General features: G+C 39.4%; 3 protein-coding genes across 5 annotated transcripts; 1 reads left to right on the forward strand and 2 right to left on the reverse strand.

Moving 5' to 3' along the window:
• The first annotated feature begins 737 nt into the window (after positions 1–737).
• lama2 (laminin, alpha 2) lies at positions 738–131,708 on the forward strand. Its single transcript, XM_088403944.1, has 75 exons — positions 738–798; positions 26,579–26,749; positions 26,847–26,959; positions 31,922–31,973; positions 32,263–32,453; positions 36,215–36,394; positions 36,747–36,836; positions 39,253–39,370; positions 41,770–41,948; positions 42,023–42,122; positions 43,363–43,420; positions 44,057–44,159; positions 44,902–45,042; positions 46,671–46,835; positions 56,377–56,478; positions 59,295–59,506; positions 59,639–59,750; positions 59,915–60,028; positions 62,756–62,883; positions 66,436–66,522; positions 70,332–70,543; positions 75,386–75,492; positions 76,386–76,658; positions 78,804–78,984; positions 80,158–80,294; positions 81,056–81,187; positions 81,418–81,522; positions 81,603–81,746; positions 82,608–82,784; positions 82,880–83,065; positions 83,145–83,263; positions 83,331–83,448; positions 85,163–85,315; positions 86,833–86,957; positions 87,989–88,075; positions 88,238–88,431; positions 93,538–93,680; positions 93,755–93,853; positions 94,894–95,005; positions 98,229–98,391; positions 100,706–100,784; positions 100,867–100,998; positions 102,355–102,471; positions 102,570–102,733; positions 102,810–102,948; positions 104,717–104,819; positions 105,155–105,271; positions 106,291–106,473; positions 107,341–107,346; positions 107,905–108,059; positions 108,119–108,262; positions 110,128–110,261; positions 111,118–111,277; positions 111,451–111,575; positions 111,754–111,916; positions 112,022–112,166; positions 112,242–112,380; positions 112,733–112,744; positions 113,334–113,454; positions 114,638–114,793; positions 115,776–115,826; positions 119,443–119,594; positions 120,316–120,492; positions 122,869–123,052; positions 124,252–124,323; positions 127,527–127,639; positions 128,249–128,342; positions 128,432–128,527; positions 128,731–128,811; positions 128,898–128,975; positions 129,046–129,124; positions 129,234–129,365; positions 129,701–129,831; positions 130,291–130,510; positions 131,074–131,708. Exons 1-75 carry the CDS (start codon positions 738–740, stop codon positions 131,232–131,234), a joined length of 9,759 nt encoding a protein of 3,252 aa, XP_088260070.1. The 3' UTR covers positions 131,235–131,708.
• Positions 131,709–132,817: 1,109 nt separating this feature from the next.
• rgs6 (regulator of G protein signaling 6) lies at positions 132,818–183,777 on the reverse strand. Of its 2 annotated transcripts, XM_088403114.1 has the most exons (18): positions 183,558–183,777; positions 180,069–180,422; positions 146,584–146,680; positions 145,292–145,342; positions 144,337–144,443; positions 141,345–141,396; positions 139,832–139,896; positions 138,856–138,932; positions 138,469–138,550; positions 138,292–138,366; positions 136,485–136,586; positions 136,286–136,347; positions 135,613–135,723; positions 134,971–135,096; positions 134,307–134,493; positions 134,149–134,238; positions 133,784–133,837; positions 132,818–133,672 (listed from the first exon to the last, which is right to left on the reverse strand). In XM_088403114.1, exons 2-18 carry the CDS (start codon positions 180,315–180,317, stop codon positions 133,622–133,624), a joined length of 1,638 nt encoding a protein of 545 aa, XP_088259240.1. In that variant the 5' UTR covers positions 180,318–180,422; positions 183,558–183,777; the 3' UTR covers positions 132,818–133,621. The 2 variants fall into 2 exon arrangements, with proteins under 2 accessions (XP_088259240.1, XP_088259241.1); XM_088403115.1 differs by lacking the exons at positions 180,069–180,422; positions 183,558–183,777 and adding an exon at positions 153,347–153,365.
• Positions 183,778–187,447: 3,670 nt separating this feature from the next.
• sipa1l1 (signal-induced proliferation-associated 1 like 1) lies at positions 187,448–239,155 on the reverse strand. 2 transcript variants are annotated; one of them, XM_088403512.1, is made up of 23 exons: positions 238,969–239,155; positions 214,081–215,568; positions 213,777–213,999; positions 213,299–213,429; positions 210,504–210,692; positions 209,975–210,149; positions 208,785–208,888; positions 208,477–208,634; positions 204,813–205,392; positions 201,689–201,787; positions 201,102–201,277; positions 200,700–200,987; positions 199,922–200,071; positions 199,667–199,794; positions 196,354–196,451; positions 195,196–195,677; positions 194,932–195,105; positions 193,942–194,110; positions 193,589–193,823; positions 193,326–193,496; positions 192,844–192,955; positions 192,668–192,746; positions 187,448–191,304 (listed from the first exon to the last, which is right to left on the reverse strand). In XM_088403512.1, the coding sequence occupies exons 2-23, from the start codon at positions 215,455–215,457 to the stop codon at positions 191,161–191,163; spliced, it is 5,442 nt and encodes a 1,813-aa protein (XP_088259638.1). In that variant the 5' UTR covers positions 215,458–215,568; positions 238,969–239,155; the 3' UTR covers positions 187,448–191,160. The 2 variants fall into 2 exon arrangements, with proteins under 2 accessions (XP_088259638.1, XP_088259635.1); XM_088403509.1 differs by having other exon boundaries at positions 194,932–195,677.
• Positions 239,156–246,966: the final 7,811 nt, after the last annotated feature.

Raw genomic sequence — 246,966 nt, forward strand, 5'->3', positions numbered from 1 at the left:
AATCAGCATTTCGCGGGCCACAAAAAATGAGGAGGAGGGCCGCATCTGGCCCCCGTGCCTTAAGTTTGACACCTGTGTCTTAGACCAAATATTCCCATTATTATTTTTTTCCTAATTATATTAACATATTATATAGATAGATAGATAGATAGATAGATAGATAGATAGATAGATAGATAGATAGATAGATAGATAGATAGATAGATAGATAGATAGATAGATAGATAGATAGATAGATAGATAGATAGATAGATAGATGGATAGATAGATAGATAGATAATTATTATTATTATTATATTTATTTTAAATTCAAAAAGCACCGTAACATTGAATACAAATGCCAAATTGGATGGAAGAGTTGAATATACATAAGCAAAGCAGAAGTATCCTCTGAAAAACCAAAAGATTTCACTTTCAAACTAGTCACTTTGACCCACATCATAACAGGAGTTATAAAGTGTGTAATTTGCATGATAGTCTTTTCAGCGAGAATCGGTTTTGTTACCACTTGAGTCAGCGTGTGGTGAGTGGTGCGGGGCAGCAGGAGGAGCCCTAAAACAGCTGTCAAGTTGGACCAAAACCGCTTTCTTCACGGGACATTTCCACATGTTCCTCTCCCTTTCCCTGCAGACCAGAAGGGGTAGGAGGAGAGACAGAAAGAGGAGGAGTGCAAAGTTTGCCTCAACTTCTTGCTCACAGTGGCTTGCTCCAAAAGTCTCACATGCACCGGGACAAACATGACGCGGTTGGTGCTTCTCGCCGCGTTGCTATGGCATTGTAGCCACGCGCAGCAAAGAGGTGAGAGTCCGTCTATCGGTCGCTATTTAAGCGTCCATTAATGATTACGTCACGAAGCGCCAAACGGCTAGTTTTTCTAATTAGTTAAATATTAGAAATCTTCACGGAAAACACAATCATCTCTGTGCTTGTTTGTTTGTTTTTTTGTTTACAAACTCTATCTCATTGAGATAATTCAACTTTTTTTTTTTAAGATAAAACAATGTGCCTCCAATAACAAACATTTCTTCAGGCTAGCATGAAGTCACATAGTTAGCCACGTAGCATGTTTTACTAAAATGTGTTTAGTTTCTCTGTCAGAACTTTTTAATCAACGCGTGAAGATTAATTTTTTAGCATTTTTTTAAAAATAACACAATATGACAAAAAATGTGAAACACTTTATATCGATTATTCTGACGATTAATCCAATACAAGTTTATTTTGCGTGAAATTGTTTTGCAAAACCTTTTTCTCCCCCTTTTGAGTTAATTGCATTGTGTGCGATGTGCCAATTATTGTTATTTTGTATTGTTTAGCGATGAAAAATCAAACAATTAAGCAGTGTTACACAATAGATCCTGATGATACTGACATTTAGTCACTAGTCATCCGTTGTCTTCACAAATTAAAATCAACTGTCTTATTTTGATTAAATCCAACAGACAAACAAATTTTGCAAAAAACAAACAAAAAAAACTACGCAAATCACAATACCAACTGTCAAGAAGCTGAAATTTGAGGATTTGGATTATTCTAATTTAAACAATAGTTCTAAATGATTACTCAATTATTATAATAGTTTATCATTATTTAGTCGTTGGTTCATTGATTTTAAATGTCACTTTTAATGCTTTAATAACTTTATATGGTTTTTCCTCCTGATCAGTTGTTAGTTTGCTCTTATGTTGTTGTTGTTGTTGTTTTTTTTTCTTCTGTTGAATTTTCACATTTTACTTCCTCCCTCTTGTAGTAATCAGTAAGAATTTCTGTGTAGGATGAGCAGGAATTTTCTCACAAGCGTTCCAGTGTTTCTTGTTGTCTGTCTATTTAATTGATTTAATGATATCTAATCTCTCATTTCAATCTAATCTCTTTTGCCTTAATTTGACCGATAGGGTTGAGATTTTGTCTGCATAGACTTAATTCTATGGCTGATAGTCTACTTTATGCCCTGTCGATGTTCTAAGAATGACCAGAAATAATGCAGAAAAGTCTTGAATCCTCATTCGGATGACTCACTGATCAGTGACTCACCAGCCGTGAAAATAACTTTTGCAGATAGAAATATACGCGCGATAAAGCAACCATATTGCTTTCTTAGATGTTTTTTTTTTTTTTTGCCACTGTTTCAACCTTGGTTTAAAATAAATATGAATGACATATTAACAGTGGTGGAATTTCAAAATTGTGATTCTCTCTTAAAATAATGAGTTGAAGCAGCCTGTTGATCATGCTTGTGGTTTTATGATTGTTGTTCAAATTTAGTGCTATGTATTATGGTGCGGTGGTCTAAATTGTCATTGGGGCTGCGACTGAGGTCCGTAGAGAGTTGATGACGCAACCTATCGTGTTCAGGAATGACGTTTTTGAAATTACTCAAAGAAAATGGACAGACCTCTCCTGATGATCTCGAACTAAATCAAATCAATTTCCTTTGTATTATCCCGGTACAGATAAGCGAAAATGTGCTTTTGCTGTAATTTGGCGGGTAAAGATCAAATCGCCTCACAAAACCCTTGAGGCTGTGATTTTTAGGCAGAGGCGGAAAATGATGTGCTGTGAGAGAAGTAACACGGACAGCTTGAGCTGGGGCAACAGTCAGGGTCAAATAAAAATAAAAATATTAATTTCGTTGAATCAGACTTGAGGATCACAGCTCCAGGATTATTACAATGAAGATGGATTCTGACACCTCATACTTTCACCCGCCATTTTCATCTTAGCTACGCTAATACTAATTTTTAGAAGTTATCTTCAAAGCAATTACAGGTGTGTTTATCAGTTTATGGTAATGCAAAGTCAAGCAAGATGCGCTGAATGACTTGTAAGCTCCCTGGAGACATCACTGTGAAGGTGATGCGAATCCAGTCTTTTTTTTTTTTCCTTATCTCCATGCCATTAGAGAAATCAATATTTTCATGAGATGGATCCATCTCAATGTTATGTCTCTGAAACATGTTGATCCCAGCCTGCTTTGTTAATGTGAAAGTTGCCACGCTTAGTTGGATGGGTTTGATAGAAAGCTCTGTTGGGAAATCTGTCAAACTTTCACAACTTGGATAGACACATTTTCTGCGAGTAATTGATGTTTTCTTGAAAAATAAGAAAATGCGGAATCAGTGGTAGGACCCGTACGCTTTGAGATGGAAGATGTATTAAAAGTAATGTATGCATGAACAAAGTACTACGGCAGTTGAAAAATATCTGAGGAAATTGGTGCAAACTAAAAAAAACATCGTGAAAGCTCTGTAATTTGCAATGGATAGTGGTCACCATATTTATTTGTAATTATAGGAATCAGTAATTCTATCTGCTGAACATGTTCAAAGGATATTTTTCTTTTCCTCTTTTGGTACATTATTAGCCTGCTGGAAGTTTTTTGCAACTCACTGGACCTCCAAGATTAGTGAGCAAGATTCTACGTAGATGTTTGAAAAAATTACTAGCAGCTATTACAACTTCATTAGGTCATTTGTTTGAGACAGTTTGGGTTGGAGCCAAACTTAAACCAAACTTCATGCTTTCACGTATCACTTTTGACTGGGAAAAAACAAAACAAAAAAATCGTGACACTTTCATATGATGGAATAATTTTGCTGACAGGGATCATAATTAAGGGTTTGCAAGCGATACCAGGTATTGATATCAATCCACATCAATACCAGACATCAGTAGCGTGTCGACAGGGGTCATTATTAGGGATTGGCAATCAATACCAGGTATTGATATCGATCCACAACAATAGACATCAGTAGCGTGTCGATACTGGGCATCGGTATCAGTATCAGGCCAATATTGGGTATCGGTACCTGGATGATATCAGTCATCGTCATTGGAATGATACCAGGAATAAATATGAAGTTAAAGCCAGGTATCGGCCCAACGCCAATCAAAGGCAGTAGTGGTATCAGTAATTGATAACTGTATCTACTCAAGAATTGGTTACTCATATTGCCCTTATGATTTTGGGGATCGGACAATTCTATGAATGCTATACTGTACTATTTTAACTGTCAAAACATGTGCTGTGAAAAACAGTGGTTGGACTAAAACTGTTTCCCAAATATTATGAACGTAGCTGTCATAAAGTTGGAGAGATCTCAAAAGTTATCCCATCTGATTGGTAAATACAGAACTAAGTTTCACCCCCCAATAACCTCAGCAAAGAACGACGAAACGTGATCAACGACATTGTGCCAACGACACAGGTCATTTGATTGTTAACAGGTGTGGATTACGGTACTCTATCGAGTTCTAAATTTAAACGAGTGTTAAGTTGGAAAGACGCGGTGTCCTCCCTGTCAATACTGGGGATTAGCGAGCCGAGGTAAGACAAAAGTATCATATTTCCAAGACTATAACGCTCAATGTGACTTAAGCACGACCTTAAAAAGGGTTGAAGTTTAAAATCACAGCTCTCTGGATTAGATAAATTTCATAACATTGTTTTTTTCCCCTTTTTTGTATCATGATTATCACAATGAATGCCGGTTCTATTATATATGAATATATTTTCTAACGTATCATTGTTTGTGTGTATACTAGGGTCACGTGTTAATATTTGATTCGGCCGTTTCCCTTTGGGCCCATCAAAAACAGAACATCCTTCGCAGAACAAAATCTTGGCCCTTTTCATGTGCGTGCACAAACCCCTACGTAGCTGGTTTGTTGTCAGAGCTGCACTGATAATACTAAGGAGAAAATCAATAGTTAATTCTTCCAGGGACACAATAGCTGCTCTGCCCACCTCTACTTTGCTTTAGTCAGAGAGAGAAAGCGGGCATGAGTTGATGAATTAGTAAGTGTGTATGTGTGTGTATTGACAGAGGCGCCTGCATCCTTAGTGTTTACAAAAAGAACATATATACCTGTACAATCAGAGGGATGATTTTTTTGAGAATAATAACAGTTTCCGCTGAAGTCGGCACCGATTCTTTCATTCGGGCCGCATCTGAAACAAAGTCTCGTGGGGGTTCACGCTGCGCCACGGTGTGAATAGCAGAATCTCATCGGAGAGATTCAAAATCCAAAACAGAAAGCATACCAATTAAGAAAAAGAGGAATGTGGTACGTTTAGAACAAGAGCTACTGTAAGACAATTTAGCACTAAGTTGCTACATTTTGCTATTTATTTGCTCTTTCTTTAAAATAAAAAAAAAACGCAGGGCATTTATACACGGTGTGCGTGTGTGTGAGTGTACAAACAACAAAATTCTATTAAATTTACTGCAGAAACCCTGGAAAAAGTTCAAATTTTGCATGCCTTCACATACCCCTGTGGTACTCTCCATTTCAGAACCATTGTGACAGGTGATGCGACTTGATTAGTCATTTGTTTTTTAAATATATAAATAAAATATACTAGCTGTAATTACATGTCAATAATAATTATCCATACGCAATTTTTCATAAAGACATGAAAAACTTGTTCACCAGGGATTCTGTCGCTAACCAAAACAGAAGCACAGAAACTCCGGTGTGAAGCAACCAAGTTTCATAGACTCCGGCATGCAAATTCTTAAAAAAAACAAACAAAAAAAAAAAAGTAATGGCTGCAAGCTCTAGCCAATAATTATTATCTATAGACAATTTTTCACAAAGGCATGAATAACTTGTTCACCAGGGATTCTGTAGCTAACCAAAACAGAAGCACAGAAACTCCGGTGTGAAGCAACCAAGTTTCATAGACTCCGGCATGCAAATTCTTAAAAAAAAATAACCCCCCCAAAAAAAGTAATGACTGTAAGTACTAGCCAATAATTTTTATCTATATCCACACTTTTTCACATAGGCATAAATGACTTGCACGCCAGGGATTCTGTCGCTAACCAAAACAGAAGCACAAAATCTCCAGTGTGCAAAATATTTAAAAACAATGACTTCAGTTTAACTTGACAGAAGCTGAAATGTAGTTACCATGACTTTATATTGTTCCAAAAAAAAAAAAAAAAAGCGTCCAAATAAAGGCCTTGAGGTACTCGTTAGGGTTTGCGCACGGCTTCTGTTGCACTCACAGGAACGAAGCATCTTGTTGTCTTGTTCCTCTTCACCTGTTTGAATGTGGAGTGTGTGGGTTGCTCAGCCTATCGCCCTCTTCTCCCAAACACTTGAGGGCGATTTCAATACGAGCACCTTCGATGACTCTCGTTGGAGAGTCAGCTGAGTTTTTACTTGACTTGACTCATTGTTCACTCTAAATCCACATTGGCTGTGTATTTATCATATTGAGAGCTCATAGTAATATGCAAAATAAAATGGGAACATCTCTTTACATAACATACAACCTCTGAAGTCAAATGTCCTGGATTTTAACTGCTGCATTGGGGTTGGTGGAGAAGAGTGGAGAATACAAGATGGCAGGAGTGCAGGATGTGCTCATATTTTTTTTTTAATGCAAAAAAGGCACACGGACACACACACACAAAAAGGAATGTCGGCGAAATTGACCAGATATGGGCTGATACAAGATTCGAAAGGGACTAACATTGATATTTTGGAAAAGTACTTGAATCTGTGATTTTTTAGATTTTTCTTTATATATATATATATATATATATATATATATATATATATATATATATATATATATATATATATATATATATATATATATATATATATATATACAATTAATCTGAATGCAAACTAATATTATATAAAATAGGGGCCACAACTAACTAGTTGCAATCTGTTGATTAACCATTCAAGTGGATAATAAAGTTTTCTTTTTTACTTGTGCATATCAAAAAAATAAAAACATCATGTCAAACAGATGCAAACAATAATAGTTATAATTCTGTTACTGGTTTGGTCTGTAACATGTCAGAAAAAGAAGTCAGAAATGATGAATGATTTTCAAAATGAAAAGTCAACGTCTCCAAATGTTTTATTTTGATTCAACACAAAAGTAATAAATCTGCTTGTATGATCATAGAAATCAGAGAGCAAAAATGATTTGATCCTATATTAGTCATTAATATAAAATAATCTATGTGGTGTCCGATTGTTAGAACAGAACAGTCATCAATCCCTTGTGCCAAGAAGAGAGTGGAGGGAAATACATCTTCAAAGAGGCAGCCTGTTGACTCAACTTTGAAGCTTCAAATCATACCGTGGCCTGTTTAGAAAAGAGTCCTGAACAAAACCCTCCAATTTCACAAAGAATCTGACAAGTTTGATACGAACCGCTGGAATTGGAAAAAGTAAGAAGTAAGTTACTAGTTTAATAACTAGTAAGGAAAAAACGTGAAGTGAAACGCGAGAAAACGTTCGTAGGTAGGCTTGATTGTTTGACCTTGTGGCTTGCGGCACAGAAGGCCTGACACAAATTTGTGTCTGCTGACCCCCGGCCATACCAAGCCCGCAGCTGCAAAGAGTTTAAGCCCCCTCCTTTTTTCTATGTTGTTTCCCCTTCTCTGATATGTCTACATGCTTATATTTGGCCAAGGAGCTTCCTGGGGTAACACATGGTGTCAATAATGACCCCCCCCCCCCCCCACACACACACACACACACACACACACCGCCATCCCGACACGCTTTCCTCTCTTCGTCCTCTGACAATTTCACATCTTTGCTGTGCCTCTCTCTCCATTCGTTCCTGATCCCGGATCCTGATCCAGCATTTGCACACGCATTAACAAACCCGGATTGAGTATACGTTTATATTAAAATAAAAAAAAAAAGAAACATCAAACATGTTTCACTGATGGATTAGAGTACCATTTTCACTTCCACCCATCAGAAGCTTTCTGCACTTTTGTGTTGTACCATTTCATCATTTCAACCCATCTTCACTGCCCCCCCCCCCCCCCCCCCCCCATTCTACGACTCATCTCTTTCTCCTCCGCCTCAGCAGCCTCGCTTTCATCTTAGAGTTAGAATATGGCTCACAACCTCTGCAGCCATTGCCTGGATCTATGTTTGGCCTCACTTTGTTTGTCTCCCTGCCTGTTCGCTCTTACTTTGCGGAGGTGCTGCTGGTTGCTTTCACTTTAAAACCTTCGGATCCGCAGCGAGGACATGCAGGGCAAGCTGTCTTTTACAAAGAGGAAAAAAAAAACTGGCACAGGTAGTTCAAAGGAGGGTATAAAGTGAGACCCCAAGTTACCTTTTGTCGCCCCCCCACCTTTAGCTCATTAAAAATACGCAACGATCGAACGTAATGAATTTAATGTTTCATCGGTGTTTGAAATCGATCGCCGATGTAATCGGAATTCCTTTTAGCGGGTGCATTCTTTTTTCCAATTTTTTAAATTCTTTTGACTAATTGGCTTGTACTAAGTGAATCAATTACTGAATTTCAGTGTCCTTAGATAATTAACCACTAAATTAACAGATTACTAGATTATTTTAGAACCTAAATTGATGACTTTCATGCTATAATACTTAAATTAAGTACACAATCAGAGCTCCACGCATTATTTCTGTACAAAACAGCCTCCACGTGGACAAACAAAGACCTCAAGCCCATCAGGCTTCCCTGGGATGCTCACAGACTGTGATTCTCACAGTTACGCTTGAAAATTTTGTTGAAATTCTTCCCAGAAGAGTGGAAACCGTTAGTTTGAGTTCCACTTCCTGCAGGTGTAGGATGTCGTAATTTTTTTTCTCTGTTTTCTGATGGCTTGATTTTTTTGGGGGGGGAGCCGATTATAGACGACTAAAGCAAATTATTAATTGTAGAGGTATTTCCTGTCATGCAGTTTTCTAATCGTCAAAATATTATCAGTGAGTTTTCGAAAATACCCACTTTGGATTACGTTAACCCAAATGAGCATGTGTCAATATGAAATGTGGCTGGTTTGTGTCTGAAGTTTTGCATGGTTTCATTGCAGCTGGTTTTTGTGGCGGCTAGGATATGCTGGTTACTCTCCCACGCATATTTGTTCAACACATGGTCACAGCATGGTTTTCGTTGTACTGGTATCACAGGAAGAATTTCCCCGAAAAAGTCTTGGAAGGTTTGTTGTTGCATCTGTTGGTTGGTGCGTGCCCTGCTGTGATGATTTTATTTATTTATTTATTTTTTGGCCGCGACCTTAGATATCAAGTTGAACTCTAACCTCTCACACTCGTGATCTCTGACCTTATGAAAGTGCCCTCTTTTCGCTCGTGTTATTATAACCTTACCCTGCTGTGTGGTCCTAGTTTAAAAGCCTGAACTCTTCGAGAGAAAAATACAAACAAAAAAAACAAAGTCTGGCTAGATCGATGCGCTATATCAGTGGTTCAACCATTAAAAAATAATTAATATATAAAAATAAATAAATAAATCATTTTTTAATCCATAATTGGGTTATTTCTGCACTGATTTTAAAGTGTAAAAAATAATGACCCATATATTACTTTTGTCCATTTTTAATCAATAATTGGCTTGCTTTTGACACAAATGTTTATTCAATGTAAAAGTTGGGTTCAAAATAACCCAATTATGAGTTAAAAAGGGACTGACCCAATATTTGGGTCCATTTGACCCTAAAACTTTGTCTTATACAAAATCACCCAAAACGATACTTGATTGAGCCATAATTATCCTTTTTTTTACCCTAAAGTGGGTCAAAAATAACACACTGAAGATTCAAAATAGGACTGAGGCAAATTTTGGTCAGCTTGAACCAACTTCCTGGGTTTTATTGAAACAAAAAATGTCTTTAGTGGTTAGTTTGTCTTGTACAAATTGATCCATTTTGGGAATGGTTTGTTGAATTTGTCAATCAGTGACTCAAAGAATTTCTTAAATATGCCTTTACTGGCACATACAGTATGTATGTAGCACACACACACTTTACCTTAGCTTTGAGGTAGAAATGAACGCATGCACACATGAACACACACACACACACACACAACGAGACAGCAAAAAGAAAAGCCATTATTTTCTTGCTGAATGTTTGTGTGATTCCGCTGATAAAGCATCAGAGAGAATAAGAGTCTATCAGAATGGCCAGGTTGGTTATAGGGCATTTATACACTGTGTGCATGTGTGTGTGAGAGTATACACAAACTACTACGACCCAAAAAAAAAAAAAAAAGTGGAACTAAGGTGGCAGAAAAAAACCGTTCTGCATACATTTTGATTTTTCATTATTCCAGTGGCTTTTCTCACCGTTATTGTGTGTATGGATGAGATAGAGAAAAAGGGAGAGGTCTGTATTCAGAATTTCACATTTCCATTAGGTTTTTCTATTTCCATTATTGTGGTCCAAGGCGAACCCACAGAGAGGCTAATGCAGAGCAAATGTTCACGTTTGACAAAAGATGAAAAATGGGGGAAATGGGTGTGTGTGTGTGTGTTTGTGTGTGTACGCCTGCACGCAGGGATTTTGCAGTGGTGGAACAGTAATAGACTGTCTGCACCTGGGAATAAGGGTGGTGCTGGTTTGTGATTGTGCAAGGTTGTGAGTTAGTCCACAATGTCATTTTCCTGTTGAGGACACAATGAGTTTTCGGCCGAGTAGTAATGTGTCGTTTTGATAATTATTATCTGGATGGTTGACCTCAAGGAGAAAAACTCCTCGTCCAGCAGTGAACAAGAACTTCAAAGACTTCTATGGCGAGAAGACTAGCGAGAGCGCTCTAAGACAGGGTTTAATATCAGTGAGTTATTTGGATGTTTCACTTCTTGCTGACCTTGTTTGGATGTTCAGAGGACAGCCGACCTAAGCGTTCATGATGGTGGGTGGTCCGTCAGCACATTTCTTCTTCGAGAAACCCACTGCTCTGCAAGAGAAAATCAACACGCTCATTGTTTGTGGGGACGCGATGAATAAAGGTCTGTTGTTGGTTTATTTGAGCTTCTGTAGGTCGGGAGATGCTTCTTTTGTATTGGATGAGCTTGTTCTGTGTCAAACGTCAAAAGTCATGAAAAATTACTGGACTTTTGATGAAGGGAAAAACCAAATGAAACATCATTATCATTTTCACACAGACAAGACTATATTCTGTTGACTGATTAATAAGGATGTTCAATACCGTTTTTCGTGAAAAACTACCATCCATAGTGAGGCTTTTTGTGACCAAAAAAAAAAGTATGAAAATGTATAAGGATGAGAGCGTTATTGGACTTTGGAGCTCCTCGCGGACAAAGGCTTTTTTTTCCCAAAAAATAACCCTGAAAAAATAACAACAAAGAAATAGTCTTACATGTTTTTGCATAAAAGCGATCTTCTATGTAGGAAAGCTTTTATCGGGCAGGGCAAAGAAAATGACTGTAAAATAAGGCTTTTATTATTACCGTTACACAGTACAATAAATACATAATATAAAATAAATGTAAAATAAAATGAACATGTATAGTAAAGCTTTTTTTTTTCCAAAACAAGAACCCCATTTATAGTAAAGTTTTTAGTACCATATGTTCTTTTTTTTTTTAATGACCATTTATAGTAAGGCTTTTTTTTGCCAAAAAAAAGACAATTTATAGTAAGGTTTTTCTTTTTTGCAAAAAAAATCCAAACAAACAAAAAATTACAATTTATACTAGGCCTTTTCTTTTTGCACAAAAAACCACCATGTACATTCAATAAGCATTTTTTTCTTCCATTCATTCATTTGCTACACCTCATGCATGGCACCTGAACTACAAGAAAAATGCAGAATAAATAATAGTAAAACAATAATAACAATAACAAAAATAAACCAAGTAAAAGTGACACAAAAAAAATCACGTTTTTGGGGAAAATAATAAACAAATTTACAATAACCAACAATCAGGCTTTCTCAGCTCCATATTTTCTACATATGATCAACCAGCTACACAAACTATTCAACAAAGATGCTGTACACAAACCAACAAAACAGCAGACATTAATAATCAAACAACAGATCTTAAAATCTGGGACTTATCTTGGTTTGCGGATGCCTTAGCGAGATAGCTGAGCAAATCACATTTGACCCTCTGGGAAATATCTTGGGGGTCTACGCTGAGCTTCAAATTAAGTTCTGCACACACGAGTATTAAAACAGTACTGCTGTGACCTTAATGTCAGCATCATACGTGTAAGATAACTTTTTGTCGTTGCGGTTGAGCGCGTTGTTAACTTCTGGCAAACTGACCCAAGCTGAGCAGGGAAACCGTCATTAACCTCACTGAACATCTTCCCACAGTGGTTTCCATTAGAAATACACGATCTCGGCCAAAGATGAATGCGGCTTTGATTGGAAATATATATCGGGGCCTTGCCTAAGCTAATGAAAAGAATGTCATGGGGAATGTGCGTGGTAATCATAGCTGAAGGCACTTCAAGAAAATATTATTGTGTTCGCTGGTCAGTGTTTTTTGTCTCAAATTGTGTGTACAATGCAAACATTTCATCACTATTTCACAACAGACATGTCTCTGCTGTGTGTCATCATCACCTCTCCACACCAAATGCAAAAAAAAACAAACAAAAAAAACCCTTATATTTTCTGCTTATCTTTACTACTACACTACTTTTTGTGCTGCTGGGCACGTCTCCATGTGTAAAGCACTTCTCAGACACCTTTTAGGATTGAGGCTGTTTTTGAAGGACTTGAACGTACAAACTGTGTTGTAATCGGGGATTGGGATTTCATTACTTGGCCAATAGTGTGTGTGTGTGCTCTCTGTTTTTATTACATGGTAGGGACCGAATACTAGGTTTCACTGTCTTTGTGGAGACCTTTTGGAGCATTTCGGTGGACTCCAAAAGTTCAGACCTTTTTCAAGGTTTAAAGTGCAGGCTGAAATAGGATTTTGGTTGAGGTTAGAATAGGGCTGAGGCAATCTGTTGTGATGGTTAAGATTTGGGATAGGGGCTAGGAAACGCATTGTCAAGTAAATGTCCCCACTACGATAGGAAAAAGAAACATGTGTGTCTGTTTGTGTGCGTGATCTGTGCTGAGGCAGCAGGTATTTACTCCATGTCCGGTTCCCTGTCTAAGCTTGTGATGCATGCAGGAATCAGTGTTTTACTAATGAGCAGAATCGGAGTCCGTATTCTGTTCTATCTCTTTCATTTTGTTCAGAATAGATTCACAACAGGGATTTAGGAAGTCCTCTCATCTTCTTTGTTCTCATTTATTTCTGACATATAGTAGAAGTACACTGCTTCTTAACCTTTACTCAGTGACATACCTCTTGTGAAATGTTTTGATTTCAAACACACACTCCCACCCTAACCAGCTCAAATCATTTTTTTGGATGGAAGGAAAATAAGTAAAATGAAATAATTCAAACTTTGGAACTACTTTTGTACTTGTCTGGCTCAGGCAACCTAGAGCATTTAATGAACGAAAAACAGGAAAGAGGACAAGCACATTTTACTCACGAGGAGCGCAGACAGAGTTGTGAATCCTTACAGCTCTCCTATCGATCTAGTTACACCTGCCTGTGATTTGGTCATTACGTCATCTCGTCTGTGATTCTTTACAACTGCAGGAGATTAGCTAATACTACAACCAGCACTCACCAGATTGGCTGGTGAATTAATCTGTTATAAATAGTTCCTGGTGGTGAATTTATTGCATATTTTACTGTGAAAGAAAATGTAGTTTCATTTGGAAAATTTAGTCAATCATTTTCTCAATTCTATCAACTAAACTGCATCTCAAATTAGGCATCCCATTTCTCAGCTATTGCACTTTTTTTTTTTTTTGCTTCATTCACCTGTAGTTTTTCTCCTGACCCTCCATCTCTGCATTTTCTTTTCCCTCTCTGTTGCCCATAGGGGCTCATTCATAACCTGTCCCCATTACCCACCATGCTATTAGGTTTTGCTAACAGTGATATCCATTGGGCGAAAATCAATGTCTATCCAGGGAGCAGTTTGTCCGTAGTGCCACTGTAATGAATGTTATGTGTTACATGTGCACAGAAACACACTTTCTTTCACACATGAGTTCACCCTGCACCAAATGGACACACGTGAACAAAGATGTGTAACAGATATTTTCTTGTAACTTCAGTTGGTATTGTCTTGTTTTCGTCTTAAATTGCAGGAAATTGTCAGTACATTCAAAAAAACTGCACCCTCTACAGCAAAAATACAAAGACGACTCTACCACATTAACAGTGTAATAAATTGCAAAGTGTCAAACACACATCTCTGCTGCGGTCAATAGCTTGAACATTTTCCCTGCCCGGGCAGTGAGCGCATGCTTTAGACCAGCTATTAGCAGAGGTGGAGTCATCAGCAATGCCCAAAATCAGTGAGTCAGCATCCTGCAGTTCAGCTCTATCTTGATCAATAGCTATCCTCTAATACGTGAGAGCCCAGCATTAAAAGCATTGAAAATCAACATCACTTCAAGAGATTGTTGGAATGGTCTTAACTTAAATAATGGTAATCTCATTCGGGATAAGGAGAGTGCCGTCCCTGTTACAGCTACGTTTTGTAGTTAGTAGCTATTTTGTGGTTTAAAATTTTGGTGGGTGTACCAGTCAGGACAACTCACTGGGTTTGTTAGCGTTAGCATTGGCTGAACAATCTTTTGATCAAACATGGGTAAATTAATACTAAGCCACGACACTCACAAACACACCTAAGGGCGATTTGGAGTTGCCAATAAACCCACCATGCATGTTTACAGTAATGTGGGAGTACCCGGAGAAAACCCACGCAGGCACGGAGAGAACATGCAAACTCCACACAGTAAGGCCGTAGCGAGCTGGAATTTAATTTGGGACCTCAAAACTGAGAGGCAGACGTGTTGACCACTCTTCCGCCGTACCAATCATGGATTAACTTAATTATCATATTTGGGGACTAGTTAGTAGCTACTTATAGGAAACATTTTTTTTAAAAGGCATCCACATTTAACATGGGATACTTGTAGTTACACAGAAATGCTTTTATTTTTTCCTTTTTTTTACTGAAATTATGTTGGGTAGTATGTTTTTTTATTTTGTACTTTTGTAAGAAGAAATTAGTGTTCCTGCCTATATACACAAGCTAGCTAGCTAGCTGGCTGGCTAACTTAGTAGATAGCTATCTACACGGTGATTTAAAAGTAACTACATATTTTAAAATATTTATTCTTATATTGCAACAAATGAATAAGCAAGCATATTCGAATAAGGAGTTACTTTTCAATCACTGTGTAGCTAGCTACCTATCTCGTTAGCTAGCCATCTAGCTTGCTGCCTGTTGTATTGCAACGTATTTGATAGAAAGAAGTACACGTTTCATTCTTAGTTTGCAAAAGTGATTTTCAAATAGTGCTTTGATTTAATTACTTCACGCAGAAACGCTCTGGCAAATTCCAGCGTGTGAACATGTTTCACTGTGACCGGACGTACAGAGAAACTTTTGAACATCTGTCTTTTTATTCATTCTGGCCTGCAACGATTGTATCTCGTGTCGAAATTGTTGGCTGACATCTGTTAACAGGCTGTGAAGTGCTTAAGTTACTTCGTTGCTCATCCGCTCGCAGACGGCAACGCGCTAACAGAGATTGATTGCAAGCTTCCATAAGTCTTTCTAAAAATGTTGCACACTATATTACCACTTTTTTCTTTTAGTTTGAAAGATTGAGTTTGTGTGGACGGCCTGTCGATCTTACGCATGATTACTGCATCGTCCCAGTGTACACATCTGGCTGATTGTACCCGACGGACTCTGCCACTCAATTTTTTTAGTCAATGGCATACTTTTTTTTTTTTTTCCGGTCATCAGTCAAGTGAGGAGAGAACAGAGGGATACGATACAAAAATGAGACCAGGGCTGAGTCGAAAATAGAAGCGAGGAGAATAAGAAAAATAAAACTGTGATGCAAGCCAAAAAGACAAATATGAACGTTATTAACATTGTTGCCAGCAGTTCAATCTCCTCGGTAACTCCTTCCTCTGCAAAACTCATGCATGTCCATCTGGATTTCCAATTACCCAGAATCCCTTGTGTCCCTACTGGCCTCATCTAGAAAATGATGTTATTTCCTGGCCTGTCAAAAGCAAAACGCACTCAGTTTGTATGACCTGATCTACAAAAACAAAAGTGAAACATTGATATTGCAAAGCCACAAACCATCCCATAATTTATATATACATCATTTATGGGTAGCGGCTTACCACTTCTAAATCCTCACGGCCAGTCATTCACCTGCAAAAATCATCTAAATTCACAGTTTATTTATGTGATGTGCACTTTGTAAAAAGACTACGGAAGATATAACATTTTAAAAGTCACATGCTAAGCGGTAAATTTGCCAACTTCAAAATAAACAACAAATAATACATGGACGGCTAGGCAACAATCATAGATGCTTTTATTTTGAAGTTGGCCTCAATATCTGTGATTGCAGAGGTGCAGAGGTAGAAATATGCAACTATCTTTCTTAGTATGAAAATATAATTGCGTACGCTCATTTGCATGACATTAACATTTCGGATGTTGAGGAACCACTTCTTGTTTGGGGTCGTGGTCATCGAGCGTGTTAAACTCTCCGATTGTGCAAAACAAACCTAGCGCAAACGCCACAAATTTGCTTCGACTTTTGAAGTCAGGCTGCGTCGACCTTGAGCTGAGCTCTGCCTTCAACAATTTTAACGACATGTCATTAACATACACAAAGACTGCTTCCGTCACTCGTTGCAATTTCGCGATGGCAAAAGTGTTACGAGCTACCTTTGCGAAGCTTCATCTACTCCAAGGTCAAGCTACGCCCGTTGTAGCGGAACATGTGTTCCCCATACATGAACCTCCACAGCCCATAACACCAAGCAAACCTTTTCACTCAAAGCTGTAGCAATCAGTACCGCGAGGCCCCACGATTGCTTCCAAATAAATGCCAAAATTGTCATTCTTGCCTATGCCTTGAATGTGTTAGCTTCTAGTAGTCGTAGATAAGAGAAGATTAAATTCTTCGCCGGTAATAAATCTCTGCTGCGGCCGGAGATCAAGTTGCTCTCCTGTAAATCTGCCCAATGGCATGTTTTCATTACCAAGCCCAACATATTCCCCATATCCCCCAGACAGTGTAAATGTGTGTATTTGTTTGTGTATGTGTGTGTTGTAGCCTTGGCTGATGACTGGGCGAGTGCAACGCAAGGCCAGCCCGGATGAGTTCCGACTTAAATCATACATGTGAATTTCAGAAGTGCTTGGGGATGATTTAACAATGTCCTCATCACTGCCTCATCAGGTATGACGTGCGCGAGTGTGCGCGCGTGCGCGTGTGTGCAACAGAGGGACCGCTCGTAACACAGCTTGATAGATTTACTCGGAGCTGTCCCGAAATGGCTTAAATCACTCCGACCACTTATCCAGGAGTAATTGCGCATAAAGATTCTTGCTCGGCCATTTTTTTAAACATCCAAGTGGATTTTTTTTTTTTTTTTTTTTTTTTTTTTTACTAGGCGCCCACGCGGTACTTTTTCAATGCTGAAAGAATTTCAGTGTTTGATTGACTGGCTGTCCAAATTGTAATTTTCCAGGTTTTGATGTCTGCGCCTGACAAGGGTGGCTTTATGCTAGGTCTTCTTGTCTGCAACATGAATTTAATTGCCCCCCCCCCCCCCCCCCCCCTGCATGTCTTTCTCTGAAAGGGGGGATTAACAGTCTATAGCTCGGTGGTTTTCCTGTTTAGTCTGACTTTATGACTGTCTGGAAGAGGACATCGTTTGCAAACATCAGTCCCACCGCAAACACACAAAATAAAACAGCATATGTTGTAGACTAAGAGGCAAACATATTTTGGATGTCACCGCCACTTCTCTGTCCACTTTTTGGCAGTTTAGAAAACTAAATATAAACAATAATTTTGGACAGAATTCTATCATTGCGTTCAAGTTTGAAATTCAGTTAAACACTCTCGATGTGATGATGTCCCATTGGTGCAAATTACAAAAGGAAATGTTTGTAAACAAAAGGTGGAAAGGAAAACAAGCAGAAATTCAAATAAAACAAACAAAAACAATTGGAAAAAATGAAACACCGCAGCATATTTCAAAAAACACACACAAAAAAGAAAATTAAGCACAAACAAAAAAGAAAAACATTGAAAAAGGCGAAACAAAAGCCAAAATATACAAAAACAAACAAAACAAAATTATGCCAAAAAAAACATTATAATAGCAATATGTTAAAATAAGATTAAACAAAAAACATGTAGTCAATTTTGTCTTTCTGCCTTTTTGTTGCCATTCATTATTTTTGTTGTGATATTTGATTTGTTTACAATTATTTTCCTTTGGCATTTGCGATGTTCCTTTTCTTGTTTGTGAGTTGCTGTTATTTCAACGTTTTATTTTTGTAATTTACTTTTGTAATTTGCAATTTGCAAACAATACGATACTCTAAGCGATCAAAACATGATGTTGTTGCGTTACCATTTTGAGTCAATGGGCCAAAATTGTAATTGGAAAAAAAAGTGGAAGTGGGTTGGGAAAATACCCTGACCTTTCTGGTCTGCCCACACTCATTCCTCCCGCCTTTCACTTGTGCTCTCTGCCTTTTACTTTGTTTGTTTAATAAATAATTCATGACAGTATTTCTGCGAAGGGCGACTGTTTGCTCTGAGTTTCCATTTTGGAGCTTCATTTCATTCCTGGACGACATATCAAGGCAGGAAGTCCGACTCAGGAGGATGTTGACTTAGTTTTCATTTCTTCTAAAGCCCTTGGAGGTGGAACCAAAAGTGACCATCTCATGTAAGCCGAGAGACAGTGAAGGCAAAGCTCTAGCGTACATCCTATTCTTATTGCACCAAACTAAAGAGAAAATACTCATGGAAAAGCTAAAGCACAAAAAAGTAGGGATACGGTAATACTGGATGAGAAGTACCGTATTTTCTGAACTATAAGGCGCACAAAGCCTTCAATTTTGGCCTTATAATCCAGTGCGCCTTATACAGCGCATAAACGGCAAGTTTTCATTTTTAGGGGATGAAAAAATAATTTAATCGCCATGTAATTGTTTAATTTTTATCTCTGCATTTCAGTCATAATATTATATACAGTATTTATATACATGCTCCAATTTTTAAGCAATTTATAGGTGCGAAAACGTGAGTTTTTGCAAAAGAAAGCACCATTTTATAAGATAAATCCAGAAACTGTTTTAAATTCAACAAAACAATACATCGTTTGTTGCAATGATTAAAAAAAAAAAAACTAAGTTCCATATTTAATTGAATCATAATTCATATTGGCATTGTTTTTTAATGTAATCAAGTGGTATTATTTTACCCATTCTACAGTTAGTACTTCCCACAAATCATCTTTTTTTTTTCTTTTATGATTTTCTAACAAAGTTTGACTGACTTATCTGTTTTGTTGACGTTCCCTTTAGCAAAGCTCTATGTAGTGGATGCACAACGCAACCCTAGCCACTACCGTAGCTTCTATTCTATGCGCATAATAATGCAGTGTGCCTGATATATGAAAACAGTTTTAAAATGTGCCGCCCAAATAAGGTGCGTCTTATATTCCGGTGCGCCTTATAGTGTGGAAAATGTATTCGATAAAACCTGAAGATGAAAACATTAACATGATTATCATTGTAGTCTACCTAGCCAATAATTCCGGGGAGCACATACTGGCCCTCGAGGACTGGAGTTCGATTTATGGTGTAGACAACAGGAAGACGAGGAAACCGATACTAAATTGTAATCAGAACCAAAAAAAAAAAAAAAAAAAGACAGATCTTGACAGTTCATGTATATTTCACTTCATAGCGTTCTCCTCCTGCATTTTTTTTCACCCCACTGAATCTCAGATTTGTATCCAAATCTATATTTTCTTTCTGCTATGTGATGAATTCAAGAAACTCACACCGCTGGTGTGGTTCCTGTGAGATAGTCGCTGCCTGCCCCTGTGAAAAATGACAACAATCATTCAGTAAATTAAGACATAATGGTCACATTATTGTCCAGTGGCACAGTCAGCCGCCTTTGGCGTATATTGTGTTTTTATATTCGCTTTCAGTAATAGATTTCCACCAGGGTAATTGAAAAATAGTGGGCGAAATGTCTCTCTTAATTGAGGCTTTTATCTTTGTTTTTCTTTTTTCAGAGCCTTAGATCATGACTCTAATCTGATTGTACCAGATGTTCTACCACTGTATTTGTCCCTTATTACGCCGCATGAATAAAACATGAAAAGCTAGTTATAAAAAAATAAAAGCAGCAATGATGCACAGTATTAATGAGTCCTGCTGTGTTCAGTTAGCTGCAAGGGATTTAATGAAGCCACGGGATGTTTTGTATTGGCCAAAGCAGCTTGTGAGCTTCAGACACAATCTGATTTCATGCTTTTTGTCGCTATTTTCCCCTCATGCTAATTTATAGCATCTACTGAACGGGGCCCAGATCTATTCAAATCATTCATGTATTTATGCTTTACATACCGCTTGTCCTACATTTCAAACTGCCTGATTTTAGGTTTTCGGGATGAACATTTATTCGTTTCTGACATTTTTGCACAGAGAGTTTATGTTTGTATGCTGAGTGGTTTGCAATGTTTTTTCAGCAATATGCCCCTGGCATTTTTTTTTTTTTTTTTTTTAGCCAAGTATCCCCTAACCATGTAAAACATTTTAGTGGGACAAGCCAACCGTGTCTGATCTAATAAACCTTTGATCTATGTTTGTAGCGGTATCTCTGGACATATTTTATTCGGAAAACTCCAGAAGCTAGATTGTGAAACATCATCTGTTCTATCTCTAGTATCTGCCTGATAATTGCCAACAACGAAATAACAGCATAGAACATTTAACAAAGGAGACACTATAAACTCAAATGGAGCAATAAGTTGGTTAATGTTCAAATTATTTTGCTCTTAATTTGAAAATAAATTTGTTCTTTCCTGTCTCAGCATTAAAAAGAAAATGTAATGGAAAGGGGGAATCATATGAAATCATACATCTGTGAATCAATTTTTTGGTACACCTCTATTAAGCTATTCACTTCACCCTTTAAGCCAGTAACATTAATGTTCAGCCGGTCTTTTATACAGTGCAGCTCTGCAAGTGGAAGTGCCTTGAAATTCTTGCCAATGTAATTATCAGGTCATACAGTACTGTTGTAAGGCAGAAAAATCAGAAATGTCATCAAATATAATGTGGCCAATTTCGATAAGCGCTTTGCGGTACTTTACTGGGAGTAGAAGACTCAAAGGTCGCTTTCTATTTCAGGCAACCCAAGCTCGGCAATCGTCACTTATAAAAGGTGAACATTAGAAACGAACAGGATGTTTTTTTGGTCGGGATCTACAAGTGACCACCGGCTTCTGAACAAGCCAAATATCTATTTGTTTTCTTCATGTAAACACTTTTTTACAATTAGCGGTGGGAACTATGTTTTATTTTAGCAGCCACTATTAAATCCGTCATGAGTCATTGTCAAGCAATTATCCCATTGAAGGAGGGTTTAGTAATGCACTTTATACCCAACATTTTAGTAAGTTATGTTACCATAGAAACAAGACGTGTCAATGTCCATTTTCAATATAAGTATCGTTATAATACTTAAGTTTTAATGACCTGAAGTTAAAATATTTGAATGAATCAATATATGAGGAAAGTGGGAGAGAATATGTAAAGATTTTTTTTTAATTACGGGCTTTAGAAAACTGTGAATTTTGAGTAATATATGAAATGGCTTGAATGATCTGAACGTGATGAAGCTATCAAATAAAAATAATATTGAATATATCCTAATGTAGGATTTTGGGGCGAGTGAAATTTTGGTATGGGCAAACTTTCGGCGTGTTGAAAATCGTTCCTAAAATGAATTTAATGAGGTGGATTATTTTGAAGCACAAATATTGACTGTGATATTGAAAACTATGATAAATAAGAGAGGGGAGATTGGACCGCACTGGGAATAAATGGTGGAATTTTGGCTAAAAAAATTGAATTTGAAAAGAGAAAAACACCTGGTGTAAACTTTTGGAATATAATTAAAATCGGAATAGTAATGTTTCAAAGAATGTGAGAGGAGTAGCATGTTAAAAGAAAATAAAAATGATAAAGGCCTTCAGCCTTCACATCTTTCATGATTCTCATCTCTATTTCATTGTCATGAGAATAACCGAAAAATCAGGGTTATGGAAATTGTTGTTTTTCAAATTCTCTCCATTTAAGCCCTTACTAACAAGTTCCTGGATGTGATGTAAATGACCCTCACCCCCACCTCCTCAACCTTCAGATGTTTGCGTTGATCTGGATCCTCTCCCGTCTGGTTAAGATCCCATCCAAATGATTTGGACATTTGCATGCAGGCGTTACTCCTCTGAGCAAAGTCGAGGATTGAAGTGCGCACGAGAAATCAGCTTATGATATGCGGAGATCAGAGAGGTCACGCTGTATGTTTGCGCATATCTCGGCGCGGGTTGTCGACCTCAGCTGTTTGCTTTGTGCATTCATAATCAGTCATATTAGTTTGGTCATCTTAATTTTCTGAAAACACTGAAAAACAAATTCTGTACTGTGTTCGTGTATTAATAACAGTGGCTTGTTGAAAACGCCTGTTTTTTTAATGTAAGTTTGTGACTGCACTTAGTTTACTTATAAAAGAGTGGGGATGTTTGATATTTTTTTTCTCCAGACTGATACAGGTATGGGTACCAATATCAAATCCTGATACCACAAGTACATTTGATGTAGAAAATTTCCCTTCAAAATAATGAGATAATTTGAAAGAAATACATATTTAAGTACAACATGTTCCTTAAATGAGCAAACTGGCAAATCCATTGTTCAAATTAGCCATTTTAGTTTATGGTCATAAAATTAGACAGCAAAGAACAATGCATACTAGTTTTGGCTGCCATTGTCATTGTCAAATGTCAATACATACAGTACCTTTTCCAAGACAGCACTTTTCCGATATTTCATGAAATAATTTCTTATTTAGCAATTTCTTGTTCATGATCATAAACCTGCTCCGGAGAATGGCTGATACTAGTATTAGCTCCAATCGCGAGGGCCGATACCTTAACTTAAGACCAGGAAGTGGTCCGGTATTGATACTTCTGGTATCGGTACTCACCCAGCCCTGATTAGTACTGTAACAAAATACTACAATACTAATATTTTAATTTCAATATATGGAAAATGACAGCAAAAAAAAAAAGATATATATATATATATATATATATATATATATATAAATAAATGTCTGTGTGTGTGTTGTATTTTGAAAGTACTATGTTATCCGTCCGACTATCTCGAGGTGATTGTGATGTCCTTTAGAAGCAGGATATTACTTTTGCTTTCTTGCCGTTTTGCAGATAGTGTCTCAGCTGCTGAGTTCCAAAAAAAATGTTTTCTGCTTGTTTCAAGTAAAGTTCAATATCTTCTCAATGGGAAAAGATTATTCCCAGTGCGTAAATAACATTGCGAGAAAAAATACGTCTTCCCGCACGGTGCTTTGCCTGGACTGTTTATCCACTCATCTTTTACTCACACTCCAAGTCGAACCTGTCCGAACATTTATCACGACCGTTTACAGTGTTTATGTCGATAAAATGTATATCCGGAACTCCAGAATTCTCCAAAAACACCACAAAAAGATCGATTTGATCGGTGTCACTTAGGGATTATTTGAATAATTTTCCATGGGTAAAAGGGCTTTTTATATACAGCAGACAAATTACACAGCCAATATCCTAAGAATGATCCTTTGTTTACTCCTTGGCGTTTTTCATCTCGGTATTTATACTCGCACACAACTTTATATGTAGATGCATTCGCATCCTCCATATCTGTGCGAGTATAGAGAATTGTCTCATCCCTCATTCGTCTCCCAGCCTTGACCCCCTTTAAACAACACTCTATCGTTCTCTTCCGATCCTTCCATCCATCTCGGCATCTTCATCAATCTTTCCATATTTTCCCCGGCCCGTAACGCCGAAGCGCTCAAGGTGGAGGGGCAGATGGAGAGGGAGGGAGGTGCGCAGAGAGATGATCCCGTCTCTCTCAACCTCCTTTTTATTCCATCATGCTTACATCTAGCCCCAAAACTCAACAATAACACATCCATCACGCGCGCAGAGGGGGAGCGTACGCACAATATGAAGACTCATCTCCTCTCATGACAGAAAAAGCAAACAGCGTTTCCTTGCACAATATCGTAAAGAAACCTCGGGGACATTTTCTGCTTTAATGTCAATTGAGACCCATTACTAATGTCTTGTTATAGAGACTATATTGATCAAGTGCCGCGCTATTTTCTACTGTAGTCCCATGTTTCGCAACCTTTTTTGACCCAATGCGTATATTTTACAACACACAAATATATCCTCCTGAAAGCAAGCCCATTCATTGGTGAGCCACTTAAAAAGCTTCTCGTGTCAGCGGATAATGTTTTGCATTAATGACAAATATAGATCCTTTGGACAAAACTATCAATTTTGAGTTTTTTCCCAAATATCCCTCCGTAGTTTTATTTTTAATTTTCCCAGGTACTAATCCCAGATTTCTCTCTCTCTCTCTTTTGCTCTCTCTGTTAGTAACGGCTGTTACTAATTGAAATAAATACTCAAGTAATCAATTACTACTTCTACTAATACTAAAGAGACTTTAGTACTTAATGACTTAAAAAAACAAATAGTGTGATTTAACTATCAAAATAATTGGCTATTTTATTTCATAACTACCTAGAGTAATTACTAGTTTTTAACTCATTCAATGCCATGGATGCATTTTCACGTTTTTTTTATTTTTTTTTATTTTAGGATTCTGGACATTAAATCCCAGATACTTGAGTGTTGAATTGATACTTAAGTACATTAAGGGCATTAATTTCCAGGTACTTAAGTATTAAATAGATAAAGTATCTGGGACTGAATGTCTGGGCTCTTAAAAAAACTGGCAATGAATGAGTTAATTATTTAGTTGATTAACTGAAGAGAAATAAAAAAAAAATGTAAAGCAGTACATAGGCTTGAATGTTTGGTCTCTGATATAAACATAAAAAATATGTCTTTGGGATGGAATGAGTTCATAATAGGAAAAATTAAAATTGCGGTTGAAAACTATAACGATAAAGGATTAGTAGATGCAGTGGACAGTTGTGTTTGGTCAAAAATCTTTTGACTCAATCCAACTACCACACTAGATCCTAGTGTCCTCAGTAGAGGACGGCCTGACCTGTCTAGTGATGTCTCGTGTTTGGTTGGAATGAAATCAATCTTTCTGTCTTGCTGAGACAAAACGGACGTGCATTTCACAAAATTCTTTTATAGAGTTCTTGCATAACCGCTACCGTTGCAGGGAATCTTTAAAGATGCGCACGTATGGGGAATAAAATGAAACACGGGAAGATTTCTTTGGCGTTTTGGACAGTGAGACAAGAATGACGTGTTAAGAACCTGGAGGCAAATTGTCATTGTGTGCATGGCATTGGGTTTGAAATCCGATAGCTCCCTCTGATGTTTTCCCACCTTTTTGTTCAGTATGAAAAGAAAGAAAAAAAGTTTTACCCGTGACAACAAAACGGAATATTTACAGTTGGTTGCTATGGCAATCCAGGCAGACAGAAAACCAGAAAAATCTTCATAACGAGTTGTCCCGTTCAAAGATCACTATCATAGTATTTTTTTTTCATGTAACACATAAGCAAAAGTTCTTTTAGTTCCGTAATATTTTCCACAAACAGTAGCAAAGAATTTTCTTAGGACATTTGATTTGGCTGTGAGAAGATGTACTTTTTGGATGTCTCCGATGTTCTTCACAGTTCAACAGCGTTGACATCTGCTCCGACAGCTGTGCTCATCTGGAAACACACATGCACACAAACTACTTTCCTGGTTCACACGTTCCTTCTGTTTGGGACTGGACTTCATGTCTATGTATCTGCCTTTATGTTTTTATGTCATTATTTTGCACCTGTTAAAAGATGATTTGGTTTGGTCGGAGCGTACTCGGATATTTGCTGTTTCATGGTTCTCGCGTAGATTTTGTGTGTGTGTTGTTTGCCAGATTCTCACATGTTGAACATTGAAATTCATTGTAATATTTCTTATTGAATACTTGAGTTAGTTGGAGTTAACGAAAAACAAAAATCAAAAACACATTGTTGAATAAATTTGAACTGTTGGTTGAATATTTTATTGATTACTTTGAGAATCTCATTTTAAAAGGTGAACCCTCATCCTTTAATCAAAAATGTTTTGTTTTTTTCTGAATTGAGAGTGCAGAAAATGCTTTTTTTTAATGCTTTGGTTGCTGGTTGTGTCCATAATGTGTCAGAAAATGTAAACAAAATGTTTGCTCACTGTTTTAAAAGGTAAATTGCATGAAGCATTAAGCAATAATTGAAACAGTGCTGTGCTCTATGCATCTAATTTTTTAAACTCTGGAAATGCATTTGCCTTTGTGTATCAAGGCATATTAATTTCAGCAACTCTAAAAGATGAATGAATGAATGAAAATGTTTATCTAAATAAAACCTACAAAAATAAAGGCAAACGATATTTTGCAAGGCGAGTAACTATAACATAATCCATCAATAGATGTTCCAATTGATTTTTTCTTCATTTGAAAACAAATGTAATGATCTAAAATCTCACTTAGCCAAATTCATATTTGGCCAAAGAGATTATACATTATGATTTGTATTCAGTCCTCCTCATGATTCACCAAGCGCTGTAATCTTCTGATTTTTCTTGACCCAGGATTATTCCCGGCCGTTTTGAACTTGGCATCCATGGCAGATATTACAACCAACGCTACGTGTGGTCAATCTGGGCCAGAGATGTTCTGTAAACTAGTAGAACATGTACCAGGTCAGCCTGTAAGAAACCCACAATGTCGAATCTGCAATCAGAACAGTGCGAAACCAAATGGTAGGCGAGACTCTCACTACACACAAAAATTGGTCACTAATTCATCACGGTAGATATGTCTTGAATTTCCCACGTTAAATTACTGCTATGTCTGCAGAGCGTCACCCCATCGAATACGCCATTGATGGAACGAACCGCTGGTGGCAAAGTCCATCGATAAAGAATGGAATGGAGTACCACTATGTGACAATAACTTTGGACCTGAAACAGGTAAAAAACAAGCACACTGACATTTATATTTATACTCGATTTTTAAGAATCAAGAGTTTTATAGTAATACTATACAATAAAATTCTTATTCTGTTCACTTCTCAGAGCAAACTGCATTCCACAATCGAGCAAATAATAAAGCAGGCAATAAAACAGAAATAGAGCAATAAGGATAGTAATAATGAAGCACTAATAAATGAATAGACTCACATTCTGAACATATTATAGAGTAGATGGAGTAGAAAAACTATATACATGAGGATGATAGTTATACTACTTATCATACATTTTTAACATTCGCTTCAAACTTTAGAATTGTCAATTAGTAGGTATTTTCAACACGTTCTGACGTTCTAAAATTAGGTCATGGTGCTCTGATTTGGTGACCATCCAGTGCAGTGACCCTTTATCCCCCCCCTTTGTCCCAGCCAAGCTTCCATAGAGCACCAGATAGAACTGGTTGAAGATCGATTATAACACTTGACTGCAGGCTTGGCGGTTGACGACAATCATCATTTTGCTCCATTTGCCGCGCGGATTCTTTAAAAGCTTTTTAATGCTTGAGACATTTTTTCTTGCCTACCACCTGCTGAGCCAACCCTGGCGACGTCCAATTTGGATTCCCACTCCTTTTTAAGTAATAAGCAACATTTTGGATCTTGGTCCTGGAAGGCTGCGGTCAACTATGTGCTCAATATTGGTAATATCTATAGATGGATTGATCTATAACAGAGGCTCTCAAATGGGGGTACAGAAAGACACTTGAGGGAATATGTGAGATTTGAACAGGCAAATCTAATTGAATGCCGCGACAGGAACATTTTCTTTTCAAATCAAGAGCAAATTAATTGGAACATGAGGCAACCTATCGCTAAATTGAGTTATGATTACTCCTCTAACGAACACTTTTCATCTGTTATGGTGCGCATTGTCATTGTCTGACAAACAAGACAGAACTAAAACTTCATCACATGATACCGCAACAAATGTAGTTTCAATGTTCCTGCCCAGCCATGTCTGTGCCTTAGTTGTGCTTTCATAAGACTTTTAAGCATTATGTAGCAATGCAATCATTTTTATTCTGGGGCAATTAACATCAGTATTAAAAAAAGAATATGCAAGCTGTGAAATTGCTATTAAATGTCCCCGGAGTGACCACTTCACAATTCGGGTAAATTGCAGTTATTAGGGAAAAATATTAGGCAAGTTTCTTCATGAAGTTTTATGAGTGTGGTCCAATGATATATGGGCCACGCCGGGAGCAGAAGCTTTCAGAGCAATCAGCTTGTTAAAAGCGGCTGTCAGTCAAAGCACTTTTAACGATTACACTTCCTGAATATAACACACACCCTCGCCCACAAAATGGTATTTCTTACTTTCTTCTGTATATACTATATTTCACGCTGAAAATTCTGATTGTCAATGAAATATGCATTCATCAACTATTCTAATTCACCTCATTTCCTGTTTACAAAGGAAACATTAGATTTAATGCATTGTGATTGGTTTAACCCCTGGGTGAAATTTTGACCCATCTTTGGCTTACAGGGTTTGACGTGTGATTTCAAAGGAAAAGCATACAGGAAAAAAAAACGGAGGATAACATATTAGCCCATGTCGGCTCATTTACTGCCATTCAAAATCGTAAATATTGTAAATTTTGGACAGAGGTTTTATCATGTTTTTTTCTAACGATTTTTGCATTAACCTTTTCAACGGCAACTCACAAACTGGGTGCAATAGAGAAATTTGTATTGAGACCCCAAAACCACCTGGGGGGCGCTGGCGGACAACTTATGAAATTTGCAAGACTTTCAATGGCTTCATTGAGAGGCTTAGCCTGACTCCCATAATGCAAAGTTCTTACTATACATCATAGGACTTGTAGTTGACAAAATTCTTCAATCCAAGAACTAAATGTTGCAGGAAGGCTTTTAATTTACTATTACTGTAAACCATTTCAGCATTACATTAATGTCTTATAATTGTGTTGTGAGTTCCATAAAAGTTGTATATCCTTACAAGGACTTTGACAGAAGTTTATAATTGAATGAAAATGTAAAACTTTTTGTAGAGCACGGGGGTGCCTTTGACAGCAACTCAGGCCAAAAACAAAAACGCGTGAGAGATTGCAGCATCTGTTGTTGTATGCAATAGACTATTTCAAAGCTTCAGGCCAAATTCCCACCAAGCTCGCTGCGTTGGCACGTACTTTTTTTTTTTTAACATCTTTGAGTATGCACGCCGACAAAGATTGTTGTCTTTACCTCCTCATATTAAAGCAGATGTGGAAAACAATTGAGATGTATTTTTTATGAAGAGAGCCCTATTTTATTTAATTATTTTAAACATACTGTTATAAACAGTATTCAGACTACTCCCATGCATAAACAAGACAATAAGAAGTGAATGTTCATGCCTGTAAGTTTGACAAGCAAGGAAACTGGATGTGTCACGCGATTAAGAAGTAGGCCAAAAACATTTTTATTAGTCCGGCGAGATACTAACACATTTCCAGTGACAGTAAATTTTTAGGCTCTGTCTTACGGCATATGCACCTGTCAGCTTCTCTCTTGTTTTTATGTTAGCATCCCGAGAACTGGCTGGGTGTAAATGACTTTTCCCGTTCTCAATTAACTCTCTCACCTGCTCTTTTGCTTTTTTTTACGATTAATTTCCTCGAGCCAACAAAGATTGGAGCATGTGCCGATAAGTGATATTTAAACAGCAGCTGTCGCCGCTAAATTGTTTGTCCAAAGATCACGGAGACAACATGAATTCCTCGCAGTCCATTTAATGGCAACCTGACCGAGTATACTGGACACAGGCCTTAAATGGTCAAACAAAACAAAGCCTTCACGGATCTTATTTGGATTGAAAGCTTAAATGTTCAAGCGGGCGTCGGTTTTTTTGCCCTAGGATAAGGACTGGAATCAAATGTTTTGAGTGCTGTGTGACTCCTTTGCTGGACTGTCATGTAAATATGAGCAAATTTGTTGTTGTCAGTGATGACTATTCCTTTGATAGTAGTTTGCTTTTGTAGCATCGTGGGGAAGAAAAAACAAGAACAGATGATTTCATCTGGGAGCTTCTTTTGTCGTTTTAATAAGAGCATCCAGATGTGGGATGTTTTTTGAAAAGTTAACAAAATAAGGAATAAAAAAGTTTTTTTTTTTTCCCCCAAAGAGTCCATGTTGTTTACCTTTTTGTGAATTCAAACCTGCAGCTTTTGTTATCTACAACAGTGGTTCTCAACCTTTTTTTTTTTTTTTGCAAAATATCTTTTCAGCCAAGTACCCCTTAACCAGTGCAAATGCATTTATGGGTTGGAAAAAAAATCATTAACCTAAAATGTCGTCTTTTGGATCATAGAAGAAATAAATACTTAATGAATGTTTTTCCACAAAAATAATCGATGAGATATGTTCACAAAAATAAATAATTAACTTCATTATTAATAAATATTTGTTCACAAAAAATAATCAACAAGAAGTGTCAGACCTGTTCTCAAAAATAAATAATTAGAAATAAATATTTGTCCACAGAAAAATATTCAACGTTAAGTTTCCTCTTCAGGGATCATAGGAGAAATGAAGAAAAAAAAAAACTTGACAGGTAACAAGAGGTGGCACATGACAAGTTGGGTCGAACCATTCTAGTATGGGGGAGAACCAGGCTTTTAAAATTAATTAAATTGAATAACCTACTGTACTCAAAATCAGTTTTTTTTTTTGTCAAGGTTTTAATATTCAGTAATGTGTCAATTTATCAGAACATTTCAATCATTATTGATCGATACTTGAGATTTTAGTATAGATCAAATATTGGTGCCGATAACAAGTACTTTTAATTTGTTTTTCTCTAAGAATTTTACCTATCAAAGAAATACCATTTATCTAAATGAAAAAAAAAAACAAGTTTTTCCTCAGAACATTAAAAAGAGATTAATTAGATCAATTAATGACGGATTGTAATTAATCTCTTGAAAGCACAAAAAAAAAAAAAAAAAAGAAAACCTCAATTACATTTCTTCTAGCCACAAGACATTTAGTTCCATTTTTCCTTACAGTATCGTGATGGTAGCCAAAAAGTGCAAAAATAAAAATCATTAGAGTCATTTTATTAGCAAACTTTCTGGGAGATTTCTTTTCATCAAAAGTATGTAGTAGTTGAATCAAATCAAATGCTCCTGCCCAAACTAGGAGTCTAAATATTCAAACAGGACATCACAGACAGATTGTCTGTTTTGAAAGAATGTAAATCTGAAATGCAAAACGTAAAAATGCAAACTAGTCCGACTAGTTAATCAGTTTTGACTTTTTGCGCTAGACTGTTTCAGTTGTTGCTTTATTGATGCTATGCTAATTCAAAGACCTCAAAATCAATCATTTTCCTGAATCTTGATGTATCACGCACTGCAACTTTTTTGCTATGAATACATGCAAAAGTCACTCTTTTGTTAGCGCTACGAGTAACTGCTATCATCTTACTTGGACATGTTGTGTTCTAGCTTACCCACAATGCAATGTGACACTGCCGTTTGCATCGAAAAGATGAGACTGGCACTGAATTGACTTGAGACTTGTGTATTAGCCTACTTAGGCTGTTTACAACATTGAGTGACCGTATTTATGGGCGCACTTCAATAAGTGCTTTTCGACCTTTAACACACTTAAAGGATGCTTTCATTTAATAGGATTATGGGGATCTACACTGGAGGGAGAAATCCAACTATATCTCATCCAAGAGAGCCCCTCCAACACCAGTAGACCTTTGAGAAATGATCATACTCTTAAGTGCTGGGTTTTATAAAGTGTAGAAATGCCGGGATCTTATTTTCTCGAGTGATTTATTCACCTAGAGGCATCATCAGCATCCATATGTACTGTAAACAAGTGTACTTAAAATACACTCCAGTTTGAATGTGTCAGTTCCACTCATTAATCTTTCTTATATTGTCAGGTTTTCCAGATAGCCTATGTGATCATTAAGGCTGCCAACTCGCCTCGCCCGGGTAAGCGCTCCGCTACATCATTACTATTTAAACAGCCAGCCACATTACTTTGATTATGACATGCAATCTGCACCGCATACGGTACACAAGAAGCTGCGCAAGAAGCAAAAAGGGAAAAAAAATACAAGAATGCTATTAAAAGGGCATTTTTGCTGTTTTCTGCAGATTCCCTCATTGGTTTGAGAATACAATGAAACATCAGAATATGCATTGATAAAAATGCGTAGGTCATATTTCAGTTAACATGCATAACAGGGCGATTTTTTTACTCAAATAATTCTCTTTGCAGGTAACTGGATCTTGGAGCGTTCAATAGATGGCGAGACCTTTGAACCCTGGCAGTTCTTCGCTCTCACCGATACGGAATGCCTGACCAGGTTCAACATGAATCCAAGGACAGGACCTCCATCGTATACGAGAGATGATGAAGTTATCTGCACGTCTTTTTATTCTAAAATCCACCCTTTGGAGAATGGAGAGGTAACATTATGTTTTTCTGATTGGCAGATACTATTCTTACTGATTGTGTACCAAAAGGTTGGTACAGCAACAAAAGGGCCACAAATGATTTGTAATCCTGCCAAAATGGACTCAATAAGACTACTGGCATATAACGAGCGTCTCCTTCAAAATTTTTATCTTATTATCTGCTTTTGTCTTTTATCCGAATGAGAGATGTGACCATTCACGTTTAACCCTATTAGATATCAATCCGATATCAGCTGACAAAACAGCATTTGACGACGATCTGCTTCCAAAATCTCGCTTATATACAAACAGTCCATTCCAGGCTCCGCTCCTGATCTTCAATCTAACAACGTCTGGATTTAGCACGCAGATTTTAAATTTGAATTGCACTTTTTACTCATACCTACGTATGATGCTTATTGGTGAGTATTATCAAGTGCGTTTTGTTCCTGCTGATACCAGCTCGATATTAGTCAGAGATAGCACTGTAGGCTGCAATATTGGTATCGTATCAAAGTCAAAACATATTGAGTTGGGATGTGAATACACACAGGCAGAGCGACACAAGCCAGGAATCTTCTTCAAATAATGTATTTAAGAAAGAGCAAAAAGGTAAACCAAAAATACATTCAAGTCCAAACATTTGTAATATTAACACCAAAATTGGGTATGAAGCTGAGGGAGATGATTGAAAAAGACAAGATTGACGAGCACAGGTGGAAACAAAGGACCTATCAAGCAACGAAAACAACAAAAAAAAATTACGATCGCATGAAAGAATTCGGTATAGAAATCCGAAGCGAGGAATAGCTGACAGCTATTGACATCCCGCCTATGCATCTGACCCTTGCAGATCCGGGTCTCCCGTTTCAAACCATATTGTGGGGAGCTGAATTGAATTGTATCTCTTGGTGTAAAAATGGCTTCACGCAATATTGTTACTGGCAGATCTGCTCACTGCGAAAACACTACGCACATTGCTGTCCATATGTTTTATATTTACTTTTTCCTGCCCTCAAAGCTGCTTCGACCCCGAAGACCATATTTTTTCCGTCAATGTTTTTCTTATCTTGTGCTACAAGTTATTACATTCGCGCACACAGGATTACGGCACACAATATAGTAATCATTTTAAGGGAATGAAGTTTCGCCATCCAAGGCAACTCACCAAGGTTACTCATGAAAGGTTTGCGGTGATAAATGGGCAGCGAAGTACATTATTATTACGACAAAGCCGCGCTACTGCTTCAAAACATATTTCAGATTCTATAAGCCTTTTGTAGTTCTGTTTTGTTTAACTGTCTTGTTTGGATTATTGATGTGTAATTTATGGGTTTGCTGAAGAATAACAGGTGATGTTTCATGAATGGAGTACCGTATTTCTCCAAGAACAAGACGGGATTTGTATTTTCATTTCTAACCCACATATTAGGGGGGGTCGACTTATAACGGACAGATTTTTTTCACATAAATGTTTTTGAATAAAATTAATCGTCTCTCTGTTGTCGACAACGTGCTTCCTTTTTGTCAATGGACATTGATGCATTATGAAAAGGAAAATACGGCTTGAGTTGTTTCCTTTCATTGACGAGTGCTTGAAGTTGGCATAGTTTTCGGCGGGTGGGGGAAGAAACAGCGAAGGGCATTCTTCCCTCGCAGTGATCTCACTACACAAGAAAGATTGGAATGATATCAAGAGGCTGAAATTCCGATTATTTGCATAATTTTAAGTTTCTAAACCAGTGGTTTTCAAAGGTGTTGGGTTGGCTTTTGTAAGATTTTAAAATAAATTTAAAAGGTAGCTTGATAAACACAATACTTTTAAAAGGTCCCATGCTAACACCCATTAAAAATCAATTATTAAACCTTGAGACTATTTCAGAAAAGTATCATGTAAATTCAATGTCGTTACCCTAAAAATCGTAATGGTTCGAAGCATAATTGTCATTTGCAACTTAGCATCGCGTCATTCACTTAATTACACCAGTCATTATTTAAGGCAATGTTAGATTTGAACATGCTTACGTGGACTATTTGGGGCTGCAATGATTTTCATAATCGATCATCAGTTGATTATTATTAGAATATCCCAAGTAAGATGATCAGCAAATCAATAAAAGTTTAAAAGTAAAAAAGTGTTTACTGTCATCTTGCTACAATTAAATGTGTGCATGCTAAAAGTGGAATAGCAGTCTTTACTGACATTAATGAACTGAAGGCTTCAGCATACACACAAACACACACCTCTAATTGTAGTCGCCTGTCTGGATATGTGTGCACATTTCCCCATGGGCGCCCGAGTGTTTGTGTGTTTTGCTAGTGTGTTTATCCTGTATATGTTTGTGTGTGTGTGAGTGTGTCCTGTGGGAGAGCACTGGAGGGTGTGTGAGCGAGGAGATGTCAAGAGCTTCAAGTAACGGAGGAGTCTGAATGCGCCGAGTGTGTGCATGCGCGCTTGTGGTTGACAGCTCCCAAGCCGTCTGATCACAGTGCAACTATAATGAGTCAGAGGCGATGTGTCTCACACACGCACACAAACACACACACACGCACAGTGTCACTCATAACACATTCACACCTACACTGCCATCTCCTTCGTTACTCCCAAGTGTGCAGCTTGCACCCATCAAGTACAAACCCCCCCCCCACACACACACACACACACACACACACGCACAAAAACACAGATTTTTGGCACAATTGACGACTTTTTGGCAGATGCCAAGTTGCTTTTGGCCACATTAATGAGACGGGCTGACAGAAGTTTTTCTCTCTTACTGTGTGGCTGCTTGTTGACATTACGCTTACCGGACATCAATATCGTCTTATTCCATGTACATACTGAATTATGTAAAGGTTGATACCACTTATATACTGCTCTCAAATTTATTAATTAGTAATTACTTTCACTTGAAGTGCAACCACAAAGTATTTTTTTTTTCAAACATTTAAATAAAAACAAAAAATTCAATTGACAATTACATTTTGAATACAGTGGACCCCCGCCATATGAAATTAATCCGTTCTGGGTTTGGGATCGGAAGGCAAAATTGTCGTATGGTGGGCAATAGAAACCTATAGTAATTAGCTAATGTGTATAAATCCCCCGGTAAAAACATCAAAACTGTACGTACGTATTAAAAACTGGCAACTGGTAGTATAGTAAGTACTACTTATATATAATATACATGTATGCAATTAAATAACATCATAACATAATTTTATTTACTTTTGAATGGCTGAGTAGAGCTATTTACGGCCATAATCCCTAGCCAAGCTTCTTTGTATTTCATGATTATCCCCAGCTTCGTTTCCATAGTAATCATCTTCTTCCTTCTCCCTTTAACTTTACTATCAACCTTGGGACCCATGGCTAACCAACTATTACGTAATACCGATATGGTATGTGTGGAAAGACTGCCATCCAATAGTTGCCACTACAGTGCTCAGTTAGCTTTTATTAGTTAAGCAATAGTCAAGGGTGTCAGCTACCCTACATAAAAATCGTATTTGATTAGAATGACTATTTATTATTGTTATTACTATTTTGAAAAAAGGAGAATTCCATGGCGCTGAAAGAGTTGATGTGGTTCAAAAGCATCTGTGTTTGTGTGTGTTTTGATGTGACCGTCCTTTTTCCTCCTGCCAATTTGTTACCCAAGAGGCTTCTCACCTCTGCCACTATCAGTCAGAGTAAAAGACTGGATGCACCTTTAATGTTTATTTCATTCAGTTGTTCAATGTCACTATTTATCCGTCTTCCCTTCCTATAGATCCACACTTCTTTAATCAATGGTCGCCCCAGTGCGGATGACCCTTCCCCGACCCTGCTCAACTTTACCTCTGCCCGCTACATCAGGCTGGTGTTTCAGAGAATAAGAACGCTCAACGCGGACCTCATGACGCTGACTCTGCGTGACCCCAAAGATATCGATCCCATCGTGACGAGACGGGTGAGGGCGATGACACCTTGTGCAGTTTTTTTTATTTGTTTGTTTCATCCCGCTTGCATGGAAACACATTTCCCTAAGCGATTTTAATTCCTAACAATCAGAATCAATGAATTACTAGCCAATAAGGATTTTTTTCCGCCATAAAACTAATGTTCAAATTAGGGCAGCAACAAACAATTGTTTTAATAATCGATCTGTTGATATCAAACCATTATTTTTTTCTTTTGTCTGCATAACATGCATTAAAAGAAATTGCTGGTTTGGCCAAATGAACAGAATCCAAATTTCATATGACAATAAAACACTTGAATCTTTTATGCTCATAAATGCTCCTTCTGTTGTTTCTCCTCAGTACTACTATTCCATAAAAGACATTTCCGTTGGAGGGATGTGCATCTGTTATGGTCATGCAAAGGCCTGTCCACTCAACATTGCTACCAAGGTAAACTAAGAAACCCGTCACATTTCAGATGACAAAGACTCTTAGAATAAGATCTAGGAAAAAGCAAAAAAAAGTCGCCTCTGGCTTTGGTTTTCAAGTGCCGCCGAGATATCAAACTTTTTCCTACAGGGGACGCAGGTGTTGTCTGGCATGTGAATTGAGAGTTTTTGATAGCAGACACCTGATCTTCTGCGCTTACCCTCACGCATTTGTGGCCTCTTGTCCCGCACGTGTCCTCAGGCTGAAAGCAGCTTTACTCCGATGTAACAATTATGTTACTTGCTTTCAAGCTGATGTCATTGAATTACAATGATATCATTTGCTTACAGAGTGCCAGATCTTTTTCTCCGCTGTATTCTGATATCTCCCTTAAATTACAGCAATGTATAAATTTCCCCAAGTTTAATAGGGAAAAAAAAATCTATGCATATATTCAAATTATTAGCATAGCTTCATAATTAATTATGATTAATTTATACATAAAATGGAGAGAATTATTCCTTTCCAAGCACAGTTATTAGAGGATATTTCAAGACTTTAAATGATTTAATTATCACTGCAGTGTGTTATATTATTTTAATAGCCTGTATTTTCTGTTTTATCACCCCATCATATATTTTTTTTATTCATCCCCTGTCTTCTCTTGGAACGCTCCAAAAACAGTTCGGTTGAAAATAATGTAAAAGTATGGCTCAAGAAAGGACCCAATGCGTCATTTGTACAAGAGAATCTCAAAATTGGACTGTTTTATACATAATAACATTTGGTTGAACTGAGCTTAACCCTTGTGCGGTATTTTATCCAATGCATCAAAAGGAAAGCATTGAAAGAGGACACCAGGGAGCTGAAATTTCACCCGGATGGTGACATGTCACAACCACTGTTATTACACTAACTGGAGTGTGCCAGCCCTTAGCTTAAATACTGCGAGAATGATGTGGAAGAAAATATCGCGCAGGGGTTAAGCTCAAACTGAGTAGTATTCGTTGTGAAAATCTCAACATATAGTATCTGAATCCAGACCTAAACAGAATGAAAAGGAGTTTGATGTGGCGGAACAACAATCAACTAAATGCTCAAAAATATGGCTGCAAAAGGTAATTACCACAATTTGTAAGTGGCCTATCAAACAATAATGTATACACAAGGGACAGCAATAAAAAATCTTGTTTCCCTTTTCGCATTATCAGCCGCACTTCCCTGAGAGGAAAGAAATCATAACAGTTTGAGCGCAATACTCCAATGAAAGACATCTGCCAATTTGGAGGCTTAGTAATTCAATTTAGTACTTTGTGTAAATTGGTTGATGAAGAGAGGCTGCCAGATTGAACAGAGTACAATAGCTCATCGCGGGCCAAGTTTGGTTATTTTGGCACGAGTCGGTTGAGCATGACGCCCCCCGTGCTTTTATCTGAGACAAAACGCTTCGGTTCTTGGCTTGGGGCGGCTTTTGTGCTGAGCGCGCATCCGAACAGATGTTCGGTGGACAATCAGCAACAAATCAGCTCACAGGTCTCCATCGTATCTGCCCTCTGAACATCTGTCCAGGACATAACCGCAAGGATGGTTGACCGTGGTGAAGAGCTCAATGTACTGCAAAAATATCAGTCAGCCTGTAACGGCTGGATTCTTTTTTGATTAAATCATGTTTTTGGATCATTTTAAAGGAAAAAATATAGTATTGTCTTTATTTGTATGTGTTGATGAAACATGTTTACTCCAGTACAGGGAAAATGGCCGCCATCTGATCTTCTTATGTACTGCAATATGATGCTGTGTAAAGTGCTTAATTGGGCTAGGAACCACATTTGGTCTCACTGATGAACTAAATTCTACCTCCTTTGCCAATAAGAAAATATATTTTTGGCACGAGGCACACAATATTATGAGAAACAGTAACGGAGCAGGTGGTGGAGAAATGTCCATATATGGTGCACACTGGTGCACCGTATTATAGGCGCATTACCGCACATTTGGTGTAAGAAACAAAAAAAAAAAATCAACTTCAATTCTAGATTCAAAACTATTGAGATTTTGCTAATACTTTGTATTTAAACATTGGTAGACATATAAGGTATTTTTCGAACTATGCGGTGAAAGTACAGCTAACTGGAATGAATTGGAATTAAAGATGACAAACTGACATAAGTCGACATCCATACATAAGTCACACTTGATTAGTGTTAATTTCAGAGAAAATTGAAGGATTTTAAGTGTGCTTTATAGTCCACCTGAAAAATAGTCATTGTAAAAAAAAATATATTTTTTCAGACATTCTTAGGCCTTTAACAGATTCCGGTAGCTAAGATTTCATTAAACAGAGAACCAGCAGAAATATGTGCCCTTAAAGTATTTTAAGTGGAGTGTAATCAACACGTATTTTGATCACATACTTTGATCTTGTGTTGTTATGCAGAAGTTTAGCTGTGAATGTGAACACAACACATGCGGCGAGAGCTGCGATCGATGTTGCCCTGGTTACCACCAACAAGCTTGGATGGCAGGAACCTTCGTCACCCGACATGTTTGTGAGCGTAAGTTCTACAACCCCCCCCCAGAAAAAAGAATACAATCACTCCTTTGAACTAATTAAGCTCTTTGAGCATTTTAAATTGATAAAGGAAAGTTACGTAAACATAAAAAATGTTGTGCAATCTACAATCGGACTTAAGTTAAAAACAAAACCATCCGCCTAGCCCACATACAAAAAGAAAGAAAAAATGGCCGGATCTACAATAAGCATTCATTGTCATACTTTTACAATTTCTTGCATAATGTTTTTCACTTTGCTTCAGCCATCTTTCATCTTTGTTTTATCCTGTCTAACTGTTGGTTTAAGCTTGACGTATCCACGAGCTCCTCGTGGCTCCATGCGTCAAAATGACGTTATTTCGGCAACCATGCCCTTCTGCGAGCCAGATTTTCCGCAATCCATCCCTTTCGTAATTTCTTTACGAGCGGAAAACATGGCGGACGAACTATTGCTTATCGCCGGTACAAACACCTTTGTGATTGGGCTGAAAAGGACTACCGTGACCTAAATACAGTAAACAACTCCTCGCGAGCACCATGTTGGGGAGAAATAAAGAGTCTGGTAAGAAAATGCCTGTTTTCCAGAAATTGTGACAGAAATAACACAGATCTTACGTCTGAGAAAAGATTTGAGAACCGCTGGTAGCTATATGAAAACAGAGTTCAACGAAAGAAAGGCTCCTGTTTCTTCCCCCACGCAAGGTTTCAGCCATACGCCTAAATCTGACACCACTGATGCATGAAACGCTCATCAGACAAGCGCAAGAGAAACACTGACTGATGGCAATATTAAAGGAAACAACACGGCATGAGTCAAGTGCATTAAGTCACAACCTTTACAACCCTTGTTAGAAGTGATCAAAAGCTGGGGGAGGACAAGCCGTTTGAATGGCAGCCCACGGGAATGCCACGTCCAGGAGATGCGGTTGCGCGATGTAATTCCCGCCAGCATCTTAGCACAACAGCGGTGCCAACCGCAAGATCAAACCCGGAACGTGGCCCTGGATCGATCTTGAGATCAAACCGTTCTCCTCCTCCCTGCTATTATTCCATCAGGCCGATGCGCGAGCTAACGCTGATGAGTGCTGTAGGCCTCATTGAGCATGCAGAAACAGTGGGAGGAGGGTCCGAGCCTGCTAATCATAGGCCTGTGATGTTTGCATTAATGTATAAGCCGACTACACGTAGATGTGCGCGGGTGAGGCGAGTGGGTGTAGGGTCACATCCTTGGGTAATAAATTACTTTTCTAATGTACACGATTATATACTGCATATCTGCATACTCTGAGACATTTGACACGCTTTGTACTTGTCATGTATTTGATGCATCAACTTTTTGCTTGCTTTGCTTTTTTCCTATTTTACGCTCCCAGTGGGACCGCTAGTAGTAAAACGAATATCAAATGCTGTAAGTTACGTAGCTCAAGAAAACGGTTCGACGGTCATAAAATCTCATTTGTACTTCAAAAAGAAAGTTTTCTCCGGAAAGTGAACGTTTATGTCTTTAGAAATTAAACAAAGACTACTTATGAAATCAAGGCCTAAATAGACCCAGTTACATTTTCATACGATCAACTCACGACTGAATCTTTTTAAAATCGATAGGAATAATAGTATAATAATAGCATATAATGTTAAAACCTTGAAAACTACCATGGTTCTTTATGTGCTCTAACTTTATGCCCACATAGAAGTTTTTGGAATATTTGTTCATTTTAACAGCTTTGAAAATAAACCCTTATCAGACCATGCCTATTGAATTTAATTAATGAACTTTGGAAATACATTGGTAGTGCTTTTGCGTAATTTATCCAGCATTTTATTACTGGCCGGAAAATTTCATTAATGCAACTTATTAAAATAGATTAAAAAAAAAAAAGCTTCAAATTGTGATTAATTTACTCTTAATTTGAAAAGATAAACACTCTCTTAAGATTGCATTGAAAAGCATCAAATAAGATACCTACAGAAATCATGTTAAAATTTCATTTGACCCCCGAAGTGGCCTCATAGACCATCATCTGAGAACTACTGCGGTGGTAGATTAAAAGAAAGCACTTACACACTAAGCGGGTGAAGTAATTAGAAAAAAGAGACTATGATCATTTGTAGCTCATTCACACTCCCTTTTATGGTGCTTGACTGTTTGTAAGCATTCCAGAAGCCTGCTAGGACCAATAAAACAATATTGCATATGTATTACAAGCAAAAAGAAAATGCTAACGTATTACGTTCAGACGTACTTTATGTTCTATTTAAAATGGGTCAAAAATGCACATGCTTCCTGGAACAATGAACCAGGGGGATGCTGACTATGAACCAAATGAATTGTTTACAAGCAAACATATGATGTGTAACAAATTGTCATATGTCCAACCCTTGCGTCTGTCCTTGCTTTTAGAGTGTAACTGCCATGGGAAGGCTGAAGAATGCTACTTTAATCAGACTGTTGCAGACCTATCACTCAGCCAGGACATCCACGGCCAGTACCGAGGGGGTGGAGTGTGTATTTCATGCCGTGACAACACAGATGGTATCAACTGTCAAAGCTGCGTTAGCGGCTATTACAGACCTGCGGGAGTAGGTTGCTTCAAGTGGAATTCAACATTAGGGTTTAGAAGTAAATGTTAATTGTTTTTTTTTGTCCTGTTGAGGTGAACGCTGACGATGACAACCCGTGCATCCCTTGCTCATGTGACTCGCATGGTTCCGATGGACAAACATGTATTGAGGACTCAAGTCAAGCGACGCCTTGTAAGCAAGATTATTTTTTGTCTACATGAGACAGAAAGACTTTTGTAGTCGTGTTAGTTCAAGATTCAAGAGCTTCAAGAGTTTTATTGTCATATGCATAGTAATATTACACAATGAAATTCTGTTCACTTAGCCACCCAGGCTACGTTCCATAATCGAGCAAATAATAAAATAGGCAATAAAACGAACCAAAAGTAGATGAATAGACTTCTTCCCCATCTTGTTTATGTATTTTCAATGATTACAAAATCTATTTACACAGGCAATGTTCAATTAATTTTCCTAATGCCAGCCATTAAAAAAAAACAAAAAAACTGTCAACCAAATTCAAGGATTCTGACATACCAGTTAATGTTTTTAAAATTTTCCCCAGCTTAACCTCCGTGCAGTATTTTGTCCAGTCATTTCATCTTTACATAAATGCCTTTTTTTTTTACATCTAAGGGAAAACATCAAAAGAAGAAGACTATAGGGAGCTGAAATTTCACACAGATGGTGACATGTCAAAGTTCATAATGGCTCAACCGTTTAATTATCACAATTTCAGGAGTATAGCATCGTTTGGCTAAAATACTGCAAGACTGATGTAGAAGAAAATGAACCAAAAATGGTCGAAACATTGTACAAGGGTTGTACAGTTTTGGTTAAACTTCATAACTTTACATTTAAGGACATTTTTTCCCCACTAAAGAAACGGAATTAGGCTAGATTCACACTGCAGTCTGAAATTCCGCTGTTTTTGCCCCAATCCAACCGGTATCCGATCTTTTGATGACACCGTGAATGCCACTTATCAAATGCGAACCAGGCCACTTGTGGATGTGGTTCTAAAGTCGATGCGTATGCGATCTTTTGACATGTGACTTCAATCTGAACAAAGTCGCCGCCTTGCACAACTCTACGCACAAAAGTCGGGAGCAGATTGGAAAAAAAAAAAAAAAAAAAAATCAAAGCAACAATAGCTGACGAGAGAAAGAAAACCCAATGAAGGGAGAGCGAGGTGTGAGAGAGACGTTGCTGGCACTGCACAAAACATCATATTGAATTTCACAAAAAAAGCAAAAAAAAATCTGAACCCTAAAACAAGATTTTTCAACTGCAGCATATTTCATTTTTTATTTCATGTGACTAACATGCAAACACTTGAAAGAAAGCACAGCTCTTCGCCCTTGCACGCTTGTTTTTAACAATGTGTGTGTGTGTTCTTTTCTGCCTGCATCTGTGTGTGTTTGACTGACAGCCCAGCCACCGGGGTCATGCCGTTGTAAGGAAGGGTTTGGCGGCCTGCGATGTGACAGGTAACACACACACATCCATACACACACAGAGACGCACACCCATTGTGACAGGTGATCTGAACCTTTCAGCTGTTGTCGGTTTCAATTAGTGTTTGAAAATTGCCTTAAAAGTTTTCATTAAAACTTGCACCGATTCACCAATATACTGTACTTGGGACGACCTTTGACGCCCACTCATTAAAAGCTGCATTTGATTTATTTTTCTTTGTATTGTCTTTTTATAGGCTTTTGTTGCCCTATTTTGCTACTAAACTGGCGCCGCCCCCAAGGAGGAAATATTTTAATTTACTCTGTCACCTTAAATCAGTTAATCTTCCTGTAAACCATTCAGCTAACAATTAAGGCCAAGACAATAAGCAGCATCGTCAACTAATTTTTAACGGCCGACTCTCAATCGGCAGTTAATTATGTGTAATGTTCCCTCTGAGATGCGTGTCACACATGCACGCTTTTTTTTTTTTCCCCCGCTTCGCAAGGTCAGCTGTTTGTTCTCCACCGGAAGTCGTGCAACAATTCTACTTTGAGTGGAGGCCACTATCAGGAGAATTGACCCCATGATCTACCGTTTATGGATTTCTTTTTTTAATACTCGTCATCACCTTCAATGGTTGTGTTATTAAATCCATTTGTCTTTAGGTGTGCAATTGGTTACACGGGCTACCCAAACTGTCAGCCGTGTAACTGCAGCGTCGAGGGAAGCAGCAACAGTGACCCGTGTACTTCACCCTGCGTGTGCAAGGTCATATAAACACGTACACGGACAATTAATAGCTAGCAAGATTATCCATTATGTCATTTTTCTGTTAGGCACAGAATGAAAAGAAAAAGTCAGGGAAAATGGAGGACGTTATTTTTTTTCTGTTTATAGCTTAAGAGTGCAGTGGCTCCACTCGTGGGTGGCCTCGATAAATTCGCTCTCCAACCGATTATTTGCTAAAGGCTGTAGTACTTTTCCTCAGGCCAAATTCCCTTTATGAGCACGGACTTTTTTATTGTCTAATTCAGTGGTTCTCGAATGGGAGTACTCGACATTTTAAATAAAAAAAGAGGCATGCAAAAATCCTTTAAAAATAATGATTACATTAATTGTTTTAAGAAAATCAAAGTTCAACAGATTTTAAGTTCAGTAGGTTATTCAGTTACATTATAGTAAAAACCCAGATGCCACCTCTCGTTACCTGTCGAGTTAATTGTTTTTATGAACACATCTCTACTATGATCCCAAAGGAGGACAGATTTTTCTGTCGACAAATATTTAATACCTATTTCTTTTTGAAAACAGGTCTGACACTTTATATTGGTTATTTTTGGGGGACAAATATTTATTAATAATCACAAAACAATATTACTGTTTGGCTAGTAACGAGCTACTCTTTCCATCTGTATATTTGAGATACACTCATAGGCTATTTCATAATCTCATTTATTATACTCACAAGGCACTTTTTATTATTGTCTTTTTATTTATTTTTTTTCAACAGGAGAATGTTGAAGGAGAGAATTGCGGCCGTTGCAAGCAAGGTTTCTACAATCTCCAGCTCGACAATCCGCGCGGCTGCGAGAAATGCTCTTGCATGGGCGTAGCGAGCCACTGCTCCGCCTCCTCGTGGGTTTATCAGAATGTAAGAAATGGCACACAAACTATGATTAGGATTATCTGCCTTTCTGGCTTTCACAAGCAAACATTGTTCAAAGCTGAGGAGGAGGCGGAAGAATCCGCAGAGGGTATTTAACTGCAGTTCAGTCTTTGTAGAATCCAAGTGCGGACACAGACAGCTGCTAAGTAAGATAAGTGAGGTTATTATTATAGTGGAAAAAGCAGAAGGCAACATGAAGAAAGAGAGGAACCGCAGAAACGAATGAATTGATATCAGTTTAACAGCTTTGCAGGCTATTTCTCCTGGATGTATGATTTGGGTAAAACCAAGTTAAATGTCATTGTTCCACCCGATTAGTATATAAACAATCACAAAGGAAAACACCTGATCGAGACGAATCCAGGTAGAGATATAATGTTTTTAATTTCAATCCTCAAAGCAAAATATTGCTCTTTGTAAATTGTGCAAGAGTGCCTAAGAAGAGACATCGTCAATAAAAGAGAAGATGAGAGTCAAAAAGAGGAAAACACTTTTTTTGATTGACAGGCGGGGGGATGGGGTGAGGGGACGTTGACAGAATGACAGTTTTGATTTAGACACTGATAGTGTGTGTGTCTGTGTGCATGCCTGTTCAAAAGGGTAAGCCAAGGTCAGGTTAATTGCATGACAGATGTGTGTCTGAGGTGTTCCTTACACACACAAACACACACATGACATGTGACAGACGCGCACAATTTTTAAACACCGTTTCAATTCGATACAGAACTCAGTGCTAGAAAAAAAAACATCGCCTCTTATAGGCACTTCATGGTATTAGTACCTTTATCAAGGACTAATTTGCATTTGATTAATTATAATTCATATGGTTGATTCATAAGTAGAAATCAATGAAAATATTAAATGCGGTGTGTCGCTGAATTTCAAATGAGGTTCGCTTTAAACCAGGGGTCTGCAACCTGCACCTCCAGGAAGGTAAAATCAGCTTTCGGGAAGGAAAAAAACAGGAAATTGAAAGATAGTGCGGCCTTCCAGATTAACAGCACACATTTTCAAAGTAAGATCTAACAGATCATTAAAAACTAAAGCGCTTGAGGAATTCTAACTTGAAATTAATGTCATTTTAATGACCCTGTGTGTGAACAAGGATGGACTCAAACTTTTGCTCTGTCTGGTAGTTCTCTTCTTGAAACCGTGGGTAACCACGAACTCCGCTAAAAGCTTTATGGCGAACGGCAAACGTAAACAGGAAATACAGCATGGTCTTCCAGATTAAAAGCAGATCTCAAAATAAGATAAGAATGGTAAATAAACAATACAAACGCTCTGTATAACTCTCAACTCTCATCTTAATGCCTCTGTGAACACAGATGGATTCAGACGTTGGTTCGGTCTGCTTGCTTCTTTTACTGAAAAAATTATGGTACAACCTAGGCTAACATAAGCTGCTGTAAGCAATTTATTCAGCTGCTAACACCCTACAGATTCTATCTACAGATTCCATTCTCCTGGTGTGGTCTTAGCCGTGGGAACCGGGTCAAAATGGCTCTTTGAATGTTATAGGTCGCCGACCCCTGGGGACGGTGTCCCAATCTATTTTTACCGTTTTATTAGAGAACTTAAAAATCAAGGTTTTTTTTTTTTCTGTTGCACAGGAGAGCACGCTGACTGGCTGGTACCTGAGTGGAGATTCAGGTCGGAGGGTGTGGCCTATTCACAGGGAGACACCTCAGTATCTGAGTGTCCACCATGCAGATGTTGTGGACAACCTTGGCTCTGCTTACTACTGGAGTGCTCCAGATTTCTTCCTGGGAAACAAGGTGGGAAGAGAAACAAGCTGTGTTGATGAATTACAGTATATAACTTTTATGTGATTGCAAACCCATATACAATAGGAGCCTTTTAGAGAAATACATTTTATTGATTACTGTAAAATGTTACACACTAATGTAAAATATGGTCCAGCAAAAGCATTTTCTTCTCTGTACTTGTGTACTGTAATTTACAGTACTTTGATTTTTTTGGTATCTTTTATTAACTGTTGTCTTCTTCAGAGAAAATGGGGACAACAGTGGACACAAATGAACCGGTTGGGTCTCACAGAAATATCTAACAATGTAGCTATACATTTCATGTTTAATTGAAGTTAAATTACTGGATTTTGCAGCCAAAATTTGGCTTTGCATTTTAGTGATTTGTAACATCATAAAGTGCAAGATCATTATTTGATTTATTCATCATGATTACTACTTCACATCCAGCAACAAGCCACACTGCAGCAGGTTATTTTGCGCAGTTCCATAATCCAGCACTGACAGGCAAATTCATAGTTTGTGACCCAAGGCTGCATCATTAGGATTGTACTGCACAAACAAATGTGTGTGATCTCAGAACGGACTGTCTGAAAGCTAGAACATACCCAGCCGGGAGACCCCCCCCCCCCCCCCCCCTCCCCCGAGCGACGCTTCTCTGGATCTGCTTCTGCTAATGTCGACGACTTGAACACGTGCCTCGTTTTCTTTTGTCACTGTAGCCATGATTAGACTTTTAACACTTGAGCTGGCAAATAGCTGGAGTCCATGCTTGTGAAGTGGAGTTGTTCTTCCACAGCAGACTGCCTGTGATGTTTGTCTGGGTGTCATGGCTTCAAGGAAGAGACTGCTGCTGCATTTCATTACTTCAGCGCCCGAAGGCCCCCCGGCTTGTCATTTCGTTTATTTGTCTGTACTTCTTCCCCTTCATCCCTCCAACCATCCACGTTGCTTTTTGCGGGCCTCTTCCTCTAACTCACTCGGTCCCTTCAAGAGTCCCATTTTCTCTTCTCCCGTTCCTTAATCATGCCTCAGCTCCTTTCCTTCGGTATCCCGCTCAATTGCTCTGTCTCTTTTAAAGTGAATAGTTGTTTGCCTGTTGCTCTCCTGAAGAAACTGTATTCTTTTTGTTACGCGCAGATTTGTCTATTGAATGTAAGCCCTGAAGTGGCTTCTCTTTACACCAGTGAACAATCAAGTTGCTGTATTTTTCAGACCATAAGGCGTGTTTTTTTGGGGATATTTCCACACTATATGTCAGATTCCGCAATATGCCTGAATGTGGCATTCAAATGGGTAATCAACTCTTTTAGCCATTTTTAGCAATAAAAGGTTCACCCATCGTTTTAGCCACTTATTTTCACAAGGGTTGCATTGCAGTCGAGTCAAAAACGTTCATTCTCACAAACATAAAGACATTTATACCTAGGGACAATTTAGATTTTCCAATATACCTGCCATGCATGTTTTTCAGTACCCAGAGAAACCCTTGCAGGCACAGGGAGAACATGCAAATTCCACAGAGTTGGGCAGAGTTGGCAACCGTCATATGAGACGTGCTAACCAATCATCCACCGTCACTATTTTGTCTCTAATACTTTTATTAGGAGCCTCAGCCTAACACTGAAATATATTTCGGAAAAACATATAAATAAATACCTGGGTTTGAATGTCTGGACTCTCTTTGTGAATGATAATTAAACTATTTTTGTGTCCAAGTAGTACTTTTAAAAATACATTTTTTCAGTTGCTGTCATCTGAAAATGACATCACATATGCTCAAGGCTCAGATAATGACCAGATAATGAATCACGGCTTAGCTTATGAATGTCACGTGACCAACAGGTGAACCATAAGTGATTGCTCATAATTTCAGATCAAAATAAGTAATTGACCCCAAAAAAGGTGTTATAAAACCAGACGGAATTTGGTTATGAAATGTTGACACTCCATCCTAACTTTTGTCTGAACCTTAACCCTAACCCTTTCATAAATGCCGAAACCATCATGGTCTTCAACAAGCAAAAGAAACGCAACTCTGTAAACAAAGATAACCTGCAAAAAAATCTGGAAAAAAAAACACAAACACCCTAAAAACTTTCTTCAAATCAATCACTTGAGAAATTGTGAGAGTTGAGAGCGAGGTTTAATCCATCCCATTGGGTGAAACCCGGGAGCTACTGTGGATTCAAAATCATTTGTCTGCTGTCCCCTTAGAGAATGTGTGTGTATATCGCGGGTCACAGTTTTATTTGGATGATGTTCAAATTGTGTATAAATCACTGAAAAGACAGTGTCCTCTGTACCGCAAGTAACACTACTGCGCTTTTAAGGGCTAAGCTAGGCGTGAGTTTGCAGTAACTATTCTCTGAAGTTTAATCAAACTTCATGATGCTGAAAAATACAATAACAATCAAATACTCTTCACACAAGTAATCATTAATCTTGGGATGCAGAAATACGTGAAGTATTATTTTGAGATGAATTGTTTGATAGAATGTCCTGGCGTCGGTTTGTAGTTTGTGCCATGAATGTCATATTCCATTACAAACATATACAAGCGCAAGATATTCTCAGACCCTTATCAGCGAGATAATGATGTGTTTTAGTAGCACTGGGAACAAGAAAGCAGAACCGATGCATCTGAACATGAGAAACAAATGGCGCCGTCTACTCTCTATCCGCGTATGAAAAAATGATTATTTGCTTGAGTCAAAGATCGTGTTGCAGACGTGACACACACGCGCACACACACACACACACACACACACACTATTACATTCTGTTACTCCAGAGCGTGTCATTGAAAGTGGCATGTGTAATGACAAGCTCGCCATGGCTATACGTGCGTTTAAGTATGTGCGTGACAATCCCCTCAATTCATGCATGACCTGCTGCGTGGTTCAAGCCAAGGATGCTCATTGGCCCATCAGCACGGTTAGTGGATGCTTATTGGTCCAGAAAGCACATTGGGTATTTTATTGCTTGTCTGGGTCCCACAACTGCTCATTCACAAGGATGCTCTCAAAGCTTATCTGTCAAAAACAATGGATGCAGATGACATCACATCGTGTATTGTTTCGCACTTCAGTGCAAACTTTGAAGTTTTTCTTTTTTTCCAGTTTTGATTGAAAAATGTTTGAATCTTTTGGTGCTCAAATAATTTGCATTATCTGCACACAACCATGAAAGGTCTCATCCGCACAACGCTAACATGATAGTAATGATTAGCAGTCCAATTGATATTATCGCATACGTAACTATTAGGCGTATAATCACCGCTTTGAACAAAAGTAAACAATGTATTTTTTAGTTACCACATTTTTCAAATAAGCCACAGTTAAAATCATTGAATTTTCTCAAAAATTCGCCTTGCATGGTTGTCAGCTTTTCAGTTTATATTTACTTCACATTCCTTCCTAATTACTCCCAAAAATGTGATACTTTACATCAGTCTACAAATGATTATGCGTCAACGATATACAATCTTATATAGGATGGATCTAGAATTACAGTTGGTTTTACAATCCTGTGTGCCTTAAAACTTGGTTCGACCCTTATATGGAAATTTCCCAAAATATGGGTCAACAGGAATGAACCATTCAATAAAAATGCACATTTTTGAGGGGTGTGCGAAAAGAAGGAAAAAAAACAAAAACTAAAGTCAAACACTAAAAGTTGGTTCATTTTTCCCGCTCTTTTCTGGTGTAAACTACACTATAAAATCGAATATTATGATGTAAAAGTTATTCTTACATTCTCTCAAAATTAGGGTTCGATATTAATTTTTCACTGCTTTTTGAGTTTCTTGTACATATGTGAACCTGAGCTGAAAACCTGAGACCGAACTCTTTTGTTGGTTTTCTAAATAAATAAATAAATTGCAGGCAACTCCATTTTGAAAAACACACTTTCGCAGCATAATAGTTTTGTAGAAAGTAGCGTAAAAAATAAACCGTCTTAGAAATCACTTCTTGGTTTTTCGTCCTTTTCTCGCACTGCTGTAAAATGTGTTTTCATCTCATATATCGAGCGGTGTGGTACTTGCATTGAATCCCAATTTGTCTTTAACCCTCGTGCAGTATTTTGTCTGATCATTGCATCTTTACATTTCACATAAAAGGAAAAGCATTTAAAGAAGGCACGGGAGCTGAAATTTCACCCATATGTTCAACATGGCATGAGCACTTATCACACTACCAGGTGTGTGTCATCCTTTGGATGAAATACTGTGGAGGAAAATGACCCCCAAACTATCAAAGCTATATCTTAAAAAAATACATATCCAAAAATATCAAAGCTAGCAGTCAAAACAAAGTCAAATTGACTAAATACTATCATTCACCTTGTGTCAAACTGCACAGATTCACCGTCACTGCAGATTACAAACTAAAAAAAATGCTCCTCCCTTGTTGGGAAGGAGTGACAGGGTTATAGACAGATGGAAAATAGTAGGAGACAAAAAAGAATGAATATATATGCCAGTGTCCTCACTGAACATAAACTCTGCTAAAACCTGACACACGCTAGCATTGCCTTTCACATCAAAGTATTCAAAGTTAGTGTGAAAATCTGTTTTCGTCTGATTTATATTCCCTGCATGGTGCTTTGTCCAACAACACCCAAACACAAGACAGAACCATGATCCTGTTTGTGTCCCTGTGACATATCACACTTTGATAAATGAAATCGCTTGTTTATTTCGTGAGGTTTTTTTTTTTTTTTTTATCTGTCAGGATCTCCAGCCGTCACCCAGCCTTAAGAAAATGGACGTGTGAGACATTGGTGTGTGGCGTTACTTCTAATCTGGTCACGATGGCATGAGATGGATTTGCCCATTCTGTTTTCTTTCCTTCTCTCTTCCCTCTTCATTTTTTCCCACTTACATGGCTGAAAAGCTGCCCTTGCATCAATCACTGCAGATTTGCGCCGCTTTTTGTCAGCCAAATAATTTGCTGCCTCACACACGCGTTTGTGTGTCTGCGAAGTGCGCTGCGCGTCAATCCTGCGCTCCCCTCGGAAAAATAAGTCATTACTCAGTGATCCTATTCACAAATATATTCATCACTTAAACATAATAAAACAGGGTATACAGTCGAGTAGAATTATGGGATTAGACAAAGACTAAACCCTCATCGCTAATTGCCAAAAAATAATAATAATAATTAACTCTATTAGTGCCAATCATTATTGTAAAAGGAACCCTCTAGAGGGCCAGTGTACTTAGCATTTTCGCTCATCTTTCAAGGTCGACAGAATATTGCGTCGCCGCAAATTATGTAAACATGGGTGTTATCATATGAAAGATTGACTTCCATTCCTTACTTTGAATTGCATGTTGGTAATATCTGTGTTCTAAGTGTGGAAACACAGCCATCCAATGATCACAGTTGCCACTACAGTGCTCAATTGGCTTATATTAGGTAAGCGTTAGTCAAGGGTGTCAGCTACCCTCCATAAAAACATATTTGATGAGAATTGTATTATTATTGTTATTGCTATTAAAAAACAAGAATTCTTGTCCTTGGCACTGAAAGAAACGAATCCTGACCAACCCCTGAAATGAATGTGCATTTGCTCCCTTAGTCAACATCTTTTTAATACTGATGTTTTTTTCTTCTCCAGAGTATATGAGCACATTTTCGCAATTAAACATTTCCTACAGAGGCCAATTGTGCTTCCTTGTGTCACTCCTGTTGTTGTTTGCTGTAAAACAAAGAAAACATCAAGCATACCTTAGTGAACATATGGTAATGCATAGATAGACTAGACCCCGCTACGCTAATGAAAATTAGCGCTAATTTACAGTAACGATAAACACAACACAAACAGAGCAGCCCAGATACTTGTAAACGCATATCAGATTCACGCCTGTATGTAATGTTTTATTGTGTTATGTGTTATTCTTACCCATCAACATCTTCAACTCACATGGGCTTTATGTATGAATGTCAAACTGAATTGAAAATTAATGTACCAAATTTTGGAAATTAATAAATGTTGAGACCTATTTGTGTGCCTTATAAGGCTTCATCAGCCCTTCACTACCTTGAATTCAACTGCGCTTTATGTATGGTTGCCATTCTGAAATGAAAATTCAAATACATAATTGCAAATTTTTTGAAATTACTGTACATTGTGGACTATAAGACACACCATAGCAGCAAATATCGACCAAAAATAAACAAAAACATTTTTGGGGGGCATGTATAAGTCGCATTGGACTATAAGCCACAGATCTTCACCAGATATTTCTCCTAGACGAGATATAATTTTTCTTTTATGTTTAAAACTTTTTTTCAGCGAAAGATTTTTGTTTTTTCAACATTTTTGGTTGCCGACCCCAGCTTTAGGGTACGATTCCTGCGCATAATATTACTCCCTCGGGATCAAGTAGTCAAAGATGTTTTCATAATTTAAAAAAATACTCCCTGGTAGTATGATGTTAAAAATAGGTCAGAATAACACGTTCACTTGCTTATTCAAGGCTCGCTTGTCATGGGGGGGCTTCGGTGGCAAGGCCACGGGAAAACAAGTGATTGTACATGTCATTTTATACCTAATGCAATTTTATACCTCTCACACGCACTTCACAGAATACAATTTCAATGTTAGGTGTTTTAACTCTCCCCTGTGTTTTTTATTGTAATCATTCCTTAACCCCCTCCATCAAGTATAAACCTAAAGTGATAACCATATGATAATCTTCACACAGCTATTTTGGGTGAGTCCATTTATAAAAAAATGCTTTTTCAAGCTGACAGGCTTTGCTGGTACAGACAGCGACGTGAACTTTCTGATTGGGGTTCTGACCGCGAGGATGATACCTTCTTCCTCTTCATTTCGGTCACCAGAGTTAATAACAGGCTTAGCGAGCTCTCAAGGGGGATCGTACTAATGCCTTTTGTAGCTGCCAGTGTGTCAGCGCCACTATTGTTCTTTTGTTTCTGTCCCCTCTAATTCCGCTCTCCCTTACCATGCTTTCAGACTTTCTTGCTCTTTTCTACTCCCCACGGTGACTTCCTTTTATTTCCTCTCCCCAGTGCGGCGATTCGGTCATTAGGTTGCCATGGCAAAAAGCTTTGATTACTTTCCACATTGAATGCCTGAAAATGAAGAAGTTGCGGGTATGGAACATCTGACACGTTTTCTTCTCCGTGCTTGTAATCTTTGGGAAAAAAAAAGAGCACTTAAAACGAACTTAAATGCGCTTTGTATGCAAAATGTCTGAAATAATTAAACATTTAATGAATTCTGCGATGGTGAAGTATTGTTTGAGATGCTTATTAAAATTACAAGCATTCATCATTGTAATTTCCCCTACATGTGTGTGAAGGTTGAAATGTAGTAAAAAAAAAACAAACTAAATATTGAAACCTGGTTTTAGATGATTCAGAGGTCATTTAAAATAGGTAAACCAAAGGTGTCAAACTCAACTTCCGGGTTTCTCTCCTCAGCACACCTGATTCAAATGATAAGCTCATTAGCAAGCTCTACAGGCTTGAAAATGATCCGAATTATTTGAATCAGGTGTGTTTGAGAGAGAAGCTTTTAGACATGCAGGACACCAACGGAGGTAAACAGAATTTGGAGCGGCAACAATGTGGGTCAGTTTTATTTATGTTTTATTTAATGTGTGACTGAAAATTATATTTTAAAAATATATTTTTGTGGGAACTCTGGGGAAAAGGTTGAATTTTTGCTCAGTTTAAATTTGTGGGCAAGCGAATTGAATGAGCTGAATGTTTTTAATTCGAATGAGGACATGCAAATCTTTTATGTTTAAAAAAAAAACATAGCTAGAAATTCTGGGAAATGTTCACTTTTTGGTCTAAGGGTTCCCGGAATGTTCAAAATTTCAAATGGAAACAACGTAAATGTGTAAGGTTGAGCATACCATTGGAATGAATGCTAAACATTTGGTGGGAAAAATTACCTCATCGTAAATGAATTGGTCATTTTTGGGTAAAAAATGTAACATTTGGGGAAAACCATGAATATTTGAAATGGAAACAAAGCACTACCCCATTTCATCCGATTTTGGAAAACGCTAAAACAAGATTGATGTGAATTGGATGCATTATATAGAAGCATGTCGCAAATATAAATTCGAAAAAAGGAAAACGCCTTCACAAATATTTGAGCCGCGGCATTAAAGAATCACTGCTTGCGTCAGTATTTGCGCTATTACTCTAATAGCCAATTTATCGTCTTTTGTTGTGTCTTTTACTTGTAAAGTGCCGCTATTAAGTGCTTGCTCCATTTGATTAGATGGGCCATTCGTACTGGAGGGCATGTTGGTTAATCTGGAGGAGATGATGCAGCCCGAGCTCTGCTCTGCCTTTCAACTATGATTTTACTATCGTCCAGAGTCCAAATCCGCAAATGGGGTTAGATAGAGAATAAGTGTTAGTCAATAAAACGCCCAGTACAGTGTGTGTATATGTGTATGTGTGTGTGTGTGTTTTCATTCAACTGTGAAATGGGTGATTCCTCCTCCAGGTCTAAGAATGAGTGCAAAAGATGAAAGAGGTTTATAGAGGCATTAAATCCACTTCTATACTTCTCCCTGCAACTTTCCCTTTCCGCGCAAAGATTAGTGTCGTGCTCCCCTCTTCCTCAACATTGCCCCTTTCTGTCTGTTTTTATGGCCATCTTATGCCTACACTCCGACCCCCTCCCTCGTATGCCTGTTCAGGTTGCAGAGAAAGGAATAAATTCTGCCATCATGCTGACACAGCATTGTGCTATCTACTGTAAAGCCGATTCTGTATAGTTGACAGAAATATCCGCGCTCTTATTGGGTTTATACAGTATATAAAGTTTTGTAAATGAGAAACCATCCATCACAAGTTGAATTAGACACATAAATAAACATAGATATATATAGGGGATTTTCCATGATTTTCCATACTTCTTTCCCGCAGACCGATACCAATACAAGTACTCAGTCATGATAGGATACCAAGTAACAATACCACACATACATTTAGAGATAAATTGCTATGTCCCAGTATAGCATTTCACGACAGTCAATTTTATATTCCACTTTATTATTTCCATTCTGTAAACGTAAAACTGCCCCATTAATTATATTGTCTTTACTTGCAAGTAGCAACACCTTGGAAAAAAAGCCAAGTTTCCACCGAGAAATCTACTCTACTGTACTGTACAGTAGAGTAGATTTTCTGTTTGCCCATCCCTATATCAGTACTATGTACATATTGATGCTACAGCAGTGTATGTATGGTATTCACCCACAGTGCCCGTCTTCTAATATCAGGCTTTAAACCGTGTAATTAAATATTAGTTTTCTTAATGGCGAGGATTTAGAAGACATTTTTCCTATTCTTATGAGAACCATCAGTATAAGCCCACATTTGCGGCGTCAGCAAATCCTGCTAAATAGTTTATCTAATAAACAGGCATACCCACACAATGCACAGTAATTTGGAATCCAATGCCAAGTCTTTTAGAGTGATGTTTCAGCACATTGCTTGTGCTGCATTGAAATTTGTGTCTTATTTGGTTTTGTATTTTTTTTTTTCAGCTGCCAGCCTATGGAGGGATTATGGTCTATACTGTGTCTTACACTGTGGATAAGGACGAACAGACTATTCGGGTCACTTCAGAACCAGACTTTATTATTGAGGTAAATGCTCAATTTCTTTACTCACCCCCAAAAGCAAACTTTATTTATTTATTTACGGTAATTTCCTAAATAAAGGGTGCACTTGTGTATAGGACACACCCCAAATTTTGGGGTCAAACTCTGGTATTTTCTATGTTATCGTGTATAGGGCACCCAAACAGTTTGGTGACAATGTAAAACTAGAGCAATTGCAGCGCAAGTTCATTTTATGAAGAATACTCAAAGTTGTGCATTATCCGTCTTCCACCAATATTATGATTGTATGTATATTCCACACCGCAATTAAAAAAAACAATTCAAATGGAATACCTTTCTTATAGAAAGAATATATATAGAGAATACCGTTCTCTGAGTGCACACAGCCTTGCCACTCTTACTTGAGTCAGCTAAAGTTATTTTAACCTTTACATAATCCTTTCCGTTTTAATACTGCATTCCTGTGCGTGAACAAGGATGAACTCGGATGTTGGTTCAGCCGGCTCGCTTCTTTCATTTAAAATAACCTCGGCTAACATGAACTGCTGTCAGCTGCAACAGGCTGCTAACAGCCAATTGACATCTGCCCTCTTGCTCGTCCCGTTACAGTAATTATTATAAGTGAGAATATGATCGTTATAAAAATCACATTTGTGCCTCAAAACTAAAATAACTAACTAAACTTCCTAAAGCTATGTGTCTGACGGATTAATCTTTGTTGGTGTAGAAAAAAAATCTAATCTTGAAGTTATGGTTTATATAACGCATGCATGCTTTTGCCCTCCATTTTGTGTTTATATTTCGGGAATTATGGTTGTTTGTTTCTTTTTAATTTTTCTTACAATACTGTCTGGATATACTTTGCTATTTGCCCCATTAAAAGCACACAACTAAACACATAATGGATGCGCAATCAACAGCAAAAAGCAAACCGCCAACACTAATTCATGAGGGTTAACAGAACTCATATGACTAAACTGTGTGTGCATGTGTTACACAAAAAAATAACTCCACAACTACCATTCCTTTAAATATTTGAAGGAATACAGTCAGTAAAATGGTTGAAAGGAGAGCATAAAAGCAAGCCAAGTGAAATAAAGATAAAGAAAAGCTCCGTAAAAAGAAATGTTAATTAGAATGTATGAGACTAATTGGATGATAAAGTATAGAAGGAGAAAAGATTGCCGTATAGAAAAAGAGCCCGAGATGTACAATCAGTTATTTAAAGCCATGTCGGTGAGAGTGACAGACTGGGAGGAGGAGAAAAGGAAGAAGACAAGCGTCGGCCTTGTTGTCAACAAAAAGCTGCTCGGAACGATGACAATAACGAACCACCTACATGCTGTCAAGCTGCTCGCCGTCTCTCTCTTTGCTGTCTGTCTCTCAGCAATCAACCCTCCCAACAAGCGGTATTTGTATGACAGCCCCCAACAAACATGCATACCGCATTGTATGCTTTCTGAACGGATTAATACACAATCATTCTTTTGTGTATTCACTTCCATGTACCTGCAGAAAACTACTCAGACGGTGTGACATACATCCCCTAATCAAATAAGTCAAATACGATCCATAAATTCTTGCCTTGTGGCTTTTTCAGGATTGTGCCGCGTCCTTTAATAATTCAGTACATCTGTCACCAGTGACACAAACAAAAGTATCACATTTCTTCAAGTGGTGGCCTACCTCAAATCAATGTTTATTTATTTAGAAATTCAAGCAAGTCCACTGAATGGGATGAAAAAGTAGTGGAGAACTACCTGAGGTTAAAAAAAATAAACCGGTAACCCGAAACTCAAAAATAACACACTCTACGGTGCAGTCTCCAGTTTCAAACCCGTTGCCGTAGTTTAGGAATTTTCAAATAGAAGCATGCAAGCAAAGCAAATACCACACAGTTATGTGTTCTTCAGTCACACTTGAGAAGAACTTTCTAAAGAAAATTTGGTTTCATTTGAAGAGTGAATGCTACAAGTGTATTCAGCTGTTACATCTGCCACTCATGGTGAAGGGCATAGGTGTCAAATTCAAGTCCTCGAGGGCCGGTATCCTGCATGTTTTCCAGTTTCCTCTCCCCAAATCACCTGATTCAAATGATTAGTTCATCAACAGGAGCTTGAAAATGATCCTGATCAATTGAATCAGGTGTGTTTGAGAGAGGGTTCAAAAACATGCAGGATACCGGCCCTCGAGGACTGGAGTTAGACACCTATGGTGCAGAGGCAAACTGAAGACTAAAGGCTCACTGGATTATATAGTGCACCGGTATATACGGAACACAGGGTTACACGGTGCATACAAAATGGTGCAGGGTCAATTTTTGATTCAATTTAAATATTTTATTATGCCTTGCATGCTGAAAAATAGGGTAAACCTTGTCGTGTAAACCGCTGGGTTTGAAGGGCGCGTCTCATTCGTATCTACCTATAGATTTTTACTTGTGAATCCTGGCCCATAAATTGTACGCAGTATACACATCTGCCTCAGCACTACTTCTACTACTCGTCTCCCTGTGTGCCCGCCATCTCCTCTCTCAATTAGTTGTTATTTAATGGCTTATTGGCATGGTGGGCCGACGTTCTCCCTCCCTACCCTCTCCATCAGCGCTTGTCACTCTGCGTTAACCGCTACACGCCATCGATCTGTTCTCAACAAGAGATCTTCAAATACCCAGGCTAGGCTCGGTTCACTTTTCATCGAGCGTTGGAAAATATTGACAGGACTCGCAGCTCTTCATCTAACGATTCTTAAATAATTTCGTCCAAGATAAGTCGGATCTTTAAAGAATGTAACTTATAAATTAGAACATGAGAAGGGAATGATATTCTCCTCTCTGACAGGGCAGTGGGATGAAGATTGTGAAAAACCGCTACGGACTACCCCTGTATCCGTCATCGCCAAGCACTACTATCATACATCTGCTTCCTGAGAACTTCCAAATTTCAGACACAGCTCAGCCAGTCAGTCGCAGAGACTTTATGAACATCTTGGCAAACATGACCAGACTGATGGTCAGAGCTTCTTATAGTACAGATCCCAGTGCTGTGTACAGGTATGCCTCATCTTTGACTCAATCCATCCTACACAAAGGTCTCAACAAGAACCTTTTTTCACCCGACAGATTAGCGAGTAATTATTTTTAACAAATGATGGTTTCAAAAGTTCAATATTTACGTTTGTGCAGACTCCACTTATTCTCAATGCAAGTAGCTAATCCCTTCGCCAAAGGACAGTGGAAAGCATCAGCTGTCGAAATGTGCTCTTGTCCTCCTGGCTACGCTGGAACATCATGTGAGGTAAATATAGGAAGTCTTCAGTTTGCATCCAGCTATTTACAAATGCACCATGACTTGGCCAAGTCATGTTTTGGGCGCTATACTGGAATAATACCTAGATTTACAAACACACTAATTTCTCTTGTCTTCAAATGTCTTTTTTTGAATGGCTGCGCCCGTTTCAGGCTTGTATTGCTGGATTCCGAAGAGTGGATGGAAATCTCTACGACGGCGTGTGTGAAGCGTGCCATTGCCATGGGCATGCCACACAATGCCACCACATCACAGGCCACTGCCTGGTAAGTTCATAGCCATTCCTTTTAAAGTGAATGGTTTCGCTTTCTGAACACCCACACTGACACACAAACGGCCTCAAACGTATATTAAATCATACTTCCATGGACTTTCATTGGACATGCGATTTTCACGTATAGAATCTTGAATATTGATTCTGAAGGTGTCAGTTTATGTTGTAATGTAAGAAGAGAGGGAAAAAGAAAGTTGTGCACCAGTTAGCGTGACCATTATTTTATTGACTAAATCATTAAAACATCACATTCCAATAGATGGAAGTACTATAACGGATGGAACTCCTACTCTATATACTGTATTTATTATTTTAAAAAGGACCTGATTTTCCCCCCATTGAGATTAATTATAGGGAAAAATGCATGAGCATATGAAAATGAGGCTTGCTAAGGCAAAATGCCAATGGAATAATGTAATTCGGGACCAATGAATTGAGGGCATGTGGCATGCTTCACAGTATAGCGTTGCAGTCCCAAGATCACGTGGAAATATGTCCTCTAAGTCACTAAGCAACTCGTGGACAACATCAGAGCAAGCGTTGTGAAAGAATTCCCATATTTTCAGAAAATAAAGTACACGAAAAAATTCATTTATCCAAAAAAACTTGATGGTGCGCAGCTTTTCAGTTTTATTTCAAACGTCTTTCATTTCCCTATCACCTAATGGTCTGAAAAACTACGCTTACTAGCGGACTTCACATCTGTCTTCTAGTAATGAAAAATATGAATAAAGTTGGAGTCATTTGCTGAATTAATGAACAGTAATGGGGAGTCTTTTGACCCAGTGAACCTTCTTATAACTCGGTGCATGGTAAAACCTGGTGCGCATTAAACTTGGTGAAACCCATAAATGGAGCTTTCCAAAAATAGACCCATGAATTGAGATCGCACCTTAAAATCCGGTGTACCTTCTGGTCTGAAAAATACGGTTCTTTAAATAGAATACTGTCTTCTACATAAGATTCAAATGAATAAACATCTTAATGTTGCTTTAGTTGAATAAAGTTTACATTTGCATTTTTTTTTTTAAATGTGCAGTAATGGTGGCTTATAACCCGATTCACCGTATTACCCGGTGCACGTTATAACCCGGTGCGGCCTATAAATTGAACTTTCCAAAAACTAGACTTGTTCATTGAGACCGTGCCTTATAATTGATTGTGCCACATGGTCTGAAAAATCCAACGCACCATCGAAAGGCCGTTTGAGAGATCGCGCAATAATCATTCATATTTTACACACACACACACACACTCAAATCATGTTGGACTATGCGCACACACACAGAGGCAAACGCACACGCTGCGAAGTGCCTTGTGAACAGGAACATGAACACTGTGGCAGATTGGTAGGTGGTTTCTTTTTTTTCGCCCCCCATTCGCTCAAACACACATAGCCTGTGTGAGACAGCTTGACAGTTAATCACTCACAGACGCACACACACATATAACACATGTTTACATATTCATCTACAATGATTGGCAGACCGATAGATGGCCAAAGCAGAGTGACTGAAAATTCCTGCGGCTCTGTAGGTTAACGCGGCGTGTGCTTGTGTCAGCAGTGAGGAGATATTTGATTTCAAAAGTAACTGTACTGGAACATGAAACACACACACACACACACACACACACACACACACATTTCAGCAGTGTAGTGGCTTTAACAGAATAAATTCCATTTTTTTAATCACCAGGACAAGCCAATTGTGTTTATTTTATATATGTAAATTATAATGCAATGTGTGACAATGAGTTCAAATGATTTCAAGTGATTTTCTAAATTGAATTCCCGCCGTGTTTGACTTTCACTAATACTCCGATTTGCTCCTCGATTATGAAGCACATCGGTTACAAAGTTCTGGCTCATCTCATTGAGCCCTAAGTGCTTGGTTACTATGGAAACAAAATACGATCTGATGCTCGGTCTGTACCGCATCATTAACCTTCAGGTCCCCGGGTTTGTTTATCTTTTTACCGGCAGCCTCATAATAATCTGCGAAAACGTCAACGGAAACCTTAATGTTGTTTGTCTAGTCATTTGTTAAAGTGCTTATCCTATTTTCGTGCGATTCTGTAAACTTTGACCTTCGTCCCCCCGCGGTACACAACATACAATAGCTTTTCTGTTTCTTCATATTTCTTTGTGCTTTAAAAGGAATATATGACAAATATTTTCTGAAAAAGTGTATCATATTTTTCCGACTATAGGTCTCAATGAACTATTTGGAAAAGTTGCCTTTAGTAAGTGCCACAGGTTTGAAGGCTACCCTAGTTTTATGAGTATGGAGCAACAGAAGGAAAGCACTTGGTGAAAATGGAAATTCTACAGGGGGATGAGTATTTTTCTGTTAAATTCATGAGTTCAAAGTAAGAAATACGGAATAAAAGTGAAAGTTAATTTTGCGTTTTTTCTCAAAATGTCTATGCGTAGAAAAACATTGACTGCACATTCTAGGAAACAAAGTATATGGCTCAAATTTATTCTTTTTTTCTCGATTTAGCCCTTCTAAGATTGCATTCATTCATCTGCGATCTACCATATTTTCCAAATCATGAGGCGAAAGTAAATTGAAATTATGAAATACTGAAAAATATGATCAGTGAAATAATCAATTTCACGTGATTAGAAGCGCTAATAATTTGACGGCACCGCAGTGTGCTATGGCATCCTGATTGGGAGAAAGTGATTTAACCTTATAATGTCTGTTCACTCCAGGACTGTTCCCATCACACCACAGGCCCCCACTGCGACATCTGCCAACCTGGTTACTACGGTGACGCCACACACGGTTCGGCTACAGATTGTCAGCCCTGCGCCTGCCCTCTCAATGTGCCAAGTAACAAGTAAGTTACAATACCTCGACACTGAGGCTAATCCTAGAAATTGTCATCAAACGGTTCAATCTTTCCCTGCTGACCTTTGGGTCCCGCGCCACTCAATTCCTTCTTCGACCTCTCCATACTCATCATCTTCTTCCTTTGTTTTTTTTTTTTTTTTTTTTTTTTTTCAAGGCGTCACAGAAAAAAACAGCCCGATAGTAAAGCTCAAATATCACCGGAGCAGTTGGTGTAAATGTCATCGATGTTGGGTAGAATCGCTAAGATCCACCAAAAATCTGTCACAGCTGCTGACTCCGTCTTATGAAAGGAAGTTAAAACCGTTTGGAGCATTGCCTTTACTCTGATGGGCTAAGATCACAGGTGTCTAACTGACAAAATCATATTACTTCTGGATCGCTCCATAAAAATTGAGATCACATTGAGTCACTGCAATATATATGTTTAACTCGTTTGGAAGTATAATTGATTTCAAATGTCAAGCATAATAAGCATTTTAGCTTACAGGTATTTCCGGATGTAAAATGCTCTCAGGATCATAATATCATATTATATATATATATATATATATATATATATATATATATATATTTATGTGTGTGTGTGTGTGTCCGTATTGATGAGTCAGATTTGGTAGTTTTGTTCAAAAATGGTATTTTACAGGATGAGAATGTTGTTACAAAAGTCGAAATATATTTTATATTAGACAATTTTTGGTTAATTCTAAGATTTTACTCATTTACAATCTTCTTAGAAAATATTGACATTTTCAGTCAATCGAATAATAATAATAATAAGTTTAATAATAATAATAATAATAATAAGAATTATTATTCTTATTATCCCCCCCCCCACACACACACACACACACACACACACACATCATTTAATTGAAAAAAAAATACTATTTTATTTTATTTGAATGGGGGAAAAAAAAAAAAAAAAACATGTCCTAAATCCAGTTCCTGGACATATTGTCCTCTCACACATCCATTATTATTCCGACCATGACATCAAAACATAACAAAATTGTCTGTATTATCAGGCCAAACAAAAGGTCCGACAAGGATAAAGTCCTACTGGGAAACATAATGTTCTGAGAAACCTCCTGCTGCGGTGGAATCCACGCTTATCTCGTCAGGAGCCACACTGTTTACCAATTTGTAACTTCTTGCTGTTTGCCTATCAAAGGCTGGATTTACACTGCAGGTTTAAGTGCGTGATTCCAATTCAATTCCTATGGAGTGGATATAAAAAGTATACACACCCCTGTTCCAAATTAAGTTTTTATGCTATAAAAAGTATTATTATTAGCAAAACTGTTAAGTGCATGCTATAATATGGATGTTCTTCTTTTTCCTGCATAGACATAATTAAGGTTTTCTTCTATACGTGAACTAAAGTCAAAATTGGACATGTTTGTGTGTCTGGTCAGACATTGCAAACACACACAAAAAAAAGTTGTCTGTGTGTAGAACAGTAAACGGTGGAAAATAGACTTTCAATAGTTGTCTTTTGGCCACTGTAATTTATTTATTTTTAATAGAAAATTCCATGTACCGTATTTTCCGCACTATGAAGGCGCACTGGATTATAAGGCGCACCCTTAATTAATGACATTTTAAAACTTTTTCAATCACAAAATAGTAATACTCAAAGTAATAATAACTCAAATAATAACTCTAAACTCTCAATAGCATAACTGTCAATATGAGCAACCTTGTTCAACTGTAAACACACAAAAGAAACAGGTAAAGCTTACTTTATCAGTTCGTTCCCCATCTACCAATCCCAATCTCAATCTTGATCCATATATAAGGCGCACCTGATTATAAGGCGCACCATCAGCTTTTTTTTTTTTTTTTTTTTTTTTTTTTAAATAAGGCTTTTAGGTGCGCCTTATAGTGCGGAAAATACGGTATTTGTTGAATAGGAATAGTGAATTGAAATATGCCACCTCCGAGCGTACACACAGCAGCTGAAAATTCTCATGATGCAGTTGCAATGAGTCTTGTCCGAACTACCGAAAGCGAGACACATCTCTCTTTCAGTCTGCACAGCTTTCCCGTCTTCCCCATAACTTCCCCCTGTAGTAATAATAGCCTGGAGGTGGCGGGCCTGCACCCCTCCCCTTAAAAATAGCCCCCTATTCCCTAGCTTTCTTTCCAGCAAAACCTGTCACTCAAACAGCCGGTCAAGCAGACAGACTGTTCCACTTAGCGGGAATGTCAACGTTGTTAATGTGTAAAAAACAAAAATGTGTGGTGATTTAAACAGAATCAATCCAAAGTCAGTTTAATATTCAGTGAGGTTGTTTTTTTATTTACACCTGGGCTCAATTACCTTCATCCTAAGCACGCTTGGAGTCATTTCTGTCAGTTATCAACATCTAGCCATGCTATCTACTCTCATTTACTTGAGCTCTTGAGAAAATTAATCAATACTTTTGTGTTCATAAAGTGAGGCCGTTTCTAAACTTTTCCCTTCTTTCTAATCAGTCTGATCTGCAATGCTTTTTGCTTGATGAGTTTTTCTTATGTTTATTTTTAATTACTTTTTCCATCCATCACTACCGAGATCAGCTTGATATGGTTTTTAATTTGGTTCCTTTGAAAAAAATATTATATGTGTCATATAATCGGAAACCTTTATTAGTGACTGTTAAACCAGAATAAACAGGCATGGACGATATTCTGTCTTTAGGATAAAAAGATGGAAAGAGTTAAAAAAAAAAAACACTGGAGCTTACGTTTTCCTCTAAGGGCCACACAATGCCCCACCAAATAAAATTCAAGCTATAGATAGGTTTATGTTAAATCTGATTCAAAATCTAATACACATATTTACTTAAATCGGAACGTATTAAACCTTACACAGTAACTGTACTGTTATCCCTTCCCATCCCTTTGGCTGTAGTCATTTGCTGCAGTGCTGCCCTTTCCTCCTTCTTCCTTCCTTCCTTCTCGACTAATGAGGGTAGGAGTAGATTACAACTCCTGCCGTCATTGGTCGATAGTTAGGGTTGAAGGTGTGACGCTGCTTTGCGGTTTTTCCAATTATCGCTGAGGGGTTCAGCGAAAACTTTATTCTTGCTAGTACGTCGCAGTAAAAAAAGTTTTGCTACACTTTCTGAAGGTATTGAATTAGAATGTGCTTTCAAACTTTAGAGAGCTGTACATTTCTTCTGCTTCATATATTTGTTTTTTATGTGGGCCACTTGAGCTCACGCTGTCAGCTTGAACCGGTCTAGGCTCGGAACCCGAGCCTGCAGAACTATCTATAGTTTTTCAAAGAGGAGGGTGACTCTCTCTCACACTCACTCACTCTTCATTTGGGTTTCATGTTGAGCAGAGGTGTGCCGCAAGTTACGTGTGTTAATGTGTGAAAGTACAAGTGAAACTTAGGACAGGTGTGGGTGTGTACAGGGACAGGAACAATGGCCCTAACTCATCTCTGTCCTTTCTCCCTCTTCTTCATCCTCGTCGCCCCCTTCATCGCTGTGGGACAACGTCACGGAATCGACAATCAACAACTTTTACGTGCCGGCTACCATGACAGTTTCAGCCCAACCTGCCACCTTGGTGAAGGAGGAGAGCTACTATGTGACCAGTGTCAGCCTGGATACACCGGACCGAGATGCGACAGGTGACAACAAACTCATTTAAGCTCAGGGGCCACATGGAGGAAAATCTATTTGAGTGGGCCAAACTGGTAACATTGTGGTAAATAACGTGAAAACAACTAGTGTCACTTGGCGTCCGCCTCAAATTTCTGAGGTACCTGGTTTGCTTCCAGCTAGGGTCTTCCTGTGTGGAGTTTGCATGTTGTCCCCGTGCCTGTGTGGATTTTCTCAAGGTTTTGAGAAAGACCTTGCATGGTAGGCGTATTTGACACCACAAATTGCCTTGAAGTGAGCAATTAGAATCACAACGGTGGATGCTAATGCTAACGTGTACCCTGGTTTCATTTTCTGTCATTTAAAAGCTATTTTACAGAACTGTGGTCATTTTTTCTTGTACGTTGCCGGTGCTCATCCGGGCATTGCTTGCATAAGTAGCATAAGTACGAATTTTTGTCTTTTGATTGGGAACAGCGGACTACTAGTTTGGTCCGATTTTTTTTTTTAGTGGGTAGGATTATACCTCGGTGTGGGGCTAACACACAAAATTTTTTAAATCTAACCAAAAACAGATTTGTTGAAACTAATTGTGACTAGAGTTTTCAATGTGAGGTCAGCAAATGAGGACGTTTATTGCATTGACTATTATTAGTATAGCATAGTTTTTGTGTACATTTATTGTGAATATCTTACAAAAACAAAAAATCTGCGCTCTGTGAAGCCATTTTGAGGCAGATACCATGATTTCATCAAAACTGGCTGGTAGTAGGGATGGGCCAGAACAAATGCCAACGAGTGGTATCGGGCCTTATTACAAGGTATCAGTAATTGCGATTACAACCGATGCTAATATCAGTTGCTCTTGTAGCTCAAATGATGAATAAAATGTGGACCGCGACACCCTCTCTTATGGACAATCTACTCCTTACTGCGTTTTTGGATTTTGGAAGGATCCCAGAGTACTTAGCACCTTGAGATTCAAAATGCTTCGGAAATATGCATACTTTTTAACACCGATCTTCTATAACGTTGCATGAGCTTGCAGCCTATGAGCATGTGATTCTATAAGGTCTGGTTCAAGATCTGCTCTTGATATTTTATAGTCACTATTTTACTCGTAGTCAATCAATGACAAAAATCCTCACTTATCCTATAATAGCCCGTCAGGTCTTCCTTTGTCTCTCTTCTTAAGCTGCCCACGCTTTGAAGCTATTGTAACGTTTCCCTGAATGGACAGCTTCTGTAAGCCTTCCTGACAGTACTTTGTCAGCTTTATTGCGGAAAACCCTCATTTGCAAGACATCCCAAAACACAGAGTAAAGGCTGAGCCAATAGCCAATGATTTGTCTCATGCTGTGCAAGGAGCTGGTCATTCCAATTACATCTCACAAAGAAAAAAAAAAGGTTGTCCATATCCATTGATAGTCATTTGTGATATATTTGAGGACTATGTTTTTCTGTGCCTGGCCTGACATTGTGATTCATGAACTTTTGGTTCTATTAAAAGTCTGACTAGCTGTATATGCTAGTCTGCTTGCTGTGATGTGGCTCAATGACATATCAAGTAAATATAGACTACCCTCACTCAGGCTCCATGGATTACATTTGCCCGAGGGCAAACACTTAGTTATAATATGAAAGTTGCATTCAGAATGTGCACTTGAAATGTGTATCTGCGTAAGGTGAGAATTAATAAATGAAAAGTTGTAAAGGTGTGAGAAAGAAGTTGAAATGTAGGGGAAAATATTGTAATGTGAAAAAAAAGATTGAAACGTTAGGAAAAAAACTCCAGTTAGCATAAGTTGCTGGTCTGCATAGTCTACATGCCACAGGACAATCTGTCTGCCTTTTAGTCTTTTTATAAACGCCATCGCCCACAGGGGCGAGGCAAAATGACCGGCTGTCATTCCAGACTTTTAATGGCAGATAGGCATCATCGTTGCTGCAGAACCCACCATTAACAAAAAACAGACGGGTACGGAAAATGTGGGCGCTCTGTTTAGTGTAAGTCAATTGTGAATGACGTTAGAAGGACAAAATAGGAGTTGTTTGTGAATAACTACACATTAAAGACTTAAATGCAAACAATGGTTAGAATTGAAAAAAGATTGTTACTTGCAAATAAAAATATTGAGATGCTATAAAACTGTTGCATACCAATAATAGAAGACCTTGAACACATAGAAAGAACTTTCACGACAGCCTTACATTGACGTTACAAAAAAGACAAAACAGAGGATGACAAGCAACATAAACAGTGTCAAAAAGAGACAAACTAAATACAGAAACAAACAAAAAGCAGGACATTTTTTCTTTCAATCTTGGGACCCATGGCTAACCAATTCAAGTTTGAATTAAGCACTAAAATGCACAATAATACGATTTTAAAAGCACTCACACAACATCAAGTCTTTAGCATGTGTTTAGCAGTGACACCGTGACGGCGACCAATAGCAGACCAGCATCTTAGTGACGCGTTGCAGCGCAGGTTGATGCGAACAGATAATAAAAGCAATTACCTAAAAACGCCTGAGGAGGGAGGCAAAACATAAACACAGACAACCCCACAGGTCATGACAGTTCTTTATGCCATAAAGTGGAAAGATGCCGTGAAGGGGGACAAAAAAAAAAAAAAAAAAACTTGAAAAAAATGTAAACCAAGGACGCCGTCACCCGGGGGTCCACTTTATCTGGGATTGAATGTTTGGACAAAATACGTCCCCGGCATTGAATGAATTAAAAAGGCTTTTTACATGAAATGTTATCCGTTGCTGACACCCTTGTTAACTTACTCCAGACCATTCCGATTTAAATGACAACAAAAGATCCAAATCCAAATTTTGGGGTTGGCCCACCTGATTGCACAAGTTGAGAGTGGAAAATAAAGGGATTGCCTCTTTAAAAGGTCATCAAATGAATCTGATGTTGATATTACAAAGGTTAGCGGCATTGTTAGTATAATTCTCAGCGAATACAAATTAGTGGCTCTGAAAACACATTAAAAAGTGACCTCTAAAATAGACAGCGTCTCAATTAATCTGTATTTAACTCTGCATTGAAGAATAAAAAGGGCGACATAATAAAGAGCTGTAACATTTGACATACAGTAGTAAATCAGGAAACAATTTCGAACTTTCGATCTCGTTGTCAACTTCCTGCGATGGTTCTGATTAGTTGTCCGTCGCCCCCACCACCATTTTCTGAACCCGCAACTATAAATAGTGTCAATTCTCGAGGGCTTCTTATGAAATGAAACATCGCCGCCAAGGAGAGAACGGAATGAAAAGGAGCGCGGATACATATGTGTTTTAATATTGTCCAAGTTAGATTTTATCTGAAGGTAAAAATGCAGTTTTCTCAGAGCACACACATATGCACACACACGTATACACACAAAAGCTAATAAACCAGCCGTATTGAGTACCATAGAGGGTCAACGGTAATAACGGCTGGCTGCTCTTGACTCCTTTCCACTCTGTCCTTTTCCACTCCCTCCTCTCTAAACTCAATTCTCTCTGCAATCTGAAGACCCTTCTATTCCCCTCTTGTCCCCCTCTAGTCCTCTCATGCCCCCCTCCCCCCAATAACACCAAATCTTTTCTTATTTCGTCTCAATTTTTTTCACTCTGCTCACGACATGGAGCGGCGCCGACAATCAGCTTTTGGACTTCGTTTCATTAAGAATCAAATGAAAGCATATAAAAGCAGAAACAGTTGGAATGTTGGAACATTTGCGTGTCCTTGTACCCGTTTACTAATTCAATAATTCATGTTGGCTATTGAATTTGGTTAAATTCCAAATTAAACAAACGTCATCTGTCACACGCTCTCCTAGATGCTCCAACGGGTTCTACGGACAACCAATCGTCCCGGGAGGCTTCTGCCAGCCCTGTGATTGCCACGGTAACCTGGATCTATCAACGCCCGACAGCTGTGATCCAATCACGGGCCGGTGTCTGCACTGTCGACATGGTTACGGAGGCGTGGCTTGCGACAGCTGTGACGACGGTTTCTTTGGCGATGCCATCACTGCAAAGAACTGTCAGCGTAAGTTGCAGAAAAATAGAATCATAACGCATATATGTATATATGTGTATATATATATATATATATATATATATATATATATATATTTAATTTAGATCAGATTTATTCGCATGTGTGGACAGCTACATTTTTAAAACACTATATAAGGAAAAGTACGTATAATGATTGATGTCATAAATAGCCAAAACTAGGACAAAATGCCTAGTTTAAAATGCTTTGGGGACTATAATTAGCAAAAAAGATTTTAAAATAATAAAATTCATCACAATTCCAAGTGTGTTTGGAAAGGCCACTAAATAAACTAATTTGACTCATCGCCGTTACCAGAAAGCCTTGACATATTTAGTCATTTATTTTTAATGACTACAATGTAGACCATTTTAATTAACTTTTAATTATCTTTCTATTTTTTTTTATATCTGGCCCTCAGTTGAAAGTTTGGTCTAAGGTCTGACGTTTTTCATATTGATCAGTCGCTCGTTAAGACTGGGATTAATTTAGCTGCATTGAATTCCGTTACTTCAATCAGACGTGGCACATTTGTCACGTCTTTTCATCTTCCGTCAACTAATGTGGCATATTGTCATAAAAAAAACTTGAGGGGTGACAACAATGCAATTTGACAACTTACTTCTGCCTTTGAACTTGCGCGCCCACTCACAACTGGACTCTATCAAGGTTATGACCTTTTGTTTTGTAATCAGTAAATCGTCTTACAGAAAGCATCAAGTTTGAGGTTCAAAATTAGATTAACACAAGTAAAAGACATTAAAGACTACAACTGTAATGAATTGATTGAAATGATTCTTTTTTTTATACTCGTGATTATAATAAAAGATTAGCTTTCGCTAGCTTCTGTGTATCAACAGAGGTGTCACACTTATAAGTGATGTTTTCCATGTGAAAACCTCAATTGTTACAAAGCGTTGTTTTTAGTCCGACTGCGGAAAGCGTCAGTATTCCATCTGGAGTGTGTTCTGCGCGCGTTTTGCCACCCGCGCGCTTCGTTGTGTCGCTTGGCCGGCTAGCCGTAGCGGTATGATGCCGGGTCGGCTCGCTGGCAGCCAGTTGCGTTGAAAAGCGAGAACACAGAAGTCTATCCGTGTAAAACCGAGATATACGTGCGCATATGGTGATTGTCTGAAAAGCGAGACCTGTTTTGTTGTCGCCCGCCGCCGCCGGGAAAAGAATGACACCCCGTAGCGAGCGGTAGACAGGCCAGCCAATCAGCAGACAGATAAAACACAAAAGCAGCGAGATGGGCTGACTTTTGACTATTAATGTATGTTTGATAGTTCATTGTTCTGTAGCTGTTTTCCCTCCACCCAGCTAAATGGTTATTGATTAATCGGCCTGATCTATGGCACTATTCCAGTGCTGATTGGCTGCTCATGTCTGGGAGATGGAGGGTTGTTATCGATCCTGTGCAAATGACAAAAGACTAGCAGGAATTATTAAAAGACAATAACTCTCGTTCTGTCTCTCCGTCTCTCTTTATCGCTCCGAGTCTTAATGAATTTTATTGAGTGGCGCCGCAGAGTTTGGGTCAAGTCCATTTGTGTTCCATTAGACTGTAAAAATGCCACATTTTTTGGTTTGTTTTGAGGTCACTTTTCACATCCGTGGCCATTTATGCTGTAGACATCCCTCCTGGAAACATTACCGCATGGTTTAATTCATTTTTTTAAAAGTGAACCTGGCGATAGAGCGATGTGTCTGAGGATTCAATTCAATAACAATATAACACTAGCTATTTTTCACTCGACGAAAGGTCTTCCGGACATTGTCGGGTTGATATGCGAGTTGTGCCATTACTCTTGTTCAATCACAGGAAATGAGTGGATACATAGTAATTCAATAACGTAATAAAGGTTCCTCCCTTTGACTTAATGAAGGTTCCGTCTGTGCTTTGCAGATCAATACAACCTTCAGGATCATTTTGAAACCACATAATTTCAACTCTGCTCTTACCCTGGCAGGCAAAAAGTCTGGTTTGTGGTAAAATGCAAAAATCAATAAGATTTTGAAGATACAGGCTCAGCCTGACAATTTGATGACAGAAGGTAGACTACTGTAGACCTTAGACCAGTTAAAAACTTTTCAAAGCTGCGGAGCTGGTAGTATACTTTGATTTTAGTGGCCTTAATCAAAGCACAGGAAATACGTACAGATTTGGTCCGCCACTGATGTATGCAGTGATGCTATTTACTACGTTATTTATAAATGTGAGCACAGTGTGCATCAGACCCTTCTGAATTATTGTAAAATTAAATTGAACCTATTTTCACACTTTGATCTTGAGTCAATATAATACCACAATGTCAAATACCTTGACAACTGAATTTAAAGCTGGGAGACAAATCAGCTCTGTTCACACCCACAACGGCGCAGATTTCTTACGTTTATGTGTTTTTTCTTTGCTTTATTGTATTACATTTGTTCATTGTACCACTTTTTATGTAGTTGCAATTCACTTTCATTTGGTCTGAGTTTGAAAACCCTACATGGGTTATACCTGATTTTTGAGAAAATTAAAAACTACTAGCCAGAAAAAAACATGGAACCATTAATATTGTTCAATTTTAGTTTTAAACAAATAATTTGTATAATTATAGGTCTCCCGCCTTAAAGACGTGTCCTTGTCGCCCTGTGGTAAATAATCCATTTTTAAACTTAGCCGACGTAATAGCGTTTCGTGAAAACACCAATCATTCGTCGTTATATGAAATGACTGATTGCTGAGTAACACCGGATTGTTTCCATGCTATTCAAACATTATCATCCCCATCATCAAAGGACAGGCCGGACAAAAAACAGCCCAAAAAGCCCACATTTCAGGCCATAACAAGCCTCGCATTGTGGCGACTGACAGAATGGAGTCCAGATGGTCCCCCAAAGGGTGAAACCAGAGGGGCGAGAGACTGAGCGAATGTGTGTGAAACTGTTTTTTTTATACGTGCATGTACACTTGCATGCTTCAACATTCATTTGCATGTTTGGATGTGTAGGTGTGTGCTCGTACGTGCTTGTCTGCCTGGTTGCGTTTGTATGGAAAGCCCAAATGTCGTGTTCCGTCGCATGTGTGTTGATACGTCTTCCTCTGTGTGAGTGTGGACATCTGCTGTCGTCTTTTTTTTTTTTTCTCACTTTCTCAACCCACACTCAGGTCCGTCCTTCTGTCTGCTTTGCATCTAGCGTGAGATGAGCGAGTACATGTGTGGCAATGTGAGGCGAGCTACTCTTTAGACGGACTTTTCCTTTTTTATTTTTTTTTGTCGGTGTGTAGTCGTGTGTGACAACCTCATTTGCCAGATGGGAGTTGTGATGTTCTGGCTTTTAATTGCTCTTCTAAGAGGCTGATTGGCATGTGGGTTTGTGAGTCTCGTGAGTTTTTTCAGAACAACTCAAACACACAAAAGTTTAAATAACATAAAGAAGACTGGAAGTCAGAAGAGGGCATATACGTCCAAGGTTTAACAGTCCTTGTGAGGGTGATAAAAAACAGTCTGAACAAGAAAGTCATTTATGATTTTAAGATGCAAGTACATCAAATATATATATATATATATATATATATATATATACACACACACACACGCACATGCAGTATACACAGTGGACGAAACTGTCATCAGTCCGTCGGTGTGTTTTTACACAACCTTTTGCCACCACTAGAGCGACACTTTATTTTAGTATGTATACTGAAAATCAACACCACGTCTGTGGTTCTACAGTTATACTGCAATTGAAAGACAGCACAGTTGTACTCATGTAACACAAAAATAAGGCCAGCTAAGGGATTTAACCCTAGCCTATATATTTGAGAAATGCAGGGGACAAGAGTGCAACTAACAATCATGTCCACTGGATGGCATTATAATGCTTTACATGAGACTCAACTGGTAGATGTCTGTTCTCATTTATAGCTGCCTGCCCTACAACTATAGAAGACGGTTTCATTCCCATTTGTCTAAATTTCATCCGTCACATACACTACAAGTAAAACAAAGTATTGCTGGGGTTGAATTAAAAAAACATTTTTAATTAGGGGATTATATAACTTCGATCTTAAAAGTAAAAATGATCTTGCATTTCCTGGCCAAGAACCAATCAGCGAAAAAATCAGCAAGAAACTTGAAACCAGGACTCAAAAAGGGAGCGACTACAAATAAATCTCCGGTAAAGCCAGCTGTGTTATAGCTGTAGTAGTGTACAGCTACTTTTGTACATAAACAATATCAGATGAATTAAAAGTTTGGGGACTCACTGCAGGTTTTAAACTATTTCCCAAGAATTTAACCTTCATTTTCAAAGAGGAAATAAGGCTGGGAAGATTTATTTGAAAAGAAAAATCATATAAAGGAAAAGAATATTGTACATTCCTTTGATGCTCTATCCACAATATACAGAACGGAGTCAAAACAAGCAATTTTGAAGGGAATGCAGAACCTTCACTAAGCAATATTTGGTCTGAATGGAAAATATGTGCCCCAAGAAGAACTAAATTAGAACTAATAATGTCCTCTCAATAAAACGTGTGTGTGTTTGTAAAATATGAAATTTAAAGTACAGTCCTACTTCTTTTTTTGCCCAAGAAATACTTGAAGAAATAAAACAGCCATTCCACACCTCTTTAATCGAGCCTTGATTTGTGCTTTTTCTAAAATAAAGAGACGTGGCCTGAAGACTTTATTTGGGAAGAGAAGCACTTTGCTTAACAGGATAATAAAGTGGATGTCAACAGCTAATCCTGGAGACGACCTTAAGCACTTTAAAGTAGCGTCAAGTGAACTCTTCAAATCCACATAATTGATGCAAAATATGACACTTCTCCTGTTGCAGGCTGTCAGTGCCATATTAATGGCTCCATCTCGGAAGTCTGCGACAAGGAGAGCGGGCGGTGCCAGTGCAGGGAAAATGTGATTGGACGCCAGTGTGATGACTGCATGGTAAGTGTTTTGACACGCTAATGCACCGTGCTCACAATTTCTTCCGGCACCATTCCCATTCCTGTCGCTTTGAAATGACCTTATGATTATGACGACGATTATCGCTTTCCCCCCACTCTCATTTTTTATTGTTTTATCAAAACTAGTACAATGGTGTCTTGATTTAGTTATCGTATTTTCCGCATTAGAAGGCGCACCCTCAATTAATGATATATTTTAAAACGTTTTCCATTTATAAGGCGCACCGCATTATAATGCGCAACAGAAGAAGCAGTCAAACTTTATTAATAGATTACAAACCAGCTTTCTGACAACTTCATTCACTCCCAAAATGAATAAACAACTGTCTTATGTTTTATTTTATTAGTATTTCCGTGACAGTTTATCTTTGAACAGTAAAGTATAACATGCAGTGCAACATTTATATCAGGGAACTTTTCCTCCAGTGCAATCACAATATAGTAATACTCAAAGTAAAAACAATAATAACTCTAAACTCTCAATAGCATAATAAGGCAATGTCAATATGAGCAACCTTGTTCAACTGTAAACACATAAAAGTAACAGGTAAAGCTTACTTTATCAGTTCGTTCCCCATCTACGAATCCCAATCTCAATATTGATCCATAAATAAGGCGCACCGGATTATAAGGCGCACCATAGCGCCTTATAGTGCGGAAAATACGGTAAATGTCACAAATGTATTTCCAGATGTATCTCTAATGTTTATTTTTAACCTTAATTTTACAATCCATGTACAGATGCAATGATGAGGACATTAAAACCATGGGAAAGCAGATATCGTCCCATGCCTAAATGCAATACAAACACAAATGTTCCTATTTTTCCCATCTTTTCGTATTTCCACGTGATCTGTGTTGTGATTGGTCCAGCCTAACTACCGGTGGGATGCCGAGCGTCACCAGTGCGTGGCCTGCCGCTGCACCCACCTCGGTTCCGTCTCTCAACGCTGCGACGTTGAGGGCCGCTGTATATGTCGCCCGGGATTTACGGGCGCGCGCTGCGACCGCCGTCGCCAAGGTTACGAGAGGCGGGAAACAAGGCGCCCGGTGGAGCGCGTCCCCGTGGAGGCCGTGCAGCGGAGATTCGGCGGCCCGTCTCGCACGGGGGGTTGTCCGAGGGGGGCGTACTGGCCCAGTGCTGCGGTAAAACTGCACGGGAACCATGCTTGGCATGCGGCACGGTTGTGGCGATTTCAAGTGTGAATATCGGTGTGTGACGTTATGATTAACGGGCTTTCGAATTTATTTTTTTATATACATGTTTAACAAGGTCAGCGCATGCCCTCGGAGTTAACACATTTGCCTCACAGTTGAGAGGTCCAGGGTTGGAATCTCATTCATTTTCCCTTGCACTTGAATTTCCTCCCGAATTCCAAAAATATCCACGTTAGGTTAACGAAAATCTATAAATTATCAACAGGTGTGAGTGAGTGTGACTTGTTTATAGATTACATGCCAACTGGGATTGTCTGGTGACTTAATATAATAAAGAGAAACAAAGAATGGAGGCAGGGATCGGCAATATTCATTTTGGAATAAGACACTGACGCCACATATTCCTGATTCCATGCTATTCAAATCCTTTATCATGAAAAAATAGAGTGTGCATTATGTCGACTTTTCCATTTACTTTCACCTTATACCCGCCCACCAAAAAAAAAAAAAAAAACAATACAACAGTCCTACATAGTTTCTGTTGAAATAACAGTAATTTTGAATTATTTAATTTGTCTGGCATCAGACATAATATACTTTGTTTAAATTTAATAATGATTTATTTATAATGAACCATTTGTTAAAAAAAAAAAAATGTTTTTACACAGTCATCAGAAGCCTTTCAAGTTTCACTCCAGGATACTAAAGTCGTATAATCAGAAAAAAATATTTGTTTTAGAATTTTCAGGGCTCAACACGCCATCATAGCCAGATATGTCAAAAATTAGTTTGCAGTATATGTTGTACTAAAGTTCTTACCTGATTCTTCTTGTGTTTTGCCACGCTTTGTGAGTCCAGGAACGTAGAGCATGTCAATTCCTTCGGGTTGCTGCAATCTTTCGCCGATGTTGGTCCAAAATTTAAGCAGTACCTCGTAAAACTTGCATTTTATGAGCTGGTCTTCACGCTCACGATTGTTTTGCAAAGCAAAAATATGCAGAGTAGGATTGCATTCAATGATATTCTCAATATCCTGGTTCGTGCTCTGTTTGCTACCCTTGTCATTTCTGTCCAATGGGAGCACTCACGTGTGTCGATGTATTTAATGAACGGAGATTCTTGTAAAAATAAATAAATAAATAAATAAATAAAGTGAATATAACAAAACAATAGGGGGAAAAGTCTGCTTTCAACAGGCCCAAATAAATAGGAGCAAGGCACCTTTCTGGTTTGAATACACGCTAACAACTTAAGACAACAAGAAACACCTGGATAAGGGCCTGGATGAAGCTGATTGGTCAACAACAAGGGCCCAGGTTATTGGCCATTTATTGGCCCAGGTTGGCAACTGGGCCCTTGTTGTTGACCAATCAGCTTCATCCAGGCCCTTATCCAGGTGTTTCTTGTTGTCTTAAGTTGTTTGCGTGGATTCAAACCAGAAAGGTGCCTTGCTCCTATTTAAGAAAGAAGATTGAAAAAGAAAACATAAGCCATGAAAACAAAACAAAACAAAAAAACATCAATCCAAAATATATATCTAATAGTACCAGCCATACGTGGAACCTCCTTTAGGATTTGAAAAAATGAATAAGTACTTGTGATTGAACATTTGAGCCGTAAAAAATGCAAAAATGTCTTTTTTTTTGGGGATTGAAGAAGTTATTTTAGAAATTTGTAAGGGGTATTTTATTAATAACCGGAATCATTGTTTTGTAGGTGTTTATATTAAGCCCTGAAGAAAATCCATTAAAAAAAAAAAAAAAAACCCATCTGGCATTGTTTCACACTTTGAAAATATTTGAAGTAAACCCTGCTGTGTGCTTTTGACATTTTGCCCGAATTGCATGATTTGCTGTCATTTTTAATACAATGGATTTCATTTTTTTTTCAACCCAGTCTGCTAACTCAAAATTGTGTTTTTTCTTTTTTAGTGCTGTGTTCAATGACATCAAAGGTTTCAGAATAAAAATATTTATTGGCCAAGCATCTACTAACACACTGTATATATTCACTATGCACAGCATTTACAGTATGTGAAGCTAAAATAAAGTGTGCAGTGAAGCTTTCCGCTCTTTAAGCCGTTTGGAAGTCTTGGCAGCCCTTTTCACCTTGCCCGCTCCTGTTTGTCTCCAGGCTCAGACGTACGGTCTTGCCATAGGTGGACAGTGCGTACCGTGTCACTGTAACTCCTTCGGCTCCAAGTCGTTTGACTGCGATGAAAACGGTCAGTGTCGGTGCCAGCCGGGTGTCGCCGGCCCAAAGTGTGACCGCTGCTCGCGAGGATTCTTCAACTTCCAGGAAGGAGGGTGCACACGTAAGAAAAGCCGCAGAGTAATCCAGCGGTTCTCAGATGGGGATACAGGTGCCCCTGGGGGTACTTGAAGGAACTCCAGGGGGTACTCGAGTTTTAAAATACAAAAAATACGTTTTGGGAAAATGTAAGCCAGATGTTCAGTAGGTTATTCAATTTCACTCTTTAAAAAAATCCAGATTCTCCCTCAGAATGGTTTGAACCAACTTGTCACATTCCACCTCTCGTTACCTGTCAAGTTAATGATTTATTTTCGTGAACACATCTCAACTATCATCCCAAAAGTTGAATATTTTTCTTTGGACAAATATTATAATTATTTCTGAGAAAAAGTCTGTCGCTTTATGTTACTATTTATTTTTGTGGACAAATGTTAATCATTATGTTAATGCTTTATATGAACAGATCTATACTGTAATCCCAAAAGAGGATGTTTTATGGTTAATAATTTTCTGTGAACAGCTATAATTATTTCTTTTTAGTGCAGGCCTGATTCTTTCTGTTGATTATTTTTTGTGGACAAATATTTATTAGTGACTCATAGGCTAACCTCCACTTTAATAGAAGCAATGGCTTTCCTTGTGAATCCAAATGCTTCAAAGTTTCTATTTCAAGCCTGTAGTCTCATAATTGGTAATGTTTATATTTGAACTTCTCTGATGTTTGACTCATCCGTTGCGAATACTCGGCACGGCGGGGAGCAGGTGTCGCAAACTTTATTTGCGCTGCCGAAAATGAGGATTAAGTGCGGTGACTATGAATAGCGCTTCCCCCCCATCATATCTTCCTAGGCAAGATGTCAAGGATGCCAAGCAAAATTGACAGCCAAGAACAAGCAGGAACAAACAGCTAGCTCAGTCACACCGGCGTCACAAATGATAAGCTTAGGATTTATTTGCTATGGCTCATTTTGAAGTTTCGCCCGTAAATATGATGCTTGTGTTTTTGAGGTCGCACCTATTTTACAGTGAAACAAATCAGAAGTTAAATATCCTGCTGCTTACTCTGAAGCCATATCTTTAAAAATATTTTAAATGAAACAGTGATGGTGGTTACGCATGCAACGCATTCCTGCGTTAGTGATTTGAGTTATGAAATATTTATTCCCGCAATAAAAACGATCAAGAGGAATTATTGGGTATAAGGTGCTAATATTTCTCCTCCGCTCTGTCACAGCATGCCACTGCAGCCACGTGGGCAATAACTGTGACGCCGACACAGGACAGTGTATCTGTCCTCCAAACACACTTGGCGAGAGGTGCGACCGCTGCGCCCCAAATCACTGGGGCCATGATATCATGACTGGATGCAAGGTACCATGACCACTGCAGTCCATGTAATTTATCATGCACGGCTCAGTAACAAAGGAACCACTTTCAACTACTTGAAAGTCAGGCTGTAACACTCTGAAATTGGACCCTTCAAAGCACGACTTTGACTCATACACATACTCACCTGTATACATATAGGGGTTTAAAAAATGAATTCAAAAGGTTAATGTCATTTGTAATACAACAAAAATACAGATTTTCGACAGCCCGCCACACACACACACATATATATATATATATATATATATATATATATATATATATATATATATATATATATCCATGGCACAGCACGTCCGCCTCACAGTTCCTTCCTGTGTGGAGTTTGCATGTTCTCCCCAGGCCCTTTTTGTCTGCAGTACTCCGGTTGCCTTCCATATTCCAAAAACATGCACGGCAGGCATATTGGACATACAAAATTGTCCTTAGGTGTTATTGGGCACGTGAATGGTTGTTCGTCTCTGTGGCAATTCTGCCTACTGCCTGCCTGACGCCAGCTGGGATAGGCACCAGCAAGCCTGTGACCCTTGTCAGGATAAAAATCAGAAACAAATGAAGAAATAAATAAAAGCATGTCTTAAGAACAGCTTGATAGTACTATTAAAAAAAAAGAGGTGTTTTGAGGTGGCGGCACGTTCAAGGGCACCTTGAGAAAAGCCAAAAAGCATCTCTCCATCTTGTGGTTTGGCTTTTATTTTTGTTGGTTCCATTTGAGTAAAAATGTTATTGGTTTGCGTGCGCAGGAGTGTGGCTGTAGTGTTGTGGGTTCCGTGACACAGCAGTGTAACGTCAACACCGGTTGCTGCCTTTGCCACGACTCCTTCAGAGGAGAGAAATGCAACGAATGTCAGCTGGGCTACAGAGACTTTCCCCAGGTAATTACAATTAACTTAAGTACATAATTGCTTTAGGTAATCAATTTCATTAACTAATTTTAAGAACCATTTTTAGCCAAACACTTAAAAATTGAAAGTAAGTATCCAGGATGAAATCTCTGGACTTGAAAAACAAAGAAGAAAAAAAGTAAAAATGTAATTTGGCTTGAATGATTTAATGATTTTTTAACAATTGTCGTGAAAATGAAGTAATTATCTCTTCCCGACAGTGCACAGCGTGTGAGTGTAACATCTCAGGATCGGAAAGTGAAACTTGCGACCTGGAGCGAGGAATTTGTGCCTGCGCAGATCGAACTGGGAAGTGCAGCTGCAAGGTATATACATATATATGTGATGGCAATTTGAAGTGTATGACTTTGACAAAAACACACTAAACCTCTACATATTCTTAAAGGAAAATGTGATGGGAGACTACTGTGACCGTTGCAAGCCCAACACGTTTGGATTGACCCTACAAAATCCACTTGGCTGCAGCAAATGCTACTGTTACGGCTTGACAAACTCCTGCACCGAGTCACAGGGACTCATCAGGATGTGGGTGGGTACACACAATCTTTGTTGACTTATAAATTGCAACAAAGTGACTTGAGATACCCATTGGAAGTATTTTGAGGATTTTTAAGAGTTTTTTTTCACACATCATTCTTGCGGTATTTTAGCCAATGAATGGAACACTCCTGGTAGTGTGATAACAAAGTGGTTGTGCAATGTGGAACTTTGACATGTTGTCACCATTTGGGTAAAATTTCAGCTCCCTAGTGCCTAATGCTTTCCCTTTGATGTAAAAACCTAGGGATTGAACAAAATACTGCACTAGGGTTAAGGAAAAATGTAAATGCGTGTTGGGGTAGAAATAATATTGAATTAATATGTGACCGTCTCTACTAATATGCAAACATTATACAATATAAGCTTAATAAAGTTCAGATACTGCCTTTCTAACCTAGCCTTTCCAAAAACTAAAAAAAAAGATCCCTGATCCTTTTTTAAAAACACTCCAGTCAATGATATCCCAGAGTCTATAATGAACTCCTGATATCATTTGCCTAACTGAAATGAAAACAAATAAAATGAGAGACAGCATGGATGAAAAACACTTTGATTTACTTCGGGCTGTTGGTAATAACTCAAAATATTATTCAAATTACTCAAATATTATTCATATCAAACAGCAATAGTTAAAAAGTTAAAAACACCTGCAAACACTTTCACAGTAGAAAGCGGACCCTGCTTTTTTTTCGGGGCTAGAAAACAAGCCTGGTCACGAATAGCAAATTCCTGCATAACATGATTATAACTGTCAAAAATTTCAACATTTCAATTGAACGGCTATTGTCAACCGATGCCAAATATGACACGTACAAACTATTTTTTTTCCACAACTGTCTATGCATTTCAGCTCACAATGAGGCGAGAGCAGACGGTGCTCCCCCTGGTGGATAAAAACAGCATTGTTGAGACGAAAACAGGCGTAAGCTTCCAACACCCCGAGATCCTCGCACATGCTGAGCTGGTCACCACAGTTCTTTCTGAGCCTTATTACTGGAAACTACCACAGCAATTCCGAGGCTCCATGGTAGGTAAACTCTCATATATATATATATATATATATATATATATATATATATATATATATATATATATAGTCATTGATCCATCCTCCCCAACTAGATCACAGCATACGGTGGGAAGTTGAAGTACGCTGTGTACTACGAGGCCAGAGATGAAACCGGGCCCTCGTCGTACGAACCTCAGGTCATCATCAAGGGTGGCGCTAACCACAACATCGTGATGACACGGCACGTAGCCGGACTCCAGATTGGTCAGCTCACGCGGCAGGAGATTGACATGACAGAGGTATGTTGAAGATTGGGCAATTGAAATTGTCTTTTGCTTGTGTTATGTTTAATTTACAATGTGGTATCTCTGATTATAGCACGAATGGAGGCATGCAGATGGACAGCCAATGACACGTCAAGACTTTATGGATGTTTTGTTCCATGTGGACTACATCCTCATCAAGGCGTCACATGGCAACCAGATGAGACACAGCCGGTAAAACGCAAACTCTTTTCTTAAATACAGGCATCCGAACTAAAATACATTTTTGTGTCCCTGGCAGTATTTCAGAAATCAGTCTCACTGTGGCAGAGGCAGGTACACCCACCAGGGAGAGTGAGAAAGCCTACCAAATAGAACAATGTGAATGTCCGATTGGATACTCCGGACTGTCCTGTGAGGTGCGTCCATGACCAAATAAGCACAAATGAATACTTAAATACAGCATACAAGCATTACTTTTTGGAGGATGTCTCTGGATTTTGTTTGTTATTTTGAGGAAAGGATCACCATTGGATGGATGGATGGATGGATGGATGGATGGATAGATGGATAGATAGACTTTAGGCTGTATGTATCAGAGTTACATTAGAGTGTAATGATTAGACTGCATATATTAGAGTATGCGTTGATAGACAGCACACATGCACCTTACCAAGCCTGCACGGTGCAGAAAAGCTACTAACTATATAATATTTTACACAATCATCTTCATATGTTTATAGTTTCTTCCACTCCATCTCCTCCATATGTTCAGAATATGAGTCTATTCCTGTATTAGTTCTTCATTATTATTTTTTTTTATTGCCTACTTTATTATTTGCTCTATTGTGTGGACTGTAAGTCTGCTTGGGGAAGTGAACAGAATAAGGATTTCTTTGTGTAGTGTTAGTGTGACAATCAAAGTCTTGAATCTTTAAACTATACATACAAAGTTTACGCCCATCATATCGGTTTGTTAATAATCAGTCAATATTTGCACTACGAATAGTGTGGTTGGTTGCATCGTCAGGGGATGGGTTCCACAATTATTTTAATAATGATTTGAGTGACTATTGTATAATTATAGTAATGTTCTTTGTTCAAGTTCTTGAATGCCTTCTGGAGGTCTTTGATGTTTTGATCGATGCATCTGTGAGTTCTGGGCATTATATTAATATTTTTGCTAATACTCAGCCTATGCGCGTACACAGAAAATAATCTTGTGAATGGACGTTCGATTATTTTCATATTCACATCTTGAATGTCTCCAAAAATCCTGCCAAGTTAAATCTTTATTTAATCATGTAAACATCAAATACATGCTGGTCTCTTTTAAACTTGTTGAGCGAAAAGAAACTTTGAGGCATGTTGAGCTTGAAATTGCCGCCTGTGTTTTGCTTTGCCTCTCTTAGGATTAGGCCCCTCCATTCAATTGTGATGTTTGTCAAAGCAATTCAACTGAGTCTGGCTTCTCTTCTTAAGCCACAGAAAGCAAAGAGGGCTAAGCCCATTTTTAGTCGAGTGCGGATTTTCTAGAGAGCGTGTTATGATACACGCACGCCACTTCGGCTTGGCGATGGTCATTTTGTGGATCTTTTTTTTTTTTTTTTTTAACTAACCATCCTTCTTTATTATCTGAAGGGCGCCAACCGGAAGGCAAATAATAAAGTGTACCTCAAGTTAAAACTTTTGTCGCCTGCTCCGCCAACAGATGGGCATCGTGTTTGTTACCGCCGCCGTTATTAAAGTATCTCAAAAACGGGCGTTTAGCGCGAGCAGATGGCTCTTTAAAAGGACTTCATTAATTATTGCTGAGCACACAGGGATGGAGAGTTACCTTGCATATGTGTGTGCGCGCATGTGTGTGCGCTGTTGTGTGTTCAAAAGTCACTGAGGGGAATAACCCTTAATTGGCTGGATGTGTGAAAGCGGAGGTCAACAGTTGCCTTGAGAAAACGCAATTTAGGATAATTATGAGCCCATGAGTAGCGTTGTCTCGGCTCGTTCGCGTTTTATGATGACTGCGGGAATACACGGGTACGTATAAAAGATGGGATGCTCGACAAGGTTTTCGCCTGCTTTGTTTACGCCTGTCTTTTGCTTTCTCCTCGTTTGATGCGTGTTCCTCCGCAGGAGTGCGCGGCAGGTTTCTACCGCCTTCGCGGCGGCTCGTACGCATCTGCTCCGGCCTCCAGAGTCCCCGCCGCTTTGGGGATGGGCAGCTGTGTTGAGTGCCAGTGCAGCGGCCACTCCAGCACCTGTGACCCTGACACATCCATATGCCAGGTAGCTTGCGTGAGACACATTTGAGGTAGAAGCGCCACACACAGCCATATGCCCGATAGCTTCTGGGAGGGAGATTAAGGCGAGACTGAGAAAAGAAGTTTAATTAGCCTCGCCGTAATTAACAAGACCGGGCTTATTCATATTTCATGTCATTCTGGTGCTCTTGATCGTGGCCAAAGGTACTTCAAGAGGAGAGGATTGGAATTTCACACTCCTTAGCAAGAGTGTTGCCCTCTTGAATGGAGGAAAGCTTTTGTTTTCATAGCTACACAATTTCAACCCAGTTCTTATTTAAAACTGCAGCGTGAGGGATTTTGCCCCAAAATATCTCTACGGCAGCCTTATCATCTGAACATCTTTGGCTCAAATATCTGCTAATTAGCATATTAACTACCATTGGATTGAGATTTGAATTTTCCGCCCTATAGATGGATGTTACGAGTTGGCGTTAGCTCATTCACACAGTAGTTACACACAGCAAATATGAATTGTTAAATTATGCTTCTTTTACACATACTGTATGATTAGATAGGTGACTCGGCAATGCAACCCGGCCCAAATCATCTCCTGTAGTTGGAACCATTTAGGCTGTAAGGCCCAGGTGTCAAATTCTAGTCCTCAAAGGACGAGGACCAGTTTTCTCTCAAACACACCTGATTCAAGTGATTAGGATTATTTTCAAGCTCCGGCAGAGCTTGCTAATAAGATCGTCGTTTGAATCTGGTTTGTTGGGGAGAAAATACCGACCCTCAAGGACTGGAGTTTGACGCCTTTCTGTATAATCTGCTTTAAATCTTTCCGGAATAGATGGCTCTCTTCTTTTCACTCAATCTAGTATTTTTCAAACGTTTGATCCAACCTGGTTCGCTTCTGTTCATTTTGTTTTTACAAAAGCCCGTTTCACCCGCTTCTTTTACGTTTCCTTTTAACTTGTTTTATTTCTACCTCTCTTCTGCCTCAAAGCCATTTCTGCTTTCCTTGCTCATTTTCACTGCGCCTTCCATAACGGCATCATTAGAATTTTCTAACCGAGCGAGCCAAATTGAAAACGTTAAACGAGTTTGTTTCTGGGGTAATTAGCAGTAACGAGGAACACAGGAAGTTAATGGAAATGCAACTTCCTGTTGCAGCTGATTGAAGGTCTCCTTTTAATGAACACAAACTGCACAACAAGTTATGACCCTGCCTGCCAGGGAGAATTACAAACGCTCTTATGTAGATAAATCCCATAACATTAAGAATACACCTATGCAACGATAGTTTGGCTTATCTATCTATCTATCTATCTATCTATCCATCTATCCATCTATCCATCCATCCATCCATCCATCTATCTCTGTCTACCTGTCTATCTGTCATTCTGTCTATCAAGATCGAGCATTAACATGCCATTGGATCTATCTATCTATAATAAAATGAATATTAGATCAAGCTGTTTTCTTCTATGTACAATAGTTTTTATGGCCTCTTAGCATACAGATATTAGCAGCACTTGTGTCTGTATTTGTGCACAAAAGAACTGTCAAGACAACACAGAGGGAGATCACTGCGAGCGCTGCGCTCCGGGATTCTACGGCGTGGTGCGTGGATTCCATGACGACTGCAAACCATGTGCCTGCCCCCTGCCAAATCCTGAGAACAAGTATGTGGTTTCCACTTCTTCTTTATCTTTATTTGTGTTATTACTTTTAAACTTATTTGATTGTTAACTTTTACGACTGCTATTTTTTGCTTTTCTGTTAGTTCGACATTTTGTGACTGAATCAAACCATTGTAACTTCAACATGTTCTGAAAATTCACATTTCCTGGGCTTTTACATTTTTCATTCCAAACAAGTCAGTTTTCACCCCAAAAATACCCATTCATTGCCATAAAAGAATTTAAAAATTTAAATGTTCATCTCAGTCACTTCACGTGATCAATTTTGAACATTCACACAATTCTTTACATATAACTAAGATTCCATAGTTTTCTACTAACGATTTCCACGTCGTTGACCAATATAATTGTTCTTATTTCTATGATATTCATCCTTGATTTACATCTACATTTGTCCAAAGAGTTTCACCTTCACAATGTCAACATATTCCAATGAGTCACATCCCCAGATTTATTTATTTTTTGTTCATTCTAAAAAGTCCCATCTTTCCAAATATTCTACGTTTTCATTTTTGTTTCCTCCTCCAATTCCCACATTATTTTCCGAGCCAATTAGCTAATGAGTGTAAAACCCCATGTAAAAACATCAAAATTGTACATACATTTTAAACAACAAGAGACAAGAGACATATTGCAGCGCAGACACTTTGACTCGAATAGAAAATAAGAGCAATTATCTAAAAACGCCTGAAGAGGGAGGCAAAACAATATAAACACAGCCAACCCCACAGGTCATGATAGTTCTTAATACCGTAGCGTGAGAAAAAGAGGGGACAAAAAACCTTATTATTCCACTTTGTAACATGAAAAAAACATAAGCCACAGATGACATAACCCCTGGCTTCACTGTAATAATTGTTTCAAATTGTGTCCTTTGCCTGAATGTGACTAAATTAGTGGCAATGCTGATTGTTTGTTTCACCGCCAAGGCAAATACAATGGATGTTTAATATGCTTTGCCATTGCGTCATGTTGCTCGGCTTTCATGAACTGAACTCTTTCTGCGTGTACAGTTTTAGTCCATTCTGCGTCACCGAAGGCTACGATGACTACCGCTGTACAGCGTGTCCTGAGGGATATGAGGGAAAATATTGCGAAAGGTCAGAAGCAAAATTTCATTTTGTTCATTTTTATTTGTAAAAGATTCAATTGTGTATTTTGTCCATCTCTCCGTAGTTACGGTTTAATTTCGAAGCTTTTACGACGACTACAAATCGACGTTGTTAAAACTTATAACGTCGCACTTTTATCCCCACATTCAGGTGTTCCACCGGTTACTACGGTAACCCTCGGATGCCTGGCGGTCGATGCGAGGAGTGTAAGTGTTCCCCGTGGGGATCCTTGCCCGGACCGTGTGACCCTGTCACCGGCCAATGCCAGTGCACTTTTGGGGCGTCCGGGAGGTCTTGCGACCAGTGCATGGAAAGGCATGTGTGTGGACCATCTGGGATCATCTGTAAGGACTAACACACAGCATTACATACGATTTCACTTTTGCGATTTGAATTAATATTATTTATCTGTCTTGTTGGTGTGTTAAGTTATATTTTAATGAAAAAGAATCACAATAATAGTTTTCTAAATGTTTTCTACATCTATATATTAGGTGATATATAATTTACACAATTTACCCCAAGATCCGCCCTCTTAAAAAAAACAAACATATGGCATTTGAACATACATGTGCCAGGGGTAACTATCATCAGTGGACATCTTGTACGTAAAAAAAAAAAATCTAATTAGGAATGGCACAAGACTCGTATAACAAGGTCCTGCGAGATCGCAATGTCATGAGATTTCTCGTTCTTGCACAGCACGAGATTTTAGATTTTATTTTTTTTAATTTTTTGCTTGTTGTGCAATGAGTGCAATGGAAAACAAAAGCGCTGTGAGCTGTGCAAAACACACCGCCAAACGTCGTGAGAAATCCAGCCAACACTTAAAAAAAAAAAAGTACCATAACCAAATAATGTATGGACACGAATGCCTTGTTATGCTTTTATTTTGAAGTTCTTCCTGGAAGGAAGCTATTAGACTTTTTTTAATCGCAGAAACTGTCTTGAGTCAGGAATCGCGACTTATGATGTAAGTAACTTGTTCTCAAAGTGGGGTCCGCGAAATAATTAGTTCCTCAACAAAAATATGTATTTGTGAAATTTTTGTTTTATTTTATATTGTGCTGTGAAAGTAACAAAAGCAATCAATTCAACCAGTTTAATAGATTTTTAAAAACTTAATAATTTATAAATTAGTCAAAATGTGTTTCGTATCTACAATTGCTTGCTAACAAGGCCACCAAAAGCTAAAGCGGCATTTTATTTTATAGTGCTGTTTTTGACTAAATATTCGACGGAAACTTGTTTGTAAACTTCAATATGGCAGAAAAGTAACAAATATACTTGCTGTCAAATTGAATTAGTTGGTGAATAAAAATGATTTGTTTTGTTTCCGCAAACAATTGCAATTTGGGTCCTTGGAAAATGTGGGTCTAAAAGTTTGAGAACCCCTGATGTAAACAATACAACACTGTTCTGATTTAAGAAAAAAAGGAAAAGTAAAATCATTATGCAGTTCTGCTTCCCAACAGCAGCACCAACACAAAATTGCCAAACGCTAAACTGTGTGCCCACAGGCGTCCTCCCTCACTCACTATTTTTTTCTCTCCTCCAATCGTCTCTCCGCAGGCGCCGACAGCGTGCGCATTCACCTGATGTAGCCGTTTTGACTTAATTTTACCGAGCAAGTGCAAATGAGCCGCTTTCACCCCGTTGCCCCGGGAGACGGAGGGGTCTGCATCAGAATTGAAATTCCAGTCATTTAGGCAATAATTTCAATGTCATTTGGAGCTAATTTAAACGTAATATGATCATAATGGCGGGGGCAATTTAGTTCCATTAGCATGTCTTGCGGTAGGCGTGTGTGAATGAGGGAGAGTATAGAAAGAATTTTGGAAGACAGATGCTGATAAGAAATTACTGTTAGCTGGTGGCAGAGGTGATTGCTGGACATGTCCAGGTACCAAGCATGCGTCCGCGCATTAGCTTTGCGATTGCGCCGGTGCAGCCAGACCATAATAGCGAGTCCTGATGGCTCACATGGGCCGAGGCAATCAGCTAGCTTAGCGCTCCGCTTCGTAGCTCGCAGTAATGGAGACTTGCTAACAGTTTAGGCTTTGCAATGAGGTTTGATTGACGATAATGAAAGGTTCTTATTTGTTTGCTTTTTTTTTTTTTTTTACTTTCCTGGTTGACTACAATACAACCTTAAAGGTTGAACTTAAGAGTTTTCCAGGATGCCGCTCGACAATTTTTCTTTAAACCTGCGGAAAATTTTAAGCCAGCTCGGGCTTTTTGATGTTTTTGATGTGTGTTGTTAAGTAAAAGTATACAAAAAAAAAAAACACCGTGAGGTTAAAATGTTGCATAGATTGTCAAAACATGCCGACTTTAAATTTGCCGCGCTGCCATCCCTTCCAAATGCTTGCAAACGGGAGGTTAAGAGGTACACGCTACAGGTGTCAGATTTAGCCCATGTCGGGCTCATTTACTGCCATTCAAAATTGGAAATATTGTGAATTTTGGATATTTTGAAAACTCAATGTTTTATCATGAATTTCCTCTGACTTTTGCATCAATTCTTTCAAATGCAGCTCGCAAATGGGATGCAATCGAAATGTTTGTGTTGGCACCCCAAAACCACCCGGTGGGAGTAGCGGCCAATTTATGACATATGTAAACTTCCCTTTGATTCTGAAATGCAAAAGTCTTCAAAAGTCATACTACTCTAATTATGACAATAAATATTTCTATTTCAATTTTATAAATATACAGCGTAGTTACTTTTGCTATCATCACATTTTTACCATTATTGTACACAAAGGGAATAGCCCTTCTACCACCGCCAAAAAAAGAAAGAAAAACATCGGGGTTAATGTTCTAAATTTCAGTTCGGGTGTTCCACTTGGAGGTGTATAAGAAAGAAAACCTTGGATTAAAGAGACAAAACTATTAAGAAGACGTAAAGAAAAAGCACCTCCGGTAATACTTTTACCGTCCCACTTTAATTTGCATTTAATGTGATGTTTTTAAATGAGGTCTATTGGGACCGCAATTTGAAAAACCTCCAGGCAGATTCACTTTTTACTATTATACTGCAAATATTTAATTTTTCCAATTAAAGAATGACTATAGACTAATCATGGTAGATTTGAACGCAGATGGACGTGAGAGACAGATAAATGACAACATTTGTATCTGCCGTCCAAAACAAACAGCTCACATCTGCATGTCATGTGTGTTTTGCATTGAGCAACATGTTTGGTTTCTCAAATTAATAATTCATTTACACTCAATCAAAAGTTTGGAAACACCCTTTCGTTCATTTGTATTTCCATACTTCCTGAATTGTAGATTACAATTTACGACTTACATGAAAAAAAATGATGGAATTATTTGGTAAACACGAAAAACATTGATCGGGGTTGAAAAGAAATGAAATTTGACTTAATTACAATAAAAGGTCCCTCTTTTTGTTTATGTTTATGTTTCCAATACCTAATCAAAAAAATGTGACCTCTCTTCCGTTCAAGTATTAAAATCATTCAATTTAAGGAATGAAACTGCATTTGCTATATAAAACATTTACCAGGAAAAAAAATTAGCTCATTAAAATGTGTCCCCTTTAAACAAGCATTAAAACACTGAAGTATAATATTCAGAGCCATAGGACACATTTGTATTTCATTTTCATAAATCATTAACAGACTAAATAGCTACAGCCTTTGCACATTTCCAGAAATGATCTTTGATCATGTAAAATATACATTTAGAAAGAAATCGATTATTTTACTCAGGGTGTCTAAAGATATGTATTGCTAAAAGTGCCTATAGTTTTTACAAAGACATTCACATATGGTACATGCTGTATTGATGCAAATTTTTCAATATTACATGTCGTGATTTAAGTGATGCGATAATCGAAAGATGACTTTTTGTGCTGATTATGCCAAAGTCACGTGTTTTAAAAATTTAAACACAGCGCATTTACATAATACATTCAAAGGGACTTTCCAGTCTTTACACTCACCTTAATAAATAACAGATTAGTTGTTATGTTAATCAGTTTCAGAATTTTTTTTTTTTAAGAAGTGTTTGTGTGTGTGCATGCGTGTGTGTGTGTGTGTGTGTGTGTGTGTGTGTGTGTGTGTGTGTGATCCCGCACGCTCTGGTTCTGTCATAGATTGATGGAGTAGAAAGTGTTTCTGTTTAATTTATTTTAGATTCCCCCTGTCAGAAATTTTAATTTCAGTAATATATCAGCCCCTGGCTTGCAGAAGGGAAAGAAAAACTCCCGACTACACGCACACACACGTAGCGCTCTGTGTGTGTCTGAATGTGTCCCCTGATGCGCAATTTATGTGTATTCTCATCCTGCAGTGTGTGCTCATAACAGGTGCGCTTAGCTCCCTGCGCTGTGTGCTCTCACACACCGAGGTGTTCGATTGATACACTCACGGAAAGTCCCAAAAGGTTATGACAGTGGCAGCCATAAAAAACAATCAAAATTTCACACTTTGCAAAAATAGGGATGGAGCTGAGTGCGCAGAGGCACATTGAAACGCTGCAGAATAAATATATTTTTCATTTATTTTATTTCAAATAATTTTCTTTAACCCTTGTGGCATTATGTTGCAAATTATGGAAATTTTTTGGATTTTTTCATGGTATCATAAAAGAATCAATGGGAAAAAAAATCACTAGGGAGCTGGAATTTCCGGCAGATGATTAAAACATGTAAAAATTCAAATTGCAACGATTCTGACATTTATTTGTGATTGTAGCTGGATGTGTAAGATTTTGTGTAAAAAAATAATTATTGTCCAAATTTTGGACCATATAAAACCATTAATCTCACCATTTTTGAGATGCATTTTAATAGGAATTATGATTGAATTTCCTGTGATTTTTGCAACATTCCATTTAGCGGCATTCGCACCATGGAAGCAAACAGAAAATTCTTTGCTGACTTGTGTTTGACCTCAAGACAGTAGGTGGCGGTAGAAACCAGTTAAGTGTCATCCACATGTCATAGACTACAAAGACTGACCATACCATTTTTCTATTTTTTTTGTGGGTGTTAATAAATTTCTGATACATATGTATGGATAGAACTGATGCCACTGAACAAGGAACAAGGCAAAAAAAAAAACATCATAAATAATTTGAATTACGACACACAAATGTATTTAAAATCACATTAATTTAGCAAATGCCGGTATTAACTCATTCAATCTCAAAGACATTTTTACTTATCTTTTAAGAATCTAGACTTTCTAATCCAGGTATTTATTTATTTATTGTCTTTATTATTTATTGTCAGTATTCTCAATAACAGAACAAATGTGATTATAGCTTGTCATTGTATTCCAAGAGAAAAAAAAATGGAATATTTCGTCTTCACTCGCTGCAGTATTTTTCGCATAAACACAACATTTTTTGTCGTCGATTTCTGCATCTGGCTATTCATGATATTTAGATTGCATTTGAACTTCCCACGTTCATAGCTTGCGACGACGACTGCTCGGGTTTGCTGATCAGTGACATGGACCGCCTGTATCGCATCATCACCGACATCACTCTAACCACGCCCCTGCCGCCACCCTACAAGATGCTTTACCGCTTTGAAAACATGACCGAAGAACTCAAGGTAATGAAAACGAGACAGAGGCAAAAAGTCAAGACATCACTCGCCTCCTTCATGTTCCTCTCGTTCTCCGGCAGCACATGCTGTCACCTCAGAAAGCCCCGGAGAGATTACTGCAGCTGGCCGACTCCAACTTGGGATCGCTGGTTGTGGAGATGGACCAGCTTCACAGCAGGGTACGAGTCTGCCCGACTTGAGTCCTACGCTGTTGTGTGACGGAGCAAAGATTGGCACGGAGTGACAATGTGATTTAAGGCAAAAGGCGGTACGCGAAGGTGCCTCGGGGGACACGTGAGATTTTAACAGGGTTTCTGCAGGTATTAGCAAAGCCAGATGGATTTTTAATGCGAACGTCCCGATCGCCTTTTTTTGCACCCAACTCAACTGGTTTTGAGATTAGCCTATACCAAGCAACGGTATATGTACTAAAGACAGAAAAAGTATCCAAATCGCCTTCTTATTGTTATGATTATCATATTTTTTGGACTATAAGACGCACCAGTATATAAGCTACAGCAGCAATAATTGAGCAAAAAAAATATATATATATATTTTTGTCACAGATAAGCCGCACTGGACTATAAGCCGCAGGTCATGAGGTATGAGATATTGAGATATTTATGCAAAAAGATGGTATATGGAGGGTTTTTTTTTAATTATTTTAGTTATTCCATGTTTTTATAATAGTCTGCCATCAGAAACATCCTCGAACAGACCAAACAAGCCGACATGCTTAGTCGCAACATATTCATACAAAATAGATGGATGGATGGATGTCCAACACCAACTGAATTAAATAGTAGTTAAATAGCAGTTCAAAATTGAAATCAATGCTTCAATATCATCTTCATTGTCTCCCTTTGTTTGATAGATTATTTTAGTGAACATAAAAATGCACTGCACATAATTCATATTTACAATCATAAATATATAAAAAAACATCACATATATTTTAAACTATATATAAAATTTACACTTTACAAATTTACCCAAACTTTTATGCAAGCTTATTCAATTTAGTAGAATATATTTTAAATCGTCTATTTTTAAAACTTTTTGTTGTGAGAGTGGATGGATGTAGAGAGTAGACAAAAGTAAAAAATATATATATATATATATATACAGAACCTAAATTATTGATAATCCTGTCATTGTTCATTTGACATGGGAAGTCAATATCCTTTTCATTTATTTAACATGCTTGTGTGCTTTGTAGGCAACTAAGGTGTCTGCTGATGGAGAGCAAGTGGAAGACGATGCCGATAGAATTGAAAAACGAGCCCAGGTCCTGGAGATGTTCATCAGGGACACGCTCCTGGGAGCCCAAGGTAGCGCAGATGAACACCACCTGGCTTCCGTTAATTCTCTCCGACTCTTCTGTTGACTACTTTTCTCGCTCCGCTGTCTCCGTATTGGCTTAGATTATGCATTCATTAGATACAACAGTACCGTCAAATAAGAATCAGTCGAACAGCTGTATACATGAATCCCACGGGGATAAGTCGGTATTTTTGAGAAAAATTCCCTTTCCTCTATAAATGATTAACTGGTCCTTGGTATTCATCTTTTTTTCTTTTCATCTTGGCGAGTACATCCTGGACTGGTTGTGAACCAAATTGGGTTTTTTTTTCTACCTCACCAAATACTTCTATTAGAATTGCAATCATTGTTCCAGTATGTATGTATGTATGTATATATATATATATATATACATCTTTCAAATGTCTTAAAATAACGCTGGCAATTAACAATACATTGGACCCCCGCCAAATGAATTAATCCATTCCGGAGTTGGAATCGTTCGACAATAGAAACCTACGGTAATTAGCCAAACCACCAGGTAAAAACATCAAAATTGTATATACTTCTTAAAAATTAGTCACAAAATAGTATAGTAAGTGCAACTTATATATAATATACATGTATATAATTAAATAACACCATAGATAAAGAAATATATTAACTAAAAATGAAATGAAAGCATCTTAGAGACGCCGACCAATAGCAGACCAGCATCTTAGTGAGGCCGACCAATAGCAGACCAGCATTTTGACGAATGCAGCGACACGTAATGTATGAGCGTGGTGCCACTTCCATCATACGTACGCAAAATGACCACCAATTTTGAATTTTGTAATTGTTATTGATGCCGTAAAGCGTGATAAATGCTGTAAATGGGGGACTTAGACTTAGAAGGAAAAAACTTAGTATTCCACTTCGTAACGTGAAAAAATCATAAGCTAGGGACGCTGTAACCTGGGGGTCCGTTTTATTTACTTATGCAAATGCCTCGGAGAGAAATTAAGAAACTTCGAGCAAACTGACTTGATACTAACTATATATCAAGCTTCAGTAGGTTCAGAATAAAAACATTGTTTTTTAATTGAACTATGCCTGATAATTTTCTAGAAGTCGCATGCATGTATTTACGCAACATATCAACAATGAAAATCATTTTAATAGACCCTGTGAATGAAGTCTTTAAGTCGTAAAAATAAGTAGTGGTAAATATTTCACAAAAACGGTATCTACCTTGCTCATTTTATATATGCATGCTGTAGCAATACTATTTTTCGACCTCAAAGAAAGTTTTTATTTTTTTTCCACACTTCAGCCTTGTTCCCATCAAAAGTTACAGGAGGGATCATTTCAGAATGCTACACAATTTTTACTGTTCCCATCGTAAAATCTTCCGAGATATCGGCCGTCTACCGTAGCGCATCTCGGGATCTTTTTATATTGGAGGGCTGTTTTGCAGAAGTGCGATGGATTCGTTTGGTCACAACAAATTTTTGGATTCCGTAAAACACCAAGCAAACTGTGATTTCCAAATCCCGTCCATACAAGCTTTATTCTATTTTACAAATGTTCCGAAAAGTAGTCAGACATCATTATCAATTCTACACGGTCGCAAGGTAGCATTTTCTCAAGATGAATTCCCCGTCCGCACAACACCCTCTCCGCTTGTACTTTTACAGATAAACACGCTGTAAAATCTGATTGCTTCTCAAATAACTGCGATTATAAAAAGAAAAAAAAAAAAAAACGGGCAAAAAAAAGTGATGAAACTTTCTTCTCCTGCGAGCTCCCTGGCCCTCTGCCTGATCACTGCTGGCGATTGCGCTCGTGTGCGAAGAATCCCTTGATTCTCAGCGGATGATTGAGAGTAGCAATTAGGGACATAATTAGTGGCTATCAAACACACACGCATAAACACCGATGCAGAAATGCACAAATAATACGAGCAGACTCACACGCACTTATAGATAACGAGGCAAGGAAATACTTTGCACGCGCACTGTGTGCATACGTGTGTTTACCGAATATCGTAATATGATTCCATTCACGTTTAAGTGTTTAATTGGCTTTTAAATCTCAGCATGTAATTATACGGCCGTGACATGCGGACTCAGAGGCGCACGCTGGCGCGCACATACGCCACAGCTGTTCATTAGCGTGATGGCTTTGCTTGTGTCTCGGCTGTAATCACGTCATGTTTACATATCGGATTGAGAAGAAAGGCCGTATCGCCGCGACCATCAACACCCACTCCAACAAAAAAAAATGTTCACACATTCACCGGTGTGAAGCTTCAACTTGCTTTAATCATATCTACTTTGGAGACATACTGTAGCAGAGTAATGGAGCGCAAGCATCACACACACATGCGCACACACACATCTGTTATTTAAGGGATAAGAGGCACGTTTTCAAGTGCGTAAAAAGAAAAAAAAATGATGCATGCCTCATCATTATGATTTCAGTCAATCCTCATTTCGTGGATTTGCCGCAGTTTATCACCGATTAGTTTGGGATTTCAGAGACTCATTCCGCAAGGAAAGTGCAAATATGGTATCGGCGAAACCTTGGCTGATGGTGAAATGCTTCAGATGTTTCTAAAATGCTTTTAGGTTAGTAACAGTAATTATGTTCATCATCAGGCAAAGACATAATTAGAGCATACTTGCGCTTCATCTCCCGCATTTTTCCAGAAATCTTTCGGATTAGTTTCAAGGCGGCCTTTTCACTTTCTGTATCCAATGTACGTTTAATGTTTCGATATAGATTGCGGGTTGGGGCCTAAAAAAAGGCTTTTGTGGCTATAATTTGGGGCATGGGGCAAAATTTGCCCAGCTGCCCAAAAACATACTTTTAGTGAAGTGTATTTGATGTAAAAAAAAAAAAAAAAAGGGTTGGAATCCTTTTTTTTTTCACTTTCAGGCACTTGGTAATTTTTTTTCAGTTTTAGACTAACCTGTAACCTGTGTAAACACTGTGAAATGTAGTCAACAGTTGTTGAGAGTTGAGTTCTTGCTTCTTTTTTTAAGCTCCTATTAAAACTGAGACAATTTTAGGTATACAAGTACAATTTTTATAAGTTTTCTAATTATTAAACTTATTGGAGTTTTGTTTTTTTGGGGGGGGCGTCATTGCGTCATCAAAAAACATAAACTCTCTGTGCTCACGGACTGCTGCAATAGTATAGTTTCCATTGTGAATAAGGTTTACGGTCTAAACACTGTTCGCAATATTTCTCATCTCTGTGTCCAGACCTCCAGTCCAAAGCTGACGAGTTGAACCGAATGCTGGCGCGCAAAGACGGGACGCCGGAAAAAAGTTTGAAAGAGATGAAGGAAGAGATTCAAGTCATGCTGGCGGAGATGAGAAAACGACACCTGGGAGGAAAGCGGCTCATTGCGGAGGAGGAGTTGGAGTATGGAAACACAAACATTTACTCTACACATTCAGAAGTTGCATTTATTTCTGCCACCAAATTACACTACCGCTCATCTTTTTTTTCCCTCTTAAATCACACGAGAATTTATTTAATAATTCTGCTCTAAATTTGTCTCATTTTTAATGAACACAGAAAACCCATTTGTACTTATATAGTATATTATCTATAAAATGTTCTCCCTTCAATTATTTGTCGAAAATGATAATTTGCAGAACCGATCAACGATCTCATTGATTGCTGAGCAAATTGACGTTACAGCCAATCGGCAATCTCATAAAAATTCCTAATATACGTCCATCGCGATCAAGCCGATCAGTTTGATGTCTACAACTTGATCGTGCTGCCAACATTTAAACTTTATGAGCTCTGACCACTCCCACAGCGGCGCAGCCCTCTCACTTATGGATCTGCTGATCTGCGAAGGATTTATTTGTCACAAAAATAGATCCAGATGCCTTAAATAAAAACAATACCCAAAAGCACAGCACACAATTTGGAAAGGTAATGCTAGCAATGCTAATGCTAAGCCAGAAGAGGTATTCCGGAGCCATTATACTATGACACTTGTTAAAGCTGGTAATTCAAGACACATCATCTCTCTCACTGCATGTTATCACTTTAATAAGTATAAAACCAATTAAATAAATAAATAAAAAATGCAGGTTTGACCGTCTACGCATTATTGAACACATCCTGCACCGCCACAACTTTGTGCTGATGAGGTCTTTCTGGCATTTTCCATCAGTAAGCCACTCTCTTCCTCCGCCTGTCCTCCTCTCTCACTTTATCTCTTTAGCGCATTAAATGTTGACGAGGTCGATAAGTTAATTAAAACTATGGCTGCAGGGGGAGACACGGACATAACGATGCTGAGATACGAGAACGAGCTTGAATAGAGAAAAGGCTAAAAGATGGACACGGTATCGGGAGATAGTGCGTATGGAAAATAAGGCTAGAGATAAATCGCCCTCGCCGCGCTCTTGTCTTTGAGATTGAACCCTGCACAGAGGTCGGCCAAAAAAGCCTTCAAAATACTCGTTTACAAACCGAAAACTAGAAACGTCTTTGGTGAACATCAAATAGTCACTGTCGAATGTTGTAGTAAATAGTCACTGTGATCATTTAGAGTACATATTTATTTTTATTTTTGTTTTCATCTCACTGTCTCCCCCCACAGACTTCATTAATGTTATCCCAAGTCCAATAATTACCGTGCGTGGATTCGCCAAAACTGGGCAAAATCCTTTGAGTGGCATCAACTGGGGAGAGCTCGAATATTCTAGTCTCGGTTCATGCTAATCATGCATTCTGTGGTAAACATACATTTTTTTTTTTTTAAATAAACTCCTTTTCAAAGGTGAGGTTTGTTTTTCAACACTTGTTATCGTGAGTATTTGGAAGGATTTCGTACAAGATGGAACATGTAGCTGACCTTGACTTTGATGCAACAGATGAGATCTTTACTAATGTGGCAGCTTGCATCGTTGTCCCCTCCTTATTAGTGTTGTCAAATATTCAAAAACTGAGATGAAATAAGATATGTAATTAATGTATCTAATAAATCTCTATTTAATCAGAACTAAACATTTTCAAGAAAACACTTTTTTTTTCTAATTAGATACATTGTGTTGTTACCTGCTACATGACCATCAGGAGGCTATTTTTTTCTGTTAATTGACAAGTAATTAAAATATTAGACAATAGCATTAAAATAAAACAAAATAAAACCGCCGCAGGGTGTTTTTGAATTAAGCATGGCAAACAGCGTTGCTGTAGCTCTCTACATTAGTGTATTTTTTTGCGATTGTTAGGTGTCGCTGCTGTCACAGCTGATGCTTTGCATTTATGTGGTAAGCTAAACTGGATTTGTTTCTGTGGTAAGCCAAATAATGCATTTTACTCAAGCGTTTTTTTTTTTTTATTCAATGTATTGTTCATTGGACCAACTACTGTCAAATGCTCTTCCATTTTCATGTCTTCCTTTTGTTTCTACTGTATATATTCCCTCCCTCCCACTCACAACAGGAGCCTATCTGGTCATGCCAAACAAAATGACAGCCAATCAGTGGGATCGACTTTTATTTTCCAAGCCCTAAAAATTCAAGCACAAGAAGCATCATACAAAAAATAACAATAAAAAATACCACTATGACTGTAATTCATTGCAATTAATCTGACACACCTAATTTTAACATCTAAAATTGCAATTTAATTTATTATAAACACCTTTCTGCAAACACCCATAAAGCATTAAAAAAAATAATAACTTTGATGCACTCCCGCTTTCCAGTTTAGCAAAAGAGTTGTTCCAAAAAGTGAAGAGGCTGTTCGGTAATCCTCATCAGGCCACAGAAGACCTTAAAGCAGAGGTACTTTCAACTCACAATTTATAAACTTTCTCATTCAATTATACCGACCACAATATTTATAATCATGTATTTACTTTCTTAGATAAAAGGCAAGCTCTCAGACCATGAAGGCAAACTCCGGGAGGCCCAAGATCTTCTTTTCTCTGCCCGTGAGAAGACCAGGCAGTCTAGCTTGCTGGCAGGACAAAACCAAGCCAACCTCACATTCTTGGAGGTACATTATTGAACTGAAAACAACAATGTACATTAACTTAGTTAAAATTGAAGTTTTCCAGGCTTTGAAGCCCCAAATTTGCCGGATTACTGACTACACGGTCTTTTGCACACCCTCAACAGTGTTACGGATGCAAAGTGTGTTTTACCCAGCTTGCAGCTTTTTAATTGAAAGCGTTATTACTTAAATTGCACTCACTGAAAAGCTGACTAATGAATAATTGCCACAAAGCTTCATGTCTTGAAATAAACACTGCTCATTGAGCAAAGTTTGTGCTAAGACTCTACCCAACTTTGAAAGGTAACGCTCATCATGAAGATAGTGCTGACACGGCATGACAATGCGTCCTGGTTGGTCCACAAATGAAGACAAGGTCCCTCGGCAAATTGATTGCGATTGAATGGGTGCTTCTAGTCCATTTTTGAGGGTGCTCAAGCACCCTTAAAATGAATTCCAGCATTCTTCATATTTCTAACAGATTGCGTGGCTATTACTCAACAATGTTATGCTTCACCTTACTAATAATGGGAATAATATTGTACTTTTTACAGTGTCTAACACATTGGTAAAAGAGAAAACGTTCCAGCAAGTATGCTCCAAATTGATTACAATTAATTAATTTTCTACCTCCGAGTGGGATTACCAAGGGAGCTGCCAACATTATTAGCACCAAGGGAACTTAATGAAGAGCGCTCTGTGTATTGTTTTTTTCAATACGGCTATGCATTTATGCTATTATTTTATTACTGTTTTATTCCAATACTGTTTTAGCATAATTACTGTTATTCCCTGTCTTGTGTTTATCATCACTCAAGGATTGAATATTGGATCTGCAAAACTGTTGGGAATGTTTTTTTGTAGGTGTAGCCGCCTGCTTTCCTTTCCTACAAAATAATGATAGTGTTGTGTTCATCGCTACAGGTTTCAATTTTACACTAAGTTGGTAAATTTGCAAGTCCATTTAAACAAGATCATCTGTAAATATTCGTCCAATTCAGTGGTTCTCAAATGGGGTATGTGAAGGCACCTCAGGGGGCGCATGAGATTTAGACATGGATTCCGCAGGTATCTCCAAATCCAATTTAATGTTTTATTGGCCATTCACTGATGGTGCATCCTATAATCCAATGCGCCTTATATCACGGAAAATACAATACACAGTTTTCATGTATGTGAAATGAAAGGCTCTTTGTTTAAACAAAACAGGTGCTAGCTTAACAAAACGTTATGCCGAATAATTATTTCCCATTCTATAGGTGTCAACAGTCGTGAATGAGTTAAATACAGCAGTACTGTACGTGTCAGATGAGCTGCAAAGTTTTGCTCTATTCCAACATCTTGTCAATTCTTTTACAGGGGAGGCATGCCGCAGTCCTCGGGGTGAAACAAGAAGCACAAAAGGTCATCGGGGAAGCAGAAAACCTCCTTGATGACGCCAACCAGCTCTCGGACAACATCAATAAAGAACTCGAGGTACGACAAAGGGCCTTGTTGGAAGATTGTGTTACTCTCTGCGGAGTGTGAAATGTGTGCCGGCCGGCCGGCTCTTGAGTATTGTATTTTATTTGTAGGATGCAGAGGAGATGAGAAAAGACCTCGGACCGCTTCACGACCAGCTGGATGACAAAGTCCGACACCTCACCGACGGTCTGAGCGGCGGCGGCCTGGCTCATCGCGTGCGCGCTGCCGAGGATCACGCCCAACAGCTTAATGAATCCGCCGCCATTTTGGATGGGTAACGAGCGCCCCCCTCCCCCAAATTTACATTTCAAAACAGACGTGAAATTTTCGACTTTCATCCCTTCTCGCAGAATCTTGGCCGAAGCAAAGAATCTCTCGTTCAACGCAACAGCTGCCTTCAAAGCGTATACGAACATTAAAGCGAATGTTGATGAAGCGGAGAAAGAGGCGAAGACGGCCAAACAGACGGCGTCAGAAGCACTGACAATGGTAAGAAGTACACAAGCACACATTTAATGACTTGGAAATCCATCCAGTATTAATCAATGAATGAAACAGTCGATTTTTTTTTGGATTCATCATGAGTACGAGTGTACAGTTGTTTACTGCTTTTAATCTTCATTCACAGTTCATTGACTGATTTCAGTCATTTTTCCCTTTTCATGTTTGTTTATGAATTGACTAACACTAATTTTGTTATTAGTTGTTTACTTGTTGTTACATCTTTCCTCTATTGTTCACTTTAATCACGATTACCGGTACGTTTATCATTTTGCTCTTTTGACATGCTTGCATGTTTGTTGTAAATTTGCTCTCAACAGTGATGCAATACGATAATTGAACTACAGTACTGTCATTTGGGGATATTGATGAACTTTTTTAGTGGCCAGTATATTTAGCATTCCATGCATATTTCAAGGCCTACAGAATATACTGTGTTATGTCTATGTAAATATGCGGATTATCATATAAAAGATTGATTTCCATTCCTTACTTTAAAATGCATGTAGATAATAGCTGTATTTTAAGTGAGGAAACACTGCCATCCAGTGGTCACAGTTAGCACCACAGTGGTTAATTGGTGTATATTAGGTCAGCATTAGTCAAGGGTGTCAGCTACTCTCTATAAAAAAAAACATATTTGACCAAAATGTTATTTATTATTTTTATTACTATTGTGAAAGATGAGAATTCTTGTCCATGGCACTGAAAGAGTTAATATACCTGTCATCTTTATAATACGGTGGCCGCAAATGCACTGCAACTGGCAGAATGCTATGAACACAGGAATGGCGCCAACAAACAAACACATCTACTGCAAACAAAACAATGCAAACACAAAAACAAAACGTGAGCAAATTCACAACAAAACACTTTGAATTTACTAGTGGAATATTATATGGTAATTGAAATGAAGAGATTCTGAAAGATTTGAAGGGACGGACGAAAACACATCCCCTCTCTCTCGCTTTTCAATATCTACTGTTTGTCACTACTATATTGTCTGGCGTCCTAATGCCACGAATGTTGTATACTTTTACTGTGTTTGCATTTTGTGTTTGAAGCCGTTTTAGTCTTTTTTTGGGCACTTTTCTGTTGCCTCTTAGCTTTCATATTGTTTTTGCGATTGCATCGTTTTTTTTGCTGCATTTTTTTATTCATTGCATTTCCTTCTGTGGAGTTTGCATGTCCTCTCCGTGCCTGCGTGTGTTTTCTCCAGGGACTCCCACATTTCCGAAAATGTAAATCGCAGGTACACTTTAAATTACCAGCCAATAATAGTATTCTGAAGCATTTGACCCAAAATGAACATATTCGAACTGACCAAAAAGGGTCCGAGGACTGACACCTGAGGGACCCCACGTCAAAGCAAATCCATCAGTCAAAACTTCTAATGATAAAAGTATTATTTTTGGGCGCCATCCCATTGGGTCCAATTTTATTCAATGTGTCCCGTTTTTCTTTTGTGTTCATTGTCCATGGCCATTAAGCAGCACGGGACAAAGAATGAGTAAAACAGAAAAAATATTTGAGGGCAAAGGTGTAGAAACAGTGCATAGAGGTCCATCCGCCATGTGAAACCTTTATGGGAATGTCATTTAGCAATACAAAGTGGTCAATCTGACAGCAGAAAGGTGATATGCAAATGAGTTCACCTTTGTATGGCAGGTGAAAGCTATTTAATTCATGAGTGGCTCCCAGATCCTGAAGCGTTCTTTGTGACTGACTTTTCTATTTCACTCGTGTGTGCGTGTAGGCCTTAGGCCCTGAAATCCCAGTGAAGGAAGAAGCTCAAGGTGCCCTTCAAAAGAGTCACAAGCTGCTCAACCAGGCTCAGCAACTCCATAATGATGTCAAAGGTATTGCGTGCGTATTCTTGGCAGTATAAAGCACCGATTTTATCAATGTCCCCATTTAGACCCGTTGGGCTCAAAAGTGTTACTGTGCTGTATCTTTCCTCCCATTTGAACTCTGTTGCTAACCAATACAGAAGTACCTATGGAGGCACCACATACAAGTACTCACCATTGTATTGATGAGCTATATGCGCCGATGCGCAATTTTCGGAGACAAAATCCCGATTTTGTGAAAATGTATTATCCCGACTTTATGACTCATTCAAACCAAATTATGAAAATATATACATGGGTTAAGTAAGTTTGATGTCAGCTATACTTTCTGTGTACTTTTGCAGACAATGCCGCGAGTGTGTCCGGACTAAAGGGCAGAGTCAAATCAGCAAGAGACAGAACCAAAGACCTGCTCAAAGCCGTCAACGGAACCTTGACAACACTCAACACTATCCCCAATGGTATGGCTGCACTACTATACTACAATGAGGGCGATCGAGAGAGAGAAAGAGAGTGCGAGTTGACAGCAAAATCAATGAGCGAATGATAGGAGCTCGGTTGCTCTTCTAAACAAGACTTGACACAAGTTCAGAGGTTGCCCATTCAATATGATACCGTAGATCAACATTCAGATGAAGCTACTGGAACGCGTCCAAACTGCAAATGCATGCTATCATTTTCAACTTCAACTTCTCTCTGTGCGACTACTCGGGTGATAATGTTTTCCTTCTTTTCAAACTTCTTCTGTAACGTATTATTGGTATTGTTCCTCCTTGCCGAGCAAGAACCTAATTGCCTCATTTGATGTTTGCCCAATTTTACTTAATGCTATCCAAATCGTAATCGTAACCTATAGTGATTATTTTTCCATTCCGTGGCAAGAGCATTTCAAATTATATGCTTATTTAGTCATGAGCTTGCTTACCTCAGAAGCAGCTCAAGTTTAGCCTACCACATAAATGCAAAGCACCCAGCTGTGACTGCAGCCACAGCTAATTGATAGCAAACTTCTGCGTTTTAGCAATTTTGTGACAGACACAATGAATGTTTTACTTTCATGTTATTTTCTAATTATCTGGCAATATGAAAAAAAAGAAAAAAAAGCATCATACCTCTAAATGTTGTTTTTTTTAAGGTGGGATTTAAGACACATTAAACCAGTGCTTCTCATTTGTTTTTTCAAAGCCCCGCCCAGGAAAAAGAAAACCCTATATTTATAAAACTTGTAAAATTACATCTACGACTGTATCCTTTGTAACATTATCAAAAGAAAAAGCAATAGAAATCTATTTTCAACAAATATTAACTAATTTTTACAGCAATTATACAGGTTACAGGTTAGTCGAAAACTGAAAAAAGAATATCAAAGTGCCCGAAATGGAAAAAAAAATGATGCCAATCCTTATTATATTGCAGTTATTCTTCATATGGCTCGACGCCTTTTTGCCAATTTGTATATGTAAACCTTGTCGTCTGGCAGACACGGCAGCCAAGCTGGCGGCGACAAAGGCCGTGGCCGCCGAGGCCAACGCTACGGCCATCGACGTCCTGGAACGCCTGGCGGCCTTGAACCTTCAGGTCGACCGCATACAGCAGAACTTCAGCCAGTTGGCCGACACGGTCAGCGCCGCCAACCAGATGATCCAGGACCCGGAGAAAAACAGTAAGCATCTCCTAATTATTTTCTTACTTGCTGGCACAACGTGTTTATGGACACATTGTTAATGTGGAAGTTTAATCGGCCAATTGCATTGGAGCTCTCTGAAATTCAACACTTTAAACTACATTGGATTTCAGCTAAGGTTTTGAGGAAAATCTTTTCCAAAAAAAATCATCAGTATTTGGAAGTCAATTGAAAATGTGTTTGTTGTATTAGGCCCTTATGAATTTATTTATAGTTTTTGATATACAAGTGGTGAAAAAATGAATAAATGAAGCTAAATGAGCACCAAAATTGAATTTTGGTAGAGCTGTTGTGGGGATGTTTTTATGCAATGAATGAACAATGAATTTTGCATTAACACTGCTATAAGATTGTATACATTTTAAAAAGACTACATCAGCGATAAGCCCAAAATAAATAAATCAATAATAAACCAAATAAATATAACTAAAACTTTAGTTTAATTTTAGTGTACCCCCCATACACACATGGTTTTATATAAACAATCCATATTTGTTTGTATATATTTTATATACGGTGTATATGGATCTAGTGTATCATTGATAATGCAAAAATAAATAAACAAAACCTTATCAACTAAAAGAACAGCAGAAAAAGAAGACTTTGGTCGTGTTGTCTTTCATGGTTTTTCACTTTTTTGTCCTATTTTGGTATTATGCTTTAAAATGATGTAAGAATAGTTTTTAAACAAGGGTGAAAAGTATACTGACAAAAGCTGTATTTTACATGCATTTTAGAGCTTTTTTCAGATGCATATTTTTCATGACGACAATGAGCAGTTGTAGTAAATTACGACTAGAATATTACTAAAATATTCCTCTCTTTGTCTGTTTCTTGCCCCCACAGCTATAAGTATGTATATCTATTTTACCTCAATATAAACACTTACAAATGGTGCCCCAATACCACATTACATTCAAAAAACGTGATCTCTGCAAGCCCGCACAACTCTGTTCAATAGCAATCCCAATTTGCATTTTTTTTTTTTGAACGAGTATTGGAGTACCATTTATTCTCTGTATCAGTGTCTTTCCAAGCTTTGCTCCTAATAATAGTAATGCCTCAGCTCTGCTCCAGCATGAGCTCTACGCACACCGCAAAGCATGGATCTCGACTCAGTCTGCCTTTCTCCCATGTCCGTTCAAATAAACAGTATGGACAAGCTTCCCTTTGAATGCTGAGCTGAGCTCCACTAATTGATTGGCTCGTTCTTTTTCTCCCTCCAACTCTCTTGCTCTTTATTTATCTCTTCTTCCTTCTCTGTGTTAAATCAATGACTGATTCAGCCGCTTTCAATATTCTCCCTCTCCGCGCCGCACCCCGCAACCCTCAGCGGTAAAGTTCTGGATGAGGTCGCAGATTCCGTATCCAAAAAAATAATAAATAAAAATACCCCGTCTATTTAATCAGTCCACGCGGCCGGAGCCAAAGTGAAGGATTTAGAGGACGAAGCCAATAGGCTGTTGGAGAAACTGAAGCCTATCAGAAAGCTGGAGGACAACTTGAGACGAAACATCTCACAAATCAAGGAACTGATTAACCAAGCCAGGAAGCAAGCCAACTCGGTAAGGAACACCGAAGAGCTTATTTCGAAACCCTGTGGGACTTACTTCTTTCTTCTTAGATCAAAGTGTCCGTGTCGTCGGGTGGCGACTGTCTGCGAAGTTACCGCCCTGACATCAGGAAGGGCAGGTACAACACCATCATCCTCCACGTCAAAACCACCACGCCTGATAATCTGCTCTTCTACCTCGGTTCTGCCAAATACGTGAGTGTGAACCACATAGGTGTGCTGAAGGTCTAAGGGAGAAGAAAAAGAAGAAAAAAAACACACACTGATCAATATGAATTTTGTTTAGGCCAATGTCAAATTTTGCCAGAAAAATAGCCATTACAACGCCAAGTATATGTATATAAAAAAAGTACTTGTTACCTTCATATGTTTTACAATCGATAACAAGTTCATGCAGATTTTCACTATTCACGGGCTGGCCAAGATATATTAGGGGAAAACAGTAAATGTATTTAAAAATTGTTCTTTCATTTTTTCGGTGGTACAATTAAATCATTCAATGCCAAATAGATACTTTTAAAAGTAAAATGAATATCAAGAAGTTTCTAGACTTTTGATTTGGCATGTTTGTGACTATATCGAAGTGATGGTGCCAAAATGTATTTATTAGCATTTGCATGCTTGTGTTCAAACAAGTCTTTACAATCAACAGCTTTTGGTTGCTATCTGCTTTTAGCGTGATTTCCCCTGAGAAATCAGTTCGCGTTCGAGTAGTGTGTGTGACTAAAATCCTCCATAAGTGAAATATTCCGCATGAATGGGCGCGCCGTACATGTGTGCGTGTTTACGTACACTTCTAGCATTTCACTATTAGTGTGTAATGCTGGCTGAAAAGCAACGACGCGGATTTGTGATCTGTGCTAATGAATAATGGCCGCTACTCCAAGGGGGGGCGATGAAGATAAGAGGATGTGTGGCCGCATCTTCTAATTTGACTCCCTAATAATCTCTTAAGTGCGCATAATGCTATATGAATAATAAAGCTGAGTGTGTGCGCTACTTCCCAGCAACATCTAGATGAGAGCATATACTCCAAAGCCTCGTTTTTTTTTTTTTTTTTTGCACGGCTCATTCATACTAACCAAATTAATCAAAAATACAAAACGGGCAAAATAGGCTTAACTTTTTGCTCCTTCACTGACTCAGTCTACGCATTTAGCTAATCTACTCTTGAAAGTTTACATTCGTGTGGAATTGTATTTTACTTCAAACCGAGAGCTGAATTTAAAAAAAAAAAAAAAAAAAAAAAAACGCGGCCACAGATTAGGAAAGGTCCGATTATCGGGGTCGATATTGGCCACAGTGGTGCATATCTGTATTTTCTATTCATCTTACGGCCGATAAACTGTCATCATGCTTCTGATCATGCGCTTTTCCGACTGTAATGGAGCCTTGCTCCTTCACTGTCCAATCCATAACATAAACGCAAATTTTGGGTCCTGACAGGAGATGAAACGGACCGCCAGAAAAACACCGATCGTCACCTCAAATGTCCACATAGATTTTTCATTTTTGAGGTTTTTTTTTCCCTATTGAGTGACATTGGAGAGGAGACGACGTTATATTCATTCATTCATTCATTGTGAATTTTCGTAACAGACGGTGCGCTTTTTGAAGCATTTTCAAATGTTCCCTCACGTAATCTGAGGTTTCATTGATGAGCGGGATTTATACGCCAGCTTTGAGCTGATGTTATTTGCTCCCCAAAAACTGCCTTTCACTATTTGTGTCAGTATCAATGAAGATGCTGTTTATCTGTGAGGATCATTTGATTAGGAAGAGAAAAACAATACATCCACCAAATAATATGCGTATGAGCTCATATTATCATGTTAGTCATCTAATATTATCATATTATATCACATTAGTGACACATTTCACCATCTGTGGTATTTTTCTACTTTAGCGCCATGGAAAAGACAAGCAATCTTTTTGTAATTCAGGTCCTGAGTCTATTTTTTTTTTGTGTTTGCTTTTTGGTTGTGAAATGACACAAAAAATGTGTTGTTTTTTTTTTTCTTTTAATTGTCTTATACTTTCTTGTCTACTGTATATTCCAGGTTGATTTTTTGGCTCTGGAGATGCGCAAGGGCAAGGTGTATTTCCTTTGGGACGTGGGTTCAGGTGTGGGACGGGTAGAATATCCCCATCTCACCATCAATGACGGCAACTGGCACAGAATAGAAGCTTATCGGTAAGAGTTGTGCATGTTGTGCGTTCGTTTGATGTGTTTGATGCCTGCAGTGTGTTTTAGAACAGTACAAATAACCTCATGATTCTTTTCATAAGCGGCATGCAGAACTATTCATGTACATACGCAAATTGGATTCAACAGAAGACATCACAGCAAACATCAAGAGCCAATTAAACCTCATGTTCCCCTTTTTGTCACGTATACGTAAGGAGAAACACAAATGTATTTGAAGATCTTCATGCTTCAGAGATACAATAGGGAGGCACAACAAACTCCATTCAAAGTTAAAAAAAAAAAAACTCAAGGACTCGTTTCAGCCCTAGTCCAATACTGCGTTTCCAGTAATGTTCAGCACAATATCCATCGTAGTTCTTCTGGGAACATGTTGAGTGACGTCATTGACCCAATGACACACTCAGTCGCCTGACAACATCCAGAAATAGAAAGGTAAATAAAAACTAAACGACCGGGGGACATCATTTCCGTAATGGAATTACGTTGTTTCGCATGGGAAATCAAGTGTTGGCATCCTTGTCAGCCCGTGGCTCTTGCATAACATACAACGCCTTCTTGGATTCAAGACGGAGATAGTTGCGCACGGGGGCTTTGACTTTCCATTTCCCAAACTGTTGGGCACGATGAAACAACAAATTCAAGGTGGCAGATCAATTTCACTGTACATCTCAGAGGTCCCGCCTGCTGCAAACCCGTCTCCCCGATCACTTTCTCTCATTCATCTTTTTGCACTACCAGTTCATACGCGTTGATATCATGTGACAGAACACGCGCGGTCGCAAATGTCCTCAGGAAATCACACCGAATTGCAAATTACCTCCTAACTTCTGTCTGTCTGCAGTAACGGATTGAACGGTACCATATTGGTGTACCCGCTAGAAGGTCCGAGAGCCGGTGTGGTGCCGACCCCAAACAGCGCAAACTCCCCCGTCACTTATACCATCTTGGATGTGGACCAGAACGCTTATCTGTTTGTGGGCGGAATACTGGGCACAATCAAGGTACCATTCAATTTAACTTCATTACCCATACATAAAGTGTACCCAATACGGTGGGTGCACTGTTGATTTGAGAAAAATAACGGATTTTACGTAGGCTTTACTTTCAGAAAAGTCCGGTATGATTAAGGTGATTTTAAAGTCTTATCATCAATGTTATTCTTTTATCTTTTCAGAAGGCAGATGCTGTAAGGACAACAACGTTCACGGGCTGTATGGGGGAAACCTTCCTCGATGGTAAACCAATCGGACTTTGGAACTACAGAGACAGACAGGGAGACTGTAAAGGATGTGTTGTCAGGTATACCAACACAAAAATCATTTACTTCTTGTTTTGGTTACGTCATTCCAAACAAGCATTCAAAATTAACTTCTGGAATTGAGAAATTGGACTTGGTCTATTTGATAGAGAGATTGATATCCAATCTTGCCATTCCCTTTTTTCGGCCATGATATGAAACCCATTTTTTGTTTGTTAGCCCCCAGGCGCCAAATGGCGAAGGGACTGTCCAGCTGGACGGGGAAGGCTACGCCGCAGTGCAACGACCCACAAGATGGAACCCGAATGTTTCTAGCGTTACGTTCAAATTCCGAACGTTTGCCTCTGATGCGCTGCTCATGTATCTGGCAACTGAAGATATGGTATGGAAAATGGATACACTTTTAATTCCTGTTTACCATACCGTTGGCAAAGTACCTTTCGAATGTACACTGAATGGATCTTATCTCCAATTTTGGTCCCTATAGAAGGACTTTATGTCCTTGGAGCTAGCAGGCGGAAAGGTGAAGATGAACTTTGACCTGGGGTCAGGAGTTGGCAGCGCCATATCAACTCACCGTCAAAATGACGGACACTGGAAATCTCTCACTATGTCTCGCAACAAGAAGCAAGGTAAGCGATAATTACGCTATATGGAACAGTGCTTAATTTTAAGTTTTTGTTCATGTCTGCGAAATATTTGTACAGCCACAGTTACCATCGTCGACATAGAGACCAGTGCTGAGGAGAAGATAGGGGCAACATCTTTGGGTACGGCCACTGGGCTGAACCTCAAGGAGAAGCAGAAAATATATTTCGGAGGCTTGCCTACCATTGGAAACTACAGGTAATGGCTTTCTTTTAGGACACATTGAAATATGAAAATTCTTAACCATCACCTCAACAATAAAAGAGCTAACCATTGCAAAAAATCAACAATGAAATGACTTAAGTGTAGCAAAGAATATAATGTGCAGCCAGATCCAGCCATGAAGAGAATCGAGGAGGTTTCATCTCGATTCTGATTCTTTCCCTGCCATTGACGGCGATAGACGTCATAAATCCATTTAATCAGGCCCACAGTGATTGAGGTCCCTCCAAAAATCTGCCCGTGATTTTGTTGAGGAACAAATTTAAATGTGTTAGTCAATGGTGAGAGTTATTTGCTAATGTGCTATTTTCGTGTGTTTTCTTAACAGCATGAAATCCAGGTAAAAGAATACAAGTTCGCATTATACAGCAAATGTAACTGCAAATTACACCCTGCATGAGGCTGGCCACACAGCTAGAGTGCCATTTAGCCTACAGTGCGTGTGTGTTTGTCTGTGTGTGTATGTTTCGTCCCTAATGGCTGTTGCTCTTCCACACAGTGGCTGGAAATCACTTTTTCTGCCCTTTATACACCTGGATGTGTCATTTGTCCTTTCAGCGTCAACAATGGCTAATTTGTGACATCCGTCGTATTTTGTACTGTTTGAATAATGTATTTTTTTTTTTTTTCCATTTTGGGTAGGATTATAACACTAATTCCCAGCGGGACAGCAAACATCTAAATGTGTAACAGCGGTTACAAAATATGCCCTATATTGTTTAAATGCAATACAATGAATTTAAGGCCCTAAAGGATCCTATTTTGTAATAACAAGGACAAATGGCATATTTAGATGATACTCACTCTGATATCAGGTCAACGCCAATCATACACCACAAAGCCTTCAAGGCTGCTATAATAACGACATGATCCTATTATAGTCAACTTTTAAAAGATAGGGCACTCTGATGATTCGAATATCTTTCTAGGCCAGAGGTCACGTTGAAGCGCTATGTAGGCTGCCTTCGGGAGATTGAAGTATCCCGAACTCCATATAATCTCCTCAGCAGCTCTGATTACACGGGGGTTACGAAAGGATGTAATGTCGAGGTAAGACTGTTCACTTCTTTATACATCACTTTAATTTCCAGGTATCACGCCGCAATAATCGTGATTTTCAGACGTGGGGGTCGTCAATTTAATGATGCATGTTTATTAAATCATTCAATGCCAAAGATGTAATTTTACGTTTTTTTGTTTTGTTTGTTGTTAAGTCCAAACACTCGATCCCACACACTTTTTAAGGGTTACGTCTTGAGAAGGCCCTAAAAATGGCAAGTATTGAATAAGTTAAGTCGTAAAGTACTCAACTACTTAAGGTAACAATGTACTAGAGTAATCAATTACTAAGGTAAGCAATTACTTTAATACTTTAATAGCTCCAACTATTAAAATCTTTAGTAATTAAATAATCATTTAGTTTAGTAATTAACTACCTAAAATAATTTAGTCTGTTGGTAATTAAATAAAGTAATTGATTAATCAAGTACTTTATTACCTAAAATTCTCAATTATTTTAGTACTAAATTCATTTAGCAGTACTGCTTTTTAGACCCTTCCCTTAGCCAAAAACTTTTGAAAAAGGAAATTAATGCAAATAAGTACTGTACCAGGAATTAAGTACCTGGACTCTGAAAAGCATGAATGAATGGCCTATTTTAAAAGTGTTCATATATCGGACATTCCGCATTATAAGGAACACAGAATAGAAGCTAGAGTAGTGAGTGGGACTGCGTTACGCATCCACTCGATGGAGCTGTGCTCAAGGGAATGCTAACAAAACAAGCAGATCAAGCAAACCTTTTAAGCAGAAATTAAGAAAAAAACAATTTGTGGAAAGTACTACTACTATAAATATCAGATTTTATTAACTTGAGTGCAGATACTAGCACCACTTTTCATATATTAATACAGGAATATTCTTTATGCTTATTTTCCTCCAAGTTAGGCAAATGCACTTGACTGACTCCACAATGGAGTTTTTCAAAGCCATTCATCAGGGTTTGTATTCACTAATGGAATGTATTTATACTCTGGAGCAGCCTTTGTAAGTGCACAAAGAAGTTGAAAAGCCAGATGCTTGCGTACTGTTATGTTTACATCCAGCGACTGATTCCATTCTCCTCAGGTGTCCTTTTTTTTTTTTCTCTCAAGGTTGTCTAGTTGGCTTTGCGACTGTAAGCGTACTTAAAGTAAAACACTCGTCTAATTAGTTTTTTTCGTTGTCTCTTAGAATCTATACATGGTCAGCTTCTCCAAGCCAGGATACGTGGAGCTGGGTGGGCTGTCCCTAGCGGTCGGCTCCGAGATCAGCCTGTCGTTCAGCACAATGGCCGACACCGGGACGTTGCTGCTAGCGGTGGGCGGGGCTACGCCTATCAACCAACAGGTTAGCGCTCATCTTTTTTTTTTTCCCCATTCAATATTGCAAGAAATGTAATGAATGTGCAAATTTGTCACCTGAAGAGATTAGCGCTATAAACATAGACGACAAGAAGACAAACGCTGATTAGCCCGCTCCTTCAGTTGTGTGGCTCTACGCAGGTGGCACTCATTCGCTAAATTAGCAGCAGCAACTCTGCTGGAGCACAAACAAATTATAATAGAAAAAAAATATGTCTCCATAAACGTGTCTCCAAAAAACAACCCCCCCCACCCCAGTTAACAATAAAAACAACACAATACCGGCAATTCAAACAGCAGAACTAAGTGAACTCCCATTTGACGAAAACTACATCAAAACAAAATACTCAACACAAATAACTTTTTTCTTCATATCCTTAATATGTTTTCTTTTGTATTCTAACCTCAACTATCTGACATTTTTTTACAAAGTAACTGGATGATCAACCCATCGAATAGTTTGACATTATCTACTGAATTTTTTTCATTTTTTTGTCATCCATTGTACTTTTAATCTTTAATTTGTTTTATTGATTTATTGATTACAGTGCTTAAATGGTTATTTTTTTCACTTATTGTACTATATGTCCTTTTATTTTTTTCTTTACAATATTTGAAGGGATTTATATATAATATTACAATATAAAGTGCCTTAATACACAATATATAAACAATCAGCAGGGCTATGAAATATTAACCATGTTAAAGCAAGGGAACGCTGAATATTGAAATATCGTCAGTGGAATTGTAACACATAACTCTATTACAGCCTTTCTTAATAATTGCTCATTTCAAACAAATGTTCACCGTGGAAAATCACAATTGGGGGTTTGCGATTGACGATTCTTGAGTCATTTTCATCACGTAATCTGCCCTATTATTTTGCCCATGGAAGACTCTACATTCCGGGGGTAAAACGTGTCAAAATGCATTGTTATTTGAAAACTAAACAATCCTGTCCATCTCAGGTCCGGAACAAAAATGTCATCTCTAAAAGGAAACGCAGACAATCAGGAGAGGTGAGTTTATTGCGTGCGCATGCACACACTTTCCCCTAAGAGAATACCTAAGTGCATTTTAATGAGATTTGCATTTGCTGGCAAATGGCGCAGTTTTCTGAAACATGAGTTAGATAGAGATGCCAATAAACATGCACACGCATAAACACACACACATCACCTATTACACTAAGTGTATGACTTCACCATTATTGCAATCTCAATGCCAAATGAGGTTTCTCTCAGGTGTTGACAGTGCTCATTACACCGTATGCACACACACACAAATGTGCGACAAACAATAATTTTACTTCTACTGTGAATTGTTTGTTTTGCATTAGCACATACTGTAATCATAATTGTTGCTTATGTGTTCAAATAATGTGTTTTGGGAGACAGTAATAAGATCTTAATTTGGCCATATTTTGTTTTTTGTCAAGCATCAGTAACAAGATACAGGAAATGTTTGCGTTTGATTTTATTCTTAGAGAACAGGAATGTCACTGTGGACATTGTGGGTCCATGTGTGCGTTCGAATGCAAAGTGTGTGTGTGTGTGTGTGTGTGTGTGTGTGTGTGTGTGTGTATGTGTGTACGTGAGGACAAAGGGTTACCTCTGGTTTATCCATCATTACTGGTTGTTGGGCGCATAAATCTATTTTTACTAACAACGCTGGAAGGGACGGTGTGTGCGCATGTGTGTGTGTGGAAAGGTTAAACGAGGTTAAGAACACCATCAACTCAACTTGGCCCTGACTAATGGATGTGGAAGAGTGGGACAGAGTGGCGGCGGTGGAGGAAAGAGAACAAGAAACAAAAGATGGAGGGGATATAGAGGTGAAAGTCAGACTTTTGAAGGGCACAGTGACTTAAAAACAAAAATACGGTTTAGAGGTGGCCAAAGAGGAAAGTTACAAATGACTACGGATAAAACTGAAAACAAGGCAGAACTCTAGATCAAGTGTCGCCAGCCCAAATGGGTAGCCGCCAGGCCCAGAAGGTCATCCTACAGAGATTCGGGTTCCGTACGCAGCATGTTTTCTGTAATCTATATTGTGTACATGTATTTGTCTGTTGTGTATCTATTTGTCTGTATTTGGTACATGCAGCATCCACTTCAAGCTGTGGGCCTGGAAGGGGGCTCCTCCCACCTGTGGTCCCTTGTGAAGGTTTCTGATTTTCCCAAAATTGGGGTTTTTGAGTTGTACCTTTCCCTTCTGGGAGCTTTGACAGGGGATGCTGTTGTGTACCTTACACCGAAAAGATGTCTCTGTATGATTTTTTTTTTCGAAAGTAGTCCCGACATGACCTCTTTTCATCTGTGTTATCCCTTTGAGACTTCGGTGATTCAGGGCTATACAAATTGTAGTGACGTAAGCACTGACGCATGTAGTGACGTATTAGCGTGGTGCCCTTCGCAGAAATGCTCGCACACTGACTGCCATGTTTGAGAAGTTTTTTTTTTATGTCGTAAGGTGAAAAAAATGGCATAAAGAGGGGACAAAAAAGGTCCCGATCCACGTCATAAGGTGAAAAACAACGTAAGGCAGGGATGTCATAAATAGGGGGTCCACTGTATTTTCCGTATGATGAGGCGCATATAACATTTTCTCAAAATTCAAAAGTTAGCCCCACAATCTAGTGTGCCTTGTCTGTGAACTGAGTACCAAAATCTAAAAAAAGAAAAATATTTTGTGAGACTTTAGTAAGCCTTTGGTCGGATCATGTCTCACTGACACCAATAAATCAGAGAACATTACGCAATACGTACAATATGTAGGCTGGCAGCGATACACTAATCAGAGAACATTACGTAATATGTGTAATACATACGGCGGTAGCGATAAACCAAAGAACATGACACACTTTCCCTTTTATTCCCATGCATATGTTCGATAATGCATTTTTTAGTACAGTGCGCCCTATGCACAGGTAAAATATGGAAACAGACCATAAATAAGACTGGGCCTAATAATACAGTGTGCCATGCGGTGGGCAAAATATAATAATTTGCAGAAGTATTACGTTTCTTGGAGCGTAATGTAAACCTGAGGGACATCGAAGAAATCCAAGCATGACGACATCTTGTATCTGAACCGAACAGCATTCGGTTACGGCGCTCACTCGATAAATAAAGTTGAGACGAGCCGAATCGAGTTCAAAAGCTGACTAGAAGGTGTCAAAAACGAGACGGCAGACTGCGCGTTCTTTCCAGCAAATGTGGTTAGTGTGCAGGTTTTGTCAAGCATGTCAGTGTTTGATTTCATGCTTGCGCGTGCACACGTCCTCCGCTGGCTGTGCAAATGTACGTATCGGTTGAGGTGAGGTAAAGGTGTGAGTCTTTTGTCTGACGTGCGCCAAGCGACGCTCTGCGCCGGCGTGTGCGCGCAGGCAGCACAGCGAGAGGCATGTTGTAGCTACATCTCGCTTCAATTTGTCCCCCGACCTCAAATTGAAATTCCATTTTCAAGTGGTAAATTGTCTCCCACTTCGCCCTGTGGCACACAGTGAATTAAAATTCAAATGAGCCTGACCTTGCACCGCTGCTCTCTACCACCTTTCTGTCTGCCTCTCTTTCTCTCGCTCCGTCATCTCCGTCTCTCTCTTTGCTGTTCTGCTCTCTGGCCTCTCATCCCGTCGCCTTATTATCCTCTCCTCGGCGTTGCGCTCATCTTTTGTTATCCTTTCCTCTCCGCTTTTTTTCTACTCCTCTGTCGCCTCCCTTATTCCTCTTCATGGACCCGCACTCATCTCCACTTGCCCCTTTTGCTTCTCCTCTCCGCTCTTCAACCCTTTCAGTGCTCTACCTGCTGACTTTGTCCACACACATTTGCTGCCATTTTTCATCTCTGAGCTTCTCCACAAAGGTTTAACACATGTGATCATGCAGCTAGACACGAGGTTTGTCAAATAAATAACACGGTTTTCACATAACACTTGCAATGAGCTCACGGATGAGTCGTCGGTGCGTTGAATGAGTTTTTCTATTGGCATTTAAGATGTCCTACTCTGCGAGCGGTTACTTAACGCATCTCAACTCGCTTTCTTCTTCTTCACCACGTAGCTATCAGTCACTTGTCTTTCCTAAAATCTTGTCCCTAAAACGCAAAATCAATAACAACATGGCTGTCCCACATTTGGAACGCACTGCCAGAAAGCTGAACTCACTATAGTTTGACTTCATTTCCCATGAATCTTTGACACAGAAGCAGGAAGTAGTTCTAGTTATGCTATGACATGAACGTGAAAGTAGTGCATTTCCTTTTGAACAACAAATGTGCAATTGACATGTTTCCTCTCCCAAAACGTGAGAATGAGATTCCGCTTAAATGTACAAAAGACACAAGTTTATCTTGCCCTGCTGGGGAACTCATCACTTCTAAACCTCCAAATCTAGAACCGGCCCTACCCTCAAGAAAGTAACTAACAAATCGCAATGAACCCGAGCAAACCCAAAAGTTATTATTCATTGAAAATTTTTGTTAAGTGTGAGCAATCATCAACAAATTGGCTCTTTAGTGTTCTGCTATTGCCGAAATTGATCCATTTGGTCTTACTCACAAGCTGGTGGTCTCCGGTGTATCGTATGCATGCGATATCATGGCCTAATGAAGTTCATTCCATCTTCTCTCCCTCAGCCCTTCCTCTCGGTGATGCTGAACAAAGGCTCCCTGGAGGTGTTGGTGTTCACGGGCAGCCACAGTGTGCGTCGAGTCATCAGACGGCCCGAGCAAGGCATCCTGAATGACGGCAGGGAGCACTCGCTGCGCATTGAACGATTACCTGGCAGGTTAGCGAGCTGGGGTGGAGCGTGTTTTTCTTATCGTTTACATTGTTTGTTGTTTTTCTTACTAACATTTAAAAACAGCATAAGCCCAAAGGGATTAGTACATCTAAGATCATTCTTGAGTGATGTGTTACCTATTATCAGACCGCAAAAACTGTTGAGAGCTAGATTTAACTGACAGTATAACATAATTATATAAAGTCAATTTTTTATACTTACTCTTTTATGCCCAAAATGATTTGTACATCAAAGATATACAAATATAACATAACAGTATACAGTGGATCCCCGTGTTACAGCGTCCCTGGCTTACATTATTTTCATGTTGTACTGAGTATTTTCGTCTCCTCTATATGGTGTTTTCCCGGTTTTGCGACAAACAACTGCCATGACCCTAGGGAGTTGGCTGTGTTTGTTTTGTCGCCATCTGCTGGTGTTTTTAGATAATTGCACTTATTTTCAGTTGCAGAGATGCTGGTCTGCTATTGGTCAGTCTCACTCATTTTCAAAATGGTGGAATGGTAAAGCTTTTGTTCTATCATGAGTGGTACATTTTTTATATATATATATATATATATATATATATATATATATATATATATATAAAATATTGTTTTCATGAGAAAATTGATTTGTATATAAGGGTTATATATAAAATAATATATAAATACAATTGTCTTTACTTTCTATTTAATTTATCTCGGTGACCATTTGTTTTCAACAGATCCTTTGCAGTTCAAGTAGATGAGGAGGCAAAGAGGGAGTCTCCACTCCCCAATGACCAGCCTATCGTTTTGCAGCGCCTATTCCTCGGCGGTATTCCAGCTGATGTGGAGCAGACATCCAATCGAGCCAACGTCCCGTTCCAAGGATGTATATGGAATCTCATGGTCAACTCCGTGTAAGTCACGCCAAAAGTCATTCCAGTACACGATCGCTCATGCAAAAAAAAAAATGCATTCGAATCAGCCACGGTTCCTTGTTACTGGATTCATTTAAATACTTTTGACATTCCTTGATGTTCACCGAGGCCCAATTGATCACATCGCTTCTCTTCATTAGACCTGAGATGTTGACCTTGACCCTGCGGCATGAAATTCCAGCAGGACCCCCCTTAGCATGACAATGACAATACAGTCTTTGTCTCTTTGTGCCTGGTCCGCAGTAATAGATCTGTCCAACTGCATAAACATATTCATGACTTTCATTGTGCCTGATTGTCCATCTCTCACCTCACTTCACCCCTATTAACCTTCCCCCGACCACCGCCACCAACCATCACGCGATGCCTCCTTGTCCCTCACGAGTCCTCAGGACCGGCCAGCTGTCAATTTGATGTTATTTATCACTATTGAACACGCGTATAGATTTGACTTGGGTTATCATGTGCAGGTTATTGATTTTTCATGTATAATGGAACTGGGTGTCAAATTGACGTTTTAATGATCGTAAAAGTGCAAGTATACAAATTAAAATGTCTAAATGACACCAAACTGAGGAAGAATAAAGCGCATGAACATAATAAAGACAACAAGCATTGGGTTGTTTTGACCACACAGCCACTGATAAAAACTTTTTTTAATCTATATCATGAAATTCTATTCAAGTAGGAATAAATAATACTTAATGGATTATCGTGATTTGGATCGTTTATCCAATTATAATTTAACATTTTATTTATCACTCTTTATTTTTCCTAAATCAACATTGGAGAATAATTAAAATGATTAATTTAAGAATTCAAAAACATTATAAAGGAACTCCATTTACTCAATTCTATTCACTTCCTATAGCAGCTGAACTCCGGTCATTTTGGAAACAAATTGAGAGCAGAGTCATCGGCACAAAGACAGCCAAAGATGAATGTTCATGTACACTTGCACTTTAAAGTCGAAAATTTCAATATATGATTGGAAAAAAGTATTCACTTGACAACACTAATATACATGTAAAATATAGTAACTTGACAGCACTAATATACAGTAAATATATACAGAGACCATACAGTAAGTATACTGTATATATATATATATATATATATATATATATATACAGTCGGCCCCCGGCTTACGAGCACCCTGATTTACGAACAATTCGCCTTAAGAGCGTGGATCAGGGAGATTTTTGTCCTCCACTTACGAACAAACCTCTCGCCTTACGAGCAATTCGACATGCCGGCCATTGAGTATGTAGAAATGTTCTCGTTTAATTGCGTCAATAAAATCAACAGTAGCGACATCATCAATCATCAGTAGAGACTTGTAGCAGTAACGTGAACGCTATTGGTCTTACAACGTCACACTGACTGTCTCACTCACGGTGTCTAAATATATTACCATTTAAGTGTAGTGTTTGTACAGCTAAAGGGAAAAACAGCTGACATGAAATTAAATGTGCCGATTGCAGGACAAAGAATTGTCATTGGTTTAAATGTGTGTTTTTTTAAAAAATAATTGTCAATACATTCCAACCGTTTAAAAAAAAAGTGCGAATAATTATCAGTCAGTCACGGAGATGCGAATATGCTATTGGTCGATTAAGGTCACCCGGTCTCACTCACGGAGATGCTATTGGCCGGCGTCACACGTCAATCACAGAAATGCCGATATGCTATTGGCCGAACGCCTTTATCTAGCTTGATGGGACAGGATGGAAGGAAGGAGAGAAAATTAGTGAAAAACGGAATGTTGTGAAGACTTTGCAAACTTTATCTGTTAGACATAGCTTCTAAAATTACTAGCAGCGGTAAAGAAAGAAATAAGAGGATGATGTTTTAGTATCTGCGTGATTTGCACCCTGACTGAAAGAGTTACTGTAACACTGTAAGACCAATAGCATATCTATCGCCGTGTTAACCCTGAGCGTTGGACTCTGCCCCCCTCTGCTTACACCCAGCTCAAGTCTCGTCGTTTCAAAGGTAAAAGCTAATTATCCATTGTATTTATCATATAATGCAAGTGTACAGCAGATTATGTCACTCAATTTTAATATATGTATACAGTGTGTCGTTTTTACCTAAGGCTTCGGCGCGCGTTGCACGCATTCACGAATTAACATGGGTTTGGATTGCCCGCTATACGAGCAATTCGAGATACGAGCGTAGCCGCTGAACGGATTAAGTTCGTAACCCGGGGGCCCACTGTATATATATATATATATATATATATATATATATATATGTATGACTGAAAAAGTCTGAAAGGCGATTTGTCTATGAATGCCCAAACTTTCAATTGAATAATTTTCTTTCAACACATTTCTTGTCCCACTCTCACAGTCTGTCAGACTTCTCCCAGGCGGTGTCCTTTGAAAATGCTGAAATCGGCCAATGTCCCAGCCTTGCCCCACTCTTGCCTCTTCCCTATCCGACAGAAGAAGATGAGAAGGAAGTAGATGCGCTCAAACCGCAGCGCCCCGCGCCGACATCTGTTGCCATTACACCCACTCCTGAACTTCCTGCCGTGAGTGTTCCAAACTAAAGACGCGTGCACTTAACATACTAAGGCCTGTTCCTCAACATTAATACTTGAGTAAATGGTGAATTAATAAGAAACAATGTGGACTCCACCAACATAAATTACTGTAGATACCTTACCTTACATGCAGAACATGAAGAAGGGTATTTTTAAACAAATTAAAGGAGATTATAAGAGTAGATAGATGGAGGTAATTGGTTCCACTGAAAAGCTGGCATATATCAAATGAAATGTTATCAATTTCCATTTTGAATTGTGGAACTAAAAAGCATATTTGAGATACATGACTGGATGTCAGCGCAGTTGGATTTTCATTAGAATCATCCACATGAAGTTGAATATTCCAGTCTGTGCAAGTTAGAGGAAGATCATAGAGGAAGATTGAAAATAAAAGTGGACCAAATGAAGAGCCTTGTGGTACTCCTCTAGCTATCGTTTGAAAGTCTGCTTTTAAATGACACAATCAAACCGAAGGACGGCAAAACTGTTAAAACCAGTAGAAAAAAGTTGATCGCACGGGACGTAATGATCCACCACGTCAAATACCTTTGTGAGCTCAATAAACAACGCACCTGTAAGCATATTGTTCACAAAGCCAGTGAGAATATCAATCGTAAGTAGTAATATTAAACATACAATATCATGCTCCTATTTCGATCATAACAAAAATGAACACATGACCTCTCAGTCGCACGCCACTTTCCGAGGGAACTAATGCAGCCCTGGCCTTTCTGTTAGCTTAGCGCTCCATCTCGCCGCACTTGTTCAGCGAATTAAGTGTTCTTTATTGTCCCTTTAGCCTTGAGCCACTAAACACCCTCTCTAGCAGCCGCTGGTTCGCTGGGAAGTCACACTGATGTGCAAGCTAACTGTGCATGCCAGCTATGCTTTATGGGCCTGCGGGAGCCAAAACACTTTGGGATGCTAAGAGCTAGGAGACATTCAGCCATTCGTTTTGTAGCTTGACCCTTGGCATGGAGATACATGACTGGTTAAACCTTTGCTATAGCACAATGCAATCCTTGAATAGAATTATTTACTGTCTTTAACCCAATTAAAAAAAAAAAAAGCCTTCTTACCATCATTGCATGGCTAATGCTGCTGCTGATTGGAGTGGCTTCGTGTGCTTCTGGCCGTATCACGTAATCCCCTCCTTCTCCTTCCCGCCCCCCGATGACTGACAGGAGCCTACAGCAATTGTCGCACCTGCTGCCGCACCTACTGCTTCTGCTGAAGCCTCGCCCGCTGCTGACACGGTATACACACTTACAAGTGACCATATGATTTTTTTTTTTTCATTCATTCTATAGCTCAGGGAGTACACTTGTGCAGTCTAATAATGTCCAGTGGATGCTGTATCCATATATATATATATATATATATATATATATATATATATATATATATATATATATATGTCCAGCATTAGTGGTAGCTGATCACACTATGTGGTGCATTCAAACCCAGTCAGAAATATCATGTAAAGTAGTCAGTCGATGCATCAAACCTTTACTCATTCAGTGCCAAGGACGTGTTTTCACGTTTAAGAGTCCAGACATTCAATATCGATATTTGAGTATCGATTTGATACCTAATTATCTGGAAATTAATATACTTAAGTATGAATTTAATACTTAAGTATCTGGGATTGAATGTCCGGAGCCTTTAAAAAAAAAACGTGAAAATACATCCCTGGCATTGAATGAGTTAATGTGGCCTTTCACGCTCTGAAAGTTGACATAAAGAAGAATAATGGAGTTTCATCCGACATCCGGTTGACATCCCTGCACGATTCCGCAACTGATGAAAAGGTGCACTGTTAATATTTAAGAAAACGAAATGATTAAGTGTGCCTTATAGTCTGGAACAAACACTCATCCACTAAATTTTCAATATCAAGTTTCCTCACATAAACTCTGGGTTTATAAACCAACACGCTGTCGCCTCTGGTGCGCATCCGTCAGCCTGGCCTGTGGCCCCCTCCTTCATTTAAGTTCCCCATCGCTGACCTGGCCTGCGGCAGCCGCGTAATTAATCATATCAAGAATTTGACAGTCTTCAAACTACATTAAAGCTAAACTCCCGCAGTTCTAATTCCTTCTACAGAGCAGAAAGAGCAAATGCGAACGGTGATCAGAATGCTTCGATTTGATTTCAAAATATTAGATAACACTTCAGCAGGTTGCCCAGGTCAAATTTTAGCCAGTTACGAATAGTTGGGAGTATGAAGCTCCCTCGTTCATCACTCCTCGTCGACATTCGGAAATAACGTTATAGTCCAAACCGCGCTATGAAGACGATTATACTTTTATCCATTCATTTGCAGACGATGCAAGCGTACCTCATGTTTTGCATAGTTCAAGTGAAACTTGGTCTCCACAAATGGAAAAAGGCATTAGCGGCGAATCACATCACCGCTCTTTGCGAGCAGTGCGAATCGCGTTCATCTCAGCTCGAAAACACTTTCAAAGAGACTGCACTGCAGAGTGCAAAGCTATAGATAAATGGATATTAATCCTGCGAGGGCAATTAGGGATAATAGAATCATCTCGCGCGTTCTAAACTTTACACAGTTTCAGCTCCAAGACCGTAAAGAGGTTAAAGGAGTATTAAGGCATGTAATGAGCGCTCATTTACAGTACAAGGAACATGGAAAGTCTTTGAGTGGTCCTCTCCGGAATAATAAAACATTTGGGCTAAAGATAATGACTCGGAGTGGCTGTAAAAGTGGCTCATTTCCACCTTGGTAATAAGTCTCTTCTCTGAGGGAAACCTGCTGACAACACACACACAGGACATTTGCATACATACACATACCAAATCCTGACTTAATGACTTCGCATTCAATCGGATGTGACCTCCGCGGAAAGACTAGCCGCTCTGAATGGAGGACCATCTCCCCATTGTTACCCTGATGGAAAGTCACAGAGGAGATGAAAGAAAGGGAGGGGAATAAAAGAGGATGGAAGGAGGAGAAGATGACAACGAGGGCCGATGAAGAAGAGCGGGAAAGGACTCTTTCTGAAGACGGCGGCTCGTGCTTTTTTTGTTGGCTTAATGGAAAGCCGCAGGAGAGGGAGCGCAGGCAAGAATGAGGGGAGAGGGAGAGAGCTTCTTTTGTTAGACGGAGACACGGGTGAGGTGGAGAAAGAGAAGAAAGGCAGAGGTTGAGCAGGAGCGGATATGAAGACAGAGCATGATAAGAGGTGAGTGTCGGCGGTAACAAAGCAAGGTCGCCGTGCGGGGAATGTCTTCACTTGAAAGGGAACAAGAGACCAGAGGAGATTAAGATACACGCACACAAACACACACACACACACACTCAACCAGTGTCTCTAACTTTTGTAACGGAAGAGCAAGTCAAACATATTGGAGCAGAGGAAGGGGAAGGAAACTCATACGCAAAAATTCAACTTGGGAACTAGACTCGGAAACTAGACTTGGAAAACTTGAATCGAAAAATAGATTGAAAGAAATTGGGAAAACTGCGACATTTGGAAAATGGATCACTGAGAATCACGAAATACTGGCGCGCATCGATCCTATATGACAGCGGTTCTCAAATTGGGGTATTGTGTACCACTGGGGTTATGTAAAGGCACAGATGGTACATGAGATTTGAACAGGGTTTTGCAGGTATCATAATTTAATGTTTTTTTGAAGCAGTGACAAGTAGGTTTATTTTCAAACTAAGAGCAAATTGACTGAAATGTTAAGCAACATTTCTAAAAATGAAGTTTTAAATGACTCCTTTGCGAAAAGTTGTATGTCTTTAACATTTATATAGGTGCACACCGTGAGTAGTGACACAACTCTTCAGCAGATGGTAGAAATAAAACTGACAAATTGAGCTATTTTTGCAGTTCCAAAGATCATTAAATACAAATGGCACAGCAGTCTGCTTCCAAAAATTGCGTAGATTTCACAGGGTATACATCACTGAAAAAAGTTTGACAACCACTGTCCCCCTGAAAGCCAGTCTATACATTTGTGTCCAATATTGTGTGTGTCCATTTTGGAGCTCAAATGAGATGCAGACCAAAAATAAATGTCCATTATAGTAGTCTCAGGAGAATATGATAAAGTTAAAAAAAGACCTTAGCAACAGCATTGCAGACTCGCTGATATAATGAAAGAATAACAAGTTAAAAAAAAAGGACAAAATGAGAAGGGATTAAAAAAAACGAAATAAGGGATTGAGGAAAACTCGTGTGACACGTGAAATTGATGGAGATGAAGAGAGCAACAGACGACTTCAACATATTGCAACACTGACACCCTGTGGCCACATGCTAAACTACAACTCGTCCGTTCAATTGAAACGAATCTAGGAAAACGCTTCATTGTCTACACTTGAATAAGTGTTCGATTGACATAGATATACATTTCACAATATTTTAACGCTTGCTGTAATGTGTAATCACAATTTTGCCTATATTTGTTTTTATCTGATCTCCAGGACTCGTGCCCCTCAGCGGTTGCCCCTGTGGCATTGGAGAAGTCCTATCAGTTCGGACTGGGAAGGAACAGTCACATGAGCTTTGACTTTGATGACGCCAAAGTGAGAGAAAGGTATTTACAAACACGACAATCGATTTGTGCAGCTCACACCTACCAGAAATTGAACCGAAAAAACATTAACCAGCTCGGCATATGCAGATTCGAGGATAAATGTTACAATAAATTAGAGGAACTGCAATGAGACAGTATAAAGGTGGGCGTAAAAATTGTTTTTGAGTCACATCCTGACACCTAGCTTTAGAAACTAGACTCTTTTGGAAACTAGACTCAGAAACTAGACTCAAGAAGAAACCTCGGAAGACATTTTGGCATGGCAGTTTAAGCGCTTGATGTTTTGACAACGTCTCACTGAAAACCTAAATACTGCCCCAAATCAATAGACCTTTGTGTCCACCCTTGTGTCCATTTTGTCTCAGAAAGATGCCAACATTGATCGCATCCTACCCAAACACATGAGAAATCATTAGAAAGGCCAGAATGTCCACTAATGAGCACCGTGGGACTTAGTTGGGTAGCTGGAATGATCGAAAGACAGCACAAAATAAATGTCCACTACAGTGGATCCAAATGAGAGGGTGTGGTCACAGAAAGATATAATAAGCTCCTTGACAAACCTATCGGTTATTGTCTTTTTTTTTCCAATGATGTGCATCTTCTCAGGTTGATTTTGGAGTTTGATCTGAGGACACAGGAGGAAACAGGACTCATTCTCTACATGGCCAGGATCAACCACGCCGATTTTGTCTCCATTCAGGTGTGGTGTTGGAACAATTTCCATGCCGCCATGTTTTCACATACTATACTAAGCGGTTATGTGTCATCTGCTCCTCCATAATGGTGCAGATCAAGGATGGACAGGTGTGCCTGGGTTATGACCTTGGACACGGCAACACGTCTGGATGTGTCCCCTTCTCCATCAATGATGGCAACTGGCATAAGGTGGGGCAGATACTAGCTCTCTATTGTATTTAACATGCTAAAAAAAAAAAAAAAAAAAAATCACAGCTATCTTCCTGAGGCTCAGCTTGTTTACTTGTGTCCACTGGACACCCCTGTTCTATCCCCATTAACCTCCTTGCTATCATGAGTCTGTTTTTTTTTTGTTTTTTTTTTTGAATTGTGCTTTTATTATTTTTTCTTAGATCCGTGTGGCTCGCATCAAGCAAAGGGCTGCCCTGGTGGTGGATGGTCGATACAGTAAACAGATGATTAGCCCTAAAAAGGTACAATTATTTTGTAGTTTAGAATATGCATTTTGTCAAAAAAAAAAGAGGATAAATGTGTTTATCTGTATGAAATTAATTTTCAGGCGGATCTGTTAGACGTGGTGGGAATGCTTTATGTTGGTGGTCTACCGCAAAACTACACCACCAAGAGGATCGGACCGGTAATGCAACGCAAAAAATAAGAAGCAGACTTGAATATTGTACCCTAAGACTGCAAATTTCTGCTTTTAGATCCTTTACAGCATCAATGGGTGCATGCGGCGATTAAAAATGGTTGGAGGTCCAGTCACCACAAAAGCTGCTACTCCGGGTAAGACTGTTTCAACTAAATACATAAAAAAAAAAAGTCATAAACTGTTTATAAACTATTTTCGAAGGTCTGTGTTTTTAAGTCATTGTATCCCGTTTTTTTGTCCCAGGCCGCACCGAAGCACTTACTGAAGACTTTAAGCTTGACATGGCCACGCCAACGTCCAGTCACATGGTCGGAAGATGCTTTGCTGCCATCGAGCCAGGCACTTATTTTGACGGAACCGGATTCTTGAAAGCAGGTGAGATGGACACCCTGTAACAGACACTTTTTCTTTTTATGGAAGAAAATATAAGCCAAATGCAAAGTAACTTTGCAGTTAAGTTTTTTGTAATGTTGTCATTTAACACTATTTTTTGCTCTTATGTGGGGAAAAATCGTAAGACACTAATAGTTGCAAATCCTGCAAACAATTTTTCAGGATCCGCATAATGCATTTTTTACAAATACAGTATACTTATATTTGTATTCTTCCACATATATTTTTGTATTACTTATATTGGAATCATTGAATGAAACTATGTTTGTAATGCAACCTTTTTTTCAGTGTAATGATCTCGTTCTTTGCATTTCTAGTGCCCAGCTACAAAGTGGGTCTGGATGTGTCCATTGCATTGGAGTTCAGAACCAGCAGAATTAACGGCGTCCTTTTGACCATCAGTAACCAAGGCAACGAAGGACTCGGGTTGGAGATTGTCCAGGGCCAGGTAGGAATCGTTTGAGGTTATAAGCTCCCGAGAGACCCAGTCTAGGACCCAAGTTTTGGAAAACTAGACTCGAAAACTAGACTGAAGTCGAGACAAGGAAAACGACTCAATATAACTTTAGAATTTGACGCTCAGAGAACTTAAATTCTGCCACACATCAATCCTCCGCTCGAGACACTCCTAATTCATATGTGTCCACTGTTGTGTCTATTTGTCTCAGAAGACAGCCAAATTCACTGTATCCCACCCAAACACGTGACATCATCGGAAAGGCCAGGATGTACTTTACTGAGCGCACTAAGGCTTGGTTGGGTCACTCGAATGAGGAAAAAAAAAAAAAAAAAAAAAGACCAAAAACAAATGTCCACTATAGTGGACACAAGCGGGGTCTCATGGAAGATTGTTTTACAATGGCCAGATTTTTTTTATGGGAACCTACAACATAATTCTCTATACCAGCTGCTCTTCCACGTGGACAACGGCGTCGGACGCATCACAGCACTGCACGTGCCCGACGGCGACGGCTTCTGCGACGGCCAGTGGCACACGGTGGTGGCCAACAAGATCCGCCATAGGGTGGAGCTGCTGGTGGACGGCAAGCAGAGCCAAGCTCAGAGTCCCAACGCGCGTTCCAACTCCTGTGACACCAACGACCCCATCTACGTGGGAGGCTACCCGGGTACGAGGCTAAATCACAAAAATCGCACTTGTACCAAGCAAATACGGGTTAGGGTTTAGTTGTTCAAAATCCACCCAACCTTTTAGGTCGTTTCATGAATAACCCATTGAACTGTCCAAATTTTGGGCTTTGTTTTTTTGTTCAAAATAGCTCAACTTTTGGGGTTATTTTGTACTAAGATTGAATTTGTTTTTTAATAGGTTATCGTTTTCACACCGTTTTGGGGTAAATGCCTCACCTCAAATGTTTGGCCCGATGAATAATCCATAAAACAAGGCAATATTTTTTCACTTTTTTAGGTTGTTTCTGGGTTAGGTTTGCGTCAGACTCAAATTTGTCCAATGATCTGATCATGAGTCCCCTCGAAAGACACCTGGGTCAAAACTTACCTAATTTGGGGCCACGATTTGAGACTGTTTGACTTGAAAATAAAAAGTAAGCACTTGTTGTGCTAACCTTTGTGCAAAACAAGCCAATTCATCAAGTCAAATAGTTGCGGTTTTATTCCCCAACTCTGTTTCGAGTGCAGAATGACTTACGCGTGCGTTCCACGTCTTGTCCAGACGGCGTTCATCAGGCAGCTCTGTCCAGCCGCGCGTCCTTCCGAGGTTGCATGAGGAACCTGAAGATCACCAAAGCCTCAAAGACCCTGGAGGTGCACTTCAACAAGGCTCTGGAAGTCAAAGGGGTCCAACCGCTCTCGTGCCCCGCCATTGCTGCTTAGCAACCCGCCCATTCAAGAAGCTCCTTTGCATTTGCTCCACCTTTTAATCCGGTCAATAAACAATGCGTTGGCTTCTTACCAATCTGAACAATGGACTATTTTGTGCGATTAGGCCCTTTCACCCCAACATGCACTCTAACCAAGTAACATCAATATATATATTTTTTTTCTTAAGTTTGCTGCCATGTCTCCTAACTCCCAAGGTCAATTCATGTAATGCAAGCGACTACATTATTACATCTTGTCTAATTGGCGTTACGGTCTATTAATTATTGTGCCCCCCCAAAAAAAAAATGTTCAGACATCCTTAATATTCTTTAAAATAAAACCTGTCTCAATCTGCAATGAAAAAAAAATGCACAATGCGGACAACCTTTTTTTCAGACTGATGCAGCACAAATACTCGATTCTTGAGAAGTAACTGATACAGGTAACAAATACCACAAGAGCCAGTACATTTGATATACCCCCCCCCCCCCCCCCCCCCCGAAAAAAACGTTTCCTTAAAACATAATGAAATTAACATCAATCTTCTATTCTTCCAATATGTAAGTTCTATTTTAAAGCAGCCAATACTCGTATCATGAGTATCTATAACTTGAAATAAGTCCTGGTATCAGCCCGATACCCATACATGGTATCAGTACTCGCCCATCCTTAACAGTCATAAACTAGCTACAACAGTGACATTTTGTGATACCCTTAAAAAAAACAAAAAGTTTTAAAAAATCATTTCATACCACGACTGTATCAACTTGCTTTCCTGATTCTGGTGTTTTATCTCTCTTTTTCTTTTCGTTTCATACAATAACATACTGGGCTTTCCTTGATGAGTTAACTTACCTTTTTTTTTCTTCTCCATATCCATTTCAAGGCTGTAAAAGCATCCAAACAACAATTCTGCTAGTTTCCTGGTGTGCAATTGACCCCACATTTTGAAAAAGGTGCTATAAAAAATCAATAACGCTTTACTTGAACGTTGACAGCATTCTTTGGCATGTGATATCTGCACTGTGGCTGCTGGCCTTTACACAAAAATGGTGTGCGAGTTGATTGAAATTGCGATATCATTAGATTTTTTCATTTCTGTTAAATAAAGATAAAAATATTTGAATTTAAACGTGTGGATTAGAACATCCTCACTTAGTTCTTCTTTACAACAATGTGATTTCTCCAAGAAATAAAGATCTACTGAAATACACAGTGGTGCCTAATAATCAACGTAGTAAGTTCTATTCAAGTATAGCATTTTAAAAAATGGGATCCATTTGTTTTGATGCGTATTTTCGTTTTGAATTTAATGTGTACATCAAATAAATTCCACTAGATGGCAGTGCTGCCAAAGCAACGAATTTCTGTCCAACTGAATGTGATTTGTGAGAAATGATAGCAAAAAGCTGTTTTTTGTTTACATTAACAATGTCGTATTTATGATAATCGCGCGTGACGCTAAAAACGAAATTCGTTTTTACGCTAAAGTTTCAGTCTCAATGTAGCACAAACAATACTTGCCTTGGTTGACTAAACTGCACTATTATCCTCTTAGCAATGAATAAAAGCCTAAAGGAAAAAAAATAACAATTGTATTTGAATATGTCATAAAGCGTTTTATGTATTCATCTGTGCATTTACATGTACTACAGAACACAACAACAAATAATCCCTTTGGGTCCTGTGGATTCTCTGTGTTGGCATGTTTCCTATCAATAATAATAGGCCAAATCATTGTCTTGTGCATTCCTTTTATTATCATAGTCATTTTTTTACATGCGGCCGCATGAAGAGTCGCCCGCTGTTTTCGAATGAAGTGGAATGTTTGGAAGATTTCAATACGTGTCGTTTTAAGGGTCCCGGCAAGCATTTTGAAAAGTGATGGAGCATACACAGCTGAATTTGTATTTTGTCTCACCTTACCTCGTGTGGGCAGTCATCCCGGATATTTTTCCCCGTCAAACGCCGACATCGCCATGGTGATGGACGCTTACATCCATAAAAGCTCCCGACTCCAGCATTACTCATTAAGTTGTCAGCCGAGCTTCATTTTCTTTACATCAATTAATGTAAATGGATAGCTTGGGCAGCTGGTTACCATAGAAACGTGAGTTGAGAGACAGTGAACCCATTTAAGGTGCTTTGAAACGAGTACCACTTACTTTTGTACTTTTATTATTATTGTTTTTGGGGGGGTGGGGGGTGGGGGGTCCTCTGCACTGTCAGTCTGCAGTCCCAGTCAGCTCGGATGATTTATTGCATGCTGTCGGCCTTCTTGAACTCATCCGGCGAGAGTTGTGAAGCGCGCTGGCGGTCCGGTCCGGCGGTGGGGCACAACCCCACGCGCACGCGCCAGGGTCCTTCCATCCGGCATCCCGCTTCGAGTCCAGACCTCATCAAGACGACTGCATGAGGCCCGTCAGACGTTTGCCGGTCAACGACTTGCCCTGGCAAGACACAAGTGGTTCAAGCGGTGTTTTAAGAAGAAGGCAGTAGAAAGTTCTAAATCAAATGACAACACATAACAAGTTGGGTTCAAGTGTTGAGTTCGAACTCACGACGCTGCGCGTGAACTTCTCCAGCGAGGTCCGTCGGCCCTGCTCCGTTTCCAGCTGGACAAAGGGAGCCATCAATATAAGAGCTAGATATATATCATGATAAATTACAAATATTACACAATGTAGGAAGAGAGAGAGAGATCAAAATGGGTAGGTGGGCAGCTACATATATTATTATTATCGTTAACTATATTACACATCGTATAATGCACACCTGGTCAAACCCCTATTCCAAGGACCCCAATTGCAAATGTACAGATTTATTCACCAGATAGATTTGGTCTATTAAATTTGAAAAAAAAGCATGTCTAGCGATGGATCTTGCGTAACTGTTTTTTTTCCTGTTTGTTGCGAACTTGACAAACCTTCTTTCGCGAGTTGAGCAGGTCCTGGTAGACGTTGGAGCGCAGGAAGCGGGTGTAGCTGTCGCTCTTCATCAGCTTATAGATGTGATCCTGAACACAAGGAGGAAAAACACGGATTGCGGTAGATGAAGTTTAGTCATTGCGATTTTGTGTCTCACTTGCGCGTCCTCATAGCTGTAGCGTCCAGGATCTTTGAGGTTTTGACTCGTGCGCTCGTAGCTGTGGGAGTCCAGATTGATGGAACTGGGAGCCCCCTCGGCCAGGAACTCGGCCCAGATCTCTTGCGCTCTCTGTGCTACTTCCTGCTGCGGGATTCTCTTCAGGTCCTGCACGGCCAACCAGAAGCTGCGCAACGTAAAGTTTGTGACACATTGCTCAGGGTCGATGCTGACAAATTTTAGCTTAAATAACTAGGCATGCGGAACTCCTGGAGAGGTTCTGTGAGAATTCTGAAAAAAGATTTAACAAATGCAGTTATGTGTAATTATTTGGAATCGAATTAGAAAGCATTAGCTATGTGAAAAGGTAGCTCATTATAACCATAACTCATTCAATGCCAGGAACGTATTTTCACGTTTAAGAGTTCGAACATTAAATCCCAGATACTTAAGTACATTAAGAAAATCGATACCTCAGTATCTGGGTTTGAATGCCGTGGAAAAAAACGTCCCTGGCAATGAATGAGTTAAGTGGGCGGGACCAGAATTGTAAATTGTGTTTTTTTTAATAACCGTCCGAAACTGAATGCATCTCAAAGTTCTTTTCTCAATTAATTCATTTGTTTAACTCATCCGTCAAAAGTGGAAGCAGCAGTTTGCTCACCGCAGGTTTTCTGAGCTGAATTCGGACTCCAGGAACTTGAGGAAGAGGTCGCGTCCCGCCGGGTCTTTGAGAGCTTCCTCCAGGGAGAAACCCCACTTCTTCACCCTCTGCTGACTGGGCTCCTTGCTTTTGGGTTGACAATGGCAGAGTCAGACATGTTGCTTGAAAATGTAAAACATGACATAGTGCCATGCAAGCTTTTCATCTGCACAATGCTCTTTGATTTGATTTAGATGGATTCATCAGTCGCCTCAGAATTTCCTTTAGCGCTCAGAAAAGACACCATTACTCAAAGTAATTACCTGTAAATATCCCGCACGGAGTTTTACGGCGCTATGAAATCGACTGCATTGAGATCCTTTTATTGTGTCTCGCTGACACTAAAAAAAAAAAGTCTGCTCGATTATTTATTTAAAGGGTGGGTCTGCTTTAAGTCAGCTTGGTGACAAGAAAATGAAGACACATTTGGATTGTGCGAGTGAGGCCATCTAGACACACTTGCCGTATTTCTCCGGGTGAATTTTACAAAACCAAATTAAAAATCTACCCCTGACTTACATAGATCATTGCTGTCCAGTTAAAAGACGTGGTGTGTGTTAAGGAACCTCGGAAGTGAGGTTAGAACTTCTTTTTTGAGAGTACCTGGCCTCCAGGTCCCAGTAGGATTGGTCATCGCTAGTCCAGGGGTTGGACGGCTCCTGCGGGGTCACCAAGGGGTCGTACTCCAAGTACTGCTCAGTGTAGCTTATCAAACTGACACGGACATCACACGAGACAAAAGATGTTTCAAGATGAGGCCTTGAAATCAATATCCTGTTTGATATTTGTGCTTAATGCTCATGGTTGATATTATATGGCGATTTGTGTCATGGGTTAACAATCCAAATGTGTGCTCTGTGAAGCAGCAATTAATTTGCTTCAATGATCCGTGTCAGCGGGTTAAATGGTCAAGGTGGCGGTAATGACAGTTTTGCTGCTCTGCTAGACGCTAATGATTGCGTCCACTGACTTGATGGAGGGCTTGCGGGGAAACGTACACAGCCAGTTTGGTAGGGAGCTACCAGCAAAAATTGGTCGAAAATGCATCGAAAAGATGTCCTCTGTGTCAGTCCCCAAAAAATTCATAACTTTAATTATGATGCTTTTAAAAGCATTTACAAAGTGAGGAAAAAATATGCAATGTGTATAGTTTACAAAGTGTGTGCACTGCGGTTAAGGAGCACATTTCTCACCAATTTGTTTTGTTTTTTATCCACATTGTCATAATGCGGCATTGTGTGCAAAATTGCAACGTGAGAACACCAATATGTTTTACCTATCGGCAACTTTGGACATTTTCATACAGTGTCGATCAAGCTGGGCATTCAGGAATACTATCTGCAAATGGAAAGAAAAAAATAGAAAAAAATGCATAAATGTCTTCAAATATTTTGAACATGTTTTCTAATGTATGATGATCTCATTTGTTTGTTCACCATCTTACAGTGTGGGGGATGACAATCTTGTATTGTTACCTCTTTCTCCACATCCTCCTTTGTTCCTTTTCGGGAGTGGTGTGAGGGTGTATGGATTGGACTTCGGGACTGCGTGCCCTCCTCTGCTATACCGTACACTGACTGGCACCATTGGAGCAAGATGAAGAACATGGAAAAGATGGAAGAGTCACATTTCACTTAGACTCTTAACTGGCAACAATGACGCATTATATAAATTCTTTTGTAGTGTTAACAAAAATTTTTACATCATGACAGGGGATCTGGAAAACATTATTAACACAGAAATATGCTAACTAATATGTTCAACTTTTTTTTTTTACTGTGATGTTACTGCAACAGAGCAAGCTATATATATATATATATATATATATATATATATATATATATATATATATATATATATATGATTACCCAATGTTCATATTTGTGATGCTAGAATATCTGTGAAAGAGAAAAATAGTCCATGTTTTAACCTTGTTTATATATTGGCCTGTAATGCCAGAAATGTCTACAAACAGCATGTTCTTTCTAAAATGTGTTTTTTTCCACCCAAAATACTTTCATGAAAAACGTTATTTGCAAAGTCAGACTGTGGCCATCATAAAAACTTTATTACCACTCTCAGAAATTATTTGCAGAAGGGGACATTAGGGGAAAATTTCCTTTTAAGTGCTTTTACATGAAAGAAAAGTACCGTACTTGCTCACTCATCAAGAGTGAAAGCAAAGTAGTAGTAAAAACAGTACATCTGCTCTTCTGCGCCACTGTTCCAACATCTGATGTGTGTATGCCAACTTTGACAGAAGAACGATAAAATATATTTATCGTTTAACAGTAGGCTCCAAAAACGCAAATATATTGCCTTTTTAAACACCATATCAAATGAGTTTGGCAAAAAGCAACACTCAACATTTCAACATAGATTGTTGACACTAAGATGGCACCACATTTTTCAGCAAATAAAAAAGTAGACATATGGGAAAAGAATATTGATTAGTGTTAGGAAGTGTACATTACTACAACAATTGCGAATCAAACAGACAGGACACAGAAAAATGCAACATAACAGCAGACTCCGAAAATTACTCAAAAACTAGACTCAAAAAACAGAGTTTGAAACTAGACTCTGAAAATGAGACTGGAAAACTGGCCTCAAAGAGTAGATATGGAAATGAGACTCATAAAACAATATTTACAAAGTAGACTCAAAAACTAGATTCCGAAAGAGGGCTTTGACCGCTTGAGAGATTGACAGTCTGCAAAAGCATCACTAAGAACCTGGAACTTAACTCTTTCAGCGCCAAGCAGTAACCTCTAGAGGGCCAGTAAATTTAGCATCTTCACTCACCTTCCCAGGCCAACAGAATGTGTGCTAAGTCTATGTAAATATGATGCATATGATGCTGCCATATGAATGATTGACTTCCATTCTTTAGTCGAATTGATGTAGGTAACAGCTGTGTTTTAAGTGTGGAAACACTGCCATCAAATGGTCACAATTAGAACTATAGTGTTGAATTGGCTCATATCAGGTAAGCATTAGTCAAAGGTGCCAGGTGCCCGCCATAAAAAAAATATTTGATCAGAATGTTATTATTATTATTACTATTTTAAGAGACGAGAATTTTCATCGATGGCACTGAATGAGTTAAATACAATCAGACATCAACCCTATATGACGGAATGAACCAAATTTAAGCAGAATCGCAACTGATATCACAAATCGAAAATATATCAAGACTATTTATTTTTCGCAATTTGCAATCCATCCCAAAAGGGCCAAAATCCATGTATGGGTTGAGAATGACTTTTTTTGATGGATTACCTTCTTAACCCGATGAGGATTCTTCATGCGTCTGCATTTCCTGATGTCCATCTCTGTGGTGTTCACACATCCAGGCTGGAGAAAATACAGAAGCTCGCTGGTCAACACTGATCATGTAAGACCTTTCGGAGGTGCGTCCCGGGACCGGTGAGATAAGGTGCGCGGGCGGAGGCTTACGGCGGGCCGGTGGACATCCCAGAAGGCTCTTTCCTGGCTGTCAAGGATCTTCCTCTCGGTTTTATCTTTTTTCCTGTCAATCCTGCGGAGGAGATCAGTCAGGGTGAAAAATACAACCTGAAGCCGTGCGGCTATCAGCACTAGATGAGAAGCATGAATCACCGCTTGAAGGTTGCGGAGGTTATGAAGTTGCAGCGCTGTGTGTACTGATACCGACGAGTCACAGGGAAGCTGTGCTAATTTACTGTCGGCTAGTTGGTACCACAATTTGCTAATTTTCAGTTTGGGTTTCTGTCTACTTTCTGGCAAGCCATTCCTGTAATGTAACTCAACTTGCAATGATTTGTTTTAGTTGGCCTTGTTGCCATAGTTACAGATCCCACTTACTTGACCTGGGCCTCAGCCTGCATGTAGATGAACTCCCACTTCCTGGCAAAGGCTCTCTGGAGCCTAGCGAGGTTCTCCTGTTGGATCAAAATGACACTGTCGTCTCAAAGAAAAAAATGTTTGTTTTGCGACGAGTGGGTTTGGCAAAATTACCAAGATTCATAAAGACACACGAGACTTTACTAAACCCGACGACCGTTAACTGATTCTCTTCCCACACAGGTGAAATGAAAAGTGCTTCTCAATTAGCCCCCCTACGAAATAGGAAACTTTTCACGCCCCCGCCCACACTTGATATGCTGACTATAAATAAGATTATTATCAATAAAAATTGTATAAGTATACCTAAAACTGTAACATTTAAAACATTAACAAAAGAAAAAAAGAAATTCCAATCAACTTTCAACAACTGTTTTTTTTCTGACAGCGTGTATACAAGTTACAGCTTAATCTAAAACTGAAAAAAAAAAAATAACCAAGTGCATCAAAGGGCCTGAAAATTAAAAAAAAGATGAAAATTCTTGATGAAATTTTCCATACCTCCCCTTGCATCACCTCGCGCCCCCCCAGGGGGGCTTGCCCCTTTGAGTAACTAAGTACTAAAGCTGCAATGATTGATGAAATCCATGATTACTTTACTTAAATAAGTAATGAATTATTGTAGGTAATCAATTACTTTATGGTACTAAATACTGCATGATTAAAATAGTGTTTGAGTTGTTTACATAACTACGTATTAAAGTAATGAACTACTTTAGGTATTTTTTAAGTAAGACATGAGTATTTAGTACTTAGCTAGAGTAGGAGCTGCTCTTTTTCTCCAAACTGTTAGAAATCCAGCGCAAGGAGTTTGAAGTATGATATCCGTTTAATAATAAATCATCCACTGGGCTGTGACCTACGAGAGGTTATTTGTTGCCCAAGATGGACAAAGAGATCAATAAATAATAGGTTGGGGGAGACTTATGTCACCTACCGCCTCGTAATCTGCCAGCTCCAGCCTGGTCTTGTTCTGCATGGTCCTCTTGCACAGATAGATGGCTGTGAGGCACACAGGCAGCAGTGCGGCAATCAAACAGCTTTCATTTTGCGGCGCACGCGTCCGTCCGCGCTCTTCCTCCTAGAATCGCTTTCTCCTCTCTGTTGCTTTGAGATTAACAGGTCGAGTGTCTAGCACTTCATCCGTCAGGCTGAAGGACATCAAGTCAAATGGCGACAGACTAATCCGGTCCACGTGTTGCTTCAGCGTGGCGCCGTGCAGTTATTTGTCTGTGTGCCTTTTCCTCTAAATCCTGATCTATTGCTATTTTCAATGTGCCGGGGAGAGTTTGGTGCCCCCGTTCCTCTTGTGTGGACATTTTAACACGATGGCTTCTGAGACAAATCACACACTTTCATTTGTTGGGCTGCGACGCGCTCTGCTTCTGCTTGCCTCCGCTTATCCCGGATTTTAAAGCGTATGTTCCGAAATTATGACTTAAAATGATTCAGTACAGTGTTGAGGTGGCACGGTGGAAGAGTGGTTAGCACGTCCGCCTCACAGTTCTGAGGTTCCTGCTGTACCCTTGCCCCAGCCTTCCTGTGTGGAGTTTGCATGTTCTCCCTATGCCCGTGTGGGTTTTATTCCGGTACTCCAGTTTCTTCCTACCGTACGTTCCCATGCAAGGTAGTTACAGTGAACCCCCAGGTTGTGGCGTCCCTGGCTTACGTTTTTTTCACATTACCGAGTGGAATACTACATTTATTATTTTGTCCCTTCTTTACGGCATTTCTCCCGCTTTACGGCGTCAACAACAATTACATGATTCAAACATGGCCGTCAGTGTACGTGCATATGACTGTGCGAGTCGCACCACGCTCATACGTCAGTGCGTACGTCACTAAGATGCTGGTCTGCTATTGGTCAGCGTCCCAAAGATGCTTGTCTGCTATTGGTCGGCGTCCCTAAGATGCCGGCCTGTTATTGGTCGGCGTCACGGTACTTGCTCTCGTGTGAGTGCTTACAATATCGTATTTATTGTGCATTTTAGTGCCTAATTCAAACTTTAATTGGTTAGCCATGAGTCCCGTTGCACTTACTATACTATTTTGTTTGTAATTTTTAATATTTAAGAAACATTTGGATGTTTTTACTTGGGGTTTTATAAGCATTAGCTAATTACCATATCAGGATCAGTTCACCAAGGTTTGTTTGAAATAATATACTCATGTACCCATCCATACATTTTCGATACAATGCTCATCCTGTTCTGGGCCTTTCCATTTCCTGTTGGTGACAATGTGGCCCAATACTTTTGTCTATAGAGTACAAAATTGTTGAGTTTCAACATATACTTTGCCAGTGAATGCAAATATCATCTGCCCTCTCGTTGACACGTAGACATTAGAATAAGTGCACTCAGACTTTTACATGTTGTGAGAGCAATCAAAACATGAACACAGTCACAAATAAAGTACACATATTATAAAACGGGAGCCTTATTTCTTACCATAGTCTGTGTTTTCAGGCTCCCAGCAATTAGATGGCCAGAAATATGGAGCCTGCGGAAAAATACATAGCAAAACAGGGATGTCACTGATGGGATGGCATTTTTCTCATTGTTATTTTAAAACGTCGATACGTTAATAGCCAGGCTTTTGTTTTCTTTTCTAACTTATTAAAAACCAGCCAATTAAAAAAAAGAGACCCTGCAAACCAATTTTAACTATTCTGGCACACCATAGATGATGTTTTTCCTTTAAAAAAAAAAAAAAAAAAACAGTTGACAACAATAGACTTCAATGGCGCTTCTATTAATATCCTTTCACGTCAACGGCAATCAAAGTGTTAGTGTAGTTATTGTAAAAAAAGAGCATTTAAAATTGAGAAATCACCTTTAGGTGACATTCTGAGAAGCAAGAATAATAACTTGACAAAATTGTATTTTCAATTTACTATGTTGCAGTGGTAGAGGCTTCAAATTGCCTCTGAAACCCATTTTGCATAGTCACGGGTTTTGGGCTTTATTCAGCAGATGACATACGTTTGCATTTTCATTTATTTATTTGTCTATTGTATGTCATAAGACCCCGCATTCAGCGGGAGCATGTTTGAATTTTTACTTCGCTTAATAAATTGGAAACGCCAACAAAACAGATTCATGTCTTTTTATGCATCACTGCTGAATGCCACCCCAAACACTCCCCAAACTTTTTCCGCAAACTTCAAGCGACGGCTCTTTCGGCAAAGTGAGAGCTCGCCGACATTTGCTTTGCGCCACTTTCCGTGCTGAATCTATGTGATCAAAATATTTCCCCCTATCTAAAATGAAGCCATTCAAAATAGCTGACTCCAAATGTGGCTGCGCGAGAGGCGTCCCGGGGATTTGCAGAGGCGAGGGAACATTGCGGCAGCACAATAAAACGAGAGGCAGTGAAAGGCAGCGGATACACAATGGGCAAGCTGAGAAAAAAAAGCTCGCTTCCTACTGTTTTGTTTTGACGCAGCGCAAGTCTACGTCAATTATATCTGGCCCGTATTTTCTCCACGCTTTCGGAAAATTAAATAAATCCTTCTGGGCAAGCAAACCCTTTTGCGGCCTTGCAAAACCAAAGAAGCAGGGTCAAGGAACGGCGAATGAAATTGCCTCTCCAGCTCGATTTATTCAGCCTTTAAGTCAAAAGCAAACAATGCTACACGCGCGCACACAATCTTGGCAATCTTTCCAGGCCGGAGAACGTCGTTTCGTTTTTAATTAGGACTTTCAGGATGAAACGCCGCGGCATAATTAACGCTCGACATCAGTAACGCTGTCGTATTTGCCCACGGTGAAAAACGAGAGAAATACGGCCGCTCATTTATCTCTCTTTTGTCCCCGACGTGACTGGTCTACTACTCTACTCCCACGACGCATCTCTGGCAGGCTTTTGGCAGCCACCGACTAAGTCGACGCTAACCCAAACCAGCGCTCCTTTTGCGCTTGATGAATATTTGATCGAATCGCCATTCATTTTTAATAAGGTCACTGGATCCTAACATAGAACTGAGGATGCTGGAAATGGTGGACAGAGCGTTTCATCACCCAGCGTGAGATGGGGGTGTAATTCTGTGTCAATGATTCATGGTTTGGGGCATGCCGCGAACTGAGATTGGTGGTTCTCAACCTTTTATCCAGTGACGCACATCCTATATATTTTTTTTCCTTTTCTTTTCAGCCATGCGCCCTCTAACCGGCGGCAAGCATTTTTGGAAACTTAACACATATGCTGTGTCAATAGTGTTCCGTTTCAAAATCTTTGGAACGGCATTTTTAGGAATTTTGTTTCAATAGACTTTGGGCTGCGGGCGGAAAAGTTGACCAAGTCAGGTAAGTAGACTTCAACAATAGATTGACTAAAAATAGCTGCCTCAAAGCTCCGCCGGAACCATGTTCCTGACACTGTTTTTTACATGGCCCAATCTTGCAGATGTAAAGCGAGGGAGAAAGACTCTCTCTCTCAAAAAAAAAACGAGGATCTCAGATGTTTCAAATCATTTCCAAAGAAAGAGTGACAAAAATATTTTGTTTCAAAATAGGACCTGTACTTTGAAAATGTTACAGCGCGTATATGTAAGCAAAGCCCTTCTTGGCTCCATTCCTTGTGTTGGTGCACCACATAGTACTATGCTAATGCTATATGTGACGGCTAACTTGTTAACATGGGCTCATGCTGCCCGAAGTCAGCTGGGATAGGCAGTAGCAAGCCTGCACCCTTTGTGAGGATAAGCGGCTCTAGAAGATGGATGGATGAATGTTAAAAGAAAATAACGAGTAGATATATTCACTTAATTACTCAATGGAAATCAATATGACATTCAATTAGAAAAAAAAAAAAAATCATCAGAAACAGCCCTCATGACAATTCACATTTCACTTAATTTACTCTTAATTTGTAAAGAAAAATGTGCTGTTCCTATCCTGTAATATAAACTGTACTAAACTCAAGAAAAGGCAAATTTTTGCATATTTCTTGTGACGAGGACAAGATGGCGCACACATCAAAGACACAAAAGACTAACGTGGCAGCGACTTTTCCAGCATTGTGATCATAAAGTATTGTTCACAGTTACTAGGAGCTAAATGCACATTAACCTTGGATAATGAGCAACACGCTGCTTCCCCACATCTAAAGACAAACATGTGAACACATAAATAAGCCCGTTCTATAAATTTCCTGTAAAAACGGATATTATAGAGTGCGGATTCTGTCAAAGAGTGAAACGATTCCCTCAACAAAAGTAAAAGAAACGTGGATTCGTTTTTTTGGGTCATCCGTTTTTTTTTTAGCTAGCAGGGAAAATTAAAATAAATGAAGATGATGAACGATGTCTCAGCATAAAAAAAAAAAACGGCAAGTTTGGCACAACCTTGTCCCTAATCCTGACCCTAAATCCTCCCGGCCACTTTTGCTTTTCTGACCCGACCTTCACGTATTCAGCACACGGTGATGCTCGTTGCTTACCTGAAAACGATAGAAGGTGCCATCGTCCTTGAGGGAGAGCACATGGTCAGAGATGGGGAAGAAGTATCCTTGTGCCGCAATGAGGCTTCCGATGTGAATGGCCTCAGCTTAAAAACACACACACACACACACACACACACACACACACACACAGTGAGCCTTGAGGTATTTGCAGTAAAATACTCAACTGGGACGCTTGTGAAATAAAAACGGGCTGATAACTTAAGTTGGGCAAGAGTCTGAACAAACAAGTTTATCCTTGAATAAACTGTTGTAGCCTGAAGACGAGAACTTCTAGTGAGACGGTAGCTTTTAATTCTGACATTTACATGCAGTGACTCAGGACTGTGGACTTCTACAATGAATACAGCTCTCCTACCACTATGCCCGAGGGTCTGATAGTGTCTGTATTAAGCTACACGCTGCCAAACCATATTTTCATTTAGATAACTAGAGAAAGAACCTAGCGTCTTGCACCAGTTTTTGCAAAGGAGCCACTACAATGCAATTTTGTTTCATGTTCCAAATAATTTGCTCTTAATATGAAAAGAAAAATGCACTGTTACCAATTTACAAGTTATACAATTAAAAAAACATTAAATTAGATTTGCCGATACCTCAACTCATATGTCACCGAAGGCGCACACCTATATGATGCATACACCAATGAGGAGTTGAATTTAAGTTCTGAACGGGAGCGGGTTACAACTCCTCCCCTCATTGGTCGATTGTTGCATAGGAGTGCCCCTTGAACTTAATGACAGATTGCTTGGCCAGTCAGGTGAGAACAAAGTGCATTTATAGATAGATAACTCACCAATCACCTATAGGGACCCCCAGGGGTCCACAGACTCCACTTTGAGAACCACTGCCCTAGTCTATGGGTACTTACAGTATATCGACACATGAAAACATGTGGTTTATCCAATAATGTTTTTCCCTTTGAAAAACATACCTGGGTCTTCAATAGCAAGGTTCTTCATCATCCACTGAACAATGTCTGTACCTGCATCAAATCAGACAAAAAAGTATCGCGTTAGTCCAAACTGAAAATTGTGTATTGACGCTAAAGGTATGGATTAAAAACAAAAAAAAAGTCCCATTGCATGGGTGTAACTCTCAACATTGGCTATTATTTCATATTACGGATATACTGTACGTGCACTTTTTACCTTTCTTCTTTTAGCACTCTCCCTGTGTTCCCAAAGGAACTGCTGTTATATTCTCCATCATTTATTACTTTCATGGCTCAAGGCAGCCATCGGGAAAAGATTGCGCACCTCAATCTGCCGCTGCTGTAAATGCTGCTTATTGATATGATCTGCTTCCAAGGCGAATGCATTTTCCATATGCGCAAGGAATGGGACGGAAGGAGGCATTTGAAATGCATTTTGTCCTGATTGCCGGGTGTCGCAGACTCGCAGTCGGCAGGCGAGATGTGCCCCTTGGCATATCATGCGTTCTTGTGCACGGTAGCATCAACAATGTTCAACAATGTTTCTGCTTTCAATTATTCATTTGGTGGAAATGAATCCAACAATGGAGGACATCCATGCACAAATAAAAAGCAGTGACTGTCAAATGAATGTCAAATTTAGGAGAGAGAATCTTCAACTTCAAAATAAAAGCATAGTGCAACCAGTGCATTGACTAATGTATTTTTCGGTGTGTTTATTTTGAAGATGGCCTTCGGCGCACGATGTGTCGTCGTTGCCCCTTCTGTGGCAGTGCACGCGTTGGATAATTAAATAGAAGTGAACAGGAAGTGGATTTTTACTAATATCCTGCAATTATTGTCTAATGAAAGTGCAGATTCCAAAATCAAATACAGGGCTACGAAATTTGGATGCACGCAACAATGTGGAGCGACAACACACAAATCCATAATGGCGGTTCCACTGAAGCGGTGGAGTTCTGATTGTCTTGCTTGAGGGCACCTTGACAGCAGGAGGACGGCATTACTCATTTTATTTCCACGCTCACGTTTTCCAGTGCGGACATTTAATCATATGTTTTCCTCCAACTTCACCTTCAGCTAATAACGCCTCTCTCCATTGATTCGTTACAAAGGAAGCACTGCGGTCACCTCGCTGAAAGGTGCATGGAAAATGCTGCTTGCGCTTCTTAGTTAAGTGATACAAAACCGAACTAATGTCCACTACAGTGGACACATATAATCTGGGTCTCGGGAGGATAAGTGAAAATATCAAATTTGAACTGGGCTGGAGGTGAATGAATTCAACTTACCTGTGACAACACTGGGGATTTTGGTCATGAAGCTTTTGACTGTCCTAATGGGGACACCTTCCGTCTCATCCTGGATGAGAGTAATAATGTCTTCGATCTGAAAATGACAGAAAAGAAGCGAATGTGTTTAATTTCTCCATTTACTCCCAATAGGGATTTGGCTTCTTTTATTATGTTGTGATATAAAGTTCATAGTTGAAAATTTTGAGTCTGCAATCAGAATCTGACCTACTTCTATGTAAACATCTTGTACAGCACCACTTGCCCCACACAAAGTTCAACAATTTGAGAAAGAATATTTCACATGCAATCAAACCAGAAATTGCAACATGTACACCACAACAATTGGTAATGGAATAACTTATGGTAATGTTACCCATAGAGGCTCCAAAATATAAAGTACTGTATAGTCAAATTTATATTCCTTGTTATCCACGAGACATGAAAAAAAAAACTACTGAGAGAAGTATTAAATATTTAAGAAGGCTGAACAACTTATTGACTTTTTGTAAAATTATGCAGAAGATTTTTTTTTTGCACACTGCTGCTCTTTTTTTTGTCTTAACTCATGTCAAAGAGGGACGCTGAACAGAAGTTGCTTTGGGTACACGAAAATAAGAAGAGTTGAACATTATTTTTACAGAACAGAAAAATCCCATTAGATGTATATTTTTTGCACAATTGCCAGAGAAAAATCTTGTACATACAGTACAAGTCACTCGCACTAAGCAAACAGTTGGCCATGTCCTTTTATTTTATTGTCCAAAAGCCGAGGTTTGACGAAAAATGTCATAAGTAAAGATGATTTGTGTGAAACTCCAAAAGTGGCGACAGAAGGCAAATTGACAGCCATTTCCATCCGGCACAGATGTTTACAACCCATGTGGAAAATGGGCTATCAAATGTGTCATCCTTGTTGAAAGAACACATTCAGGCTGTCTCTTATTGATCATCATCGCCATAACATTCCAAAAAGACATTTCAGGTCGCTGGCAGAAGCTGCCATTATCAATCAATCATTTATTTCGTTTCCTAACAAAATAACAACAGTCCATATTTTTAGTCTCCAAAATAGATGTAAAATATATGTTGGATGGGTAAATATTACGTAATATTTTTTAAATGTATTGAGCTAACCTTACTTGCATTGAAAAAGGGAAAAAACAACTGATATTCTTAAACCGAGTATCTAAAAGAAATTTCCCTAACAAATTGCCCACAGACTGAGATAAACAAAAGATGGATTTTGCTAAACTTCGTCCTTGCAAAACTGAATGAACAGAAGTTGACTTTGTTCTTTTTCTACCTCACATTTTTAATGGCCAAATCCCTAACTAGTCATTGCAAGCTCATTTTTGGATTGCCTCATGAAGCAGCAAATGTTAAGCTGCAGGAAACCTTCATCAGCCACTTCTGCCTTTGTATTACCCTTTACAACAAAGGTGTTCTTAAAAGTTAGACGTAAAAGTCAACATCAGTCCCACTAATCCGCAGGAATCACAGTTGACCTCGAGACAACGCCAATTACCCTTTGCTGCTTTTGATCGAAGTGATTGACAAGACCACTGCGGCTTTAGTGAAGACAGGTAGACGTCCTGCTGAGAGAAAATGTCAGCGCGGGCCCTCAGGGGCCGGGAAGCCTTGCTCAGACAAGCGTACCGAGCTGATCTTGACAGAAAAGAATCACAGAATAGAATCACTAACATTGCGAGGCAACCTGAAGGCCACCTGTTTGTGTGACTTTTTCAAAGAGGAATGGATTAATGCGGGAACTCAAAAAACAAACGTGAAAAGAAACAATGAATTTCCATTCATTGCACAGACCTAACGTAAAAAGCAATGTTTAGAATAGAGAATTAAGAGATGAATTTAGTTTCTTTCTAAAAATATAATTTGAATGAATAAATCGCTTGTACATAGTTGAGCAAAACATTATTTGATGAAATTTCCATTCACCAATGGGCACGTCGCAAAGTAACACTTACTCTGATTGGCTCTTGGCCAGGATATACAAGATAGAAGTTTGTAAATTCCCACTAAAGAGGCATTATCTAGTAAATTCAGCTTAGCAAAACCTTGCTTTTTACTTGTGGTGTGTGTGACAGACGACACAGTCAAATGTGAACTGTCTTTAATGCAACAATTACCTATTATGTTTTTTTAAGTGGTTAAAATGGATGGTTGGATTGCACAGTACTGCTCCCTAGTGGAAGGGAACACACGTTACGCAGTATGATGTGTGATTTATCGGGCATTTATTTTGAGCACATCTACGAATGATAAAAGTGAAGTTTAAAGTTTAGTTTTTACTAAGCTGTAGAGAGTACTGTTTTCAGAGGTTGAATTATTTTTATTGTTTATTAGTCCGATAGAGGTTTATTTCATACGGTTTTTGGCTTGGCAAAATGGCGGAGCGACGATGACGGAAGGGAACGCGGGACACCTACGGCCGACGAAACTGCCCGCCTCTGTAAATCAGAATTGCCGATGCCTGCAGAAACCACGTCGGACTCTCGTGTACCTCCTGAAGTGTTTTCAAGTACCCCCAGAGCTACCAAAATCCCCCTTTGAGAACAGCTGGTGGAACATAGTCCACCTCGCTTCAAATTCTTCAAAAGACAATCTTACTTACATGCACCTTGACCCGCACTTTTACAAAATCAGCTAACTCAGCATATTGCGGTTTTTTTTTTTCATTCATTGTTACGTTTCCTTTTTTTTTAACCTCTGTCCTCAAGCTTGTCACTAGGAGGTCAAGTGGGAGATTGGAAAAGTCTGAGATGGTCGCAAGGTTTAAAAACAAGGACTTTTAATGTAGCTTGAAATCCTTGCAATGCTGGATTCATTTTCCGAGAATGCAAAGTAAGCAATACCTTACTAGTTTAACTGATTGGAACATCCTCCTCTACTGCTGATTTTGCGTCACCTACTTTGGCTCCCACACAGTCAAGTACTGAGAAACTGATTGCGAGCTCCTCCGTGTCTAAAGTGGCAATTGCACCTTGATTAGAAAGTCCGAATGACAGCCTGAATCCAAGAACTCTCCATTTTTCAAAAGTTTCGCTTTGATATTCTACCTGCGCGCAAGTGGCTTTTTTCTGCGCTCCGGCTCGGCTCAGCGAAGATTCTAAGTTGAAGACTATAAATTGCCCATAGGTGTCAATGTGAGAACGAGTGCTTGTTTGTCTATATGTGCCCAAATATTCGACAAGCTCCAGCATCCCCGCAACCGTAATGAGGAAAAGTGCCCGACAGTGGATGTGAAATTGAGCTAGTGACATATTTCACCCATGACATACGAGTACATTTTTTTTCGTCAGGCAACCCATCAAGCTTGTCGAAACAATATCATATTTTAAACCCATACTGTATTCTTGCGGAAAATTCATTGCAGTAACCCTCATAAAAATCTATAGAAATGCAATATAATTCCAATGATTTATCAGCAAAAAATTGAAAGCCTGATTAATCGATTACCATTTTAGATAATCGATGTATCATTTGAAGACCAAAAATTATCCATATGCTCGGAATTTCACCTGACAGGAAAGCTTCTCATATCCATTTAAATCAATGCCATGTGACAAGAAACGGGCCGTACTTGGCTTGCGCGTGGCTTGTTGCTTGACTCTAGTTGTATGATCCTCGTTTACACAGCGAGAGATTCCGGGCTCAACCCCATTTTTAAAACATCAACCTCGGGATGAATATCGCGCCTGACTTGTGGTACGTTCCCCGGTTAGGGTGCGCGACGTCCCCGGCTCAACTCCTCGGCTAGCCCGTGTTTAAAACCGCAAACTTAGAATGAAAACGATTGCTGAACAATGCCATGCGGTGGCCCATGCGACAAGAAAGATTCATACTACATTTAGTAGAAATTAGCAGCTAGCTAGCAGTGCTCCATATAGGCTGGCATGATAGATAATAAATGACTTGGCACGCTGATAAAGTTTTTGTTCCTATTGATCACATTAAAAAAATAAAACAAGCTGATTCAAATGTTGTTTTGCAGATGGCAAATACTTCACAGACCAAAATTTGTGATGAGTGTTCTGGAGGCGGAAGAAAGTGGCTGTAGCCTCGATTCTTACCATAAATGAAAACAGGAAATAAGCAAGCATAAAAGACTATAATAAAAATGTGTGATTTCAGATACTTTCCGTAAATCGTGTGTATCCAAGAGAGAGCGTGTGTGACACACACACACACACACACACACACACACACACACACACAGGCCAAATAAAATGCCATTCATCCAGAGTGGGTGTAATGACTCACAGCAGAGCTGGTAACCGGCCTTCCTGCAGCAAGTCCAGGTTTGATGTGTGAAGGTCAGAAAACAGGCCCGGCTGCCAGTCGCCATGCCGATGAGTCTTACTGGTTTCGGGCCAGTGCGTCTGGCAGCGGGGGGACGTGACGCTTAATGGAAGTGTAATGACAACAGGATGGCTTGTGCACACTTGACTGCCAGTGCGGCTCTGCCTGACAAGCGAGGCGAGGTGGTCCGGCAAAAATTGATGAGACTGGTCACAACTTCCTGACCGCCAAATAAGTTTATGTCTGGAAAACAAATTGCTCCGTTTTTTTCTACCCAGCGAATGAAAAGATGAACTGCCATCATAAAATGTGTGGGGGCAAACAACACTTAGAAAAGAATAAGCAGCGTTTACACTGACTGAGATGTATGCCCTTTCTGGTTTATTTTCTAAAATTCACTCCCATCAGTCACAAGAAACAATCTGCATGATTCATTACAGAATCTGCTTTATGAAAATGTATATTTCAGTCAGGCGTAGCAACGAGGAATAATAATCTTAGGATTCCCGTCACTAGCCATGTCAAATGACGGCACACTTATCTGTTGCTATGCGGAATTAAACCATTTATTAGTGTTTTTTCTTCAAATGGTTCGTTTCACCCTTTGGAATTCAACAGTGGGTACTTTCAGCAACTTCAAATGGACCCTTAATTAATGCACCCATGTATACAATGCAAAGTGAAATCCAACAAGATCAAACTTGATTTGGGCATAGTTTCTTTGGCTAAAAAGGAATCTAAAATGAATTATTTTCCACTTTCGAGGATGCATGATACAGCTGGGTTATAAAAAAAAAAAAAAAAAAAAAAAAAAAAAAAAAATCAACCAAGACGGGTAATCATCTTTAGAAACAGTTTGATTAAAATATCTGCCTCAAACTTACACCGGAAACATTTTTTGGCGACCTATTTTACACGGACCTTTCTGGCAGCACGGGAGAAAGACTCAGCCACAAAACAAGTGTTCATCATTTTCATCATAGCTCACCCCCCACCCCACCCCACCGTTTCATAACCACTGCATGAGCTGATCTATTTTAAATGTTATTCCAAGATTTATTGTACCTGTATTAAATGTTGTCACTGGATTTAGTAAATTTCCCAAATTTCTTCAGTTGAAAAGCTATATAACACAAATTGTGCTCCACACCCGAGGACAAGTCATACTGGTTGTGTATATTTAAAGCAGGCTATTTTCCACAATGGCCTTGCCCATCCATCATTCCATCATTTCCCATCGCGCAGCTATATAATACCTTACCTTCTGACACTAGATGAATTCTAACTCCACGGCAGGCCGCCGGCAGCCGACTTTGCCAGACGTCCTATTACCGGCATGTCAAGAAATGTTGGTGTCCAATCACAGGCCTGTCTTTTTCGTTAGGCGGTACAGGTGCCGTATTGTATGCTAATTTCTATCAAAATTCTGTGCGCTGTACATTTTGGCAATCAAATAAGTTATCCCAGAAACGAGAATTCAGAGCACATATGCTGCCATTTTCGGTCAGCAGCAAGTGGCAAAAATGTACGTTTAAAGGTTTTTGGACATGAAAAAAGGGAATTTTCTAAAAAGTAATTATACACAAAGCTTTTTCTTGCTGAAAAAGTAAAATATGAATTTGAAGGGTTTGCACTTGACACCATTTTATTATTTGTGTAATGAGTAAATTTGCCAACCACATTATTCAATATTAAAATTAGCCATTTTACTAGTTTTGAAAACTTTTATATCCAAGTAATAAGAGATAATGCATCTTGCCGGAGAGAAAAAAAACCGAGGAGCAACTGTGCAAATAATCTTATGAACTATGAAAGCAGACTATTGTGACTATTGTTGTGTTGAATCAATATGAAACATTTGCAAAATTGAATATTACTTTGGATAACAATGACCAACAATTTTCGCAGATTTTCTAGCGTGTTACGGAACAAACCGATAACTAATTCATGAATCGTTGGTTTTGCAATTTCAATTTGAAAGAAAAAAGACGACTTATAAAGGGATAAATATTCAACAGATTGATCAATTATTAAATTAATTCAGTCAGTCGCAACCCTAAAAAACATTGCAAGTTCAGACATATACCAGTGTCCCTAAAGTATAAGTTTGTCAGAGGGTCCGCTGCAATTCCGTATTTGGCTAGCTCAAGTGGTTCAGTTGCATCGGACCCTGCCGAATATAACAATTATATAAACATTTTGATTTCCATAACGTTTCCTCAAGCAAGTACATAGATTACGAAACCTCAAATATGCAGAAATGGGCCATAAAGCTCACATAAAGTTGCGGATGGCTGTCTGGCAGAGCAGCCGACGAGAGCGAGGATATGAATCCAGGGCAAACATTCCCTGGGCGATAATCGATTGAGACAAGTTTTCATGGCCGCCGCCGGCGAGGGGCACAGCCAACATGGCTGACCTTGTGCGGCAAAGACATCCATACCTGGCAGAAAGTGAGTAATCATCGCGGCGGGAGGCTGATTATTTGCTCCCCGCCACTCGCTGAAGTGGAGCCATCCGTCCCGCCCGCGGCAACGCGTGTCATTACCGAGAAATCGAATAACGTTTTGAAAGCGTGTTCCCTTAATGAAACGAACACCCCGGATGAATCTTTCCAGCTTCATTTGTTATAATTATCCCGGCTAATGTGACATCCTCGCTTCTCGCACAGCTTCCTCAAGTCTCACTTTCAGACGGGCAAATAGAGTGGAAACCCGGCGGTCCGACGCAATCGTTCCGAGGCGTCCGTCGACCCCCCGTTTAATTGGATTTTCAAATAAATAGGGAAATAATCCATTCGGGGGCCGATTGTCGTGGAATCTCGATTTCGTTTCAAGGCAATTTTCTAAGTAACATTTCAACAGCGAAATCAAGACGCGGTTAGCCCGTCTGCCTCTCGTTCTTTTTTGTTTTGTCTTCCCTCTGTTTTCAGCATATTTATTCTAGTTTCTACTTTGCCTCTTCTTGTTTTTGCGTGACGATTTGCTTGACTCATCTTTGCAAGTCCTTCCTCTCGAATAATTGCCATCACATTATACAGCAACCAACACCACCATTATTAACCCTTGTGCACACTATACACATTGCATTTCTTTCCTGATTTTGTAAATGCTTTTAAAGGCATAATAATTAGTTATTTATGAATATTTTTTCCTTCAACCACTCAAATTGTTCCGTAGCATCAGTTCTATCCATGCATATGTAGGTTAAATTTGATAACACCCACAAATATTGAAAAATGGTACGGTCTATCTTAGTACTTAAGACATAGCCATTAACTGGTCTCTACTGCCACCTACTGTCTTGAGGTGAAATACAAGTCAAAAGAATTTTCTCTTTGCTGACAGTTTGACTGCCGCTCAACGGAATGTTGGAAAAATCGCAGGAAAATCAATGCCATAATTCTATTAAAATGCATCTCCAAAATTGTAATTCTAATGGTTTCATATGGTCCAACATTTGGACTATGATTATTTTTTTGTACACAAAATCTTGCACGTACAGCTGTACTCACACAGAAATATCTGAATCGTTGCAGTTTGAAATTTTACATGTTTTAATCATCTGTTGGAAATTTCATCTTACTCGTGTTTTTTTTCGTGATTCTTTTATGCTATAAAAAAAAAGAATTTCCATCATTTGTAACATAATGCCACAAGGGTTAAACAGTCATATTCCATCGCTAAGAAACGGCTCGTCAGTTACACAGTTATGAAATGGCATGAATCTCCGTTAGATGCTAACGTGAGGAAAAAACACATGGTGCGTTCTAATGCAGTTGGATATTTTAACAGAAAAAAAGGATAATGATGCATTAAACAAGAAATGTAATCACAATGATCCAGAAAATTGGCTTCTGAATTAGCCGCTAATGGCTGGAGTTAGCATTATTTTAGTCCGCTAAATAATCATTTATTTTATAAATTGGACTATTATTAATCCTGCTAACAATTTTTTCTTTTGTTACACAAAGTAGCATCACTACTGAAATAATTGTGCGTGGAGGACACGCCGTATTAAATTCTACAAATGAAAAATTCGTTGTCAATCATTTGTCAGCAAAGGCGGATGAGTGGGTAACTTTATACAGTACACTTCCGTTTATTTATATCGCTTCTGCTTTTGAAAACAACCGATTTAAAGGTCAGCGTGTCCACGAGTGTGCTCTGCCTAGCAGATTACGCAACAAAAGCAAAGTGTTAACATCCTCTATGGTCCAATTAGAGAAGAGATCGCAAGCTTCATTTACAACGCTATCAAGTGCAACACTTGACACAAAGAATTGATTCCACTTCATGCCCAACAGATTTAAGTGGAACAAAGCAAACTAAAAAGAATTGATGTGTTTGTTCATTTACTGTTTGACCTTTGTTGACCAGGCGTCATGTGTTAAAGGCCACAAGCAAACAAGCGATTTGTTACTGAACTGGAAGACTGCATCCTGCTGATATTTTGCCGTGATTGTTGATGCTAGTATTAGAATTAGTAAGAAATGTCATATTTGCGAGAAAAATAAAATGACTTTCTTTGGCGTGCATGTTCTGATGATGTTTAACTGCATCATTCAAAGGCAAAAATGATACAAATTCAATGAATACCGTGTTTACGGCACTTATAAGAAACTTTGAAATTCGCTTTTGCATCCTGGTATCGACAAAAAAGGGATACACCAATTATCGGCCGATATGCCAAAATTCGACATTTTGGCAAATATCAGCATCAGGCTTTAAAAACAAACAAAATGATGGCTGGAAAATATATTTGAAAACTGTATAAACCTCACAAAACTATTGATTTAGATTTTGAGTTCATTGCTGATCCTGGTAACTCTTTTTACCTTTGTAGTTTGAAAGAAAAATAAGCTTATCAAACAATCGAGAGTTATGGGATTTACTTGTTTTCATTTTACTTTCTGAGCTATGCTTGTGACATCTGGAACCCACTGAACATTTTTGCAAGCATGTCTATCGTTTGGCTCCGCCCCTTTCATGATGTCCTAGTGCACCGTTGTCTGCATGTGATTACCCTGCATGGGTGATACAGGGGCAAAAAAATGGAGGACCTAGTTGTTCTCTTTGATTGGGTGGGGCTGGTGTTGAGAGCGCAGCAATGAGCAGGAATGTTCTGATATGGGGAAATAGAAGAAAATGTACTTCAGGGGTGTTTTTTGGTGAGGTACGAGCATTTTAAAAACGCTCCAAAATGTTGAAATTGCACAAATGGTGCCTCTTGAAGGAGCGACCAAGAGGTTACAATTTTCTTGCTAAACGACATCTTCAGGCCTTACGCGTAACTAGAACCTTGATGGAATGTTCGTTCCTTGATAGTTACAGTATTCAGCACATCTCGAGCTGATGTAAATTATTAGGCAGATATATTTCTGCTTCTCTCACCTCTTGAGTAAGAGCGAAGCTGGCGGTTGGGGGTTTTCAAGCAAAGAGCTCTTCTGAGCCTTTTCATTTGTCACGTCTCTGATTTTTACTCATATGCTGCTTTTGAGGAAGGTGGTTAGTCAGAATTTTCTGATGTCTGACTAGGAAAAGTTGCGACGCTGATGGGGGGAAAAGAATCTCAACTTTACACTAAAAAAAGATCAGTCGTCGTTTTGTTGTTTTTGTTTACTTTGAACGTTTTAAGGTTGCATCTGAGTGGGATGAATCAGAGTTCCCACCTTCCTCGAAGGCAGCATTTGAATCTTACTGTAAGTTGTTGTGACGGTCAGAGCTTTTTATGCACACAAAGGCAAAGCTTGAGTATTTACGGGCTGAAAAAAAACACATTTGTAACCACGCCCCTCTAAGAATTAAAATTTGTAGTTTCTTTCCCGCAATTTTGACGGCAATAAGTTTTACTTCTCTTTTTGAATTAGAGTCCAAATATTATCGGCCTCATCGAGGACTAATAGAATCGACCCTGAAAATTATATTGGTTTATTTCTCCAACAAATACATCATGCTATCAAGCTTCCGCGACAGCCAGGATTTGTCAATTGATTTATAAGACCATCGTGATAAACTGTCCAACAGAGACTTCAAGCTCTTAAATCACATCAGATTTAAACGTCAATACATTAAAAGACATGCAGGTATTTATCGATCGATAGGTTTCCCATGAGGGGTCGCGCCATCAATACTCGCCATCCTTTTACTTAAACATTGCACGTTAGCTTGTACCGTAGGGTTGGGGCCATGAATCTAAAATAGTATGCCAATTGAATTCACAAGAAATACGTCACAAGAATGGCTGCCTCAGCAGGTTTGGCAGCTTCATTGATATTGCCCACACAAATCGTAGGCTAATGGCGCCTATTTGTGCGACAGACCATTAGCTTGGATAAACAAGTATGAAATACTGGAACGCTTCAAAATAGTCCCGCGGTGAAATCTGTATTTGCATTTTGTATACAAGCATGGTCTTGGCAGATGGAAGCGGGGCGCCGAGTAATAGACAGCTCCATCGTTCTGGGGGGCGAAACAAATGAACTGAGAGGCAATTCAATTATTGCAGTTGGTATTCAAGGTAGAACAACGGCAACGACCTCGTATATCTGCCCGCCATCCTGGAGCGCCATCGATTGCGTCGACGGCCCCCCGGGACCTTCTGCCTGATAGATGGAGAAGCCGCACATTAGTCCTGCAGCACTCTTTATCTACCGGGCTCTAGGACAGCCCTATTTATTGGTGCCCCATCTCAAAGCCGTAACCATTTCCCCGCCCCGCCCCGTCAGACCCTGAAGAACAACCATTGGTATTGCCATTGTGCAGGTGGTAGAGCTGCCAGGACTTTCAAGCAATTTATGACGGCCCTCTGGCAGCGGCTCATACAAGAGCGCACTTTGGAAAAGAGAGAGGGTGAAAACACGCCGCAAATGGGCGAGGGAGGAGGCTCTTGGCCAAAAGTAGACATTTGAAACAGCTGCCGTTGAGAGACACTTTAGACGAGCCCACCGCCGCTCATTAACATGTTATACGGTGATTTAATAACCGTCATGCAGCAACAACATGGCCGTTGGGTCACATTTGGATTGGGCTGCTTGTCAGTTTCGAAAGTTCTTATGTTTCAGTTCAACACGGCAATCCGTGTGACCAAAACGTTTCGGTCGAATTACCTGCTGAGATCAACTGTTAAATGTCACTGGAGGCGCTCACGTTTTGCGATGACAAAGGCCCCTGCCAATGACTTCCACATGCTCCTTCCGTGTGTTGGCCATCAAATAAAACGGAGGTGTCGCAGCTGATGAGACGAGCGATGCTGAGGAATTCCTAATGTAGAAGACGAGGCCCGATTCGTGAATCGGGCTTGAGCAGTCAAGGAAAACGTTCGCTTCGGAACGTCATTTCTTTTCACTGCGGCGCGGAGACAGATAGTAGGACACCATTTTATTTCCGCCAGTCTGCCTGATGGGAGATTAACACACCTCTAGTTACTTCAACACTGGATGTGCACAAAATTTACATTTGTTGCTGTATCATGTTATTTTTGACAGCATAACTTGTATCAAAATAACTGAAGGGTTGGATTGATGATGTAGAACTCGGATTAAAAAAAAAAGGAAACTGCGAGACTTGGTCACTAGCAGGTAAGAGTAAAATGACCAAGAAGAGAACATGTCTTGAATGTCAAATGTAAAATGTATGTCAGGCAGGAAAAGGATGCAATATTGAACAGAGCTGAGTGAGAGATTTTTACACGTCCATTCTCGCCATCAATTATTTATCCTTCTGAGCATTGTACATAAGGGAAATGCATGGACATATGGACACATGATGTATGTTTAAGTCACATAAAGGATATATGTACTATCATATACAGTAAACTGGGTTATATTGTGATTCTTCCCCCTCTACTGTATATTGCAGATTGCATTTGGGGTTATTTTACAATATAAACAATGTAGTTGTGCGCCTTCTGAAGAATAACCAAAACACAATGCTTCACTCTAAGGTCTACTTAGAGGGAAGCAGTGTGATTAACATAAAGAGGGAGAAAAGCTGCCCAGAAATACATTGAGTGAAAAATGTGAGGATAAGCGGCTATAGATGATGAATGGATGAATAGGTGGTAAACTGAAAAATGACCAAAAATGCCTAAAGAACATGAAGAAATAATAATTTTTAACCAGTCCTCACATAGTAGGGTGAGCCTCCCTGCGGGGGCATCAAGCAAAAGGCTTTGTAATAACCATGTGAAGTGTAATTGCAATAAAATAAGGATTTTTAATTTCTGGCACTTTGATGATTTTTTTCAGTTTTAGACTAACATGTATGCAACTTGCGTCACTCTAAATTGTCCTTATGTGTGATCGAGTGCGTGAATGGCGTTCGCCCTTGTGTGCCCTGCAATTGGCTGACAACCAGTTCAGGATGTCCCTGATTGTAGACAACTGGGATAGGCACCAGCAAGCCTGTGACCCCAGTGAGGATAAGCGGCTATAGAAAATTAAAGCATGGACTTTCCCCTTGTGCATTTGGGTCATACATTCGATCTGGGCCAATCAGTGCTTCGGGAAAATCAACAACAAACAGAACCACTAGCTTAAGAACCTCTCAAGTGGAAGAAAAAGAAATTCTAACAAACCGCATATCATTTAGACACCATCAATAGTTACGTTCTGCTGCGTTGCTGTTAATGATACACTATACATTACCGCTTGAATAACCGGCATTTCAAAAATATCTTTACTTTGATTTAAGAATCAATTTCACAGCATGAATATTCGGTATGGGAGATGTCGTATCGACCGGCATGGTTTTTTTTGTCAGCTGGGCTCCAGTTCAACCATAGCTCTAATGAGAGCGCGTCCATACAAAAATGGATAGATAGTTGTCACAAACAAGTCAATGAAAGCAAAATAGAGGGTGTCTATGCACAGTGTATGATCCAGCACTCGTATTAGACGCTAAATGTGCTAATGATCGGTGCTGCCAAGACTTGCTGGTCCTTTGGCCTTTAGTTGTAGCTGCACAGTGATCTTTAAAGATGTCAGGTTGATCAAGTGGAGCAGCGAGAGCCCTGCATTCATTTCTCAAGGCTCCTAAAAGGCCACCGTGATGCAAATAATGTCACAACAGAGACCGTTGGGCTCAATAAACGGCACACCAAAAAAAAAAAAAAAACAAGAGTAGGCCTACAGAGTAGTTACATCGAGCTTGAGCTTTCAAACCACTCGGAAACAAACAGTCATTGTATAGTAATTTAAAAAAAAAATCTAAATCAAATGGGAAGTTTTACCATGCAGTATATTATTAGCTTTGCATACTTTTATGCTCAACATGCCATTTTGATGACATTAGATCACGGTCGACAACTTTGCAAAATGGAAAACAAGACTATTATCCGAAAGCAAAACAGGAGGAAAATATTCCATCTCAGTGGTTAGCTAGCGGCCTTAATTAGGAAGCAAATGTCAAATTCAATGTGAAATACAGTGAAGCGTGATATATCACCGAGCCATACAAGTTACGGTTGGGTCCTGCAGGTTAATTGGAGCGCTTTGACCCTAAAATACAAAGATGCTATATGGGAAGTTGGAAATGATGAGCAACATAACGTCAGCATACACACAAGGCAATTAAACTGCTGGAGTCACTTACACAGTACTTCAAGGTGGAAAACATCTGCTGTTACCATGGCAACCCCCAACTGCCTTCTTCAATCGCGATTGCTGCTAGTTTCGCTTGTACAGGATTTCTGACACGCTTAAAACAACGATACAATGATGTATTTATAAAAAGTATTTTTTTTTTACTCTGTCAAAATGCATTTTGTCTACAATTGCTTGCTAATGTGGTGATGAAGCAGCATTTTTTTTATATCAGAATGATTTGCCGCAACCTTTTGGGAGGAAATTGACCCGGTGTGTTACGAGCAGTGCGATTTGCAATTTTCTAGACTTCAGTGTTGCTGAAAAGTCACAAATATACTTGTTGTCAAATCCAATATGCTGCTGAATAAAAAGAGCACTTATGTTTAGCGAGAATGATTTTTATTTTTTTGTTTGCTTTGTTTCGTTTCCGCAAACATTTGCAATGGGGGGGGACCTTGCAAAATTTGCTTTCTAAAAGGGGTCCCTGACAAACAAAAAGTTTGAGACCCCCGAGGTTAGAGGACCCAGCATAGCCTATCAGAGTTTTTGATGCGGATGACAATAATCTAAAACAAAAAACGTCCAAGGAACTGTTATAAAAGCCCCCAAACCATATAGCCCACAAATTTTCATAAGAATGAGAGATTATCGTCTTTTTTTTTTCATGAATTTAGTGTGGCCCTTGGAAGGCCGTAATAAAACCTGAGGTATAAAGCAACCAATTACAGCATTGATTTTGTGTGTGAGTTAGTGTGTGAAATTTTAAAGCTTTTAAGAGCCACTTTTGAATCCCGCCAGCTTTGTGACCGACTAAATGTGACGGCAGAAGAAAGAGGTTTTCTGTTGCTTCCCCAAAAATAAAAGTCCCAACCTGCCAATTACTTGAACTGAAGCATGTGAAAGGTTAAGAAAGAGAATACATGCCATTACTTTTCGATAAATGAAGGCCACAATTACGTTAAAAGCCTAACTTAAAAAAAAAAAGCATTGACATTTCATGTCAAACGTGTTGAAATGGGCTGAATTTGTTTTTTAAACATATTGGCCTTATTGAGACGTCCAAAAATGCCGTTTAAAAATAAAAAGCAATAAACGCATTTGACGGCACCTTTGTTTCTCAAGACTAGTCCACTTCCATTTGATAAATTTACTGCTGTGTTTTCCTATTAAGAACTACAACATAATAAATCCATAACAGGTTATCTTGAAATGATAGTACTGTACAGTTTATTACAATGCAAGTGCAATGAGAAATGATCCTATCAACTGTTCCGCACGCACATATCATTTTCAGTGGGTTACACGTTAATTAAATGTTGTATGATACGTATTCACATTTGCGAGTCATTTCATCGTCGGCCGAGCGCCAACTGACTGATAACTGACCTCAGTCACAAGTCTTCGCGGACTGCTTGTTTACTGTAACGACCCTGGATTGATTATATATATAATCAGTCCGCCGCGCGTGTAGCACACCCGCAGTCGACCATAATTACTTTGCACTGATAGACTTAAATTGTGTTCTGACGCTAACTTGATTGTACAAAATAGATACACACTAGCAGGTAGCGGGACGATAAACGGTGAAAATATTGAGCGGAAAAGTCATCGGATTACAAGATGGGGGTCGTTTAGTTACAAGTAGGGGGTGTCGAATACGAATTAAAAGGCAACATTTTGCTGTAGCAACTCACTGCGGTTTTGCACAAAGCCATTTATTGGATTGTCTGGTAAAATAGCATTAGTATGAATGTTAAAACAAGCATATCGCTCAGGTCTAAACCCTTATATTATATTATATTATATATATTATATTATTATATTATTATATTATATATATTATATTATTATTATTATATTATATTATATTATATTATATTATATATATTATTATTATATTATTATATTATATTATATTATATTATATTATATTATATTATAGTATAATTTCATGCGTTTTAATGCAGTTTAATATGTGAAATCTTTGTTTTATATTCCTCAAATGATTGCTATTTTACCGTCTGATAGTAGGTGTGCAAGGTTGCTTTTGAACACCCACGCCAGTTACCAAATATGGTTCCAAGCCAGATAAAGGGCTACTGAAGTGGGATTTGTCTTTCAAATCAACCTCCTCTAATGCATTTCTCCGAGATGCATCACTTGGGATGAAGTGATTCATTTTAACAGCGCTTGCTTATGTAGAATAGAAAGCGTGAACGTGTGCTGCAAAGCAACCAAGCAGAGTTAAGAATAACTGACATTTGCTTTAAATGAGCTGAAAACGTCTTGGGAGATGTTCCAGTGTCAAACATGCAACTAGGGGCCACAGACAAAAAAGGCCAAGGACAGGAAAAAAAAGGCAGGAAAGAGAGATCAATATCTTTTTCCTAAGGTACAGGTTGGTTTGGAACTTTGAAAGATGAATATGCCAAAACTTGAAATGTGTTTTCCCTCAAAAGTGGAGAGTGTGCTGTCACTTCTTCAACTTTAGAGCTACGTCCTTGTATTATACATCATTTTAAGGGAAATTAGGTAGAGAACTAAAATATACGAATAACCCAAGCGCTTTTTTGTCAGAGCTGGTCGCAAACGGCTATTAGCAATTAACTGGATTACCTGCACAGTTGCAGCATTTGTGGTCACAATGAGGACACCCCCGTAGTTTTCTCAATATGCTTGCACTTGGGTGCCCTTTTTCATTTTTCGCACATTAATTCAGAGTGTGACACCAAGTCATTTGTGAACATGCAGCCTCAGACCTCCCTGCAGGAGTGAGAGCTCAATTTCTGTCAACAGCTCACTGCAGCCATTTTTCCCTGAGCTGCAGGGCTTAATGTGTACATCTGCTGCCACTAGTCAGGCTATAAAATAAATGATCAAATAACAGCAAAGATCATGAATATTACTACCGCTTATTACCATATCAAAGAAGCATGTTTGCCGTACTGGAAATAACTGCTCATTGAGTGAATAGGAAATTCAGCATTTTAAACGTAGATGTATGTCATATTGTTATTGTGAATATTGTATGTATTTTAACGACAGATTTATTATTTCTCTCCCATATTAAATCTTGCGATGTACCGTATCCACCGTTGCTCTTCTCATGAGATATTTCTCGATCGTTGATCTATTCAGCACGCGCTAGCGAAAATCTGGCGAGACAAGATTGTGAGTTGATCTTATCGCGGAGAAGAATATTTCTTATTTTTTTCTCTTTTATTTGATTACAAATCCACCTATAAGACTCAAAGCGAATCAGGCCGACCACTTTCATTAAAGCTATTATTTCGAATGGGCTTGAGATGACGATGGAGGAAGACGACCACGTTAGAAGCAGTTAGAAGGGAAGAGGTCAAGAGGGTTAGGTCAAAGAACAGATAGAAAGATCAGTTACGTCATGATTTGCCACTTCAAAGTTCCTGGAGAATCAAAGCGATGGCGGCCTCCGGTTTCGAGAGGAAAAGCATGAGAAAACCTCTAAAAACGTCAGCCGTGGGGAGCTGGATGGTTGCACCAATAATCCATTATTTCCTTGCAGGTTTTCCGAAAGTGGCATTCTGGGATGTCTTGAATGTTTTTGCCTCAATTAAAAAATGGATACGAGATGAAAGAGTCTCGAGAGGCACAATTATGCATAGAGACATAATGAGGACGGCCGTCCTTGTGAATATTAATGCGTTGTTAGTTATTTATACAAACGTGGAAGTTTGGGGCATAAAGAGTACTTTAAGACTCACTATTTCAATATTTATTGTACTAGAGGGGTGCCTTGAAGTTCGACCACAATCCCTGGGCTTGTTTTGTTGACTTTCAAAACAAACTTATTCCGTGGAGCTGGCAACCATCATGATATTTTTATAACATTTTATTTAAATCGTATTTGTCATCCTGGCATAAAGAGCCAAAAACACTTTCAAACTAATCCTTGATAAAGAATGCCCAAAAGTATCTTAGTGCATTAGGCAAACAAGCAAGCAGTTAGCATGAGATGCTAACACAGTTAGCTATTACACTTGCTTCATCTGCTTCATCGTATTAAATGCAGGTTAAATGTATGAACGAAAAATTGAAAATGGTATGGTCTGTCTTTTTAGCCTGTGAAATGATGATGCCACTAAGACATAGCTATTAACTGGTCTCTACTGCCACCTACTGTCTTGAGGTAAAACACAAGTCAAAGAATTTTCTGTTCGCTGATATAGTTTGACCACCGCTCAATGGAATGTTGCAAAAATCGCAGGGAAATCAATGGAATAAATGCTATTAAAATGAATCTCAAAAATTGCAATCAGATTGGTTTCATATGGTCCAAAATTTGGACAATGATCATTTATGTACACCAAATCTTGCACATTCAGCTGCAATCACATAGAAATGTCAGAATTGTTGCATTTTGAATGTTTACGTTTTAATCATCTGTTGGAAATTTCTGCTCCCTAGTGTGTTTTTTCCCATTGATGATTTTATGATGTCATAAAAAAAATCGAAGGAATTTACGTAATTTGTAAGATAATGCCACAATGGTTAAACTTTGTTTACTCAAATGCACACCACTTGTCATAGGAGCTCCTAAATCAAAATCATTTGCTCCTGAAAATTCTCCCAACACTATCAAACGGACATCAATGGAACTCAAAACCAGAAGTAGAACCCTACTACTGTAAAACCAGTTTTAACCTATGCCCATAGAGTATAAGAACACTTTAGTTAGCTCAAAGTACAAAATAGCTCGCTCACTGACGCGCAGAAAATCTATTTTCATTTTTACTTTTTGAAAGCTACAAAATTCAACTACAATCAACAAATGGAACCTTGACACGGTATATACAGTATAGTATTTGTGATGTTTTTAACAAATGTTAACTTAGTCAGGAGGATCATACTCCGGACTGGACATTGATAGCTTCAGAAATCAAGAACATCAATTTTCATTGGGCTGATGACGGATGAGCTCATTATTTTACCCATTACTCATATTATGTCCCCAGCATTTCCCCAAGAATAAGATTGCATTACTTAAGAGTACAGTACATATATAAAACTGCTTTACGACTTAATCCGCCATTTTTGCGGACGAGCATTGAATTCATACGCTGCCATTAACAGATATAAACTCCGGAGATCCATTTTTCAACGTGAAGAAATAACAGATAATATCCCGCTGACATTTATGTCTCAACTCTAAATTACATCAACATATCGCCAGTCTAACATTGTTACTGTTTTTCCTTGATAGATATTGATCACTCGCTTCCATAAAAGACTTTTCCACCAGTCCAACAATGTGCAACCCTATGAAATATTAACACTTTGCAAGCTCTCTCATGGATCAAATGAGAGTTAAGTGCTCCAAATATTGGAGCTTTGTAGTTGCTTAAGATGTTAAAGTGTCTCTAATGGAGACGCATGACCAGAATTTGATCAGTGTTGATTTTCTCCATCCTTAATCCCTAAAGCAATGAGCCTTCTTTTAATTGTGAAAGCTTTAGTACTTAGTTCCCAGCTCAACAGCTCGCATACAGACATTTTAACACACGGGCTGCGAAAAAAAAAATTACCCAAAATTTTCTTCGCGCTCAAAGACATGCGACGGGGACGGATAAAAAAAGGTTTCAAAAAATACCTCTTTAAAAAGAATGCATGAATGAAGGATGAATGAGCGACATTGTGGGGCCCAGATCAATAAAGTCAGAGCCAGAAACATTGTTATGCTGATTGATTGCCTGAGGTCTATATCTTAATGGGCGCCGCGCTGGATTCAAGGAAATCTATTCTTATCTGGATTGCTTTTACCTCTGTGGCTGTTTTCTTTTGTTCCGAGTCAAGATACGGCACACACACACACTCGTCTGTTTCCATATCAAGTTTGAAGAAATACTTTGTAGCATGGCTTGTTTTATCTGAAACTACGTCTCGTTCAATACAAATCGATTAGTGTAGGATCAGGATGGAGTTGATGTGCGGGTAGGCGTCATGTGGCAGATGAATATTAACGTACTATGCTGAGAAATATCAGGTGTCCTGTGTACTCATCCGAGATCGATATTTTGACAATTGTTATTCATGTCACATTGCGCCTTCGTGTGTGGGGCCTCTATCAACAAGGAAACGTGGAGCTATTGTGTATCGTCACTTTGCTCAGAATCAACAGAAAACAGTCATTCCCCAAATATAAGACGCACCCTTAATTTTACGGTCAAATTCTGCTATTTTCTATGTTAGCGTGTATAGGACGCACTAACAGTTTGGGGACCATGGAAAAACTATGTCAAAACAATGTGAATTTGTCATTTCTTTATATTTTCTTGTGTTATTATCTGTAAGTTATATACTGTATTTGTTGTGGGTTAAGTGTTTCAGATTTCCCACGCTGTGAGAGGTCAGTGAACGCTAGGCAGCGTAACGTTGAATGCGCTTGAAGCAGTTTTTTCTTTTCCTCGCGATGCAGCTCGAGTTCTTTTTGCCATAAGTTGTGCACCATCTGTGTTTCGCCAAGTTTACTATTGTGTGCATATGCCAAAATACCACAATTAATAAATCAAATGGAACACCGTTCCGTGTTCTCTAACCTGTGTTACTCTTAATTGAATCAGATGGTGACATCATAACCTTTATATGATCCTCTCCGTTTTAGTAATATTCCAGCGTGTGAACAAAGATACACTCGGACGGTGGTTCAGTCTGCTCGTTTCTTCTCTTAAAAATGATGCCGTAACAACCTCAGCGAACATGAGCTGCTGTTCGCTGCAACAGGCACTGGCTGCTAACACCCAACTGACGACGACTCAAATAAAAAATGTTTCAAATTCATTTTTAAATTACTGTTTATAGGAAGCACCATACTTTTGTCCTTGTTTTTGGGGGAAAAAAGTGTGTTATATTTTGGTAATTACAGTTAATTAAGGCTATCATATACAGATCTTTTTGAAATCCTTTATCCTATCCAATAGGTGTGCCAAAATAAAAAATAAAAACTTCACACAAGAATCAATATACTTTGATCTAAATTCAATACAAAAGTAGTCCAGAATTGATGTTATGAATTAGAAAAATCGATTGTGCAGTATTTTGATCATTTTTCAGTCATTTTCGGTACGCTTCTGCTAGTGTGACAACTTAGTTGAAATGCCGTTGAACTTTGACATGCTGCAGAATGTAAACATACAATTACACTCCCGTTATTGTTTTTTCCAGATTACTTGAGTAAACACTACTTTCTCTTTTGATGGTACACACACACACAAACACACAAAAAGAAAACATACCCCCAAAAGTTACTTTTTTCTGAAGCCAAAGTGAAAGCCAAACATCCAATGACACCGATTTAACGATTCTGCAGGGACTATCATTTACCACTGAAGATTGAACTAAAATGAAATAATTCCACCTCACTGTAGACTCACATCTCATAGCCGTAACATTTTCCTGCCCCTTCTGCGCCGCTTTGAGCCTAACATGGCATTCTCGCAACCACTAATCTTGCATCTGTTCTGCATTAATGTCGACCTTTGACTAGGGTTTGAAATGTCTTAGCCTTAGCATGCGTATGCGCATATATTAGCGAATCACTTCTGTTTAATGTATTCATGTTATTGTCGCTGTCAGATGAAGACTTCGATTCGCCACTTTCATGATTTTGGATTGGGAAGAGATTGCGTGTTTTCCCAAATGGACTGTGCAAAGATGTTTTATGGTTAAATCATAACACAACACAACTACCCTACAAACATGTATTTCCTACATTTGTTACATTTTAAAAAATTGATCAACTGTAATTGCATTATTGGGGGAAAGGTTTTTACAATGAAAATCGTGATCATCTTTTCATCTTCCCATACCTTATATTTGATGGACTTCTCGTTTTTGTTAACTCAAAACTAATATCCCAGACCCACGCCTGGTTTTGTCACTTCACTGTCAAAACAAATATAGAAACATTGAACCTGTCCCGTAGATCACCAAAAATCCAGTAAAATCTGTGATATCAATTTAGTTTGGATTTATCCTCAATAATAAGCAAGTTAAAATGTATCAAATATTGTATTCATTTTTAAAATGTATATCAATGATATATATGAAGAATAAGAAGTAATATTGTATAGAATGACTGGTTAATGCAATGTAATTAAAATACAATAAATTGTTATGACAATAAGGCATTTGGGACATACAGTTTAACTAATATTACCTTTTTCTCAGCTGGCCTTGTTTATTAGGTAGTTAAAAAGAAAAAAAAAAGTTGACCATTCTCATTCTCATTGTGTACAATATCAGTCCAAAGTGTGATTTGACTTAATCGTACTCATGCATACTCAATAATGGACATATTGCTGTCAGTTACATTGGTCCAAGCGTGAGACTGATGAGAGAAATTGCGTTAATTGACGAGCACCCCATTATTTCCAATCATCCCTGCGGGCTAAATAATAAAAGAAAACAGGTGGTACTCCTCGGGGCAAGCTTCTCTGCTGCAGGTGTATTTATTTACAGATGAGATCCGACGTCTCGCAAAATACTAACGGTACCCGGTGAACTATGCACCCCCACGCTGCCTCTTTCAATTTTTAAAACGATCCGCTTTTGATTGTGTCGCCGCAGCCCTTTCTTTTTCATGCACGCTCCCCTTTGTAATTTGGGCCAAAATTTGCACCGCGTCTCATTAGAGCCCAGAGAACGTCTGCGTTATTGTTTTCCCACAAAACAATATGCTAATCCGTTTTAGACTGTGATTATCTGTGGGATTAATTAGGAATTAAACAGTTTGCTCTCTGGACAAGGCCACTGTGTTGACAACAAAGAAATTACGGCGCCAGAAAAACCCGGATGAGCAATAACATGTTTGCTCGGCCCGCATTGTTTGGCTGTGATTATTATTACTGGCTGGGCGTGAGTCAGCATCTGCGCCGCAAAAACAGCACGCACTGACACACACACACTCAGGGCGCAAGTACGCTTAGAAATTACACTCGGAAAAAATACAATAATTTTAGTTTACTTTAGTTAATCAAACTGTCAGTCCTGATATTGGATGTTACTGGTGGCGTCCCGTAGCTCGTCGTACAAAATTTAACACAATCTATAGCAGTGGTTCTCATTTGGGAGAATGCTAAAGTTCTTTGTAAGAGTTTCTGTGGGGTTCAGGAAATCTATGCTTTTCTTTTCAAATCAAGAGCAAATTAATTGAAGCAACTTATTGGCAAACTATTTGAAAGTATAAGATTAATTCATTTTAATCCCCTTGATTTTGTTAAGTCTTGTATGAGTTGTATGTACTATGCAACATGAACTTCAGAAGTTCCTGTATAAAATACGGCTAGAGATATGACTACATATGTTTTTCTAAATCTAAAATAAATGCATTGTGTTCGTCGGGATTAAAAAAAAAAAAAAAATGAAGAAAAGGTTGATGCCCTTGGGTCTGCAATACCAGTTCAAAAGGATTTTCACTTTTACAAACTCCATTTTCAAAACCTGATATAAACCAAAATTGAGACTAGATTTTACAGATATCTGGTTAGCAGGATAGGAGCGGAAGATTTGGGCATTTTTACGCAAAACCAGTCATCGGCTGTCATGATTTAGCGACTTCATTGATCAGATCTGTGAAATAAATAGAGAAGATAATCTTGTTGACACTAGGGACATTCTGCCATGCTGCCATTGGTAGAAAGCCAAGATTCTTTTTGAATATTTTCAAATACACATAATTGCAGATAAATGTTTTTTTTCACCACAATATTTAACTATTGGTAAATTAACATTTGAGGAAATATTTAGTGTTAAATTGCATTATTTTTCTTGTAATGTATTTCAATTACAGTATATAGAAATGTTATATATTTGTGGGCCAGGCTGTAACAAACTTTTTTGGTCCATCATCTCATCAGATTTGTTACTGGGTATCATGTGTTGTTGTTTTTGTTTTTTTTTAATATGTATTTTTTCATTTTCTGTGATTGGCTCCAAAATCCTGATCATGTAAACTTCAAACTAAATATGAAAACCCATTTTTCTGTATGTCAAACACTTCCAGTTGCCTGTCTTATGCTTCGAGTGCATTGGGTGTGCGCGAATTTTGCGCCATTGTACCAAGCATGGGCCTTTTTGATTTTAAAAGGAACACTCCAGCGTCGCCCCACACAAAACCAAAGCATCCGCTTTTTATAAACCGACTGAAGTCCTTCCGTGCTCCTAACATCAATTCCCACCTGTACCTGCGTTTGCATTCACCGCCCCTTCATCCTGTATGAACAAGCAACAGTCAAAGTGTTGACAGAGAGTCAAGGCCAAGCGGCTTTTTTTTTTTTTTTGACACCCGCTGTCAGTGCGCCGACCATAAAAAAATACACTGAACGCATCAATAAAGTCGACTGGCTGCGACGTGAGCGAGAGAGGTGAGCAAACAAGGTAACGGAGCACCCTGGAAAGTGATTCACATCGGATTCATTCAAGTGTGACTGCTTGCACTGTTTCCATTTGGGATGCGGTATCTGAATGTTTGAAGAAAGTGACTCGCGCAAGCAAAGAGCTCATTTCTATTGATTGTGTTTTTGTTTATTTTGGCATGCCTATTCCTCTCTATTTACACTCTGGAGGGGAGGTTAAGGCCGTGAACCATCAACTCCCATTGGTGCGACTATAATGACTTGGAGTCAAAGCCCATCACAGACGCCTGCCATCAAATTGATCCGACTATTGATTCAAACGATGAAAACGGCCCTAAAGGTTCTAAATGAAGGCGAGAGAGGATCTGTTTGGATGACAACGCAGGGGTCTAGAAGTCATTTGCGAGACAGAACTTGATGGGAGCAAAGAAACTATTTCGACTGCAGCAAAGTAGAGGCGTAATACGGCAGTGTTGACTTATATGTTCTATACGCCCCCGCTATTCAAAACAGAGCATTCTGCTGCCTTTGTGGAGTAGGAATTAAGCAGCAAAATCCGCACTTTTTTTGTCTCCCTCAGCAAGACAGCAAAGGGAATTTCAACCCACCCAACAACATGAAGATAACCTCCACTGAGCGCACTAACGCACTTCATCGAGAAGCTCAAAAGATAAACTAAAAAAAAAAAATGTCCACTACAGTGGACAGAAATCGATGACCTGGGTCTCAAGAAGATATAACTTACTTTTGCTCGGTAATAAGGGGTCACAGACATTTAAGTACTATTTGCATGAAGACCGTTTCTTTTTCTCTACGTTTGTAAACCACACCTGCTTAGAAAAGTCGATTCTTTTAATTTAGTAAAGCACACCCATCAAAATCCTACACCTTTCTTAAAGAAAAGTCTTGACTCGGGTTGTCTTATTTGTTTCCAGTCTCTCCTATTGATATACATATACAGTGGTACCTCGGTACTCGACCGCCTCTATACTCGACCAAATCGGTGCTCGACCAAAAAATTCAAGTAGATAATGCATCGGACCTCGAACAGATTTTCGGTTCTCGACTAGCCGAGCCGACCCGAACGCGCTCCTCGGCCCTTCTCGGCCAGCGGGTAAGCGCCAGTTCAACTCAGACCGCCAGCGGAGTAAGACGTTTGTTCGAGTATTTCTTCCCGGTTTTATACTTTTTCGTGTTGCTCTAGACCTTAATAATGGGTCCGACGAAAGACAGTGATAAGGGGAAGGCAAAGAGGAAAACAATGAGGACCACTATTGAACCGAAGAAGGAAATTATAGCAAAATATGAACGCGGTGTACCTCGCGTCGCAGTTAGCTAGCGTCATCATGGAAGGAGTAACTCCCTCCCGTCCTCTCCACATCCATTCCTGTATGCCATCAACCACTCTCCAAAACGTAAGTAAATTATACAAAATGGTTTATAATGCTTTATTTATCTTTATCTTTATCATGTACTGCTTGTGCACATTTACTTGTGCACACATACTTTCCATTATTTCTTAAGGGAAAATTGGTTTCGGTGTTCGAACAAATCGGTGTTCGACCACCACCTCAGAACGGATTATGGTCGAGTACCGAGGTACCACTGTATTGATATACGACATCTTGTAATGTTATTAAGTCAGTCTTCTTCTGAAAAGCATACTTGGCCTTGAAAAGTGCTTCAGTTAGCCCACCCCTCCCCCCCCTCAAAAAAAAATGAAGCTAAAGACAAACTATATCTGACAAGAGAGTGAAAACTTAAATGAGTTCCAGTCTCACGATAGTTCATCCCATCATGGGTTATATGCAAGACGTTCTGTTTTTTTTTCCTGCAAGAAAGACAGAGCAGATGCGCTGAATGCATCATGCAGGGTCTTCCAAATAACAAGGCAGCTGTTGCTACGCTCATAAACAAAATCTGCTGTGTGACTGCAAACAATTGTTTATAGTTACTACTTGAAACTGAGTGCAGAAAATAAGCTTGAGCAATGAACCAGGAACCTACACTAAAGACAAAAACCTCTGCATGTAATGTGGTTGCGCTGGTAAAGTTCCATCACCAACATGATATTACATTAAATCCTTTATATTAAGTCGCAATGTGTTATATGTTACAAAGTCAAATTAGATTTACTTGTAAATATTACAGCGCATCTTCGATTCGGCCTTAAATCTCCCCTGAATTCCTAATACCTCCATCTTTGCGAGTCGTCTGTTTATTTCTTAGTTAAAACGCGCCCATCCCCAAGAGTGAAAAGATCCTGGAATTTTTATCCCAACAAAAGCGACATTTTGAATTAACTGCGTGTTAATGATCCAGCGTGACGTGCGGCATTAGTAAACTCGGTCTGTGAATTAAACAGAAGCACAAACATGTGATGTGGGTAATAATCCTTTCATCTGGAAATTTGCAATTTAGACCCGTCCAATTAACCTCTCCCCGCTGCCTTGATTCGATTAGCCCGCAGCTTCCTACCTGCTGTCGTGATGAGCTCGCCTCAGATATCTGCAGGCAGCTGGGCTTAGTCATCACCACTTTCCCAAGTGCCTTAAGCACATGTGAGGGTGATTCTACGATTTTCCCAGAAACACAGAAATGAACCAGAAAAAATGAATACGGCACAAAAATGACAAAGTATTTAAAGTAACGAGGGGAATATACGTTTTAGTTCGTATATAAGCAGACTCGATTGAGGCAAATGGGGTCAAATATCTGTTACCGCATCTTTTTTGGGCTTTTTTCATATCCTGTGGAAAATTAAATGCAATGCTCGAGTTCAATCTCTACTGAGGTTAGTTTATAATGTGATTATTTTATTATTACTATTTATGAAATCCTCATTTAGGGTTAGTTTATATGGTAATATGGTCATTTTATTTGATAGCAGAACTGACATTTTTTTAGCACACACACACACATACATATATATACATATATATATACATATACATGTGTATATATATATATATATATATATATATATATATATATATATATATATATATATATATATACATATACATATATATACATATATATCTTTTGAATACTATACTTTTAAAAGTCTTTTTCAATACAGCCATGGATTCACATCTTTTCAGTGCTATTTCATCGTAGTTCCACAAAATAGAAGCACACTCGTTTGTTTTTCTAGTGGACTGCCTCCTTGTGGCTAGCAAAAAAAAACTGCAGATAAGCCGCACTGGACTATAAACTGCAGGGCTCAAATCATGAGAAAAAAGTTGTGGCTTATTGTCTGAAAAATACGAAATTTCTCCTTTTCCTTCTGATTTTTCGACAGCAGCCAGAACCACGGTAATTGTTCCGTACAGCTCACCAATTGAGCCTGCAAAACCTGCCGCTCACAAAAAAAAAAAAAAAAACACAAAACAACTGCTACTCAAAAACCTCCCAAGACTGTTGGCACTTGCTTCTCGGTTTAGCGAGCAAAACATTAATAAAACCTAGCATCTTAATTTTAATTTGCAAGTAGCAATAATGTGAACCAACCAAAGTTTAACTAACCTTAAAATTATTGACTTCTCATTTACATTTTAAGATGTATTCAAACCCAAAGACTCCATTTTATAATGTAAAATAATACATTGTAATATAATGTCCCCGACCAACTGAAATACAATTAGTTCCAATGTTTTTCCTAATCAAAGGTTCCTTTAAGTCCTTTAAGGTGCATCTTATCTTAATTGCCTACACTTGGTTGTTTGTTTTCCAGATCCGGACAAACCAAACGCACTCTGGGTAATACATTATACCCGGCTCACAAATGAGACAACCGAGTCATCGAAACTGCTTCTGCAACATGGAAGCCAAGCACCCAAATGCCACTAAAAAGAAAAAAAAATATAAAAGCACAAAAAGTTCTGGAGAGTCTCAGCGGCGGGTGATTCATGTTTTTGTTCACCAATAAATATCCGGGCAGTGTGAAATTGGCTAATAAATATCCTGTGGGCTGCAGCCAGCGGGCAAGACTTCAATTTTATGGCTCAGACTCCAACTATGAAAGCTATACGCTAAAGTCATCGCAGGGTAAAAAGTGTCCAGTCTGCCATGTCCATCCTAAAAGTACAGTCATTCAATAACTTATTACTAACACTCCACGCTTAATGTTCATACGATAATTGAGAAATGCATCTTCCTGGAAATTGAACTCTAGCCAGGGCTGCTTATGGTAATCAATTAATGACAAACAAGCACTCAAATTTGCAAATATATAAATAAATATATATACATACATATACATACACACATACATATATATGCTTACACACACAAAAAAGAGGCAGGCCAGTGACCCACCTACGGGGTTTCGTGACCCGACAGTGTATTGCATTCCTCAGAATCATAAACCGATTGTTTACATTGTTAACAAATGTCTCCCCCAACCCTTCAGTTGACAGTTCCTGTCCGCTCTCCTCGTGAGAAAAAGGACCTTGTCTTCTCTCTGCTTTGTCGCTCATTAAACGTTCTAATTTGCTTGAACCAAACATTTTGTATCACTATTTCAAAAAGGTTGTAGCTTAAAAATGCTAAGTGATAAGGAGATACTGTATAAATGTTGGCACTTAAAGGGTGTTTAAAGTGAAATTCAAATGCTGAATGCACAAATTAGACATGTGCAGTAGCAGAGGCAGCATTGAAGACGCGCCACTGTATGGCTTTTCAACCTACGTTCTAAAGCGGCCTCTCATGGGACAATAGGAGCGGGCATCTGTATAAACAGCTGCTGTTGTCAGCGTGGAGAAAGGGAATATGTGTGTGGGCTACAATGGAACAGAGTCCAGGCTCTAAAAACAAACACAAAGCAATACACCGCATGCCACTTCTTTTTTTCCTTTTGTCCCATTTTCCAAAGAAGTATAATACTAGCAGCGATGGGAAACTTGTGTGAGTGCAGCACAAATAGCAAACGTACAGTAGGCGCGCATACTGGACAGCCACCCACACGGACTTTTATTTTAATAAGAGAGGCGAGCAGGTGGGGAGGATGAATAAAAATAGGACAAGGAATATCGAGAGGAAGGAAAGGAAGAAGCGGTCGGAGGAGATGAATGACTTCCCGTGGGCGAGAACCTTCACTTCTCATTCTAATTATTCTCCACTATCAGCCGCTGTGATCAGCCCGGGTTTAACCTTTCAACTTCAAAACCGCACCCTCGGAATGTCGGCGCGTTCGTTTTCGGAGTTACGGGTGCCCGGGTGGGGGTGTCTCGCCTTAATTGTGAGAAGAGCTTGTTAGTTTATTTTGTACGCGGTCAAACCGGGAACCCGATTTGCATATTCTTCACCGGCTCCCGTTCGTGGATGATTGATGACTCATCCGACGAGATAATGGGACGGCGGTCCGGGCCATGCATATTTCATAGCCGGGCAACCTTTCGCGTAATAGCGTAAATGTTGGGAATCGGCGGCTTCGTTATCGTTTTAAAGTAGAGAGGATGCCGGGAAAATCTTAACAAGTTGCTTTCTATTAGCAAATCAAACGTTAGTAGTTTTTGCTGTGCAAGTGCTTTGCGCTTGAATGAAATGTAGGTGAAGGGCAATGCCACCATTTTGAATCAAGAGAAGGATTTCCATAGCTGCTTCTAGCCCATTTTTGGGGGTGTTCAAGCGCATCGTTGATCCTATGAGGCAATCACCGTGACAAATATGTATATTTTCAGTGGGGTATTTTTTGGTGGCATTATGTTACAAATCATGGATATTCTTAGATTTTTTTTTTATTTATTTATCATAAAAGAATCCATAGGATTCACTAGGGAGCTAAAATCTCCAGCAGTTGATTAAAACATGTTAAATTTCAAAATGCGATGATTCTGGCATTTCTATGTGATTGCAGCTGGGCGTGCGATATTTTGTGTACAAAAATAATCATTGTCCAAATTTTGGACCATATAAAACCATTATAGTTACAATTTTTGAGATGCATTTTATGGGATTTATTACATTGATTTTCCTGCAATTTTTGCAACCTTCCCTTGAGCAGCGGTTAAACTCTATCAGGAAACAGAAAATTCTTTGCTGCCTTGTGTTTCACGTCAAGACAGTAGGTGGCAGTAGAGGCCAGTTAATGTCTGTGTCTTAAAGTGTCATCGCCACTTCACAGGCTACGAAGACAGGTGTTAATAAAACTGATGCCACTTAAATATGAGTGGTTGAAGGGAAAAAAATATTCATAAATAACTAATTACTTCATCTTTAAAAGCATTTACAAAAGTAGGGAAAAATGCAATGTGTATAGTTTGCAGTGTATGCACAAGGGTTAATTAGAATTATTATCACAGTACTATTCCATCACTTAATTTTTCTACATGTGTAAAAAGACTGTGAAGTGACGTCCATAAAAATAGGTATTATGTACGTATAATAGGTGTGTCATCAGCAAAACACCAAAGTGCTTACCTGAGCAAATCATAAGCAAACTTTTCCAAAACTTTGCCGTACATATACATCATGCACGTCATGCTAGCATAACTATCAGACAAGAACATCCCCCAAAGCCAAATAATCAAAGTATATTGATCAAACATGTCCTGAGAACACAAGGCTGAAACTTCTGCACATCCTTATCTACCCCCATTTTTTTCCCCCACCGTAGCCTGTGGCTCACTCCTCCACTCAGCACTGTGGAAATTGGTTAAGTAGTTTATTTGTGTCATGCTGCTGAGTGATGCTGCCGCTGAAAACAACCTGCTCGGCGGAAGCAATAAACAATGAACATAAACTTTATAGGCTCTTGCAATCCAATGGCGTCATTTTGGGATCATTACCTGAAGTAACCTTCACTCCCATTCAAGCCTAGCAATTTCAACTGCACTCAAAACTGATTTTCTGACTTGACTCACTTGGTGTTTCCTGTTGCAATTCTTGCAGTCTTCCCTTGTTTCCTCTCACAAACGCGTTGGTTCCCTCCCCAAACAACCCCCCCAATCCACACTTCCCATCACCAACCTGATTCAGCACCAAGTCATTAATCATAGCTGACAGTTTTGCTGGTCTACGTTGCACCCCCACTTTCTCATAACCAGAAACTGATTCCACAGGCATGATACCATATGAGAGATATTGTCTGATAACCTTATATTTCAGCAGCTTGACTATCAGAATACACACGTCTATGAAAAATTGTTCACGTCATTATTTCAAATAATTATATACAATGCATCTGGCTTTTTAGAATAGTTAAATTGCATAAGTTACTGAACATACAACTTGTTTTATGAACTTACATTTTCCTAAGGCAATTAATTCAGTAATTTTTAAAGTATTTTTGCATGTTTGTTTAATTTAAAATCTCATGTACCCCCTGAAGTTCCTTCAAGTACCCCCATTTGAGACCCACTGCTCTTTAAATACCAATAAATCGCAAACTATTTTACTAATTTACACTCAAACATTGGTTGCAAGAAAAACAATATGTCTTTTTGTGTCACCATACCTCCATAGTCGTCTCCCTTCACTAAAGCGACACACTGGAACACGTCAATTATTCAACAACGCGCTCGGCGAGTCGTTATTCTGATTGAAAAGTTTAGACTTATCTTCAAGCCATTTTTCCGTTATGGGAAAAAAAAAAAAAAAAAAAAAGGATTTCACAGGCGTAGTCGCCCCCTGCCCATCACTTTCTAATCTCCTCCGCCTCGCAATGCTTTATGTTGCTGCACTATAAATAAGTAAATGCGTGTGATCGCTGCCTGCTGGGGAAGCAGTGAGACGTACGCTCATTACATTAGTTGTGTTATTTTCTGGCCGGTGTGAGGGCCGCATGCAAACATGGTGTGCGTCACGGTTCATCTAGCGTGACGGCGGCTGCCGACTGTCATGTCCCCGCACTCATTCGCGCACCACGCACACACACATATACGCACGGTGGTACTTTAGGGGGTGGCAAGATTGCCTTTGGAATGGATTCATCTCATCTTGTTGCTCCCTCGTGTGCATCTGCACTACATTGCATACAGTACTGCTCGCGAGGAGGATGGAGGTCCCGCGGGAGTGGCAACCTATCGGGTTCTAGCTTTGACAGTGGTTTAAGTGGTCACTCAAAAAAAGAAAAAACGACAAAAAATGATATTCTCCAAAGGTTCAAGCGAGTGCTGTGTTATCCTTATCCAAAAGCAGGACATTTGTAGATAATGATAATTTCAAGGAAATTGGGTATTTCTAACATGTCCTGCATGATGTATTCCTCAGTTGAGTAAAGACGCAGCCAGTGTAATATCAAACCGCCACGATACAAATTGGGTCTAATGATTTTGACCAGGTTAATGACAAATAATGGCCAACTATCACGTCAGTTGCGTCGATGATGTCAAAACAAGAAGACGACCAAAATCACGTGCTGGTAAATTGGATTAAAAAAATAATAATAATAATCCCGACCACACCAACAGAGATGAAAACGAGTTTATAAGGGAACATGAAAACACAGGTTTCTCAACCTACTTTCCAATTTCTCACACCCTGAAGCTACCCAATTCCGGTCTGCAACCGTCATCTTTCTGAATGACTGTTATCAGGAGGCAAAAGTTGTTTGGCAAAAGAAGCAGACCAAGCTAGCGGGGCGCAGACCAAGCTAGCGGCGCCGGAGCCCCATATTTCCCTCAGGGGGCCGATAAGAGCAACGGCGTGGATATCCATCAGATAGCCAGGGAGCATTCCCAATGTTGGCTTGCTCTATAATCCAACTTTATTGCAACAATATGTCAAAAGCGCACAGATAGCACTGGATTCCAACCAACGGCGCGCCCATGAAAACGAATTTTCATCACCAGCCGTAACTAGAGCCAGCCAAGACAATTTGTCATGACCGTTTATCACCTGCATTGAAGTCTCCCTGCTGCATCGCGACTCATCGCTCGCACCCATGCTCGTATCAAAGATTCTTTTGCAATTTGTTTTTCATGGCTTTTTAGCGTTTATAGACAAGTCCCGACGCAGTGTCACTTCGTACCACGCATACCATCACCGTACCATTTTTTACCGGTACTCGCGTAAGCTCCAATTTTTCAATTTATTTAAAAATAAAAAGCTGAACGGAGACTCGGAGGAATGGAATTTCCGAAAATTTCCCAAATTCAAATGATGCACAATCTTAACGCTAAGAGACGACGATTCTGCCTCCAACTCCAAACATGTTAGAAGAAGAAAATCAGCATGGTCTGCCTTACTTTTCTGTAGACGATCATGTTGGGGGTGTCATCATCGGGGTCCACGATGCTCAAGGACCTCATAGACAGGAGCGGTCTTGCCGGAGGTGTCTGGACCTCTTCCTTCAGGTCTTCGGCCTCTTCGTCGGCGTCCGTAGACCCGGAAGAGCTCAGCTGCTCCTCGCTCTGCTGTTCCTCACTCTGTTGCTCTTCTTCTTCTTTTTCTTTTTCAGTTTGTCGCTGTGGTTGTTGCGCTTGTGCCTCAGCCATTTCCGTGCCTCCTGCCAGTCCTCGCGGTCCTTAAGTTATCCCGTCTTCTTTGACACCGTCACACTCTCGCCCTTGCCCTTAATGTCCTTCCATCAAGTTCAGCTCCTGTCCAAGAGCAAAGGGAGGAATCACACACTATACTGAATTTTTTTTTTTTTTTTTGGTATCTTTTTCTTCGCAAGAACAGGAATTGGTCAAGTGCTCACGTTGAGAGAATAAATCAAAAGGTTTTTCAGAATATTGTAAAAATTTTGAGTTTCAAAACACTTGCGCGACCTTATTTATTAAGGCAACCCCAAAGACGCAAATACACGTCTTAAGAGTGCAGACATTCGTTTCCATGTACAGTATTTTTATTAAGACAAAGGAGTGTCTGAAAATAGTTGGTACCTTCAATTCCCAAAGACGTAGTTACATATATGTCTTTATAGAGTCCAGACATTCATCATACATACATCAATTTGCTCAAGGTTGTTCTTTCGGTGTTTTACCAGAACAGAAATCCAGAAGGGTGTCCATTAAAAGGAAAAAAATTCAAAGAAAGCTCTTTTCTTGTAATCAAATTTTCCTTCAGCGGCTAAATGCGTTTTTCTAAGTATTGAGCCTATATTTGCGCCACTTAAAAAATGTTTTTAAAAAAAATCAACAAACAATAAACATCAAAGCAACAAGCTTTTCTATCGAACATATTGATCCAGTAGGATAATTGGAAGTTGGCCCTCTTCACGCTGTGTGTCAGCGTCATCTATCTGCATCTTAATTGCTGCTACGCATCGATTCAAGAAGGCGCGTTGTGTACTCTCAACATTAGAAGAAATAATGAGGAGCTCTGGGCTGGAAAAAGAAGTAAATTGTTGATGCCTGCGTGGATTATTTCGACGTGCACAAAACAAAACATTCAATTAGTTGCTAAAATATTATTGCCAGATGGGAGGCTGCCTTATGCTGTATCAATATTAAAGTAAGTGTACGCTGTACTGTTGTTTGACTTGAAAAATTCATGAGTGTTGCGTTGGCGGGTCGCTGCCAACACAAAGTGCTCCACTTTCTTCAAACAATGTTGTGTACATGTGTATGTACGTATATTGGTTAGCTTTTGGGGACTTGCGTCATCAATTTCCGCCAAATGGTTGAGCACTACAAATCCATAGCGAAAAGGCTTCCGATTAAAGCTTTGATGGTGCGGGCAAAGGTGTCTCAACCAGGTGATTTTCTACGACTTTTTTCCCCCCACCAAAATGTGGTTGAGTTGCCAACATTGTTTTCCAACCAGAGTAATGAAGATCCCATGCGGTGCCCGCGACACGTGGAAACCAGAATGTGTGTGTGTGCTGTCTGGAATCATTTCCATGTCATCTGTTTCTTTAGGTCAATACTTCCATCAGAAAAATGTTTGGCATCAGTGAGATTGTAAAACAATATAACGTATACTTGCCACTATTGGAATTCCACCCACACAAAAGCGCATCATTTGTGATTTGTTTATTTTTAGAGAGAGACATCCAGTACTCATGAGGGAAAAAAAAAAAAAAAAAAGGAGAGTTGATACTCAGACACACCACAGCATCGCACGCATTAAACGTCTGTTGTGCTCATTGGCTATTATTCCGTTTCACGTCACAAACTACAGTTAGCGCCTGGGGCGAAAGAATTTACTTTGATAATTATTGAACATTTCGCAATCCTGCATAACTTTGGAAACCACAGCCCAAAAGCAAAAGGTCAAAAGGAGTTTTGCAAAGTCATGCAAGAAGGTGAGAATACGGCATGACTCCTTCTTGTGACTGCTTCCAAGTCAGCCCATAATCCTAATATGTAGAAATTCTCCAACACACCCAGCATGTGCGAAATGAACCGCGCGAGCGTTTTTCGCATTTGCCAGACGCCGCCCCGGGAGCGCCCGTTTTGTAGATGGGTTCCACATCTGTTTGCGCCCCTTTCTGCAGGTGGAAACCTTTGAGTGAGTCATGCCCCACGGCGCGCCTCTCGCTCTCTCCTCAGCATCAGTCAGTGGTCTCTCCGTTCTCTGAGGGCCACTTCATAAACATGCAGAGCCACGAGCTGCAGCTTAAATTAGACTTTGTCTCTCGCTCTCTCATACAAACGCACGCAACCAATACAGTGTCTCACAATTAGTGCACCCCGTGAGTACCATATTTTTCACACGATAAGCCGCAGTATATAAGACGCAGCGGCAAAATTTGGCCAGAAAAACACACATTTTTGTCACGGGTAAACCGCACCGCACTATAAGCCGCAGGTAGCAGCATCACATATTTACACAGAAGGATGACGTATGGAGTTTTCTTTTTTTTTTTTTTTTTTTTAAACAACCTTTCTTAAAGACACTAAACATGCCTGCATGTTTAGCACCAACGTATTTATTGAAAATGCATGGATGCGTGGATGGATAATCGCAACATAATGCAGTTCAAACTCAAATCAAAGATCAATTCAACTCAATAGCATTATATATATTACACTATATATATTACATATATATATATATATATATATATATATATATATATATATATATATATATAGTGTATCAGGGGGTCATGTCCATGATATCTCGCAACGATTGAGAAACTGCTGGTGTAAATATGTAAATTAAGTGTAAGAGGTAATTATAATAATTCATAATCGCTAGTAAAACTCCTAGAAAATCACAATGTTCTATCACTATTCGCAGAACAGGTCTGCAGGCTTCTCATGTGATACTTGGGGGCAACTCAACACCCGTGGGCACTATGTTGATGGCTCAAATCATGAGAAAAAAGTGCACCTTGTAGTCCGGGGAAAAAAAATGGTGCTTTTTCACTATTGTTGCCAACTCTACAGTCGATTTACCTTCATGCATTCCATATGTACATTAACAATTTATAATCAAGTATATTCAAGCACATTTCCTTGCATGCACACGCCAAAAAGCAAGCTCTTCATCAATTTGAGTCTGCAATTACGCACTTCATGATGCTGTATGGACTGCTTCTAGCAGGTGCTCTTATGGTAAATTGGAACTTGTTCATACACACAAGTGCATAATTGGCCGTACACTTAACCAAGCATCTTTTGCGCTTAAAATCCGAGGTGATGTGAAACATCTGGTACCGGCTCGCTGCATCTGCCTTCACACAAGCACGCAGTGAAAAGCAGGCAGTTTGTCACATCCAAGTTAACACACACTATTATTAGCGTGAAGAATGGAAAGAGAAAAGCATTACAGTCACTCGTTACCTTCTTACATCAACTGTCTCTTCTTCTTCTAATCTCTCTCCTCTGGCTCGCGCGACTGGGAAAAGGAACCGGCTTCAGCGACCCTCCGAACACATGCGTGCGCACTGGGAGAGAGGAAGGGAGTGTGTGAGCGGGAAAACGGAAAAGCAGAGGTAGAGAGATGGAGTGTGTAAATGTGGGGAGCGAGAGAGAGAGAGAGAGAGAGACTGTGTGTGAGTGATCGAGTCTGTGCATGTATATGAGAGAGACTGAGCTAGCATGCGTGTAGAAGAACGAACTCGAGAACGTGTGATAGAGGTAGACTGCAACTGCAAGGGTGTCTATGTGAGAGCGTGAGGGAGAGGAAGTGCAAGATAGAGCGAGAGAGCACCAGAAACCGTAGAAAGGAGATTAGGACAGACAGAAAAATGGCTATGGAGTGTGTCGGTCCACAGAAAGTTTGAGCGAGGGACGCGCGTCGTTGAAAGTAAGATTAGAGATGCAGATGATGAAGGATTTGAGTGTCCACGCACACAGACAGGGACTGACACATCATACACACATATACATATACATACACACACATACACATATACACATACACATATATACATACATATATACATATATATATATATGAAAAATGAAATTTTATTTACCTTTGAGTGATGTCAGCCTAGCTTAGCCTTCTTCGTATTTCTTGATTATCTCCAGCTTCGTTTCCATACTAATCATCTTGTGACTTCTCCTTTTAACATCACTAGCAATCTTGGGACCCAGGGCGAACCAATTCAAGTAGGAATTAAGCACTAAAATACACAATAAACACGATATTGTGAGCACTCGCACGAGATCAAGTCTTTACCATGTCGGCATCTTATTGACGCTTTGACGCCGACCAATAGCAGACCAGCATCTAAGTGACGCGTTGCAGCCAGGCAGTTTGACGTGAACATACCTAAAAACGCCTGAAGAGGGAGGCAACACAACATAAACACAGCCAACCCCACAGGTCGTGACCATTGTTGAGCGGTAAAAAATTATATTTATATACACATACACACACCCACAGGCAGGTTTGCTTACTCTGATTGATTAAGCGTTATTCGTATTCTATTGCCCTTTAGTCGTTTTTTTTTTTTTTTTAATTTTCAAACGCACCATGCGCCCTTTCCAGTCCCTCGGCTTCCTTTCGCTCCCTCCCAACACATGAGGTTCTAACAGATGGAGCTCAGTGAGGCCGGGACCTAAGCGCTCAGCCGGTGGCGGCTTTTTGGCCGAACAACCATCAACATCAAAGCGCGTGATGCAACGACATCACCCAAAGAGGAAAAGTGGGCCCTGGTGGCCACCCTTAGATGTGTTCCTATATGCAGCAACCCACAGCGCGCCGCCCCAATTCTCCACATTTGCAAAATCGCTTTTAACCGTGTGTGATATTTTTTGCCTCATTTTTAAAGTGTGCAAATGGAAAAAAAATATAAAGAGAGCAATAAGCTGACAAATCAATACGCACACTTTAGCGGTTAACTGTGGTTTGATACTAATGGAGCACTCTAGCCTAACACGCGCGCGCAATATTGTCTACTCACGGATGGAAAGGAGAGCCTCTAATCTGGACCGACCGCACTATTGAGCAAGAGTAAACAGGAAGCAGAGTCCCCTGAGGATTCTGGTCCACGCTGGAAAGTGGTTCGGTCTGTGTCGCCCCACATTTGATCCGGGATTCTGCACGCAGACTACTCAAGCGGTCAACGGATGAATTTAACTGAAGTGGTCTGAGGTAACAGTTAGCGTCCTGCATCCATTAGCTGCAGAGACTGTTTCCTCCACCATCTAAACCATGCAATCGAGAAGTCCAGTTTTACACCAAGTCGGGAACTTTTGGGGAGACTATTTGTGTGTGTGCGCCTTGAGATGAATATTTAAGTAAGCCAAAATAAACAGACTTGGAGTGGACTAGAGCAGCGGTTCTCAAATGAGGGTACGGGTACCCCTGGGGGTACTTGAAGGAACTCCAGGGGGTACTCGAGATTTTAAATAAAACAAACATGCAAAAACCCTTTAAAAATAATGATTGGGTTAATTGTTTCAAAAATTAAGTTCAAAAAACAGATTGTATGTTCAGTAAGTTATTCAATTTCATTATTTTTAAAACCTGTATTCTTCCCCGTAGTAGAATGGTTCGACCCGATTTATCCGGTGCCACCTCTCGTTACCTGTCAAGTTAATGATTTCTTTGTGTGAACACATCTAAATATGAATAGTAGTAAATTGTTTTACCAGGCTTTACACTAAAATGTAACTGGACGCAGGATCGTTTTTATCGCAAAAGAATGCTGCTGATTGATTAAAATTTGCTTAGAAGTAATGTGCTTGGGTCTAAGTAGGCCTTATTTTTTTCATTGGTTTGCATTCAGCTAGTAAATTAGCTGTGTGGCAAGTTTTCAATTTATGTATTAAAAAAAACTAAGAAAAGAAAAAACAAATTCAAACTTTTCTAAATTTAGATTTATGACTATATTTTATGTTTATAACAAAAGACAAACTACAAATATGGAAAAAAAAAGTTTAATCTCTACTGATTTTGGTTACTGCTAGTATTTTTGGGAACGTAATCGCCGCGATAAACGAGGGAACAATTCAATCCTCCGGCCCCCCCCACCCTGCCAGCCTTTTCGTCGAAAATCCTTCAAGTAATTCAAGCCTCCACGTTTTCCACTTGCACGAAAGATGACTAATCCCCAGCCGCCTCCGCAGTTACACCTTTCTTCTGTACGCATCCGCGAACGACCTTCAAGCTTCTCCGCAGGTGGACCGACTTAAACAAATACACGTTGATTGACAGCTTGTGTGAGACGTGATAACACGTTTACGTAACATTACTTTAGTGCACACAATAACTGGAATTTGCCAGGTATAGCCCAAAAAGCCAGTAATCTTATTGGGTGTTATTTGGGAACTTTAAATTGACCTCAAACCACGTAACTCAAAAGGTGCACTTTCCAGCAGAAGGTGGAGCATTTTGGCAAAAAAATAAACAAACAAAATCAAACCTTAATCAAGCTCACCAGTTGCTCAGTTGCTTTCGTTATTTTTTTTTATTTTTTTTTTTGCATCATCGACGACTGCATGAGCCGAAAACACGTCGACGTTTTTTGGCCTTCATCCAAAAACATTTTGAAGCAAACAGGTGGAACCTTGGCGAAATTATGTTTCCGTAAAAAAACGAATGATTCAATAATCTCTTTTCAACCATTTTAGCTCATTGCTTATTTGAAACGTATTAAAACAGTGTTAAAAGGAGCAGCAAGGCGCAGCAAGGTTAAAAAAAGACTATGAACCCTTTCGCGTCTTTAAAGTCATTCAAAGGATAAACATGAGCGAAACATTTTTTTTTTAGAAATGTTCAATTTAAACTCACCATTACGGGGGGAATAGCAGTTTTATTTTCCTTTCCAAATTTTTCTTGCACCGTATTCTCACGTAACGATCAATTAAGACTCACCTGTTTACTGCATTTGGACACGTGACATTCACAAGCCAAACCGCCTGAAGCCATGAAGTAGCCATCTTACGTTGCCACTTTTTTTTATCGACTAAAAATATTACATTCAATGTGTGTTTTACGGTAGAGTGTCTGTATGGATAAATGAGTCCCTTCAAAAGCTAATTTTTCTGTTGTACGGTATTATTGTTAATTTATCTCAGTATCGTGAGTTTGTTTAGATTTCGCTGCTTATTTTGTCCCGATCGGCTTTGCTTTCGTTTCGATGTTGATGGCACTTGCATCATGCAAAAAAAAAAATAAAAAATCTTTGAGAAGCAGTCAAATATATCTTATACCATATTTTTTTTAGAATTGCATTCTGGTTTTCTTCCGAATTGCATGAAGGTAACCACAACAGCAATTGTTTCAGAAACTTTAATACTGTGATCACTGCAAATGTCTGTTTTCCATACCTTTACATTTTACATAGACGATATAGACACAGGATTTCAACAGCATTTTGCTTTCTGTAAAGTTCTTCTACTGCAACCACTGACCAAACTGGAACGAGCATCCATACAGATTTAATGGTTTTCAAACCTGTTTGTTCCATCAGTCTGGATGGCTTTTGGGAACGAAACTAACGGGGGAATTTTCTAGTTTTCTTCTTTTCGAAGAAAAGTCGAGCACCTCCCTCTGTTGGCCAGAAAACGCAATAACAGCAAACTAGAGCAGCAAAGCACATCTTAATTACAAAATTGCACAGAATGGATGGATCCTTCCGGCACTCTTTTTTTTTCCAAAATATGTAAACTCCATCTATTTGACAAAAATATGTGCAAAGGTTCTTTACAAAATGGAACGTCCGAGCAATTCACGTTGACAGGCAAAAAAAAAAAAAAAAAAGTTGGTTAAACGGAATAAATGTAGTGGATTGAATGGGTGCAAGCAAAAACATTTACATGTCGCACTTTAATCACTCAGCCTTTCTTCATTCAGAATACAAAACTAAGCACTTTGCATGTACAATAAAACATGGATTATTATCTATTGGCCGTTTTGAAGCAATTTGGCAGGACTTTTTGTTTCTATTACCTGTGGCATTCAATTATTCTGAGTGATTTATGCTTCACAGTTATTGGATGACTGAAACAATTCTTCATCTCCAAAATGCGCCACCATCCTAAATACAGTTATCCATTAACATTTATAATCTATATAGAGATTCTTAAAACAGAACCATTTTCATTTCTTTTGCTCAGTTCTAACAGCGGAACTGAGGTAACTGCAGGTGCGGTTCAGGAAATTAAAATATTGTGGGAATTCCATGTCAATGGTTAAAATGCACTCTAAAAACAGTTGGGTTAAAAGTGACAACTTGACCTTCTGGGTTGTTTTGTCGAGAAAAAACTCGAAAATTGTGGAAGCAACACAAAAACTTTGGTCAAATCCACCTAAAGGTCGGGTTATTTATTTTGTGACTCGCATTGGGATTTTTTTTTTTTTTTAACCAAGCTGTTTTTATAGTGTGTAAACCAAATAGATCCCCCGCACATTCAAATGTTTTGATTCTTTCGGCTCACTAAACATCGAAATTCACCAGCTGAAGAACTAGGACATAAGAATCAAAAAGATTTCCCAAATACGGCGAGTATGATTCCACATAATGTACGAATTCCACTTTTTGAAGAGATCCACCAATATTGTAATTTCTCCCGATACACCTGCATCTTATGTAAACATCACGTTAATTTCGTCCCGCTAGTTTCTACATTCATGCCGAGGAGCCATGTGCAGTCAGGTTGAAAAAGCATCAAATTCAGATGATGAGATTCTTCAAGTGGGGATGTTAAGTTTAGCAAGCAAGCAACAACGACATTTTGTACTGCGGTCCCACACTTAGCGGAATAAATTATTTATTGGAAAAATAGCTTTTGGTACAGCGACGCACTGCACGGAACTGAATGCAAAAAGGCACACGCACTTGTTCTACTTTGAATGCCTGAGCGTCTCACAAAGAATTTTGTAAGAATTTGTGCAAAGAAACAAATCAACTCCCCGATATCACGTTATTGGAAATAATATGGCCAAAATCCTAATCGCTGCGGAATGACAGCAGTTAAGAGATTTTTTATTTTTTTTTTAAGTGTGGTGGCAGGATTTGCAGCTTGTTTTGACGGCAACACGGTGATGTTTAAATTCCTATGACAACACCCATTTGACAGTTTGGGATGACTAAATTCAACGTTCAAAGAGTTTAGTGCACAAACAAATTATTCGCTGTTAAATAGGGGAAACTGAATAAGGTTTGGGGATTTTTAGCATCCATTTTTAAAAATATCCAACGAATGACAAGATTGAACGTGCTCTGCTTATCTTAACTGCGACAAGCACTTTTTTTCCCCTCAATCGTGTTGTGTTTGAAGGGCTTTTTCCCCCTCTTTGGACGGTAAAAGTCCAAAAAATGGACACATACAGCCGTTGGCTTAAGTTGGGAATGTTTGGTTTACATGTGTTGCCCAAGGTGAATTTTCAAAGGCACATACATACGTCCCTGTTCTCTATGCGAGGAAAAATGACCCAAAGTGACTGTAGGCACAGCTGGAAAGACGGACGGACATTTACGCTATGATGCATGCATTCACACACGACGCAGTGGGTTTTGTTGCTGCATCCAAAGACGGATCGTTTTTCTGTCAAATATCCTCGGAACCTTTCGCGAGCATCCTCACGTTCACACACCTGAGGGAAAGAATACAAGTGAACCAAACGAGCGCGCCAGTCAGCTACTTTTATCCAAACATCAACTCTTGATTGTCGGTCAAAGCTGGCTCCTGGCTCTCTGTGTTTTGTTTTGTTTGTTTTTTTTCCGAAGAAGGAAAATGCAAAGTGTACAAAGTGGCGGCATGTGGAATAACCATGACAAGTTGCACTGGTCATCACTAGAGGGCGCTGAAAGCAACACGACAGCAGGCTGGAGCACCACAAAACACAACGTAATACAGAATTCAAATGCAGGCTTAAACCAGGATTAAGAAAGAAAGCCATTAAATTATATAGTTATTCAGAGCTTTTTCTTCTACTTCTTGCTGGACTAAACACTGATGTCAGTTTTACTGTACGAATAGAGCAACTTCTGAACTTATTCACTACCAGTGACGGTTATGAACGTCCATTTTTACTGGGCTAGCAGTGAATGAGTTAATTGGAATTATAATACAAGGAAATAAATAGACCCTTTTGTCATCCTCTTCCGTCGAAAATATCTCAAATGACCACCATTCCAGCTTCTTCCAGAGTCTTCTCTCCCGTCTTTTGAGCTCCCCGCTTTAAAGTGAAGACGAGGTGGAGGCTCGTGTGGCGCAGTGGCGTATTTTTGACAACGGTTTTCAAATCTTGTCAGGGATTTTTCTCCTATTGCTTTTAAAACACAAAGCACTCCGGATTGAAGTCTTGAAGTTATGGCGTGGCGCAGCTGCCCATGGCTTTTAAATATATTCCCATCGTTGGAGGGGATGGACGAGTTGGTTATGGAAATAACATTGATTTAAAAAAAAAAAAAAAAGAAAAGAAAATCCCTTCAGTGCTGAGTCATTGGTTAAGAAACAAAAAGCCCTGGGAGCGTTTGTGGGGAAAAAAAAAAAGATAAAAATCCAGCCTCATATACCTTTGATCTCCAGTTGAGGGAATATAAAAAGCCTTCCCCACGGTTTGGTGGGTAAGCGTCTCATTTTGCGTGTTCCAGTGAACGGCGAGTGGTCGGGCCTGCAAGAATTGTTACATTCACCGTGCATTGTAGGAATCCCCTCAAGTCTTTTGAATACTTCAGATATCTTCTGCTGGCTTGGATTCGGCACGAAAAAAATCTCCTTCTATATACCCAAGCTGACAAAAAAAAAAAAAAGGATGAAAGTCCACATCCACTGCGGGATCACAGCAGGTCGGAAATGGCTTCTGTTCAACCGGCTTGTAACTGGTGGAAGCGGCGGTCCCTCCGGTCTACGCAAGGGGGCGGTGTTTCCCTTTCGACGAAAAACGTGCACGACAAAAATGAATGACTGTGGCGTACAGCCAATCAGTGATCTGAGTGGGATTTTGAAGTGGGACTGCCTTTCATGTGCCTTGAAGTGTGTGTCAGTTCATGTCGATGGTGTTGAAGACCCACTCGGTGAACTTCTTGAGCTTGGCAGCCGAGGTCTGAGACTCTTCTTGAAGCCTCTGGTTGTCCTCCCACAGCCTCTTGATCTGAGCCTGAAGCCGAACTTTTTCCTCTCGCTCCTGGGAATTCAAAATGGAAATGCCGGTCAAGATATTTTACCATAACACAAACGTGTTGGCGTTTTTTACTGCAGGTGGAAGAATTCGCTTTGAATGTTATCAAAAAAAGGAACTTTGGTCATCTATTAAATTTATTGAAAATACATAAGAGGGGGAATTAAAAAGATTGTATGTAGAATATATTTTAAAGTCGAAAAATCAACTTTCCCGCTTGCAGTTCTCAAATGCAGACACGAGTATCTTGCGGGGATGAATTAAAATTTTACTGCCTTGAATAGTACAATTTATTTTCAAATTAAGAGTGAATTAAGTGGAACATGAAGCAACTTACTACTAAACAGTGTTAGAGTAACACCTTTGTAAACCGTTGTATGCCTTTATTTTGATGACTTATATTCTACTATTATAAATGCTTATTGTGTGGCTTAGATGCAAAACAATAATAAATTGTAAACAATAGTAAAAAGCACTAGTGGCTATTTTCTCTTCTTACAGCTTTTGTATATTATCTTTAGATGTGTAGGTGTACATCACATTGCTAGTCAGTGTAAAGAAATGTGCGCGGTAGCTGCTTGGAAATATAACACAACAACATATGGAGAATTATAGCGACACTCCATTGTGAATACTTTCACTTGGTCTAAAGTGTGACTACAGATTAAATAAACTAAATGCTGTATAGTCTGGCACTAGTGTTTACACTCAAATTCAAGATTTAGTTTTGATACGTACTGTATGAAATATAGAAAACAAAATTTGCCTACGCTAACCAGTTAGCGTGTTAGCTAACTACCATTTAGTTCACACATATACTGTATGTTATATGTACATTTCGCCTGTAGCGTAATTGTGTCCTTAAAGACACTTATTGACGATGCTTCAACAAGATTTCAGGAGGAGACTTAATAGTGGAGCTGCTTGTTAGCAGGTAAAACAAACAAACAAACAAATTAAAAAAAAACTTCTTGTTCTTCTTGACGAGATTGGATATGTTTATTCCCTAAAGTTCTCCTGCCACAGACGTCAAATATTCACCAGTAACAATCATATATGTGGGTGTGGTCAAAAATGAAGACAAATTAGACACTTTATCTATTTTTTTTTAATTTACTTTGTCAATTGGGTCTGCATGACCTCAGCAACACTGCCTCCCACAGGCCCATTTTGGTAGTACGATTCAGTTGACTACATGCAGTAAGTACTCAAGTAAGGTCTCATATTAAAAAAAGAGTTAAGATGTTAAAAATTGGTAAGTGTGTACACAGCTTGAAGGTCAGCTCAAGATGCAGAAAAAAATCTTTTGAAATCCCCACTGACGATGAGAGTAACGGAGGTAATTAAAGTGCGTTGGCACCTACTGTACCTTTTTCAGGTCTTCTTGGAGCATCTTCACCATGGCTTCTAATTTGGTCACCTTTCTCTCAAGTCCTATGTGGCCCTCACTGTATAGAATGAACAAGTTTGATTCTTTAAAAAAATGAACTATCGCCAAAACTATGGTCTTCAAACTTGGTTAAGAAAGAGAATTGCATGCGTTACCTGGATGCGGGCCGGGACATGGGAGCAGGCTGCAGCTCAATGTGGCTCTGCTGAGGACTTGAGGCGCCACTGCTTCGGTGGTTCGAATCTCCAAACACGTAACTTCTCTGAACTGGAAGGATAGACGAATGAACGCCAAGTGACCATTTGTTCTTAACATCTTGCCAGGATTAACTGTGTCTTTTTTTTTTTAACTTTTAATTAAACAAAATATTTCCAGTTAGCGTTGCTATTTGTGGGGACTCTACTCAAACTGAATCAAAATGTATTTATTTTTGTGGATTTCCCATAGTCAATTTGACAAAATGCTGCTTTTGAATGATGCTTCCAGGAAGAACTTCAAAACAAAAGTGTTTTGAGGTGTTTCGTGGCCTTAGATTATTTGGTACGACACGGTTTATTTGGAAGAGTCGGAGATCTCCTGCTAGGCAGGGACGAAAAATCTTGCGGCCATTTAATTTCGGCCCATCCCTAACACGTACCATAGTGAGTGTTTCTTTCACTGTCAAAGGTGTTGGCCACATCCACGAGGTGTGTCCAGTCAAGTGGGCTGTCCCTGTCGGAGGATGGGAGGGGCATCAGCTCCTGAGGCAGAGGCCCGCGATGACGCTCCACCAAATCCACCAACGACGTGTCAGACGCCGAGAGGTCACCTTTGAACCGACAGAAGATTGTGTTTAAAAATACAGCAAAACATGGGGCCGAATACATTTTCAACGTTATGTTATTCCTTCCGCCGTGTTACCGTGGAGTTTGACTCCCAGTTTATAGGAGGGCCGTCGAAGAGGTACGCCACGGGTGGTGGGTGAGCGCGGGAGAGTGGAGCAACTGAAGAGGACGTCGGCACCGAGCGCCGCCTCCATCACCGAGTCGGTCAGGGAGGGAAGGCGCTGGCCGCGGTAGATGCTCTCATCAGAAAGGGTGCGATGGAGCGAGCGGCGGCGGCTGGGGGGCTGACTCGGCGGGGATTTCTGTGCGTGCTGGAGAAGAAAGCATTTATTACTAATTCAACACAATATGTACTGTACGTTGCATGCAAGAAGATGAAGCCGCAAAACTAGTTTAACTAGAAGCGACTATAAATATATATATAGGTACCTTTTCCTTAAATCTGCGTGCGGGAATAGGGCTATCTTTGGCAGGGTGCCTCTTCGCATCTTCTTCGATAGTCGACTTAGCGTGTGGCTGTGGAGAGTGCATGTCCCTTAAGGAAGGCCTGGCTGCCGGAGTTGGAATACCCTCCATTCCACTCTCCCCTGGGGATTTCCTGAAATCACACAGGAATAACTGATGAGCCTTGGATGCAGGCCGTTGGGATTTACATGTAATTTTCTCTGCAGCCACCAGGGGGGAATCAAGCCGCACAAAAGGAAGCGTGAGTGGGTGGGCAAGAGTCAACATTGGCGGACAAAAAAAAAGCTTGGTAAAGTGTACATGCTGAGCAGGTGTGCTGAATGTATACATTAATATTGTGCCGGCCTATTATTAACAGTTACTAAATGTCATGTTTTTATTAATAATGTAAATTGACGACAATCTTGAAGAAAGCCTTGGAAACAACATAGTAGGTGGCAATGCTAATATCAAATGTTAAAAATACATTCATTTTTGAGGTGCTGTTTCTAATTATCAATTCTTCTAAATGACGTGACATTGTAGAAGCACAAGACAGAAACTTTTCAAAAGTTCAACCTTCCGCCGTATGTTGATGAAACATTTTTCGAAACACTTTGCCAGTATTTTTTCTTTTATATTGGCAAAAAAACGGTATCGTCTACCCTCGCTTAAAAGCAGTTCATATTTTGAGTCCTCGCCGTTTCATAGATTTTTGGGGGACAACCTAAAAACATACAGTATCAAAAAATGGAAAAAAAAAAACACTCAAAATGAAATAAATGGAAACAAGGAAATATTGTAAAGAAAAAAAAAACAAAAACGTAGACAACATAAAAGGGAAAAATTAGGTATGTACATTAAATTAACTAATAAACAGTATAATAAACGAGAAAGCAAATAAAAAAAAAAAAGAATAAAAACTACTTGGCCACAGGAAACAAGGCAACATAACATTTCCATTTGTTTTCTTACTTGCGTGTATCACCAAAGTCCACCGAATTGATGGTGGAACCGGGCTTCCTCCAACCTATCAGGTACTTGGACTGAGCTCCCTGGCGAGGGTAAAAGCTCTTTGGTCCAGGAGACACCGAAGACTGGGATGACGGGGAAGTGGCTGAGGAGGACTCTTCCCGGGGGGAGCTGTGTCTGAGATGTGGATAGTTGCAAGCAAAGATTTGACCTTTTTTTTTCCCCCAGATCAAGCTTTTTTTTGTTGTTATTTTGACGCAAACCAACCTTGAGTGAGAGCCGCCATCACTCAGACTGAAGGTGCTGCTATCTCGAACAAGGAGATGAGTAGGAGGAGTTCGGCCGGCGCTATCCAGGCTCCTCTCCGCGGGGGGAACCGGGGACTCGGCGGCTGCCGGCGACCTCTCCAGCATTCTTCGCCCGCCCTCAGTGGGGCTGTGCCACGGCGACCGATCCCTGCTCTCTCGACCTCCGCTGGGAGCGAGCAGGGAGGTGGTGCTGCCGTGATGAGAGTGCGGGTGGTTGTGGTGCGAGGCCCCGTAGGAGCTGGTGTCGATGCCGCTGTCGGCCGAGGTGCCCTGGAGGTAGCCTCCGCCTCCCAGCCCGTTGGGTTCCGGCTCACCCTGGTCCCCGCTGGAGCCTCCGCCGGCCCCCATTTCATACCATTTATCGCTGTCGCTGTGGCCCCCGCTGGACGCCGTGCTCGAAAGAGTATTGCTGCTGGAGTGGCCGGAGTAAGGACCGTCCGACTGAAGAAGAAAGGCGGAGAGAATATATACACGCGAATCTTCTTACTTCTCCCTTTAACATCACTCGCAATCATGGGACCCGTGGCTAACCAATTCAAGTTGGAATTAAGCATTAAAATGCACAATTAATACGATGTTGAATGCACTCACACGAGATCAAGTCTTTAGCATTTCCGCACCTTAGTGATACTGTGATGCCGACCAATAGCAGACTAGCATCTTAGTGGCGCGTTGCAGCGCAGGCAGTTTGACGCGAACAGAAAATAAGAGCAATTACATAAAAACATCTGAAGAGGGCAAAAAGAGGCAAAAAAACCACAGCCAACCCCATAGGTCATAACAGCTGTTGATGCCGTAAAGCGGCAAAAACGACGTAAAAAGGGGATGAAAAAACTTAGCATTCCACTTTGTAACGTGAAAAAAACATAAGCCAGGGACACCGTAACCCGTACATCGACTGCGTGTCAGTCCACGTCATCATTTTCTGTGGCCTGTCAATTCCTGTTTCTTCATACAACATCAAAATTCCAAATTGTCTTTAAGTAACACTGGTATATTGCTTTCTTTTTTTAAATTTCTCTTCTAAAATACAGTGCAGTAGTGATCATGACATGACAAAACGTGTATGTAAAATATTGATGGTAGAACTAAATAGTGTTAAATAAATAAACCTCACCTGACTGCCTTTCTTTGGGGAGAGGTGGATGACCTGCTCTTGTCTTTGAATTCTGGGTCCTCCAGAGTAGCCTTGACCAGATTTAGAGACTGGTGCTTCTGCAAAATAAATGGACAAAATAAATAAATAATAATAATCAGGGTTGGTTGGAAAGGACACTTAAAAACCGTGAAGTACAACTAGATGACTTTTGAAGCTATTTATTTAGATCAGTGGTTCTCAACCTTTCTTCAGTGATGTAGCCCCTGTGATATTTGTTTTAAGGTAAGTACCCCTTAATCAGTGCAAAGAATTATTGGGTTAAAAAAAAAAAAAAAAGACTCAAAACATGCTATCGGCGTCTGATTTATTAAACTTAATATTATAAACCCTCTCAAAATTAATTTGTATTGGTCCACAGAAAAAAAAAAATCAACATAGTGTTCTTCAGAAGAGATCTGTTTAAAAAAAAAAAAAAAAAGTATTTGTCCCCCCCAAAAAACTAAAAATCAACATAAAGTGTCGGACCTGTTCTCAAAAATAAACAATTATAAATAAATATTTGTCCACAGAAAAATATTCAACTTAAAAGTGTCCTCTTTTGGGATCATAGTAGAGCTGCGTTCACAAAAATAAATCATTATCGTGACAGGTAACGAGAGGTGGCACCTGTCAAGTTCGGTTGTCCATTCCAATACGGGTGATAATCTGGTCTTTTAATAAAATAATGAAATTGAATAACCTACCGAACATAAAATGTGTCTTATGAACTTCTATTTTCCTGAAACATTTAATGAATTCAAAAATGATTTTTAAGGGATTTTTCCACGTTTGAGAGCCACTGATTCACATGGAGTGGTGGCTACTCATACTGACGTTACAATGAGGCTGATGACACACGCTTGCCAGTCTGTGTCTCACTGCTTTCATCAAAAAAACAAAAAAAAATACATCACTTGTCATCCAACGCAACATACATCACAAAAAAAATGTGTCCCACGACACCGCCTGCTGGGCTTGTTCTGGGCAAGCTGTTCTGTGTGAATGAACGTGCGTGTGCGTGCTGAAGCTAAACTACATGGGACTGTTGTGTAATTGTCTACATCTTACGCAATACGAGCTCCAGAGGCGGCAGATCGGCATGGCGGTAACACGACAGAAAGCGCCCAGGGAGTTATGGCAACATCTACCGGGATGATTTTATCTTATCTCTCTGCGCATTACTCCGCACGGGCTTTTCTCCACGTTGCTGCCCACGGGGCTTTTTGTACTCATTAGAAACGGATGCCACACGTGTGCCTGCTGGCTTGCTCGAGGACCGACGAAGTTTATTTTACCACTTAGGAAACGGAGTCGCTGAAAATATGATCTCGACCAAATCGTTTGACTGAATGGCGCGTGGCTATATACGATGCGCGCCAAAATGATCAAATCGCATTCTGTGGAAATACGACACTAATGTCATAAAAAAGCTGACAAATTGAGATTACGTTCGGAAAAAAAATACAACTAGTGTGTTTTTCATGCAAAAAAAAACAAAAAACAACATGTATACTGGCCTGGAAAAAATATTGGGCTGTAAACGGTGCATCAAGCAGTCAAAATAAATTTCTACCTAGTAACAGGTGTCAAACTCAAGGCCTAGAAACCACAATGCAGTTCTAAAACGTACAGTTACTTCTTCGGACTCTTTAGTGAGTGCTATGTTAGGAATCAGGCAATTTTTCTGTATTTTATTAGTCATTACTAGTTTTACGTTTCATCGTGAGTGATAAGTATGTATTCATTAATTAATCATTTCTGCTTGACTACACATAGAAAATAAACTAACGGTCACATTTTTGCATGTCTGTGTAATGGAAAATAAGTATTGCGCCAGTTTTAGTCCAATATTTTTGCTGTCACTGACCACCTGGTTTTGTTTGAACAAGGATCCTTTCACTTAGCATACAAGAGAACTGAATGTGTTGCTAGAATGACGACCTTGACTGATAAGTCAGTTCAACAACACAGACATACTGTATATCATTTTCTATTTGAATCCCTTTTTGTAGGTCCTCCCTTCCACAGCCTCAAGGATCTTCTCTTTCACTTCTACCAGCACTCTTTTGCAGACCACAAGACTGCTCTTTCCATTTCATGGCTTCATGTTCTAATTAATTTGTTCTTAATTTGAAATGAAGATGCTCCTAATTAGAAAATTAAATGAACTCTTCCTGTCAGCACATTAAATGATGTTTGCTGATACCTCCAGAAACCCTGTGAAATTTTAAGATACACACAATTGAGATCCTCTGCACTGTGTGACTATTTTTGCTCAGACCACAGCCTCATTGCTTTCTTACTTTCGGGACAAGTTTTTACTTTTGGGGCAAGTGTACAATGCTAAACCGCAGCCCAAGCTGGAAGTGGACTCTCGGTTGACCCGGTATGAACTTTTGCAGCCTGAACTGTTCCACCCTAACCAAAAAAGACGCAAGGGCTTTAAACAAACCACAAAATGAAAGATGACGGCTTTTTGTATGTGATTGCGGGGGCCACAACCGGGTTGAGAACACAAAAGTAAAGCTGGCGAACAATCCACTGAAAGGTCCAGTGGAGAACCAGAATGGGGTGGCAAACAAGACCGTAGTTTCGGTCGCTGCCGCTGACCATAGCGGACAGAAATAAAGAGCGTTTGCAAAAGCTATGCTATGGGAACGCGTCTGCAAATAAATAAAAGCAGATGTACGAATGCAGGGGAAAAAAGTTGAATGGGAGATAGAAATGGTGGCGGCGGAATGAGAGGGGAGGGAAAAACTCGCAAGAAGTCTTTCAGCCAACAGCGGGGAGAGTAAGTGGAGGAATTTCCCCTCCTTTCTCTCTCCGTTAGTAAATCTTGCCAAAGATACAGGTGAGCAAAAGTTTTGTCATTTCCCTTCTTCCACATTCTTTCCCTTGCCTGCTTGTCTCATTATCTTGCCACTTTTTATTTGCAAAAACGAGACTTTTTCTGTGACTCACATCTCACTGTGAGCAAAAGTGTGCTCACGTTTTTGCCTTGTCCTGGGGGGGTGGATTTGTTTTATTTATACAGTATTACTTTATTTATTTATTTCAGTTTATTATTACTGTTTGTTAGTATCGAGCCTTGAAACCATGTTTATATACTGCTTGATTAAAAAAAGGACAATAAATAAGTTATGTTTGACCAAACATGATGAACAATCGTGATTTCAATATTGACCAAAGCAATCGTGATTATTATTTTGGCCATAATCGTGCGGCCCTACTGTACATCGACTCAAACAGCGAACCCAAGCAGTGCACGATCCTGTTCTCAAACAAAACTTGCCTGCTGAACCTCGTTCAGCCGCTCCTTCCTCCATCCGGGACCAGTTGGAGGTAGACTTTCCACTTGAACCGCCTTCTCCAACAACCTGTCTCTCATTGGACATGGGAGAGTGGCGACTCCCCGCAAACCTAGCAAATAAGTATTCAAAACTGAAAAATGCGGAACGCACACAAGAGCCCTTTACAATAGCGCTAGTGTGTGGAAAATTCTTGAACAAGGCCATCACAAAAGAGCAACGCTTTCTATCTTCCTTACTGCTCAGGCATGGACTTCTGTCTCCAGTGAGCCGAGCTGCCGGAGGCGTCGCTGGAACACGACAGGTTACTGGGAGAGCTGCGATTATGAGGGGAGCGGCCCAGAGCCAGAGAGGAAGCCAGGCTGTAGCTCTCGCTGCCTGGAGATATCCTGGGAAATTGAACACACCGCCGCTTGTGAACACACACAGTCTGGATGAAAAAATATTGTTGGTTTATGATTAGAAATCCACCTAAGAGACAATTCTTTGCGAGGAAAAGTCTCCGGATGTGCTGTGATTATTGTGAGAGGGAAAGAAAATATTTTACCCTACTTCTGCATGGATGTGTAATTTATAGAAGCTTGTCTTTTCACATTTCCCTCAACGTTATTTCCGATATTTTATACACACTGGCTAAATCCCAACAAGGAGATACTTAAAGTATGAAGACTAAAAACGGCTTGAAGCGGATGAAGATAAAAAGCCTAAATAAATAAACAAATAAGCAAAGAAAACTAATGAAATAAGTATAGATAAACTTGTAATATAGCGAAAAAAAACGTGAAAATGTTATTTCTTTTTATCAGTGTTATATACTTTTCTGTCAGTGTTATATATTTATTTTAGAGATAGAAAAGTACTGATACCAAGTAGCTGGCTCGATACCTGGCCTTATTTTAAGGTAACGGTTCTCGCAGTAGCAGCTGATACCCAGTACAGGCATCTACAATCACGAACTAGAATTTCCAAATGAGAAGAATGGCATGTTTGCATTTCATAATAAACGTTACATCATACCTCTTGGTGTCCAGTGGGCGGCCATCGCTGCTGACACTGCGTGGGATGACTGCTCCCCTTTCAAGCCTCTCCGCTGACAAGGTCTTCCCCACTGAACTCCCCAGGCTGATGGCCCTGTTGGGCGTGTGAGGTTGTGGCGAGGCGGTCAGGGACTGCTGGGGGCTGCTGGATGTCCTCTGCCACTTGTTGTTATTGCTGCGGAAGGGGAACTTGTATTCAAAAGAGCCGCTGTCGCTACTGCTGCTCTTGTAGTCGGCCATCGGCATGCGATAGAGCTCTGAACAGCCCCTGGAGTGGGATGAAATAAGGACAAAGGTCACGGAACTACACTTGTGCGTGCCACTGGAATCATAACATGCCAGAAAGAATATGATATCACTTTAACTTCTCTGCCAAACGTACCTGCGCGGTGTGGCGTCATCGTGCGGCGGGATGATGGATACGCGCACGGTCACGGAGGTGCGCAGTAAGTCGATCATTTGCTCGTGTGTTAGTGTCGCGACCGCAACCTTGCAGATTTCCACCAATCGACTTCCCTGCCGCAGCCCTGCCTGCCACGCGTAGCCGTACGGCTCCACCTAGCAGAGAATAACAGTGGTTATTATTATCATTCAACCTTGAGGTTCACTTAGAAAGAAAGAAGTGAAAGTATTTAGGTTAACTTTTTGGAATGGCTGCTGTACATTAGGCTTTTGATGCTAAGGCTGTGGTGGAAAAAAAACAAAAAGTCAACCAAGTGGGGTAGTCAAATTTGAAATTTGAACTGCCTCGAAGCTTTGCCTTGCCATGATGCACCACCTAGTGGCCGGATGGCTGATGCTATTATGTGCTTGAACAAATTCACTTGGAAATTAGAGGGCTTTCATTAAAGACAAAATTAGCATATGGATTCCCCTATCTCCCAATGTTAGCTGGGAGGTCCTGCTCACTTGTGAACACAAATGGCGACAAAGTGTGCAGAGAGACAATATACGGTCAATTGCCAATACCTCAGCAACGATGCCTTCATAGTTCACATGGAAGCCCAGCTGCCCGAGGCCATTTCGACGGAGTGTCATTTCAGAAGTCTCGCAGCCTTTAGTCAGGAACTGGTCATGAAAGAGGTAAAGAGATGAACACATTTTTAATAAACTATTGGAGCGAAAAAAGTCAGTTGGTAAATCACAGAAAAAACACGTCTATATTTTAACACAAAATATTGAATGACAGCAGCCCATGAACCTGGCATGTTTGTCTTTTTCCTGCGATTAATAAAAGCTGTTTTCCAACTTCTGCCATTAATGCAGCATAAGGATGAGCTGAAAAGTAGCGACGCTTCGTCAAATACCCGCAGTGCCTCCCTAACCTTGCCACAAATCATCAACACTTAAATCGGCGCTGTGAATAGCTTGGTAAAAATCTCAACGCTCTTGCTGGATTCCAGCTGTGTCAAGTGATGCGATTACCCAGCATAATCAACAATGAAGCTTTTTTTTTTGACAACCGCTTGGCAGTTACTTTTTAACGTAGCAACCCAAGTGACAAATCCTATGCAACACACTCCCACAACATGACAAGCATGAAACACATCCCCCACCCACCGTAAAAAAACAACAATATATACCCATATATGTACATATACATATATATATATATATATGTGTACACACATGCATATATTTTATTCAGAACTCCCTTCCTCACCGAGGTATGTGTGTGTATTATATATATATATATATATATATATATATATATATATATATATATATATGAATAACTATAACATGTCGACCTCAGGTAACATTTTCAAGAAGGCTTGAACATAATTGAGACCTTGACAGTGACAGACTGTTCTGCTGATGTCAAATTTATCGTAATTTACAGTTATTTTTTTTTTCCAATGCGCATTTGCACTCTCATTTAACACGTTCGGTGATCAAGCACATCACTTCACTTCATCTCATCAAACACCTCAGTTCTGGGACTTTGGTGTGAGTGGGGTGTTATTTGTTATCCTTTGTCTGGCTCACCCACACGTGTGCTTTCTTTTGATCGCCCCCACTCTGCTTGACGCTGGCATGCAAGAAAATCCATCCCCCAGCATCCCTTTCGCTCTCCGCGCTCATTCACGTCCAAACATCAATAGTTACACGTTGGCTCATTTCGCAGTTTGGCCTTAATGCATTATTGATTACGGTCGGTGATAGTTGAAGGTTAATGTTCATTGCGTGTTTATGAAACTATATAAGACGGGATACATATTTTAGCACAATAGCAATGAAACGGCACAGCAACCATTCATTTGGATTTCCTTTGATTTTACCCAAACAAATTCAAATCGACAGTTAATATTGTATGCAGCGATTGTGTCAAAGAAAAGATTTGAGAATAAAAGCTCCGATGGAGCGTGTGGCGCAAGGCCACTCGCCAAGCCTTCCCCTTGCTCCGGGGCAGCCTAAATGATTAAAGATGAACACCAAATGGAGAAAATGTGACATAAAAGCGTTACACTTGTTAGCACGAAATCAAACCGCACTGAACATGTGAGTGTGTGTGGGTAGCGAGACGATAGGGAAATTAATGGGTTCTAAAGCACTGGGAATTATACAAGAACACTCCCCCCGACTAGTTTCCATGGCAACAGCTTCTAAAGAGCTCGAATGGCTTCTCTGTATGTGTAGGTGTACGAGTCATTAGGAGCATGTTGTCCAGAGGTGTTGCTGAAACTCCCTCAGTAGCACAATGAGATGCTAGACGACCAAAGTGCAATCGGGAGACAAATCCCATTATCGTTGGGGAAAAAAAAAAAAAAAAGAAAGACAAAGTTGCAGTAATCATAGTTGACAGGCTGTGTGCAAGTAGTCAACAAAGAAAATGAATGGAAGCTATTGATTTGCTAGCCAAGCATAAATGTTTGCGACTTTTTGTCTGGGGTAATCAGACCTCATCACGGGAGTGACGCGAGAACAAACGAGGGATGGACTAAACTTCCCTGATTGACAACGGAGATAATGAATCGTCTGTTAAATAATTGTTTTAAAATGCCATCCCCTGATATGAACATTTTTTTTTTCTACCTCATCCAGCACCTACCATTTTCTGATCAATATTAAAATAAAAAAAAATTAAAAAAAAGTAGGATGGGATTGAACTGCAAAATACATCTTTGGGATTGAATGAGTGGATAATGGTGTTACATAAATTATATTGCGCATTTTATGATTATGTACTTCTTTTGAAAAGTCTTCCATTAAGAAGTAGAATTCAGTTCAGTTCAGTGCAGCTCACCACAGTACTGTTGAAAGCGGTCAACCTTGACCTGGCTTGCGCTTTCACCGCGGGTGTGTGCTCTGTGTAGTGATAACTGCTCCAGCTATAAAAATAGCATACCACTGGAGGATACGCAACATTTTCTGTACATTCTTATGAATGTGTTTGAATTTGATTTACTTTAAAGAATGCAAGCTGTGTTTGAAAAAGAAAACTTTGTGACAGAGCCTCTTACAACGGGATTGGAAAAAAAAAGGGGGAATTTATTTCAATTTACTAAAATAAAAACAAAGAATTCTCGTATTTCCCCAAATATAAGACATACTTTTCTCCCCCAAAAATGAATACCAAAAGTATGGGTGTGTCCTATTCAAAGTAACTTAAAAATTAGATTTTTTTTTTCTCCCTGACAACATTATTGATCTGTAGGCCACCGAGAAACGAGCAGACTGAACCAAAGTACGAGTACAATGTTGTTCAAAAACAGGAATCTTTCTAAAACGGATCCGAATCATGTAAAGATTTTGATGTCTCCAGGGGATTCGGTTAGGAGTAGTGAGGTATGCAGCATCTGTTGAGAGAACATGGACGGGTATTCCATTTGACTCGTTTATTGAATTGTGGTCTTATGTTACATACGTACACACAATCATAACCTTGGTGAAACAAGAATGTTGCGCAACGTTGGGTATTCATGGAAAAATGAACTCGAGTTGCATCGAGAGGAAAACGAAAACAACAATCATTTCCATATATGGACAAAATAAAATATGAAGAGTTGAAGAAGATGAGATCTACTCTGTTTTGCTACAGTTTTACATTGTTGGCTGTGTCGGCGTGTGTGTAGTGTGTATTAGTTCTCACCTCCAGTCGTTTGAGCACCTCCTTGAAATCCTCCGTGTTGTTACTGATGCTCCTTAGCGACACGCTTTCTCCCCGCTCGTAGAAAATCCGTAAAGATGCCGGGCTGCTTAGCGTCCAGCCAATCACGTCCTTGGTGGCACAGTTGAAAACCACAGCTTTTGCATCGTGGTCCAACAATATGAAAAAATCGTTGGAGATGGCCAGAAGCGCATCGATCTCTCCTCCGGTCCCAGGATCTTCGGCGTGGACGGGCCAGGTGATGGCCCCGAGGCTGCGCAACTCGGCGCCAGAATACGGCCGGCTCTTTTCTTTCTTTTTGTGGGCCAGTGATATAAAGGGGAACTTTCCCGACGGGTCGATGGGCGTGCTGGTGGTGTGCCGCTCGGCCAGGTCACGCAAGTACTCCTGGCGCGTTCGTGTGGCCATGGCGCGGAACTTGTGGGACTTATGAGCTGCGTTCTCCGCATTGATGACCTTGGCAAGGAGGAAGTCCCGAAACACTGAGGACTTGGGGAAGGTCACGCCCTCTGGGATAGGGGGTCCAAATGAAGGCATGTCTTTAGAGCGGGTCACGGCCACACTATTTAAGGAGAAGGAAGAGAACAAAAGGTGGGGAATTATTGAGAGGGTATTAACCTGTTGTTTATATTAAACGTTGAATACATTTATAACTGTGGTTTTAGATATATGGAAAATAAAGACTTAATTCTAAAGCTTTTATTATAAACTTTTTCCCGGCAGCGTACCATGACGTAAAAACATTACTAGTCTTTTTACCGAAACTGTTGCTCCCGAGTCCCGATACAAACAACAAAACCTTGTTCTAAAATCACATTGCCGGTGTTTACTGGTGGTTCTGGCTTCGTTAAAGCTGCGTTATAGCTGCGTCTAGCATCAATTAGCCACTAACTAGCGGCGCTCCAATGTGCCATATAGCCTGCCGTGAGAGACGTAAATGACTGCACGCTTTGATGCAAACAACCCGGCAGCTGCCGTTACTACTGATCACATTTTAACAAACCATGCTGACTCAAATGTGCTGTTTCAACAAGTGAATGTCTTATGAACCAAAATTTATGGAGACAGATTTGACAGTGCTGCTAAGCACCGTTTCAATTAAGTTAAAAAACGTTAATCATTAAAAATGTATAAAAGTTGGTCATTTATAATTAAGCGGAAATTCAGCATTCCGTCTTGTGTTTTTTCCCAATCAAAACATACGTATCATTTTTATCTGAATACTCAATATTCAATCAATGAGACTTTTCTGTATATCTGAATACCAAAAACAGCGCTCCTAAATGTAATAAATTATCTTTTGTGACAAGTAACCAATATTGCCCACAAAATTTGAGTGCAATCTTGATCCTAATCCCAACCCACACGCTCATTCTGACCAATTACAATAAAATAAACCGTAGTACTCATTTGACCGAGTCGGCTGGACTTTTGCTCGCTATCGGCTTTCTTGCCTCTCACTGAGGCCCCTTCAATCGCCTCCTCGGGATGTAACTCCCGTCTGGTATGCGAGGAACTCGGTAGAGCAGCCGTAGGGAGGAAAGACAAAAGAATGGAGACACTCCAACCTTCCAAATCTACAACCCATTGCGAGAAAATGTCTAGTGAGAGAAAAACGCAGCGGGAAATAACACTATGGTGCTAAAACCTAAATAGACAGCCGAATGTAGCGGACCTCGCATCTAATTTCGGCACAAAACTCGCATCATCCTGGAATGTGCTTTCTAAGTGACAGAGAGAGGTCATTCATTACCTGCTTCAATGTCTTTGTAAACAAGACCATTTTGGTCTCACAGTCACTAACGGGTAATAATTGCCAGGTGACATGGGGAGGGCTCTGAAGCAGTCATCCCACACACGCTTCCCTGCTGACATTTGTCGGCATGCGTGTTGACATCATGAATCACTTTGCCTAATAAGCAACAATCGCTAATAAGTCGCCCACGTGTTTCAAAATAAACCCCTGAGACACCTTGTTCTCACCTGAGAGTTGTGGCATTCAGTTATAGAAAGAATCACTCTCTTGCTAGGACTGATGTAGATAGTAGTGAATCAGAGAGAAAATAAATACCCAGCTGGATATTCTTGGAACGTATACTAAGGATATCGGCGGGATCTAAAATGAACCTGGGAATAATGGAGAATAATGGAGAAACGCTGGTAACCGAGGTGATTATGGCTAACTAATTTAACATGAAAAATGTGAAAATAATGCAATCGAGAGAAGATCTTAATGAATGCGCCAGTTAGTGTAAATGTTTGGCATCATATTTGCATACATAAATATTTCCTTTGAAAAATCACATAAATTTCAGCTTTACAGATGCCATGTGATTTTTATGCGTGTTGGGAAATTTGCTCATGACATTTTTGTCATGGGAACGATAATCACAGGCACTTAAATGCAACATTTTTCCTGTGGGGGGGAAGAGATAATTGAGGCATTCATTATTCAACTTGAAAAAAAAAAATCTATTTTTTACTTGAATTTTACTACTCTCTAACAGCTTAAGAGACAACAACCACATGCTCAATAATACCTAAAAAAAAAAATAACCCTGACACCTAATTAATGAACCACAAGGGGCACATTGAGGCGTAATGAAACTGTTGCATAGACTGAACATGGTCTTCGGCCTTTCTAAAAGCACTTGTACTCCAAACACCTGTAAGTCAGTCAACCCAAGACCTGTGACTCATGGCGGGCACCGAAAGGGAGGAAAAGCTGTGAAAACGAGAAAAAAAAAAATAGGCGAGGAGCATTAACTTAAAGGGTGACAGTCAGACAAGAAGATGGCAGCATAAATGACGAGGTTTTCAAGGCGACCGAGAGGTCACTGGAGGCTTGCCACAAGCAGATCAAAGAGTCCAAACCCCCGCCGTTTCACTGATTTCAGGTTTGATCCATTTGTAGAGCGAGGGCGCTTGCGGACTTCCAATAACCTGCTTGCCGCCCGCTGAGCCAGTCACTCGATGGAGGGAGTTCAAGTGACATTACTGGTGGATCACAGAAGGCATGTATGAACAGCCTTCACTCAGCATTTGCTGACTTGCTATCGCCTCTTCATTTATGCGTGTGTGTGTGTGTTGTTGCTAAGTAACCAAGTAGCCCCATGAGGTACAATTAAGACCTAAAACAATGTGCTCAGACGGCAATTAAAACGGCCATTAAAAGACTGTCAAAGGAGAACTACGGGATTAAAAGAGAGAGACATAAAAAGGAATAAGCGAGGAATATTTTGCCCTACGTGGCGCTTTTGAACAGGAAGAAGGTTCATTATGGCTTCAAATTACTCCGGGCTGGCACATTGTATTTCATATTTCGCATTTTTGTCAATGCGAGGCCTCACAGGATTGCTGTGATGAAATTACAAAGGCAGAACCTTCGGAGGGAAAAACGTCAAAATATCCAGTATCGGTAAATCATTTACTCCACATCGGGACCCTATCAGGTCACGCCAAACGCAACGACGGCCAATCATTGTCCACTTCGGGGCGTGACTGACATTTGTTTTCCAATTCAAGCACAAGGACGCAATGATAAAAATACTTTCACGAACGCAACTGATCCATCATTTCGACACCCGTATTTATTGAACCGGCCAATTATAGTCAAATATGTAGACGTGGATTGAGATCATCTCACCTGTACGAGGTATTGTCCGAACAAGGGTTGTGTGCCCTGACAACCACAAAGACGTGTTGGAAGTGCGAACGGATATTTTTGGGGGTGAACGGGAGCGCCCCGGGCTCCTGGAATACGATGGTGACGATGTCGTTGCCGATGTGGCGCTTCCGCAGCAGCTGGAGATATTCAAGAACGTGAGTCCAAACAAGAATTATTGACATGAAGATGACGAGTCACGACTGAATCCGCGAGACAAATATATTATCCGCTCGGTCTTGGGTGAATCCCAAACGATGCCGATCTTAATCGGCGGCGCTGATACTCACTTGTTGTTTATTGTTGGGCGTATAAGGAAGCATGGTGGACACATGGAACATGATCTCATAATCCTTGTAAGTCGTATACAAGGAGTGAGTGCCAGTTGAGTCGGCTGAAAGAAGCACAATTGAGTGTGAAATTGCCTATCCCTCTCCACGCAACGGTAATACGAATAGCAAATTGGACAAGCTATTACGTTAGACCAATTAAAACTTTTTTAAAGTGAGTTAAATTGCATTTTCTTTGAAGCGATTTATTGTTATAATAACAACAACAATGATGAGGATGGATTGGGAGGGAAAATGCCATTAAGTGGCCACCAAATGCTAATAACCACCTCCGTCACGGAAAGAAGTTCTGCTCGGGGAACAAAAGAGTCCGACGGCATCGAAAAAGCCATTAAATAAATAGTGATTTGTATGCTTGTATTTCATTTACGAGCGAGTACGAGCTGCTTGACGATCTGCAGGAGATGAAGCCACTTTCCAGGAATTTGCTCCCCCATTTTTTTTCAAGTAATTGTTCTACATAATGCTTTATTTACAAATGGAGGTCAAAGCAGTCAATTCTGAATAAATTACAGTTAAACATCCGACTGCGTGATGAGGGTGTAAGTATACCTTAATATTACCTTTATTCGTCTAACAACATGGGAATGTGACAATCAGCCAAAATTGCGAAAAGCTTCAAAAAGTAAAAAAAGATTTTCCGCACTGTAAGGCGCACCGAAACGCCTTATTTTTTTTAAAAAGCTGATGGTGCGCCTTATAATCAGGTGCGCCTTATAAATGGATCAATATTGAGATTGGGATTCGTAGATGGGGAATGAAGTGATAAAGTAAGCTTTACCTGTTTCTTTTTTGTGTTTACAGTTGAACAAGGTTGCTCATATTGACAATGAGTTATTATACTATTGAGTTTAGAGTTATTATTTGAGTTATTGTTATTACTTTATTACTATATCGTGATTGAAAAAGTTTTAAAATATGTCATTAATTGAGGGTGCGCCTTATAATCCGGTGCGCCTTATAGTGCGGAAAATACGGTAAGTAAAGGGGAAGCGCCATTATAGAGCAAAATAAATAAGCAGATACCCATTCTCAGCACCTCAACGTAATACCTAGTTGCCTCTATTTTGCTGTTAGTCTATGAAAATGAATTGTGTGAAAAGGCACGGTTTTGCAATCTAGCTACATACTTTTGGCGTCCAGCTGGGCCCGGTACTTGGAAAAGCCTTTGAGTCGAACCCGATCCCCGAGAAGATGAAGAAACTCCTCCAGTGCTGGACCAGCTGATTCGTTGTTGTACATTTCTTCCTCGCTGCTCTGCCCCGACATGCAGTACATCACTCCCACTTTCCGCTGGAAACTCAGCTGTGCCGGGAAAAATAGGAGACACATCTTAGGTTGCGCTGTTGTGATTATAGTGCCATTTATGAGAAAACTAAATGTGTCAACATGACATTTTCAGACTTTGGCTTTTCGTGATTGCATCGGCAAGCATTGCCATCAAAGGTTGCGTCTTTGAGTTAATAGTCACATTCATTCAAAAAAAAATAAATAAATAAATAAACACTTACACTCGCACTGAGGCCTACAAGTATCATAGACCCTGCTAATGTTAACTCATTCACTGATATTGACAGCAACATAAGGCAAAAATCCAATTGAACTCGGGCGCCAGTGAATGATTTATTATGTGAGGCAGTTTCCGAAAGGAAATTTTACCCCCTGCTCGTCCAGCTTCATCAGCTGCTCAGTGACTTTGGGCGTGTTGAGTGCCAGGCGCAGGCAGTGGACATTCAGCTCAGGTACCAGGTACTCCAACACCTCTTTGAGGGGCAGGCCTCTTGCTAGACCATGTTTGGACGTGGAAGGCACGGCATCTTCTATGATGGAGCCACGCAGAGTGTTTAACTGGGCACAATAAAACAGGAAATCCAATTTCATGAGCGACATTAGAATTATTTTAAACTACACTTTGGAAAACACAATAACTAAACAACAAAAATAAATCATTACCTTGACAGGTAACGAGCGGTGGCACATAGGTTGGGTTGAACCATTCTAGTATGGGGGAGAATCTGCGTTTTTACTTTTAATGAAATTGAATAGCCTACTGAACATAAAATTTCTCGTATGAACTCATATTTTCTTGAAACAAATAATCAGTCATTTTTAAAGGATTTTTGCATGTTTGTTTTTCTTTAAATTCTCAGGTACCCCCTGAGGTTCCTTCAAGTACCCCCATTTGAGAACCACCGTTCTATCGTGTCTCTGTCCAATCACTGATTCAACTATGCCGTTATAGCTTTGTTTCATCAGGGCAAAAGATTTTCACAGTATTGGCCGCTGAAAAAAAAAAAAAGTATGAAAATGCTTTGCAGAGAGGTAATGAAATTGCTCATTAAATTACCGCATGAGTAGCCCATAGGCTCGTTCGAAACAAGACATGAAAAAAAATGCCTTTTTTTTTGTTTGTCTTCATGGCCCAATTAATTTTTTACCAGCGCACACTGAAAAGGCGGCCGTATTTGCAGGTGAACCGGTCACAGTGTTGGGCCCTGAAAGAAGAAATTTGAAGGAGCGGCGGTTAGGATTCAGTAGCGTGTCGCTGCTCCTGAATGAATGTAGAGGAAACACTGTGTTATTTTAAGAAAACGTTGGAAAAAAAAACCCCACTCACCACGACCACTTACTTTGTTGTTGTTCTTTTCAAGTGACATTTGCATTGTTTGAAATTCGGAAATGACGTTTTAAAATAAACAAAAAAAACTACTATAGAGATTAATGTTGCTGGTCGATGAGTACAGGAAGTATGAAAAAGCAAAACAAAGAGATGTTACACATTGTTTCTGATTTGATTAAAACTTGCCTCAGAAGATACACAGCGATGGAATGTCTGTGCGTAGCCTATTGTTCGATATGCCAGCTTTGCACTGTATTATGGGATTTATGTTGTCGGCTGTGTGTCACTAATGCTTTGGATGACCCCTTTAAAACATTTGTGTGCTGTCTATTATTTTTACCAGCACTATTTGTGTTAAAAAAAAAAACAACTTTGCAAACAATACACAGCATTTTTTCCCAAAATGTTTTAAATACTTTTAAAGGCGTATAAATGTTATATTTATTAATATCCACAAAAAATTGAAAAATAGCACTGTTTGTCTTTGTAGCCTGTGAAGTGACGATGACAATTTAACTGCTCTCTACCGCCACCTACTGTCTTGAGGTGACACACAAGTCAGAGAATTTTCTGTTTGCTGACATAGTTTGACCTCCGCTCAACGGAATGTTGCCAAAATCGCAGGAAAATCAATGTAACAAATCCTATGAAAATGCATCTCAAAAACTGCGATTAAAATGGTTTCATATGATCCAAAATATGGACAGTGATTATTTTTGTACACAAAATCTCGCACGTATAGCAGCAATCACATAGAAATGTCAGAATCGTTTTAAAATTTTACTTGTTTTAAATCATGTTTTTTTGGTGCTATTGATTCAATCGTAAATCAAAGGAATTTCCATAATTTGCCACATAATGCCACAAGGACTAATGCCAACGGCCCTTCCTCAAGTTCTAAGAGAAGCACTCTAAGTGAAGAGAGGACAATACTTCTCCTCAATGGACACGAGACCTTTCTCTTCAGCTTGGATGCATCCCACTCACTCCCACACAGACACAGCTACATCTTTACCTACCCAGCTCCCACCACTGAAAATAGCAATTAGAGAGACGAGGAAGGCAACGAGAAAATGGAAGACAACATGCATGCATGTCTCATGCGTCATCTCTGGAGACTCGTAGGGCTATTAGTCAGAGCGTGCTACAAAATGAATGCAAGGCTTTTTTTCCCCCTTTTCTACACAAATACCTTTGGCACTATTTTAGTCTTGTTCAGCTGTGAAATGGCACTGCTCAGTCCTTCACAGATGAAGGCTGAAGAAGATGGTAGGTGGGCGTTCACTCGAGGGAATGGGAACAAGATCTCTGGCATCTAGTATGCGTCTATAGGAGTGTATTACCTCTAGCTGCAAGCCTCAGACAGATAATAAAATACAAGTTTATGGTACCTATTAATATGAATTAGCACAAGGTAATGAAAAGAGGAATTGCATTTTTAGTGGTATCTGTAAGCGTGTTTATAGCAATAAGTGCGCCATATAGCGCCATATAGCAATAAGTTGTTCAGGTTCCAATTAATTTGCTCTTCATTTGAAAAAGATAACTGTACTGCTCCAGTCACTGCATTAAAACACATTAAATTCAATTTGGTGATTTATTCGGACACCCTGTTTAAAAAGGAGCAAAAAAAAAAAAATCCTTGGGACTTGAGGAATGTACGTTAATCAACCAGGCGTTGAGAGCAGGTCTAACCATATGCAGACGGATCATCTCGCATTACTCTTGTAAATATTGCTCAGAATATTTATTCCATCCATTTTAAACATAAAATGAAAAATGTATATCTTGGTTCATGAATGAAGAAAAAGGTGGGAAAGAGTCATTCAATTACCTCACTCGTTCTAAAAATGACCCTGTAGTTGTACTGCTGTCCGTGCTCCTTGTGTTCTTCCAGCTTTTCCCTCCTAAGACTCACAGCCACCGGTCCTAAGTTTTCATCCACCCCTAAGTAGTTCCAGTGTTCTATGAAAGACAGAAACAGATGTAAATAAGTCGTGATTTTTAAAGGCTGAGGTTTAAAAAACATTTTGCCACTCGCCGTCGACTGAAAATGACGTCAAATGTGCTCGGGGCTCAGATAAAGACCAATCGCGGTTGATCTGTTTGCAAGGTGAGCAGTGATTGGATGTAACCTCAGCCCTGAGCATATGTGATGTCATTTGCAGTAGACAAGGGTAAAAATGCATTTTTTTAAAGGTATGAATCAAAAACGTGATTTCCCTAATCATAACGATACTCATCCTTATCTAAAATAGTGGTGCACACGACCACCGCGAAAACAGTAAGAAAGCAAAAACATTTTCGCTCACCTCGTAGATAAAAGTACTTTCGATAGTAATAGGCTCCAAGGTCGACATGCTCCACGATATATCTTTTGGACCGGTCGGCATGTTGACTCGGACCGTCTTTCATGGCCTCCAGAACGGCGACACCAGCGTTGGTAAAATGACTTGAGAGGGTGGCCTCCAATGGCCCTTCTTCCGGACTGCCACCGGAATTGCTTGAACTCCCACCACTGCCGATGCTTCCCAGCTAAAAAGCGTCAAGAAGAAAGAATTATGAAGCGGCCTCAAGCATATGTCTGGGGTAACCAGAAGCTTTCCCCAAATCTACCTGTTGAGCGGGAGCGATGTTCCTCTCGCCCTCTCCACCGATCTCGTTCCTGAAACACGGGCAGCTGAGCACTAGGTCGTTGCTCTTGTCGTCACCTGGGTCCAAAGCGGGGTTGCTCCCATGTCCTCCTATCCCCTCCTTGCTCAGTTCCTCTTGCGATCCACACGGCGAGCCGTATACGACGCTCTGACCCGAGGAGAGCGACGACGTGGCCGAAGCCGAGGCGGCGGCCGCCGCCGAAGCGCCCGTGGTGGTGTTTTTGCGCTTGGCTCCCGACTGCCGGCTTTGGATGACCTCATTGAGGTCAAAGAGTAACGAGTTGACGTCAAAATGGGCAAAGCCTTTTTGACACATCCAAGGTTTAGGGGGGGGCGAATTCTCGTCCCCTTTACCATCCTCGGCGTCTGAGCCAGCTCTTGAAGAGTCACCCTCAACTTTAACGCTGCGCAATTTACGGAATATGGATTCTCCGCCCGTCTCCGACTTGGACCTTCTTTTCAAGTGCTTCTCTCGTTCTTTGAGGCGACTGGAGGGACTTCCTCTGGCCGGTCCCAAGGAGCCATCGGGTAAATCCAGGGCGGTCTGTTTCACAGGCGCAACAGTAAGCAGCTCACTTAACCTCTCCGGCGCAGGGCTCCGTTGATCGGGGGCCTCGGACGACTGGTATCCTTTGAGCATGTCGAAAAAACTCTCCCCCGAGACGCCGTGTTTATCTATGGATGAAGTACTTCCGTATTCTCTGTGCATGGGGGTCCAGCCGGAGAAAGACCAGCCCTCATTCCCGTCCACGTCCAGTTCGCTTATGGTTATATCGCTGTTACTCCGCTGACGGATGCGTCTCATCCCCTTGCGAGGCGACCCGAGGTAACCGTCGGGCGACAAAAAACGGTTGTCCTTTCCCTTCATTTGCATCTTGTTCTTCAGCGTGTTCTGGATATTGCGGAGCATGGACGAGTCTTGAGGGCTGATTAGATGCCCCAGCTTGGCCGACAAATTACTGTGGGCCGTGACGGCGGAGACGACCCCTCCTCCGCCGCCGCCGCCGCTTCCCACAAGTCTTTCTCGATCTCCACTTCCTGATCCGGAGGAGCTGGTGGTGGTGGAGCTGGGCGAGTCGGTTTCCACCGTGATATGCCATACGCCTCCCCCTCCCCCGTCTTTTCTGGGGGGCCAGTCGGCCACTCGAGCCCGAACTCCCATTTTCGGGACTCCGGGGTTGGTGCCGGTGGCGGAGGAGGAAGAAATGTGTGCGCTCTCGCTGCGGGGCGGCGGTGCCCCGCCATTTGGCAGACGCAGACGGCGAGTGTAGAACTCATCAGTAGCTGGCACCGAGCCCCCAACTGAGCGCTCCGTCTGGGAACGCTTGAGACTTGTCATTATTAAGTTGGGGATGAGGAGATGGACGGGTAGAGGTGGGAGTTGAATTTAGATTGGGTTTAACATCATGTCCACAGACAGAAGTGATGACCCTTGAAGACACATTTGGTCCTGAGAAGTGAAAGAAGAAGAAGGTTTCTTTAGTTTGTCCTTTGGACGATCAATAGGCATTCAAAAGCTACAGACATTAATACAAGGTCTAACATGAGAATGTTTGGCCACAAAACAGCCGTGTGCAACTTCAACACAATACCGGCATCAAAAAATATTGACTAACGAGTGACGTTTTCTGTGAAAGAGCGTTTCAATGCATTCCCTATTTCCACAGACCTTGTTTTGAAAATAATGTATTGTATTGAAAATACTTTGGCCCAACAGGCAACCATTTTAAAATACAGAATGAAGAAAAGGTTGTTTTTCTTAACTCTATTGACCTAGACGTCCGTTTAAGGGCATTGAATGGGTGTGTCTTAAAAGGATCTTTGACGTTTATAATTAGTCATCAATAGCATTGAATAAATTAAATATAAATTACACTAAATGGTGTGGGAAATTCATACAGTATCCGTAACTACACTGTGAGTCACGCAAACCAAAATATAACCCAAATATTTTACCTTCTATTTTACCATTACCTTTCGGATTCATAAATTGTTTGAACTGTAAACATATTTTTCATCGACACCTTTCAAAAACTGCACACATTGTCTAAATGTTGAACTTCAAATGTGCCAATGCACAGAAGCCAACACCAGAAATGACAATATTTTTTTGCCGAACAATACCTGCATTCGACACACGTCTGGACTTGGAGACGTTCGGCATAAAAGAGTGTTTGAAGCTGGTAGCTCCAACCTCAAAGCAAAGGACTTCCTGTTTTAGCCGAGTGTTGGTGAATGTATGGTGGCTGAGTGGGAGATGAGTCGTGGAACCGTTTGATATGCTAACGAGCCTTTCGGGTTGCAGCCGGAGATAATATGAATTCCAAAGACTTCAAATATATTTAAATCATTTATTGAGTTAATCAGTCCGTGTGAAATGTCATGTAAATATCTGCAGGAGTGACGTAGAAATTTTGTGCAATATTTTTGGCGCCCCCTCTTTGTTTTAAATTACATTTTTTCTTAAAAAATATTTTTTAAACCTTTTTTTTTTTAAATTATGTCGCAAAACAAAAGTAACAGAAAAAAATAACAATACTAAAGATTTTTTTCTACACTACGCTTCCTTACACTAGGCGTCATTTGGAATCATCAGTCATTTGGATTTGGCTAATGTTTACAGTGTAAGACAGTAACTAAATTAATGTATAACAAAACAGTAGTCTAATAAAAGGCACTTTGCCGATTATTTAATTTCATTTTCTCATCAACAATGCTCAAGCATCCATCTACCCATTTTCTGAACGGCTAAATGTTTATTATGTCACCAGGGTCTTGTTATTGTTATTACAGTGTTATCATTCCTTATGTTTATAATGTTTTTGGCTGCTGTCCAAGGTTGTGCCAGTATGGGCATCACTTCATTGAGAACAATGATTTGCACACACCTGCTGATTACAAAACATGGGAATATATATGTACATGTGTGTGTGTGTGTGTATATATATATATATATATATATATATATATATATATATATATATATATATATATATATATATAATAGACACACACACATAAAAAAAGCTGAGAAAAAATTCTAAAGTTGCTCAAGGGTGAATTTAAACGGCCCAAAGATCGAAGTTTTATATTCACTCCCCCACCTGGAATGGCTTAGGGAAAAAAAAAATGCAGGTATTCCGACCACTTCATGTCAAATGGAAACAGTAAGTTACGTCATTAAAGCTACAGCCACTTAAAAGCCGCACAGTGTTTCATCTCAACTTGTCTGAATGCAGGGGAGGAAATAGAGGAAGATAAGGAAGGGCGGAAAATAAATCAAACATTATTCTCTTTGAAAATTGCCACGAAGCAGACAACCCAAGCGATGGAGTTTCAGCTCAGAGCCTTTCAAAGTGAAAGTGTAATTGTGTGGAAAGATAAATGTGCTATTTTCCAACCGCTTCCTGCTGAGGCTCGATGTGCAACGTGGGGTCCGGGCTATACGGCTGAATGAAATCTAAAGAAGGGCCTTCTGCAAGCAGCTGCTCTTGTCTTTCCTTTCAAGTGTGAAATTGCAAAAGTGTTGGTTAGCTTTGGCTTCCCATACTTCAAAGTGGGAACTGATAAGAATCGGCATGATGATGAATTCAAAATTGTCGACTAACAGAACAAACTCATTAGAGTACCGCTCTTAAAGAAAACTGCTTTTTTTTTGGTTTGTTTTTTTAAATCTTGGATACCCGCTGCTAAGTTTACCGTCCAGGTCAGAAAAAAAATGTCAAGCTAATCACATGATCGTAAAACGCGGTGAGAAGGCCAGCTTCAAAATAAACCTTAGTTTACCAAATAATATATTTGCACGTTTTTATTATTAAGTTTTAAGTTAGCCGCTAGCTAGCAGCGCTTGATTGCTTCACACAGGCCGGTGTGATACAGGTGCAAAATATGATGCTGACAGGCCAGACAGAGTTGCCGTTCCTACTGATAACATTTCAACAACTCATGCCGACTCAAATATGCTTTTTCAGCCAGCAAATGTTTCTCATATACCAAAATTAATAAGACAATTTTGGCGTCAGCTGCAATAAGTGGTGAATCACTAAGCACAGTTTAAATATAAGTCAAGAAAATCATAATCAATTTATATTTTTAATCTGAATACTCATTCGTTTCATTCATTTATTTTTTTTTGTAGTACATCAAAAATACTTGAACGCTGAATCCCAGCTTTGTGGAAAAGGAGAAGTCATGTCAAATTGTTCCTGTCAAGATATTTTGCAAATTAACTAAGTATTATTATAGTAAATGACATTTTTAAGCTGCCTTTTAATATTGAGCATATTACCTCACATTACAACAACAACAACAAAAAAGTAGGATTACAAATACAGTATGCAAAGACTCTACTTAACATTAAACCCATAATGAATGTTTATCAACGTAAAAAATAAGGTGAGGGAGGGAATATATTCCATTTGTGACTCAGAATGTGGTCAGGGGTCCGTGGGCCACCAGTTGCCCATCCCCGAGCGAGACAATGCCACAGAAAAAGAGGTGCTCATGATAGAGAGAAAAAAGGCAGGGGTGCATTTAGAGAGGCAGGAACCTTAAGGTAAGTGCCACTTAGTATTTCAAGGCCACTGAATAGGCACAAAAAAAAGGCACAAATGGCTCATGGCGTCATCCAATTCAAGTTAGATCGAAAACGTGGGGGTGTTTTATATGTCCCGACTGCAAACAGCTAATAATAGTCCAGAGCGTTACAGTGCGTTTCTTTGTTCCGTTTACAGCCAATAAATCACAAGTTGACATCTTATTTACACTGCATTTCTTGTGTCATCAGTATTTTTATCCTCATGTGATGCTAATGTTCTTTTTGCATTTCTTGATCAGATTAAAAACGCCGTGGCTGCTTGTGCATAAATTCCTTAGAAGGGTAGTCCATACATTTAGCCATTCTTAGCAGCAAAAAGTTCATATATTGTCAATAATTATTTCCACAACTGATTTTCATGTACGAGTAATACCTTGAGAGCGGTGATGAAGCTGGTTCCTCTGCAAGGACCTCCTCCACATAACCGGCAAAGAGCCCTCTAATCTGTGCCAATCAGGTGACGCCTAACAGCCATTTGTTGGCGCACTGGGTTCCGGTACATGCGCGGCCCCCTACGCACACACCTCCCTTCATTTTGACAGCCAATGCGGACCCTTACTGCTAACGGCTAAATCAAGCACGGCACAGAGGATGACAGAAATAGCAGCAGTGAGTGGTGAATAATAGCGAAAAGGAGCTTTGGCGTAATTAACACTGAGATTGGGAGATGCTGCGAAGAACATGAGATGGGGAACGCGAGGAGAGGGATGTGAGACAAGAAGATAAATCAATGCAAAAAAAAGTGTGGAGGCTGAAAATGAAGGGAAAGTAAGTGCACGCATTTATGAATGGTTTCGGAAAGAAATCAGGAAACTATTTCGTAAAGTCAGCTGTAATAATCAAACTTATTTTTACAGGGTCTAGCAAGAATGTCGTTGATAAATTCTACAAAGGTTGAATTTTCGGAACGGTATAAAAGCAGGTGAATTATTTATTTTGATTCGAATTACAACCTGTGAAGCGAGATGCTGCTTTCCAAACTGGCACATTCTGCGTGGGAATGCGAGGTTGGAACAGCACTGCAGAGGGAAGAGGAGTGTGTAGGACTGGAAGTAGTGCACACTTCGCAGTACAGTACTTTAGAAGGTTAGAGATTTATTAGCATAACATCTGCTTGGTTTATTTAGCATAGCTTTTTGCAGAACAGAAATTAATTACATCATAGTTTACTGTTAGGTGCCAGTCGCAGCCCGACCACGCCTATTCCTTTTCTCTCTTACAAGCCCAACGGTCCTCCGGGCAGCAATCAAGACTCTAGCGGTTTTGGTGTATAATATCAAAAGAAGAGCATACCAAAAAACACTAGGAGGCTAAAATATTGCATAGATTGTCAAAACATGACAACTTTCAATATGTCACACTGCTATCCCTCCTAAATGCTTGTAAACAGGAGGTCGAGAGGTACACAATATAGGTGTCGAATTTAGCCCATGTCGGGCTCATTTACTGCCATTCAAAATAGGAAATATTGTCATTCTTGGAAAGATTCAAACCCCGATGTTTTATACTGCATTTTTGCATTAATCCCTCCAACGGTAACTCAAACGGCGTGCAATAGAAATCTTTGTGATGACACCCCCAAAACCACTGGGTAGCGGTAGCGGCCGACTTATGGAATTTGCAAACCTTTAAACGACTTTGTTGATCGGCTTAGGCTGGACGCCCATAATACCAAAGTCTTCAAAAGTCATAATACTCTAACTATTCCTATTTTGATTTCATGAATATATAAATATACAGCGCAGCTACTTTTGCTTCTATTGCATTTTTACAATTTTTGTGGGACAACATGCAGTACCAAATGTGGGGTGAAATTAAAAGAGCCCAAGTTTATTTGAGGAGAGCGCACTGATGTCATCAAATATGTAAATGGTGTTCCTTCCTGACTGCTCTACAGCCGAGGGGATCCGTCTCACATTCCAACAGGAAACACATCTCAGCCACTTCCTGCTTATGCTTCAGGAAGTGACAGGTTGCACACAGAATGGGTGAAGCCTGTCACACTCAATATTCAAGTGGGAGAGCTCGTCCAAGAAAATAAATTGAAATACAGTACTGTACTGTAGCTCAGTCAACAAGAGCTACTCCCCTGTAAAATTTGCTTTCTTTACTGAAGCTTCAGTACAGTATAATAAATACTGCCAAAGAAAACTACACCAAAGTATGTGTGCAATGAGATAAGACCAGAAAGGTTACAGAGCCACCCCTGAACCAATCCTGCGTTTAACAGTCAGTCATGAAGGAAAAAAAAAAGGAATCAGCAAAAACAAGGAACCAACTGTTCCTCTCTGCTGCAAAAGTTTCCCGTGAAACATTTTTGTTTATGATTTATCAGCCTCTTTTAGCAATACTGCGCAATAATGAGTCTTGCATTGGTCATCGACATTTTTGAAACTGCAGCCTATGATGATTCATTCTGACAGTAACTAGGTTGAAGTAATTCTGACAGTAACTAGGTTGAAGTACTGTATATATCTGAGGCTGCTTTAGGTTCAAATATGTGGTAATTACATGTTGCTAACACAATGGTGCATTCAGGTTACTTTCACAAACCCTGGAATTTTCAAACAAAACTTCTCACTACAATTTAGACTGTGTTTGAACTGTATGTGTCTCAATGGGCCACAGAGTAACCTTTTCAAGTGAAACTACGGAAACGTACATCTGTCTGTCTTTGTGCCTGTTTGTAAAGTACGCAGAATTCAGCTGCCGCAGGAAGTCAATAGAACACAGATGTTTTTTTTTAAACTGTTATTAAAAATTGAATTTAACCTCAAAATGTAATTCAAGTGAGTTCATCATTTTGAACACGTTTTAAAAATAAATTAAACTCAAATTAATGCTTCAACTTTGATCACTGTAGCAATTAATGAATGGCTGTGTTTATGTTTTAATTATAGATTACACTTTTGGTTGTCTAATTAATTAATTTAAAAAAATATTTCCATCGCTTTATTTAAAATGTGGACATTTAGTTAGTCGTTTGGCCCTTATATCATAAAAAACAGCAACAAAAAAAAAGCAATTTGTTGTCATTCAATGGTAGACTACAAAAACAGGAAATAATTTGCAGGCGAGCGGCTGAAATTTTAAATAAAAAAACATCTACAAACAACGGATTACAAAAAAATGTCAGTTTGAGAATCAATTAGTAGTCGGTTAATCGATGAACCTTTGCGAATCAAATTTGCTTTAAGTTCTTCGTCATCTCCCACTTATGACTATAGAAGAAACATGATTTGAAACGCGAGCACCGGGCTGACAGGTGAGCTGACATTTTTTGCCCAATTATAGCGGGAAAAAGAGGAGTAGGATGAGATGCGCAATTGAAAACTAGAGTAGGATGTGCTGTGATTGCAGCAGGACTGGAGAGGCACATGCTCATTTGTGCCTACGGCGAAGAGTTTTCGATTGATAACGAATGGGCCGGAATGAGGTGGCGGGAGAGAGCGGCAGCTATAGATAGGGGTGGGGGTGGGGGATAATGGGGGGGGCGAGATTGATTCCTCACTCAATACGAGAGCGCGTGGGAGGAGACGAGCGAGACGGCACGTGGGAACGAGGGACGAGGACGCGAGAGGAGGGTAGTCGGTCCATCATGTCATCTGCCCTTAGTTCTTTTTAACCATCCGTCTCTGCGCCGAAGCACAGGCAGCAGAAGCAGCAAAGTAATAATGATAAAAGCCCCGCGAGCAGTGGCGCTGCACGCAAACACATCTTAGCCTGCGCTATAAGTGACTTTTCAAGGGCACGCCGCACTTACTTGGGGCCAGAAGATTTGACAGAGAGGCAGACGCTCAAGCTATGGCACAGCCGCATTATCTCCTTGTGAGATTTCCAGATTTCATTTCCAGAGCCCCCATTTTAAAGTCTCAATCACTTTTCCCCAGGATCCAACTGAATCGATTTGCGTCATTTTTCGTTAACCCATTCGATGTCGTTGATGACTGCGGGCGCCTCTACATATTATTTATATTATTTTGAAGTACCTTCCAAAAACATGGTACAGTGATTATCATCTTCTCTTGTAAACGTACTAAACATTTTCTATTGACATCTCCTGTTATTTATTACTAACAAAAAATACAGCTAACCAATGGGTGCCCAGGACATAACTTGTTCATATGTAGGGGAGCGTCTGTTTTGAAGTCAAAGATTTTTTTCTTCTCTGCCGTACTATAGCCTAGTCTCTCCACAATCCGCCATCCATGTCTCTCACACCTCCGTTACATACTTGTACCAAAACCGTAATGTCTGTTTCTATGTGCCGATGAGCGCGTGGGAGGAGAATAGAGCAGCATTGCTGGCTGGAGGAGGAGGTGAGAGATAAGACAATACAAACCAGAGAGGAAAATAAATACTTTGAGGGTGAAGAACGAGCATTTATCTGAAGAAAACATGTTGTTTTCACCATCTCGTGGACAAGGACCGCCCTCTTTTTTCAGCACAATCGCACACAAAAAAAGATGGAGAGCAGTGCATGTCCATCACCTAGTAGAAAAACAAGTCAATGGATCAGCTGAAAATAATGAGTTAATAATACCACTTTTTTATGGACCGATACAAGCACGAGCACTCTAATTCTGAGTGGTCACTAGAGCTAAGGAGAAAAAAGTTGACCAACTCAGGTAAATCGACACAAAATACTATCGATGAGTCAGGATGACAAAACGTGTTTGGTGACGCGAAAGACGCGTCTGGAGCCACAGGACACGAAACGCAAACCAACATTTTGCTCATTTCAGTTAGTGTGCTGTTTTAATCCAGCCAGCAAAATGATTTTGTAATGTAAAGTATAAACATTAGCTGATTTATGGTGATGTTCTGCTTGCATTATTTTGGACAGTATCGAAAAAAGGATAAAACATCCAAACATGTTGTTTTAAAGTTATTTAAATAAATTCCATGACTTTATTGGTCCGGCCGACTTTGACGCCTCTGATCTAGACGCTAATGTTTACGATACCTAATTAAATAACTGGGCTTCTGTCTTCCATTGTAGTGGTTGCTATGTCAATCAATCACAATAAATCTTTTTATCCTAGTTTTCAATCAAACGTTCCTCATTTTCATTTTCAGGACAACAATTTCATTTCACTGCGGTTTTGATCTATTTTCCGATTTACAATTATCAGTGGTTAGCACACTTTTACCTGAAACTTACAACTACAAAGGCAGCAGCAATTTGAGCCCATTTCTATGACTTCAGAAACCAGATCATGACTACATCTTTGAGCGTTCCAATCAAACCTTCATATTATATTTCAATAAGATGCTTGCGTTGGCTCCCGAGGGACAGGGCAAGAGGCGTATCATATGAACCGGAAAGTTATCTTCTCCTACACCAGCATGTATTTTGCACCTGATGCAGTCTGCACGACCAATGCACGTCCAGACGGAACTATCGCATGGCTGTTTCTGCATGCCGGCCTAATGAGGCTCGCTAATTGGACATCCATGCCAGTCACGGGGAAACCTCTAACTCTATGTAAGCTTGGAACACATAGACACAGCTGTTCTGAAAAAACACACACACACACGTGCATGTGTACTGGACCGCTTTCTAGAATGACCAGGTTATTAAAAGGACAAATCCAAGCTGTACGGATTAAATGTCTTTTATTTTCTCTTGCCGGTTTTGCTGATTTGCCGAATAAAATCAAGCCATCGGTGAAAGTACCGTATTTTCTGGACTATAAGGCGCACCCTCAATTAATGACATTTTAAAAGTTTTTTCCATATACAAGGCGCACCGGATTATAAGGCGCACCCTCAATGACATATTTTAAAACTTTTTCCATATACAAGGCGCACCGGATTGTAAAGCACACCCTCAATTAATGACATATTTTAAAACTTTTTCAATCACAAGATAGTAATACTCAAAGTAATAATAACAATAACTCAAATAATAACTCTAAACTCTCAACAGCATGATAACCAATATGAGCAACCTTGTTCAACTGTAAACACACAAAAGAAACTGGTAAAGCTTACTTTATCACTTCATTCCCCATCTACGAATCCCAATCTCAATATCGATCCATTAATAAGGCGCACCTGATTATAAGGCGCACCATCAGCTTTCAAAAAAAATTAAGGCTTTTTTCTTTTTTTAGGTGCGCCTTATAGCGCGGAAAATATGGTAAATGGGTCTGATCTCAGATATCCAATTTGCATGAAAAACAACAAACAATAAAGTAACTAGCAAAAATAACAATCCGACTCTAACAAAGCGACTAGCAAAAATAACAATTCAAGTATAACAAAGCAACTGGCCTACTGATACCAGCGGACAGACACAAGCAGGCCATCTTCTTCAAGGTTAAAGTAGCCTGGCAACAGAAAGTACAGCAGCTCGCAAAGAAAATACAAGTATGGCCACTCCAGCCAGCAAGGAAAAAAAAAAAAAAAAAAAAAAAGAGCAACAGGTATGTTTAAAGAGTCCTGATTAAGCCGGCTTCACTTTTCAACCACAACAGTCAGCATCAAAGCGAGGAAATCGTAAGACTTTAATGAGGGCTGGCAGACGACACAAACCGGGTTGGGAGTTTTGGATCGCAGACAAAAAAAAACAACCAAAAAAAAAACCATGAGAAAGCAGACAAGAGCAAGCAGGTCAAAGGGACGTAAATTGGACTTGCAAAAGAGTGTATCATCTAAAATCGCAGATAAAATAAGGGCTGCAAATACATCTATCTCATTTCACGTAGACATTATTTTTTTTTTGGATGGTTTGGTCTGTAACATCTGAAAATCGTCAGATCGTCGTTTGAAGCGAAAGCAGATGTTTCATATGGATTCAACACAACATGATAGCTTGCTTACAGACAGGACTTGGGGGGGAAAAAATTTAAGATATTTCGAGTTGAGAGGCTGAAAGCTATGACAATTTTACTCGCTAAGAGATGATCTCATACTAATTATCAATTCAATTGTTATTCAATTCGTCGATTAACTGTTGAACCTTATACGTGCAAAATTTAAGCAGCTGTTCGGAAATTGGGCCGGATCGCAACATTTTTAGCAGATCAGAATCGAGGGGAAACAAATAAAAATCTATGGTTAAGAAAATATCATGATATTTTAATAGTTTTTTTTTTTTGTGTTTGTTTGCTTTTTTTTGAAGGGCTAGAAAAATGTACAAATATTGTAAAAAAAAATAATTAAAAGACTATTTTTGAGTACTTTTTCAGACTCGAAAGTGGAAAAAATGCAATCGGGATATCCCTCGCAATTCTCTAATCGACGTTTACTTTTACAGCTTCGCTGTCTGGTACCCCAGTCAAACGTCAACAACAATATTTGCAGAAATTGAAACCATTTGCTCATTCCTACAAAAAAAGGGTTTCTCAGGATATATTTGCAGCACGGCCTTTTGAACAATGGACATAAAAGAAATTCCCCACCACAATGAAAATGCATGCTTTGTGTGATGTGAAAATGAGACCAACATAAATAATTTGAGAACTTCTTCCACATGGAAGTCAATAACATGTGTCCAATTTAATTGCAAAACAATGTCAAATATCTACAAAAGGGGGATGAAATTCAAACCAGACTGGAACTCAGTAGGGACTTTTGTCACTGCATCTATTTGAATGTACCAAGCGCCACATTTTGTGCCGCCATGCTTCTGAACAAATGTGATTTTAGTGAAATGTGCCTCATAAGAACTTGAGTTCATTCAAACTAAACGCACCTTGGTTCATTTTTTTTTTTTTTTTTTAAAGGCCTTGATTAAAAAATATGAGCTCCTTGGCTTGGATTCTCCGAGCCATCTTGACAATACAAATCATGCCTGGCCAGAATGGATGGCGAGTCGAGCTCCGGCTCGAGTTGCAGGTCATAAAACAGATAGTGTCCAGATGTTTGGCGGGACACAAAAAGCAGGGGAACATTTTCTCTCCCTTGTCAGCTACCGAAAATACTTTTGGAGAATTCACGTTGGGAGTCGTCGTGCTTTGAGGATGGCACTTGGCACAAAGGCCAGACATGACAAAAAGCTCGAAAAACATTTTCATCTCAAGGTCATATAAAATTGTTACCGAAGACCGATTGTCACCGATTTTACCGATGATGCGCTTTTTTGGGGTTTTAAATTAAAAAAGATATATCGTAGGTGTACGTTTAACTGTTTAGTTGTATTGAAATTTTGGAAAAAAAATTGGGGTCGAAATGATCATTTTCTAAAGTTTAACTTTTCGGTTCTCTTCCCAGTGGGAGCAGAAAAGTTTTAACCTTGCAACTAAATTTAGATGACAGTAATGGTCACAAAGATAGTCAAAGATGGACGTGTGTTTAGCGGATGTAGTTTTCATCGGAAAAATAAAAGATTTGGGCACTTTGCAAAGCCATGTGCAAACACTGTATCTGTTGTACATTTTTGGTGTATCTAAAAATGCTGCGTGGAGAATCGTTTCTATGAAATAAACTTGAAAAAAATGCCTGCAACAGCGAGTTAAATTTGGTAGATTTCTTCAACAATTGTATTTTATATTGTATAATATTGTATTTGTCTTTAAAATTGAATATTTCTTTTATTATTTTGTCATTTCCAAGATTTTATTTCAAATATATATGTCACAGGTTTTGTAAAACAAAAAAAACAAAACAAAATAAGCTGTGATATTTGAGAGTAATCGTGATTAATTATGGGAATTTTTTCAACTCATTGCTCTATTTTTTTGGTTTTGTTTTATTGCCTACCTTATGATTTGCTCAATTATGGAATATAGTCTGTTCAGGGAAGTGAACAGAATAACAATTTCATTGTGTGGTATAACTATACATTTGAAAATAAAACTCTTTGAATCTGCTTTAAGGGCAATAAATGGCTCGAGTATAATAGATCTTACTTATATAATAAAATTCAGTCGTTAAAAAAATGTATTTGACAACACTAACGTTTTTGTAAAATGCAATGCAATATGACACCGCATTTCTGCTAATATGCTTGTGCGACAATAGGTCATGTTGAACAGAGAGGAGATTTTAATGGGAGAATTTAGGGAAACTCTTAAGTCCACGTCATCTGCGGAACCCATTTAAAAGTCGTATGAAAGCCTCTGCCAACTTGCAGAAGCCTTTCCATCTTCGACCACACAAGCTCTTTTTTTCTTCTATTCTAAAACTATCTTGATTGTTTTAGCCCGGGATCTCATTTTCAACAGTGTTAGCAATCTTTTTGTTTTTGTTTTTTTTCTCCCCGAGCTTCTGTTAAAAAGCAAACGAGCCTGTTTAATCGAGTAGGCATGCGTGCCTTTTTTATGATGATTGTGCGTTTGTTCTCTTCTAAACTTGTAATAATTTATACTGTATGCGAATGTTTTAGTTCTACACCAAAGTCAAGCAAATGGCAGCGATGTGGAGACGGATTGAGATGAAATGTGAGAAAGTGTGTTAGCGAGGGGGTCATCCGTGCAAAGAGGGGAATTGGGAATTTGTGCGAGGAAGATAAGATCTTTTTTTGCGATAAATTACACAAAGAGCTGAAATACTCAAGAGGACAGAGGAAGGTAAGGCAAATAGAGAGAGGTAAAATCAAGCGAGGCTTTAAAAGTTGTGAAGCGCTAGTTCACATCAGCCGGCAGCCCCCCCCCCCAAAAAAAAGAAGAAATATCATTTCATTTCGCACTAAGTGACCTAAAACAGATTATTTCAGCACTGAATTAGCTGAAGTAATGGACTACTTTGGTGCTTACCTAAATTTTTGTACCCAAGTACCGAACATGCCTCAGCAGTTATCTCACTGCAGTTAATGTGAGTAAGAACGTGCGACGCCTTTTGGGAACACTGTAGCAAAAGCTTGATAATGACGGTGATAAATTAGTGCTATAACATCTCCGTCTCAAAGCGAATGAAACACCTTCTCTACATAACACCCCGCATACTCCATATGGTGACTTTTTTTGTCCACTATTCACACAAGAAAACAAGTGATTTATACCGTACTATCTATCTATATACTATGATGAAAACATGCCTTTCTAGTTATAGTTTTGGGCTGGAGGGAGGAAAGTTCGACCAAGTAGGGTAAATCCACTGTAAAACTTTCAAAACAAAATCAACCTTTTTTTGGTCCATTCTTTGATTTTGTAGTTTTAGTGGATATATTAAAGCCTTAAGATCAAACTGCTCTAAAGTAACCGGCGGTAAAATCGGGAAAATACACACAAACCCGATGGTGCATGGCAAGCGGTCAATTTGCACTTGTATCGCTAAAACCCCTGAGGAAGTGAAAGGCATCAAATCCGGCGTCGGTCAGAAGACAAGAACCTTGATTGACGAGTGCATGTTTAATGGCCGTGAGAAAGCGTCAGCAAGGTTTTCTTGATAATCGCCGCTGTAAGGATGATGGGGGATAAGGTAGCAGACAGCTCTGTGACACTCTGACAGATGCGAGGCTTTACCAGAACAGAGAAAGACCTTTCGATACAAAAGGTCCACCGCTAAACCTTCTGAGTAGTGGCCTTAGACCTGCGGCTCAATGAATGAAAAGGTCAAGCCACGGCTCCACTCTGGTCATGCTGGGATTTTCCAAACACTAGTTGAGGACTGGAAGGTCCAAACGTCCCGAACAATGATTGATTTTCGACACTACTTCACAACCTGATTATTAATACTTTATATCATTCTCTGCCGCATTCGTGAATTCAAACCTATTGCTTTGAAGTATTGTAATAACTATCATACAATAGCCCGTGTGAAGTTAATGGTTTAGCGACGGTCCATCAGCATTTCAACGTGTCTTTGCTGTCATGGCAACATGGCTGCAAAAGAGAGGCCCCGGTGCTGCAGTTTTACGTTTCGCCCATTTAATTTGTACTTAGTTCTCCATCGCCCCGAGAGGCATAACAAAGGTTACTATATTTGAGTGGTGTATCAAGCAGCTTTGCAGCGGGGATTTAAAATTACAACAGTCTTATAATACTGCAACGACGAATCGAAGACTATCTACCAAATTATATTATATTCTGTGAGCGGAGTCTGTTTAAATCTGCTATTTTCCAAGTAAATTTTTGAAGTGTGAAATACAAAATGCAACTGAATATTACACAGTGAGAGTGTTATGCATAAAAATAAATAAATAAATAAATAAAACGTTTCCAGAGTTATGGAGTTTAAATATTTAGTAGAAAAGAAAAAAAAAACTAAATGGGATTTTGACCTTGGGTTTTTGGCACAATGTTTATTTATGTAGAATGGAAAAAAAACAAACTGAGAAAAACAAGAGTTATCCCATTCTATTGTCCGTACCAAAATAAGGAGTACCATATTTTTTGGACTATAAGGCACACTGGGTTAAAGGGCCCAATCGCAATAAACAGGTATATTTTGGGTAAATGTCCATATATAAGGCGGACCAGGTAATGTACGCACAAACAGAAAAGACAATACAGTAAATGAATTAAACTTTAAACAACTGAAATTGGACATTCATTGTCGATTTTTGATCAAGATCAAGAACATGTTTCTATCCACTCACTCAACTCACTTGCTAAGTGCTAATCATGATCGCTAACTGATTAGCATAAGCACATTGACAGAGGATACATAATAAAAGGATGAATTTATTGTAGAATGAATGAATAAGTAGTTAGTATATCCACTCACATTCAACAGTATATTCTAAAAGAAATGAAATAAACACAATAAAATACATACTAACGTTAGATAGACTCGATAGTGATGTTTTACTTGATGTAAAACAATGCGTACGCATTCAATAAATTGCGGGCCTCACACTGCTCATTGACCTAACCCCCGCCGGTAAATTTAGTGCGCCAAGCACAGGTGAAGACATTTCCCAACTGAACATACATGGTCTCACCCATGGGCTAAATAACAAAGCACAGCTGGGTGCATCAAATATTACATAAGAGAGCTCCACCTCCGCAGGCACTGTTCACACCACCCCTCCTACTACCCGGCAACCCACTCGCGCACCATTGGCTATTTGCAGGCGTCGCTAGAAGACACAACTCTACTACCGACACAACCCCAACATTGAACCAAATCTGGGAACGTTTTAACACGAGTTTTAAGACGTACGAGATCGGGGGAAAAAAACTACGGAGTCTTAATTACTGCCACCGCATCCCGAATTTTTTTTTCTGAAATGTGTGATATGGGCAAACAGTAGTTTGGTCCCTACCGAGATGCTGATTTTACATCTTGGAAACAAAATTGTGTTACCAAGCAATACTTGCCCAAAGTAGGGCTGCACTTGTTGCCTGGCAACATTAGTTCATTGAATGAAAAAGCGAGGGCGCTTTGAGCAGTAACCCTTCAGAAGCTTCCCGCTTTGATAAAATAATGTTACATTGAAAAGGTCATGTTCTCTAATAACCAATTTGAAGTTAGTTCCAATCTCATGGCTAAGTTTGGTAAAAGCTATTTCCACAAGCTGGTGCTAGCTCATTCGGTTGGATTTTCAGGCGCGTAATTATTAACCGGATCAACCCTGAGTAAATAATTCAATAACGTCTGTACAACAGAGGTCAATCACACACCTGGGTGAACATACATTGTGTTTCTACGAAGCTTCGTGGGAATTGTGATTTTGTTATTCATGGCAATGTTGAGTGCTGTTTGAAACTACAGTATGATGTCATCACCATTGTATTTGCATTCATTACGCGTGCCATTGTAGTCCCAAGGCTTAACTAAAAGCACGGTTCAATCAAATTTACACGCCTTTTGTCAAACCTCTCCACTTTTACGGCAATCCGAGAACTATCGCGTCCAAGATGACAACGTCGGTCTTACAGGGCCATCACCTGAACACCGAACGTCTCCCGAGCAGTTTCCACTCAGATGAGCAAAGGGAACATTAAGTTGCAATGTGCATTACGTATGGTGGCACGCCACTTTCCTGTTTTTGGTTTGTGCTTCCACCACCTGCAAGGCAGATGTTGAAGATGGTAGCATGGTGACCTCATTTTTATCTTGCATGAGCTTTCTTGCTTACTTTTGAAAGGGGAAGTCATGTCCAAAACGTCATCGTCAAAAGTTATATGTTTACGCAGTCTTACTGATATAAACACGCAATTTTTATTTATTTTTTTTAAACGTACAAATCATTATTGAGACAATAATAGTAAATAATACGGAAATTGCGGTATTTGACATCTGATTTATTTTAAAAACCCTGCGTGTAAAATAATTATTCAAATATAAGTTTTAGCATAAACTTAACATTCATAGCGTGCGCAAAAAAATAACTATTTATAGCTAAGTTATAAAAAAAATAGCATCACTTTTTTTCTAACTTGCGTTCAAGTCTCGGGTAACGACCAATCACGGCTCAGCTATTGGTCATGTGACTTTCACAAAGTGATCAGGGTGATGTTGAGGACAGTGAAAGAGTGTCTGTAAATTTTACAATGTACATTCTGAATGTAACCTTCGAAGCGATGTACAACAAATGTTTTAGACCTTTTTTGACATTTCCTAGGCCCGACTCCGTAATTTACAAGCTCCCCCCGTGACGAGCGGCAGAGAACGCGACAAGGGGTCCGTTGCTATCCTAACCGTCTCTGGCTTTGTGTCAGACAGTACAACAAGGCAGGAATGGTACAGATGGTTCAGCCAAAAATCCACTGAGGCAGTAAATCCAGACACATTTGTGTTGACCCTCTCTGGCACGGACCTCCCTGGGACCTACAAACCTAAGCAAGATGTTTTTTAGGACCAGACTCTTTTCACTTTTTATTGTATTTTTATGTGAAGCACAAGCGTGCAATTAACGACTACCTTGACTGGGAAGCAATTACAGGGGCTTTATTTCAAGCTTTCCGAATTGAACATGCATACTGTTTTGTAGTCTGATCCTGAACACACACCAGGTGCTTCATTGGCTAGAACTAAATGAGGCATTGGAAGAACTGTTGGATTGGTAACTGGTTTAACTGAGGTGAAATTAAAAAAAAAACGAGACTACAAGAAGGTAGGATGGCATGAAAACAACTTTTCTTTGTTTTGTTTTTTTGTCAACTTTCACAAGGGCCGGGCGATATGGACAACAAAATAAAATCTCAGTTTTATTCTATCATTCAGGACGATTAAGATTTTAATCGGAAGTAAACCCGACAAAAGTTTATTTAAAGGTTTGATTTGTATTTAGAAAATCCAATGGAAAATATTCAGACTAAAATAACCAACACTGATTTCAAATCGGTTTTTAACATAAACTTAACGGTCATTTTCTACTTGCCGTCAAATGAAAATGACATCAACTCTGTTGAGAGTTCGGGTAACGACCAATCATGGCTCCCTCGTTGGTCATGTGACATTCATAATCTGAACCGCAATTGATTGGCGGTCACCTGAGCATTCAACACAATGTAATTTTCAGTCAGTAGCTAGTAAAAAAAAAAAAATAATAAAGTATTTAACAGTATTTTAAAGTATTAACTCATTCAAGCACAAAGACGTAATTATACATTTTTGAAAAGCACAGACATTCAATATTTTAAAACGACAAATGAATTTGAATTATCACACAGCCCTAAATTCAATTCACATATTCCAATTCACACGGACCTGCTTGTCTTCTTGAAAAAAAAACAACCTTTTTTCTTTTATTGTACTTGGGCAAGTGGCGCGCTAGAAAGAGCGGCGGTGTCGTATATATAAACGTTGCCGGCTTAGTCTTAAAAGCAAAACTTCTATGACGTTGCATTCCGCCATTAACATTTGGTCTGACGCTCTCCTGCAAGCCCAGACTGAACACTTGAGGGATACCTCCTCCCCCTTTTTTACAGACTACAATTTTCCGTATTTAAATAGATATGATAAACCTATGTTTTTCATGAACGTATACTTACCATAAACAAACGTTAACAGCCCTACCGACCTCATGCTGCGTGTTGATTTTGGTATGAATAGTACATTGTCCGTTCCTTTACAGCGGTGGTTCTCAAATGGGGTGCTTCAGGGGGTACGTGAGCTCTAATTTGACGTATTTTATTGTGGTAACAGAGACATTATATGTTTCTTTTCAAAATGAGAGCATTTTAAATGGAACATGAAGCAAGGTCTTGCTAAATTGTGTTATTGTGACTCCTTTGCAAAACTTTTTTTTTTTTAAACAGGGCTAGAATCGATTATTTGATCGATTAATCGAATCGTCACATACGGTCATCGTTTTCCAAAGTAAAACCAGATGCAAATGTCTTCGATTATATTAAACAAATGATAATCAGTCTACTTTCCTGTAATACTAGAAAAATGATTATTAGTACTGACAAGCTGAATATCGGCCGATATTAGATTAAACAATAGCTAAATGATTATTCGATCAAAATAGTTGTTGATTAATTTGATAATCATTTGTCAATGAGAGTTAGGTTGAATCAGTGCTTATCAAATCACCCCTGGGGTGGCGTGCAAATGACTGGATGTTGTTTTTTTTGTTTTTTGTTTTTTTTCAGGCACTTTGATGCACTTGGTCATTTTTTTCTGGATTTAGACTAAGCTGTAATCCACATAAACACTGTGAACAATAATTAACAGTTGTTGAAAGCTGATTTATATTGCTTTTTCCTTTTGTTAATGTTAAAACGGATACAAGTTTAGGCATAAATATACAATCTTTATAGATAATTATCTGATTTATAGTCAGCGCATCGAGTCGGAAGGTACCCAAAAAGTGTTCTCTTTCCGAGGGGGGCTTGGAAAAATATAATTAGAAACACTGGGTTAAATTTTGAAGGTTTTAAAGCATTACAAATAATAAAGGTTCCTACCTTTAATATGGCACAACAGTAGTTTTTAAGTCCCCTCTCCAATCAAAAATGATCTGCTACTAAGTACTACAGTTGAGAGCCACTGGTCAACAGCTACCAAGGTAACAACTCTTTCTCCACCGCCTCAAAGTGATACAACAAGAAAGACATTTCAGAGTTCTGCCTGGATTTGGGAAACAGATGGCGAAACAGTTGGTGGGAATTTCAGCAACACTTCCAGAAATGTTGGACCAAGGGAGTTTTGCGGACCTACGAGTCGCGGGTTTTGAGACTCTTCTTGAAGTTAACAATTTTAGCATTAGACAGACACGTATCTGTCATTTGTTCATCCTTGCAGAGGGTTGGAGAATTGTTCTCCGAAAGTGTGACTCGATGTTCTCACGATTCTCCATCTGCGCATCGAGTTTGTTCCGTTTACTTCGGCACTTGGATTTTCAAATTCATTTGTGCTGCTACCTTCTCTTAATACGATACAGATGAAAAATGTGCTTTTCAAATGGAGGCACTCTGGCCAGAACCTTTTTTTTTTCCTCAATAGGTCACAGCAAAGCCAAGTGGAAATGAAAAGGTTGCCTATTTTCAAGTTTTAAACACCTTGAAGCCCGTGTAATTTGGAGTCAACCAAAATTACAATGCTAAACGTCAACACAACTCACTAGACCTCATTACAGCCAGTGTTAAGAACGTGGGCAAGAAAAAACAATCTGTTGTGTTGAGAGACTTAAGAGTTCCTGTGTAAATGCCCACTACCCTCATTTATTAATACGAGTAACTCAGTCCCGTGTGTACGCGTCAGAAAAAATGTCAAGATACTAAAATTTCAGGAACAAATTTTAATGCTATGAATGACAGTAAAACACACCAAAAACGTGGCGAGAAGGCCAACTTCAAAATAAACCTTAGTTACATCCTTTACGAGGCACAGACCGGCCGCTTTCGGACGATAGTCAAAACAGCCAAAAGCATCTGTAACAGCCATTGCTTAAATTCTAACGTTCCCCAAATTTCTCTAAAATCCTTAAAATCCTTGCCTGTTTATTACCTAAAAATAGGCAAACATGTGCCTAATAACGGCCGTTATTGCATTTGTTTTCCCACACAAAAGGTGGTCATTCATAATAAAGTGGAAATGTGTTATTTGGGCTTTGGTTTGTTTTTCGCTAAGCAAACAAATGTTGCATTTTTATCCAAAAACGCATTGTTTTTCATTGAAATTTTCTATGGGATATTTGTATACCAAAATTACTTGAAAGCCCTTATGTAAAAAGCCGTTGATGCCGTTCCAGATGTTAGCACAGAGGATTGAGCAGAATTATTTGATTTATTGAAACGCTTTTCTATTTTTTTCTTCCCATGCTGAACAAGTTGATGCCGTCTCAGTCACATTTGGTGTTGACGAAGTTTTTGTGGACAAAGCACTTTGATGTGGATTTCGTGTGACTGGTGTTGAGCATTTAAGTTCCATCTGTGTGATGTTTGACAAGGAGGAGGGATCACTGACAAAAAAAACACTGCTGTTATTTATCATGCAGGCTAGCAACTAGCAAAGACTAGCACGCTCGCCATATGCTTGTCACTTGTAACCAAAAGGTAGAATGTCATACAAATATGAACAGGAAAACTGAAGGATGCAAGCGAGCTAACCCTAATAAATGATTGCTAACAGTACAAATTAGGGCTGCGCAATTAGCCGAATTGTAATCGCGATCACAATATTGGACGGCTATACTGTGCTTCAAATCGAGCACTTTGTCATTCTACCACCAGGGGGCAATGTTTCCAGCATGTTTGCATGATAAAAGCCTCTGCTTTTTTCATCCTAATATATTATTTACCAGAGTGAAATGGCATTGAGTTTCTCACCTGATTCTGAATATATACAGTGCTAGCTGTCAATTGAGACCCAAAATTGGGAAAAATTCGTGTTGACATGACCAAAAATGGCATTTAGAAAAGTTGCATAAAATAATGTGCTTGTTTCGTAAGCTTTATTTCTTTTCACTGGTTTGCACCCAGCAAGTAAGTTAGCTATGTTGCCCTGTGTGCAATTTGTTTTAAGTATTTACTTTATGTATTTTGGTTTATTCTTCTTATTTGTAAGTATCAAGCCTTGAAGCCGTTTGTATACTGCTTGTTTAAATGAAGGGCAATAAATAGACATGTTTGACCAAACATAATGAATAATCGTGATTTCAATATTGAGCAAAATAATTATTATTTTGGCCCTAGTACGATTATGTAAAAATGATCAAATGCGTAGAGAAAAAAAATGCTTTTCTTGATCACAGGAAATAATTAATCATACTTCACAGCACGGTGGCAAATCATCTGCCGCCTAATTTGTTAACCTTGGCATTTCTCACGCGAGCACAAAATTCCAAAAACAGGTGGCACTCACAGATGAATGAGGTAATGGGTGCTTTTAAACGCTGACAAAAATGAACAAATAAAGAGCGGCGAAGGAATGCGAGTGTTAGCGGAGATAGGGTGATCCAAGAAGACAGGAATGATGACAAAGTCATTTTCCTGGCATGCCTTCTCAACAGGAAGGAAGCGAGATTGAGGAAAGTCGCTGCGTGACGGCTGAAGGGAATTGTGGGAGGTGGAGGAAGGTACGGAGAAGCAACAGCATTCGCACAGCAGGAAAGACTACTAGGCAGAGCTTGGCGCTGCAATCGACAAAGATGTGTCCACCTCTATTTCTAAAGATAGAACATTGATAAAACTCAGCCTCGTCTGGAGTAATTATGTCATTTCTATATCGTATTCAGTTATAATAACAATGTAAACTCAAACTAAAGAAGAGCCGCAACGATTAATCGACAATCGATGATCCTGTTAATGGATAATCGTTTTGAGACCTAGATCCGTTCAAAATTGGCCATATCCTTGGAAAGCTGGTTTCTGTAGCCCTCTGACAGCAGAAGTCATATCATTATAATAGAAAATAGATTATAATATAATTATAAAATAAAACATTTCACAACATTCGTTAACGTTTTAATTTGTTTTTGCATGACACTTAATTTGAAATCATGTTTTTTTTTTTTAATAATTACGCGACAGATTAATCAATCATTAAAACAAAAAAATTGTTGGAATAATCTTTAATTGACAACTAATTGATAGACAAAAAAAAACGCTAGATCTAGATCAACTAGTTAACATTCAGCATTTCACTAGTTGCACTAGTAGTGTGCAGATGTCAAATAATGCAATATTGCACTTGTGCAGTATTTTGACCATATTTGGGTCATTTTTATGCATATAATTCTCTCAATATTTTAGCCAAGGGGTGGCACACTCCTAGTAGTGTGATAATTACATGATCGCGCCATGTTGAATCACCATCTGGGTGTAATTTCAGCTTCCTGTTGTCACGAATGACAATGTCCATTTCTATACAAATTGAAAAAATTAAATAATATAAAGGAGCCACAGCAACTCAATTTAGCAATTATGTTCCAATAAATTTGCTCTTTATTTGAAAAGATAAATGTACAGTCCTTTTCACGGCAATAAGACGCATTCGATTAGAATTGTTGATCCCTGTGTGTTAAAAAGCACACGTACCCACGTACTCTTACACCCATTTGAGAATTTGCTGCACAATTGCATTGGATTGTCTTAATAGAGATATCAAAGAGCATACAACTGCATGGACCTTAAGATGAAGATCAAAGATAATGAATGAACGTTTAAACGACTTTTACAAACAACAAAGCAGGGGGGAAAGACAGGACATTCAATGACGCCAATTTAATATTGATCAGCAACAATTGAATCTCGCGTTATGTCACCCTCCAAAGCTGGCAATGGTCTCCACAGTCAACCATTTTGATTGATGAAGCTTCAACTAAGCATCAGAGCTTCGAGAAGACATCCGCGACATTGCACGCCACTTTTACTCACAAATACTCGATCAAATGATCAAACCCAAATGATCGAAAATTGCACAGTGCTCAAGACACAAATCATCTCCAAGTAGCAGAAACATCGTCCCCAGGGAAAGGATGGACACACATACACAACACACACACACACACACACACACACACACACAACACACACAGGAAAACAGAGGAGTGGCTGCAGAAAGGCATCCCAATTTATGTTGCACACTGAACAATTGGCTCTATCTTGATGGTCACTTCAAAAATGTTTCCTGTTCCTCCACAGAGTAACGGTGAACCGCAGTTTCGGCGTTGCACGTTTTGCTGACGTAACATCACGTTAAAAGCATACAATAAAAGCAACGCAGTTGCATATTTACGGAACTAGTTAGTGATCAAATTGTTCTGAGGGTCATTTAAACTCACTCGATAGAATCAGAAGATAGTGTTTTCTATTAAGAGTTAAACTTTCTCCGCTCCGTTTAGTCTCGAGGAAGCGCAAACATATTCGGAACACAAAATCAAAACCCGTTCAAAAAACTAACTGTTCTAGACAGAAAGAAAATGTAGAAGTGGAAAAAACGTTTCGAGAACGTCAGTGAACTCACCTTTTCATTCACAGCACCTTCTCATTGCAAACCTTTTCCCTTCGTTCGTCTAGTAGTAAACGAAGAAATTCACACCGTCGCCAGTCGCTCGCTGATGTTCCTTGAGGGGAAGGAAAACATGCATTTGAGGTCGACTCAAAAAACGTCCGTTTTTTTTTTTTTTTTAATGGTGAAACGTGTCTGCTGGACGAGCACTGCGCCTGCCGCCTCTGGTTTGTTCAAATCAGAAGTTCATCCAAAGTTGCAGCGATTCGCTCCGCCTCTCGCCACCGATGAGGTCACCAGCCTCTCCGGCCACACGTAAAGTCTCGCGAGAATAAGCAAGGCACTTCGGAGGGGTGTGTCGTATAGTCTCGCGATATTGGAGAAAAGGAATGGGCGTGAGGTTTCCTCCTCCGGAGACAGGCAGCATGTTGCCGTGGCAACATAATCTTCTCAAACAATTGGAGCCTCTGGGACAAGTTTAATTCAATGAAACTTTCGCAAGACTGTCAGAGATTTCGATACTCCTTACTAAATGTATTTATATATTTTTTTCGATCACTTTGCTTTTTTATACATTTATTTTCCCATCACTTTTTTTTCATATGTGGAAAAATGAAGCGTTTCTCTTCGATTACAGCAGTGTATATATAAACATTTTTAACGATATGTTCTATGTGGCAACACAAGTTTAATAGCATTCTGATTAGTGAAGTGTTTGTTGAATGTGAATTAAGCATCAAATTCTACCTGTTTTTGATCCGTCCCAGGTGGCGGCCATTTTGCCACTGGCTGTCAAGTGAAAATAACATCACAGCTGCTCAGGACTCAGGTAATGACCAATCACGAATCACCTGTTTTCTGAGTTTGGTCATGTGACATTTGTTGCTTGAGTCCTAACATTGAAACACAAGACATATGACGTTTTTTTTTTCGTTTTGTTTTGTTTTTAAGGGTTAGGTTGAAATTGCCATTTACATTATGTGTTTCTATTTCCACCTATGAATTCATCATTCTTAAATGCCATATCAAAGTACACAAAACTCAAAGGAAAGAAGATTACCATGATTAAAAAGCTCATCAGTTCCTGCAGCTCATTGCTCCCCAGCCTTTTCTGTCACGGGGCGTTTATTTGTGTGGGTGGTTTGTATTGTTCTCTGGTGAAAAACTGCTACCCCCCGGGATTCGCTCAAGTAGTCTAAATGGGGTAGCGACAAAATGAAATTCAATACGGGTTTAAGCAAGGAGAACACAACAGGGAAATTGTCGGTCTATAGCACCACTCCGACAAATGAGTTGTCCTGAAAACTGCCGTTTACTTAAATACTCCTTTTTTGTGAACCCCTCAAAAAACTTTCGCAATTGTCATGCTAACGCTAAACATTTATTAATAATGAAATTATTTCTTTTTTGATAACAGATTTCTTCAATGATTCAAAAGTGGAAACTTTTAGGTTGATTCTTTTTTTTTGTGAATAAATAAATAAATAAATCAGATGGCATGTTTTAAGTCTTATTATTATCATTTTTTTTTTTTACCCCAAAAGTACTTTGCACTGGTTAAGGGGTACTTACTTGGCTATAAGCATATTTCACAGGGTGTACATCACTGAAAAAAAATCGAGAATCACTGGTCTAAATCTTACAGATTGTCACTTTAATGTCTTGACCTAAAATTTAAAAAAAAACGTGAAAAGACGTCTTTGGGATTGAATGAGTAAAATGGGCCACAGACCTTAATGATGCAGGTTTCAACCTGTTAGCAGTCAAAGACAATTTCATAGCGCTTTATTGCATAATGTGGAGAAAGTTGGCGGTGTGCGCGGCTTGAAGAACGAAAAGCCTAAGCAAAAGTGTCAAGCGGTTGACCTCATTGATTACATTTCCCCAGCGCGGTTCCCAAGAATGACGATCTTATCTTTACTTTGGCATCACGGCGTTCAACTTGAGGTTTTCCAAACGCGATGGCGCCGCTTTGTTGCGGGAGACGTGTTTATGAAGCCGTCACAGATTCGGGGCCACCACCTCCAGATTACAACCCAGAGAGGCAAAGCGGTGGAATTCCTGTCTGCGTTGCCCCGAGAAGCGGGGGGGAACCCAAAAGAATAGAGCCCATTCACGGCGCTCCACTCAAGCGGCACTCCAACACTAATGGAGATTGACATGAAGAAAGACAAGTTGTTTTCACATGCGCCGCTTTTGCCGAGAGAGAAGCGCAGACGGTGCGCTCGCTCTGGAAATGCACGGAATCGAATGCACTTGTTTTTTGTGGACCGGAGAGACAAGTGTGTCTCATTAGGAGCGTGTGTAATTACAATCTCGTTGCATTGTTATCGCCGGGACAGAAGCGCGCTGGGCTGATCAGCAGACATTGGGGAAGGACAATAAAAGTAATTGTGCCATCGTTTTTAACTAAATGAAGACAAATAATGATTTGGCTTCATAACAAAGTCCAGCCCTGAAAAAAAACAAAACAAAATGCATATTCATACAGTGCGCCAATCAAGGCTGGGACTTAACTCATCAACTCATCCAGAAAGATATATGGCTCAATTCTAGACCTGCAATGATGATTTGATTATGCCCGTGCAGTATTTTGACCATTTTTGGTCTTTTTTTTTCCCCCATGCTTTTTGAAGCATTTTTGTCAAGGAATGGCACATTGCTCGCAGTGTGATAACTAAGTGGGCGTGCCATATTAAACGTTGACCATTTGGGTGAAACTTCAGCTCCCTAGTGTCTTGCTTTACATTTGATGAGAAATGTTCATAATATTGAATCCCCGTCATACATTTGAATTAATCTTATGACATTTTTTGAAGGTGGGTCAATGTAAGGTAAAAAATATTTCACAGGTGGTACATCAATGAAAAATGCCTGCTATCGAAAATGAATGGATAGATAAAATATTTCTTCGAGGAGCGAGCGGGAGACAATCCCGCGTGGGTTTAACTTGCATTGCGCAAAGTCCATTACGAGGCGGAACCATGCATTAGTTATGAATTCCTTTAAGCCTCTCTTACTTACTTGGACTGGAGTGCATCTCTTGAGGTGCACATGCCATATGAGGGTGTCAAAACATCTTAGGGCCTGTCAAAAATTTTCCAAGCTCAGCCTCTCTTTGTTGAGATGTACACAGGCGCCTTTCAATGACATGTTGGGGAAGAGCTAGAAGCGCATGCAGAATTCAAAGTATTCCTCGTATGGAGCACGCACGCACAGTGGAGGAGCAATGTGACTCACTCTGGTGTGAAAGCACAGCGCAGTTGTGGGAGGATGACATCACAGCCCCCTGCAGAGAGAAATAAGGGCCTAGCGGTTGGACCCAGTTCAAGCTTGCACTTATAGCCCCCCCCAACCCTCCAACACACACATGCATCCTTCACACGTGAGCGCATTGAACACTTTCTCACCAGAAGTAGCACATATTGTTCTGAGGAGACGCTCCAGGTGTTATGTTGTGGATTCCCAAACTCACTTGGTGTGGGAGGGGGGAACCAGCCTGCAGCGCTTAGGTTGGCCAAGATACAGACACGCTCTGACAGGATTTCGGGGGGCTGAGGTTGGAAAATAGGACGGGAGCATGCAACAGATGTTGAGAGGCGTTATGCGGTGGTACATCTACTTACGGACATCTTTAGTTACGAAAAATTTCGGTATTGTCTCTTTTCAATATTGGCTCTTATCACCTAGGAAAATTCAGGATACGAAAGGCGAAAATACAGCACCAAAAGCGGCAATCCTATTTGTACCTTTTTTTATGCATTTTTACAATTCATTAATGACTCAATTTTGACTTGGCACCGGACATTTATGAATCAAACTTGACTTGGACTCGGACATTTATGACTCAACCTTGACTTGGCCTCGGACTTTTATGACTCAAACTTGACTTGGACTCGGACATTTATGACTCAACCATGACTTTGCACCGGACATTTATGACTCAAACTTGACTTGGCCTCAGACTTTTATGACTCAAATTTGACTTGGCCACAGACCTTTATGACTCAAACTTGACTTGGACTCGAACATTAATGACTCAACCTTGACTTGGCGTCAGATATTTATTACTCAACCTTGACTCGGCCTCGGACTTTTATGACTCAAACTTGACTTGGACTCAAACATTTATGAGTCAAAGTTCACTTGGACTTACATTTTTATGTGTCAAACTTGGCTTGGACTCTGACATTTATGACTCGACCTTGACTTGGCGTCATATATTTATGACTCAACCTTGACTCGGCCTCGGACTTTTATGACTCAAACTTGACTTGGACTCGGACATTTATGACTCAAACTTGACTTTGCACCAGACATTTATGACTCAAACTTGACTTGGCCTCAGACATTTATGACTCAATTTTGACTTGGCCACAGACCTTTATGACTCAAACTTGACTTGGACTCGAACGTGTATGACTCAAACTTGACTTGGACTCGGACATTTATGACTCAACCTTTACTTGGCATCAGCCATTTATGACTCAACCTTGACTTTGACTCTGACATTTATGAGTGAAACTTGACTTGGACATTTATGAGTCAACCTTGACTTGTCCTCGGACATTTATGACTTTTCATCTTTACACACTTAATCCACACTTTCCACCAACAGTTCACATCGTACAAGTAACAAACATCAAATTGACATCAGCACCTGCAATGATAGCTCAAACACAGGGAGACACATTTACTGTCATGGACCCCCGCCCCGACATCACAGTACATTCTGCATTCAAGCCAAACACCGCTCACACTCAATCTAATGCGATGAAGGAGAAGGCGGCGAGATTAAAGCTTGATCTCAAAGACAAGTTGCTGATTCAGTGATTCACCACCAAAAGCAGATTGGGGGTCTTTATCTCTTTTTTTTTTTTTTTTTTTGAGGGGGTGTCCAAATCTGAAAAATGTTCAGCTCTTGTGATTTTCATAAAACACCCGCTTCAGTAGTGTCTGACACAAACGACGTGTGACCAGATTTGTCTCAACCTCCGGGGAAGAAAAGTGATGCAAGATACAGATTTACTTTACTGCAGAGGTCCCCAACCGCCGATTTGCGTCCTGGTACCAGTTCGTAGATCTCCTGGTACCGGGCCGCAAATAATGATGTTTTGAAACTGATTGAGTTTATCCTTTAACAATTCAGTCATTTGTGCTTTGTTTTTGAGTTTGATCCTTGTTTTTTGGCGCCACATCTGGCCGCTATTGGTACTACATGTTGTAGTGAGGAAGGACGGTGTGGCTTCAGTTGAGAACAGTCACTGTCAGTGATGCACATGTTGTTCTGTCTCTCTGTGAAATCTGGCTCACAAGTGTCTGCAAATTGCACTTGGTAATGAAGTAATTGAATGTTGTCATTTATGATACTATGCCCAAAATTAGTTTGTTTGTTGATCCAACTTGTGACTGTGGATAACGTGCTAGCTGATGTTACTTCTTATCTTTAGCAGTTATAGCATGCTGACTTGTATGCCTTTAGCTCGTTAGAATTTTCATTTGTGACAGGTATTTTCCATTTGCATAAGGCTGTCAATGTTAACTATGAAGTCTGAAAAAATAATTAATTTATGTTGTTTTCGAGGAATAACCCTCCCACCCCACCCCCCCAAAAAAATGAATGTAAAAAATTGAGATGAGTTTATTAGGGCCTTTGGTACGTCAATAATTCATAACACTACTGTTTTTAATGCATTTTTATTTTTGGAGCAATGACAGTGTTTTCCAAAAAGGCACACTAAATCCGCCAGGGATCATAAATGGTTCCCATTATAAAACTGCATAAATAATTAATGGGATTATTTATTTATTTATTTTTGCTTTCAACACATCAAATCTTTTAAACAATAAACCAGAACTAACACTGGATATAAACTTTGAGGGTGTATGTATATATATATATATATATATATATATATATATATATATATATATATATATATATATATATATATATATATATATATATATATATATATATATATATATGATTTAACAGTTGAAATAGACCTTTGGTTTTTGTAGCTGTCAATTACATGAATCTTTCTTTGACGTCTATAGCCGTCCTTGGCAGTGAACGAGTGAAATTTATTGCATACGTGTATAGAAAATGTGCTAGAGCAGTTCCCTCACCTCAGGAAGAGACACACTTGCAGTGTTCTTCATGCTGTGGTTGAAAGGCAAGTTCCTGCTCCCTCCTACTCAGTTCAGCTTCAGAGAAGTAGAACTTCAAGTCCAGGTGCCATGAAAAGATGGACAAAAGGATTCAAAGCTTCTTCAGGCTTTACTTCCACCCACACTGGATATATGTGTATAGTTTTTTTCTTTTTTCCCAGAATGCCATGAAGCTTCTCCTCTGTTCGAATGGAGGGCTGATGGAGATCTGGCTCGTTTGGCAGGGGGCACCTCCAGTTAATTAAAAAGCGTGAGTCAGGTATTTGAGGATTTGTAGCATGTGCCGGCCTGTCGTCGTCATCTCCTGGGAAATAGGGGCTGTGGACACTAATTACATCCCTGCATGAAAATGAGATTCCTGTTTTGGCTCGTTTGACTGAGTATTCTGTTATTTATGCATCGGGAAATCATCAAGAGCTTTCATCCAGCCTGGATTTTCATCACAAAATAATAACTCGCGATGACAGCGGAAAAACAAGATTATTTTGGAGCGTTTGGCTCGTAATTTGTGCATATATTCAACATTAAAAGCAAATTGTGCCTTTTGGTTGGATGCCCCTTCGAGTTTACAAGCGCTCTCATTAAAACTAACATTTGAAGTTATTAAATATTTGTGGGAATTTATGTGTCGGTCCTCTATCGCAATAGAACTGCAAAATGTTTTTTTTTATTATTATTTTTAGAGGGCATCTTCTTTAGTCAAGTGGACACCCAGGTTATGGTGCCAGTGGCTCGCGTTTTTTTTTTTTTTTTCACGTTACAAAGCTATTTTTGTCCCCTCTTTACGGCATTTTCCTCGCTTTACGGCATCAACAACTGTCGTGATCTGTGGGGGTCGGCTGTGTTTGTTTTCTTGCCTCCCTCTTCAGGTGTTTTGTTGGTAATTACTCATATTTTCTGTTCGCGTCAAACTGCCTGCTATGCAACGCGTCAATAAGATGCTGGTCTACTATTGGTTGGCGTCACGGTGTCACTAAGATGCCGAAATGCTAAAGACGTGATCTAATAAAGAGCAATTTGTGGGTGTATGTTGGACACCACCGCTCCAGTGAGTCTCAGCTTAAATTTTGCTCATTTTCTCTAAATGCTTCAGTCACGACCCCAATTGAACTCTTGGAAGTCTTCAAATCGTCAGCTATGAGGATCACTCGAACTTGTTGTCATCTTATGTACTGAAGCTGTCAAATCAATGGAAATGGATTAATGGAGGTGGCGTATTTCCTTACATGTGATTTGAGCTGCTTTTGGTTGTATCGAGAAGCATTAAATAGTGCACTAAATGTGCTCGGTTACACCTTGCAGGCGGTAGTGTGGACACGCGTGGGTGATATGTGTTAGTGTGCACGTTCACAATATGTGTGTGTGTATGTGTCACTCAGTCTTGGTGCTAGATAGCGAGCTGTCATATCAGTGTCACATGCATATTCATGGTGATGCTAATGTCACCCCGGGCGCTTTAACGACTTGACAACAAGAACAACTCGGATGAGGCGACGAACAAAAGCTTTGCAGCTTTTTTTTTCCTTTTCTCTCCTTCAGAGAACACAGTTGCTGTCAACCTCTTACAAGTTCATCAACAGCAGTTTTAGTCAATGGGATGAAATAGCCTCTTAAATGGTTAAGGAGGAAATAGGACAAATGTTTCTCCTCCATCCCCCTCCATCCCCATGTGCTTGTTATAAGGAATCGCTAGATGGGGCGTTTTTTTGTTGCAACTGCCATCTAGCGGTCAAATAAGCAAACCGCATGAGAAAAAAATTGAAAAGTACGTTGGAATTATTGTTAGTTTATTAGTGCAAATAAAGTGCGTTGTAATTTTTTATTTATTTAAAGGTGATG

Source organism: Hippichthys cyanospilos, chromosome 20 (assembly GCF_059441005.1).
Source record: "Hippichthys cyanospilos isolate Australia breed blue-spotted pipefish chromosome 20, RoL_Hcya_1.0, whole genome shotgun sequence".
NCBI lineage: Eukaryota > Metazoa > Chordata > Actinopteri > Syngnathiformes > Syngnathidae > Hippichthys > Hippichthys cyanospilos.

Excerpts from the sequence above, each read along its gene's own strand:
- lama2 (XM_088403944.1), top strand. The coding sequence starts at position 738 with ATGACGCGGTTGGTGCTTCTCGCCGCGTTGCTATGGCATTGTAGCCAC. Across the intron at positions 41,949-42,022 it reads GCTATTACAGACCTGCGGGA|GTGAACGCTGACGATGACAA; the intron begins GTAGGTTGCTTC and ends TGTCCTGTTGAG. Across the intron at positions 128,528-128,730 it reads ATGATGGCAACTGGCATAAG|ATCCGTGTGGCTCGCATCAA; the intron begins GTGGGGCAGATA and ends ATTTTTTCTTAG.
- rgs6 (XM_088403114.1), bottom strand. The coding sequence starts at position 180,317 with ATGGCTGAGGCACAAGCGCAACAACCACAGCGACAAACTGAAAAAGAA. Across the intron at positions 146,681-180,068 it reads ACATGATCGTCTACAGAAAA|ATCGAAGACATTATTACTCT; the intron begins GTAAGGCAGACC and ends TGTCATTTTCAG. Across the intron at positions 145,343-146,583 it reads AATCCCCAGTGTTGTCACAG|GTACAGACATTGTTCAGTGG; the intron begins GTAAGTTGAATT and ends GATTTGATGCAG.
- sipa1l1 (XM_088403509.1), bottom strand. The coding sequence starts at position 215,457 with ATGACAAGTCTCAAGCGTTCCCAGACGGAGCGCTCAGTTGGGGGCTCG. Across the intron at positions 193,497-193,588 it reads ACTGGGAGTCAAACTCCACG|GTGACCTCTCGGCGTCTGAC; the intron begins GTAACACGGCGG and ends GTCGGTTCAAAG. Across the intron at positions 192,747-192,843 it reads ATGTCCCGGCCCGCATCCAG|TGAGGGCCACATAGGACTTG; the intron begins GTAACGCATGCA and ends CATTCTATACAG.